General features: G+C 39.3%; 1 protein-coding gene and 3 long non-coding RNA genes across 8 annotated transcripts; 2 read left to right on the top strand and 2 right to left on the bottom strand.

Moving 5' to 3' along the window:
- The first annotated feature begins 23,590 nt into the window (after positions 1–23,590).
- LOC148225582 (uncharacterized) lies at positions 23,591–75,251 on the top strand. The gene is made up of 5 exons (XR_015808540.1): positions 23,591–23,917; positions 48,502–48,789; positions 54,992–55,087; positions 73,309–73,395; positions 74,412–75,251. It is a non-coding gene; the product is annotated as an uncharacterized LOC148225582 (long non-coding RNA).
- Positions 39,362–42,914, bottom strand: LOC148225583 (uncharacterized). The gene is made up of 2 exons (XR_015808542.1): positions 42,798–42,914; positions 39,362–41,819 (listed from the first exon to the last, which is right to left on the bottom strand). It is a non-coding gene; the product is annotated as an uncharacterized LOC148225583 (long non-coding RNA).
- LOC148225581 (uncharacterized) lies at positions 54,894–82,456 on the bottom strand. Its single transcript, XR_015808539.1, has 3 exons — positions 82,002–82,456; positions 73,287–73,384; positions 54,894–55,188 (listed from the first exon to the last, which is right to left on the bottom strand). It is a non-coding gene; the product is annotated as an uncharacterized LOC148225581 (long non-coding RNA).
- A 1,131-nt stretch (positions 82,457–83,587) lies between these two features.
- ASAP1 (ArfGAP with SH3 domain, ankyrin repeat and PH domain 1) lies at positions 83,588–199,411 on the top strand. 5 transcript variants are annotated; one of them, XM_088179326.1, is made up of 30 exons: positions 83,588–83,605; positions 84,094–84,223; positions 128,468–128,540; positions 137,350–137,495; positions 141,058–141,132; positions 141,473–141,522; positions 141,864–141,993; positions 142,723–142,808; positions 143,506–143,581; positions 144,402–144,488; positions 150,249–150,257; positions 150,819–150,919; positions 151,312–151,381; positions 152,507–152,594; positions 153,674–153,722; positions 159,350–159,513; positions 161,037–161,170; positions 162,239–162,330; positions 162,897–163,083; positions 165,439–165,524; positions 166,972–167,087; positions 169,290–169,357; positions 171,724–171,831; positions 173,170–173,398; positions 182,803–182,964; positions 185,927–185,993; positions 188,015–188,073; positions 190,335–190,837; positions 194,657–194,779; positions 196,739–199,411. In XM_088179326.1, the coding sequence occupies exons 2-30, from the start codon at positions 84,098–84,100 to the stop codon at positions 196,811–196,813; spliced, it is 3,339 nt and encodes a 1,112-aa protein (XP_088035452.1). In that variant the 5' UTR covers positions 83,588–83,605; positions 84,094–84,097; the 3' UTR covers positions 196,814–199,411. The 5 variants fall into 5 exon arrangements, with proteins under 5 accessions (XP_088035452.1, XP_088035447.1, XP_088035458.1 ...); XM_088179321.1 differs by lacking the exon at positions 83,588–83,605 and having other exon boundaries at positions 83,825–84,223; XM_088179332.1 differs by lacking the exons at positions 83,588–83,605; positions 150,249–150,257 and having other exon boundaries at positions 83,825–84,223.
- Positions 199,412–203,771: the final 4,360 nt, after the last annotated feature.

The following is a 203,771-nucleotide window of genomic DNA, read 5'->3' as shown; positions in this document are numbered from 1 at the left end:
TCATGCCCTATTTGGTGCTGACAGATCGAAATGACAGCATTTGATCCTGCAAAAAATACCACTGTGAGCCATAGAAGTGTGGAGCAGAATGGAAGGGACCAGATGGGCAGGTTCAAGAAGTTTCAGATGAGAATCTTCTTGCTCAGATGGCTGTGACTTGTGAACAGATAACGGGATCCCTGTGCACAGGTAATGCTAGAAATTGTGAATTACATTAAAATATATTAAATATGTAAGGCCTGCTTAAGGAAAGCACAAGCTATTCCACTTAGATGCCAGAGCAGTCATCCAGGGAAAGCTTAAAGCAGTAGTTTCCTTATGTGTAAATTACAGTGGCTCACTTGTGCACCCTAAAAGCCACATTTAACCCAACTGGTGAACCATGCCCAGCCCTGATTTACAGCACGTTCTGTTTTACAAAACCCACTTAGTCAACATATGGGAACAAGGATGGGGGAGGAGACATGAACATCTGCTTTCCTTGTCCTGGGCTTGCACTATTGCTGTGTACAGCTTTTTGCTCTGGAAGACTTTCAAGTCTGAAAGAGTCACCAACCACTTGGATGCAACAGTGTGCTCTGATGTTGCTGCTGTCTGTCTTCCTGCTGTGACTAACTCAGGATTTTTCTGGTTTTGACAGAGTGCTGACGTGCCTGGCAGTTTGCTTGCAGTCTGCTGGCAGGGCCAGGGTCTCCACACCCCTCACCCACCAGCCACCTTTTGCTCATGGCCATCGATGTTACCAGTGAAACAGCTGCTTCTTATTAAAGATTTCCAATAAGGGGGCTCGATAAATGACTCAGTTTGTCTCAGTCTATACCACTGCTGTCACTTTGTATGTGCATTCCGGGGATGAGAGCATTATTTTTAAGAAAGACCAGCATTTCCATTTGGGAGGCAGCAGAGAGGGAGAGGAGACAGCCAGATGTGGCATTTGGCTTTGGAATGCGCCAGGGCTTGGGTCCAGCAGACAGAGCAGAGGTATGGCTCTGGTATGGTTGTGCTGTGCAGACTGCCTGGCTTCTGACAAAAATAAGATGTCTCCTCAAGAAATTGGCACAACTCTTATGAAATACGGTCCCTCAAGCTTATACTTCTCTGGGATAAAAGGTCTTGAAATCCTTTTTCTAGTCCTCATGGTTACTTCTATGAGCTTCTATCCCCATAATTTGTTTGAAGTGTGGCAGGAACTTGACCCTTCCTTTGACAAAAATCTTGCCCCAGCACATGCGAGTGGCAAAATTTCTCCTCGTCTGAAACGCCTGACTGCTCCTGGTCAGAATAATGTGTGATCAGCAACTGCACAGGAGCAATCCCTGTGCCTGTATTTCAGGCAGAGAGCTTTCCTAAGCCTCTCTGCGCACACCACATCTCTCCCACAAATTTTCTTGCTCCCTGCTGAATCCCAGCAGCACATAAATCCTTGGAGCAGGGACTGAGGAGGCTGTTCTGCTTTGCTTTATTACCACAATGATCAGTTATGAAATCAGTGTTTCCCAAGACACAAGGGAAAGTACTCTGTGTAAAATGACCATAAAGATGGCCAGGAGAGTTGGGTTTGAAGATGCCAAGAACATGGCTGACTTGAGGGAAATAAAATGGAGGTGGTTCTATTGCTCCCAGAGGGCCAGATCCTGCCACTCACAAGTCTGGTTCCTTGAAATCACTGCAGCATTAGAGTCAGTGGCTGATCTGGCTGACTGGTAGATGGTGAAGCAAGTTGGGGCCCAGAAGTAACCTTGAGCAGGGAAGGAAATGCAGCCCAGGGCCAGAGGGTCCCTTAGGATCCATTTGCAGGCTGCACAACCAAGATGCTCAAAGAGACACCTAGCAAGAAGCAGCAGCCTGTGGACTGGAACAGATTAGTTAGATGCCACTGGTCCCGTGCAAACAAATCCCTTTCTAGTTCCATGTCCTTCAGACAGCAGACCTGCTCCCAAAGGAGTGACCTGGGCCTCTGAGCACCACAGGAAAGCAGGAGAACCATGAACTGGAAAACGGGTCTGAAAGCAGCTGCGTGTAGCTCCCAAAGCAGCCTCTGCTCCCATTCCAGTAAGCACAAGCCTGTCTGCAGCTTAAAACTATCAAAAGTCACCACTAATGAGTATCTCTAAAATCAGTGCTATTTTTTTGTCTCCATTACATTTCTCCCTCTCTTTATTTTCAAACTTTCTGGGTCACAAAATGATAAAGGATGTAATTTTGGTTGTCATGCATGTTTTCTCTTAGTGCTACAGTTGAAAAGTTGTCCCAGACACTGCCTTGTCCATGGCTTTGTCATTTTTTTGGCAAGTTATCCTCCCCATTGTAAGGTGTACCCCTGTACTTTTCAAACCACTGAGTCTAAGGAGCACTTTGTCACTACTTTTCCAGTAAGTAGCAACTGTCATTCCAGCTGTAGAGAAATTAATATCTCCGAGGCTTCCTCATCCTCCTCCCAACTCCAAAAGGAAATATTTTTCCAAGTGCAAAGTACAGATTAGGACACTACCCCAGGAGGTGTCATTTTTGTGTTCTTCACATTTTTGTCACACCAGCAGAGAAGAAAATAAGTTTGGTGCATGAGCCCTTGCCAGGTCTCACAGCTTTGTCCTCCTGCCTTCCTGCATTAAACTCTGCTCTCCCTCCTGCTGCATCCTCCTTCTCTCTGCCCAGTGTGGGTTCATACCCTTCTTTCATTTTATTTATATGCCACCAGTTTCTCATGCCCCAGTTTGTTTTTTGGGGCCCATTGGACTTCAAGGAGAGAGCAAGATGCATCGTGGAGATGGTGACAGTCCAAGATCTCAGCCTCCCTCTTCAACCTGCCCTTCCCTACCCTGCCCCTACATTATCACTCTCTCCATCCATTCTTTGTCTGGTTTTATCTATTAGTTTCCCCTTTAACACCCAGGTTTGATTGCATTTTCTTGAGCAAATTGTCAGAGCCAGCGGGCTTTGGCATTGCTGGTATCAACCAATTCTGTCTAACAACTACCACTGGATTTTCAGAAGACACAGCTTTTCTTGGACTGACTCTCTCTCTGCTTGTGCCTCTGTGTGCATCCTCTGAGCCCCACAGGCCACACTCAACCAAGCCTGGGAGATGGCAGGACATCCCAAAATAACTGCAGCATTAGCCATGTCAAACAGGAGAGACTCAGGTGAGGAGAAGGCTACAAAGCAAGCTCAGTCCTTGTTGAACACAAGAGAGATTTTGTTAACACTCAAACCAGTATCAAGAAATAAATATCAGTAAGCCTTAAGGTAGGAGAGGGATTTAGGTGCATCATTTCATATCATGAAGTAATTACTTGCTTTCAAAAAGTCATTTGAAGTCAGTCACCAGAGCCCAGCCACTTAGAACAACTGCACCTATGATTGCAAGACCCAGCTTTTTTATTCCCATCCCAATCTGGCACTACTCCCTCACATGCCCCCCATCAGCTCTTTAGGACTGGGGTCTGTCCCACAGGGCTCAATCCTGCAGCCACTTCACAGCTGGTAGTTCTCAGTGATCTCCACCTGCACCTGAGGGACAAGGGTGATTTTCACCTCTGAAGCTATCCAGGCTTATCCAAAAGACTGTTTTGTCCAGTGGGATGGCATCTGGTTTTCCTGTCTTCTGTGCAGAGGAAATCTGCTCTTCAAAAACATTTCTAGGGAGGGTGACAAAGAGATCTCTGTTCTGTTGGTATTTTGAGTTTATTAATGTTGCTGAAGGTCCCAGAGCCATAGCAGATGACAGCTTCCTGAGTCTCATAACTTTACCATTTGCACCACATTTTCTGGAGTCACTGGGACAAGTGGAAGGAAGTGGGGAGCAGGGTTACAGATGGTCACTCCAGAGACCAGCACTTCCTTTTTTCTCACCTCCAGTGACTTCAGCACCCCAGGCCTGGCCCTCTCGAGTGTTGCATAGTTTTACTTGGACATTGCTAAAGTGGCAAAAGAGAGCATCTAGATCTGAACATCCACATTGCACACACACAGAATTATTGCAGACTGGTTTTGACAAGTCAGTTGTTATCCAGCCTGCTTGCCTTCACACCCTGGATGCTAAGTCTGAACATCACTATGAACATTAGCCCTTCTCAATATATTCTCAAATAATTAGTGAAAAAACATGAAAGGAAAAAAAATTAAAAAACCAAGGAAAGCACTGATCCAATCTGCTCTGCACTGTGTGACAGAAAAAACTCAGAGATTTATCAAATACAGGACAAAGCATGAAGATGTGTCCTGAAGAACATCTGCCAGTTTCAAAAATGTGCATGTCTCATCAGGGTGGTTTTCTCTCACCTCCTGACACTCTCAATAAGATCTCTTGTTTCCATGGATACTTCTACTTTGGTTTTCTGTGATATCCTTCCTTCTGTGCTTCTTGTTGTCTGCACAGCTGGTAAGGAGACATCACAGAAGCCTTCTGGAGGCAGAGTGTGGATCTGCAAGGTGGCTCACACACCACCCAGGGGAACACATTTGTCTGAACCATTGTCTGTACCTTTACACCAGTGGGGTCCCACCACCAGCCTTAGTAACTCAATGGCCATCCCTTGTGATGCTCCTTGGAAGCAAAGAGCCCCAAAGACTGATCCAGACTGAGAATGACATGATCTCTCTCAGCCTGCCTAAGTCCCAGCACATCCTAGATGTTACTCTGGTATCATCTGCTGAAATACCACAGGATTTTAGCCTCTTCAGGGAAACATGCTGGGCAAGTGGGTTTGTATTCACCTTTTCCTGGAGAATTTTCTTGTGAAAATGGAAAGGAAATAATTGTTTGAATAAGAAAGGATAAAAAAAGAAACTAAAAAAAAACCACCTCACTGCATATTCTTGAAGGACAAATGAGCTGGAGTTTTTGTGACAGCACTAGTCAAAGGACAGCCCATAGAAATGCAGAAACCCACGCAACCAAGAGAGATGTGGAATGAAATCAAACAAGAGGAAAAGGCAAAATGTTGTGATAAATGCACCAACTGTATTTAAGAAAAATTAGAGGCAATATTTTGCTTGTTTTTTAAGTGACTTAATGACAGAAATATAGCAGAGGCAGACTTGCAATTGAAAACCTTTCATCTTGCCATAGAAATTATTATCACAGACTTAGATCCTTCTAACACAGCTTCTACCAAACACAATCCTGAACTAGTCAGTTTGAAAATTCATTTTCCAAGTGAGGTAGAGACTTTATGGTAAGAGCTACCAAGCTGAAAGTGATTGTCTTTTACTTGGGCCATAGATTTGATTCAGCTTTCGGAGAAAAACAAAATCTCTGTGAATTACAAGGAGAAACTACCAGTGACAGTGAAATTACTGAAAGCACACCGTGGCCATACCATAAATCCAGCTTTAGGACAGCCAATGTCAAATAAAGACCACTTCAACCTCTTAATACAAAACATTTATGTGATAAAAACTCGATCTACCATCTCAGGTTTTTTTTCAAAACCTGTGGGCAAGTTGACTTCACCCTGGCAGGCTTCAGGCTGGAAAAAATTCTCACTGGCTTCTACTGCTTAATTTGATGGCAGATCTCTGTCATTCCAAAGTGAAGCTGAATCCCAGCATACAAACACAGAGCCAGCCTGAACTTCATGGTAAGTACTCAGCTAATTCCTTGGAAAAATGGTTCTCAGTATTGTTTTCCTACCCCTGATCTCAGTGGAAGTGAGCGCTGCTGGGTGATGTGTTGGGACTGCAGTATCCGTGCCCTCCTGCCTCTCTCTGTGGTTTAAAGAAAGTGAAATTGCTTTTTATTCCAGTGAATGCCTTAGAAAGATAAAATGAACCAATGCCAAAATAACAGGAAATAGCTGTTACCACAACATCAGCTCACTTTGCCTTTGGTCTATCTTGCAGCAACGTGCCAGGTTGCTACAGTCCCTCAGCAACTTGGATTCCCCACCTAGAAAATTCAAGTATGAAACCAGGGTGGCATCACCTGGCAATGTGCCACCTCCCTGCCACTGCATAGAGTGAAATCCCCCTTCCTGGCATCCAGCTCACTGTGCTGGCATCCAACACTCCCCCTTCCTGGCATCCAACACGGTGTGTTGGGTGATGGGAGCAATGCAGCCAGCAGATCTCTCTGCCCAAACAAGACTTTCAACTGGTTTTGTCTGCAATTTTCCTCCTTCTTGCTTCCCTGTGGTAGCATAGCCTATTTTGTGAAACAAGATAATCTGAGACTCCACTGGCAATTACCCACCTCTTTGCTGAAGCCCATTGCTTTATTTTTGATCAATTTTTCTGTCCACAGGATCCAGCAAAACCCACACCAATGGATGAGGAAACAGGAGTCCCTCACTGCCTTTAATAATATTTTTCTGTTCCAGCCCTCTATATTCAGGGTCTTACTGTTGGAACTGCTTGATTTTTGTCTTGCTTTGCTTTTTGGGGAGCAGGACTATTTCTGAGATAAAGAAAAGTCCATGTGTGGGGCCTCCTTGCATTTCAGCCCCATCTGCAAACAGCATTTCCCAGGTAAATAGAGAGTCATCCATTTAAAAATCAGAAAGAGTATTTCATAGATTTAGGAACTGTCTTTGAAGGGCTCCCCAATACCCAAAGAGACCATCCTAGGGAGATGCACACACATGCATTTTTGTTAGCAAATGACAGTGAAATGAGTTATTGAGCTCAATGAGTTTTTCACATGATTTAACAGGCGTTGTGAAAAATGCCTGCATGTGCACAGCTTCTATGTATCCACACACAAATAAAGAAACCAGCTACCTTCCACATTTCCTTTGGCTATTCCTTTTTGCCCATCCTACAGCACTTTCTTTTCTTTAATCTTCAGGAATTGCTGGTAGGAAAAGTATTTTTCTGTTCTCAGGTTGAGCTCTGTGTGTGCTGGCAAATCACAAAATATTTGACAATGGAAAAAGACTGTGGTTATCTCAATGTTGTCAACGAAGAAACTACTATAGGAGGAGGAATATGTCTTATTTGCAGTATATACCATTGCACGGTTATCCCATTAGTAATAAAAGTTACAACTGATAAAATAAAACTTTCATTTCACTCAAGAATTTTCAGGAACTCATAAAAATATACTGAACCAAGATGAAGAGTAAAAATAGGGAAAATGCTTTATGGATCAAAGTTCTGAAAAATATTTGGGTTTGATAGAAAGCCTCATTTTTAAATACTTGGAAAATTTCCATATAATCTTTACCTCATTTTCCCTTATTTTTCTTTTACCTATTAGTGCTTACTCAAAAATAATCCATTAATTCATATGTTCGTGTATCCATAAAATCCAACAGTAAGCATTTCAGAAGTAGTTGTTATATGTAATGTTGTTTATTTAGATTTATGCTACTAATAGTACAAACAACAAAGCAAAAAATTAATTCACAGATTCGAGATCAGCAGAATATATTGCTGCCATCATTAGCTAAACAGTTCTCCCTTTTGTGTTTCTCAACACTATGAATTTCCCTCAAACAATTCAACACACCTGGACACAATTAGGAAGAAAAATACAAAACACCTCCAAAGTACTGCAATTAGGTTTGTTCTGGCAAGTCCTGCATCTGTATTCTGGTGGCAATTGGCTTCTGGTGCAAAACATTGTGCCAAAAGTAATGTTTTCTTTTGCATAAAACATATGGAGGGCTTTTGCTGAATTCCACTGTGCAGCATGCCTCTGGTAATGGTGTTGTCCAGCCTGGGAGAGGGACAGCCCAGCATCAGCAGCAAATTCCTGCTGGGAGCACTGAGATGTTATCAGGGCTACTGAAAGGAGACTGTGGCTTGCAAGTTGGAGTGGAGGCTTTTACTGCAGTCAGAGGCTAAGGAGCAGCAAAAGGCTCTCTGCAGGAGAAATCTCTGATCTACATGTGGTGGCCATGAGCACCCTCAAACCCACAGGGTGTAGGCAAGGAGGGGATTTATTGGAAATGTGAAACAAGGAAAATACACAATTTGCAAAATTAGCCAGCCTGAGCCTGTACCTCCAAGGAGAAAACTTGTATATCATGCTGAGTCTATCTATATCTCTATCCACCAATTGTTGTTTTGTGTGACAAATCTTTGGCCTCAAACACAAAACAGATTCTTTATGTGGGGCACTTGCAAAGAATTTGATGATATTATTTGAAAAATATTTGCATTGTTTCATTTTCTTGTTAAACTAATACTAAAACTTTTCTGAAAATAGTTTGCAGGCATCATCCATGTGGTCATATTACCAAGTTCAGCAAGATTTATTTTGTCAGTGAAACTCTTTAGAAATTGAAAATTGTAAACTGAAAGCAAAAAAGCCAAGTTCAGAGCACTCTTTCTTTCATAAACTTTCCAAAAATTGAGGTTAATAAATGATTGTGTCACTGCACCAATTGATCCTAGTAGGGAAAGCATTATCCAGCCCCCTCTGTGTCCACTCACCCATCTTCCAGCTGGTGAGGCTGGGCTCTGGCCAGAGGTGAGGCATCACATAACAGTGGAACTAAATATTACGAGAGAAGCTTTGTTGTCCTTTCTCCTGTGCCCACAAAAGCTCTGCTTTCTGGTGAATATAAAAGGAATGCACTGTTGGGAGAGAGCTTGATGCAGATCAGCAGGGTCCTGGAGGAGCAACCTGAAAGTAGCAGGAAGGGATTTGCAGAGAGATTTGTGCCTTGGACCTGATGGATCGAGGAGCAAGGCTGCACCTGCTGAGGTCTAACTGGAAATATCTGCAGCTCAGTGTGGCAGAAAGCCCTGAAGAATAAATTGGGACTCTATCTGGAGAAGAAAATGGGTCATTAAAGCTGCAAGATAAAAACATCTCTTTCATGTTTCAGTTGGACCAACCATGCCTGATGACAGGTTGTGAGCCAAGGAGGAGGCTGCAAGGCAGATTAAGAAGTTTGGGGGCCTGCAGGGAGTTTAGGCCCAACACATGTGGGTGTAGGAGTGTGGCAGAAGCACCAGCAGAAAAGCCCTGCCAGCTTGGCTGGAGAGTGAGACAAGTTTGCTTTTCCAAAGCTTTCCAAAGCATTTCCTACTGCCCTTGAGGTGAACAGAGGCAGGAGCTGATGAGGGCTGAAGAGATGCTAAACCACAACGTGACCTTCCTGTGTGCCTGAAAGGCCCAGAAACTGGCTTAAGATAAGGAATAAACACAGTGAGTGGAACTTTATCAGTTTCTACAATTAATTTCAGTGACTCTCTCGCACTCCTGTGTATGGCTTTTTTGCACATGGAGTTTTTCAGTCTGTTCAAAGAGCACTGCAGACCTAGGGAGTTGTATTATTTTTGAGCAAACCTGTTCCATTCAGGCCATTGGGCACAAGAGACATCTGGAGCAATTTCCAGGAGCTAGATACTTGTGCAATGTGTCCCCCCCGGGAACAGCAGAGCTACCTTAGAAGTACCTTAGAAAATATTAACTTTGAAAGACTCTCAGCAAAAACTACTGTATTTTAAAAACAGAGACATATCGTGGAAATGTTCAGTAACCTGAGCTCCAGCATGGTCAGTGGCAGCTGCACTGTAAGGACAGGAGAAGAAATCTGTTTCATCCCTGAGTCCTGTGGGTCCTGCAACTCCTGCTCACAAGCCACAGAGAGCATTCAGTATCCCCAAACTATTCTTGGGCAAATTTGTGTATTAAAATGACATTTAGGTTGTCATTGAGCACCAGAAGGGTGTCAAGGGCACCAGAATATCAATGAATCTGTCCTCAGAAAGAGATTCTTGAGATGTGAATGTTTGGCTTTTGGTTTTGTTTGAGTTTCTTGTTTGTTTTTTTAATACCCAAGTTTTTCCTTTAACTCTTATATTGGAAAAATAAGCCAGTAGTGTTCACTTTAAAAAAAAATCAAAATTTGCAGAGATAGAGAGAGCCTTTAGAGTTGTACTTGGCCTCAGTTCTATTCCAGACCCAGTAATCTTATCATTGATTCAGGCATTCTTAATGGGCCCTTTAAAAAATAAATAAATGAAAATTGGTAGTTCAATCAATGTAGTATCTTTAATTCAATATTCATCCCAATTGATTTTCACTTCCAAGTTTCATTTTAGTATGAAGTAGGGCATTGTGTTAAGGAAGTTGTGGGGGAGCTTGTAGGTTTTGGCAGCTGGAATGAGGGGAAACTGTGGTTTTTAGATTAGAGGAAGGTGTGGGAACCAGTTCTTTGCGAGCTGTTGGAGCAGCAGGGTTTGTGCAGGCAGTTTGTGTGTGTGTTTGTTGTCAGCCCCCGGAGCTGCCACAGGGCAGAGGAGCAGGATGCAGAGGCACCAATGGCTCCCCTCCATCCCTGTCCTTGCCACCAGATCCTTCCACTGCAGTGACTGTACTGGGCCACCCCAACACCCCTGAGCTGCTCCCCAGGTGTGCCCTGCCCCCTGACAGAGGCACCATCAAATCCCCATGCCCGCTTGAGCTGCCTGGGGAAAAGAAATTCCCTTTCCCAGCTGGGGCATCTCCATTTACAAGGCTGCCAAGCTCCTGAGGACTGCAGCTCTCTTGCAAACATATTTCCAGATATTTTCTGTGGCTGCACTATATATTCTGTGGTTCAGTCTCATGAGATATGCCGGGCTTTCCATGGCAACCACAGAGGTAGCTTTCTTCTTAAAGAAACAGCAAGTAACAGAAAACGAGAACTTTAGCAGTATAAAATCAACCCGTTTAAGAACATCAAGGAAGCTCCTCAAAACAAAACCTGCTCCCAGGAATGGAGCAGGACTATGGAAACTGTCACAGTTCTGGATGCACTGTGGAACAAGGCAAAAAGAGCAGGAGGAGCAAAGCAAAAACCCATCCAGTTTGTGCCTCACCTCTCTGTGCCCCTCCTTGCCTCACCTAGCTGAGCTTGTCCCAGTTCCCTCACCAAAACTTGGGTCAGGTTTTCAAATACACTCACACTAATTTCCACTAAAAAAAACCAAGAAAAACAACAAAACAAAACAAAACACATAACAAACAACAGCAACAACCAAAAAAAAAAAAAAAACAAAATCCCAAAAGCAAGCAAACAAACAAAAACCCTAAAAAAACCCCCAAAACAAAAACAACAACAAAACACAAAAAAACCCAAAACAAAACAAAAACAAACAAGAAAAAAAACCAAAACAAGCCAAAAAACCCAAACCAAACCAAAAAAACCAAAAACAACAACAGCAACAACAAAAAACTCAAGGTAGTTTGCCTGTGTTTCACTGTCTGCCCAAACACCCATCCACACTGGCATCTTGACCATGATCCCAGCTGTTCTCTTCTTTCTCCCTCCATAGTCAATAATCATTAAATAATCATTTCTCAGCATCTCCTTCAGTATCTCAATCTTTTTATGCAGCTCTCTGACCTCATCTCAGCCACATCAAGAGCTGTCAGTTAAGTGGTCGGTCCATAATGGTCCATCCAGCACTTTATGCTTTACTGCCCCATATTTTTTACTGGGAAATCCTTTGGGAAGGAATCTTTCTGCTTCAGGACTAGTGATAAAAGGAGGAAGCAACCATTTCTGAATTATTGATACATGATAGTTGATATACTGATAGTTGATATATGTGATAAAAATCATTACATAATAATGAAGAATGTTGATAAATTAGAGGTAAATTTGGAAAATAATGGCAAGACCAAGGGATCTAAAGGGACTAACTTAGGATCACTAGAATGTCTGAATATCCTCCCCACATAAGGGTGTTAAAATGACTTCATTAATTCAACAAAGCTGTAATGGGTACACATAGAAGGAAAATACATGTTCAGGGTGGAGCCTGAAAGAAACAGATAAACTGCAGAGAATATTAAGAATCAAAACCCAAAGAGAAACCTTACACCTTGACATGGTTCTCCATACCTGACCACATGGCACAAAAAGCTGCCACAGCTGCCCTCCCTTGGCACAAGCACAGTCACCCATGTCCCATGAATTCTGAGCATGACCTAAAACAACCTGGATTTTACCCCTGAGAATTAAACCTCAGACTCTCTTCAGGATGAGAAGCCAACATTTACATAGGGGGCCAAACAATTACCCTCCCTGCATGTTTTCCCCTTAAAGCATGGGTGTGGTAATTTTGAGAAATTCATATTAAAAGAATGGAAATCATCTGTTTAATACTAGTCAGAGAAGGCCACAGGATGCTGTGACATGGTGCACCAAGTGCTGCAACACAGTTTGGAAAACCTGATTTGCTTGGAGTCACATGGAAACAGACAGGACTGGCAGCAGAGCTCTGACATCCAAGGTTCCAAATCTGAGACATAACCACAAAACTCTCCTTCCTCCTCCCACGGCCGTGCTTGTGCAGCTTCACTGGGGGAGGGGAAAAGCCGTCGGTGCTCACTAACTGGAAAATTAACACAGTAGCAAAAGCAGTCCTGTTTCCAAACTTTTAAATTACAGAACCTAAGGGAAGGAAGGGGTAAATCTGTAAATCCAGGTAATCTACCCTGTTCTGCTAACTGTAACCTTTATAAGTGAACAACTCTCCAGCTAGAATATGTATTTATTGTCACAAAATCACTGGAGTAAGAGCCACAGCGAATTGTTGCAGCTTCTTTGAAGTCCGCCAAGCTTCTGCAAGCTGGGCAGGCTGAGGACAAACTTTGGAAAACTCTCTCTTCATTTGAATATTAAGAGGACTAATAAAACAAAGAGGACATGGCAAATTCTGGAGGATTTTTTTTTTTAGTTGCCAAGGGACAATTTGGATGTCAGCATGGTTTTTAATAGCTCTCTTCACCCCAGTCCTTTAGCTGTGCTTACAGAACTGGCTGCAAAGAGCATCTCCTGCTGCTTTGCAGATTAATTACCCATGTTTGGGTGAAGTGCTGTGTCAGTGCTAAGTGTTATTGCTTCCAGCACCACCACTCTGCAGTGAATGCAAGTGGCCACTCTGGGAGGGCCACTGTTGCTTCTGCAAGACCTCTGCATTCCTCAAAGCCATGTCCCAACCCCTGCTTCAGCAAGTGGGATTTCTCCATACAGCTAGAGATACTGGCCTGCTCCAGCAAGCGTGAGCATAAGCAGCAAACTGCGTGGTGAAACAGCATTTCATGCACACTGACAGACCGGATACAAACCCCCAAAGGATGAATCCTGCCCGATTCAGTGCTAACATCCATCAAATCCTGCCTCACAACTCTTGCTACCCAGCTTAGCTGTCTGCAGTGCTTTTGTTCCTCCACCTTCAATTTCCTGTGCAATTGGACCCTATATAATGATCCCCATGGAATTTAATTATCCCCACAGTGCCTAGAGACTGTAAAATGTTATGGTAATGGCTGTCTTATGATCGTAGAAGAATGCATGGATTCTGCCATGGTGGTGGCTCCCTGCAGAGTGCCTGGCCATAGAAAGCAGGACTTTAGAGTCAGGAGCTTCTCACTCCACCCAGCAATGGCTAATGAGACCCACAACACAGAGCAATTGGTGTCCTTTCCCACAGTCCTTGGGACAATGCTGTCCTGTCTCCAGAAGTCTGCATGTGTGCTTTTACAGGGAAAAATCATAAAAAGCCCTCTCCTTGCTTTTACTCAAAAGCCAGCCACCACCACGTCCTACATTCAAGAGAAGTGATCTGTGGCTAGCTGGCATGTTCCCCTTACTACAGCTGCCTCAAACTCCTTTTAGCACTGATATCCTCTCAAGATCCTGGGATGCTGCAGCTCCACTCCTCCCTTGTCAGGGCATTATTTGAAAGAACAGCCTTGGCAGTATTGCTTCCTATGTATGTTATGAACCAGCTCGGGCACATTCATCACCATTTCCAGGGCAAGGAGAAGGAAACTACAGAGCAAATCAGAATCAGGTTTTGTTTTCTCACTACTTTTTTAGCAGAAGTCTGGGAGAAAAGAGGAAGCAGTTGTGAGAACTGAGGTTACCCTTTATGTTACCATAGGAATTTCCTGAAAGATGATGTGTGCATCGTCCGAGGAATTTATTCACTCAACACTTATGCTGAGATCATCCCACAGGGAAGGGAGATGGGAGAGAACACTCGTAGAAAATATATCCACATACAGGACACTTGTATTAATGCAAGGTTATAGCTCATCGATGAAATACACATGGAAAAAAATTCACACCACTTTTATACAGCTCGCTGAATTATTATATTCATAAAAGGAGCATTACAGACAAGATGGAGCCAGACTGCTCAGAGGTGTACTACAGGACAATGGGCAGCTTGATCTAACTTTGAAGCTGACTCTGTTTTGAGAGTCTCTGGCAACTCCAGTTACTCTGTGGTTCTATGATTAAAAATAAAATGTGTGCTAGGTAGAATGTTTATTAGGAGGTAACAAGACTTTTAAAGATGCCTGATTTTTTCAGTACTAAGCTTTTATTTGAAGTCATCAAATCTGCCTGAAATTGTCTTCATTTAGCTGAAAATTTCCCTGGTTTCCTTCAGAAGTCAAAGTACATAAGCCATCTCTGCATAAGAGCATAAGCTCATTGGAAATGCCCTGCTGTGTTAGATCCATCATCCATCTATTCCACCAGTGACAGTCAGAGATGCTTTTTCGAGAGAACACACAAACCCAGATACTATTTGTGGTTTATTTCCCACACACTCCCCCAGCACTGACACTCAGAACAGAGATGCTCAAGTTCCCTCTGGGTGCTGCTCATGGCCTGTTTCACAGTCTCCTCTAGCAGCAGTGTCAGAAGTTTAGGACACCGCACAAAAGCAATTCTTTCTTCTTTTTTTTTGTGCTTTTAAGAGATCATCTGCTGGTTTCAGTGAGCACCTGGCAGTTCTGGTGTTGTGTTTTTGGTCAGTAACTGCTCTGCAGTCACAACCCTGCACCTCCTCAAGGCTCAGTCCGCATCATATCCTCCCTTCAGCTTTGTCTTCAGTCAGATGAGACTCAGCTTTTCTACTTCCTTCTCATACAGCAGCTTCTCCAATCCCTAAATTATGCTGGTAACTTTCCTTGCCATTTCCCCTAACCCTCATGCCCTTGAGATGCAGAAACTCAGATCGTGCACCAGACTCAAGGCATGGAAGAACGAAAAATGTAACAGGAAAATGACTCTTTGTCATGATTGCAACATCTTTCCTGATGAGCTCCAGCATTTTATTGACATGCTTTGTTTCCACTTAACATGATCACTGAAGAATTTCAGAGAGCTGTCAGTTACAACTCCAGGATCTCTTGCCTGACTTCTAACATCATCTTTTTTGATTTGTTACAAAAAGTCCATACGGAGATGTGAAAGCAAGAAGGTTCTGTGAGTAGGTGGTGTAAAACCAGGAGAACTAAAAATACTTAACTCATTTATAAATAATGAGCTAGTAATCTGGATAATTAAAAATAACTACCTTATGTCTGCAATTTAAAAAGCTTAGCTGCACATCCTTAACTCTGTCCAGTATCCATAACAAAGATGGTCTGGTGTTTAATAATAACCATTGCACATTATCTCTCAAGAAATACATTTGTTCAAGCACTGGAGCTTGGTTTGTGGTTTTTTTGTAGGACTGAATTTCATTCCATATACATTTTCCTTAGAAAAAATTTCAGGTTTTGATTTCTTACACTCTTCAGAAGTAATTATACATTTATGCACTTGCTGTAAAGGTGCCTGAAGTATCAACATTACTGTGGGTTCTTATAGCAACATGTATGTGGTTATCTGGACCAGAGAGATACTCCTGCCATACTTTTCCCCCATGTATGTTCAGTACATAAACATGATGGATCTATTTCTCCTACACAGTTTCCATAGATTAAATGTTTGTCAAGAAGTAAACCTGAAGAAAATACAACATACTCCTGAGATGCACAGATGCATTCCAGGGCTGAAACAAAGAAGGATGTCGTTCTGGATTCAAAATTTTACTTTCTGAAAAATTCATGGGATTCAGAATGGTTTGTGTTGAAAGGGACCTTAGAGATCACTTAGCTCCAAACCCCTGCCATAGGCAGGGACACCTTCCACTCAACCAGGTTGCTCAGAGACCTATCCAACCTGGCCTTGAACACTTCCAGGGATGGGGCATCCACAATTTCTCTGGGCAACCTGTTCCAGTACCTCAATACCCTTATTTTAAGGAATTTCTTCCTAACATCTGATCTAAAGCTATTCTTCTTCAGTTTGAAGCTGCTACTAATTATCTTATTACTACATGCTCTTATAAAAAAGTTTATCTTCATCTTTCCTGTAGCCCGTGTTCCCTTCCATTTCCTTCCCTTAGAATGTCACAATTATGCCACTCTGAAGCCTTCTCTTTTCCAATCCAAAGAATCCAAATTTTCCCAGCCTTTCCTCACAGGAGAGATGCCCTATCCCTCTAATCACCTTGGTGGCCTCCTCTGGGCTCTCTCCAAGAGATCAAAGTCCTTCCTGGGCTGAGAACCCCAGAGCTGGATGCAGGATTTCAGGTGGGTCCTATCAGAGCAGAGGAGCTGAATCCCCTCTCTCCCCTGGTGCCCATCCCTCCCTGGATGCAGCCCAGGGCATGTTTGGCTTCCTAGGCTGTGAGTGCACTTTGCCAGGTCATGTCCAGCACACCCAGGTCCTTCTTGAGAGGGCTGCTCTTGATACATTCATCTCCCAGACTGTGTTGGTACTGGGGTTACAGCACCATGCACTTGGTCCTGTTAAATCTCATGAGATTCCCATGGGCCCACCAATTGATGAACAATAATCACAGCCTCCAAAACCAGTATCAGAAATATACTGTGACTTTAAGAGTAGTACATTTGTAAGAAAAATGTAGGCAAACAACCAGATGATTAACTATTATGACAATGAATATAGTGAAAGGAAAAAAAAAAAAAAAAGTAGGAACAACTTTACTAAGCAACAGTATCTGCAGCTAAACTAAAAAGGTTTATGTCATCATTCAGATCCAGCAGCCTGCTGCCAGTTCAGGAGATGTTTTTTCTCAGTGTTTGGCAGCTGCTGAGTTCTGGGCTGTGGATTGCACATTCTGAATTTTTTTAGTGACTTTTATTTTGTCATGGCTTACAATTATGAAACATTTGCTCTGAAGAGCTCTTAAGAGCTTTTCACACTGCTGCCTCTTTTATTGCCATAAAATGGGAACATACACAACCTAAGGCTAAATGCTGCTCTGTACTGGACAATGAATAAGTTACTGCAGAGAAAGCCATGTATGCAACTCATTTCAAAATCTTCCTCCAGGCTCTGAACACAGAATCTTTTTATACTGACTTCTCAGCTTGTAAATACAACTGAAGGTAGGTGTAAAGAAGGGTCATCCATCTTGGAATTCAAGCATATCTCAAGGGAGTTCTGGTGCAGCAAACCTGGTGTTTGGGCTGCCATACCATGATGAAGACACAGGAAACAGTATGAAAATAGAAAACTCCATGAACTTCAGCATCAATGACAACAGACTTTTATAAGGTCTTTTATAAACCGATTTTGTTCTGCCTTTGAGCAAGTCCAGGTCACTCCCTCACTGACAGTGTATACTGGTATGGCAACAGCAGTTCTCTGGTGGTGTTATCTCAGATAACACAGTGGCATTTAAACCCTGGATGAAGAATCATTTGGTTCTGAGAGAGTCTAAACTCCCAGTCTGGGACCCCCCATCCATTGCCTGAGCCACACATTGAACAAATCCCTCCAAAATTCCATTGTTTAATGACATTCTCTTCACTAAATGAGACCGTTCTCTTTTTTCATCCACTGCATGGCTTTCACAGACATGCAGAATGCAAAGGATGATCCTAGAAATAGACCTGTGGAGAAGGCGTGGAGAGCCAGAGGAGTTAGGATCCTGCTGGATGAGAGAGGCCACTTGTAATTAATTAGCTCCTGCCTGAAATAGGATGTCCCCTCCTCTGCCTTTGAAATTGCTATGGCCAGGCTTGCCTGTGCTGCCTTCAAGGTTACTGGCTTTAAAAAAAAGATTATAATAACCTGATTAGCATACTGACATCATAAACCCTGCTAAATGTGAATTAAGTGCATCCATTCTCAAACTGTGAGATTATTTAATCAAAACCACCCAGGAGAGGAAATATTTAGGGGGCTTATGATGTCAGATCAAGATCTGGAGTGTCAGCAGTGGGTGCTGCTGCTGCCAAAGCAATCAGTGACTAAAAGAAGATGATGTTTATCCACAGCCAGCACTGAAACAGGTTGATAAAAAGGGAAGTTTGTTTATAGAACAGTAGTAGCTACACTTCTAAACATACTCCTTCTTCCAGGAGCCATCTGCTCTGTGATGAGCAGAACTGCTTTAAAGCCTCTCAACGCGTGGGTGACAGTGCTTGGGGAGAAGAAGCATCCTGCTTGACCCTACTGTCCTTCCTTTCCTCTTCATTTAGCAAAATCCTAACATCAAACAGGAATGAGAACAACTGCAGCTACCTTCTCAGATGCTGTGGTACTTTAAGATCAAGGGACAAACAGTGAAAATACTAGGGTATGACATTTCATGGTGGAGACTTGATTTTACCTCACTGGTGTTTCCAGGCTCTTCTCTTGGTTTGAGGAAAAGCTCTGCTCAGTTCAGCTTCTCACACCTTTCTGGGAGTCTGTGCCTCCCTTGTTTGCACTAGACTCTGTACATTTCTTAGTTTGTGGTGTCCTTATCTGTGCAAGGAGAACAGGACTGCAATCCCCTCCAGAACCACAACTGCACCTTCCACATTCAGCTTGTCTCTATATTTTGTCCCATTAGCTGTCAGTATGGTATGAGCACAGTCATCATAAGGGAGACAGACCATCAGCCTTGTTTGTCTTTATTGGCAGAAACATCTCTTGATCCATGGGCTGGCTACTGCTGTAGTAAACAGTAAAGAAAACAGTTTGGGCTCAATTTCCTTCCAGTTCATTCTGTTCTTACAAAGAAAACTCTTCATGTCTTCTGTTTAACACCAGTCTGTGCCTTGCCATTCATGGGCATGCAAAAACAAGTGGTGGTATTGCACAAGACCATATCATATTCAGCTGTGGACACTGTTTTAGTTCATTTGGGAAAACATACACCACAATTGGCAAGACTGATATTCCTTTGATTAAAAACAATGAGCTACATTTTGGTCTGACTCCTGTTTTGCTGAAGTTGGGCAGATGTTAAATATAATGCATGTGAGTATTAAATAGTGTTTCTTCTGTGTCCATGTGAGCACATGCATGTGGGGAACTGGCAAGTCTTCCTGCCTTAAAAGACAAACAGAAAGCATTTGAGCTTGGGACAACACAAGAAGAACTTGGAAAACTGGATGACTTTGTGAGTGAGAGGGAAGTTCTCTCTGCTGTGCTGTGAAGTGTGGCCAGCCAGCCTTGGGGAGACTTGTCATATACACAGAGGGATAAACAATCCATCACTCTTTGCCTCAGCCATAATTTTAATCTGAAAATTAACTTTCACCAAGCAACTGCTGATGCTGTTCTGTATAACCAAACTGCAGAAACAGCCTTCAGAAGCCATGTCTGACACCATGTGCTGCAGCAGATAAGCAAAATGCTGGTGGAAGATGCCCTACATCTGCCTTAGAAACCTTCCAGCCCCTGGAAGCAGTAAAGTCCAAAATAAACCATGCTGAACATGAGGGAAAATTCACCAAGGTTGAGCAATACTCTGTGTCCATTGCAATCACATTCAACATCTGTAAGTGTCCTCAGCAGGCTACTGCAATGCATCTTGCTGTAAGAGAAGCAGGGCTTGGGTTTCCTCTGCCCCAGGGCTCCTTTGCTGCTCAGGTCCTCTTAGACTGGCATCTCTCTTGGCAAAGTGAAATTACATTGGTATAATAAAAACACTTCCTACTTTACCCTCAAAAGACCAGGTTTTTCCAGCAAGAACATTTATAACAGGGCTCAGGAGAGCAGCATTGTTACAGCCAAACCTCTGCTCCCAGCCCCAGTGTGACTGAGCAGTATCGTGGGTGTCCTTCAGCTGGGGTAAAGCCAGAGAGAAAACATTGGGGCTACATCACATCACCCTCAGGCCAACACAACTGGGGCTTTCTGAAGTCCTACTGAAATACTAATATGAGTCCCTATCCTCCCTGCAGGTAGAGGTGCAGACTGCCTCTTCTGCTCCTCCCTTTGCAGGCTACTACTAAATTTCTTTGCTTGAAATAAAGTCCAGGACAACAGGGAGGCAAAGTATTCTATAAAGATAGCCCTTGTTGTCTTCATTGCTCTGCACTTCCCAGGCCTGGGACATCATCAGAAAATACCGAATTGTGGACCTGGACTTCAGTAGTAAAGCATGACATTTTTAAAGAAACCAAATTCCTAGACCAAGCATTAAAAATAAAACCAAAATCAATTTAAAAATGTATTAACCTATTCCACTGGACTGTGTCCTGTATTCAGAAAGCATATTTTCTCCTCCTCTGATCTCACTGCAATCAATCCTTAAATTACACTGGACACCTTAATCACAGCATCTAACATAAATACCAATTCTGTTAATTCTTTCTGTTAATTTCTTTCTGCAACTTCACAGAAACCTCACAGGAGTTATTATTATCATATTCTACAGCATCCAATTACTTCTCATTGCATTCACACATCCAGAAACCTGTCTCCTCCAGATCTCTGCAATGTTGCCATGAGCCTGCAGTAAAAAAAAACAAAAACTGCACCCAACAGAAGAGAAAAGCAAAATATTTAGGTCAGCTCAGAATAAATCAAATTCAAATAAGAATCTGTTTTGCAGCCACATTAAAAAAATAATAATTCAGTGGAGGAAAAAAAGAAAAACTCTTACTGTGATGTGCTGCTAGGTAAGTTGGTAATGCAGGTGTTTTGATGGAAAAACTAGGTCAAGTTTCTCTGAGACAAGGGCAAGTTCTTTTTTAGCATGTAGGAGTCTGTGGTACTTCCAGGCACTCTGGTGAGGAGAGGACACTGAGGCAGAGCTGTTTTCATATGGGTGCAATGGCAGACAGTGCTGTCGGCTGGGAAAAGGTCTCCAGACCTTAAATTTGCATCTCTCCCCTCCTGGTCCCTGGGAAATCAGCTGCTGAGAACTGAGGCGAGGTGCCCTCCCAAAAGAACTAATTTGCATCTACTAAAGAGCAATAGAAAAAAGAGAGAGGCTTTCACTAATTCCTTGTTTGGGTTTCATATTTCACATGTTTAATCAGAAAAGTACATTCAGCATGGAAAGAACCACAGGGCCCACAGTGAGATGAAAAACAGCTTCTTCAACATGAACCCAGATATGTCACACAGGACACAGACCAGGCAGGGCTATTTCCCTACCAAGGGCATCTGCCTCTCCCTTGATGGGAGACCATCATGAGAGCATTTGGGAACTGGGCCCATCCTGCATGGACACAGAGCAGCACTGAGAATCCATCCCTGTCATCTTCAGCCCACCCAGAAACCACCCCCTGTCACCTTGAATGGGAAGCTGGGTCATGCTGAGAGCAGGAAAGGTGCCAGGGGTGTTTCCATTAGGCTGCACACCATGGCATGGCCAGAAAGAAAACACAATGGTTTCACACAAACACCCTCTTCTGCTTTTCTCCACTGTGACATCAGACTGCAGCATCCCAGCCATCAGACCAGACCATGCACGAGCAGCATGTTTATCATGGTATGGGTGTTAAATGGGTCCACAACACCAGTTCTTAAGAGGATGTGAGCTAGAGGACCCCAACTGCTGCATTGTGACAATTAAAAGATGGAGAAGCAAACTGGCTGCTAGTTGTGCCAAAAATTCCTCGTTTTGCCACTGGTACTGCCCAGTTAGTCTGCCTTTTCCAGTCCATTTCAGGTGGCACTTGAGGGATTTGCTCTTGCTTCAGCAGCCTCTCCATTCACAACTCACTGACACAGCTCTGCTTGTGATGAAACATTTCCAGACAAAAGGGCCTTCTTGACTCAACCCTCCTGACAGGAAAAGAAGAAGTAAGATCCTTCCCCATATGTGTGACACATGACTCACCTTCACAGATCTCTTTCCCAGAATAAGGAGAAAAAAAAATAAATAAAAAAGGGAAAAAGAAAAAAAAGGAAGTACAGCCAAAAGGAAACAGCAGAAAAACATCAGAAAAACAAGCAAGCACTGAAGTAATAAAAAAACCTGCTACAGACAGCTTCTACAAATTTACAATATCATCACATGAGATTATCATGAAGAGGCCTAGGAAATACAGACAGCAGTGTGATGTAGTGTGAGTTAGTGTTTGCAAGAGGACAGCAAACCCAGGACAGCATCCAGGAAGCTGCTGTTAGTGTGATATCTGTCAGCCCACATTAACACTGCAAACGTCTTAGCGACCTGCAAAAAGCATTTGAGAGAGAAGGTAAATGAGTTTCCGAGCTTTGTGTCCCTGCTGTTTATATCCTGCTAGTCACTAAGTCAAACTCAGCTGAGCAGCTCTGCCAAGCCTCAGCTGCCTCCCTGCAGCCCTCACGTGAGCAGCAGTCACAAGGAGCCACATCTTCCCAGCACTACTGCCAGCAGTACATTAAAATTTTGCCCTTGGTTTAGCCAGGCATTTATCTGGAAAGGAAGGGTGAGAGTCATCTGAACACATGAAAGTAAATAAAATACAGAGAAATGCATCTCAGGCCATCACTGAGCCTCCTCTAGCAATGAAATGAGAGGAACTAGGAGGCCATAATCCACCTTGAAGCAAGCAGCAGATCTAGGGGAACTTGGAGGGCTGATATCTCCCCAGTGGCAATGCAGGGAGGCTGCCTGATAAGCCCAGATGCAGATGCCAAACAGGAGGGGACTATTTCCATTCCCACATGCTGGCACATGCTGCAATATAGCTAGTCTGTGAGACCACTGACACCCACATCCAGGTTTGGGGTTCCCCTGAATGAAGCCAACCACCAGATTTCCATTTAAATCAAAGACACCAAAGAACTGGGGGAATTGTAACATGCTTCCCAGCTGGTCAGATTTGGTCTGTTTTCATAATTTCCTAATTCTGAATTAGCTTTTCCACTGTTTAATTTCTTGAAGCAATGGGGATTTCTCTCCTTTATGGAGGCTGGCGTGGGTGGGCCACCTGTTCAAAATCTTGTATGAAAACAACCTGGATGACAGAAACAATAGCAAAAGAAAAAACTGGTCAGAAAAAACAGCAAAACAAAACTGCCTTGGCAGCCCCAATCTTTTCACATGTGTATTAGCAAAGATCAATTCCCTGGTCAGTTCTGGCATACTTATTATGTGGAAAGGGTCCTTTTTATCCCATACTAGAATTAAGCCCAAGTAAATGCCAGCTTATATAAGGTCCTCCCTCCTCACTCCCTCTCTGAGGAGCCCATACTGAGTGAACTTGCCCCACCTGCTCTTCCACTGTGACCCTCTGGGAATCCCAGCAAGAGGGGAGCGAGAAGACCTCTGCTAGATTTGCAAAGCAGAATGTGTTGCATTTATGTCCATGAGAAGAACTGCTTACTAGAGACCAGTCCTGCTCTCTGGAAGAGGCAACAGCTTTTCTTCTAATGCCACTCCCATGTGGTTTGCACTGAAATCCCAAAGCCTCCTCCTCCGGCAGCTGAGCAGACAAACCACAGCCCAGCCTCTCTTTCTGTGTTTCAGTTTTCCTCTAAGCAAGAAGGGATAATAAAATTACCCAGCACTCAGGAATGCTGTAGCTTTAATTCATTAATATCCATAAGTAGCTTAGAGCTCCTCAGCCATAGGGGGCTCCGGGAATGTCAGCGGAAATGCTTTGCATCTTTTTGCTGTACTTCAACTTTCCAAATTTCCCTATTGCATCCACCGATTCCAATAATCTGAGCTCTGAATTTTCTGACTTGGCAAATTCGAATCAGCTTTTCTCAATGATTCTGTGAGTAAAAATGTGCTCTTGTCAGAGAGGAAACGGGGAGCAGCACTAGGCTATCTGTATGCTGCGTGAGTCAGCCACAGTTTGTGCACCTGCTGTGACTTACAGTCTGAATGCATTGACTGCACTCTGAGATGCTGGTGTTGCAAACAGATGGATTTTGTAAATCCTGTTAATGTTTCTATGTGTAAGAGCTTCCCAGCAGAAAAGGATCATGTCCACGTGAGTATCAGATCCACTTACCCTTATCGATTTTAGAATAGTAGATTCATTTTACTCAGGTTAGAGATATAAATAGATTTATCATAGAGTGGGAACCTGGTTGTGTTTGTGAGAATGGCGACTTTCAGGAAATTAAATTTTAAATGAGCTGCTCTAAGCTGTAAGAAGAGGAGAAATGTGTGCCGTTACACACACCAGCTCAGTTCCACCATACTCCAGCAAAATACCCAGCCTGGAGAAAACACTGGGGCTGTGCATGCAAATGGCTTGTTCTGCTCTCTCTAAATCACAGGGTTTTATTCCAAAAAAGTTACTGGAGTGTTTTGTTCTCATAAGGTTTAAGAAGCTTAGGCAGGGAAAATTGCATAACCCGTTTTCTAAGTTTCAGACTTTGCAATGTACTGAGCTCCTTTTGCTTCGTTCACGTGCAGTTGTCTTTTGCATGGGATGGGACTAGAGAAATAAACAAGGAAACTAAGCAGGGTAAGAAGGGAAAAAGAGTTCTGGGAGTTGCAGGAGAAAGGGAAGTGGGAGGAAGCAGAAGCACAGCCTGTGTACACACAAAATTGCCAAAATCTTTCTATTCTCCTGGGCAAGGAGGCTGCAGTGGGGCAGGGCACACACCTGCTGTGCATGCCATCACCTTCCAAGGGCACTGGCTGCTCTAGATTGTCCAAATATAGCAAAACAAGAGGGGGAAAAAATGGTGAAAGTTAGCATGCTTCAGCAACCACAGCAGAATGCTCTTTGCCACCCCTGGAAGCAGCCTCTCATGGCTTCCTCAGTGGTGGGTTTAAGCATGGCTGTGGTTTGGGAGGAGGAGGAAGAGGAGGTGGGAACTGCTAAAAAACTTGTCATTTTGGTATGTTTGTGAAGAAACTTTGATACCAGGAGGGACTGAGGTGCTGGGGCAGTCCAGCCACAGCCCCACCACCTGAGCTCAGAGATTAGCAGAAGGTGCACTTAGGAGCTGGTGTCCAAGAGGCTGAACCCAGCTCTCAGACCTGCCTATGCTTAAGGAGACATGACACTGTACTTTCCTGCATTGCTGGCATCATCAGTAATGGAAGGCTAAAAACCCACTGCAGATTGTAAAACCCTCGCTGATGTTACCGGAATTTATTATGTGGGCAATTAACATAGGCAATCTCATTACCACTGGTGGGATTTATCTGAGTAAATCTCACATGTGTTATTCTTCTACAAAGGAAAAAAAAAAGCTATCAACTTTTTGGCTCGGCCTAAGTTTCCAAAGATAAATGTCTCCCCTCATTCATTACTAGCTACGCAGCTTGTGGCCATGTGGCGTGAGTATAAACAAGCTGAACAAATGTCTAGTATGGGAAGGAATGAAATGTTAATGCAAAAAATTGATTCAGTGATCTCTTTGCAGGCAGTGAGATGGATATTTCATTGCCAGGTCTGACTATGTAATATAGTAACTGTGTGATTAGCACTTAATGACTGGAGTTTGTTTCTTTCCCTTCCCAATCATTAAAGCCATGTTGATTTGCTCAGAACATATTGATAATTTCTGAATATATAGTCAAGCAAATAATAAACCACAACAGCCTGCTCAGGCTGTGTTTATTTCTCTGCACTGACACACAGCAGACCTTGGCAGATAGAGAGGTGTCCACCAGTGCAGGGCAGAAGACAAGGAAAAAGGGGATGAGGCAGTTCCTGAGCTCTGAGTACTCAGAAATACCTAGTCACAAGACCACATCCATCTAGAGAAAGATGACTGGGGCTCTGCTGCTGTTAAATCCTGGGGTCAGCATCCTGCACAGCTGCTGAGCACACAGAACAGCCCCCCTTGCTCACAGCCCTGAGCACAAACATTGAACTTCATGAGCCTGTCACAGCAAATCCTCACCTGCACAAGATCCAAAGCATTTCTCCTTCCATTCTTGGCCACAAAAGTCTTGGCTTCCAAGGTGGTTTCCTGCTTCCCTCCCCCGTTACTTTCTGTAGCATTTCAGAGATTCCAAGGCAAGGCTGGCCTTCATGCAGAGCACCCAGTGTGTCTCTGCACCACATGTCCATATGCATTTTAGCACAGCTACTGCTATTATTTTGCTTTTGATGTCGTCTGTAGCATTTCCCAGTCCTGAGAGATCTGACCCTTCACCACCACTCAGGCTTCTACAAGTGGTGCTCAAAGTGAGGCTCTTGAGTACCATGGCTGGGATTTTCGAAGGTATTTAAGAGAGGTAGGTGCCTACCTCCTGAAGTTTTACAGGAAGAAAGGATGGCTAAATCCTTTAGTTATGACTATTGTAAGAAAAGAGACTCTCTGCCTACTCTGCAGCAAAGGACGCTCTCATGCATGCTGTGAACTGACCTGTGTGAACACATTTATGTCCCTGCTCATCACTTGGCCCAGGGCAAGATGTATGTAGGCTTTGTGCCAAAATCTCTGCAGAGATTCTTGTTTGTTTTCTGTGGGAGAAAAATCCCAAAACAGAGCAAGCTACAGTTACGGATAAATATTCATCTGGCGTTCAAGAGAAATGCAAAGATGAATCTCAAGTCGGTTTCCATCTGCTAGTGATGATCCTAAGCTCTGTTACAGGAAGCAAAACCCAACCAGCTATTTCTTCCCTATTGCCTCCAATGCCAGAGCAGAAAGTCTGTTTCCTACCCAGGTCTGTGTTACCAGGCAAACTGTCTGCCTGAGTGATGGACTTTATCATGAGCAGGAACTGTGCCAGGGCTTTGACTCTGCAGGCAGATGATGACTACAGCATGCAGGAGGGTGGCATGGTCGAAGGGATCATCAACACATAGCTCCAGGTGTCTCCTTGTTCAGGTATGCTCCTGCTAATATGAATGCATGGACAAGGCAGACCCCATCATATCATTTAGGAACAGTGTTGTCATGTAGGCAGGATGTAAAAAATTATGCTTAGGTAAAAGGAAAAACCTGAAGGAAAACCCTGTATTGGTGAACAAAACAAGCCAGGACACTTTGAATCTTCTTAAGGGCAAGTGAAGTGATACATCTCTAACCATTGAACTCTGCACCCTCAAACCAGAACAGCTTCATCTTCGCTACCTGCTGGCCCCTGCTGTCCTTCCAGCTGTGCCACAGAATCTGTGGCAACAGTGGTTGGGATGGTCAAAACCTTTGAGACATTAATAATTATGGAGAGGGTCTCCAGCCAGTGCCCTGGCTCTGTTCAGCTCACTAGCCTATGTGTACCCAAAGGACCTCAGGCCAGAGTCAAACCCTTTGGACTAGGAAGTCCAAAACTGGCTTTTCTCAGTGCTGTGGGCTGTGCTGAGGCTGTGAGTCTAAACTGGGAATTCTCAAAGGAACTTGAATTCCCCTGTAATTAGTAAGGGAGCCTGGAGACCATGTACTGTCCTACTTCCAGCCCACTCCCACTGGACAGGCAGTGGGCCCAGATGGCTGATTTTGATATAAAACATGTTTTCCCTCTTTTTGTCACTCCCTCCCTGCTACTCATGTGTTCATTTCACCCGGCTGTGGCTCCCTCCTTGCAGCCTGGCTGTGGCTGTGACTGCTGATGACTCACACAGAGCCGTAAATGCGGGGCTCAATACTTGAGTATAAGCCAACACACCCCACAGAGCAGTACCAATCAGTAACACAGAGCTGGGTACATGGCAAAGGAAATGGGGAGAAATCTCCCTAAATCCAACTTCAAAAAACTGGAAAATAACACTGAACATAAAGTCACTGAAATAACTTTTTTTCTGGGTTTGTATTTCCGATTGATACTGGTGTAGGTGGACATGTAAAAAATTGTAGGTGTCCTGCTGAATTAAATTTCGAGGGTTCTGATGATGTTGTGTTACATTATAAATAGTGTCTGCCTAAAGCAGTTGAATTCATTCTTACAATGCTTTTTTTTCCCCCTAAAATCCTGGTGCCAAGTCCAATAAATTGGTAGAAGAACTCCCACTCGCTTCAATAAATTTTGGATCAGATCCTGCAGGATTAGCCCATATGCGCTTTGCAGAGCAAGGACTCGTAGACAGCAGTGACAGATTGATGAGAGCATTTCTGTGACCAAGTGTTTGCGGACAGAGGTTAAGTTTCCATGGCCAAGCACTAACAGACTTATGCTATCATTTTAATGGCTTCTGCATCCATTATGTTGAAAGTGAAATGAGTACATCTGGGTGCCTGGACATGAGAATGATTAATAAAGAGGGGAAAAAAGGCAGAATACTGAGCAGGTAAAGTTAAGAGTATACGACTGTTGTTCAAAGAGTTTTGAACAAACTTGTGGGGCTTGTGGATCTGATTAGTGGAGTGCTCTTGCACACACATCCTATACTGACAAGTGTGCCCAGGGCTTGATTCCCAGCTGAGGGCTGCTGTCAAAGCTGTACAGAAGTGCAGTTCCTGCTCACTTTGGTAGGAGCTCCCTGTACACGATGGAGAGTGCAGTGGGAGCAGTAGAGCTCAGGTCGAAATTCTTAATGTGAGGAAATTGGGAGTTAAGTCTAACAACTGGCTGCATGCACAGAGAGAGGGTTTAAATAAACATGCTCCAGTGAAGGGACAGGCAATATGTTTGGAAATCTAGACAGGCTCTTTCTGCTGCCTGTGTTTTGTTTCTGAATCCAATGCTATGATAATGAATAAGCTGTTTGCTCTTTCAACTGCATACCACATGATAGCTAGTTTCCATCCAAAAGCTTTGGCCCCTGCTTGTAAATTGATCCTGTTAACTCCTTTGTTCAAGAGGTTAAGTATGTGATGTATCAATTGGACTTTTTGTGGAAAAGCCCCAGAGCAATACACTTACTGAGCCATTTATGTATTGCAGAATAATTTGTGGTAAAGGTATGTGGAAGAGCAAAGATGGATCATACAAAAAAAAAATACAGGCTCCAGTTCAAGAAAGTATCAGTTCAGAACAGAAGATAATTTAAGCATATGCCTAACTCCCACTGAAATATGGCTTCTTATCACATGTTTCAGGTCAAGAGCATTGTTAATGCTCACCCCAATAGGGAGGGATGTAGACATATGCTGAAAACCTCTGAACTGGGGCAAGGGTGACAAAAAAACCTCTGGAGTCTGGACTGGCCAGACCAGGAATCAAATTTGCACCCAGTCTCTATCAAACATGCTGGAGAGACCCAAAAAGGGGGAAAAAAAAAAAGAAAAAAAAAAAGTTGGAAGGAAAGACCAAAATCATCTGGAGACACTCCAGAAGGACAGAAATATTCCAACCACAAAATATGGCAGTGACACATCCCCGGAATGCAGCAGCACAGCCAGGAAATGAAGACACATTGGCCTTCACCACTCCTACATGGACACCTTGCTTACAGAAACATGGATGTTGAGGATACCAGCCCTGGACTCACAAGATCTATTTGTTCTTCTGACTCATGCTTTGGGTATGACCTTGGGCCACATCCCCTCCCAAAACCGTGGCTCTTGTATCAGTCCCAGACTCTCATGTGAGAGTAGAGAACCAGGAAATGCTCTCAGTCATGGGGGCCACAGAAATCCCTTTTGTAGATGGAAAAGTACCTACATTCTGGTTGCTGTAACCATAAAAATATTCCAGGGAGCAAAAAGGGCTTCTGTAAAAGTAGTTGTGCTACCACTGAGAATTCAGAGTGAACCCTGAGGTTAAAAGGAATCTTCCTCACAGGAAACAGGATTGTCTTCACATTGTCTCCTTCAGTGAAATTAACTTTGCCTAGGAAGGATGACATCTCCTCTAACATCTTAATCCCTGCCACCTACCCCGCTGGCAGTGGGATCATATGCATCTTTGGCAACAGGCAACTGGCATTTTCAAGGCACATTAAATTCTTCCCTTCTGCTGCAGTGCATCGGGACATGAAACGTATTGGCAGCCTTGCCCAATGTTATCATTTTATTAGAAACTCTTGAAGGAGCATATTTGTCTTATCCCCTCCGTTTTTTGTTATTTCTTTCTGGTAGCAAGAACCAACAGCCAGTGAGGTACTTTCCAAAGAAAATAGTGGCACAGTCTCTGCCTTGCAGGGCAATCACTCCCTTTAAAATCCACTGCAGTGTTGTGAAATAAGAGACTCAGAAACCCAACCCCACCATTATGACAATATAAAAGTACTTTCAATATTTCTATTTTCTGGGTGTCTATGTGTGAGTGTGTTTAACCTTCATCTGTTTATTTCTATTGTAAATGGGAGGATTGGGAAAAGAAGTGTTCTTGATTTCCCTGCTTTAATCCAGTTCCTGCTCCAAGGTGGAGCATAACATCAGCTGTGCTGTTAAACATCTAAAGTACTTTTTGGGGACCATGGAATAAGCAATTCTTATGGATGCCCCAGCAAAATGTGGAACAGCACTGGCTCAAAGAGTTTGTAGGGATTTCAGGAGTACAATCAGCATCTTATCTGATCTAAACTGGTAGAGCTCTGCTGTGTTCCTCAGGGCTCTGCCAACTCATACCAGGTGGGGATCTGGCCCTCAGCCTCTATTAATTGTCACATGTACTCAGAGATGAAAAATACATTTATCACAAACCAGGGAGGAACTTGCACGAGCTGCCAAAAGGGAAGGTGTTCACTCAGCTCAGCTCAGAAGGGCATTACCTCAGTGGCACTGGGCACACTTCTGCCAAGAGCAGGGAGGCTCTCACTGATGTTAACCAGCAGTGACAGAGAGACCAGACAGTGCTTTGGAGTTTCTCCCTGCCCTATTTTTCTGATGTCTGTTATTTAACAAGGAATCAAGTCTCCCCTGTTGGTACAAAATGCAACAGCCAAGGCCAGGCAATGTCTTGCAGGAGCTCTAGCTCAAAGGGTTGTGTGGCTCTGTTCAGGCAGGATTTTGAGGACAAATTTGGGCTTCTGGTGATTTGAGATATGGAGGGGTAAGCTCCCAGTGGAGTAGGACTACATGCAATGATGGTGGTGGATGAACTCAGAGCAGCTGACTTTCCCTGGGCATTTCTCTGCCTGGTTTGGGAGTTTTCATAGGGATTAGGGAAGGATTTGTCAGGCTGTGGTGCCAAACCAGTGTTTATCCACAGAAGCCTTTTGATCTTTTAATTGTGTCAGAGACCTCTAGCTGGCATCTCTCTCTCCAAACCTGGCTAGTCAGTGGAAATGAAGATTTATACCCAGCCTTTGTTTTAGGGATGGGGGTGGGCAAAGGGAGGGCTGAGCTTTCTTTTGTCTGACTTTAAAAAGATACCCCCTCCTCTTCATCTGCTTGCAGCTCATCCTCCTGGCTGGCAGACATAGAAACACTCCTGCCAGAGCTATGGAGGGACGGGGGAGGCAACAATGGCCCCCTTAATGTGAGAGCATCAATAATAACACAAGATGCACACGAGCCTTTCTGTTGACTGCTGTGGGAGTTGCCTGCATATTTTAGGAGACAATTAGGTTGGTGCTGTGTACACTGCCTATTCACTCTTCATCTCCAACTCTGGGGAGCAGAAGGAATGATTTATTAGGAAGACAGACTTAATGTCCTCTGGCTTTGGTCAGCTGTGATGTGAAAATAGCCTCATTGAAGGCAATTAGTATCAAACCCTAATTAAAAACATAATCTTTCATTGGTTTGTTCACAGACAGCTACTGCAGTGGAGCACAGTCTTGCAGGAAGAAGACAGGGAAAGTGTAAGAGGAGATGGGGAGTGGTAGGAAAAGGCAGGAGCTCCCACTCAGGAGGAAGGCAAGTGTGGGCACCCACAGGAGCACTCAGCACCTCATTGAAGACTGCCTGGCAATGGGAAAGGCTCCATCCTGCTCTGCTGGGGCTGTGCAGTGACCTGAAAAGCTCAAGAGGGATGGTTTTTGTCGGCTGATGCATATCCAGACAGTTCAGGAGAGACTAGCGCTGCTCTCCGTGACAAATCCTCAATGATCCTCCAAAAGCAGAAACAAAAACTAAGCAAGTGATGCAGCCTGAGCTTGCAAACAGGCGTGGGTGGTATTGTTTGGTCTTTTGTCCCTGTCCAAATAGGGCTGGCTAAATCCCAGCACTCCCACGAGGTTTGTACCAGCAGAAAGCCCCTGTTTTCATAGGTGCTGGGATGAGCTGCTCACTCCTTTGCTGTGGCTTTGCCTGCCAGACCTCATGTCCTTGCTTTTGCCCTGAAGCACAGCATGGAGCCCCACATTAGCTCTCACTGCAAATATGCTTGTTCTGCCCTTGTGCCTGGTCCTCTGTCAAGTTCATTTAGTGGCACTGACATTGCAGAGAGGATGTTTTGTGCCTTTACACTGAAATGTGTGCTCTTTTGGGTGCCCCACTTCAAGCCAGAGGCTGCAGAACAGGAGATCATGTGTGGGTGATGAGGAAGCTTCTGTGAAGCTGGATTAAGTCTTCAGTCTCCATTAGCCCTGTGGTGGGAGTGCTCCCCATGCCCACCTGCAAGCAATACCCTGCCAGGTCTCCTCACTACATTCGGTGCTTCAGGGGACACAGCAGCTGCACCTCTGATAACAAATTAAACACGCCCAGGCCTCTTCTCTGTCACTGAGGCCAACCAGCTTAGAATACCCTGCAGCTGTAATTCTGAGCTTTTTTGCTCTCCAGAACAGTGTAACCTCTTCCAAGCTTCCTGCTGGGAGAGGTGGCTGACCCATGCTGCTTCCTGAACTGTGCTGGAGACTTTTCTAACAGTGCAGACACGTTCCAGTGCTTTTGAAACAGAAAATCTCCTAGCAGTATTTAATTTAACAGTCAAAATAGAGACTAGATGTTTTCAGTATCTTCAGGTTAATAGAAGACTTCTGTAACTCAAAGAGCTATTCCAAAATGCCAATGGTCTGGGAGAATTTTTTAGGGCTGCTGTTCTGAGAAAAGCAATCTCTGCTTGAGCTGAAGCCATTACTAATCTGAGCATGAGTCTATTCAGCAAGTTCACATCTGCTGCAGCCAGAGGCTGTGGGGTCTCGGTGCACGCCTGCCCATCTGCTGAGCATCCACCTGCATCCCACACCACTGCTGCACTCCCAGCTCCCTGCCCCAGCCTGGCTTCCTACACACCAGGAAGGAGACAGAGCCAGGCACTGCAGGTGTTTCCAGGGATGTGCTGATGGCTGTGCTGACGGCTGTGCTGTCCCCTTCCACACCACCCACTTCTCCACTGCCTTCCTGCCACATCTGGGACCTGTGAACAGCCTGAACAGCAGACCAGAGCAAAGCTGACCCACAAACAATACACATTGCTTCTTATACTAGAAAACAGACTATTCTAAACATTAAAATTTATATCTGGAGTCTTCTTCTTGGGCTTATTTACCACTTTATTAAAGTTATATATATTTAAATTAAGCACCCATATGCCTCATCACAGTTTAGTAAATCAGATGACACATGGAAGCCAAGTAAACCAACCATATTTCAGCATTGTACAGTGTGTGCAACATGTGCAGCAATATATATGGGAGTAAGAGAAACTTGCTAACAACTAAAGCATATGATCCCACTCAGTTCTGATAAGATTTCCATATAAAGAAGGGGTTTCCTGTCCTAGTTTCATCTGGAATGGAATTCATTTTCTTCTTAGTAGCTAGTGCAGTGCTGTGTTTCGCATTCAGTACAAGAATAACTTTGATAACACACTGATGTTTTGGTTGGTGCTGAGCAGTGCTTACCCTGAGCCAAGGACTTCTCAGTGTCCTGGGCTCTGCCGGTGGGGAGGCGCACCACAAGCCAGGAGGGAACATGGCCAGCAGAGGTGACTGAACTGGCCAAAGGGATATTCCATATCCTAGGATGTCATGGTCAGAGTATAAACTGGAGAGAGCTGGCTGGAAGGGGCTGATCACTGCTTAGGGATGGGCTGGGCATTGGTCTGTGGGTGGTCAGCAATTTTATTGTGCATCATTTGTCTTTCTTGGGTATTATTCCTCCTTCTCTTTTTGTTATCTCTCTTCTCATTACTATTTTGATTTTTTTTTTTTTACTTGACTTTGATTACTAAACTATTCTTATCTCAACCCATGGATTTTATCTTTTTCTGATTCTCCTCCCCATCCCACAAGGGGTAGGGGAGTGAGTGAGCAGCTTAGTTGCTGTCTAGGGTTAAACCATGATACTTCCTTATCTGAGTATCCAATAAAGATTGGGTTTCTGTTCCTAAGAGGAACTGATTTATGCTATCATCTGTCCAATTTATTCTGAGGCGTCCTCAGGTTCCCCTGCATAGCTACGAATCACTTCCCCAGAATTATGTGCAGATATTTAAAATGTGTGCCTGGAGGATTTTAAAAACAGAGCTAATTGCCAGTTTTGGGCTCCTTTTGCACAGTCTATCAAGAAGATTTTGAAGATTAACTGTTTTATTAGATAGCCAGGATTAGGTCTTCAGCTGTATAAACTAGGACAGTCTCACTTCAAATTCCCATATATGATCCTTATCTCACTTGTGCATATGTCCTCAGCCTCAGGCTACACTCACTTCTTCTGCATCCTGTGAGAAACCCAGTGGGTGGAATAACCTGTTATGCATCCTAGTGTGGGGGAGATGCTGTTGTAGCACCTGCCCTAGAGCCCACTGAAGGCAGAAAAAAGCTGCACTTAGATTTCAGGATCAGGCCTAAGCCTGGCACAGCAAAGCATGGCATAAATGAGTAATTTACTTCCACTATGGTCCTCATTTTTGGTGACTTCAATGAGGATCAGTACTGAGATTTTCCAGAGACTGATTTGAGGCTATGGTGAACAGGTTGTTGAATCAGAGCCTGGCTGGGGTTGTTTCATTTGCAGAAAATGGAGCAGGGGTTGCACTGAGGGATGTTGCTGCAGACCTTCCAGGACAGATGCTCTCACTGCTGCTCTTTCTGACCATATGCCAGATCCAAAGCTTCAGATGCTGCAGTTTACCTTCCATATTCCCTGTGGAAAAGTCCTTCACAACTTAATAGGAAATTCCAGCCTCGTTAATGCTTATGTTGGGGCTTTTTAATAATTTTAATCTAACAGGAAATTGCATATAAAATACTGTAGAATAGACAGGAAATCTGCTGAATTTCAGGGGGTAGCTCTGATTTTTTGTACAGTTCCCTGTCCTTGAAGATCTTCATGATTTCACCAATGTTAAATTCTGCAGGACTTTTCCACAGAGGAAATCTGTCATTTATTTTCTTTACAGTTTCAACTGAGCAAATACAGACAAAATAAAGTTTACTGTGGCACAAGGGAGCCTTGAATCTGAAGTCACTTTTCAACAAATAACTGGAGCTGTGAGTGATATCTCATGCCCAACAGCTGAGTATGTTATTTGAAAAATCCTGTTACATGAGCAAATGAGAAGAGAAAAATATCTTGCTCAAAGCTTTTCACTTTTCTAAAGTTTTTTTTTCATTTCTTCCTTAATCTGCCTTGATTTTAAAAGATTGACTCACAAAAGTATGCTTTTCCTAGTCAAGAGAACTGTATCCTCAGAATTATCACATCTAGTCCAAAGTGAGTATTGGTCCATGTGTTTCCTCAAGCCCCAGACAGCTTGAGACTCAGGGTTGTGATTCAGGAGCATCTTCCTAGGGAAAATTTTGCATCTGGGTTTCCTTGAAGCTTCAGAGACCCAAAAGGCTGCAGAGAGACTAGCAGAGATTTGATTTTTAAATGAAGGAAGACCCACTGGTGCACACACATCTTTAGATACCCACATGCATATGCAAGAACAGGATGACTGAGTATTTATATATGCCTTTGTCTAATTGGGAGAGTAATTATCCAGATACAGATTTATAAATAGAATGGAGAAAGAAGGCTGAAAAAAGGTAGAAGAGTAGATTATCAATTTCATCCCAATCTATGTTTCTCCATCTCAAACCCCTACAGAGTCTTCTTCCCTGTACAGGGCTCCATCCACTCCTGCCATTCAGGCAAATTATCAGACACACACAGCTGTTGCTTCACAATAATGAATCATTACATTTGGAAAAGAAATTTAAGATCATCAGCTCTCACCATTAACCTAGAACCACTGCCATGTTCATGATTAAATCATGTCCTTAAGTGCCATATCCACACCTTTTGAACACTTCCAGGGATGGTGACTTCACCACTTCCATCAGCAACCTGTTCCAATGCTTTACAACCCTTTCAGTGAAAAGTTTTTTTACTAATATATAATTAAATCTCTCCTGGCATTACTGGAGGCCATTAGCTTTCATCCTTACATTGCTGTGTTATACAAGGCCAAACACCTATGTGCTATCTGGATACATCCACTATTGAAATTTGAGCCACATTATCAAAGCTGATTGATAATGACAAATAATATAAAAATCAAGAGGAGATTTTATGCTTTGAGTTATCATGGCAGTGCAGGAAACCCTCCAACAATTTTGAAGTGGCTGCTGCAAAATGCATGTTTTGATTCAGTCCCCTGGAAATCTCACAATATTTCTTTTCCAATTATTGCTGTGATTGGATAAAATATATTTTAATATCTTTCTGCTAATAGTTCTATCTAGAGAGAGAGAGAGGTATTTCCACTGCACTGCAAGACCATTACATTTATTTGTACAATTCACTTAACTCTGGTCCATGATATCGCCAGAAGCTCTTGATGGAATTATGGTTCCATAATTATACCTTTATACATTACAGTCCTTAATAGCCTTAGGGCTGGATTCTCACTTGCTATAAATCATCAGGGCTTCATTGATTTTATTGAAGAATATGGAGGAATGTCAACACTTACACCAGCTGAAACCTGAGGTAAGATATTCAGTCTTTGAAGTCATCAGGAGTTCTGCCATCAGCTTAAAGGCAGCCAGAAATTAACCCTTGCTCCTCATTTTTCATTGCCACTTTGATACCATGAACTGCATCAAGACAATAAATTGTTGAAGCTAATGCTGTCACAAAACCAAGATGCTGCTGCTGATTAAAATCTATCATTATCACTCATGCTCTAAAAGGTTGCACACTAAAAGGTTTGATTCCCTACCACTGCACCTTAGATTCCCTTTGTACAGAACAAATGCAGCAACCCACCCTCAACTCCTGCATACATTTTTATGGAGGTTCTTATATATGCACACATGAATTTAAAATTTCAGAGTATGTCATTGTGCACTCTCAGCTAATTTACTGTTCATATATGAGCCTCAGTGAAAGGAAAGGATAAATAACAAGAAGACATCCAGCATTTCAAATGGTCAGCAAATGGATGGATGAGTTCACTCAGACTCCTCTGCTAACCTCCTCAGCCTTTTGCCAAGAAGCCAGACAGTGGAAGAAGAGGTTAAAATACTGAGTGTGGGGAAAAGCACTGCACTGGGGGAAACAAATATATAACGTTCATATGTAAGTAGTGAAAATCACTCACTGCCATAGATCAGATCTGACCTAATATTGATCACTTGGGGTGGATGCAACTATCAGTCACTTAAGAATAAGTACAATATGCTGTCAAGCCTTTCCCATTAAAATAACGTATATTGCATCAATGTATTTTAATGATAATATTTTTGTGGGCTTAAATTTGGCTATTTGTATCTTTACTTATGGAAACAGAGCTACTGAAAGTTTCAGTCCAAAACAGACATTGGTTTTTTTGGCAACTGAAATGTGGATGTCTGTGCCTTGCCCAAAGTCAACTTTGGCAGGCACATCAGAGATCAGCAGTTCCTAAGTCTGAGCAGTGAACTTTTGATTATAGCTTATTGCCCTCCAAATCTAATTCCTTTAAAAATCAAAACAGGTCCTCCAGAGAAGGATTATTAGGGGTCTGCTAAGGATAGAACAGCACAGGCCCAAATTTACCAACAGATGAGACGGCTTGGCGTAGGCGAAAGAAGGCATAAAATGTTTATCCCTTTAAGCCACAGTGACTGATGAAGGGTAAGCTGGAGGGAATGCTCTCCAGAGACCTCTCCTGCACTACACTGCTCCAGTTTTGCTTTCCTCTCTGCTTATGGTCATAACTGTCTTATTTGTCCTTCCACGAAGATAAACATAACTTTCCCCCATTTTAATCCATTATGACAAATTTACTGGAGTCACTCAGAGACAAACTATCTGTAGCTTCTTGATAGCTCCAGAACAGAAAGAAAAGGGTGGGCTGGTGAAAATGTTGAGCTTCTCATAATTAGACAATCCATGGCCAAGGGACAGGTGGGTGACAAGGAAGCTCCTGCTCCAGTGCAGACTGTGCTCTCCACAGGAGCCTGTGGCAGCTGGAGCCCCTTTCAGCTCTGATACATCAAAGGTGGCATTTGGGAAGAAGAACCATGACAAAGAAAAAGCAAAGAGAAAGTCAGGAAAATGGAAGAGTAGCCAAATCATTTCCACGGAGTAGATAACTGAAAAGTTGAAACCACTTGGCCAGACACTTACAAGTGGACAATTTAGGTTTGAGGACAATGCACTGATGCCACAAGCTGCCCTGAAAGGGCAGAGTGGCTTTGTCACAAAGGGCAGCTGGAATCCTTTCAGATTCAGTGCAGCAGGAAATGTAATGGCAGGGAGGAGCCCACTCCAGCACAAACTCCTGAACTCACATGCTTTCATGCTAACTAAACCCTAAAAATAACATGCTGTATCAAATGCAAATTGATAAAGGCAGTCCAGGGGTTTTTTCTCCTCTGCTGTTACTTGAAGAATGCTGTAAGCAGTTTCATCTCAGTCATTTAGTATGGAGAGACGCCTCTGCTACTTGCACTGATGGAGAAAAGTGAAGCTTTCACATAGAGAACACAGTAACTCCAAACTACCTGCAAGGCAGTGATGAATACAGCCCCAGGGACCACATTTTTCTGGGTACAGCACATTAACAGAGCATTAACCAGGAGAACGTTAATTACACATTGTCGCTGCTGCTCACCCAAAAGGAATTCAGGCTGGCAAAACATGATCATAAAAAAAGAAGGCATTTGGAACAAATCAATGTGTGTGTGACATAAAAATGCCATTTGCATCCTGCCTAGGAAGGCTCTGCAAGCCTTGCATCTGCCTCTCAAGGTCTCCAAAGCACCATCAAACACACCCTCAGATGATGGTCCAGTGACTCTGCGCTCCACTTAATGAGCACTGACAGGAAAATTAGAACAAAACCCAAAATACCCTCTGGCAACATTTCCAGATATAAAACCTCCTTTTCTAGGGAGTTTTGAGCTCTTTTTTTTCCTCTTAATACTTCTGTTTTAAGACAGACTTCAACATTCCAGTGACCAAGGGCCAAGACATCTGGGTCTCTGAGGTTAGAATGTGCTGTGAGGACACAACTTCCTGATTCTCTGCCCAGTTTCATCCCCAGAGTCTCCCAGTCTGCTCAAATCTGCACTGTCCCCAGGGCCCACAGACCAGATGGGGACAAACCAGCACACCACATCCCAAGCACTCAGCTTGCACCCATCAACCCCTTGGAGGAGCCCAGGAGATCCATTCTGCCATGTCTATGACTGCTGGAGATGACAGAACATAGTAAGTAGAAAGAATGTAGAAAATCCCAAAGTGTCAAATAAATTCCCCTGAGACACAGATAATTTGGTTTCTACTCAGACTAGTTTAATGGAGTACTGATCATCCATCTTCAGGGCACTCTGAATGAAAGCATACCTGTCACCACCATCACTACCAAATCACTGTTCAGAAGAGCCAAGTAACTTGTATTTCAAAATCTATACAAAAGTTACATTCAACAGCTGGTTCTGTTACTGAAACACTCTGCTGTTAATGTATGCTCACACACGGGGCACAGTCTGGTGTGAGCATGCAACTTTGGGTTAAAGCCACTATTGCTTTATAAATTGTGCACAATCATCCGTAATCTTTGCAAAATACAGTTTGCTCTCTGTTGCCTGTTCTGCACAGCCTTTTCATTACAGAAACATCTGTTAGAAGTGCTTTAGCTGAGAGCTCGTCAGACTTTCCATTATAAACCCCCATATTCAAGGGGTTACTGCAACTGAGCCATAAAAAGTTGCTCCAGGCTCAAACTTGGCATAAAAGGTCTCCAGTGGGAGAATTATTTTTTTTTCTAAGCCCAAAATGTTAAAATACATGCAGTTAAACAAAAGCAATTCACTTTCCCTCAGAGACTTCCTCTCCTGATTCTGTGTGTTAGACTAACTTATATGTACTAACATTGTGCATGAGCCTTTAAAAGCAAGCTATTGATTAATTAATTAATTAAGCTATTTATTAAAATAAAGTCACTAACTTCACAGCTTTACTGATTCATTTAAAATATAAGTGGCTAGATGATTTCAAATAGAAAAGCAGCTACCACGTAGAAAATAAAATATCCATCCATATAGAAAAGCAAGGAGGGGTGAGGGTAGTACTTTTAAGTCATATTGCCATATTTTCATCCTTAGCTTTAACTAACTTTTCTCTTGCAGACAATGGATTTACCCCTGGGCTGAATGTAGGATACAATGACAAAAACGACCTGAGGGCAAGTAAAGAAGCTCTTCTTTTTTCAGAGACAGCCTGCTCTAGCAGGATGGTGGAGATTAGCAGAAAGATGTTAAGTAGGAGGAAATATGCTTGTTTAGAGAAGATAAGCAGGAGCGGGTGGGTGTATGCTTGTGTGTGTTTCACTGTACTGTACCGACCAAGCAGTTAAGGTGATCCACTGATCCACAAGCAGTGGTAGAGACAAAAATCCTTCATGCAGCTTGGGGACAAAGAAGAAGAGGCAGAAACCATAGGAGAGTTCAGTTTAGGAAAGTCTGGTTTGCAGGTAAAGGAAGATGAAGCAAAGCTAAAACCCAGGAGACCTTTGAATTGAAGAAGGGCTCATTTTTCAAGCTTGAGGCTATGAGCAGTGCTGATGTTCAGCAAGGCAGCCCTTGGGTATAGAACGAGCAAAACTCTTGTTACACCATTAATTGTACTGCATCCAGCAGCTGCAGCAACAGACCTCACTGCTGATCCTGCAGGAATTTAAGCCCATGAGTAATCCCATTTAAATTAATGGGATTATGCCTCAGAAGTGTAGAGTTAAGCATATGTGTATTGGTTTGCTGGAGCAGGCCTGGGGTGACAAGTGGGCTCACAGAGTGCCCTGCCTGCTCTTTGTGCTGCTCCTGCTCTTCCATCCATCCATCCAGCTATCGGGAAGGAAGGCTGCAGAATGAGCTCTAAGGTCTCCAAGGAAAACCCCCAAATTGGGGGAAGTCACACAGTGATTCACCATTGAATGAGTGCCACCATTGAGTGGTACCATTTCCTCTGAGTCAGTTCTGAACAAAAGTCCCAGCACAGCTTTAAGATGGGAAATTGTGGTCCCATGGAGGAGATGGAAAACAAACATCCTGCTGGTGACCGCCACATAAGGTCTCAGTAGCTCATTTGGAGGGTTCGTTTTTTCACCCTGGTGTTTCTGGCCAAGATCCAAGTGCTGTAATTCCAGCTTTCTGGTTCACCCTCCCAGCATGGGGCTCCTGCTGTCTTGTGGCCTTGGTTGCATTTCTGAACACCAATGAGCAGCTGCTGGAGCCCTGATGGGTGAGGGACAACGTCTCTGTACACACAACAGATGACCCAGACACCCCTAGAGAATGAGCATGATGTGAAGAAACAACACTGCAACCTTCACTCGTGCTGAGGAGAGCTTTGGTTTGTATTTAAATCAGACATTGCTCAACACGCTTGACTACAGCAAAGTGGCTCCTCAGCCTTCACTGACATTGGAACAACGTGAGATTTCACCATGTGCAAATGCTCCCTTTAATCCACTCCAACTCTTCAACTCTAGCAGTGAGCTCAGGGAAAAGCTGTGAACATGGTGCAGTGCCGTATGTGAGTAATGCATATATTACATCCTGCCTATGCATGTAAGAGGAATATTTCACCACTGCAATCTTGCTATCAGCATGCAGCAAGTATGAGAGGCTCCTGATTCTTGGATGTTGGCCAATCTCCTCCAGAGCTCTGGAGTTAACGCTGCCATCATCTGATCACTGTGTCACACACTCTCTTGAGCATCAGAAGCTCCTAGAAAGGAAAAGTTCAGACAAGGAATCAGTCACTTAAGTCATAGGTTATCAGAAGTGAAGGCTACCCATGGCTTCCTTCCTTTTTCCTGTTTTCTGCAACCTTCTTCTATGGCAGTTGTCACCATATTTCTTAGGTCAAGAACACTCAGATGACTCCTCCTCATATTATTATTATTATGAATATATTTAAGTCCTCTAAATTAGAAAGAGTGTCCCAAATGTCAGATATTTAACTGGCTTGCTCCCCAGCAGTTCAGTTTTCTGTTTTTGCTTTCTGCGAACATGCTTTATGTTTTTGCTTTATGTTTCATGTGAACATGTAAATACATGTTTTGACTGGTTCAAAAAACTCTTCTTTTAAATATAAACAAATATTAAAAATCTGACAACAAAAGCTGACATTAAGTAGCTGGAAATCTGAGATAGGTATCAGCTAAAAGGAATTTCCTGCTGCTACTATGTGTATTTCTACCTTTAATCACTGTCATATTATTTTCTTATCCCTGCTTGTCCTCTATAGCATGATATGAGCACGTATCAGGCAGGTCCTAAAGAAGCATTTTAGAACAGACCAGCCTTTTAAGATTCCCCTTTGCTGTAAGAAGTGAATAATGTTCACAAAAGTTACATATTATTCTATGTATTGAAATACCTTTCTTGTACAGTTAATGTCAACTCTACCTTTCTTTCCATTTTGGAATTTCAAACATGCTCATCTTAAGTCCAAATAAAAAAAAAAATTCAAAGAAATGCACATTCTTTATGTGAAAGTGATGAAAATCATGTACTTAAAATGAATGAGAATGGATGTGAATCTGTTACTTTAACAAGAAACAAGCTGGTATGTCCATAAGCAATTAGACTACGTTAATAATCAATAATTTATCATGCCAAGAAATGACAGAAGCAACTTCTCAACTATATAAAAATGTCAGGGGTTTAGTTAAGTTTCTTCTTTAGAGAAAAGATAACTCACATGTCCATCTGGATCTAACTCAGCTGTTGTGAAAGAGCAGCATCAGCATCCAGAACAGCAGAAACAGCAGAGAGTCAGAGTTCAGCTCTCAGTGCCATCCTGTTGTTTCTGTAAAAGCAGGGCAAATGACCCTGGGAAAATACAGTGGTGTCATCCTTGGCTGTAAAGCTCTCTCTGAAGTAATCACTGTGGGTGTTGATTTACCTTTCTTTTATTTTGCTTTTAAATAAGATCTGTGATACTGTTAGCATTTTGTATGTCACAGTGGAACTTTACCCTAGAAAGGGACTGGGATGGAGACTCCTCAGCTGTGGTCCACAGCACAATGGTGAGCTCACTGTGCCTGCACTATGCTGACTTGCATCCTGGACTTCATCTGAAAGGAATGGAGCCAAGGGAAGGAGAAGAAATGAGATAAACAGCAAAAGCAGAAACCATGGTCAACTTTTACAGGAAGGTCAATACCCATATTCCTCTAAAGACCTCTTAAAAAGAGGCACAAATGCTTTTTCAGTATGGTTTTCCATGTAATGTAAATTGCCACAGGGATGTTACACAATGACTTGGAGGATAAGTGCTCATGAGGCAATTTCTTTATTGAGATGTGGAGCTCATCACAGAAAAGCTGGAAAACACCTGTAGGTGTGGGAACAAGTTTCTACTCTTACTGGAATAATATACTCTGGTCATTGTGCTGGCTTTTCAAGATCCCATAGCATCCAACATCTATTTCTGTCTGTCCTCTGAAGGATCCCTTCCCTTTTTTTCACAGATGAGATAATTTACCTGGCACTTAGCAGAAGAAAAACCATTAAACCACACATTTAAGATGGCCCATGATGATCAGAAGCCAAGAGACATTGGCAAAGGAAGGAAATGAAATGCGTAAAATGCAAGATTATGCCAATCTTGAGTTTCAGTGTTAGAATTGGCTTTCGATGGACCATGTATGTCATATTCCCTATGAATAGGTACAGCACAGAATGATTCAGAAGTCTGACCTGAAGACCAAAAAAAAGAGGGAAAGTTTCCTATCGACTTCCCGGCCTTTGGATTACAAGATTTTTTCAGGAAGCACCATTGATTATTGAAATAGCCTCAGCCATATGAAACCCCTGAGAAATTTAGTTCACTATGCTGTAGCTATTTCTGCCACTACTTCTATCTTAGCTGTCTGTCTCAGGCTGATCTATTTTAAATAATTATTTCTTTCTGGAACTTTAAAGGCTTGAGTCATCCAAGATAACGAATTTGCAGGGAAAGCTCCTTTTCCACCTCCTCCCCCCATATTACAGCACTGTGGAGGCCTTGTTCGTGAAACTTCACTCCTCCATTAGGAGAACTTGAAATTTGACAGTGGCTTGAAATTTGACAGTTTGAATATGGGTTTTCAGACAGACATATACTTTCACATCTTTGAGAGTCAATATATACCACAGAATCACAGAATAAGCTGAGCTGGAGACCCAGAAGGATGATGGAGTCCAACTCCTGGCCCTGCACACACCATCCCCAAGAGTCATACCATGTGCCCAAGAGCATTGTCCAAACACTTCTTGAATTCTATAAGGTTGGGGCTCTGACCACTGCCCTGGGGATCCTGTTCCAGTGCTCAACCACCCTCTACCTCTGGCTGAAGAAACTCTTTCCAATATCTAAACTAAACCTCCCCTACTCCTCCTCTGACACACTTTCAGACCATTTCCTCGGGCCCTGTCACCGGTCACCACAGAAAAGAGGTCAGAGTCTGCCTCTCTGCTTCCCCCACAAGGAATGAAAGGAATGAGGTCTGCCCTCAGTCTCCTCCAGGCTGAACAGACCAAGTGACCTCAGCCACTCCTCCTACAGTTTCCCCTCGAGGCCCTTCACCATCTTTGTTGTCCTCCTTTGGACACTCTCTGACAGCTTCATGTCTTTCTGACATTGTGTCACCCAAACCAGCACACAGGACTGCAGGTGAGGCCCCAGTGCAGAGCAGAGCAGGACAATCCCTCCCTTGCCTGGCTGGTGATGCTGTCCCTGATGTCCCCCAGCACAGGGCTGGCCCTCCTGGCTGCCAGGGCACTGCTGGCTCATGGTCAACTCACCACAGACCAGGGCCCCCAGGTCCCTTTCCACGGTGCTGCTTTCCAGCCTCTCATTCCCCAGTCTATCCACACATCCAGGATTGCCCCATCCCAGGTGCAGAATCCAGAGCTCTCCCGTGTTGAACCTCCCATGGTTGGTGATTGCCCAGTGCTCTGATTTGTGAGGTCTCTGCAGGGCCTCCCTGCCCTCGAGGGAGTCAACAGCTCCTCCCAGTTTTGTATCATCTGTGAACTTGCTCAGCATCCCTTCCAGTTCTGCATCCAAGTCATTTATGATGATTTTGAAGAGCACAGTGCCTAAGAAAGATCTCGGTTTCCATGACCAAAGTTGCTTGAGACACCCTTGCTACACAGAATATGCCAGCCCTGAGCTGACCAGATCTGATCCAGACTGCAACTGGGTCAGTGCACAGACATCTGAGAACTGCAAAACTCACCCCAGCTGAGAAGAGGGGGAGAGTAAATCAGGGATGAATCAAGAAGTGAAAACTACATGTTCACATATCCAACAGGGATGGGAAGAAAATTGAGTGACCAAAGATGGGGAATAGGCAGCTCTCCACAGCTCTGCCCACGCAGCTTTAAGTGAGGGATCTACATTCTCTTACAGTATGGTTATGGTATATTTTACAGTATGCATTGAATTTTAATTTTTCTGTGCAGATTTCACAGCCTGCCTTCCTCCTGTGGCTTTACTACCCAAGAAGGGAGAGAGGCGGAACAAAAAGCTCCAAACCAAAGGGAGTGTGGGTGTGAGGGGGTTTATGTGTGCTTTGGGTTTGAAGCTTTGGCCTGAAAAGAGATATTTCTGTTAACAGACTACAAAAGATGGATGATTTGCTGTACTGAAAAAGTTAGAAACTCCTGCAACGTCAACACAGTTCATTGAAAGTTAAGAGGAGGCGTATTATTTTTAGGTGCTAAGTAATTCACAACATTTTGTGTTTAAAATAAAATATTCATCTGTATCATTATGAGTCATCTTTGTTCAGATAGTTTACTAAAATATTCTCCTTACGTAATACTATCATCCAACATGCCTGAGATCTCTATTTTATTTTAAAGTTGGTGTACAACAGAAAGTCAATAGATACATTCGTGTTTTTAAGGTTAATGGTGAAACAATATTTCAGGTATAGTCACTATTAACAAGTTGTAAAATGTTGACTTCCCTTGCTATGTTTTCAAATATTCTGTGTCCTTTCTATTATTATTTTTCTTCTGCAGTTTATGTGCTGTACTCCTGCAGCCAGGAACATGTGTTTCCAATTACTTGAGCTTTCCATACCAGCTTTGCGTTCAATAGCAACATTTTTTTTAAGGTACAGCTCCTCCTCCCACAGAAGTTAATATTCCTCTCCTTTTTCCTGCAGCTAACAGCAGTGGCTCTTGATTTCAGGCTTATTTTAGAAATCATTTGATTAGGAGCTCCCCCAGACAAGAATATTGCTTTCTTCTAAACTTCTTGTACATTTTAAGTGAGGAAACCAAGTTTTCATATTGAATGTATATGAAGTCTTGAAGCAAGACAGGGAAAACTGATGTAATCCAGTCTGCTTTGCATGACATTTTCTCTAGTTTCTTATGCAGCAAGGAATCCAATTTGACCACTAGAGCCACAATGGTAGAAATATGAGACATCATCACATCCTTAAAATTCATGCTTAGGCCTTACAAATCCCATTCTGGAGCATCTGTGCAACCTGTGTCTGAATAATGTTTTCTAAGGTCATACATTGTGATTATGACAATGGAGAATTGAGGCAGATAGATGCTTTTGCCTCTGTGCTGGCTTAGGGCTCAAGCTTGTATTTGACTTTTCTGCACATTTCTGGGACCCATCACTGAAGAGGGATATGAAGGTCTTTGAATGTTTCCTGAGGAGGGCAACAAAGCCAGGGAGAGGGCTGGAAGTCATGTCCTGTGAGGAGCAGCTGTGGGCTCTGGGCTTGCCTGGTTTGGAGAAGAGGAGGCTGAGGGGTGACCCTGTGCTCTCTAACAGCTTCCTGAGGAGGGCAAGAGGAGATAGAGGTGCTGAGCTCTTCTTCCTGGGATTCATTGGTAGGACATGGAAATGGTTTAAAGCTGTATCAGGGGAGGTTTAGACTTGATATAAGGAAGCATTTAATGAAATCACAGAGTCATTTTAGGTTGGAAAAGACTTTTAAGATCTTCAAGCCCAATCATTAACCCAACACTTACAAGTTACCATTAAACTATGGTAAACTACTACAAACCCTAAGTGCCACATTTGCATGGTTTTTAAATACCTCTAGGAATACTCTAGTGACTCAACCACTTCCCTTGGAAAATGCTCAACCATCTTTTCTGTGGATATTGTCTTCCAGTGTCCAATTTAAATCTCAGCTGGTACAAGTTGAAGCCATTTCTCCAGGTACTGTCACTTGCTACCTGGGAGGAGGAACGGATCCCTACCCCTCTCTAACCTTCTTTCAATTGTAGCGAGCAATAATGTCTCTTTTGAGCCTCCTTTTCTCCAGGTTAAACACCCCCAGCTCCCTCAACTGCTCCTCATAGGACTTGTGCTCTAGACCCTACTCTAGGCCGCTTTGCCCTTCCTTTAACATGCTCTAGAGGGTGTCAAAATAGTGGAACAATCTTCCAAGAGGGGTGGTCAACACTCCAAGCCTATCAGTGTTTAAGAGGTATGTTGCCCTTAACAGCATACTTGGTCAGCCCTGAAGTAGTCAGGCAGTTGGACTAGATGAACATTTTAGGTCCCTTCCAACTGAAATATGCTATTCTATTGTTCATCTGCATCAATTAGACATTGGCTTTTACTCAGGCTTCAGTCTGAGAAAGGCCATGGGCTCACCATACAGAGAAAATTCAGGCACAGATCTGACAGTGCAAACATAACCAACATCAAACACCTAGCAAGAAAATAGACCCCAACCTGTGGCACAGTTCATCAAGGTAAGAGGTGTAGCCAGAGAGAGCCAGGCTGTGTCTTGTCTAAGCAGAAGGTATGGGACAATGTTTGAGTGGAGTGGAGTAGGGTTACTGCACATCCTTTCATCCTGCTTCAGGAGGGGATTAAGACAAAACACAACTGGACAGTAAGTTTGGCTGTGCCCTTGTATTTGTTACTTTAAGTGAAGTTTGGGTGATTTGAGCAAGGCCAGAATAAAAGCTTGAACTCAGCATTATTCATGAACCTGCTTAATGAAACTTCATTAACAGTTTAATCTGCCTCCTAGGACTGCATAGAGATCAGAAGAGGCAAGCCACTGGGGCAGTGTGGTCGGGGCCCCAGGCAGCAGAAAGGCCAGTCAGAAGGTGTTAAAGTGTTTGGGTAGGTTATAAATCTCTGGCCTTTAGTCACTGAGTAACCAAAGATTGACTAGCAGATTTCTCATCTGACCTCCATGAGAAGAAAAGTCATGATCCCTTGTTTGCATGAAAGAACCACATGAACACTACTTTGTGGTTGCCCTGAACTCTGGGGTAATACGGGTACCTCCTTCTGAAGTACAAAGCTGGTGAGGCAGTGTGTGCTGAAATTACAAGGTAGGAATGCAAGATATTCAGCCCAAGAAGAGTCATTCAGAAAGGGGCTAAACTAATGCATGGTATTATATGATCTTCCTCCATAGATGTGCTTTGTAGACCTCAAACAGATGCTGTGTTTGAAACTGCCAATGATAACATGGCAGAGCATAAATGAGAGATCCTGACTGAGCCAGGATGAGTGTTTCAACTGGTGAACACTTGCAGAGGGATTCACAGCAAGTGAGAGTGGGATGAAGGCAGCCACCACCTCCTACAAGAGATGAAGGAGATTTTCCCAAAGAGAAGCCTATAACCAGAGTGTAAGCCAGAACAGTGATGTGATGAGGAGAAATATGGAAATGAGACATCTGCAGAGCCCATTCCTTCTTTGGGTAAGTGCTGCAGTCTCTGCGACAATAGCAAGTCTCTTCTCTAATCACTATTTCTCCCCACAAAGCTCTCTGGTGCTGGCCCCAGGTGCATTGGTAGCAGAGGACAGGCTCTGCAGCCCTTCTGAGCATGGGGTACAGCACTTTCTGACTCACCACAGAGTCTAACAGAGGTCTAACAGAGGCCACCCCACCACCCATGCTGCCCTGGTTTTCTCCCTGCAAAAATCACATCTTTCTGCAGCAGCTTCCAACCTTCTGCTGGGCTATCTCCTTCTCATCTACATACATCAGGGCCATAACACAGCAGACTTCTGTTTTACCCTTTGGCTTTGTTTCTCAGTCCTGTTTCCTCATCAGCGTTCTAGGATTTGGATGACACACACACATGAATATGCATAAGCATAAAAATCTAAACTCCTAATCAATTAAAGTCATGGGGGAAAAAATGGGTTTATCTTCCTCTTTGTAAGCATGTTTCCATGATGGCCATCACCTATTTCCAAAAGTTGTGAATACAATTAGAAACATTATTTTCCCAGTAGCCTTTAATTTTCTGGACCATTCTAAAGCTCTCCAGGCTAACAACTCATGCTCACAGCCGATCCAAATATTCAGTTGCATCCAAATATTCAGTGCTTAGAGCATGTGATGCTTGCAGCATTTATAACAGTGTTGACTCTCACATGTCTATGACAAGTTTCATGGCACCCATCCATATTTTCAAATGCTCAGCTCCTTGTGATAAAGGATTGACAAAAAATACAACGCTAGTTTTTATGTATACATTTAGTGTTCGTTTGTAAAAATAGCTTAAAATAATTGTTCATATGACTTTCAAAGACCCAGATCATGAGAAGCTTACATCTCTTTTTAAAAAATCCCCTACTTGCTAAACAAATCTGGTGATCAACTGGGCTTTGTCATACTATTTGTTAATGTCTGGAATTCTTGGCTTCTGTTTGGTCATTTAACTTTTCTGTAACAAACCAGTGACACCACATTGAGGAGGCTTCTTTTTCAACTATTTTTAAAAAGGAAACCAAAGAAAATTTTAGTGACAATTGGAGAATAAGCCCGCTGTGACCTTCACATGTCCAAAGTGTCCTTCCAACCCAGCCATTTCAGCACAACTGGCATCCTGGAAACGTATAGAGAACAATGTAGAGAGAGAGAGCCAGATTTCTCCACACAACATTTTTATTGCTACTTGGGTCTGTGGTGCATAATTCAACTTATAGTTGTCTCTCAACATTATCTGGACTGTCCACATATCTTTGGAAAAAGATGAAGCCAGCAGCTACTCTGACACTATGGGGCCATCACTATGTGACGTTTGCTTTCTTTAGTACCCTTTACTGTATATTTTTTATAACATTTTTTGAGCAGAGCCAGTAAAAAAAATTGTTTGTACATGTCTTTGGTCTCCTCTCTTCATCTGCCACATTGGAAAGAAAATGGGGGGAAAAAAGAGGACTATGAAAATACTCCCCATTTTTGCCTTTGTAACAAGGAACAATGAAGGAGAGGGAAAAAAGGAAATGCTTCAGGGTTTGGGGTTTTTTCTTATTTCGAAAAAGAAAACTAAAAACAGTTGAAAATTAAACATGCACAGCCTCCTGTGCATTAGTGCAGGCTGTAGGTACCACTAAGGGTCAAGTGCTTCTTGTCAAGGTAGTTTCTAATGCCTGGACCTTTTCATAACGTCAAGAGGTGCTATTTGCTTAATAAATGTACAAACATGTTGTTAAACCTGTAAGAACACAGTTTCTGCTGTGTTTCACTGAATGAACAGTGGGGAAAGTGGCAATGTTTCTTGTGTAATGCAAGAGCACATGGTTTGCTGCTGGATGGAGGGGGCTCGGTGCTTTTCCTAGTGCAACATTTCCAGCAGGGATGCTGATCTCAAAAATAAACCTCTTTGGCTGCTCATTTAGGAAGGAGCAGGACTAGTAATAAAAGAGGCAGGGATCCCCAAGGAAATGTTAAAATTGAAAGCCAGTGCACAAAGAGATATGTTTTGTAGCGCAGCCAGAAGTCTCTAAACAAGCTAATTACTGAAGTTTTCAAGAAAAATAGTGTTTATAGCTTATGTAAGTTGTGTCAGTGTTTATGCAATCCTTTTGGATAGTGTTTTCTATTTATTTTCTCTAATGTTTGCAAAGTTTAAGTATATGCTTTAGTAAATCCAGAGAGAGTCACAGTGGGATTAGGGAACGTGGTTTAGCATGGCACAGTATTTCTCTGGCATCCAGTTTCTGGTAGCTAGAGAGAGGGAGGTCTGGGATGGCTGAAACACAGGGCTGGACATGCTCTAAAAAGAAAGTACATTAGTTTCATGTGACTATATTAAGCCATTTTTTTCAAGGATGTAAATCCTCCAGGTGACTGATGGACAATGACAAAACTGGGACCTGCAATTTCTTTCTCCAAATGTTTTCATTATTCTGCTGAAATCTTTTCCAAATCCAGTAAGTAGGGTGATAAAGAACTGATCTTTCTTTCAAATCTATAATGAAAAAAAAATCCTAACTACTATAATGATAGAGCTTGTAATTGAAACATGAAAAGTAACAGAGCTTGGGGCCTCATAGGTTGACGATAACTTTCTCAGCATTTTGTTCATGATCTCAGTAATGATTACATGTGCTTTATCTTTCACATGCATATCTAAACCCTTTTAATCTTCAATGAACTGACTTGTCTTAATTCACTAGCCATAGTGTTCTCTGTGGAAGGAGTGACAATTTTGTTATCAGCTCTTGGAATACACAGAGCTACATCCTGGGGATATAGAGCAAGTGATCAGAAAGCTCAGCTGCTGCCAGTACATCAAGGGTGGATGTGGTTCAGGGTTTTTTCCCAATTTAAAAGCAAGCATCTTCACATCTGTACTGAGTAAGGCCACTGGCCTTTTTTTTCCTAAGGTGATGGGGGAATTTTTGCAGCTGCTGTGCCCTTCCATGACTCTTTATCCACTCTTTAGCTGTGGTGACTCTGCTTGCCTGAGTTTGAAAATTTCTTTCTACCTCATTTCTGCTGGAACGTCTCTGTAAAGGTTAGTATTGTCAGCTTCATTATTTTGCCTACCATGCTGTCCCTGTTCTACCTTTTTCCCAAGATGGACAATAACATATTTTTGTAGAGTTTTTCAACACAAATGTCTCATAAAATCAAACTTTTCACAATAAGCACAATCTTTTTTCTACTTATTTTTTAACTAGAAAATCAGAATAGTATAATTTTTTGTGGTTCTTTTAGAAATTGTTGGAGTTGTCTTATAAACTGATAGTTTTCCATTGATTATAAATTATTCCCCCCCCCCCACCCTTTTGAAATTTTTCTAGACAGAACCCCAGTTTTGCAGCAAGCACTTGCTCTTCTGCTTACAGCCTATTGAAGGAAGCTGGAGGACACTACTCTTTTTAATTATTGCTTTATCCCCTCTCACCTTGACCTAACTCTGCCCTGGTAGGGAATGTTTGCCTACCTCTAACTGATTTACAGCAGATGTTAGTGGTAATAAATTATATCCCACTTCCCCCAGCTCCTTTTTTTTCCTAGAGCTGCTTGAACATTTTCAAATGAAAAGTCTCTCAATCTTAATAGGTGTTTTTTCAGTCAAAATGCATATTTTGAAGTCTTATGCTTATTTTCTCTCTTTTTTAAAAGTGCCTTTCCAGTTATACTGAAAAGGCTGCACTTTATACCTTTTCTCTATTTTTTGTTTTCCTGTTGCCACTGGAAAGAGTGGCACTAAGGGGAAAATACAAGAAAAGAGAAGGTGAAAAATACTATGACAACAGAAGAACTTCTAAGGAAAAAAGTGAATAACTGAAATAGCTCAATGGCAAAGCACATGGAACAAGAAAAGAAAAAAAAAAAAGAAAAAATTAAACCCTGACATGTTTTAATTTTTCCCTGTTTTTCCACCAGTTACCTCCTGACATCATCAAGCAACCATTTGGTCCTTGTTTCATGCAGCACGTGCTAGGCAAGGCAGGTGACTTCATGCCTCTAAAGTCACGTATTTATTCTACCAGCTCTTTGCACAGATGCAGCCACCAGTGCTCCAACCATGCTCACAGGGACTGACCCCCATCACCAGCCTCATGCTTCCCAAAAAGTAGTGGGAGAATGACTGGGAACATGAGGACCCAACTTGAAAGATATTTTCAGAGTCAGCATTAGGCTGGAGACCAGGTGAGAGTTCCTGACAAAGGGATGCCCCCAAAGCCCAATTTTCCACCCCAGTTCTGCTGCCAGGCTCCCTGCAGCCAATGCAACATAACTCCATAGTCCAGGCATGATGTCCAAGCCTGGCCACTTCCATGCAATGCTGTAACCAATGCTGGTTTGCCAGAGCTTCTGTCTTTGAAATAATAAGCAGAAACCCACTGCAAGTTACTACTTGGTAGTGGTGCTAAAGGTCCTAGAAGGTGCTAAAGGAAGCCTTTTCCTATAGTGCTCTTATTTTGTTCCTAGCCAGAAAATTAATATAATGATACAGGTTAATATTGCATGTGGGACTCATGTTAGGGCCACTTCAGATGAGATAATTGGCAATGCCTAAAGCAAATGCACCAGTCAGTGGATATTACCTCTGTGTCTAATTACTGCCACCAGCAAGTGAAATTCAAGGAACTAATTTTTATCTTTTTTTAAAATTATTATTATTTCCATGAAGTCTTAGGAGAATCAGAAAATCTAAAGACAAGATGTTTGCTTTCTAACATGCTTTAGGTAGGACTTTCTCAAAAAGTCAATTTTCAGAGAGTGAGAGCATTTTTGGAAGTGGGCCCTTGCCTTAAGAGTCCATAACTTTTGGAAAGCAGAGAAGCCTGTGATTGTCCTCCTCCAGAAAACACAGTGAAGTCCCCATTCTGCAAACATGCAGGGGCTTAATTCTGTGTGTGTTTGTGTGTGTGTGTGTATGTGTACTTGTAATACTATGAATTTAAATTTGACAACTCTCATGTCAACTTCAGTTTATTAATTATATCTATGGAAGCAATATTATTGCTTCTTCTTGCCTTTGTAACTAGCTAAGAGCTTTACATTAATAGTGTAATTGAGGTAGATCTTATAAAAGAAAAAAAATAAGAAGCCTAAAATTAAAATTTTGTGATGACGAGTGGGCCACAAGACATAAAGAACAAATGTAATTCTGAAAAAAAAAAACCAAACAGGCTTCATCTTAATTTTGCTAGAGACTGTAGAGTTTGTTCCTCAGTTCATAGAATCATAGGATAGTTTGGGTTGGAAGGGTCCTTAGAGGTTATCTAGTTCCAGCCTCTCTGCCATGGAACTACATTCCTGGACAAAATAACATAAAGGGAGTCTCCAAACTCCTCTGCTGCTTTAAGCAGCCCATCCCTACAATTTCTAGGGGACAAAGCAGAGGGTCCCCACTGTACCAGCCTGGAGGAAACCATCAAATATCCCCCAATATATGGGAAATATCCCACAGCCAGCCAAACAAATCTTGCGTTATGGCAAAAGACAAGTGGAAAAAGAACCAGGTAAAACTACCTCAGGACTCCCAGGTATGCACAGTCAGAGGCACACAGGAGTTCGGGCAGGCTGCTGCAGGGCTCAGGGTGCATCTCCTTCTCAGGAGGGAAACCCTGCATCTTTTCGCTAAAGCAGCACCATGTAGAAATCAATGGGCTGAATGCAGGGCTGCTGCTCAGACTTCGGAGCGCTCAGGCTGCGGAGCCCCTCGGGCAGCTTGTGTTTCCAGGCGTCTCACATCGCGGATCTGGTTTCAGGCTCGGCCATGGGCAGGCAATGGGTTAACAGGGACGCAGCACGTTAACTGTATCTGTGCAGATTATGGCATGTTTATCCAGTGTTCAGATTTCCTGTCTGAGTGTTTGGATTTCCTGAAATCCCTGCTATCAGCCCAAGTGCTGTCCACCGAGCAGACCTTTTTTCTCTCTCTCTCTCTCTCTTCCCCCCACCCCACCCCCCTTTTTTTTTTAACTTTGCTCACATGGTAGGTTTTCCTTCCTGCTCTCTTTCCAGTTGTAGTGCCTGTGTCTCCTCACCGGTCAGGACATTTATGGATGCTGATCAGCACTCTTACACTCCAGAACTCTGAGGACTGCCGTACATTGGATTTCCTTTTTATTATTATTATTTTATTTCACTTTATTTTATCATTTTGTTGCAAGAAAACCTGAAGAAACATGCTCTTTTTCAGCTGCCCACGGGACAATATGTTTTAGTCTGAGATGGAATAATGGCCTTAGTCTCGAGGACCAAATCTGGAATGGGAATTCAGACTGCACACATCCTGGTGAGTTACAGCGTGTCGGGGCTGAGCGTGGCTGGTCAGGAGCAGCGCCGAGACAGGGACAAAGGCTGAGCCCCATCCATTCACTGTGGCTGCGGAGCAAGCTGCAAAAAACAGATGGGTGAAGCTGAAGTCAGAACTTTTTCCAAGTCCATTTTTCGTTCCTGAATATACACACACTGCTCCACAGCCCAGATAATGTCTAGGTAAACTTCGTAGCAAAATGTGTAAGGCCAGATTCTGTGAGTCCTTTCTCGTGTAAGAAACTTCTACTCACGTAAACAACCTCAGTGACTTTAAAAAGAGCTCATGTAAGAAAGGACTTGCAGAATGGGGCCCACATTGTAAATTGCAATGTTCCACTCTCAGCAAAAGCTAATTTTAAAAGAAAATTGAACATTTTCTGATTGTCTTTGCATGTTTCCTTGACCTTTTACATTTTATTGTGGATCTAGATTTAAGTTTCAAGAAGAATCTGTGTGCCAACTATTTGCCCTATTGTCTCTTAAATAAGTTTGCAGTAGGAGTGACAGTGTATTCCATGCAGTAGTTCCGGGAGGCCAGAAAGGGGCTTTCTGTTGTTGGAGGGAAAATGCTGAGTGCTATGCTGCTCTGAATGAACTGGAAAGCTGCATTCAGACATGGGGCTTAGTTAAGGTTTTAGCTTAGTTTTTGGATGTGAGAGCTTATGATGACATTATCAGCCTTAGGTGGTTTTAGCTAAACCACAGTCACAAATGCAATGAGTTGACCAGTCTCAAAATCAGTGACTCAGAATTTGAAAAGAAAAAATCTTCCTTTCAGGCCTCTGGAACAGATTTCATTATTGGCATCCATGGAAGTGTTGCTGGAGTAAGTTGTGGAAGATAAAGCATCATCACTGTTGCAACTTTTGTTCTGTCCATGGCTGGAGGCTGTGGTTGTGCTGAACATTCCTAAGCTGCTCATTGGAGCCAGTCCAGGGATTTGATTTTCTAATTGTAGGGGAAAAACTTGTTTCAGGAATTGCTTAAATGCAGGGAAACATCTATGGGAAAACCAGCTTTTTATAATAATTTTACTTTTCTTATAGTAATTTACTGTTTTTCTTAAACTATTGAACAAGTCCTGAATTATAGTGTACAGCACTGCATGTCAAAAAAGAGACTTTGATATTTAAATTTGAGGGGCTTAGTAGGACAAAATACTTTCCTTCTTGTACCAGTAAAGGAAAAGAGACATTTTCCAAGTTCTCTGCAAACCCTTCAGATTTGAGGTTTTAAACTAACTGCCTACTGTGCCAGCTATCTGTACAACCCTTTGAACATGATCGTGCTGCTCATCGTCAAGGTTTTCTTTGCTAAAAGTGGAATGTGTTCTGGAAGAGCCCGACCAAACTAATGTCTTGTCTGCCTGGGAACCTCCAGGAATTCAGTTTTAGTTGTTGACACAGGGCAACACTGAAACTGGTGGCATTTTATGCATTGAAAGGTTAGTTCTTGCTGTGTATGTATGATGTACTCTCATTCTAGTAGGTTGACTGTCAAAAAATGAAGGGGGTCCAAAGAACCCCTCAGCTGATTTAGACTGGACCATGGTGCCCTGCCTTGCAGTTACCATGCAAATTGATGGTCTGTGGTCATGGATGAGATCAAACGGGCTGCAGCAGAAATGTGCTCTTCTCGAAGCTGGCAGAAGAGTCAAATGTCATCAGTGATCCATGAAGTGCAGAAAATACAGATGAGGAGTCAGGGGAAGTCTAAAGAAGCATCTAGGTCTGCCCAAATCTCCTAGCTTTGGAAATTTTGTTGGCCTTCCTATGAGCAAGATCCTTGAGACTGGGTCAGCTGTAGGATTTTCATCCCCTTTTTGCAGGGCTGTCAGAACTTTTCTGGTTTCAGCCAGGTTGGGAATACTGTGGGAATAGTTTTTCTGGTGGTATTTTGGTATTTCCTCTTCTGCTCACACCCAGAGCAGGAAGTGCAGAAGCACAACCTTCAGCTCATTGTGTACGGGTTTCTTTTTATAAACCTGAATTCTCTGCCCGTCCCCCTCTCCTTTTTTTTTTCCCTAATAGCCCTCACGTACGATTAAGGCTCTGTTGGATTTAGACTGAGAATTTTTTATATATTTTCATATAACAATACTAAGCATAAGTAGTTCCTTAATAATTCCTTAATAAGTGACTATTACATTAATTTTCAGTTGTCCAAGTGCAATATTCCCAATTCCACAGTCGATAATGTCAATGTGCCAATGTCCCCCAGTAGCTGCCTCTGCTGGTATTTACTCCTGAACCTTCACCAGCATGAGGACTAACTGGCCACCAGGACCTACCTACTCAGTTGCCCATGAAGAAATTCTGCAAAGTCTTCTTTTTTATTAACGAACTTCACCATTAAACTCTCTAAGATTAGACACTTTATGCTTTACTGTTCTTTCCCTCACTCATTTTCTTTTTCTGCATCAGTGAGGAGGTTCAACTCATGCTCCCTCACTCCATGTGTCCAACTCACTCACCATCACGACTGCCAGTCTTCCTGCCTTTCTTGCTGTTGTTGGCAAGTATGGATAAACAATTTTGACAGGTACAGAGTCCTGCAGAGCTAACTTCATAAGAAAAGTGATGTTTCACTGCTCAGATGATAAATGGACCAGAGGAACTAAACCACTTTCACAGAAAACGTCCCTTGCATCCAAAAAAATTTAACCCTTCCTTTTCACACCGTTTTCCTTAAAAAGCAAAGAATTCAATTTTGTTTCACACCTGAGAAAGCAGATCACATTTGAATTGGATCTTCCCCCTCAAGACTGTCCTAGCCACACTGTGAGCCCTTAATTTGCCATTTTAGAAATGAAAATAAACTTAAGATGGCTCTTAAGGTTGGTCCATGGCAAAATAATTATCTCTGTCTCCACCTGGGTCCACTTTTAGGAACACTACATGAACAACTCTGCCAGTCATGATCAGAAACTCTCTCCGTGAGTTTGTAACACAATTTTCTCCTCAACAGTTTCATAGTCTTCAAAAATACAAGGAAACACAAGCAAAGGGAAGTTAATTTACTTCACTAAAATCCTCTGTAACTTAAGAAGATTTAAGCAGCTGCAATACAATTACTAAGGGGATTTGAGTTCTGTGTTTCTTTTGGGGTGTTTCTTTTTCTATTGCTGTTGGCTCCAATTCTCTTTCTTGGGCTTTGGGGATCTGCAGAGCTCCAGAGAGGGCATGAGGAGGGGGATGGAATGACAGCCTGGGTCATTATTTCAGACACTGATTAGCAGCCAGTCTCAGCCCAGACCACACATCACTCCTCCCATGTGGCACCCAGGAGCCAAGCTCCACCATGCTGGACAGGGCGAGATGTAAAGCTCCCTGCTCAGTTCCCCCTGAACCCCAAAGCTGGGCTCAGCCCTGCCAAGTGATGCTTTTAGTGCATCCTCCTCTATCTCAACTGGAGTTAACAAAATCCATCTGTCTCTGTGAGTCAGCAGAAAAGTATTTAGCTTTTATAAGAGTTGAGGGACATGGGATAGGGCAATGTCAAAGCGCGGAAGTCTTCCCCCAGCTTGGCACTTGCACATGACGCAGGGAGAGGGGGTTGCATTTTCAGTTCCTATTCACCAGAGGAGCTGATTTACACCAGTGGAGGATGTGGCCCGTGGTGTGCATGGCTATGGCTGCTGAACAAGGCTCCTTTCATCACCAAACACATGTGCAAACGGCATCACCCAGCACGCACTGTGACACGCTGGCTGCTGGCACTTCAGGATAGTCAGAAGATAACTCTATTTTCTTCTCATCAAAAGCAAAATGAGGAAGTCTCCCCTCTCCTCTTCTGCCCCCACTGCTACCACCCTGGCTTGAGCAAGTTGATCCTTAGGTATTTGTGTGGGGGTTTGTTCTCAGTGGTTAACCACATAACAATTTGAAGCATGTGGCTCACTCAAAAGAAACTGCCTTTAAACATTTGCAGGCTGTAATTGTGTTGGAGAGAGTGAAGTCCCGGCTGGAGGCTGCTGGCCACCCTGGGGGCAGCGGCAGGAAGCCCTAAACATCCCACAGCAAGGTCCCATGAAGGGGGGGAAAGGCTGATTTTATATCTAGGAACTTCTCTTCTTGACAATGCTCTACAGGCAGCACCAGATGTTCCCACCTCATGTTTTGTGCCTTTACTTGGTGTGTCAGAGCAAAACACCCGATGGGAAACAAAACAGAGAGAAAAGGGGTGGCAGTGAGGGTGACAGTGTTTTGGCACACATTAATTTCATAAATAAAGACAGAGAAAAAAATAACAAAGAAATTGGAGAAACTTTGCTGTAAAGCTAGGAGTGCCTGAGACTGCTGCATGATCCCTGGGGGAAGGGATGAGGCAGGTAGTGTGGGAGTGGAGAGCCAGGCTCTGTGGGGCATGGCAAGGAAAAACCCTCTTTGGGGTGGTAAAATGCCTCAATAGAGTTCTTCCACCCTCAAACCTTAATTTGTTGGACAGAGAGGAAAGACTGGAGAAAGGAGATGTGCAAACAAGATGTGCAACACCTGCATGGTGCCTCAGCACTTGTTATCCCAGAGCTGTGGGGCTATGGTAACATCCAGTTTTAAAGAGTCTGGGGCTTAAAGAAGCCAATAAAACTGAAGATTGCAACATTTCCCCATGGGAGAAGATGTCTGTGAAACATTCTGCAAGTAGTTTGTGACTCCCTAAGGCCATGGGCTTTTAATTGCCATCTGATTCAATGCATCCTCAGTCTATGGTTAGGAGAGCCTCTCCTTGGCTACATATACACATGCTCCTAAGTGTTCATTGTGAAAAATAACAAGTGCAACTGATCTTCTTCACCCAACTACAAGCCTCACTGGTAATTCAGCAAGTAAAAATACTGTATCTGTACAATTGCCAGAATGGCACCTGATCTAGGAAAGCAAATGGCTTTTAGAGTGTGGCCTTAAGGTTGAAAAGTTAAACTCATTTGGAGAAAGGGTAAATAGGGCCTTGCCAAGTCTTCTCTCATGGCTACAGTGACACAAGCTGTAACCTGGTGGCACAGGGATGGGATTGGATTCCAATTAGAAATTGAACTGTGCCCCCAGGTCCTGGGAGGACCTGCAACCCCACACATTCCCCCATACCTGTTCTCCAGTCTGAGGAGAAAATAAATCAGCTGTTAGTTAGTGGGATTGCCACCTTCTGTCCCTGAATTATGATGTGACCATGGGCAAGTCACTGCATGACACTCCCCAGACCAGCAGCAGGAGCAGCATGGCTGGCTCCCACTTTCCTTTTGTTCATCTCTGCAGCAGCCAGAAGGGAGCGTGTACGTGGGAAATGCAGAGCACACGGTTGATGTGCTCCTCAGAACTAGTGGGGCAAGGAGAGGGAGATATCTCTGCCAAGCCTGGCACAGCTTCCATGTCCTTTTTATAGCAGCTGGCCAAGTGCATAGAGAGCAATTTTGCCCTGGCCAGACCTGCAAGCCAGAGAGGCAGCAAGACATTTCAGGCACTAGGACAAGCCTTACAGTATGTGGATTCAGCCTAATACCAAGGCCTTAGCACAGTGCTATGGTTCTGCATAGGAACATAAAACCACACGAGCCAACACTTCGGGATCTTGTCTCCAGCAGTGGCTGACACGTGAAAGGTGCAAGAGTTGAACAGGGAGGACACAAAGCAGTATTTCCACAGATAATGGCCCCAGCGTTCCAGGATCTCATCTGGAGGATCTTCTGAGCTTTCAGGGCTCATGCTTAGGATGTACAGATATTTGCAACATGCTTTGTAGACTTTTTCCTACCTAAATTAATACACATTTTAGGCATCCATTTTAAAAAAGCTCTTATAGGTACAAGAGATTTTTAGACAAAAATGGGTAAAGTCATGGAAGGAATTTTGTCCTGAACTTGCAGTTATTAACTCATTACTAACAGTGAGGGTTCAATCCTAGTTTCATACCTGATTTATAGTAGTGTTACAAACTGAATTTTGTGGAAATATTCCAGATTTATTTGTGAGTAAATAAGATCTATGCCAGCACCATGTAACTGCAGTGCTTTATTTATCTAATTTAGCATGGAACTATATTGCTACTTTCCTTTTGCATTAAAATCCAAGCAGTTCAGTATTCACATATGTCCATGATGTAATTATTTACATAACAGCATATTTGTCATGAAATGTGTAAGACTGCATTCTCTGCTGATGTAGGATACTGGCTCCATCCATCTGATAAGAGGCAGGTTGTAATCGCACATCCTTTAACAATTATTTCAGCAGGTGTCCTTTTATTCCTGTTCATAATTAGCAAAGCTTGTCAGGATCAGAAATTCCTACAATTCAGTAGTTATCTATATTCATGAACAGAGAGGATGTCTACCTTGGTAAAATAATTTCTGAAGATATTTTAAAATAATTAGGGTATTTAAAACTAACAGTACCATAATTCTACATTAAGTATAGAGCTTTTGAATTATTATCAACCAGCAGGGTATAATTCTGATGTTACAGGTTCCCTAAATGAATCTGATTACAGATTTAATCCATGGTAAGATAGGTCTTAGCCAGAATCCTAGATCTCACAGGTAATTTAAACTGTCATTTTTATTTTCTGTGTTTTTCAAGCTATGGTAGAGAATGATCTATCATATTTCTGTGTTGACGAGGATGGGATTAAAAATCTAGTATCCAAGATGATCTACAGCTGGTATTTATTCTCACTACACCTAGACAAATGGGATTTGGCTCAGTGGAAACAAATTTCCTTACTATTGAGAATATTAGACATAAAGGGCGTCAGTAGCAGAAGAACAAGGATAAAAAGGTGATTGTAAGTCATGTTGTGCTGGAGCCATACAACAGCCTACCTGACACCTGGTCTGAATTACAGAAATCTCTTGATGGTCGAGATTTATGCTTCTGTTCTCAGAGTTCCCTGGAAGCTGAGAGCACTAATTAGGCTGTTTCCCCCATAGGGTGGCATGTACATGTCTGCACAGGGTATTTCATAAACTCCTAAGCTTCGTCCCCTCCATTGCCCTCGAGCACAGCCTGGCTGTAAGGTTCCTCTTCAGTGAGAAACATCCTTCCCTCAAAGATAATTTCTAACAGTACTTCTGCCCATTTTAAGACACTTCGGTTTCCCAAACAGCCACAAGTGGCTGACACATGTATCTCTTCTCAAGATTGGGATCTGCAATAGGCTTGTGTCCTCTGAGTCACCTCAGCAGTGTCCTAAGCAAAGTCCTCCAATAGCTACAGCTTGTGCAAGAGGGACAGACTTACAAGTAAACTTCTACCATAGATTTACACCATTAGACAGACAAGGCACAATAAGGAACATGACCCCAGTCAGTAAGATCAGATTTAGCCTGGCCCTAAGGAAAACAAGGAATCTTAGACAACACTTTTCCATGATACTGGTGCTGAAAGACACCTTGCCATTTAAGGGAACCTTATCCATGAGGTGATTTACATCTGGGGGAAAAAAGTAACTTATATCATAAGAATTCATATTATTTAAATAGGGTTTAAATAATGTGTCACTGAGAACTCTGCAGTATCTGTAGCCTGTCTACAAGTGAGACCGAGGCAATTGCATTGTGTGTGTATGTGTCTCCCCAAGGCTTTGACCCACCCTCAACCAAGACAGATGGAGGAACAGAGGTCTCAAGAGCTCCTACACATTTTGTAAAAATAGGCAGATTGCTAAAAGAAAAAAAAAATACTTTTTGAAACCTCTAACTACCTTCTCCCAAAGGGAAAAGCCAGAGCTACTGTGAGGCAAAATGTGAATTTCCACAGGAGTGTAATGATGTGCTCACCACAACCCAGGAGAAAAGCTTCTACAGCATTTGCCCCTCCAGGCTGCCCATAAGGGGTTTCAGAGTTCCCAAATCCTCTTGGTGCTCATGCAAACCTGTGTGTGCCAATGTGGCTTTAGGAACAATAACAGTTCAGTGAAAGACACCTGTTGTTATTTGTCCCAGAAGTTAAATTCTCTCTCCTTGCAATATCACAAGCCACTAAACCACCATGTGAATGCAAGAAGTGTTTCCTGGAGATAATAACGTCCTGGTATCAGTATTGCTTTCCATACTAGTGCTGGTTGCTAGTACAGTGGCAGTGTTTTGAGGGGACCGGGTTTGCTAAAGCTGGCCATTGAAGGTAAAATCTTAATTAGTAATTTTCAAAAGATGGTTGCCTAGAATTCAGAACTTTAGCTCATAATAAAGTAGATAGATTGGATTAGATTATTTCAATGTCCTTTTGAAAGTGAGGTCCATTATTTTAGTCTAGTAAGGGTTTTGCTAGACAAGAGTTCAGTGCTTCCCCTCAAGTGTCCCAGCACAGGAAAATGTAACTCCACTCTGAGCTGCAGAACATTTGGTTTTATGATGCAAGGACTGTTCTAAATAGAAATTATCAGGTGGGCAAGGCTGTTGAAGTCAATTTGAGTCTTGTGGAAAGACACTAGGCTCCCTTCAGAATGGGAACATAGATGGGAGAGAAATGGGGATGCCCAGAAAGAACAGGTCTGTGCTTTTGCTCCTTAGCACCTCCAGCCATCAGCAACATATATGAATTTGCCAGGTTTAGCAGGAGACGAGTGGTGGTCATGAACACCAGAAATGAGCAGTACCAGCCAGCTCTGACTCCAGAAGCAAACTGCAGCAGGCTTTGCTCTGGTTCCCACAGATGGAATGCAAGGGAGGAGGAACACCACAGTGACCAGGCAGCATCTGTGTGAACACTGACAACACCCTCTGGTTTTGACAGTAGTTATCACAAGAAAATATGTTTCTGCTTTGTCCTTTCTTGTGCATGACAGAAACAAAAAAGATATTTTTTTCTCAGAAAGGAAGCAGGTTCGTTCTGGAATGTGCTGGGCAGATCAGGTTCTTCTAAGTACTGAAGGATATATATATGGGATTTCAACATTTTTAAGTCCTCCCAGGATATTTGTGCAATATTAATTGTGTCAGTTACAGCACTGTTTTTGAAGCAAACAGTAGACCCAATGTAAGGAAAGCTGGCCTCATTTGTGCTGTTAAGTCCTTCTTAGAAGCAGAAACTATTTGCAAGATCATAACTTCCCTCACAGACACTATGTTTAATTGGGGAAGAGTTCTCTTACAGGAGTAATATTCTTTCTTCTGTTCACATCTGCACAGTATTTTCCTGATCAGGAGATCAAGAGAAAGAGAATCTAAACAACTGCTTCTCTAAGTAATAATGAACAGAGAGCTGTGCAGTAAATCATAATGTTCAATAAAATGAAAAACAAAATTTGGCTGGAGATTAATGACTGGAAAGGGACTTACTGAATTAAATCGGATCAGATGTTCCCTGGAAAAAAATCTGAGATATATTCACAGGGCTCTATGGTGTTGGTTTTATTTTTCACAAAGGAAGATTTAACTTGATTGTTTTGCAACTATTAACAATTTCTAGGCCTTGCAGAGTGATCTTAGGGGCATGTGGGAGAGGACAGGCACTGGCTGGAAATTCTGGTCTCACTCAGGCAAGGGCGGGGAATGAACACAGAACCTTCCTGCTGAACAATGCCACAAACTTCTCGAGTGTCACAGGGGCATTGCATTTATACAAGATAAGGGGGCTGACTCCAGTTCCTACATCCAGGGGCAGATTCATGATTATAGGACTGCTGCAAAGACTGACATCCCTGCGTCCCCTAAAGCTGTGCTCAAAGCCCAACTGAACCTCTCATGTTCCCTGTTAAGTGATTTAGGTGCCTCCTTCTTACCGTGTCTTCTCCTATAAACCCAACTGTAAGTGTCCAGCTCTTCAGATGTTGGCTAAAGTCACATATAGGCTCTGACTCAGGCTTTTGAATTTCCCCAGGGACTAAGGCCCCCTAAGTCTACCCTCTACTTGGTATTTCACTGCCAGATTTGCTTGTGACTCCAACCACAAGCAGCAAAACATTTAGGCTTCAAGAACTGCTCACCAAAGAAACCAACTTAAAACTGTAAATCAGTGATGGGGACCGACATTTCCCATTGGTGCTGGTGTTTTTTCTAATCAGAGATGTTGCTTGTTTTGTCAAGATCCAGACTCGGTTCATTAGTATATCAGATGAAGGAAACCAAAGCTGCATAAATTGTCACTGATCGTGCTAGAGATACTGAAAACTCTTTTCCCCTCAATTAATTTGCTGAACTGAAAGTGAAACAGACGCATGGCAGGACAGATCAAAAGGCCCTCCTCGGCAGGCGCGATGCCGCAGGTAATGCACACTCCTCCCTTCTCACTCTCTGCAGTGCTGGGCTTAGACTTGGCCTTATTAACTCGTGCTTCTTAGACTTCTGTAAAGCATGGACTTAACAACAGTTGCCTAGAGCCAGAAGAAGAAGAGAAAGGCTATTAAAACCTAGAATGTAATACCATTTTAAAATTCATCAAAGAGCTCAGAGCAAATTCTCCAGAGACTGGAGTCTTAGTCATCCCAGGTTTCTCCAGCACATTTAGATAATTGCCCTTCAAATAGCTGTCCTTTTCTGTTCTTTCTTTTCTTTTCTTTTCTTTTCTTTTCTTTTCTTTTCTTTTCTTTTCTTTTCTTTTCTTTTCTTTTCTTTTCTTTTCTTTTCTTTTCTTTTCTTTTCTTTTCTTTTCTTTTCTTTTCTTTTCTTTTCTTTTCTTTTCTTTTCTTCTTCTTTCACTCTCTTTCTTTTTCTCTTTCTCTCTTTCTCTCAGTAAGTAAGCATTCATGGAGCAGGCAGATCAGATCCACACCTGCAGAAGGGCAGAAGAAACCTCCAGATGCCCACCATGCACATCTCTGCTTTCTATAATATGAGCCAACTCCATCTGAGTGCATTCAAAATACTCATCTCGCTGTCACTTCCAAAGATATTAGGAACTCATTAGCCAGTTTAACTAATTAAAGCACTGGTAACATTAATTTTTTATTAAACATTTTATTAAATAATAGGAGCTGTTTAGAGAATAGAATGTGTTATTTATTCTGCATTTTTAACTACCCTCAAGGCCTGGAGGCTCTTTGTCTCAATGCTTTCCCACTTTCTTGAAAACTGTATTATTTGCTTACTTCTGCCTTGGTATAAATTCATGCTGTTACCAAGACAGGCACCCTAAATAGTGTTACATGAGGTTAAACAGAAAACTGATACAAATGAAACAGAAAAAAGAGGTTGTTTTTCAGATTTTGATAAAAAAATAAAACTTACATTACAACATACAATTTTATTGTGGGTTTTTGCGTAACTTCTCTCAAACAAACTCCGAAAGATCAGTAACAACTTCCCCTTAGATTGCGACTGGAAAATACATCAGCATGCATGGCAGTGCACTAACTTTTTTGTGTTGTTTTCCATTGAAAATTGAGGTTTTTTAAAAAATTTGTTTTCTTCCCCCTAATGTCTCTTCCTGACTGTAGAATTAGAGGTACAGTCTTATTCCTGCCCATGGTACAATTCAGATAGAAATAAGAAAGCCCTCCTGCAGTGTCCTTAGGCATGCAGCATCTTTGGAGTAGGTGTTCACCTGTGGAATCAGCACCCTACTCTCTCTTTTAGTCAGTAGGATGAAAGAAGCAGTTTAACGTGTGATTCATCCGATTTTATAGACATCTACTTTATTATGTCTGTTTTAAATTTCTACTTTTGTAGGATGAGGTGAGATGCAACCTACTTTCAGTTGTCTGTGTTGACCATATCGTCAGTCATGATGAAAGGAGTCTGGAGTGAACAGGCGAGGCAAAGACACTTTGTCAGATACAGCCCACTTTTACAGTCTAGAAGTTGAGTCAGAGATCACTAAAGCAGAGGTAAAGAATCCCATTTACACGGACTGAGTTAAGTTGTAAAGGTTCTGTTCTGTCACTAACTTTTGAGTTTATCTCATTTTTCTATGTAGATAGGACACATGTTTTCAAAGACATAAATATCTATGCTCATGGATCTGGGCATGACTCACTGTATGGGTAGATACAGACCTGAAGAGAATACTTAGGAACATCTTTCTATGCCTATATTGACATTTCTATCTGCCTTATATTTTGGGAAATTCTCTACAGACACTTTGATAGTTCCACACTCTGCTGAAGGACAGGATGGCTAGAGGTATTACTGAGCCAAAATAAATTATATTTTCACAGGGCTGTTAAGTAGAAGAGTGGAACTGCTTGGTGCATGTCAAAGAGGAAGGAATGACAAACACAGCACTGTGAAGGACAGAGCTGTATCAAGAAAAGCGGGGTTGTCACAAACTGGAGCTTGACAGTCTTGTCTTCAGTCTGCTGTAGCCATCCTACAAATATATATCAAATATATTAACTTCTGTGAGGTGTTCAGACACCGGGACAATGCATGACCTCATGAGTGCCTGACAGTTGATGAAGGCTGAAAGTAGGAGGTGTGGTGCTTGCTTTGCTTGAGTGCTGCCAACTCAGAGTAGAAAAACTGCTGTGGAAAGGGCATGGAATGTTCAAACGCACCTAACTTTTTGTGCAGAGATGATTTGATCTTTAATACAGATATACCAGGTTTAGTTTTTAATTTTAATAATGACTCCTTCCTAAAAACTCAGACAGGAAATGATTGATCTTGAATTCAGCCCACAATAAGTGGCTATTGAGAAAGAATTGAGGCAATGACAAGAGGGCTTGATGTCATATTCACATTATATTATTGATCTACAATCTATATACCATGCACAGGTATATTTTGCTATAAACTGAGTAAATAATTAAGCAGAGACTAAGCATATAGGGGAAGTGGGAAGCACTCTTGTGTATTATTAGCCCCCCAGTTTTCAGAATTGGATTATAAGTAACTCAAAATCTTGGACTTGTCATCAAATACAAAAATATACCCTTGACAAGATCAGTGAAAGCCCTCCAGAAGCCTGAAGGTGGGCAGAAGACACTGTGACTAGGTGCTGCCTCCACAAAATGAAAATTGTTCCCTGAGCCCAAGAAACAGTTGATGGATATAGTCGGAAGTGATAAAAAGGTCACTCTTAAGTGGATACAAGGAAATTTAATTCATAATACCACCATCCTGAAGCCCTTAGACAAATAACAAAAGACAGACTTCAAAGACTAGAAAGTCATTTAGTTTAAATACTTACACAAATCTTTGTCATATATCTGAGTCTTAAAGAAAATTCACCTCTGAACGAGACTGCAGAAAATGACCAAACAACTACCCCTGAGCCCTCTGGCCTTCTCTGGCAATGTATTATAAAATCCTGTGGTGGGGATACAGTAAAAAACTGTCAGTCTTAGAATTATGTTTTGCAGCACAAATTCTAAATCACTTTTCCATAGCACTTGCACAGCCCATCCATGATAATTTCATAATCATATGACAATTATATCACATGAGACAGAGAACTAATTTCCATTCTAACAGTAATAACCACCTCCTAAAACTAGGTTCTTTTTAAATCAGTTACTATTTCTAAAAGTGCCATGCAAGAAAAGGTCTGATTTTTTAAGTTGATTTTCCATACATATTCAAACACAAGGGTATTTCAAGATGAATAAAAGAAATCTCATACTTACCCAATATATTTTAAAGTTTGGTGTAACGACCTGAGGATTAATAACCCTCTCAGGCTGACATCAATTCAGTGCAAAACACTGGAATTGTTAATTCCAGGTATTATTTATAAAGAATCAGAGAAAAGTAATGCAATTTATTACTTTTTTCATTACTCATTGAATGCCAATCAGGATGGAATTAAGGAAAATATATTTTATTTAAAGAAAGCTATCTTTCTATTTTTTCAGATTTAAATTTTCTTTGGGAAAATAAAAATTTATACCACTTATGTATTACTTACGAACTTTGGTAGCACTTGTGGCACTAAACAAAATTTTGATTAAGAAATCAGTATTCTCCAAAGTTATCACTGTGATGATTGAATAGATTAAAACATGAGGAATTGAAATTTTTGGAAACCCTCAGAAGTGGGGACTCATCATCAAGAGGATGTTACTCAGCCCATCAGGGTCACTCCTGAGCTCCATGCTGGGTTAATTTTCCATTATTGTTTTCTTTCAGGATTCAGTCCATGTCTATAAGTGTGCCAATACTTTGATCATATATTTTTATAGAAGTACTGAAAACACAAACAGCTAATTCATGAGGTCAGGATGGAGATTCTGCTGCTTAGGATAGACTAAAATCAAGTTCAGACAAATATCAAGACAGACAAATATCCTCAGATTTTCCTCCTTGAAGTTTGTTAGACCACATCTTAATAGTGTTGTCCAAATCATGGATTAGGGCAAAGCCAAAGAACATATGTTTGTCACATCCTGTTTGGATGATACCAACACAGACACAAACAGAACAAGCAGATTTTGGCATTAAATGAAAGATAGTTTTGTTAACCTCACAGTTGTTAAAGAACATGTCAGTTACCACTTGAAATGAGTAATTTAGTTCCATATTTTGCCCATGAAAGTGTCTTTAATAACCTTTGTAAAATGTGATTTTGAGGATAATCTTTAAATTTTAATATCTGCTTTTCAAAAGAACATAGATAGAACAATGACTTGACTCACTGCTGTTCCAATAACCAGCTTTTTTTTTCATTTGGGGGAAATAAGATTTTTCTACCTGCTTTATTTTAAAGCTTTTTGGGATATAAAAGCTTTCTGCTCAGTCATTAGCTGTAAATTGCAGAATGAAGAAGTACTCTACAGCATTTCCAGATGAAGTAGTCTGTTTATACAAAAAGCACAAGAGCTGTAATTACTACATGATCACATTTGTACATCAAGGTCAGATTTCTGTGATTCACACTATTGTTTGGACATAAAGGGAGTTGATTTTCAGCATGGTGGTGCACAACTACTATTGTTGGTACATCAGTGACTGTAGAAACAATATTAACTTTTGCTTGTTTGAGTTTTTCTAGTTAGGTTAACTCTAGTTCAGGCATATGAGAAAATTGGCTGGCTAGTATTTGCCCTAAAATAGTCATTAGACATGAAAAATATGGAGTTATATTATTGCTACTCAGGTCATATAGTCTATTATGAAAGAAAAAAAAGTCCTCTAAAAACCAAGATAAAATAGGTAATTAAATGACTTACACATGAAATCACACAGAGTTTATTTAAGCAATATCAAATGAAGGTAATTAAAGAGTGTAAAAAAATTTTCCTGATATTTTCCTCACTTCTGCAAAATCCCTGAGTAATGTTTTTCTTGACTATCACCCAACAGATTGGCAATTTTTATATTATCTCCCTGAGAATTCATTAGCTTTCCACAACATTTACCCTGTTCTAAAACCTTAAAAATATAAGGATTCATCTCATTATACTTATTAGTTAAGCATTAGGATTAGTCAAGCACTTAGATTGTACCAATTAATTCAATATAATTGTATGTATTTATAACTAGGCACAAGAACAAATGCTTTCCTCATCTAAGGATTAATAGAATCTGCTACTGTGTTACTGTATTGTGTCGAGTTATCACCCAGCTGCCATTAATGTCACCCTGTTCTTAGTTAGGCCCCCTCCTTACTTAAGCCCCACTAGACTCTCTCTTTTCAGGTGTAGGTGTTCCTGGGTGAAAGGCAATCATATTTTTCCAGTTTTCATTGTTCTCCATATGTTCTGGGCTTTTAAATTTCATATTCACTCCCTGCTCCCACTCACATACTGTCATATATGAGGATATTTCACAAAGCTGGTAATGTTATCTCCACATTGCCAAGGACAGTCGGGGAGCATTGGTTTTAGTTTTTTGGAGAGAGGAGGGGGATGAGAAGAAGATCAAAATGCCATCTTGACACAGCCCAAATTCTACTACTGTCATTGGGTCAAGGGTTTCAGAAAAGCTGTATTTAGCCTCAAAAGATTCTTTACCAGATAAATGACTCTAATGGACATATGGCTTGAGGAATTTGCCATCTGAATGATGCCCTAATAAATTGTCCAAGGTCATTGAGTCAGTGTCGAACTCACATGAGCACTTTGATCACTGGGCCACCATTCCCCTCTCTAGGAGAGCCACATTTGTTTCCTTCTCAGTATTGTTTCTCATCAATCGATGATAACTTCAACCAACTTGATTTCTTTATAAAAATTTTTCTGGATTTCTTTGATATTTAATTTATTTGCTGATTGCTCTTGTATCAAGAGGCCCCAAAATGAGTAGGAGACCTAGAAAGGGAATATAATCGTTCTCAACCACTGAGATCTACCCAAAAATGCTTATAATGCCACTTATAGCAAATGAGCAATTAAATAATATTCAGTAGCTTATTATGGCAGATATAAAGAGATTCTGTGACTTTTTAGACTTATGAAAAATAAATTATCTTCCATTTAAAATTTAGTCCAATGTCAATCATAGTTACTTGTAAACTTAGGTCAGGATCCAATTTAGAAAGTAATGAGCCATTATATATATTTCTTGCTTCGGTTTGAATAACATAAACCTATGATGATGGTGACTTTTTTTGCCTAAGGAGATGAATAATATAATTAAAAGGAAGAGGTGTGCTGTAAAATTAAAGACCCATGTCATCATGGGTTGAGTCACATCCAGGGTTGCCAGTGGCAATGGGTCTGTTGCAAGATGGTGGTATTCAGTTGTCTGCCAGGAGAGGCCTTCCCCAATCCACAAAAACACAGTGCAGTTCCAGGGCCTCCTTCTAACAACTTTTTCCTGCATGTAACACAACATTCAAGCATAATATTCTTGATTTGAGGCAGATACTCCTCCTCTTGCACACTTCTTCAAATCAAAGGACACACCTCCTTCTTATGAGCAGAGCCTGTAATCATTTCTCCTCCTGTGCTGCCAAGCTGGTGGCATACCTGGTAAAAACTCAGATCCTTTCCAGACGGCATGTAAAAATCTGAAATCTGCTGGTAAAAAAGATGTCTAACCCTCTTCATAATAAAAGAGCTCTTGAACAACATCACTTGAAAATATCCTAAAGGCTCAGAAACCGAAGGGAAAAGAGAAATACTAACATCTCATCCAAACACTTGTATGTCGCAATTTTTAATTGAATCTCATATGTCTTGGAGACAGAGATTATTCTATGTTATTTTTAATGTTAAGGGTTGGAAAACCTCCAGACCCACATGACATATCTGGAAACACAAAATAAACAGGACAAACCCCATAAACAAACTACAGCAGTCTCTGGGGAAATAGGTCAACAGGCGTAACAAGGCTTTCCTCAGACAGAAGGTTAAAAAAAATACTCATAGAGAAGGATTCATGTTTTTCCTCATGGAATCAATAAAGTGATGAAAATGGGCAGACTGGGTCATCAAAGACTGTAATCTGGGAATGGCTGCTCTCCCACTCTCCTGCTGCCTGGGCCCCTCTGTTTGACTCTGATCTCATCCTTATGGGTCCAGCTCACACAGTCCACATCTCTGTCTCATGGGGCTTATCCCAGCCCTCCATGATTTACCATCTCATGGCAATGGCTTCTGTGTAGTATTCTCCTTCCCAGCACCCATATCTGGCCTCAAGCCCCTGCCAATCTTTTTTCCAGCTTGTACCTTTGGACCAAACATGAAGATCGGCTCAGAATGTCCCAAAGTGAAAACTATGTGCCAGCCCTACTCACCTGCTCAGGGCTCTGCAGCATTTCTAGCACCTTCCTTTCTGCACAGCAATGTAATGGCAGAAAAACCTGATGAAAAACTGTGAGACCACTTGTCCATATCCTGCTGTGACTGTCTCCCCACACCCTCCTGCCCTCTCCTACACCCAGGATTACTCCCCGTCAGAACACTTCTTGTTCCCAGTCTCTTTATCCTTCAGATCTTATCTCCATCTTCCAAAAAAAGATCAGACTGGTGCATACACCTGACATTGAAATTTTCAGCTTGGATGGTTAGACTGAAGTTATATCAGAAAACAGGGTCTTCTGAAGTGTCAGACAACTTGGACAGGCAATGTTACCAGCACTGCACTCGGTGCAGACTGACTGAGTAGTTGCCACATTGAGTTAGACAGAATTTTCCCAGCCAGCTGAATGAAGCTCTCCTCTAGCAATTTTTAACAATGTGTTCTTTTTCAGGGAATTTCTAATGATCAGTTTACCACAGTGAAAGTTACAATATTAAATGCAGCAATCAAAAAAAAATGTAAGATAAATTTCCATCACTGAAGAATTAACAAACATTGTTTCAAACTGACTTTTTTGGTAAGCGACTTTGTCAGTCCCATAGCTTTGGTCAGTTTTACTTACTTGATCTTTTCTCATCATCTAGGTAGGTTTCTGGTCGTGACAGATGAGACATGAGATCTTCAGCATCCAGGCTTTCAAGTTTTTCTTCAAGAGATTCACTATGGAATCGGTAAGAAAAACAAAAGACATAAATATAAATAGCTAGTTTAAGGAGTAAAAAGCAGACCAGATATTTTATCAATTCTAATACCTGCCAGTGAGGTTTTTTTTCTGCTTAATGCCATTTCAGACTTTGCTACAGTGGATGTTCCTCAGAAATAGTCTAACCTATTGATCCTTTCAAGGATCAAAAATTCCAATAAATCAGTAAATCGTTACAAAGCATTGACCACCTGAGCAATTATTGGAACAAACACTAACATTTATTACATAGTTTGCTTTGCTTTCATATATTTCAAAGCTGGATGAGGGGGGCAGGGTATACAAAGGACATTGTAATTCCTTTCAACTCATTTAAATCTGGTAACTGATGTTGTTTTAACTTTGAAAACAACAACTCTCTCAGATCAGCCTCAAAAATCTATGGCAAGATTTGTGCGGGGGCTTGAAAAGAGGAGGGACTCTCTTCATTGCATGATGTAAATTGCTGAATAGCACGCAGTTGTCTAAATATGCTTTTGTTTATTCAGTCCCTGGATGGTGAGTTCTCTTGTTTTAAAGTTTCCACTGTCTTTCACTGAACCACTAAAAGTTACATTTGGATTGCCTGACTTGAATCCCCTACAGCAGCAATACTGATGGTTAAGGCTGAAGTTTTCTTTGTACTGGATGCATGGGCTAGAGCTACCCTGGCACAGGTCACTGCTCCGTGTGTGACCACAGAGCAGTGTGGGACTTTCATCCCTTCTTTCTCCCTGGGGAATCAGTTGACCATATTGCAGTCCAGACCAGCCAAGAGGGTGAATCACTGCTGCTGATCTTCTCAAAACTGAATAAATCCTCCTTTGGCGCATTTGCTTTGTCACACGCTACACATATTTTTTCCTTTTTGAGTCCACAAGATCTTAAAAAAGCAAGAGTTCAGAAGTCAAACAGTCATACTTTAAAAGATATAGAGCTATTAAGATGGACATTCCTATTTGGTTTTGAAATGGCACTTATATTTTTATGTCCTACTGCTCCTAGATTTCCTTGAAGGAATAAAATAAAACACAACCACCAACAAGAAAATAAGTAATGCTAACATCCCTGAAGATAATGAAACCAAATTTCCTACAGATCTCTGTGTTGACTGAAGCTCCTGAGGAGGTGCAAACCATCATTCAAACTCTTCCCATGACTGGGACACTTAGGGGATCTTTCTCCCACACTAAATAACTTGACAGTGAACAAGGTGACACTGAGTCTTTCCTATTCATAAGGGCAATAAACATTTTTTCCCTGCTCATTTTCACTTTCCTGCAAAACTTTTAGGAACTGAAGATTTTTGACATCTTTGCTGCTGCCCTTTCAAATTTTCTGTGATCAGCATTCCTTTAAAAAAATCCTTAGAGGCAGAACAGATGAGCAGATGGTCACCCTAAACAGTAGTCAGTGGAGCACCAGTTAACTTAGGAAGCTGAAAGCTCAAATTCAGTGGTTAAAAGTAGAAGCAAATGAGTAATCAGCAAAAGGAGCTGCTGTGATGGACCTGAAATTCTGAACTGCTAAATTTCATTTAGCACCATGTGAACACTGGCCCAACAGAAATTTGGTACACAGAGCAAGACTAGTTTCCAAAAGCTTCCATATTGTTATCTGTCATCCTGGGTTTTACCAGAACCCTATGACTTATCTACATTAATAAAACTGCAAATCCTAATTTTAAATATGAGTAATTTCGCTTGACCATAAAGGAGACATGCCTCAAATTATTTCAGATCTCATGTATTGTTAAATATTCTGATCTCATGTATTGTTAAATATTCTGATTTCCTTAATAAAACGGAGAAATATGCAAACAGAATAAACACAGACAAAATAAAACCCAAAAGGCATCATTCCTGAATTGAAAATTTCTTATGCTACTTTCAAGTCTAGAGTCTGGCCAAGTGATGCATCTTCAAAAACAGTAGCTTATATAAGGGAAACACAGATGTGTTAATATGTTCAATGGTTGCAAGGATCTTTTTTATAACATCCAACATCTGCAGATTTATTTCCAGCCTTTCTCTAATGAGATACTATTTAGGAAATTATGAGAAATAAAGTATGTTCAGACAACACCATAAGCCAGCATTTAAACTTCAACTCAGTAGGCCCATATACATTCTTGTCTGCAAACCGTGTCTTAGCAAAGCTTGTGTAAAGCACAAATTACTTTTGTTTATTATCATGGGGGTCTTAGTCCCTCTTTTTCCACAAAGTAATGCTAATAAAACTATAATATAGAGGGAGAAGTCCCTCACAAACCCAGATCTTTCTGATTTATATTTTCACAGCATTAACAATTAGTAGAAAGAAACCTTTTCATTTACCTGCCAACCCTTTTTGTCTATCCAAAAAAGTGCTGACAAAATTATTTGGACTGAGAGTCCTTCTCATCCCTCAGCTACTTTTTGAAACTGTTACAATTAAATGTATATTAAAATATTATAATACATGATATATACAATGTATATTAAAAAAATACTTAGTTCTGAATACAGCAGTATTCAGCTGAAAAAGCCCAGTGTGCTTTCACCTAGAAAAAGAAATGTAATTGTCTGCATTCCACAGAGAGAGAAATGATGCACACAGAGATCAGTTGCCATGTCAGAGCCACAAGTGGCAGCTCAAGGACATGATCCCAGGTCTGCAGAGCCTTTATTTTGTTCTCCAGCTGCTTCCCAGATTCATTTTGGTTTGAATCTTCATCTTCACTGCAGGCAAAATGCTGCATGTTGCCATCAGCATACATTTAGCACCTTCGGCAGAACCAGAGATGTGCCTGGTAATGACACAGCCATATCGTTTCCAGAGGGAAAGAGAAAATATTGAAATGTTTGCAATGTGGGTTGAAGCTTTATTTCATTCTCTTTTTATTTTGGAGAGGCTGCTATGCCAGCTGCCCTGCAACATGTTCATTTCTGCAGTATCATGCTCTGATTTTAGTCATTGCTATTTCTCATATTAAAAAAAAAAGAAAGAAAGAGAAAAAAAGAAAAAAAAAGCATCCATCTACTATAACTCCTTCTTTGGAAGGACTCTTATTTCTCTGGTTTCAATCAGAGTATCCCTTCATGACATATTGGCTTCATCTTGTCCTTTGCAATCTCACTGGCACAGCCTGCTCTCATGCCAACATGTCTGCAGTGCCCTTCCCAACAATCCTTCAAAGATTTGCTCAGTGTCAGGAATGCAAGGATAACTGTGCCCAGGTTTCCCTGTGGTGTGTTTCCCTGTTCCTCAGCCTCATCAGTGCAGTGATGGTGGGTACTGCTGGAACATGACCTTCCTCAGGGTCGGCACTTCTTGCCTGACCATCTCTGTGAGTAATGAGCAGGCTCATATTTTCACTTGGGCAAAGGTTAATGTCAAACCTGCGAGTGGCTCCACTGACAGTTTTCTTATCCATCAGCACTTGTAAGAGTTTGTTATCTTTGGACTGTCCAAAAAGTAGTCCATATAGAAGAATATACTGCTGTGCTTTTATGTTCTGTAGATGTTGTAAGATGTTGTAAGAGCTGTGTTTGAATCTGTTGTCTCCTGACACACAGAGTCACAGAATCATAAAATATCTTGAGTTGGAAGGGACCCACAATATCACTCAGTTCAACCCCTCTTCTTGCCCAAGAATCCCACCATGTGCCTGTGAGCATTGTCCAAATGCTTCTTGAACTCTGTCAGGTTTGGGCCTGTGACCACTTCCCTGGGGAGCCTTTTCCAGTGCCCAAGCACCCTCTGGGGAAAAGACCTTTTCCTAATATCAAACCTAGACCTCCTCTCACACAAGTTCCAGCCATTCCCTTGGTCAGGTCTCTGGGCACCAGAAAGAAGAGATCAGTGTCTGCCCCTCCTCTTTGCCTTGTGAGGATGTTGGAGATCACAATGAGATCTCTCAGTCTCCTCCTCTCCAGGCTGAACAACCCAAGTCACCTCAGCTGCTTCTTGTATGGCTTCCCCTCCAGACCCTTCATATGCATCATTACACTTCCTGTGAACTGAAGTAAGGTTTCTTAAAAGAGCACCTCTAACAAAAAAATCTGTGAAATAGAAATACCAAATTCAGTACACCTGTAAAAACGAAAGGAGCATTTCTGTCCTGAGCCTGCTGTCCCTTGCTGCAGGTGAGCATTTTGCTGTTTTCTCTTTGGGGAATGCAGAGGTGGCAGGGGAACAGCTCAGAGCTTGTTGTTGTTACTGGGAGCCTGGAATGCCATTACGTGTTTGTCTGCTTGACACTTGATCTTGCATGACAAAACCAAAAAACAAAGGCAAAACTGAATCAGCAGATTAGTCAGCTTAATCTTGTGTAACTCAATGCTGCACTTCATTTTCAGTGCTGTTATTTTCAGCTGTCCTTTGAGATGGTTGAGTTTTCTTATTCAGCCAAGCAACTTGTCCAGGACATTCAAGTAAATAAGATGCAAAATATATAATTCAGCAAAATATTTCAGATGTTTTGATTTAATCTTATTTCATTTTGTCCACATTGCGTTAAAACCACAAGATCTTGATGCTACTAAAATGTCATTTATAATGAGAACACAATGGGGTCTCTTTTTGCTATCATTTTAATACTGAAAGAATGCACAAAGAACCTTCTGTTTAAGCCACTATTGTAAGTGCTAAAAGGTTTTTAAAATAACATGTAGTTTCTGAAACATTTGCTATCTCATTTTAAATACCAGACGAAGACAAATGCTGGGAGATGCCAATATTAAAATTGAAATCAGCTGATTCTTGCATTCAAAACAGTCATAGCAGCAGCACAAAGTTTTTACACAGCTCATGTAGTTTATAGGCCACATTGGCAGATACTGTCCCTTAAAAAACTATAGAATTGCAATCAGCATGTTTGCTGGACCTGGATTTTGGTTTTCTTCACGTTCAGCAGTGTGACATAGGCAAGAAGTTTTCTTTTACTGGAAAGTTACCTGACAATTCTGTTCCAGTAACACAATCATTTCAAAGGTTTGTTTGCAAATGTCAAAGCCAACAGCCTTCTTTCTCAAGCAGAAACACTCTGCAGTTTAAGTTCCCTTCAAGCAAAGTAGCACCAGCCACAATGTGTGATGTAGGCTTCAGTGTTTAAAATAGACTTTGCCTTTTCCTGTGAGTACATCATGCACTTATATGATATTAAACGTGCTGCAGGTTAAAATAGTTGTTACATTTTGTACAAGGCTGTCAGCGCTGGGACAGTCCTCTCAGAGGACACAGCTCCGGGAGGTGAAACGCCTCCTGACTAAACATTTCCCACTGAAGTACAAAGTGATGAGGTTACTTGTCCTTACATAAATGGGGTGGTTTTGCTTTGCAAAACAAAACTATGAGAGTTCCATTAACAAAATAAAGTTTACTGAGTTTTAGCACGTGAGATATTCCAAAACTCAAAGCATAACTCATCCTGCTGAGATTCTTGTTGATTTGAAGCTTCTTTTATCCTCTAAGCCCTTCAGATGAGAAGAGCTGATATTCAGAAATATTTGTGGATATTCTAGTACTTAAGGCCATAAATATAAATAAGCCTTTCTCATTAATTTTGTCAGAAGTCATCTGAAAATAAAACTATACAAATGTAGGAACAGCAATTTACCATACAGATGTTTTTTCATGGAACCTCAAATCATCTTTATTAGGTATCAAATGCCATGGATGTCTGATGTCATAGTGATCTCATAAAGTGAGTTAGGATCAGGAGGAGGATGGGAAGTACTGCTGACTGCTGTGTTTAGCTGAATTGGATGAATCTAACACCAAACCACAAACTAATTCAGGAGAACAGTATAGTAGGGAAACATAGCCTAAGGATATTTTCTTGATGAATTTTAGCACACCACTACTTCTGTTGCTATTTGCTGCCGAGCTGGTGACACTCTCCATGTTTGTGGAGATGCTAAGGAGCATAAAAAGAACAATTATATAGTTTACTAAGAAAAGCATGTGCGTTTAAATTTCATCAGTATTTGATGTTTTAATTAAACACTACTGTCTATCATAAAATCACCACTTGGCAGTAATAGCCAAGATGGGAACTTACAAGTCAAGAAATGAGTGTAGTTGTAAATCTGTACTTGCAAAAAAGCATCATAGTGTTCATACTTGAGAATCAAAACCCCCTAAATTTGACATGTGAGATCCTGCCATGACTACACCTGAACTAATCAAAAGGAGTCACTGCATTCCATCAATATGCACGGTGATTTCCTTTTCCAATAGCAACTCACTTCACTGCCACACTGCGAGGTTGCAAATGGCCCTGGAGGCAGCTTATCTGAACATGCTTGACAACACACTAGTGTACAGCCAGGGACTTGGGTCAAGCTTGTTTCCAAAAACCAAGCAGCAACCACATCTGAGTTTGCACCTGTGAGTTTGCTTCCTATGCAGGGAAGTGTGACCTCAGGGTGGTCCTGGGGCAGCTCTTTGCAGGCAGCATAATCACATCCCACAGGAGATTCACCACCACCAGCTTCAGCCTAGAGGAGGTGTTGATACCCTGAAGAACTGACTTTGCATGACTAAACCTAGGCAGCCACAAACACAGCAGAGCCACAAGCTCATCTATCTGGCTCCTTATCTATAGTGGAAAGATAATCTTGCTGTTCTCTACCTCACTGCTGTGTGGTTTCAATAGTTTATTGCATTGATGTGAAGAGCTATGCAAGAGCCCTGTAGCTCTTCACCTCTGGCACATACTGGTCATGCTGCAGAGTTCACAACGATGACAACATCATCACCTGTTCACTCCTGCTCAGCTCCTGTGAGTGAACTGATGACCTCAGTCTAAATATAAGCTGTCTAAATACTATAAAATGAAAAATACTGTCATTCCTATTCAGTTTATTGCACATCTGTATTGGTAGTTTGTCATTGCTATGTTCCTTAGCCTCTCCCTAAGCATGGTGACTGTCACCAGTACTGCAGAATTATTGTCAGTTTGCTGTAATTAACTCTTCTGTTTGCAATCACAATAAAAGCCAGGGAATCAAGTGGAATTGTAGACTGAATCACTGGGTGGGATGGCAAGACAGCGCAACTTCCTTGACTGCAATGCATCAGCAGTAAGGAGTAAGGGATCTCCAGTGCTGCCTGAAGGATCCTCACTGGCATTAGCTTGTCTAGGCTGGACAAGGAGATGTATTTCACTTCAGAATACCAAGAGGAGTGAGATAAGCATAATTTCACTGGCAAACCTTCCATGAGAAAAAGGCCGTGGTACAGTCTCACCCAAGATCTAGCACAGACTAAGATAGCATTAGAGCAGACGCTGTGAAATATAACTTTCACACTCTCATGATTATTCTTTGACATTTGTGAAGTGAAACAGTGATTTCAGTTAGTGACAATTTATAGAGAGGTGCATCTTACAAATTTAGAATTGAATCTCAGATACTGATTGCAATTCAAAACAGGAAACATGGTTGAATCTGAAAATCACTAAATGCTATTTGAAATACTTATGTAATTTGACTAGTTTAAACATTAGCACATTTTTACAGACAGCTTGTATAATTTTTTTAAATTTATTTTTATTAACATCACAATAATTAACTGATCTTGCTTCCAGTGAGTTTAAGTGAAAATAATCCAAGTCTAAAGAGGTCATGCCTATAGGGCTATTTTCTCTACTAACATTTGAATAGGGGAAGGGGAAATACTGCTTCTAAGCAACAAAGCAGAGCACTGTATTCTCTCTGACAGAGTAAACAATTTCAGAACTGTCAAAAACAGACCAAAAGGCAATTTTGATCTTCCTTTTTCATTTTTAGGCCTTGTGCCATTCTCTTTATTTACCAGTATTCTTTTGTATTCATTCTATTTCTTATACATTTAATATGTCTTTTTAGAAGACAATGTTTTCCTGATGAGGAAACACAAAAGCTCAGCTGCACTTACTCTCTGCTCTGCCTTCACTTGTGTCAACTCTTCACTGCTACAGTTTCCCTAGCCTGTCTACTCCCTTTCTTAGTTGAACATGCTCCTCAATTCTGCAGTTTAAATTTTCACAAAATAGTATTTTAAAAATTACATTTTTAGCAGTATGTTCAGCTTCTGGGGGATTTGTTTGGGATAGCAGATGAGGTTATTTTACAATCCAGAGATTAATGGTCAAGCTCAATAACTTCAGCCTGAAGAAGAACAATTCAACGCTAACAGGAGAGTACCCAATTAATTGAACCAGTTTGTCCATCAGTGTGATGGATTTATCCTCACTTGAAATCTGCCAGGGAGGGAACAGGAATCTTCCTAATGTGAACACTGTGGCTGACCTGCAGACCACCAATCTGGCCCAGGAGCAGCTGTATGACAGCCCATGATTGATGTTCAGCAGGAAATTACAGGGGATGACCACAGAGACCCTGCTTGGCCCTTGGGCCATATCTCTCACACATCTCGTTTCCAAGCAGGCTAGGCCAAAACAGCTCTTTTGGATGTTACCAACAGCTCTTCCCTGGCCCAAACCCCCAGCCAGTTCTTTACTCTCTTTTCCATACTGCTTTTGATGCCACCAGCCATTTTTATCTTCTTGGTCTCTCTTCCTCCTCCACTGCTCTTATGAACATGACCATTAATTGATTTTCTTCCTACCTCTCCTGCTGCTTCTTCAGTGCTTCATTATTTTTGCCCAAATCCATTTTTCAGTGCAACTCCCACACAGTTCTTTTCTTGGCTTCCTCCTCCTCTTGCCTACTCTACCTTTCAGAGTCTCATGACGTTTAACAATCATCTGTACGAGCTCAGAGCCTTTGTGCCAGAAAGCTGGATCACGTGAAGCAGCAGCAGCAGCAATCACATGGCCATATGGAGGGCTTCTACTAAAGAGATGAAATCACAGACACATGTTCAGGCAGGACCATTGCTCAGGAGTATTGGTCATATTTTTGCTGACAGAACTACAGAGAAATAATTTTTTATGGGTATACTCAAATCAGGTATCTCCTTTTTATCCTTACTCAGGCATTGCAGTTTTTAACTGATGCTGTCAACTATTTTTGAGTTGCATAGGCATTTCATTAGAAATACACACAAAACCATGTATAAGCCTAACCACATTGTAACATGGTAGGTACTTATACAGAGAACACAAAATCCTTTGAAATTGATACAGCAGTATAATATTGCTCATTCTCAATCGTTCAAATTTGAGAATATTTCCCATTCCTGAGTAGCCCAGCTTCTGTGGAGAGAATCCCAAATACAAGGAAGAGGAAATCACACAGTATGACTAAATAAATCACACTAATGCAGCAGATGACTACAATTACTTGAGCCTCCTGAGACTTAGCCTTCTTTAGAAAGGAACATATGGGACCCCAAACCTAAGCTGTAAAGAAAAAAAAAAAAAAAAAAAAAAAAAAAATCACAGCTGTCTGTCTGTCAGTTCCCTGGGTTACAGGATGTAATAATGGATAAAGGACAGGTTAACTATTCAGAAATCCTGCATGTGAGGGGACACAGGGCAGCAAACCCGCGGTTCAGGTCCCGGGCCAGCGCTGCTGCTGGGGCACAGCACTGGGCTGTGCCACCCGGCCACGGCAGCACGGACACAGCTCTGCTCTGCAAGGACTCAGGAACAGAACTAGCAACGCAAAATCAGCAGTACCAACTCCAAGGGCTTCTCTGAATCATAGCAGCACTTCTTAAAAATTAACTAGGTCTAAGGAGCGTAAAACCTATGCAGTCAACACTGCCGAGAGGGATGGCTCCCTCAGCAGTGGCTGCAGGAATCCTCGCCTCTACATCACGGGCGGATGGGGCTCCGAGCGGCTGTGACGGACTGAGGGAAGGGGGGGAAAAAACCCAATAGACCCTGACTCGTCCTGGGGGTTCCCTGCATCGGGAGCGGACGCGCAGCCCGAAGCGGGCACAGTCCCTCCCCGCTGCCAGAAGGCACAGGAAGCTCATTCTCCCGCTTAGGGACAGTACAGCAGCCCAGCACCCTCCAACCCTGTCAGCTTCCACCAGAAAGCCCTTTCTCATGATAAGAAAACGAAAGAGTGGCAGCCTCCCCCCCTCAGAAACCGCGGGGCCGGGGGAGGGGAGCGGCGGCCGCGCCTGCGCGGAGCCGTTTCCTCCTTGCCGCGCGTAGCGGCGGCGGGCGGCGCGTGCCCGTGAGCGCGGCCCCGCGGCCCCGCCGCGCCCGGCCCGGCCCCGCCTCCCCCGCCCGGGGGGCGCAGCCCGAGCCCGCACAAGTCAGTGCTCGACGCGGGCGGGAGCAGCGGCCGGGCCGGGGGGCGTGGGGGGGTCGGCGCGGGTGGGGAAAGGGGCTGAGCCCGGCGCGGTCGCCGCTCCCCTCCCGCCGCCCTCCCCGCAGCGCCGCGGCGGGGCCGGGCTGGGCTGCTCGGAGGCGGCCGTGGGAGCGCTCCCCACCGGCGGGGCCGAGCGAGGGGCGCCGTGCGGGGGCCTCTCCCCCTTCACCTCCTGCCCGGAGGAGGAGGGGGCGGCCGGGGAGAGCCTGGATGTAGAGGGCGAAGCCTCAGCCTCCCTCTGCGGCTCTGGTGCTTTGATGCTGCGGGTCTCTGCTGGCTGTTAACATCTTCTTCCCTCTGCTTTTTTTTTTTTTTTTTTTTTTTCGTTTTCTTTTTTTTTTTTCCCCCCTCCACCTCTTCCCCCGAAACTTGGCTTCCCCTCTCTCCGGATCTGTGTGCCCGGCTTCTCCTGGGCTTTACCGGTGGGGCAGGATCATGCCGGACCAGATCACCGTGTCGGAGTTCATCGCCGAGACCACAGAGGATTACAACTCCCCGACCACCTCCAGCTTCACCACCCGCTTGCAGAACTGCAGGAACACGGTCACGCTGCTGGAAGAGGTAAATCGTCCACACCCCATCCCTTGTTTTTTATCCTTATTCTTTCTTTCTTTCTTTCTTTCTTTCTTTTTTTTTTTTTTTTTTTTTTTTCTCCTTTTTATTTCTTCTTTTTTTCTCTATGCCTTTGAGAGAGCATCAGGGACGGGGCAACACCACCCGCCCAAATCCACAGGAGCCAGAGGCGTTGGTATGCATGTAATCTGGTCTTTTAATTGTGGGACTTTGCCCTTGTGTTGAGCTAGTTAGAGAAAGCTTTCCTGCTCTGGCGTCTCAAAGATTAGTGCGTAAAGCAGCGAATGTAAATGTTGCTGTGGTACTTCTCGGTGTTTTCAGTGTTGTCAGTTGTTGCAGTAGAAAAAATGCGTGAATGTTGGGATTTTTAAAGGGAAGTTGAAGGGTGAGTTTTGCTTGGGAGCGTTAGTAGAGGTTTTCCCCTGCCACTCGTTACATCAAGCGCAGAACTCTGCAGAAATCTGCCAAGGGAGACTTGGTTTAAGAAATGTGGTAAGGACGAAGAGATGAATGTGAAGTGAGGGAAATAATATGAAAACAGAATTGGTGGAAGGAGAGGAGCATAATAATGCAGCAGAAGAGATTATACAGTCTCAGCGCTTCAACCTTGAAGCCTCAGTGCTGAGGTTTTTTCATGCTTGTTATGAGCGTCATTTAAATGTTCACCCTGCTCTGCTGTCAAGAAATAGGAGCATGAAAATGGGTAAACTTCCAGAGCTGGTTTCCAAGGAATATCAGTCCAGTGCTTCCTATTTGAGGTTTCAGAGTGATTTCCTATGGACTAGGTCAGTGGTTATGAGGAAATGTCTTCCAAATGACTAAAACAAGACAGTGTGTAGCTCTTCTCTTGCCCTGTGCTTGCTTGAAGGTACAAACATAATGAGGCTGAAAGAAGACAGATTTTTGCTATTGTTGCATAGGTTGCAGTTAGTTGTTGTTTTGGATTATACACTTAGTTCATCAAATATTTGTCGATTCTTCAGGAGCCAGTACGTTTCTAGGAGATGGATTTAATAGTCTTTTAGTTCTGCTGAATGTGTTGGCATGAGCAAAACATTTGGTATGCAAGGAAAGAGTATTAATTATTTAATTATGGTGTTTGCCTGATAGTCTTGGATATGGAAATATAATTCCACAGGATTCAGATCAGCTAGAGTTTTAATAGAAGAACTGTCTCTGTTCAAAATTGTCACAGTGCTATTGACTAGAGCGATTGTAAGTTTACATTTTAAATTACGTATTTTATTTTAATTATGTAACCTAGATTAGCATTTGTAACTTTTCCATAACTGTAACTGGTTTGGTTTTTCTTTTCTCTTGTAACTAAGGCATGGCCGCTGATAGATTTGTCAAAAATCAACCTGTTAGTTTAGTGTTTGACAGAATTACTGCCCCCTGGTCTTAACTATGTGGAATAGGTGCAACCATTGATATGCTTATTAGTACAGTTGACAGCATGCATAGGATTAAGTAAAAATACATATTTTGTCATCACTGGAGACTTACTTCTAGGGTAAGAATACAGTGTAATGCTTTCATGGTTTGGGAGATACATCGGTGCAGGCTGAATGTGATAATGCCCGTCCAAAGAGAAACAAAATACAGAAGATAAATACACAGTGTTCTGCACTATTTGTGTGGACTGTGTGTATTCTAGAAGTTTTTATGTCAGATTTGACAGCAGTAATCAGAGGAATAAAGAATGGTTGGTGCTTCTGATACTTTTGTTGCTCTTCTTTGAATTTCTTTTGTTTGTATAACTGTTATATGTGCCCTATTTAAACTGATTGCAGTTTAAACTGGACTCGTTTTGCATAATTTTTTTGCTGTCTGTAAATACAAAAAAGCTTTATTTGGTGGGAAACAAGATTTAAACAAGCTCTACAGTTACATGTGCAAAAAATCTGTGACTCTCTTAAATTTATAGTTATTAATTTGCATGGGGAAATGCAGACAGTCAGGATGTGGCTAGCAAAAGGCTTCTTTGGAGTCTTTGTATATGCAAGCTACAATTACAGTGAAGACAGAGTTTTGCTGCTGCTGCTTTCTAGCTGGGTTGGTTTCTGTACCTCTACTTACCTAAAGCAGTGAGTTCTGTGAAACAGAGAACAGGATTGAAAATAAATGGTTGAAGGGGGTGTTCTGTTGCTTCTGCTGCTGCTGTTGATGTGTTGAGGATGACCTAAGAGCTCTTCAAGCAGCTCCTGAACTTCAGTGTTGAGTCTGCTGTGTTAAGGCGAAGGGGATGATTCCATCCTTTCAGCTGTTTGATTTTTAGCTGAATGTTGCATCTGGGTTGGAGCTCTCTGAGCTTTTGCAGGCAGTGTCAGGCTCCATGCTGTTATGGCGCTGCTGCCTGAAGTATCTTAGGTCGTTATTTTACAGCTAATTTAATTCAGCACAGTCTGCACCTACCCCAGTGACTGTAAGCTAACTAATTATTTTCTTTATTCTAAGTATGGTTGCAAACTGGAACTATTTTCTGAACAGAAATGGAAGGGAAATTAAACAGATTTAACAAAAGTTAGCTCCGTGTCCCAGCCTCTCAGGCCGGTGTAATTCCTACTGTAGCTCAGATCAGTGGCTAGATCAGAAACACCTTTTCATAAAGAACGCGACAAAAAAAATGGTTTTGTGTGTGGATGCCTCTGCCTAGTTCCCTAAAGTTATTAAAAAATTGTGCACTTGCTGTTCCTGCATCACAACTATTAAGTTTTCTGAAATAGCAGGAGGTGATGGACTCATATGCTGATTTTTTCACTTGCTTGTCGGTCAGTAGAAGGGCAGCCTGTTCAGCAGAGTGATTGCTACATATTATCTCCTATTTGCAACTATTTCCCTATTATAATTAAAGGCATTTTCCGAGGATATTTTGGATCCAGTTAGATGCAATTTTGGAACAAGCTTCAACTGAAAAATCAGAGCAGACGTTTTTTACTGACTCTGATAGTTTTCATTCAGTAAGTTTTCAGTGGAAGGCCCAACAAAACACAAAGGCCTAGCTCACAAAATGAGAACCATGGGAGTGCTCCTCCAAAAGACTTCTCTGTTCTCATCTTAATAAAAAAAAAGACGAAAAAACATCCTTCACCCAAACTTTATTTAAATCTGTCATAATATTAGCAAAGACAGTAGTAAAAACATGCTACTCTATAGCAGTTTATTGGTAGGAAGGTCTCATGCTACATTGTTTGAAACGACTGAAACTTGGGAATACTTGCAAGGTTTTTTTTTTCTTTTAAGAAACCAAGTTTAGATTTTTGTCATCTAGTCGCACCAGATTAAAAAAAAGGAAAAAAGACCCTGCCAGGTCTAGCTAGGCTTAGACATCTTTAACAATAATTACCAAAAACTGCAAGATTATTTTTATTATATTTTTTAGATCATGAGTGTTATATAATTGCCTCAAGTAAACATTCTAAAGTTCATTCTATTGCTAAAATAATAGGGCTCTTACTCAAATTCATAGAGGGAGAAACAACCAGTATATTGTACTATAGATTGAGTTAAGGAGAATTTGCAGTCTATACTCCTCTCTGCTGATTTCTTCAGCATAATCTTACATTCGTGCAAAAAATGCCTGCAGATGGGAGGTGTCTTTTATAATGCAACACCTTTCCTCTTTAGAAAGGCTGAGAGGGTTGGAGTTCTTCAGCTTGTAGAAGAGAAGGCTCTGGGGAAACCTTAGAGCAGCCTCCTAGGGCCTAAAGGTGGTTGTAAGAGATTTGCAGAGGGACGTTTTACAAGGGCATGGAGTGTCAGGACAAAGGGGAATGGCTTTAAACTGAATTAGATATAGAGAAGGAATTTTTTGCTGGGAGAGTGGTGAGACACTGGAACAGGCAGCCCAGAGAAGCTGTGGGTGCCCCATCCCTCTAAGTGTTCAGGGCCAGTGTGGATGGGACCTTGAGCAACGTGGTCTAGTGGAAGGTGTCCCTGCCCATGGCAGGGGGTGGAACTAGGTGCTCACTCACCAAGGTCTCTTCTGACCCAAACTATTATATGAATCTACAATGAACATATGAAGAGGGAATTATTGCATATGTAAATGGGTGTTTAATTACTTTTTTAAACCAGAAAAATCCTAAATGGCAAATATAGGCAGATTACTGATACAATCTCTGAAAATACAGCCTCTGCTTTGTTCTGACTAGACATGCTTTCATATCCACAGAAGCTCCATGATCTGTATTACTCAAATAGATTTTGAAAAGTTGATTTTAATCATTGAGTTAATATTACTTTGTGAGCTCTTTGGAATTTTTAGAGAATGATGACATCTGTTCTGAGAATAAGTAATGCACATGTGGGATCACCACAAGACTGTCTTGATTATCATTCTGCTGTGTCCCAGCTCCAGCTGAAAGAACATCTTTGCACTCAAGGGATAGCTCAGTTATCATGACCAGGCAGTTCTGAGTCTTTCTCCTAAAGTAGCAGATGTTGTACAGGACTGTCTGGAGACAAAGGTTAAACTTAAATATTTAAATTCTCTGTTGTCAGGCTGGTAGATACAAAGCGACAGCTAGAAGCTGATGATAAAATAGAGAATAGCTTCTGTTGTGTCTGATGCTTATTTTGCAGTTTAATGCCTGTTTTACTGTTCTTCTGTAATACTTGAATATCTTTAATGATTAATGTTACTTCTTTCTTTCTTTTGCATTTGAGTGAGAAGCTGAAAACTCAAAATGTGGTCTTTGACAATTAGATTGGCTGCAGATATGTTTATGTTTTGCTTTCAGGTTTTTTTTTAATGTTTTGGTTTTTAATAAAAAAAAAAACAAACAAAAACCAAAACAAAACCACAGCACTATTCCTGCAGTGATTATTGGTCATTGTGTTTCTCACTGTGCTGATCTGCCTGAGCACAGCTGTCTGTCAGTCTAAGCTGGTCCTATAACAGATGTGTGCATATACATCAGTAAGAGAATGACTGTCTGGCTCCTGCTCAGCCTCATACACATTTTGTTGTTCTCAGTGCAAGTCAGGTACAATCTAACATAGCTTGAAAGGAGAAGATTTCTCATGTTGTTCTTCATGTCATGGATACATCTCTAAGATTAGAGATGGGAAAAGGGAAAGTATGGGGTTGTTACTTTTTTTATTTTGCCTTTTAAAAATTTTATTTCAAAATGTGGTGTGTATGAATCATTTTCACAGTTTGCCATATGTAGCTTTCCCTTTGGGCTTCAGTTTATGCATATATTTCTTATTCTACTGTGAGGAAGGACTTATGGCTTGAGGGTGAGGGGACAGCATTTTTCTCTCCTTATAATTTTTGTTGAAACTTGTGTAGCACTGGAACTGCTATAAGAGCAGATATTCTGTGGTGATTTCATACACTTTTCCATCACAAGATCCTTTTCCAGTGGCAAAGTATTCTGTCAAGGGAGGCAGGTGAAACCATGCACGAGAACAGGAGCCTTTCCATTCTAAATCAACTTTTGTTGGTATTATGCACAGACTTTGTTCATTAGCCTGGACTGTGATAATGGGTAGGTTCTATTTTGTGTGTGTGAAGAGAATGAAGCAATAGAAACATTTCTGTCAATTTCTTTTGAAGCATCATTCTATATAATTGCAACAAATAAATTGTAGCATCCTATTCTTCGTATTTCTTATTTTTTTTATTAAAATACATTTTTATTTTTAGGAGGTGAATCCAGGCAACTCCAGCAGTACTAGACTTAAACCCAGCTTTTCCTAACCTTGTAAAATATTACTTATGGCAGTTAGAAGCAGTCTTGCATCATAGAGAGCTTTGTACTTCAGAGCTGGTTTTTTTTATGTAACAGACCATGAGCAATCTTCAGTTTTTGAAGAAATATGCTTCTGATAGCAAATCATCCTAAAAATAACAGATAACAAAAGTTTATTTGTGTAGTTAATAAAACTCAGGATAATTGTTGCTGCTTTTGCATTGAATGACGAATTGCAACAGAAGTGTGAAGGTGGGCACTTGAGAATGCTGAAATGCAGAGGCCAGAGTGAGAGCACATGGGTGGCTCCTGATCACAATACTGAAAAAATGATACAGGTGGAGTTGACAGCAGTGTCTTGTATTTAAAATGCAGCTGAGGATGCTTTTATATTTGCATGCTACAGTATTTATTCATTTAGCATGTAATCAGTTTTACCCTTCATTTGATAGTAGTCAAAGCATTTGGCTGTAATAAGCAGGCAATCTCCTTTTACTTAAATATGACTGATATGAGGAAAAATAAGAAACACTCACTGGTAGCTCACAGTTTCAGTCACAGCAAATGAATTAGCTTTGCCTTTTGAGAATTAGTATTCATTTTAGGCATATTTTTGAAAGTAATTACTGCATTTGGTACCTCGTATGTTTTTTTGAGAAGTACTGCTTCTTGTTTTGAACTCCCAACAGGCTTCTTCATGTTTACTCATCAGTTAGAAAGCTGTGAAAGTGCTCTTTGGTGCACTCTGTTCAGTATGCTGTGCAGATAAACCCTGACAGAGTGCGTACCACGTAGTCATGGGAACTTGGCCCCGATGGAGGGGAGACACTTAAAGTGACATGACTTAAAGTTGAGTTTAATGTTTAGATTTGAGTCCTGTGGAGACACCTTCCGTAGTTAAAAAGCAATTAAAGAGTACTTTGAAGAAAACAGAGGGGGAAACAGCCCACAAAGCCATGTTTGTATTTCAGCAGGGTGTTTTGAAGGACTGCACGTGAACAATTCAGAACAGAAAGAGATTGGTTGATTTAATTTCCAGTATTTTTCTTACTACAAAGAGAGAACTCAATTTTCATAACTGTCTTTGAGATTTGTAATAATATGAATGAAGATGGTTGTTAATAATTTTTATCAGCAGACATGAAGCAAATTTACAGAGGATAATTGTAAGAACGATCATAACATCTCATTTTGAATGGAGTAGTGCCTTGCAATAAAACCATTAGGCAGAATCAAGCCTAGAATGCTAATTATCAGTATTGTTTCAAGTGCAAAGGTAGGCAATATATGCATGTTCTTAAAAAAAGAGCTCTCAACTAAGTGTTTTTATATCTCATGGGAAACTTCTCAGAGTCCAGTTAGTAGCATATTTTGGTACTTCTCTTAGAGACTATTCAGCCACGTTTGTTTGATACTGGCCAAGAGGTCTAAATTTATTGGTGAGTACAAAGGAAAACCCCTGAGATAATAGCATGAGTTTCATTTCCTAAGGGAGTGCAGCTGAAAGTCTGTTCCCTGCTGAGAAGTGCAGCAAACAGTTATTTTATATTTCTAAAGAGAGAGAGTGTTGATCTATGTTATTTATCTATATCTATATATAATGGGTTGTAAATATTGCTATCAGAGGGCTAATGCTGAGGTTTTGTATAAGCATTTTGTCAAGTAAGATTTTATAGTAGAGTGGGCTTGATTGTGGTGATTATGGAAAACCTTTCCTTTAATGATGCAACAAAATGCTGTAAGGATCCCATTTCCTCCTTTTCACACATAGATGTGCATGTGTGGGTGCACGTGGCCACCTTGTCTCTTTCAGTCAGTGGTGAAAAGGAGAGGTCTGAAGTTGTGCTATGGTTAAGCTGGAAAGTGTATGCTTTTTCTTTCTTTTAAATAGCCACCTTTATCTTGACCATTCTTATTTTATCATTCTTGTTAAGTTTCTGAACAGAAAAAATACAAAACTCTCTTCTGATGCAGAAATGGAAACTTACGATGCCAGTAGAGTCTTTTAATTTCTTGGTTTTCTCTTGGTTAAGACCTAAAAATCAGTATGGTGCTGGAGGTAACTTCCTGCTAAACAACAATCTGTAGGACTGTCAGACCTTAGGCACGGTGTGCTCTGGGAGCCTTCTGTGCAAGTTGGTGAGAGATGGACCAGGTAAGGGATCTGCAGGGTGGGTGGAACATGGACTGGGTTGCCAAGCCTGGAGGGTGGGGATCAGTGAAGCAAAGTCCAGCTGGCAGCAGGTTGCAAGTGGCACCAGTGCCTTCCAGGATCAGTTTTGGGATTAGAACTATTTTAATTGTGTGGACAGTGGGCTTGGGTGTGATCTTGTCAAGTTTATTTGGGCGATACCAAGTCGTTCCATGTGCGGGCAGCAGTCACCCTTCAGTGGGACCTGGAGAAGTGGCGTGATACAGGAGGAGCCTTGTGTGACTCATTGAAGAGGAATATAAAATCCTGCCCCAGGGATGGATGGAGTTGCCATGTGCAGCAGTACAGGCTGGCAGATGACAGTTTTCTAAGGAAGAACCTTGGACTCAAGACATGTTGAGTGTGGGTTCACAATGACAAAGGCCAGCCACGTACTGGGCTGTGTTAGTAAAAGTGCAGCCAGAAAATAGTGGTTCTTCTCCTCTGTCAGCAACTGTGAGACCACATCTGATGTAGTGTGTTTGGGGTTCACCAATACATGAAAGAAATTATGGGCTGCCACTAGTCCAGGTGAGGATGCCCAAGATCATTAAGGGTCTAGAGCACATCACTTAATGAGGGAAAATTAGACTTCTTCAACCTTAGACAAGAGACTAAGTCATGTTCTGTGGTCATATTGATTTCTCCAAGTATGTAGTATATGTAAGGGGAGGACACTGATAACGCAGAAATTCTGATTAGTTTTGAGAAGGTTTTGGGAGGATGTATTTGTGGTTCTTTATTATTATTATTTTGGGGTTTTGTTTGTTTTGAACCATGAGTCTGGTGGACAAGTACTCAGAGAGAATGTGAAACCTCTTGTCTTCAGAGACAGTCAAAACTCCACTTGACTGTAGAAGTAGGCTCCTTAAAATTGTTTGGACTGCCTGATTTTAATCTTTTAGAACATAAGGAGGCAGAGTAAAGTGGTTGTTTAGTTTCATGAATGTGTTTTTGTATTTTCAGGTAGAAGTTTACAGTGAGCTTATTCTTGGAAAAACAGCACATTTAAACCTAATAAAACTGATGTAAGCAAAATTGGCAATTTTTTTCCTTCAGTGAAAGACTGCTTTAGTAGAGGAAATGGGATACTACTCACACTTCTGCAAAAGTATAGCTAAAAAAGCTTATCAAATTTGGGGCTTTGTATGATTTTTAGGAATAGTTTGAATAGTTATTGAATATTGGAAAATTATATAATTCCTTTAAAATTATCAATCTGTACTTCTAGAGTCAGCTAATTTATTCTGTAAGGTTATAACTAGATTACAGCTTAACTATGTTTCTGCTGGATTAATTTTTATTATTAACTATTCTTCATAGGAAAGTGATTTGAATTTTGAATTCTAGAGCTCCCACTTTGAATTTATTACACTAATTTTCTTTCCTCTCGGAATATATTTTACTTTTCCAGTAAAATATCTTTTGATTTTTTTTATTCTCAAAGCAAGAATTTTGGACTGAAGAAGGAAATATCCCTGAAGAAGTGTCCTTAATACAAAACTTTATCTTTTTTTAGTAGCATTTCAGAAAAACTTGCTAGGGATGGAGGAGGCAGGAAAGAATAAATATAGCAGGTTTTGTTTGTTGGGAGAGTTGTGCCTTGTTATGATACCAAACTAAGTTTTAAATATCCTATTTTGGTTAGGTATTTTTGATAAGGTATTTTCTAAAATCATAGAATATGGGGATTTTTTTTCCTAATGGCTAATCTAAACCTACTGTATTTCAGTTTGAAGCCATTTCCCCTTGTCTTATCACTACATGCTCTTGTTGAAAGTCTCTTTCCAGCCCTGTTGTATCCTCCTTTAGGTGCTATAAAGTTTCCTTGGAGCCTTCTCTTCTCCAGACTTAGCAACCCTAGTGCCCTCAGTTTGCTTTCATAGCAGAGGTGCTCTGACCCTCTGATCACCTTTGTGACCCTCCTCTGCACTCACTCCAGCAGGTCCATGTCCCTCTTATGTTGGGAACCCCACAGCTGGACACAGCACTCCAGGCAGAATAGAGGGGGAGGATCACCTCCTTCAACCTGCTGGCCACTCTTTTCTTTGTGTAGCCAAGGGTACAATTGGCAACTGCACATTTCTGGCTCATGTCTGACTTTTTTTTTTTTTTTTTTTTTCTTTTAACCACCAAAATCCTCAAGGTGTTCTTGACACTGCTTGTCCCAATCATCCCCCAGCCTTCTGATATAGGGCATTGCCTGGATCCAGGTGCAGGAAGTTGAGCCATTGATTCAAGCTCTTTGGATGTGGTCATGGAACCAATTTCTTGTCCATCAAATAATTCATTCATCAAACCTGTGTCTCTAATGTGTGACAAGGATGTTGTGTGTGACCATGTCCTAGGCCTTACAGAAGTCAAGGCTGGTGATGTAAGAAACACATGACAATCAAAGTACATGAATGTGATTCTCATGCAAAACAAACAAAACCATTTTAATTAATACTTCCATGTGTCAGTGTCCTAGTCTTGAAAGTACCACACAGTGAAATTAGTTGAGCTGTTCTGTGCAGTGTATAGTAAGGAAGTGAAGACAGCTGTTAGAAAAAGGTAGTGGTGATGTTAAAACAAACAGGATGCTTTTGTTCAGTAATGACAGAGTGCCTGCTTACAACCTTCAAAAACTGTTTGCTGTCAGTTTATGAAACTATTGAATTTTAATAAAGTTGAATGATGCCAAGATGAGTATAACAGTGTGCAGATTGTGCCAGGGTGTGCCACGTTGTAAGTAAGCAGGACCATGATGGTTCATCCCTGTGTTCTTAATAATGTGATATACAATGGTGATGGTGTTTGTGAAATCAGCAGGAGTAGATGACTTTTAACTAACAATTTTAAGGAAGTAGCTTAAATCTAAGATAAATGGATGTTGTTGGTTGTGTTTTGACTTTGTGTTTTTCTTCCCTTACTAAGTGTCAAAATTATGGAGAAAATTGTTAAATGAAGAATGATGATGCTATGACAATGCAAATGGATATCCTGACTGTCTGTTGTCCAATCCAATATCTTATCTTAGAAAAGTACTTATATTATCTGTATTAGTCATGAAGTTGAAATGTATTAAAACAATGAGTTTAGAGCAGACAATAAGTTATAACTAACTTGAAAAAGCAAGTTGAATGAAGTTGCGTTAAATGCTTTGACAGAACTATTTGTTTTTACAAAACTGGTCTCACACTACATTTTCCAAACCTTATAAATGATGCTTTGATTTATTTTGCAAATTGTTCTTCATATGAGACTTTGCCAAAATTAAGCTTTTATGATTTGATTTGGGAAAAGCTACTTGGGCAAACCAATAAAATTTTGATTGTTCTGCAAGGCAGATGGATATATATATATTAGTTTTCTAGTATATTGTCATGGTTCCAGCACTTAAAATTGTATTATTTTTAGGAGATATTTTGTGGTGGGTGTTTTTTTGTTGCCTGTTTGGTTGGTTGTGGTTACCTTCTCCCACCTCTAGCCTCTTTCATGGTGGGATGAAAGAAGTCTAAAGAGACTCTTTGATGTAAAGACCTACTTAAAGTGTTTTTTCAGTGTTATGACACCGGAACTGTCTGCTCACAGATTTGGAGAAAATGGTGGTGTTCCTTAGATGATGTGATTCAAACACACAGAGAAGTAAATTTTTTTTTTTTAGGTCACCTGCAAAAGCCCAAGTGCCCAAATATTGTCTGCTCACTAGTACAGTTAAAAGGAAAGAGATGCTAGGTCTGTCTAAACCCTCCTTTTGAAAAATGTTTATAATACTCTAGTGGCAGTTTTGTTGCCAAGCTTTCACAGGAAGTGCTTGGAAGGAGACCTTGTTTAAACTGGCAGAGAAAACATGAGAAGAAATGCCATTTTTTCTTTGCTGACACTTTGCAGGTTTAATGAAGCTCTTTGCTGCTTACTTAAACCCTCAGATTCACTTCCTGCCCTTCCCTGTCTCCCCATTTCATTTGAAGTGCTCCATATGCTTCCTTGCTTGCTTTTTTCCACCATGTCTAGGACAGGTTTTTCAAAAATGTTTTTTTCTGTGGTTGAAACAGCTGTAATGGTGTTGCTTTACTTCAGCAAAGCCTGATCTATTTGCTGAACTCATGTGTAGCTTAGTACAGCTTCCTGTTTTTCTCATCCTATTTAATTAGGCAACAAGTTGCAGCAAAGCAGCTTCCTTTAAAATGAATCAGTGAATATTGTGCATATTGTAAATATGAAAGCGATTCATGTCTCTTTGAATCTTACAAAATCATGGGTATTTTTCCATAGCTTTAATGTTTGTGTGGAAGGCAAACCTGGTTGCATACAAAGCAGTTTTCTCCCTTTCTGTGTATTCCTTTTCAATTTGATTTGATTTAATTTTTGTTCTCTATTGCTGCCTTTTGATGGTAACAATAAAGAGCTCTCCTGCCTTATTTTTTCTGTCATAATCTCTATTGCTTCATGACATATAACTTGTTGCTGCAAGTAATGGTGCTACTTCATTGGGTCCAGATGAGTGTATGCCATTAGATAACTCATCAATTAAATTGACAAGTACTCATTAAAACTGCCTCGTTTGTCTTGCAGTGAGCATGGTATAGTGTGATTGTTCTTATAGCAATACAGGTGTTTCTTGGAGGCAGCCCGTGTGTGTTCACTGTGAGAAAAGCAAAGGGAAATGAGGAGTTAATACAATGTAGCTGGTGCAGAGCATAGTTCATATTATAAACCTGGGAAACAATTACAGACTTGGGGATAAGTATGAAATCATTGATTGGTTCATGACTCAAACTGGGAAGCTACTGGTAGAGTGATGATATTTTGCTTGTAGTTGGAGTATGCTGAAAGCACATGTACAATGTGTACAATGATATCTGGATGGATGCCTCTTCTCTGATAGAATGATTTTGCCTGTTTCAAACATGCACCTGGACATTTGTCTATGTGCCAAAAGTTAAACCAGAAGGCTGTGATTTGGAATTACTCAACAGGACGTTTTGGAGTATCATTCTCTCATCAAGTTGCTATATGACTCTAATTTGAAACAAACCTATAATCTTGTGGTAGAGGAAGAAAACCTGAACTTTGTTCATCATAAAGCAGCATTAAGTAGAGCTGGAGCTTGGCCTGAGGCTTTAAAAGCAAGTAGATGCACCTGTAGAGAATGTTACTAGGTGCAAGAATCACCCTACGTGTTAGTGATTCCTGTATGTCAGTGAGTGAAGTGCAGTGCTTGAAGGACTTCCCAGTCATTATGGACTGGGCTACCAACCTTCTGAATAATTCCATGTGGGGAAGTTTATGGCGCTTCTGCTAGAAGAATTTGCAAATGAAATTAAAGCTTGACCACAGTTGAGAGTTTTAAAATAAAGATTAGATCACTCTCAAAACAGCTGTAGATGAGTTAAATAAAATACTAGGGTTTGATAGTGTGAATTTTTAACTATTGCTTATACATGCTGGAAGTCTTTTTACTGTTGTTTCCTGTCTGTGAAAAGCAACTGCAGGAAACAGAAATTTATATCTCTTGGTCAGCTGAATATTAGAGTAGTGGGTTTGTCCCTGTCCAGTTACTAAATTTGTCTGAGGTAATAAAAAATCATGTAGCATGTTTTCCAGATGACCAATAATTGGTATTTCTTAATTTCTGAGAACTTGCCTAGAAGTTGAGTAGCCTAGCTGAATGAAGAGGATACTGAGATCTCCACGTGAAGGCAATAGATTGTATTAATTGACCATAGAAAACTTTACAGAACGCTGGTGTAGTGGACACTTTTAACCATAATGGAAGATGTTAACTCTGATAGGTCATCTTACTGTTTTTGACAGAGTCCCAGGTAAAATAATTCATATTGCAAAATTCTGAGTATAGTAGAGTCTCATGAAATGGCAAAAGAAAATGTCATATTTCTGTTTTCAGTGCAGGATTTGAGTAGCATGTAATTTTAACAGGAAGGGAAAACATTCAAACCTAGACGTTTATAATGCAAGTAGACTGAAAATGTTTTTAAAAGCAGTTCATTGAGCGCCACTCAGCCTTTTAGGAAGATGGACTGGGATAAATTAAAATGAAAGTCAGTAGAGACAGATGGTCATTTAGGCATATGTTTTGCATGTGGTAACAATTAAGATGTGCATGGAAACTGCAACTGGGCTTCTGTGTTCAGTACTAACCTTACTTTTTACCCTTTGTGTCAGGTTATATTCACACACATCAATACAAAAAATGTACACACACTTTGGTATAAAACTGAGTGGAGCTGCTGCTTTTCTGTGTCTGTGCTGTGGTTTTTGGCCCAGTAAGCAATGCACGTGCAGTATATAGACAACCAGTGCTCTTTATTCAGTAATATGGGAGTTTAATTTGAATCAAGCTGATGCATAAAGAGTTGACCCAGGCATGTCACTTCTCTCCTGAAACTTAAAGACAGTTGGTAAGTTTAGGGTGGCGTAGAATTATAGAATGGTTTGAGTTGGAAGGGACTTTCAAAGGCATCTGTTTCCAGCATCTCACTAATGAGAAGGAAGATCTTCAATTGATTCATGAGCTTTGGTTTGACTGTAGTGTAGTCTCAAACAGACTTCACATAATTAATGGGTTTGTTTGTATTGGGCTTTGATTTTGTGGATTAATCGTTAGAACAATTTTGACCATTCTTAGGAAGCTTTTAACTGAGTTTGAAGAAGCCCTACATCTTACTTTGTGTGCAGTTTTTAAAGCATTTTTTATTTCTTTTTATTAATAATGGAATTAACAAAATGGAATAGAACAATATGTTGGTTGAAATGATAGTTTGTGTAGAAAAATGGCAATGCACACAGCAGAATAATAGATGTGCTCCTCAAGTGCATATAATACATGGATGTATTGCTGTCTTGGATGTTGCTTTCCAAAAAATTGCGTGAGCCTTGTGTTGAAGTATAAAACCAAATGTAGAAAATGAAAGTTTATGATCCAGGATCTGCTAGGGACCACGTATAGTTTAGTATTTAATGAGTTGAAGCATCATGTTATTGCTCCAGAATGTGAGTCAGAAAACTTCCATTTCAGCTGAGGAAAGGGAAAGCGATGTTTAAAAACTTCAGCAGTATTAAAATTAAATTGAGCAGTATTTTAAAAAGAAGTTTTATGAATTTCTACTCAGACTTTGAGTAGAACATTTGGATGGTACTTTCCACCCAACTTTCCATCCTTCTGTTTTACTTTGTATACCTTGCCCTTCTCGAAGGGCCTAGAATTGACTGATATCAAGTCTCTGTGGATGGCTCTTAAATGCTTCAGTGCTTGTAGCAAGACTTCCAGAAGACTTAGATAACCTTTTCTATAAAAGCTCGTTTTATTTTGCAGAAATAAGTTTATAATTCACAACTTGGTAGATTTTGTTTTTGTGGGTAGTTTGTTTTGAAAGACAGTGTATGTCCCTTTAGATTGCACTGGTTCTATCCTTGTTATCCTGATATTAATTCTATCCTGTTATCCGTTTTTGTAGCAGCATTAACTTAGAGCTTCTGAGACTCCCTGAGTTATTCGAATATGATAATGAGAAAAGTGAATGGTTAGGAATTGAAACACATTGTGTTGAGAACAACAGAACAGTTGAGAATTGTTGTTGAATTGTATGCTATGGTTGAAACAGAAAAAAAGTTTGCTTGCTTAAGATATTCTCAAAAATTGTCTAGTTTGTCAAATTTTTCACCAGAAAAACTACCACCACATTGAGTCAAACCTCAAGTTGCCCTAAGCCTGTATCCTGCTCTTTAACAACCACTGATCAATAGCATCTGTCTTGGGGAGAACATTAACAGGAAAATTAACCATGATGCTATTTCAACAATCTGCTGCTCAGAAATTTTCTGAGCTGAACATGATAAACTATTAAAAATACAGATGTCTTGGATATCCTTCTCATTAATTAGAGTTTGTTAGCAACTATGAAAACATAAATTTCATATCTTAACCTATATGGTGTTTAAGATAAAAAAACAGTTTTTAATTAAACTTGCATCCTTATGATTTAATTTGGCATTTTAATAGTATGAGAAAATAATTCATCGTTCTATGTCTATTCCTCTCTTCCTTACAGACTGTAGACATCTCTTGCTTTACATCAGTCACTTTTGAGCTTGAAGAACATTAGCATACACATATTTAATCCCACCCCCTTAGGAAGCGTTTCCATAGTTGAGGTCAACTTATTTGTCTACTTATATCCCTCTTTTAACTTTCTGAGATACAAAGAACATAATGCAGATGTACTATGAACTTCCATCTTGGTATAATGATGCCTTTTGTGCTGCTTTTACTCTGTCCTCAGTGGTTTAATATCCTGGTAGCTCCTGAATCTTCAAGGATAGTTCAAGAAAACTCTTAAAACTGCAGCATGTATTTTGTCTACACAGTCATGGCTGATTCGGAGACTCACATTGTATATGTAAATTTACAAAACCATTTTTATGTGCATTCTTTATGCCTTTACATATATGTTTTTCATCTGCTTGCTCAATGGGCAGTTAGAATTTATGAAGTTATGTGACCTCTCCACATCTAGTTTTTAGTTTTGTTTCTTGAACATCTTATATCATCAGTGAACTTCATCATTTTACCAACCACATCCTTTCAAGACAGTGTAGGATGACGCCATCTGTAGATGGCAGAACTGATTCCTGATGATTTCTGGAATGGCAAAAGAGTCGTTTTGGAGTTTATTCCTATTTCCTTTAAATCTAAACAGTTGCTGCTCTGGAAGAATGGCTTTTCCTCATCTCATATCAGTTGTTTTTTTGTCAAGCACCTTTCATGTTGAGCATTGGTAGATCTTTTTGAAAATTCAGGTGGACTGTGTCAAATAGGCTGCTAACAAACCTATTTGTCTACCAAAAAGTGTATGTAGCATATTAAATTACTTGGATCCTGAGGTATCTCTTTACAAAACTCATGGTTTGGGTTATTTTTGTTCTCCCTCTCCCCATGTTTGTCAGTTTCTTTATTATTTTGAGGTGTGGGAATGAGAGAGGAGATTCACAGCAGAATTAAGACAAGGTTTTTGCTTTGGATGTGTTTGAAAAATATATTGGTTTGTAGGCATTTTGAAAAATTATAACTGCAGATCTCCTGATTTGTGATTTTTATATTCAGTTTGCAGAGTGCTTCTATGATTTCCTTGTTTGCCCATGACTTCATCTTTTTGGAGGATGTCTTCTTTTAGTAATCTCCTTTACAGTCTCTTTTGTCATTGTGGTCTTTCTGGAAAACTCTGATTTTTAAATGACAGACATTAATTTTCTTAGGTACAATTACTTAAAACATTATAAGAGGTCTGAAGTTGTATATCAGAGAATGGGAGAAAATCTCCAACACACCTTGTTGAAAAATGGTAATAGTGAGAATTATATGTGAGTACTAATCTAATACAAGTAAATATGTATACTATTTCACTAGGAGACCATCTCACATTAAATATGATTTTAATGTACTTTCAAAAATTTTGATGTTTTCAAATAAGCTTAGGTTAATAATGCACGTGTTTGTACATTTTCGGGAAAAAAGATCTTTTAGCCAGCTGATCTTTGCTAAAAACATGGGCAAGACTGGGATGCTTGTGGAAGAATTTTACCTTAGAAGTACACTGAACACATCACCATCTAAATTCAAACATATTTTCCATGCGTTGTCCTTGTCCACTGAGGTGATGTTCAAAATTTCCTTCTTTCCGTGTGGGAAGTGAGACAGCACTTCCGTGAGTCAGCAAACGTTAGAATATCCTGGTTTGAAGTTGTCATCTGTGAATTGATGCTTACTTCAAAAACATGAACGAGTGCTCAAAACTGGGCTAATTAATTTAGTAGAATCAGGGGTAAGGTTCACAGTGTTGCAGTTTTATTCTCCTGCTTAGTATAGTGAGTTAAATTGAAACTATTTACTCTTTACAATGTTACCCGTGTATCTTTGCAGAGAAGATTTTGTCTCCTTTTTCTCCTCAGTGCATTGCTGTGGGGCAGAGCCTGTGCTCGGCACTGCTGGAGCTGCATTAACCACACAAGTGCCTGCACAGGAAATGGAAACTTTCTTGCATGTGCTGCAAGAGAAGTTGTGACATGTGGCACTGTTTGGTGCAGGTGGCACTGCTGACAGGAAGTTCTTCCTCTCTGCAGGAAGAATGTCCCTTCTTTACCCCACTCCTGAGTAGGGTTGGTCAGGGAGAAAGTTGGGATTACCAGTCTTCAGGTAGACATGATCAATTCAGGATTTAAAAATGTGTAGCCAGCCACTTTTGTTGGACAAAGCAAAGGATAACTTTGTTTTTTTCACGTTGCCTTTTGGTTTTGTCCAGCCATTCTTTTGATCACCTGTGCAGTGTGGCAGCAGCAAGGGTGTCAGTCCTCCAGGCTTAACTTGTTAACCAAGCAGTTTCTTTGTTCTTTATTTCCATACACGTCCTTATATCAAAGGGTGGGTGAGCCACTGGTGTTACACCAGTCCCCTTGAACCGGGGGTAGTTGTCTGTGCAGCAGGAGTGGTGTTTGCTGCCACCCTCCTCCCCAGCCTGCTTTTCCAGCCAGGCTTGTGTGCCTGGAGCAGGGAGCGAGCAGCCCTGGACTGGGCCATAGCAATGGCTGCTTCTTGGCTCTTGCTGCTGAAGAATTAATTGCCTGCCTCTCCTTGCTTTTGTTCCTGTTGATTGGCCATTTGTGGTTCCTTTTTAGGGGAATCTTTATTTAATTAATATTTTTAAATGTGAAAAAATACCAGCAAGGCATCTGCCTCACAACTGGGATTGCACTGGGAAGGCAAAATGAAAAAGTTCTGTGAAAAGGAAAAGGATGAAAAGGGAGATGAAGTTCTTTAGGCAGGGTGGAGGAATAGTCTTTCGTGTTATCTTCAGCATGTGGCTCTCCTGTCTAGTTTCTTCTTCTCTTTTTTTTTTTTTTTTTTTTTTTTTTTTTACAAGAGGGAAAAATGTATCATTTGATTTAGCTAGGAATTTGTTTGAGGCCTGAAGGTATTCAGAGTGTGGGTTTTTGGGATCTTTGATGTTCATTAGGGAGTAGTTCTGTGCCAGGTAATGTTTACTTTGCCTTTTTTAGTTTCCTTTGCAAACTGCAGTTGTACTGTTTCATGCTTCCTTCTGTTAATGTTTCTTATTTAGCTTTCCTTTCCCAGACAACCTCTCAGACTTTAGAAAATTTGATTATCTGACTTCTATGAGATTAAATTTAACACAAGAGAAAATGAAGAAGATGTGGTTTTGGGGGTTTTTTTCCTTTGTATTTTTTGTTTTGTTTTGGTTTTTGTGGATTTTTTTTTATTTGTTTTTTTTTTTTTTCCCTAAGGACTGTAACTTTTTTTTTTTCTCAGCATGTTAGTACTAAAGTTGCATATAAATGGATATAAATGCATATAAATGCATATAAATGTGTCATTAAAGTCAGTACTTAAAACATTACAGTCTTGATGTCATGCTCTGTGATTACTTTTTATATTTTTCTTATGGTAGTAAATTGTACATTAATTTTATTTTCTGTTTATTTTCTGAGAATTTCGGTGTTTGTTTTTTGGATAATTTTAAATAAATGTTTTTTAAGTCTAATGCAAACACTTCACAGTCTTAAGAGATGACTTCATAAAATTAGCAGAACTTTACATTAGGTGTCATATTTAAACTAAAATACTCATTAGAAGGAGGAAGAGTATTTATGCCCTGCAAATCATTACTTACAGCAAATAAAAACTGGTTTTGCTTTGTTTCCTCGGTCTCAATACATTTAATTCACTCCTCACATTGTAAACCTCTGTCAGAAATCATGTGGGTGAGCTGGTACTACAGCTAGTTGTCACGGGTGTTTACTAATCAGATTAACAGAAACTGAAATAGAGAAAGGAACTTGCACGGAAGGTCAGAGTGTTGTGACAACGGTAATGAAATGTCTGTGTGGTTTGTGTAGGAAGCTACCAGGTTTCAGCTTAAGGCCAGGAGCAGAGTAGATGCCTGTACCAAGGTTACTCTGCATGATTGATAGGAGGATTGCTCTCTGAGAGCTGATGAATAAGCTGGATTCCTATCTCTGTAATCACCTTATGACCCAGGCTGGCCTGAACAGGTCACAGGGCACCACTGCTGCAGCTGAGCTCTGTTGTTGCTTTCAGCCAGGGATACCACTGAGATGTTGCAGGTTGCCTAAGAGAAGTCTGAGGAGACAACCTACAACCTTCTGGGTATTCTCATTAGCCTTTGTGTACTTCTTCTGTTTGGTAGTGAATAGCATTTACTGATTGTTATGCTGTTTCACTAAAAGGGATTGTGAGAAACATACCTGAAAAGCTTTAGCTAATTAATGAGAGTTACAACTTCCATGTTAAAGTTGAATGAATGGTGAATTAAATGATAAATGGAATTGTCAATTCATTAAAAAAATTACTCCCAAGATCAAAAGCAAATTCCAGCCACTGAAACTAAAAAAAAATGTTGCCAAATAGATTGAGTCCTTTGTGGAATAAGAGCTGGGTCTGTCCAACATGAAGGCAGCTACTGGTGTCTTCTCGCAGGAGCCACCTTGCCACCCCTCTTTGTTGCCCTGCCCACAGCTGCCAAAACCTTGCCACATAAACCAAATGCACTAAATAGCCCATCCACCTAACAGAGAAGTTATTTTAATGTTGAATTTGAGAATATCCTTATCCAAGTTATGGTAACAGCAGCTGTCAAGCATAGCTGTAGATTAGGGAATAGTGGTTAAAGTTTGATCAAAACATGCCTGACATCAGCACACAGTGCTGATAGTGCAATGCTTTGCATGAGACTCTCTAATGTGAAATTGCATGAAGGTATTTGCCAGGATCTACTTTTACTGTTAAGTATACTTAAAGGACATTTAAAGAAATTTTTCAGAGTTATTGCATGCGTAGCAAGTTTGATAATTTTGGGGGAACCAGACTTTCACTAGAGTTGGTCTGGAAGTGTCTGCAGTGCTTTTTTTCCTGTGTGTCCCTTGTAGGTTTTGCAGAATGGATGTAATGAGTGGGTGCTGATGTCCAGATTGCTGAGCATGTACTGATGCACCTGATATGAGCGGGTACTTAGATTGGGTGAAAAATCTTCTGGGAATTCAGACAGCTGCAGAAAATGTTCAATTTGTGTGGGCACAATTTCTGAGTTTCTTAAGCTGTCATGCACTTCACTGCTTGGATCATCCAGCTGAAGTGCCAGCTTGTGCTTTTGACAACCCCTCAAATAATCAAAAGGATGTAATAGGCAGCCGGGGTGTTTGGTAACACACCTGTCTTTAGTAACTTGCTACATGGTGGAATTAAAAATTCAGAACTATTTTGTTACCTTAAAAATCACAAGCAACTCCAACCACGGTAAAATAGAGTGCAAATTTAAAGCATTCATCATGACTTTGTGAATTGTGACACACAGTGCAAATGGTTCTGAATGAAGTAGGAGAAAAATAGGAGAATATTTAATCAAGTAGCAACTGACTTCACTTAAAGCTTTTTCTCCCCCTCTCTCTCACTGAGTCAGCTGGAGAACTGCCTGTCCTGGATTCTTTCTTTCATCGTGCCTCCTGCTGCACCTGGTAGAAAGCACAACCATGAAAGCAATGTTTGTGTGTATGACTAATCTTATCCTTGAAGCCATAGGTGGAAGAGAGGGAGAGGTCTAGACTTGAAGTTTTCTTCAACTTTTCCTTTCTTTCTTGCAGCTGCAAATATGGGTCGAGGTGTCTTGCAGATTAGCATGTTGTATTTGACAGGCCTCTTAACAGATGTTTGCCTGAGAGTGTGGTAAAATTTTCTGTCCCTTTTTGTGACTTGCTAAGTATGTTATGCTGTAGAGTATCTGAGTTACCTTTTTTTTTTTTTTTTTTTTTTTTGATGGCACAGACTGTGACTTTATACACCAGCAATAATATTTTATACAGTGTACTGAATGGGGTAAGTATGTATCATTACCAGCATTGAATTGTGTGTAGCCACAGTGAGGTCTACAGTCTTTGTGGTAACTGAGCTCTTTTTTCCTTCTAATAACAGTAGACAGTTACCCATATCTGCTTATCAAGTGTAAACAGGGCGTGGAATGAATATTTGAGAAAAAAAACCAATTACACATAAAAGTAACGAGGTTTTCGGTTTGTTTTTCTGTCAGAATAAGGTGTATTCAGTTGTTCTTAACACTGTAATAACTGTAATAAAATCATCTTTGAAAAAGAATAGCTCGTTTAAGAATACTCATACTTTAAAGGTATTGTTAATGTATAATAAGTTACACCATTCAGTAGAAATAGTTAAACTGTATATTAATAAATATTTTATTGCAAATATTCCCTATTTACTGTGATTTGTGATGAATGAGTTGTAGCAAGGCCTGTTAAAAATTACTCCCTTAATGTTTACTGATGCCGGTGTTAAGTGAAAAATTTCTGTTCTTAGTTCAGTAGTACAATAACTGCACCAGTGGTGACTTAGCTGGTGTTAAGACCACACAGATGTGTTATTCTTCTTGAGAGCACTGGAGAGGGCTCAGAGGATCCTATTTACAGGCAAAGCAAAATCTTGGACAGCTTGTTTTTCATTCCTTTCCATCAGCAGTTTAGATTGATTGGGCTCTAACCTGGCAATTACATTTCATCTTTGGAGGCCCTAAAAGATACCTTTAGGGTATATATATGTTTTAGTGTCTCTCTTGGTACTTTTTGAAAATAATGCTTCTCCTGACAAGTGAGTTGCTTGGAAACTGCTGGATGATTTGGAAAGTGTATCTTCTGGTCATAGTACTCCTTGATAATATATGGTGCAGATCAAGTGAAGGGCTGTAGATTAGGTAATTGCAACAATTGCACAGTGCTGTTAATAGAAACTTGTAAAAACATGGTCTAAGCTACTGTGGGTTTGTTCTAGACTGGGAGCATGCACGGAGGTATCTATTAATGATTCAACTTCATTTTATTTGTTAAGATGCTGTATGTTGGTTATAAATCTTAAGATTTGGAAAACAAAACAGCCCAACTTATTTTTTTATGCTCTATAGGCATTTATACATTGGTAATAACTTACTGATTTTTCAAGACTTGGTTTTTATTTTTATTAATATTGGTGAGTCATTTCTGCAGATGTAATTTTGTTTCCTTGTGTCACAAGAAATAATTTTAAAACTGCTGCTTCTGCTAATGAAGAGCAAAAAGCTTTATACTGACTTAAGGCATAAACAGAATAGAGGTCTCAACTGAGCATGTGGCTGTTCAGGCATAACAAAAATCAAAGCAACTGGTTGAATAGCTTGGAGGATTTTGTTTGTGCCAACCTTGCCAAGACATCTGTGTTCTATAAGACATTAAGGGGAGAAGTGATTTCAAATAGTTGTATGTTTTTGACAGCCTGGCATTTGAATAAAGAGTTTGTGTAAGTTTCCTTGGTCAGAAATGCAGCATGCCATGTACTGTGTCTTCCACTGCAGTTCTTCTGGAATTCAAGAGTGTTTTAGTAAGAGAATGTTTTAACTTGAAGCATTAATTTTATATCAGCTGTTCTCTTACCAAGTACAGAGGTATTTGGATTCATTGTAATAGTTGAACCAGCACTGAGTTTTGCCTTGTGAAAACTAAGGGAAGAATCTTTGCTTTTGGGATTTTAGATTAGCTGGTGTATCACTCAGCTGTGAAACTGAGGTGCACAAGTTATTTAGCATTTAGCTATGAATTTCAGAAATGAATGCCAGAAGAGTATCATATGGTAGCTATGAGTGAATCTTTGGAATATCCTTTTTAATGTAGACAATTACTTCCAGCTAATTGGTTTAGAATGCTTTTTCTTTCAGTTTCACAAAGCTTAAAATATAACTGAGATTTTATTTTCCCCCAAGGTTCTCAAGATATCCAATATACACATTGTAATCTAAGACTCAGCCTAACTCCAGGAGTCTGTGATACCACACTTCATGTTAAATTACACTTGTAGGTTTCAGAAGATACTGCTGTATCGTGGAAAGTGCTTGCTTTCTTATAAGATTGAAGATTCTCAGAATTAATGAGCTCAGTTGAAGGCATTGACACTTTGTTATAGGAATAGTACTTTATTATGGCTAGGATACTGAATTTATAAAGTTACATGCTGCTACAAATAATGCAAATGGTTTAATTCTTAAACTCGGAAAACAATTGAGAAGAAGAACTAAGATGCTACTAATTGCTGTGTAATAATGATGTATGTTTGTTTGTTTGTTTTAATTTTAAAGTTCCCATATGTAAGAGCATGCATATATTTGTTGCATCAGGTAAAGTGTTATTACCCAAGTGCCCATGTAGTTTTACCTTGTTGTTAAGTGAAGGCATCTCAAGGTAGTAACAAACATTACTCAATGTAGCAAACAATCTGAAAAAATCTTTGGAATTTAGATTTCTTACTTATTAAAACAATTCTTACAAAAGTATTAGCAGTATGAAACATGGAAGTTTGAACTATTTGTTCGTGGAACTCATAATTACAGGCCAAACTGAAGTCATAATTTTTCAGAGTTTCACAGACCAAGTTTCTGTAGCATCTGTTGCTGCAGGGGCAGGCCTGACAAGCAGCTGAAGGTGTTTTCTGTGCAGGAGCCAGCAGGGCAGTCCTGCCTCTCTGCAGCCCTGGGCTGCACCTTCTGCTGTGCCACACACAGGAGTGCACGTGGAAGGCACAGCAGCAGAGTGGGTTTGCCTTGTCTGCTGGGAAACCATTTCTGGAATAAAACTTGAAAAATCATGGAAATTCTGCTTTTTTTCCCCCTTCCATTTAATTAGTAGTGCCTATAATATGACCTTGGGAACAATTCCTTTTTTTGTTTTTTAGTGGCATGGTTTTTAGATGTGTATTTTACCATATTAATTAGTGGCCAGTTAATCTATGAATTCTGTCGATTGTTTCATTAGACTGCGAGTATGTGATATATTCTTTGATTGTTTTGCAGATATCTGCTGAAAAAAAAAAGTGTTAAAATGTGTCTCTTGTCTCTTACTTTTGGGTAGGTAGTGGAATTCATGGGGTTTTTTGGAAAGATGTGAACTTTTCTTGAGCTCTCAGCCAGAATGGCTCCGATAAATGTGGTTTGCAAGCTGTTTGCAAGGCACTGATCAACTGACAGGCAGAAAGAGACAATGGGAATAATGGAGAATTGAGGAAAAAAACACCACGAAATTCTCCAAGTGAAGTGGGAGAAGGAAGAGACTAGGTGGAAGAAAGACTGGAATTGGGATGGGTGAGCTTAGACAAACACCTTAAGGATTTGAAAAAAAGAGGAGCCCAGAGAACTTTAATTTAACAGCAGGCAGAGAAAAGGACAGTGTTACGTGAGTTGGCTGTAGATTTTCAAGTCAGTAAGTTAAAACAGAAGTCACCAAAAGGGGTTTTACTTTTAACAGCACACAACAAGGCAGCCTTTGGGAAACCAGAGCGCTCTCAGAGGTGCATATAATGCAGCTTCTTGGAGCTTGTTCATCTTGCCAAGGCCTGAACTTGGTGAGGGTGAGATTTTCTGGTTTTGCAGAGGGTTTTATGTAGTTTTGGGGGGTTTTTTTAAGTTCATGTATTTTATCCAGTCCTTGACAAATTCACTAATCTCTGGGATACAAATGAAGAATGTGTGTTATCTTAAACAGTTTTGTTGAGAAATGAGTGACTTGATTTCCTCTAAAATAGCTGTATTGGCTTGTATGTACACCTTCAGCTTTGCTTTTACTTTTTGGGGAGGAGTAACCTTTCAGCTTTTCACTTTTAACCTGTTGTCTCTTGCTGTCTTCCACATTTGTCCATACTTGGCTCTGGCCTTCTGTGTTATTTTGCTTGTAGACTTAAAGGGAACTTCTTTGACTTCAAGTTGCCTCTTCTCCTTGCTAGGGACTCCCTATGAATGTGCTCAAATGTTACATACTTCTCTTTCATGTTGTCAGTAGAAACTTGAAAAGAGTGCTGTCTGTCTTGTTGTACTTCTTCTCTGTGTAGGAAAACATTTTCATTTTCTTTCATGTGTTGCCTCTGTCAGATCAGAGGCTTTGTTTGACACTTGCAGAGTTCTTACCCCAAAGGAGTTTGGCTTCTGCTTCAGCACTTTGGTAGTATAAGTAAGAGTATTCCTGTCTTTGCTATGATTTAACTATTTTTTTTCCATTTTACGTCTGTATTATCTATGGGGAAGTTATAATTAATTAGTCAATACCTTTTTGCTGTAGAAATTAATTTCTTATCTTCATTTTTTAAAGGGGATAGGGAATGGCATGTACCTCCTAGCAAGTTTCTGATGATTTACAAACTTTCAAATAGATCTTTATTTTAAAATAACCTCTTTTTTTTGTATGGTATAAAACTGTTAATATTGGAAAAGGCCACTAAGGTCATTAAGTCCAACTGTCAATCCAGCACCACCACCATGTTCACCACTAAGTGCTACCTTCACATGTTTTTTGAACACTTTCAGGGATTGTGACCCCACCAGTTTCCTGGACAGCCTGTTCCAAATGACATCACCTTAACTCCAGAGTATCTGAGATACAAGGTGTACCATGGTGCAGTCCTCTCTAACTTTACTCTGAAAGCCAGGGGATAAATTAGGCTGTGTGGTAAAAGGCTCATCTCTAAAACCACAAAGGGATTTGATGGAATGGTGACAGATGGGGAAATAGTCTGAGAAATGAAGCATCCTGACCTGGTTGTTCCCAGGTCTGCCACAGCAAGGTCATCATTTCCATGAGACTTATTATGGGATGGAGGGAAAGACCATCCATAAATTCTTCAGGATGTGTTATGGAATATTTAGAGGAAGGGCAAAAGGCAGAGTCTGTGATTCTGTAAAGAAGGATTTGAGGTGATTTGGAGTGGAAGCACAGGAGGGCAGAATGGGGGAGTCAAGAGGCTTGTCATATATTGCTGGGTGAGGAGGCTCTCTTCCAAATCTGTTTGTATACATGGAGTATTGAGTGCCAGTGTCAGCCCACAGTCCTGACTGAAGTAGACCATTGGGTGTTAGGGTTCCCTGCACTTTGGTGTCCAGTCAGCTGGAGAGTGTTCCCTGTGTGGAGGTGTCAGTGTGCATCAACAGCAGGGCTGGTGTTGGCCTGGAGAATTGCTCAGAGGCTTGGAACCAGGTATTGAAGCAGCCATAAATCCAGGAGAGACAGAGAGCAGGTGTGCCAGTTGGCTGATAGAGGGACTCACAGATCCAAGCCAGCTTCTGCAAATGTGATAAGGTCTCAGGCCTGGTTTGTGTGTGGTGTCTGTGCACACGGTAGTGATGTACTTCTGTCCATGTCAGCTGTAGTGGAGCCCAGCACGTGGAGCCCTTTGTGCTCTGTGTGTCTGCTGGAAGTACACACTCAACCTTTGTCCTGGCCAGAACTAGGAATGTGGAACCTCAGCTTTACTGAGCTACCAGAATCGCTGACACATCAGCCATTTGGAGGAGTTTGTGTGTATGGTTGTCTTTTTCCTCTGCTGTCTTATAGGTGTGGCTAAAATGGTACAAGGTAGACTCTGGATATATCTAACATGCCCATTAGGCTCTTTACAGATTTCAATTCAGAATAAGTTTTTTTGGTAAATTATATGTCTAAGGATAGCAAATCTTCATTGAGATATAACAAATATCTTTACTTCAGATTTTTCTTTTTTTTGTGGAGCCCTCTGAATCCTGTTATCAAGAGGGTCTCTTGCCTCTTCCTGCAGTAACTCAGTCATATCTTCCCTTTTCTGTACAACCTGTAACCAACAGTTCGCACTTTCAAGGAACAATGAATGAATAGAATGTATAGAAATAAACATTTACAGAAGTGGAAGATGAGCAAGCACAGTCATCTTACTGTTGCCTTCTGAAAATCAGACTCATCTGACAGTAAGAAGTCTTTGATGGGGTCTCAATTTTCAACACTGCTGTGTTCTAGTTTGGAGCACAAATGTTGTTTCTAATTAAATTTCCTTAAAATCCCTCCTACTGTTCTGTGTTTTGTATCATGGAACAGCTTTATAGGAGACAGAACTGGATTACTTTTGTATGAAAATAAACTGGAGGATGGAGTCTCATGTGTTACTGAGCATTCAGGACACAGAGCAGTTTAGATTTTACCTGGAGTAAACCTGCTTTTGAAATGCGTCTTGTGTGGCTAAGTTTTGTTTCACAGATCCTATCCTACTATTCGGCTCTATTTGTGGCTATAGATGTGTTTTCTATTTCATGGAGCACCACAAATATGTGGGATGGTTGTTTGTTTGCTTTTTCTCCTTTAAATAACAGCAAAGATTCACCTAGGGGGAGTTCTCTTCTGATGTTCTCTAAGGAGCTTTGATTTTGTACACCATCCTGATGAAACCGCTGCAAGTCATACATACTTTTTGCAAAGATTCAGGATTGCATATCAGTTAATTCTTCTTTATTATGGTGTGTATTTAAGTGCTTTTCCACTGTGCTGATTCTTTTTCTTCTGTTTGTGTTATTTTCTCAGTGCTTATGACTTTGTCAGTTGAATGTCTGTAAAATAATCCTCTGTTTATGGTCCTCAAGCTCTGCCCTTTCATCTTTTTATAACTATTGTGAAATGTAGCATACAATCGCATCCACTATGGGAGCTGGTTAGCCGCAGTTGCCATCACCTACTGTATTATGTGACTTTAACTATTTATATTTTATCTTATATAAACTCTATGTTACATAGGCATTAAATCAGTCTATTTCCAAATTCTGAAACTCTCCAGTTTTGTGATTAACAAATGTTGCCTTTTATGATTACTCAGTATATAACTAGAATTTGAACATGTTCCAAATGCAAATGCTTAGAAAAGTAGTTCTTTACTGAATCTTCTATTTATATCCCTCATGTGAATGAGCTGGAGGTTTTCTTACTTTCTTCCTCGTATTCAGGCAGAATACAAATCAGCAATAGGATTTTTTTGCATCATTGCACACAGCTTCCTTTTCTACTGCTCCTTTCTATTTGTGTTCTGCCTTCAGCCCTGCTCAGATCCAGCCCTTAGCATTCTGTGCACTACTGGCTTGCAGGCAGGCAAACAATGCAACGTTCACGAAAGCTTTGAAAGACTGCAGTTGCCAGGTGTAGGATTTACTCAGTTCTAGCTGTGTGCTGGTAACTTGTAATAAGCCAAGACAAAAATAGAATCCTACAATATTCTCTTGTGAATTCACAAGGAAAGATTTATGGTCATGAGGATGTAAGTACCTTTGCTTGCTCAGGCCATAGCTGTCTCTAGCCAAGGTGAGAAATGAATGCTTGGAAAGAGTGTAGAAGCAGTTTGCAGTGATATTTCTTTTGGTATGCAGTTCCACCAGTTTTTGAACAGGGATATTTTCAGCTGGAGTTGCATAAAAGCTGTTGTGATTAAACCCAGACTTTCTGATTTAAAGGTAGCATCACTACCATGTCTTTTACCAATTGTGTTTTTCCTACCTCCAATTTAATCCAAACCTGTGATAATACAAACTGGTTATTGTGTTTTGGCTGGTAGATGTTCACCAAAATTTTTTTTGTTTGTCGAAATATTCTAGGTCAATGCAGCATTACTCGTCCTCATTACTGTAAAGGGCTGAATTTACCGTGGTGGGTTTCTCCAGTGTCTGATGTACCAAGGTTCTTTCCAAGAAAGTATATGTATATAAAAAAATCTATATTAAAAATGTTAATCTTAAAAGGCTAGGAGCTAACTTAATACAATCAGATCATTTTTCTTTAAAGGATTATGGATTTTATTAAAACAAAATGGCTTTCTGGGAAAACTTTCTACTCTTAGGGTTTCAATTTAATGATTAGTTCAGTAACTTTCCATTCACTGCATAAAAACTGGATGTCCTTGAGTCATATAAAGAACTTAATTAACTTTCACTCTTGGTGTGTATAAGGCAAAAGTAACAGTATCAGACAGCTGTCCTTGTAAAGACTGGCAAATCACACTTTTCTTTTTCTATGGCTATAAAACAATCAGGTTCTGTTCTCTTTTTAGTTTGAAACATAATGTAAAATTTGCAATGGAAATTTGAACAAATTGTATATTTTGCTTTGAGTTTATTCATTTGAGTTTGAATGGAGCACATCCATTTGTTTTGTAGAACTGGAGTAGTGTCTAAGGGGTATGCACATTTAAAAACCAAAATGTATGAAATGTTTCTCTGGTGTGGTGATCATAATTGTTCAGTTAATTCCTTGTTGCTTAGTTACTGTTAAATCTTTCAGAAAATCTTCTCCCTTCTATGTGTAAATAGCTTTTGAGACATTTGCAATGATACCTAATTCTCAGATCTGAATAGGAAAAACTGCCCTAATTTTCTGCAGGATTTTTGTGGACTTTTTTTCCCATCTTATTGCTGAGGTTTGTCTGTGTTTGGTATTGTGCATATATGGTTATCTACTGGTGAATTCCTTCTTGTTACAGCTTACATAACAGAAATGCCATTAGTGAGGAGAAGAATAGCTGTGATGGAGTAGTCGAGAAGTTGATAAAAAACTAGGAGCTTTTCTGACATTGCCAGCAGTAGAGGATAAGGGAAGGGTGTAGGATAAGGGCAGAGTTGTAGGGATACCTTCTTCAGTATGACTTCCCCATCTCCAGTAACATGCAGCTTAGGTATTAAATTTGTTTGTCAAGGCCATATTGAATTTCCCTCCATGACTTTACCCATTTTGACTTCTAGTTTTTGAAGTAGGTAGAATTTTCGAATTCACAAGGAGTTCCACAGCTTACCTTTTGTGGTGCAAAGCACTATACTTTTCCTTTTTTTTCTTTTTTTTTTTTTTTTTTTTTTTTTTTTAAATTTGCTACCTGCTGGTTTGTTTAAAGTCTTCTGCCCTTTATGTTGAAACGGACTGTTCAGCCATTGGATAGCCACCCCACTTGGCCATGTGGGATTTTTATAGGCCTGTGAGGCCAGGCAGGGTGCTTGGCCCTCTGTCCTGCCATGTGCTCCTCTCCAGAGATGGACCTTGTGCCTACTGTGACTGCTCTGCAGACATCTGAAGGGTTGTACTTACTGTCTTGGGTAAGAAGGAGGAATAGGTGAGACGTTTGAAGGTGCTGCTCTGTGAAAGAAAATTCAAGGTGAAGTATTTCTAGAAAAGCTACTGTCAGTTTCCCACAACTTCTGTGCAGCCCTTATTGGTTTTTATTTCTGTTTAGTGCTCTATTGAGGCCAGCATCTGGCCTCCAGAATTAAATTCTCCTGTATTAAATACCACCTTTCTCTGAGCAAGAAGTGTGCTGAGATGAAGTGTCGTCTGCTTGGAGTGATGTCTGGTGTAGTGGATAAATGGTCTTATAAAAGCAGCAGGAGGTATTTAAACCAGGTTACTAGACAGTTAATAATAAAGAACACTGGAAGTTACATAAAGTACTTTTCAGATTTTGCTCCATTGATAATGTCAAATATGGTAACTCTGTAGCTGCAAATGTAAAACTTCAGACCATTCTTCTGCCATGGTTTATGTCCTTGTGAAGATCATAAGAAATGGCCTAAGGAACAGCAGTGAGTTACTGTAGTTTAAATCGTTGACTGAGTTTCTGAAGGATAGAACCATTTTAAAATCAAGAGAAACAATATGAGATTTAAACAGCAAATCTGGAGTCACCCCTGCTTGGTGAAGGAGAAGATGGAATTCAGCCTCTGTGTGTGGATATTTCTGCTTTCTGACAGAGTTGTTTTCTAAGCATTCTAGTTTAACAGTCTCAAAGTGTATCTTCACAGATCAAAAGTAGATGGATTTCAAGGGATGCAGCTCAGATGGAATGGATTTTAATGTAGTTCAAGTATGAAATATAATCTGTCTTCTCAGGTCACATGGCAATTTTCATGGACTGCCAGAGTGGGTAAGGCTGGAAGAGACAACAGTAGGTGATCTGCTCCAATGTCCCTGCTCAAGCAGCATCATCCCATAGCACATGGCACAGGATTTGTCCTGAAGTTTCTTGGATATCTCCAGTAAAGGAAACTCCACACGCTCTCTGGACAATCTGTACTGGTGCTTGGTCACTGTAAAGAAGTTCTTCCTCATTTTTTAGAACTTCCTGGGCATCAGTTTCTGCCTGTTGCCTCTTATCCTTTTGCTGGGCACTACTGAGCAGAGCCTGGTCCATGCTCTGACACCTCCCTTTAGGTACTGATGGACATTGATGAGGTTCCCTCTCAGTTTTCTCTTTCTGAGGCTGAGCAGGCCCAGCTCCCTCAGCCTTTCCTCATAAGAGAGATTCTCCAGTCCCTTAATAATCTTTTTTCCTCCCCTGGACTCACTCCAGGAGCTCCATGTCTCTCTTGTCCTGAGGAGCCCAGAGCTGCACACATCACTGCAGGTGAGGCTTTGCCAGGGCTGAGCAGAGGGGCAGGATCCCCTCTGTGACCTGCTGGCAATGCTCCTCCTGATGCACCCCAGGTTACCGTTGTCCTTCTTGGCCGCAAGAGCTCACTGATCTGTGTGTGAAATTTTGTGCATCTATTGAAAGGGTTAGAGCCACCATGTGTGCAGTTGTGTGTCCTCATTTGCAATCGCCAGAACCCACCAAAAAACGTAACTGTAGACTGATCTAATTCCTTGACTTTGTCATCACTAGTGTGCTGGTACAAAGAAGGTGGTGGGAATGAGTGGCTGGAAGAGGAGAAACAGGAAAATTATATTTTTCAGGTCCTGGGAAGCAACTGACCACTCTAGCTTTCCACTAAAAACTGCCAGGATTCCTGTTGTCCTGTTGCTTTAAATCATAAAATACCAGCTGAAATGTGGAATGCTATTGATTTCAGCCTTCATTTGCTTAACAATTTCATCTTTACTGTCCAAATTTTTGTTACATTGCTCACCATTTTTTCTATACATTCATTCTGTGTTCCAAAGTGAATCTTCTACCCATACACATACATTTGATATATATTGTAGGACATTTATTGCATCTTTTGTTACCTGAAACAGTCGTTACTTCCTAAGGAAAAGGAGGACACTCCTTTTTCATCCAGATGCCTCCACTGAATTAAATTGCGTTTGGAGGTATTAAATTTTTATCAAAAATACTATAAGGAAGCTGCAGAAATGTAAAAATGAAGAAAATGTCTGTCTCACTTATCATCATTAAATGGTGCTGTATTTATTGGTCATAATATTGTGTCATGTCCCATAGCATCAAAGTTTGAAGGTGTTTGTCAAGCAAATACACTGTAGCATAAATTCAGAAGCTTCTGTTGTGTTCACAGCTACTTCTTTGCAACTTAGTGAGAGCTACTGTGCTGCTACTTAATTTTTAATTAATTTAATTGTTAATTGTTCTAGTATCTTAGTCTGTCTAGTTTTTATGTAAAATTATTCCTTGATTGTGGAAACCTCTTGATTGTCTTTAAGACTGATGTTGACAGAGGTTAATTTTATTTAAGCACTAGCTTCATCCATTAGATTTAGTTAATACAATATTTAGAGTGGGCTGAAATGAATAAATCGTTTTTGCAAATCAAGGTAACTTCAAGATAAATGCTATACATTAATGGGTTTTAGTATTAGTCTTAATTTTGTGCTTTGGGGGACATGTATAGTTAAAAGAATAAAACATTAGACTAAAACATTAATAACTTGGTTTCTGATTAAATATACTTATATAATTACTGCTCTTTTGGATGGATTTTAGATGATGACATTACTTTGTCCTATGTTTAAGTGTAACCTGTATGTTCTAGTTGCATATTATACAAGCATGAAAAACTACATGGCAAGAATCAACTTTGTCCATGCACTCATGTTATCCCGTGATAGCAATCCTGGTTTTCATTTGCGTTCCCATATTCCCTTCTCCATTCTGAAACATAAAATATATGCCTTATTTTAGAGAAGGATATTGCCAAACTGTGTTCTTTTTAGGTGACATACATCCTCATCATAGAATGATTTCGTTTGGAAGGGACCTTAAAGGTCATCCAGTTCCAGCTCCCTGCCCTGGGCAGGGACATCTTCCATTAAACCAGGTTTCTCAAAGCCCCATCCAACCTGGCCTTGAAGACTTCCAGGGATGGAGCACCCATAACCTCTCTGGGCAGCCTGATGCAGTGCCTCACCATACTCACAGTAAAGAATTTCTGCCTAACATCCAAACTAAATCTTCCCTCCTTCAGTTTAAAGCCATTCCTCCTTGTCCTTATCACTCCATTCCCTTATAAAAAGTCCCACTCCTGGTCTCTTGCAGCTCCTTTAGGTACTGGAAGGTGCTATAAGGTCACCCCAGAGCTTTCTCTTCTCCAGGCTGGGCAGCCCCACCTCTCTCATCCCTCATCACGTAGACTGCTGTTTAGATAAAACAAACATAAATAAACACAGCAGAGTTCATTGCACAGTTATTTTATATTCATTGTGAGTGTCTAGTACAAGTGTTAGCAGAAGTGTTTTAAGCCTGAGAAAGAGAAGGATGATTGTGCATGGTCTTCTCTACCTCCACTGGACTTGAACCTTCTCCTGCAAGTCCTGCACGTATGGTAAAGTCATGTTCTTTGACTAGCTTTTGCTTTTGAATCGGTGGAGTGTGAATGCTTTTTGTCTGAGTATTTTAAAGAAAATTGTCACTAGTGTAATTTAGCTATGTTTAGGATCTTGGCTACAAATTATATCTGAAGTGTGATATTGTTAAAAACAATATATAGAATATTCTCCAAGGGCATCTGTTCTCTAATACAGTAATAAAAGAAAAATAGCATGGGGCTCTTTTTGCAAAACACGATACTGGGTTAAAAAATGCTGTGAAGTAAGTAGCAGTTTGCTTGCAAAGTACTCATAATATTTCCTAAAATGCTGGAAATTGCTGCCAAATTCTTCTAAGTTTCACTGTGATTTTAAAACAATACCTTTAAAAGAAGCCTTTAAACTGTCCTTGGTATGGAAGGGAAAGTTGGAGATTCTGTGTTGTCCCAATGACTTTGTCAGGTCATATACACAATTTGGGGAAGTCAAAGTTACTCTTACACTGTAGGATTTCAAATACCTTCTTCTTGCACCCTTGATTGATTGCTGTCACTTATACACTTGTACATGAGTCAGAAATTCTTTTCTATGCATAACCAGTTTGCAATGGTCATAATGTGTGCCAGCATCCTCAAAATAAACCCTACAGAGTATAATCAAACACAGGTTTTTGCTTTAGTTTTGATATCCCTTCTCATTTCACTTTTTTTACTTGTGTATTGAGAAAGCAGATTTTACTCGGCTTTAAGTTGTATATAGAATTATTCTGGTAATTAAACATATATATATAATTAAATCATATGTACTACACACATATCTATGGCTTGCTTTTCTTCAGCTTATATAGCTTTTATAAAGTCTGTAGGTTTTCTGTACCACAATGAACTTGAGATTTGCATCTTCATTTTCTACTGTACATTTATGCTATTTTTGAATATTTGCATGATTGAAGGGCAATATAGAAGAAAATAGGATCTTTTAGATGAGTCTTTTATTAAAATACTGGACTTGACTAACCTGATTGTGTTTCCTTTTCTATAATTTTCCCACTAAATTATATATGTCCAGAGAATATATTTATATTAAAGAACATGACATGGAAATTAAAAAATTAATGCTTCACGTCTAAATTGTTGTCTTGTGATTTTTACTTTATTTTTCTTTTTTAAAAGGGGGTCTCCAAGCCCCTCATGCATTTTGTAAAGTTCTAGTCACAGGCCAAGCAGAATTAGAATTAGATTAGAAACACATCTCCCACTGTATACAGTAAAAATTCTCATTTCCATTTTTAAATTTACCTTAAAAATAGCAAAAAAAATTTGAATGTGTGCTTATTTTATAGATTGGTTCTAGATGTGGATTTATTCTTCTTTCTGTTAGTATCCCATAGTATCATTCTGTGTTACTCTGTAATGAGGATTGCTTGTAAGATGATAGACTCTCTTAGCTGGTTACATGAATGTAGCTCTGAATTTCATAAGTGGTGGTGGTTGAAGGTGTAACATGATGTAAGATGAAATCTTACTGAGTCTGCCATCATTGCAGTCTCTATAAGCAGAAACTGAGCTGTAACAGTGTCCCATAATGTTGCAGTAGTCTTCAAGGTCTGTGTTATACTGGAAATCCTTTAATGAAACCCTTGGAAACTGCAGCCAAGAAAAAATAGACACAATTTTCTTAATTTTTTTTTTTTTTTTAAAGAAACAGTCTGTTAATATACTCACTTTTTTTCTCTGAATGGAATAATTCTAAAATGAAATATTGCAGTCATCCATCAATGCATGAATTTAATTATTTTGTCAGGAGTTAGGAGAGAAGGAGCATGAGTTGTTACTGTTCTCAAGTAAGGAATCATGCTCGTTGCCTCACCTCAGCTAGGGCAATTACTTTTTCTTAAAAGGATACCTAATAGTAGTAGTAATGGCTTGTAGAAGACCCCAACAATGCCACTTGGGATTGGAATTTATGGAGTTATGAGATGTGAGTGTGCTGTGTGCCTGCAGCACTAATGGAGAGGCTGCATTTATTCCTCGGCATCACTTTTAACTTTTGTAGCATTCACAGAAACTGTATACAATATTTGAAGAGCTTTGCTGCCAGGAAGAATAACTAGTCCTGATCAAGTGCCTCTTCCCTCCCTGAGTAGAAAATGTCTGTGAGTTACAGGGATAACAGCTTAAATGCAGAGCCTGCTGCAAAATATTTCTTGACTTCAGAGAACAAAAAAGGAAAAGAGTTAACAGGGGACAAAAATATTTTGTAGTATTTAACTCTGGTGCTGCACCTGAAGAGCTGTCCTGTTAGTGAAATTTTCAGCCTGATATGGTGGGGGGAGTAACTTTCCAGAGGCTTCTGTGCTTTTTTCCAATTCAGATTGCTAAGAATCACACTTTTAATAGCCGTATGTCTGTTAGCACATCTGTTGAAAGTTGTGCTGCAGTGAAATTTAAACTGGGAAGGTTTTTTCACTGGTTTTGCTGATCTAGGTCTCCGTACTGTTCTGCTTTACTACTGCTGGTTGAAGGAGTGGATTTGTACATAGTGATTGATAGCTGTTCCAGGAGATGTAGCTAGTTCAAGGTGTGTTGTTGCCAGTATAAAGATAAGAATATTGTCACTAAGTAGTTGTGGATGTCCCATTGTGTCCAGAGAAGCTGTGGATGCCTTATCCCTTGAAGATTTCAATGCCAGGTTGGATGGGGCTTTGAGCAACCTGCTCAAGTGAAACATGTCCCTTCCCATGTCAGGAACGTTGGGACTAGATGATGTTTTCCAACCCAAACCATTCTCTGATTCTCTGATATTTATCACCACGATTAGTTTCTACCCAGTGAAGCTGGTTTAGAGCCTGTGGGGGAAACTGTCACGGGATGGTTTCAAGTGTTGTCACTAACTGTGGGCTTTTCAACATCTCCCACACAACAGAAATGAGAGAAGAAATCTGATCAGTGTCATCAACACTCCTGGAAACAAATCTCTTAGCTTATTTTTGAGATATCTCTAAATATACCTTGTGCACAAAATAAGTTAAACTCAGAAGTATTGTATAACTCAACTGAGAACTTAAAGGAAGAAACTGCCCAAAATATTGTTAAGCTTTCCCAGGTGTGTCAGAGCGTGCACAAAATCCAACATCCACACATTGCTCATTAGAAAATTGTGATGCTAACTTCATTTTATGCAGAAGTGATCATACATAGATAGTGACTAGTGTCTACATTCTTGCTCTTACAGAAAAGGCTGCTGGGTAGGAGCCTGGTTGCAAAGAAGGATCCATTTGTCAAACAAATTACAATTAGCAATACTGCACTTTTACAAGCAATATCTACTGTGCTTCTGTTTGAGTAATACTTGGAGAATAATTAAGTGGCTAACATTTTTGCAGTTTTTTAAGAGCCCACACAAATGAGCTGGCTCATCTATTGTGACCTTCACAGCACTGGAGGTTGGTCACATAGCTGGAGTTTGGAGAGATTGTTGAATTTCATCAGACCCATGTAGCTAAGAACATGTGAGGAAAGTTCAACTGATGGGATCTATGTTAAATTTTGATACTACCTGAAAAAATACTTTCAGGAAAAATGTATTTACTCAGTTTGATCACTGAATGTTTTTCTATATTAGGTTTTGCTTAAAACACTTGAACTTGAAATTTCCAGAGAAAAGACAAGGTTTTTAAAATGATGTTATTTTAGTTGGTCTTCTTTTGGGAGCAGCTGGTAAATGGTGATGTATGAAATGATGATGGCATCAGTTATTGTGGTGATAAGTGCTTCTTGATGTGTTGCTTTGGTTTGCTTCCTTTCATTGGTACTCTTTGGTTTTCTGAAGTAATTCAGGACATGTTCAAGCTGGACCTTTCTATAGCCACCTTTTACACAAAGAGGTCTCTAGAAACTTCTTAACACTAACACCTCTATTTTTGTCGTATAGACGTGCTGAGACCAACAGTTGGAAACACTTTTCATTCTGGTGACTGGCAGGAGCAGTATAAATTGAGTGGAGAAGGAAGGACAGGAAGGGTGGTTTGAGTCACTTGTCTGTGTTCAGAATCAAATGGGTTTGGAAGTCTTCTCATTTCTGAATGAGTGAGATACAGGAGAGCAATGCTAATCTTCACTTTTGAGTTTAATTTCGCTGTGGCAATTATAGGGGTTTGTGTTGTTGCAATTTCAGTGGCATGCCATAACTTACTAGTTGTCTAGTCTGTGTTTATTGTACATCCAATTAAGTCTGGATTCTATTGTGAGGGAAGCTGATACTGCTGCTGAACAGCCATAACTTTGTAAGGTGCTATTGCTCTACTTCATTCCATGGGTCCTGTAACTGGGACTTGAGCAGAGGGCAAGCATGCTTTATAGCATAGCCAGCAGTAACTTCTGTGCCAGGGTTAGAGAACTGTGTAAATTGGTAAGTGAAAGATTTACTGCATTTAGTCCCTTGAAGCTGATGAATCATCCGTGTGTGTTCCATGAAATAATTATTCTTGCATCTGACAATACAGGCACATGACTCCCAGGCATTCATTGCACGCATTTGTGTGTATAACCTCAAATATTTTTATATTTCACATAGATTACTTTTTTAATTAAGAAAATAATTTCTTAAAGTACATGGAGGGAAGTTGATGAGTACATAGGTTGCGCACGCTCTAAATGCCTTCAAGGGTTTGTCTTGTGCAAAATATTATAATGGTTTAAAGCATTTCTTCTCTGGTATATTGTTTTTGTGGGCGGGTTCTAGTAGTGGTAGGATATGGAATCTTTTAGGGCAAATCTCCTAAAAATGATGTCAATTTCTAAACTTCCTCTGATACAAGCATGAGTGTTTTGTTCTAGTTGGAAAATGCATCTCCTTTGGATAATAATCTACTATGGGATTAATAATATTCAGTAATATATACTAACATATTAATGAGATCATCGGTGTCTTCAGCCACTTTTTTCTTTTGTTATTGTAAGGCTGAAACAGAAATTAGTGGGGTTTTTTTACCTCTCTTCAAATTATAAAGGTTTGCAAGGTACACAAAATGTATTTGATGTTTTAGTACTTTAGCGAGCTCAATGGGCAGTAGCATCATTTGTGCAAATGTGTGCCTCTGGATGAGTGCTGATTGCTAGAAAAGCTAAAGTTGTGTGAAAGCACTTTTGTGATTGGTTTCTGGATGGTAATTTTGTGTTAATCTGGAAAGAAAGTTTTATGTATTTTTTAAACCACGATTTTCATATGTATTAGCAATAAGCACCTCAAATTTTCATAAGTATGGTTATAGTATGTAGACTTTTGTGTACAAACACATCAGGACAAATACAGAATTGCAGAATGGTTTGGGTTGGAAGGGACCTTAAAGTTCATCTAGTTCCAACATCCCTGCCATGAGCAGGGGCACTTGCTAATGCTCTCTAATGTAAGTATTTATGCACACACATGCCCATAAATATATACATATCTATACAGAATAAAAAGACACAAGGTTTTAAATAAACAATTAGTGTTTTATCTAAATATGATCCTGCCAGTTTTTACTACCTCAGAGACAGATGGCAAACCAGAATCTACCATTTTCCACACTACATTGTAGTATAATTTCTGGCTTAAAATTTAGAGGCTATTTAAACAGAGCATGGTCCCAAAATAGACATACTTTCACTGAGAAGAGATCAGGCTCTTGAGGGTTGAGGCGAGGCAAAAGCAGTGTCTGTCAGTGTGAACAGCAGTGGAAAATGTGCAGCAGAGAGGACTGGTGTGGGTTAGGGAATGTCAGCATACTCTGCTTCTGACCTGGCCCTGATCTGTGTGCTGTGGTAGGCTGGTAAAAGTGCACGTGCAGATACCTGGTGATCTACATCAATGAAATGATCCACTGGGAGGACTCACCTTGTCTCCAGCCCAAAATTAATTTGGTTTTATATCCTCAGGTGGACAAGTTTTCCATTCACTGGTATGAATAGGTACCAGTGTACCTATTACATCTTAGGAGGGAGGAGGCACCTTCTCTGAATGTGAGATGGTAACTGTAAGTTCAAATATCTATCAGTGTGTACTGCACTGATGGAAGGTGAGCTAAATCCTTAGTGCTCAGAAGGAGCTTTCACAGGACTGTTGTCAGCACAGCAGCTCCTGAGCTGGATCACTGTGTAGCCACCATGAGTGCTCTGGGGTGAGGGAGCAAGGATTCTGCTTTCTTCAGCAGTGCAGGTTTGAACCAGGTTGGTGGTTTGAAAAGGCAGGCTAGGTTAAAGCAGCCATATTTTAGCAGGAAGGTGAAATTTTTTCTGGGGTAGCTATGTGGGGAATTCCACACTGATTAGTTAGAAGAGCTGATGTTGCATGATCAGGAGATTTTCTTCTTGAGCATAAGCTTCAATATAAGTGAATGCAGCAACCTGAAACCTCAGCAAAGCCAGAGAATCTCGTGAGACTGAGGAGCAAGGAGCTTTCCTTGCTTTATTTTTTTTAAGCAGATTAAATATGGTGGTTGTTTTGTGTTCTTTCTCCTTTTTTCCCCTTTAGTTCTTCTTTTTTGAAAACTGATTTTGCATTATTTGGAGCTTCCAGAATGACCATTTTCAAGAAGAAAGCTTTGTTCAGCTAATAAGGTAGTGAATCTGTGGTGTAGCAGTGAATCTTTAAATGCTTTGTCTTTCCAAAATGTGTGAGAGAGTAAGAAAATGTTCTTCTGTGGAACTTAAAAAGGCCTCTGGCAAGATGGTATCATGGAAATGAAGAAAGAAGCATTGAAGGAGAGCAAGAAGGAGTGGGTGGTGATAAGGAAGAGTTTAGTAGGTAGGAAGGAGTGCCACTGAATACATAGAGGTTGCCACAGAAACCCCTTGGCTCTCTAAGACATTGCAATTTTCAATAATATAAATGTATGCCACTTTTAATGGAAGATCAGATTTGGTGTCTGCTACGACAGGCAGTTAAAGTATTTAGTATTCTAAATACTTGAAATGAAAATTAATGAATGCTGCAAAAGCTTGTTTTCACCTAACTAGGGAAAGCAAGGCTGTTCCTGTCTAACATGCTGAGAAGGTAATATTACTCTGGAATAATAATTGACTTGAGCATTGAGTGCAACTTAATTCCTTTGCAGCAGAGTGCAGCTAAAAATTATCAGCAAAAGATCTCTAAGAGGAATGTTATATATTTGGAAACAATCTATCTCCCATTATATAAATAAACGGAAAAACAAACAACTAAAAAAAACCTCAACACCCAAAAGCACCTAAGCAACCCTAGATAACAAGTTTTGTGTACCTTGTATATAAGTATGTTTTATTTATAGTTTTGGACTATGAAGAAGTAGTTCACATAAAAACTGTATTTGCAAATATAAAAATACAAAATTGGTCTGTGATGTCGTTCTGACTTAGATCACTGGCTCCTTCAGGCTGTGGATGTCATCTTTGTATATTGCTTTGCTCAGTGATTCCTCTTTTAAAATAATGAATGTTCCCTTTCCTCCTGCTCTCACATTAGTGATTGCATCTAATTCAATAGCAAATCCAATTTAGAAAATTTTTCTAGTCTGCTTGTCATAGTCGTTTAGATTGATAACTTCAGTAAAAAGTTTCCTGGAGTTTTTGTATTTGTTTCTTTCTCCTGAATGTCCAATTTGCTTCAATACTAGACCTTAGCTCAAAGTTTTATCTTTCAATCTCATCAATATTAACCGTTGTCTTTCTTTCAAAATATTGGATTCAAATTCTTATCCTGTTTTCAGACTCTCAGTAGACAAGTGAGTCATTATTTTTTTCTGGTCATTGAAGATGGAGAGAACTTCAGTAGAAATGTATGATAGCAACTGCCTGACATAGCAGGAAGTAGCAAAAGCTTTTGACAGCATTTGCAGAGGAATCAAAGAGAAGCACTTGCTGTGCAGTGTCTTGGAAAGGAACACAGAGTTCCCAATATTTTATTACATTTAAAAATGGTAACTTTTTCTGGCAAGATATAAGTCAAGTCAAACCCACTATTTTAGTGGGGAGCAAAAGAAATAATGATGTTTGCAGTTCTTAATGTTTTAATCCATTGTTCTGCTGTAAATGGAAAAAAAAAAAGAGAGATAAATAGCTTCAGAAGGCATTTTTACAGCTTTTGTGGTTCCAAATGTTCTAGTTTTAGCTGCCACAGGAGTGGTTGTATGATTTGAGAAAATGGTTGTTTCCAGTCAAGGAAGAGAAACATTCCATTTTATTTTGTTACAGATGACCATGTATTGTTCAGCTACAACATTTTGCAAGGTTAAAATTGGGCTACTCAAAACAGAACCATTATGTATGAATTGGTTTCTCTCTGGATTTCTACTGTAAGTGTTCACACACAGGAGCACTCAGTGTTTGGAACTTACCAATGAACAATACCCCTCACATGTAACTGTCTCCAGTGCTTTACACTGTAGTTGACCTGAAGCTCCTGATGTGCTTTTCTGGAGCTTCTTAATGCCCAGTGGAATATTCTTCGATTATAGATTCATAGAATGCCTTAGGTTGGAAGGAAAACTAAATATCATCTAGTTCCTACAGCCCTGCCATGGGCAAGGACACCTTCCAGTAGACCAGGCTGCTCAAAGCCTTGTCCAGCCTGGCCTTGAACACTTCCAGGGGTGGAGCATCCACAGCTGCTCTGGGTAACCTGTGCCAGTGCCTCACCACTCTTACAGTAAAGAATCTCTTCCTAATACCTAATTTCAACCTACTCTCAGTTTCAAGCCAGTCCCCCTTCTCCTATCACTCTATGTGTAAAAACTCTCTCTCCAGCTGTCTTGCAGACCCCATTTTTCAGGTATTGGAAAGTGCTGTGAGGTTTTCTAAGGCTTTCAGTGTCAAAACCATCTTGGATTTGACAGCGAAGGCTCTGCTTACAGGGTGTTTTCACTCAGTGTTGCTGGTGATGTCCCTTTGTGAGGAAGTAGGAGTAGCTGACATTGTGCCTTGTTCTGCCAGTCTTCAGACCCCCAGGAGCTCCAGAGTTTAAACTTTTTGGATAACAGGGCTGTGCAAGGGTCTCTGCAGCCTGAATGATGCAGTCATTACCAGCTCCCATGCTCAGTTGCACTGCTGTCCTGACAGTGGTTCTTAGTACAAGTTCTCCAGTCTCCAGTGATTTGAAAGTGAATATAAAATGGCAAACACTGCCAGCTTCATTAAAACTTGGAATTATTGATCTAACATTACCTAGGTGATGGGAAATTGCTTGTGATCTAATTGGGGAAAAAATATAGCAAACTATTTAAACATTTCTGTGTATGATTAGGAATCTAATCCTCAATTCATCATTACTTAATAACATTTTATACTGGATTTTGGAACTATCGCAGAAAATGTGAAAGTCTTAAATATGTAATCTTCAAAATGCATATTTTATAATTATTGTTGTTATTTTTCTGTCAGTCACATTATGTTGCACAAAATCAGATGTTAATCCTTTATTTTGATTTGCTACTTTTCATCTGCTGTACTTTTAGAGTTATGTTGTGGAATTTGGTGCAAGTGGTTAGTGTGATAATCTGTCTATAAACACTATTACTGTGAGAGAACCACAGATGTTAACAAGCAATTTAGTTGTACGAGAAACTGTAGGGATAGTGTAGAAGAATCTGCTATTTCGTGTTTGTTTGGTTTTCTTTCCAAAATATAATGCAGTTTGAATAAGTGCTTTGTCCTTTTCAAAACTAAAATAGTGTTTTTCTTTTAGCACTGTCAGTACTGTTCTAGTCTGTCAGAGCATTTTCAGTTCAATTCTTTAACTCATCTTGAAGGGGTTGAATGACCCCAGACCTTCCCAAAGGCTGAATCAGTGTACCTGCAGCTTTTTCCAGCCTGTGAATCTACTTATTTTGTGGCTTTCTTTTTAGTTGTTAAAGTATATTCTGGCAATCAATGAAGTAAATATTTAAAGTTTGTTTACTTCTTGCTATTGTAGGCATTGGATCAAGACAGAACTGCACTACAGAAGGTGAAAAAATCAGTGAAAGCAATATATAGTTCGGGGCAAGGTAAGACATTGTTTTCATTTTTACACAAGAACCAAAGCATCTAATTTCGAGTTTGAGATGTCTTGCAATTCATCCTGTTTAAATGTGTATCATAAGAAATGCTTATCTGTTTAGGAGTGTTTGGACTTAAAATTTTCTTACTTTACTTCTGATTATACATCAGATTAATGTGCTCTTCAGTTCTTTTACCCTCATATTCCTTCTCAATGGCCTCTAGAAGAATCCCATGGGTAAATTTTTCTGTTGTCGTAGTATTTCAAGCATTTACCTTCAACTAGAACAATGACAAAAAGGTGTTCTCAACTGAATTTTTAGAAAGCACTTACAACTGAAATAAGATTTAGAACTTGTTTAAAAGTTTGAAAAGTAAATAAATAAAAATATCTGGTTTTGTTTTGTCAATATGTGCTCTCCCTTCATTAGGTGTTTCTCTTCTTACCTAAAATCAAAAATATGTATTTCCCTTCTTACCTAAAATAGTATAGTTATATAATTGTTTTGCTTGCTGGAAGACACTGTAGTAGTTACTTTGATCTGAGGCTGTTTGGTTAGAGTATGAATTGATAATCAGTTTGAGTGCAGTAACAAATACATCAGTATACAAATTTGGTTTTAGAAATGCTATAACTCTAATGCTTCTGCCTCTGTTTCTCTTAAGTTCTAAAAACTGTGCTAAAGGCAGATAGGGCAACAGAGCTGTGCACTTTCTAGTAATCCTCTGGCTGTAAATACAGGATTTTAGAAAATCTCAGTTCCAATTTCCTAACAATAATAATCAGCTTAGCAGATATTTTCAATATACAGAGCTACTTTTGAGTGCTGTTAGTTTCTGTGTTTATGGAAGTGTCTGGAATATTTAATATCTTATAGATTCTTAACTATTCTCATTTGCCAGTCATTGATGTTGGTTTGCTAACACCATGCTTGAATTAGCTGTAATTTCAGTTGTTGATAAATGCTTTCCCAATAGACTGTGAAGCCTGATAGAAAGTGAAAATAGTATTTGGTGCATGTATATTTAGTTTTATGCTTTTAGAAGTATTCAGAGGCTCCAATAAGCATTTCTATTTGAGAGTATTTACTTAAACAGAGCTTCCAAAACTGAGTTCCAAAACTGATGGAAAGTGTAGAACAGCTTAAAGGTGTTCTACCTGTTTTGAAACATATAAATAGCTATCATTTGAGTCTTGTGATAAAAACAATATTGTTGTTAAGGCCTGTAAATAAGGCAGTACTATATGATGAATTAGTTGCATTGAATAAAATCAATAGAAGGTGGGTTAATTGTTTTGATTGGGTGCTCCTCAGTTAAAAAGGTGTAGAGATGAGTAGCTGATTTTTTATTTTTTTTTTTTAAACAGGCCTCGTTTCAAAGGTAGTAGTAGGAATTCTTTTGGCTCAAGAAAGCTTTATGCATAATCCTCTGGCTCCCTCTTCAGAATGCTGCTGTCATAGGCTCTGTTACAATGAAAAGCTATGTGCAGGAGTCAGTTTATGCAGTAACTGATAAACTGACATTAATAAAATCAGTACCAAAAATATGTTATACATTTGAAACCTCATGAAAATAAATGTGAAGTGAATCAAAACTCAAGCTCATTTGCCTCCTTGTAAAAGGAAAATTGTTGAACCAGCTATTTTCTTACACTTCAGTGATGAAAATGGATTTTGTTGATATTTAAGTAAAACATGCCAGAAAAACCTGCAAAAGGAATTGGGGTGTATCAATTCAAAAAGTATTATGTGGCTATTTTTATATTTCAAAATAAACCCTCTAACTACATTTTGAGAACTCAAAAGTGGAATTTTGTTTGTTGGCTAGATGTTAAGACAATATTTAAATTACTAGAGTAGGAGAAGGTTTTTTTTTAGTACTCCTGTGCTTTGTAATCTCCTTGAGATCTACAGCTGAACTGGTGAGTAAGTTATTCAGGGCTGATAGAAAGTCTTTTTTCAGTTCAGTAATCCCATTCCTACTCAACCAAAGGCCATAGCTAGGTTTTTATGGGTTGTTGGGGGGTTTTTTGTTTCTTTGTGGTTGTTATTTGTTGTTGTTGGTTTTCTGGTTGTGTTTGGTTTTGTTTCGTTTTGTTGTTGTTGTTTTTTGTTTGGTTGGTTTTTGGGTTTTTTTTCTTTTTTTTCTTTTGATTTTTGTTTTGGGGAGTTTTTTGTTTCTTTTTTTGATTTTTTGGGGTTTTTTTTGTATGTTACTTTTTGGGGTTTTGTTTGAGTTGAGTGTTTTTTGGTGTTTGGCTTTTGGTGTTTGCTCTTTGGGGGTTTGGGGTGTTTTTTTTGTTTGTTTGTGGTTTTTTTGGGTTTTTTTTGGTTGGTTTGGGTTTTTTTTTTCTGAGTAACATTTGAATAGTGACAGTGACACAATGCAGTATCTCATACTGAATTCTTCAGGAAGGCTGAGCCTTGTGGTGTGTTGGTTTGTTCGTCTCCAGCACTGAATTATGAACCACAAGGTTCTCTGGTCTGTTACAAAGAGCTTCAATATCACCCAAATACTTTCTGCTCTTCTTCTACTTCCCTCACCTGTTTGTCATGTTTACACTTAGAGCTACTGCTGTGGAAATGGAAAACATACCAACACAAAAGCATAGAAAACCCTTAGAAATGTCCCTTCCCTATTTTAATTTCTGAAAGTGTTGTATGGGAAAGGATTGTTTATCAAATTCAGTGAGACATACAAACAAACACCTCTTTCTCACCACTTGCTCCCTGTCTGGTTTGCTCTTTACTTCTGCCATGACCAATTTTGTCTGTAACTAGGAGCCCATCTTACAGCAAGTATGCTTGAACTTAATGGAGAATCTGTTCTGACTTCCTTTCCTGTAAGATTTGGATTGAATTGTAACAGCAGTAGATCACACAATTACTTTTGCTGTAGATTTTTCAATAGCTCTTTTTCATTACTTCCCTGGGATGACTCCCAAATATAATCAAAGGGTTTACACAATGGAGAAATAAAAACATAAAATCCATAGAAGACCAAAGGTACTGAGATGGATCAGCACTCCACATGGTCTCCCCCAGTGTTCAACAGCAAATGCTTGAGGAACTAGAAAAATGGTTCCAAGATGGAGTGTATGTTAAGTATTTTGTTTAGCACTTTCTCAGCTCACACTGACATGAAGGCTGGGAATTACGTTGAGTCAGAAATGATATTGTGATGTTTGATAATTCTTAATGAACTTCTACAACTTACTTTGTCCAAAGAATTTGAATTAATGTAGATCTTTATCATTCACAGTCCTGCATCAATCTAGTTAAATTCTCCTGTGCAAAGTTTCCCAGTGCATTTTCATGTTCCTCATATCTTAAGTCACCTGAGGAGACTGTCCCTGCCCAAGTCTTGCTTTCATTGGCCTCAATCCCACCAAAATGGCTCATCTGATATGAAATTGAGGGAGCTTTGCATGTTCTGAGCACTTCATGAAAGTTCTAGGCACTTCAAGAGGCTTTGAAGTGCCAAAGCTTACTAGAGTAGAGCCAGAGGAGTTTTTGGTGGATGAATTCAAACTTTATTCTGTGGATCATTGTCTCTTGAAATAGGTTTGAGTTGTTTCCATTATTACTCACAGTATTTCTGAACTCAGTAGTTCTAGGGGGTTTTGAGAGTTTTTTTGGTTGTTTTTTATCATCACATTTAATCATGCTCACTTTCTCTTTCTTTCTCCAAAATGGCAGCATAGACTTCCTTTTCTAAAACAGGAAAGAGGGGAAGTGACTTTTGGGCAACAGGGACAGGAACTACTCACAATATTAAGGGTTTAAGCACACAATGGCAATATTTTGATATTGCTCTGTTGCATGCTCTGTTTCTTCATAATTTCTGAAGTGCAGCTTTGTTTTGCTTCTACTGAATGTCAAGGTGATGGAACTCCAGAACCTTTCCATGTAATGTCTAGTAATTCAATAATTTCCCTAAAGTTAGGAGTGTTTTCCCTCTTATGCTGTGCTGCCTGTAATGCACATGTCCATGCATTGGCCATTAAACATGAGATTCCTCTAACTTGGGAACTACCCTGGTGGGAGCCTCTTGCTGTAGGCTGTACAAGTAGTGGGTGAATGTAGAGACTTCCAGTTCACTAGTGACCTCCCTCTGGTGAGAAAATTAACGCTTTATTCTTTCCTGTCCTCCACATATATATATTTTTTTTTGGCCTGCCTTTCCTCCTTGTGAGGCTCATCCCTCTTAGTTTGCTTCGTTCCTTTCAGTGTTTTCGTGAGAGAGAGAACTACTTGGGAAATCAATAATTTAATGTGGACTTCCTTTCCCTATATGCTTGATGTTTTTTGATTTAAAATTTTCTTTTTATAAAACCTGTGTTTATTGTTCAGCATTTTGTATTCATCCACGTCTACCAATTCTGTTCTGCACTGTAGTTCCTACAAATAGCCTGGGGAATATATAAGCAGTATTGTTGCTGGTGCATACTTGAATTCTCAGCTCACTTTGGAGCTTGCTAAAAATAGCTATTATATTTCCTTTTCATTCTTCCTGTAGTTTTGAGACTGGTATAAATAAGAGGCTAATAGGCTTAACTATTTTATTCTTTTGTATGTGGATCTAAGTGTTTTGCCATTGCTCATGTTATCAGATTTTAAGTCCTCTACTATTAGATTTGGTATAAATCCTCTGAGCACAGGAGAAAAAAATTCTTCCATGAGAACTTCAAGCATGTCAATGATGAACAGAGATGCAAAAAGAAGTAATTTCCTTTTCTGGGCTGCTTTATCTCTCAGTGCTCTTGGACTGTGATGATCTAGAGAACCTTGCAGACTCAGTGAGATGCTTCTTCCTCTTAAATATGGAAAGAGGCTTTTATTACTTTTCCCTTGAACATTCTTATTCCAGAAGGCATTATTGTTATCAAGTTCAGACAATTGTGTGGTGGTCAAATAATTTTTTTCTATTATTTTTTCATTATATTTCAGCCTTGTGAAGAATGAAATGAGAAAGTTTTTTTTTTTTTTTATAAATTTCAAACAATTTCTGCCATTCATTTTAACCTTGCCAGCTTTCTTGCTTTTCTAAAGTCTTTCTGAGTCATCTTTCATTCATAAATGCATCTTGGCTCTGACCTTGGTTATTTTTCCTGTGTCTATCCATGGAACAAAGCTGTTTTAGAAGTGAAACTTAAAAATAGTTTAAATTGATTGAAATTCTGAAATATGATTTTTGTTAACCACATATGCAGAATTAATTCTCATTAATTTAGACATTCTTCAGATTGCTTTGGGCATAATCAGTGACAAAAGAGTTTTTCTTCTGCTAGCTATTTATTTTTTTTGTGCTTGTGTTCTTCAGTGTTTGCAGGGTAATGTCTGAACAAAACTGTTGTAGAGGAAGGAAATTTTAAGGCTTTAATTTCAGTGATGTGTTTTGTAGGTTCAGCATATCAAGGTTATCCTTTAACATCTATTCACAGTATTTGTATGTCTGTACCCTTACTTAATATGCACAAGTAGACAGGAATCTCACTAGGCTCAGCATATGCTGAAATTCTGATGATTTTTGAGTGGGAAATAAACATAGTATTTAATGAATTCTGTGGGTTCCAGTGAAAGAGTAAATTCTGGGAGTCTCATTAAGTATTTTGTGTTCATCCTGGGAAAAGTTTCCCACGAGGTCACTTTAGGCATGGAAAACAGCAGGTGACTGCCTGGGAATGCAGTGCAAGGTGGGATTCAGCCCTGGGAGCCCTTCAGGCTGTGCCTGTACAGAGCACAGAGTGTTCTCCCTGCTGCTTCTGGCAAGTGCTGCTGTGCAGCAAAGTCTGCTGCAGAGCTGCTGTGCTGCCATTCCTTCCTTAGGTGCTTGAATCTGCATCTCCAGAGGCAGTTATTAATACATATATATATATATATATATATATATGTAACAGAAGTATATACAGAAATAACAGTTATCTGTTATTTCCTTTTAACACTTCACACTTCCTCAGTATACATGTTAGAGCTCAGATGTAAGGGACATTACTGTGCACTGGCAGCTGGGAGAGTTTTCTCAAACCACAGGTAAATTCTGTGCTGAACGCTGCCCAGAGTTGAAGGTGTAGAGGAGATGCAGAGCTTTCAGCTCAGAAAACACCACTGCTGTCTCCAGGCCAGTGTGCTGCCTTAGAGCACATCTGCCACGCTCTAGTGGCGGTCTCAGCACGGGCTCAGGTGCTGGTGACCTTGGCAGATCCCTCTGGGAAGGGAATGATGGCTGAGGTCCCTTTGAAGGGAGCTGTGTTTGTCAGTGGGTGCAGAGCCCTTCCCCAGTTTTCCAGGATTCTGGCACGCCTCAGTGAGCTGCTGAAGGAGCAGGATGTCTGCCTGGGGAAGATTTTCTATTTTCATCGCAGTGCTGAGCGTTGCTTACAATATTGAAAAGACACGATTCACTTCTGGAAGACAAATCTTATTCCCTGTATGTACGGCTGTCAGTGATCCTGTCTCACTCTCAGGGTTATTAAAGTCCTGGGTGAGGACTTGTATCCAAGAAAGTAAATATTGTTGTGCCTATTACAGCTTCTTGTATGCAAAAAAAGTTCTATTAGGACATTAGGAAGTAATTTCTGAGTTTACATGAGTCACGTACAGTGACATTAAAGGATGCTCTTTGCTCTAAGCGTGTCAGGTTTCACATTCAGTGTTTTAGTATATGCTACATTGCAGATTCAATTTCGCAGCTGTGTGCATTTAAAGTCGAGTAGAGAATTGCCTTATCACTTCAATAGGAAATATTTAATCTCCTTTTGCAAGATTGACATTGATACTTGTGTAGAAATTGAAAATTTCTTATTCTTACAGAGTACTTGCATTTTGTGTGCCTGTATGTGGCAATTACTGAAGTAAATAAAAGAGTGTTCCTTTTACTTTGCCATCAAAACTTCATTTCTAGATTTAGGTGATTTGTAATCTGGAATTCTTGAGAATTTCCTCTGTATTGTTCTAGGACAATATCTGCTTCCTCTTTCTGATGGGGAATTTCTTTTGCCTTTCCACAGATAAAGGAAACAAGCTTCTCAGCTCTTTTTCACTTTCTTTATGAAATCATTTTTTTTAAATGCTCTATAAAACAACAAAGTGCTTAAAATCAAAATGCTGGGAAATACTGTGGTGTGAAAAGTGCTTCACAAGCAAGGACAGGGACTCCATGATCTAGCAGGGCTCTTTCCAACTTTCTTTATCCTTCCTTTTCCTTCAGCACAGCTGAGTATGTTTGATCTTTGCTCACTCAGGACTGCATAAGCTGAAGCTCTTTCATGGGTAAAATCCTCTGTGTCTATTTGTGCAAAAGCTTCTACTTCAAAACAAAATGCATATTTTATTTTTATGCAGTGGTTTCCTTGAGTTCATTGCTAAGCTATTTGATTAAAACTGTATGCTTTTGGAACCATTTTCTTAAAAACATGCAGCTTGAATTGCAACTCTGTATTAACATATGATTAAATATTTGGCTTCTTGAAAACCTCTGTATTAATGTCTGATTCTTAGACTATGACTGGTGTGATGTGTGAGCTTTGGGGCTTGGTATTGGTAAATAAGAATTGTAGTTTTTTTAACAGGTTTTGTAATTTATTTTGTTGGAGCTTTGGTGCACTGTTATTTGAGTATCTGCAATACCTTGGAAGAATTAACTGTTTATCTCTTCATCAGCTGTTTGTTAATGTCCAAATAGATTTGTGCATTGTGAGACATTATTCATGAGACTTGTTTGAAACTTATGTCTTTTTAACTTTTCTTCAGTCTTTCGAGCCATAACTTGTAATTCAGATGCTCTCAGGAAATATCAAAACTTGAATAAAAAAAACAACTTTGGTGATTTTGGGGGAAAAAAACCCATGGTACCTACTGGCAACTGTTCTCTCTTTCCCTTCCTCTCTTTCATTGCACAGAACTTGTGCTGTAGCTCTGTGGCTTTGTGTTTGTGGTTTGCACATATAGTAAGGCTAGGAGATCCATTAAAGTGAAATATTGATTTAATTAATACCAGTAATGTACTCTGAGACATAAAGGTGATAAAGTCTCTCCCAAAGGGCTGTAGAGGTAAATTCTCTATTTAAAGGTACTAAAATTGAAGTAACAAAAATTATGCAAACACATGCCAGAAAGGAAAATAAACAGAAGCAAAAAAGACATTTCAGATACAACAGTTTCTAATTCATTCTTGAGTCAAGGATTTTTCTCACTTTCACTGGCTTCAACTGCATCATCTTGGTTCTGAGCTCTCTGTTTGTGCAGTTTGCTATTAAATACATTGGAATGAGTCTTTGGCTGCATCCCAGTAAACATTCTGTTATCTGGGATAACTCAGTGTGCAAAGCAGGCAAAAAGGGAACCTTTGTATGATGTTTCTTCTTTTGAACTTACAGTCAGATTCAGATTTGGTCTCCTTACGTTTATATCTGATACTTTTGACTTTTTTGTTCTGTAAAAATATCCAGCATTTCAAAAGAAAACTTCATGTATGCATGAAAGTTCCTGTAGTGGGCAGCTATAAATTCTGATGTTGTTTACAAAACAAGCTTATATTGTTTCACTGTTGTATTATTGATCTTATTACACTGTCAACAGCTACAGAGTTTTTTTCATTGCTGTATTACAAATTCAATTTGCTGATTTAAAAAGCATATATATGCTTGTTGCTAAATAGTTATTTTTAAGCTTAAAATTATTTTAATTTTCAGTAAACGTTTTGACTTGTGGCTTTTTTCAAAGTACTGTTTGTTAGTTTGTTGTTAAGTTGCAATAAGCTTAAAATTATAATTGACTGGTTACAAAAAACCTGACTTTTGATTTTTCTTTGCAGATCATGTTCAAAATGAAGAAAACTATGCACAAGTACTAGATAAATTCGGAAGTAATTTTTTGAGTCGGGATAATCCGGACCTTGGCACAGCTTTTGTAAAATTTTCCACGCTTACTAAAGAATTATCAACACTGTTGAAGAACCTGGTGAGGAGTTTCAAACTTTCTTAGCTTTTAACTTGTTTCAAAATAAAGTCTAATACAAGAACTGTGTGATCATGATGACTAAGGATAATTTTTAAGATGCTTTCAGTTTTTTTTCGAAAACAAAACCAACAATTTCTGCAGAGAGGATCTCTAAAGGGTGTTATTACACACTCTGTATTTGATTGTTAATTGGCAGTTAAGAAAGTAAATACAAATGTTGAGACATCCCTTCAGTCAGATGATTGATGGTGATAAATACCTCATGGACTTTAATTTTAAATCATCCCTTAACCTGAAATCTTTCTAGTTAAAAATACAATATCATTAGTTATGGCTGTTTTGTTTTACCACAAGAGAAGAAACATCCATTTCTTTTTGGAAGAAAAATAACAATTTGAGCATGTTTAAATTGTGTTAACAGTCTACACTCCCTGTGATATATAAAGCATCCATTGCATAAGTATGAGGTTTTTGAAGGTGATTTAAAGCTTGTCTTAGACCTTTTATGTCTAAAAGCTACATAATAAAACTACATTCATGGCAAATATCTTTGAACACTGAAAGTAATGAAGCCACATTTCTCCTGCAATTGTTTTTCATGGGCTTTGTAGCTGTTATATTGAGAAAGTCATGGCTTCCGTGTGACTTTTTTTTTTGTTGTTGGGCTTATTTCCAGGCTTTTTGATGTGTATAGTACAAGTGATATTACAGACTTGTCTTCCTATAGTCCCCAACACAACCATAACTGCTGTAGATCACACCAAAGGTCCCTGTAGCAAGGTTCTCTGCCTTTGACAGTTGCCCAAGACTGAGTCTTCTGCTTTCCTCTAGAGATTTGTCACTTTGGGTTATTTTTGACCTTCTTTAATTTAAATTTAGCACACAATTAAAAATAATTATTTTAAAATGTGAATTAAACTGCAGTTTAAGGACAATTTGGGACTAGAACTCAAGTTTTTTGCAAGCTTTCTGGACTTGTAAGCAAGGCATCCACAGACATTTTTAATTTATTTCAACTAGCAAACAAGATGTCAGGGTTTATTTATTTATTTAAAATAGTGCTGATCAAGAGGAAAAGGCACTTTTAATTTAAGAAGCCGCACTTATTCAGAACAACATTATAGTATTTCAGCTAGATTATGAATCATTATCTACCCAAATTCTTGTTGACAGGATTTGAAATAATGTTCACTAATTTACTTCATTCAGCACTCTCAAATAGACAACAAACTTATTTTACAGTTGCCTCAGCATTTTAAAACTATTTATTTTTCTCCTTTTATTCTCCCCAAGGTAGAAAATTCTGCTTTATTGTTCTTAAGCATCATTTTGTTTAATAAGATTACAATGAAAGAAAAAAAAAAAGATGTTTATATCAAAATAGAAGTTGAGGTCCATTGAAAGAGCAGTTGGGAGGAGGACTCTGTAATGTCACTAATAAAGCCCCAAAGTAGGTCCTGAGCCTTATGTTGATAAAATTAATGGGAAAAATGGCAGGAGTTATTAATATGAATGACAAGATAATAAATTTTGGGGTTTGGATGGGGGTTTTTTGTGTTTTTGTGGGGATTTTTTTTTTGTTTATTTTATTTTTTTCTTTTTGTTTTTTTGTTTGTTTGGGGGTTTTTTTGTTTTTTGGGTTTTTTTTTTTTTTGTTTTTTGGGTTTTTTTTTTGTTTTGTTTTTTTTTTTTACCTAGAAGAGATGATTGTGGATGCCTTATTTAATAAAGGTACAATAAAATAATGAATGGTCTTCAAAGACATAAAGATGAACGAGGACTAGAGCTACACAGTAGACAACCAGAAAAATGCTTCACAAATTTGACTCCTTTTTGTTCCATTTTTTAATTTCAATTATGATTCATTAAAATTTTCATATGAGTTTTGATATTATGGATATATCATGAGAAGGAGGGTACAAAATAACTTACTTTCTTCTTCATCAATTATGGAGTGCCTATTTTTAGAGTGATGCTTACTATGAAGTAAAACCAGCAACTTAATTACATACACAACTTTTGCAAACCATTATTTTGAAATGATTGCTCAGCAAACAAGGGCAAGAATAAAAGTATGTCCATTAATCATTTTAACAAGGCTAAATAATTTGCTGTGCAGTTTCTACTATTAACTGTTGATGTTATTATTAAATATAATGTCTCAAACTTCAAATCTATGAATATAATAGATCAGTTGTTGAATCATTGTTATTAATATTATCTTATAAGAAGGACACATAAATGACCCTTCAGGAAGATTTTACAAAGGTAAAACGTTGGGATTGGCCATTGCCAACCCTGCTCTGTTTTCAGCAGACTCTGAGTGTCCCATCAGAATCAGTTTCTGTGGTTTTTTTACTTCTATCTCCTTGGCCATTTCACATTTCATTCTTGATGCAATAATTCATTATAATAGTGCATTTAAAAGGTGTATAAAGACCTATGCATATGGAAATGAGTGTGTCATTATCTTTACATTGATCTAGATGAAGTTTTGGCAGAATATTTATAGCATTTTCAGATTATTTATTTTGAAAATTTGCATGATTCTTGCCTTTTTCTAAGTGTTTAAAGCCTGTTTTTTCTTTACCTCTCTTTACTGTAGATGTCCTCACCTAATCTTTGCAAGCAAATTGTCTTTTGTTCACAACCCTCACTAAATTCTCATGTGTTTCCATATATTAAGGGGTTTTCTCCCTTTATTTTGTTCTATACATGAGATTGTTTTGCTTTATCAGATTGTTTCCAGTTCATTTGGGCTACTGTTTTATCAAGTTTTCAGTGATGTAATAAATTATTCTAAATCCTTACTGTATTGGAGTAATATACTGCTATTTATCCTTCGGGTTTTTTTGTTTTTTTTTTCCTATAGCTGACATACTCGCTAACTACTGTTCAGTCATTTCAACATAAAAATTAATGGCTTGAGTTGGTTATCCTTAGTGGATACACCTGAAAAAATTAAAAAAGGCCACAGTGTATGTGAGGAGTTTGAGTGGAACACTAGATCTGGGGAACCTGTTTAACTGTTTTGATATTCTTGTCAATCATCAAATAGGCATGAACTCAGTGGGGTGAAATTTAAACTCGTGAGAGTTTAAGGAGATGCCAGATATACACAATGGACAAGGAAAGGAACAAAAGGGGGCAATATTCAAAGAGCTGGTGCCCCTGTTCATTCCTTCTATTCATGGCTGAATTAACACGTGCTTTGTGGGTTCCCTGCCTGTGGCACAGCAGGTCCTTCTTACTCAGGAGGCTATAAACAAATTTATATCCAAATGTTTGCTTCAAGAGGATGAGTATTGCCTTGAAGTGCTTTCAGAACTTTGCTTATGTGCTATTTGTAAAATTCTGGGTTTATGTCACCTCGTGCAAGTAAACATTAATTATATTTCTATGTCTCATGCAAGTGTTTATTAATTCTTCCCAGACTTGAATTTACTATGAATTTAGAAATGTGAGGTGATTGCAACTTGATTAGTGAAGTTCAGAAGCTTATTGGCAGTAGTTTGATAAGATCATAATAAATCCTTTTGAATGATAATATTTTTGTTTTTAGCTCCAGGGTTTAAGCCACAATGTTATTTTCACTTTGGATTCTCTCTTGAAAGGAGACTTAAAAGGTGTTAAAGGGGTAAGTGTTGCAAACTAAATTTTTGTTTCATGTTCATCAATCCAGAGACTGTTTTCCTTTCAGTCATGAGAGTGTTTCTTATGTTGGCATTTATTCAAATTCTGTATTTAGTAGAAAGAATAAATTTGCCATGACTCTAGTAAAATCTTGAAAATTTCATTGTAAATTGCTGTGTTAGTGTGCACAGGAAAGCAATACTTTACAAGATTCAAACTCAATTTTTTTTCCAACTGCTATCTGAAAAGTTTTGAAGAAGACAATATTTCTGTTGCTATTTATTACTTGATAACTACAAAGAAAAAGTTTATCAATGTTCTAAGACAATTTTCTATTTCCTAAGGACCTCAAAAAGCCTTTTGACAAAGCCTGGAAAGATTATGAAACCAAATTGTAAGTACTTGTCTCCCACTTGGCTTTTTTTTTTTTTATGGTGTTGGGATTTTAAAAATAAATTAGTAGTAGTATTAGCATTATTAGTACTGTTATTGTTATTATTAAGATATAGTTATTTATTATTTTCCCTAAGTAACACACAATCTAGAGAACAGGGTTGAAGGACGTTTCATGTCTCAATAGCCTCAGGAGACTTCAAATATACAGGATGTGGTAGAGGAGCTAATCTTCAGAATGTCTTCTTTGATACTTCTTAATTATTACTTTTTCCCTAAATAATGCTTGATCACATTTCAGTAGAAGGAATTCTCTACAACGTTTTCTAATTAAAATTTTAGTACAAAGATTGAAAAGGAGAAAAGAGAACATGCGAAGCAGCACGGGATGATAAGAACTGAGATAACAGGAGCTGAGATAGCAGAGGAAATGGAGAAGGAGAGGCGGCTGTTTCAGCTCCAGATGTGTGAAGTAAGAAACAAATTTCAGTTTTTAATTGCAACACCGTAACTTATTGTTAACAGACTTTGTGGGTCTTACTTGAAGGTGGTGAAATCTTTGTCGTTTGAGGGTGGAGGGAGGAAATTATTTTGATGTCACACAGTATAACAATATAAAAATAATTATTTTAGCAATTCTTGTAGAAAACTTGGCTTCTTTTTGTTTTGCTCCTTTTCTTTGTTTTTAGATTATCGTGGGAAGGTTCTTGGGCTAAAAATACACTGTGGAAATATTTCTTATTTTAACAGGTTTATGGTTTAGCAGTATTTTGATATCTTTCTTCCAATATGCTCTCTGAAGCCTTCTAAAATTTCTATTAAAGTGATAAATGTTAGTTCCATAAAGCTGATTTGATTTTGATGGGGATTATTTTAAATTGCAGTACAGTGTTTGTATTTTCCAAATATTTCAGTAATGACTATAGTAGCATTTAAAAAGGGAAATTTTTAGACAATTGTAAAGGATGAAACTTTTTTCTTTAATTTTCTTTATGTTTTGAGGTGTTTAAATTGTATGGAGTGGCCAGATAAACTGTTACCCGTTTTAAAGTTTGTTTAGCAGTGGTGGGCTGGTGTTTTATGGGTCAGCACCCAAGTTAAACACAGAGTTTAATTAATTGAGCAAATGATGTTTTATGGTTTGAAAACCGTTGAAAATTGTGATACATGATTATCAACGTGTTTTCCATTGTCCATACAGTATCTCATTAAGGTTAATGAAATCAAGACAAAAAAGGGCGTGGACCTTCTGCAGAACCTTATTAAATATTACCATGCACAATGCAAGTAAGTGCTGCAATGTTTTAAGCTTTAGTTACAATTTTCTTGTTTGCACAAGATTTTGTTTCCCTTTGTTGAAAGAATCAGGGCTTTGCCAGGTGTCTGAATCTTCCTCTTCTGAGGCTGTAGGCTTCCAGAAGAGTGTGAGAGTGAGTTTGTGGGGCAGGGCAGTGATGGAGACAGAGGCCAAAGGAAAACCTTGCCTCTTGCATACAAAAATTAATTTTATTTGCTGAGGCATAGATCTAGAAAGCATTTCTATAAATATCTTGTTTATTCTAATTAATAGTTTTTTTAGTCTTTATGTAAATTTTAAAACCACTGTGAAAGCCAGCATTTTCTTTGGATTTCCTCGAGGTGAAACGGGTGAGATGCAACTTTGTCATCATTAGAAACACAAACACACAGCAACTTAAGTTAAATACAGAAAAAAATATTTTAAAATTACTGCAGGAGAAACATGTTGGCTATAGTCTCTCTTAATCTGATACTTGTTAAAGTCACAATGGTGTGTCTCCACTGTTGAAAGATACTGTACTTTAAACTGTTGGGATTTTTACTTCTTTAATTATTTTGTTTAATTTTGAACATGGAACAAGCAGGATGTGTTTTATTGGTTTTGCTGTTTTTCTCCACAAGACAACCTACTTCGTGTTATGAACTCTATATATTCCTGATAAATCAAAGGTATTTTTCATTTCAGTTTCTTCCAAGATGGCTTGAAAACAGCTGATAAACTTAAACAATATATTGAAAAGTTGGCTGCTGACTTATATAATGTAAGTTTACTTACAAGTAGCTTTATATCTGAAGATGAATTTTTTTTAAATATAAGTACATTACAAATATAACTACAAGGATCGGTATTTCATTTGCATCTTATAAATTAAAAGTGTATTACTTGAAACTGAGCATAGCTAGATGAAGAAAAGACATATTGACTGCTAAACTTCATATGCAGTTTTTAGAGCTATTAGTAAAAGTAGCTTTCATGCTACTACTAATTCATGAAGATAAAACTACTTTTAAGTATGATTATTGGAATCAGCTTATGTTATTAACATTAATTTCAGTACCATTTTCATTTTCAAACCAAACTACTTAATGATAACACCGAGGTTTTAAAATTAATTAATCTGTGATGTTCATTGAAGAAAAGTAATATCATGGAATCAAAGATCACTTGTCACCCAAGTGTTTTTGTATTCTATAATCAGAATTACAGTAATCCCATTTGCTATTGTCATTTGTTGCTAAATTAAACTGTACTTTCATTCCTTAAGTAATCTGTCAAATTTATTGCAGTTATTTTAATATTTCAGAGGATAATTTAGTTGCATTAGATATAGCAAGTCATTACAGCAACAAACAGTGCATGTCAAGTTGTACATTCATTTTAAATTGCTTTTCAAGCAGTAAATGTGTAGAAGGTGAAGATATAAAAATGGACTAGTCCATGAAAATAAACTCAACTATTACAAAAAGCACAAAATAATTGAGCTAGTTGTTCAGAACAGCTGAAATGGTATATTGAAATGCATAAAACATTAAAATTAAAGGTGCATGCATCAAACATAAAATGGCAATCTCTTTCTACAGATAAAGCAGACACAAGATGAAGAAAAGAAACAACTTACAGCTCTTCGAGATTTGATAAAATCTTCTCTGCAGCTTGATCAGAAGGAGGTAAATAATTTAGACATGTTATTCTTGGAGATAATGTAAATTTGTGAATTTTATATTCATAAATTGTTTTAATGTTTAATTTATGTAGTTATTGGCTCAAAGGAATTGGACTTTGAGCATTATGGCAAAACTAATATTTACAATGTTCAATTACATATCAAGAAACAATGTTTCTGCATCCATTTTCTGTTTCCATTTCTGTACGAAAAGAAATTATTCTCTTTTTTTATGTACTTTCTTTATGTACTGTAAGAAGAGTTGTAGTGCATCAGATAAATGCTTCATCTCCTCCAGCATCCTGTCCTTGACAGTAAGGAATGATTGTTCAAGGGAAAAAATGAAGAGGAGGCTTGCACACTTCCATCTTTTGTTCTGCTATCCTCCAGCCAGTTTGTGCTCAGGATTTTCCTGACCCAGGTGATCCCAAGGCAGAATGAGAACCAGAGATTTGCCTATAGCTGTGGTTTGCATATTAGAGTTCAACTGCTAACTCACATGGATTTGGTGCTGTTGTTCTCCTTTCCGAACTCCTTCTGCTAATAGTATACAGTAAGGAAGAAAGTTTGTTTGCTATTCAAACAGCAGAGGCTGAGACAGGGTGGTTAAAAAGTAAAATTCATCATCAAATGTTCTGGTATCTGGTATCCACTGCAAAAGTGGAGGGAAGAACATGTGATGTCCATTGCAGATGTTCTGGAATATTTCTTGAACTAGGAGGTAACATAATAAAATACATCACACATCAGCTTTTACCTGAGATAATACTGCGATGTTTCAAAATCATACTTCCTGAGAGAAATACTGAATATCCCATGGTGACAGTGGCTGTTGGGAGGGTCATTGTAGCTTTCCTTCAGGAAATTTGCTTATCCTCTCTTCAGTTTTCTTGTAGGTATATAAGATATTCATATTTACCAGGTGTTTGTTATTAAATAGGAATTATAACTAAACATTAGAAGATGCCATTCTGCTGAATATATATGATCATCCACGTTTATGATTAACAGTATTGCTAATATCATATATACATAAAAACATAATTTACAACCAGGTCACCGAGTTAGCCAAGTTTGTGATGCCAGTTAATAGTGGGTATTGAGAGTAAAATGCAGGGCAGTAAACAATGATATTTCCCCAGAATACCCTCTCACTAGTAGCTTGACTGGCTTGGAAATCTTAGAAATTGTGCAGCTGATTTTTGAAGAAATGGTTCATCAGCTTCTGTTACAGCTATGCTTTTCCCACCATGGCTGCATGTTGTGTGGAAAAATCTTGCCCTTTTTATTTATTTTGAGCTTTTAGATCTGCATACCCTATTCAGGATCTGAGTGTGTGTGAATTGATGATATCCTCCCTGGATACTTTTTGATCTTTTTTTTTCTATTTTTCTTTATAAAACCTTACATTGACTTGCTTTTTGGCCAGAGGAGGTTTGTAAGTTTAATCATTTGTAAAGCTATATCATCTTGTTTCTGAATCTTCATGGTAAGCTCACAGTATCTTATTCTTCCTCTCTGCATCACTTGGCATTTTTTTATGCTGATCTTCACCTGTCATTTGTTGTCAAGCTACTCACTATTGTTGAGCTTCTGAGAAATTCTTCAGTCAGCCTTTCTTGAGTATCCTGAATAATTTAATAGCATCTAACAAAATTTGACAGTTTACTGTTCACAGTTTTCTATATTGCTTGTGTTAGACACAACATGTGCTGGTGCAGCTTTCTCTGAAACTCATTTGGCTGTTTCATGCTTCTAACCTATTCTATCACTTGAGGACTTTTCCTCTTGTCCTGTGGCAATGTAATTCTTTCCCTTTCATAAGGAAGAATAAGTGCAGGTATGCTGCATCAGTCATCATTTACTTAGTGATGTTTCCAGGGAACTCCAGGTACACAACCTCTCTGTTCAAAAGCTGCCTTGAGTTTCAAGTGTATGTAACAATAAATATACTCTTCAAAGTAGTTTTCATTCATGTCCCTTCTGTGGTGTGAAGCTAAAAAATCTTTACTTTCCTGGAATTCTTCTGAAACTTTTGAAAAATAGGACTTTAGTAACTGGGGCAAGTATTTTCATGGGCTGTCACATAATTTTAGAGAATAGGCCATTGTGATTATGGCCACTGTGTGTAGATGTGTGGCTTGAAGTCAATAAATTAACTAATGTGGAATCACAGTTCATAAGGAATGATGGATAAGTAATTCCTTACAGTGGCGGGTTTTTACTTTTGAACACTTGCTCACATGTGCTTCCATAACATAGGTGTACATCATATAGACAAACCTTGGCCAGGAGGCTGTTTCTCTTCCTGCATCTCTAATCTCATCATTCTGAAGGGCAGCACAGCCTTACAACACACTCTACATGTTTTTTAGAATTTCTTTCATGGCACAAATGCTGACAGGAGTACCACAGAGCACCTTTGAATAGATTCCAATTTACTGTAAGAGCTCTTTCTAGTGCTCAGTTTTCCCTCATACTTTACAGTCTTTCCTCATTCTCAGTTTGGTATTTTTTTCCCTTCCATCTCCAACGTGCAGATGGATATACCAGATCTCTTCCATAACATTTATAGAGCTTTCCAAACAGGCATTATAGTTGTCACCTCCCTGCTATCTAAATCACTCTGAACATAATTCCTGCTCATTCTTCATCATGAGTTGATTCCCAACATGCAGAGCAACAAGACTTGCTCTCCTCTCATGTACGTTTTATTCCACAAGCTGGGAAGCAAAGAAAAATCTCTCTTCCTCTCCTGGATGCTGCATATGTTGTTGAGTTCATGCTTCTTGACAGTCAGCCAGTTCTTGGAAATAAAGTAGGACAAATGGGTGGATGTTCCTCAGAAATGTGTTGTGCACTCATGGCTGCATATGCTACAGTCCATACAAATCAAGTGTCAAGATTGCTCATAGATTATTATGAGGCAGAGTAACGAGTGAAATATAATGTTTGGATTTTTGGTTGTGTTTTAGTGGGAAGAAACCTTGTGGGTGAGCTGTGGGTGTGAGGGTCCATAGTGATGCAGAGTCCCCAGGCCTGTGCAAAGGAGAGCTGCCTTATTGTGACAACCAGGCCTTTTCTAAGCAGTTAAGCCCATTATCAGTTACAGAGTTTTAAATCATAACAAACACAATTCAACCAAGCACCATACACCACGGTGTGAATACATGATAGTTACATGACTTGTTTTTCTACCTCTAATTCAGCTGAGTCTCTTTGCCATAGTCCTTTTCTGCTTAACCAAAGTAGCAGGCCTGAGCCATGCTGTTATAAGGCCTTCCTTTTGTAAAATATAGAAGTAAAGTCAAATATAAATGTGAAGTCAAATTTTGAAACTTAAATACATGTTGAAATAAAGTAGCTTCACACGTATCACCAAAATATACTGTGCAACTGTTCTCACTGTAATTACAGCGTGGACAAATTGTAGGACTCTAGAAAAACTCTATGTATCTATGTATAATATATGTATATAAAGTTATAAATATAAAAATGTTTGTTTTGAAGAGACTTTAAGTTGTGTCTTAGAAGAAAAAGGAGCAGTATTGTGATTCTTACATATCCAGGCAAATCACAGGAGCGAGATAGACAAAGGCTGTAATGAAAGAATCTGCTTTTTTTGATAAAATAACTGTTTGATCACATTGATATTCAAGTTTCTTTTTCAAAATCAACATGAGGACATTCAGTCATGAGATTCTGCTACATGACATGAGTCAGAGTGTAATGATGCTGGCAGAAATTGAAGAGCTTGATAAAATCATGTGTTACTTTATTCAGTGTTTAATCCTGAAGCAGTATTCATTACTCCTTGGTTAAGAGGCAGCAAAGCCTGACATGGTCTGAGTTTTCACCAGTCGGCCTCCATCACTATGTACATCCAAATCTTCAAGTACATAAAGCTGGACTTTATTATTGTGACAGATGGCCTGGTGGATTATGATTAAATATGTATTTTCCCACTTATTTTAGTGCATTATAATCTCATAGCTGGAAAATTGATAGATTAATGGAATTATTGAAGAACATGAAATGAATGGGATTTTTTCCAGCAGATTTGTCAATATCAGAAGTACTCCTACCAAACATTGCTTTGGCAGGAGAGCAGTTTGAAATAATGAAATTGAGGCCCTGATAGTTAAAAGTTTATTTGACTGAGACAAGGAAATTGGAATTAGTGATTGCTGTCTAAATTGTAAATTCTACCACCTTTAACCTCTTTAGAGCTGCTATGAGATAAGTGACATGTCCCAGCATTTTCAAGGTCTTATAATGCAACTCCTGTTTCACTATTGTACTTGTTCAAGGTGTTTATTTAGCATTAAGGGCATCTATAATGACCTTTACACATCTTTGTGACATACCTGTCCTTTCATTAGTGAAAACAAAATATTATTGTAATCCCTGCAGTTACTTGGAGAAGCACATCTTGACACATCTCTGTTACATGCAGTGTCTCTTGTGGTCACTGTGGTGCTGTCCTCATGTCAAGCTGGGGCAGATTCTGTTACCTTGTGCAAGAAATATCTCATTTTGGAAAACTATTATGGTTTATGGCTTTTGGAGAAAGTATTTTAATGAATACTTTTTTTTAATGAATGTGTACTTTTAATGGTGTAAAGCATCTGATCTTATATGTTGCAAATTGCTCATATCCTAAAAAGTTTAAATTTTAAAAGAAAACAGGCCTTTAATACAGGCTTTTGTTCCCTATTTCTGTCTATTAATTATTGCTGTAAATGTAACTTAAGAGCATTAAGTTGAATGTAGCTAATTTTGGAATCATGTTTTGTGTCTGTTGTGTCAATGATTTCTTTTCATTTTGACTTATTTCCCCAAATCTCCATCTCATATGCTACTTGCAACAGGAACTATATCTTATTATGTTCTTTTCTATGCTAATGCCAGCAGGACCCTAATTCCAGTAGGGATTTGAAATTTGCTTTTAACAAATGAGCTGCAGATTGTGGTGGTGTGAGCACCACTGGCAGCACCCAGCTTGCAGGAGCCTTTGTGCTGCTTCCAGCCACAGGCACCAGTTTTAACAAAGCACTTCTCTAAACTCTGTGGCAAACTTCTTACAAAATGAAAAATAATTGTAAGCACCCCGGATAAACCATGAGGGAGTAATCTTCAATATATATTGGTTGTGGTAGTAAGAAACTCTGCTTAAAGGGGAAAGGTTATTGACAAAGAAGTAATTGAGCTTCCCATTCTTGTGTTTTTTGGGTTTTTTTTTTTGGTGAGATGTTGTCAAATGTTTTGCAGGTTATTGTTTCACAGTTATATTTAACAACAAATTGATGTGCCCTTAATTATAGCTTTTTGCATACACTTGCAAAAATTAAAAGTTCGCTTTGGGCTTGATCTCTCTCAATAGAAATTCAGAATTAGCTCCTGTGGTGAAAGATACAGTATACTATCATTATAGGCAATTTAAAGGTTACAAAGATTGGAAGATGTATTAAAATTTGATCGTGCAGTCATCTTAGTTGTTTTATGAAGCCAATGTCCTATATGCCAGGTTGCCTGGAATTTTGCTACAATATTTTATTACTGGATGAGACAAAATACCAACATGCCTAAAAAAATAGTTCTTGCCTTCTCTCTATTAGTGTCTTTAGAAAGTGAAAACATTGTTTTAACAATAGGGGCTATAAAATTTATGTTCAAGGAACATGGTTATAAAATGAATAATAATTCTTGTTTTAAATTATTTGCTTTCTCTTTCCTCTATTGCTTTTGCCTTTCGTGATCGAAGTCTAGGAGAGTAAGTCAATATTTTAATGAATTTGGGGGATTTCTTTTCTGATATGCTTGTAACAAGTTAATCCATTTCACTTAATTGTTTCACTAGATCAGGTCAAAAGTTATTTCAGTTGACTTCATTCACTAAAACTCATGAATTATACATTTTTTATTTGAAAAAAAAGAGATGATTAGCATTTGTCTTTCTTTTTATATATGTTCCTATATATATGCATGCTATATTCTGTTATTTTCTTTTTGAAATTTTATCTTAGCCTTCTACTTTTCGCTTACAAGATTGTGCAATATTAAATATCTATATTCTAAAAGTCTGTGTTTTGAGATGCATATTTGCATCAAAGGCCTAAAGTATTAATTAAATCTTGAACATGCATCTAGTTCAAGATCACGTGGTGTAAAAGCAAGCTCTCCTATGAATGTAAAATATGCAGTAGGAGTTCTCCTTTTCTAATCTTTATGAATTTCTGATGTTGTAGATAAGAAAAAATGAAATAGACTTAAAGGTGAGGAAAGTTTACTGTGCACATCAGGAGAATGTTAATGTTGTGTTTCCCTTTTTCAGGATTCACAGAGCAGGCAAGGAGGATACAGTATGCATCAGCTTCAGGGGAATAAGGAGTATGGCAGTGAGAAGAAAGGTTATCTTTTAAAGAAGAGTGATGGGTAGGTTCTGGTAGCACATAATAGTGAAATCTACTACCTATGTTCAGGCTCTAATTTTAATGGTTTTCTACGGTGGCAGCTTCAGGCATATTCCCAATGCATGTGCCACAAGTACTTGTGAGTTCCAAAGTTCAATCCTGAATACAGTACTGAATTTAATATAGCAAATATAAAAGCATGACAAGCATGAAAAAGTAGTCATAGTTAAAAGAAAGCTTTTGTCTTTATAACTCTCTAAGATTAAGATTTGTCACAAATCCCCAAGTTTCTTTTGGTGAAGCATTTAGTGCATCTCTTTGTTTTTTAAAGCTAATCGTCTCAAAATAATAATGATATTAACGTGTTTTGAAGTCACATCTATTTACTAAACTTACTATGATATTCTTATGTAGGTTAAGGAAAGTATGGCAAAGAAGGAAATGCACTGTTAAAAATGGAATTCTTACCATCTCACATGCAACGGTAAGTTATTTTTATACCTTTATATGAAAATAATAAATAGCATTATCCTTTCTTGGTGAATCTGCTGCTGCTAATGTGCTGTTGCAAAAAGGATTTTACTTCAGCTTCTGACTGTTGAAGTTTTGTGAAACTAGCTTATTAAATGAATTTTTCAGTAGTTTAATAAAAAAATAACAAATGTATTGAACAGATTTCTCAATACTTCAGATGGATTTGCTTGTAAGGATTGTCATGGTATACATGTGAACCATGCAGGTTGGGAACTTGAGAAGTACTTGGTCTTAGGCTAGAGTCTGACAGCTGAGTGAACGTGTTCAGTATTTTGAGTGCTTTCAATTAAAAGTTTGAAATGCTGGGAAGTTTTGATCACAGTGAGTTCTTGGAATCAGCCATATATCTGAAGGATTTTCCTAGGAATGCTCAGTCAGAGGTAGCACCAAGGTGATTGTGCTGGAGGCAGTGCTAAAATTCTTGTGGGAGTGCAACATGAACTTGGAAACAAGCCCAGGAGTTGCTCTTGTTATAGGAGATGGTCCCATTTCCTCACCTCTTTTCTCCCTTTACCCCAAATTCCACTGACAGCCCTGAATTTCTAAAGCTTACTTCCTATATAAACTCCACATTCTTCAAAGATACGTTTAATTATCATGTCTTAAGTGACTTATAGCACAGAATATTGGTATTGGTATTTATCCTGAGTTCTGAAACTCCAGATCTTCAGCTTTCACTTTCCTTTTAAAGTTTTCAGACTGTATCTTTGATCTATTTAAAATGGGAAGAAACTTGGAATATGGGCATGCTGTAATGAAAAACTGCATAATAGTTTTGCCATTGTTGATGAAATGCAATTAAAAATACTAATATTAACATATTGTAAATTTAAGGTTTTTTCTTTTCATCCCTTTCAGATAAAGTGATGCCGTGAAGTTTTTAATTTTGTTTAGATTTACCAATGTTCCATTTTGAGAGACCAAATCAGACCAAGTGATGCTGGTCTCCAGCTTTTTGAGGGTGGATATGTGTGCATGTCCAAGCTCTGAGTAATATCACACATGCCCACTCCCCAGAAAGGGAAAATAATCCTAAATCAATACATTTTTAAAATAAAATAATTTTTCTTTTTAGTCCAACAGGCAACCAGCTAAACTGAATTTACTGACCTGCCAGGTGAAGCCAAATGCAGAAGACAAGAAGTCCTTTGATCTAATATCACGTATGTAGCAATTTTAGTACCATCTTGTATTATGTGGGATTTCTGAAAAGGTCATTGCAAGATTCTTTGAGTAGAACACAAGGCTAGAGCTCAAAGTTCAGGTCTGTATGCAGACACACACAGTGTCCCATAAGTGTTCAGAGCCTCTACTTCTGATGGTGAGCAAATGGATATAGAACCTTTCTTTGTGTAGATATGACATAAATGTTTGTTTGTGACAAGCCATGAAATGCAGCGTATGTGCTGCTCCCTAAGTTCAGAGAGATGTTTAACAGCTTACTGGAACATGCATTAGCTGTATCCACCAAGAAAGGGGAAAGACCTTTGGCTTTATCCTCCTTTACAGTCATTGTTTTCCTTTTTGAGTGCTATTTGAAGGGATGAGGAAGACAAGGAGACCCAATTTCTTTCTCCCTTATCCTACATTAAAAACGTATTTCTCTTTGTCTGAAAATTGGTAGTGCCTTGTCTTCTCAGCATTAAAGCTCCTGTGGTTCCCCTTCTTCCCATTGTGGTCTTCTACAGCAGGTATTTGTATCCAATCCAGTTTTAAAAACTCTTTTGATGAATCAACATAGTGTTTTCAGGCTTTACAAATCAACAAACTGTTCTAACGTTCTATACTGAAAAAGGCAATCTAGGAGACCTTTGCTTGTGGGAGATAATAGCCACTTCTTCATCTCTTCATCTGTTGGTTAGTAAAAGAATTTTCTTGGCTCAACTGGAGGGAAAAACTATTTAAAAAGAGCAAATTAATTTTACCCTCTTCTCCTAATTTTGACTTCTGAAAGGGTAAAATTTCATCCATGTGTTTATTTTTCTTTAGTATTAAAAAACTTAAAATTTTTAAAATACGTACAATTGGTGTGAATCAAAATTTTCAGTTTCATCTTCCTTTTTTTGTTCTTTTTTTGGAATTGTTATCCATTGTTATTCAGCTATGAATAAAGTATTAATGATGCCTTTTAGGAGAAATTTTTCTTGAAGGTTTTAGCTGCCAAATAGGTTTTAGCACCAAATATGTAAACACATTAACTTTTATCATGTACCAAATGAAAAGATGTATTTCTTTATTTCAGATAACAGAACATACCACTTTCAAGCAGAAGATGAACAGGAATACGTAGCGTAAGAATATTTACATTTTTTCAACTTTATTTTGCCAATAGAGATGTAAAAATCACACATAACAGTGGAAATCATTTTCTCAGCTATTGCATAAGTAGTGCCTACTGTCTCTTTTTTTTCTGCTGTTATGAATCTGTAAATGTAAACTATTTAGTGTCACACTACAAAGCTCTTTTAAAACCTAGTAATGTTAAAACCAAAACTAAACCAAACCCAACTAACCAAAACACCATTTAGACTGTGTATCCTGTCAGTGTGATTTTTGCTAAGTGCTTGGGATGATATTGTGTTGATCAGATTATTAAAATTCAAATTAAATATTTTTAAATTCTTCTCAATTTTTTTCTGTCAACACTGTTCTGCAGTTACTTCTTTTCCTCTTGATCCTGTATTTTTCTTGAAACTAAACATAATTAAGAGATAAGAGATCTCCATATGACACTTAGAAAATATCTCCAGGCAGTGCATTTTTTCTTCTGTAGGCCTAGAAATAAACAGCAAAGCACATCTCTGAGATTTGTGTACTTTAGAATCCAGGAACTTGCTTCATTAATGCATGTTTCCAATTAGATTATTTCCTTTTAAACAATTTCCTTCCTGCTGCATCAGAATTATTTCCTGAGAATCATGTACCACTAGTTTTTCCTCCTGTGTCACCAGATGTGTGTTATGCATGTTGTCTAATGCTCAACACCCAAAAGTTCAAGGAATAAAGTTACTACTGAAGAGGACAGCAAAGGCTACCTCATTCTTTCCTTAAATATCCACATTCTAGTGGAAGGCTGTGTTGCTCCTTGTGTATTTTAAAGGTACAGTGAATATTTGTAGGGGATTTTTCACTTTTTTAGTAGTGTTAGGTGGCAGTGGCATTGACAGCTCAGCCTTGGGAATTATGGGTGAAATAAAAGGGCTGGAGAATTCTTTGTTGTACAGCTATTTTCCTCTGACTTCCACAGCTTTATGTTGGCTCTTACAGCACGGAGCTGACTTGCTAGTCATGATTACTGCATTCATCCTGGAACTCAATTATTCCAGTAATTTTCTTAGTCAAGAAGAAAATACTGTTACTTCTTATGAGTCATAAGTTTTTGGTACTCTGCCATAAATTAATTTTTACTGCATTAGTTGGTTTAACATGTAACGTGGTTTGTTTGGAGTTTTTTTGTCTTAACACATGAGCAAGGTAGAGGAAGAATAAATTAGCAGTATCCTTCTTCTGAGAGGCAGATGAATAAATCAGTTTAGCAGGCTGCCTGTTGGACTGTTTTAAATTCCAGGCTGGTTTTATTTCCTATTAGAAGCAGTGAAATTTTGTCTATCACTCTAAAGTCAAATAGTTGAGAAAATAACTTGCTTTGGAATATAGCATCCTAGACTATCTCAAGTTGGAAGGGACCCTTAAGGATAATTGAGTCAACTCCCTCCTCCTCCCACAACTGCCTACAACTCAATCATGACTAAGGATATTGTCCAGATGCTCTTTTTTGATATCCTGGCCATTTCCCTGGGGAGCCTGTCCAGTGGCCAGCCACCCTCTCAGTGAAGAACCTTTTCTTGGTGTTCCATCTGAACTTCCCCTGATGCAGCTTCATTCCATTTCCTCATGTCCTGTCTCTGGTCACCAGAGAGAGGAGTTCAGCACCTCCCCTTCTGCTGCTCCCCTTGAGGAACCAGAATTAGTGTAATTGTGCTGGTGAGAAACTGCAGTACAACCAAATGTTCTGTTTTTCTTGTGCAGCCACTGAGTGGGCCCTAAAAATCTTTATTATCTAAGGTGTCATGGGAACAGCACCCCTTGGACCTCCAACTTTAGTGATTTAAGAGTGTTCTTCAGGAATTACTTGATGTAACTCCTCAGTTAGAGTTCTCATCCTCTTGTTTCATTTCCTTCTGACTGGTATAGGTGTGCCTCTGTCTTGATCCTTTCCTCTTGTGTTTTGTCCACACAGTTTTAGTGCTGCCTCTGTTCTGTCCTTTTTACTTTGTGAACCAATTGAAAATGTGTAAATAGATTTTCAAGTCACCTTCCTTATAGACTCACATCTAAATAGAGAAAAAAGCAAGATGTATTTCTTTTTATTCTAGTTTAACTGGTCTTGCATACATTCTCCTAGCAATCATTTTACACTGCTTCCATAAGTAGCTCCTCAAACTAAATAATAATAATTTTTACAAGGAGATTTTTAAAAAACATACATACAAAGCTCTGAAGCCTACTTTGTTGCAGGTTTATTACTGCTTCCCCTCAAACATTTCCTTCAGGCCAGTGCCTTTCTTGATTTTTATCCAGGCAGCTGTTTGTTGGCCTTTCATTACTGATTGACAATCCTTAAGTTCTCAGTAGTTTCTCTAATAGATAAAGTACAGTTGTTAGGGGGAAGTGGGGTGTGTTTCTGTATGTGCACATAAATACATATTTATGTGTAGATTATAGGAAAAGTAACCTGATTTTTTTGAACAAATATAATAATGGTTGATTTCTGTTGTTTTGTTTTTTTAATAATTGTGGATAGAGCCAAAAATACTCTAGTGATGAGATTTGGGCCCTTTTCTACCATTTTTGAAGGTCAGGAGCATATCCATACCTAAAGGAAATGCCTGGATCATTAAAAAACCCCCTAGATTTAGGAAGTTTTCTGTGAAGAAACAGACATCTAACTTCAGTCTAGTTTCTAACAGCAGTCTTCAGACATTTTTCACTTTGGAAAGACTAAGTTTGAAGGCATTGATATTATCTGATGCTTCTTCCATACCAAAAAAGTTATATATCAATATTTGAAAAATATTGTTATTTTTGTCTGATTATGCATTTACCTGGAAACAACAGTGTTGCAATAGTGATTGTCAGGAGACAGTTAAATTTTTACTACAAAATTAAAAAAAAACCAACAAACTATTAGACTGTTGTTATTCTTGGGGGAGGGTTTTTTTACTGACTTGAAAATACTGAAGCAAAATAAGAGCAATGTGAGTGAAGTGTGGTCCATGCAAGATTAATGAACTCCTCTTATTTCCTGAGGGCACCTAGGATGCCAGATTTTTGCTTAGCCTTGTTTCTTCAAAACTGTGAATCTCCAGCAAACAAATGCCTTAAAGGATGATAAGAAAATGCTGATATTCAGAAAAACAAGTTTAACAGATGGTTGGACCACCTATTTATTGTGTTAGGTAGAATAATATTGTAGATTAGTTTAGGTTGGAAAAGACCTTTAATATCGTGTAGTCCAACCATTAATCAAACAGTGCCAAGCCCAAAACTAAACCATGTCCCCAAGTACCCCACCCACACATGTTTTAAAGCCCTCCAAGGATGGTGGCCCAAACACTTCCTGGGGAGCCTTTTCCCCTGCTTAAAAACCCATTTTGTGAAGAAGTTGTTTCCTAATATCTAACCTAAAGGTTTGCTGGGACAACTTGAGGTCACTTCCTCTTGCCCTAAAACAAGACAACAAAGCAATTCTGTAAGACTTGATTAATTTTTAAATTATTTGGAAGAACACTACAAAGTATTATCAGAAGGTTTTTGACTATTCATTTGGCACTGGCAGTATTGTGAAATAAAGCAAATACTTTGTCTTTTTTGCTCTTCTATTACCAAAAAAAAATACAGATAAAAAAAGAAGAGCAGTTAGAATGAGTTTTATAAACTATAACATTTAATTAACATTCCATATTTACTGACTGGAATTGTTTAGAATTGTTTATTTTTGAGTGTGCAGCCTGCCAGGAAGGCCTGGTGACCAACTGGGCACTTCTTGATAAGCAGCACCAATCATTCAGAGCATGTCTGTGCTTTTGCTTGTCAGGGAGGAGCTGCCACTGTGCTGCCTCTTGCTGTCACTCACAGTGCCCCAGTGACAGTCCTGGGCAGAGGGTTCCTCTACCTGAGCAAACACAGCCAGAATAATGACGGCTCTGACAGTTTAGATACTTGGAATAAGGAAGTCTGTATCAAACTAACAGCTGGCTCACTTGTGTTGTGTTTGTTTTAATTGCATCTAATTATTTTTTAATTGTTACTGCTAAGTTGATTTTTATTGAAATTCTGCCTTTTTAACAAACTAATCAAATTGTAACTCTAAAAGAAATTGTCAACAAATGTCAGAATAAATGCTGTTTGTCTGAGTTTAATTATTATTTTACTCTGTTTATTTAACCAAACACTGCTATAATATTAGAAACAAGACACCACTGCCTCTTATTTTTTAATAACATTGAATTTCATCGTTAAAATTGCAGAAGAATGCCCTCTAGTGTGGGTTCTTCCCATGTAAAGAGAAAGATTAATGTACCTTTATTGTTTTTGACATGTAAACTTTGAAGGAAATTTGCGCTCAAGACCTTCAGTTTCTCTTTTATTTTTTTAAGGTAGAATTTTCAAAATTTTCAAAGCATTTTAAGCACTAGTTCCTAGATTATTTTCTGCACATAAAAATTTAAAAAACATATGTGGACGAAATACATAATATGGAATGCCCATATATGAGTTCAGGTTCTGAATCTGTGTTCTAAGATTACACATAAGTTTTCCTCTGAAATCCTTTAAAGCTAATATTTTCATTGTTGTTTCAGTGAGAAATTATGAATTTCAATCTGAAGTTCTCTTAGTTTGTTTAGATGACAATAACCATTTCTGCATATTTCAGAAGACTGATGATTGCAAAAAAATTGAATATTGTAAACATGAAATGTGTTGAGGACACTGCCAATTTAAAATATTTCTGCATTAAAAAAATAAAATAGTTGCAGTAGATTTAAAGTCATCTAAAACCATTTTACCTGTGAGGATTTCTTTTTAACTTGCTCTGTTTTCTAAATTGGCAACACTGAATCAGCAATGTACTTAGTCCTTAGTGGAACTGCTTTTCCCTCTTTACCTCCATATGGAGCACAGCAGCTGCTGAGAAGGGGTTTTGTTTGGTTTTAATTAAGGCATTATGTGTAAACAACAACTTGCAGAGTGATTGGGAGGGGAGGAAATAGTGCCCGAGATATCATTAGAGAGTCTCCATTTGTTGCACTCAGCTGTTGCTCCTAAAATTTTATGTTGGCTATTTGTATCTTTACTCTCCTGTCATCCTTAGCCCCTTGGTTGCCATGGCAGTTGTCATTAATTTGGGCTTTACAGTCTGACAGTACAGACTGATTAGTACACGGAAACCTGCATTTGAAAGACAAGTAGACATCAACACATTCACCAGGGTGCTTGCTGTTTCCTCTGTGAAGAGAAAGATGCACACTGGAGAAAGCAGGGGTTATCATCTTCTCCAGGAAGGAGACTTTAGGAAGATTTTGGACACCTTTAAAGCAGTTAAATTTACAGGAGCTTAGTTGCCCCTTTTCTCTTCCACAACTTCTGCTTATTTGAGGAACCTAAGAACTTGGCTTTAAAATTGTTCACCAAAAGAATGTTAGAATTAAGACTGTTTATCTCTTCTCATTCTTACTTATCTTTTCTCAAATCTTTCCTTTTTGTCTCTGACTTCTCCCTCTCCTCAATCTCTCCCACAATACAGTCCTTCCCTGTAGTCCTGCTAATATTTTGTTCCTGGCAAGATTTCTACAGTTTATAGATTAACATGTATTTGCAAATGCAGATCTTCATTAAGGTCTTTATCTTGTGCTAGATGGATATCAGTATTGACTAACAGCAAAGAAGAAGCATTAAATATGGCATTCCGTGGAGAACAGAGCACAGGTGAAAACAGTTTAGAGGATCTGACAAAAGCCATTATTGATGACATACAGAGATTACCCGGAAATGAAGTCTGTTGTGATTGTGGCTCACCAGGTATCTCCATTTGTTCATGTCATCAGCTGCTTGTTGGGAGCAAAGTAATTTCTTTAAAGAAGTGTTTGTAAAGTGCAAACTAATTTTCTAAGTGATGTTTCTGAGTCTTCAACCTGTTTTTAAAAGAACAAATATGACTTTCCTACTTTAGTTCCGTTTAATTCACTAAAATATTTTTGTGTGTTGTCTGTGCTTACTTCCAGCAGTTCAAGCCCCTCTGGAGTTTGAACTGTTCTTGTTGCACTGTGTCTAGATGCTTGTTGCACTTGAATGGAAGTTGCTTGGCATCACTGATCCTGTGCATGCTACTAAGTAGAAGTGAGTAATATTTAGACAATGATTGTGGAAAAATTGACCTGGCCAGGATCTTGCTCTGAGGCTTTATCTTGGCACGAGACTACTGGAATTGCAGCATCAGAAGTTTTCAGAGGTGGAATAAGTAGTTTTGTGCAAAGAATGAGACCCAGAGTTGAAATCCTATCAGATAATATCGTCAGAAGTACAGAGTTACAGGTCAGTTATGTGTCACTTAGAGCTTGAGAAAGGGCAGCTGGTCACAGTACAACTGAACTGGTGTGGGAGCTGGCAGCTGTTGCAGCTTTCTCTCAAAGGGACACTTCAAGAAGGTGATGCTCATTTGGAACTGAGTAGTGTATATCTTGCAGATGCTTGCTGATGCAGAACTGATCCTATTTGAAATAGCTAGATAAAATTACAGACTGGGATATAATTATGTCAAATCCTGGAATTGGTTCACTCAATTATTTCATTATGTAAAGATATAGAAACTTCAGATTACAGTTCTCATTCATCTTTTAATTTGTAGTAAAGTTTTAAGCTTCACCTCTGTACTCCAGCTTGCTGCTTTAAAACTCTTGGCTTAATGCTTCAGCAGTTACTATTTAAGGTCAAAGAGATTAATTTGTGCATAAAGTATGTTTGGAGCTTTTTCTTTCCCTAAAAACTGGTCATGCTTCTTATGTAGCATTTGTAGTATAAGATCTATTCTAATATTACATGCAGATCTCCTCCATGAGAGCATTTTTAAAGGTTTTTATTTTCCTGGACTAGCCAGCATTCCTCAAATTTTCTACAACATGCTGCTGTTTTACATACTGGAAAGCACTGTGATTAATCTTTTATGAAGGAATATTTAAAGTTTAAGAAGTAAATATTAAAACTTTAGAGGTTGTCAAATTTAGGAGATCTGTTACTTTTAAAAACAGGAAGTAATTTGTACAGAAAACAAGTACTAAATGTATTGAACTACATTCATTCAGTATGAATGAATAAGTCTAAATTCAGTGCCTTTGGGACTGTTCCTAAATCTGAAAAACTGCATTCCATTGGTAGCAATTTATGGCTAAATTTGCACTAGAGTTTGGAGAAAAGTATGGAATATTCTTCATTTATTTTCACTCTGTGAAACATTAAATAAGGAATCATTTCAGAATACATCTCTCACCACCATTGTAAACCTTTTCTTGGACTTTGATTAAATATTTGGTTTTTCAATTGTACAGATCCAACATGGCTATCAACTAATTTGGGCATTTTAACCTGCATTGAGTGTTCTGGAATACACAGAGAAATGGGTGTCCATATTTCTCGAATCCAGTCTTTGGAATTAGACAAATTAGGAACGTCTGAACTCTTGGTAAGTGTCTTTAATTTATACTGGATTTTTTTAGTCAAATGTTGACATATATATAGGAGGCACTAAAATGTACAGTTTACTGCTTATCTTTTTCAAGGAATGTAGTTTTATAGAATTACTCCTTCATATTTCTGTAGATATTTTACAAGTGCACAGTTATATATTATTTTATATTATTGGTGCTCTTGTCACTTCTCATTTCATGTCCTGAGGTGTTGCAGAATGAGTATTGACATCCATTGTAATTAGTGCCATCAGGATTTTGCCTCTCAATAGCTGATCCTGACCCAAAATCAGTCTAAAAGCTCATGTGATTTAAAACATGAAGCTAATTTGCCTTGGCAAGGGAGAATGACTGTTGCTAATTCTGAAATAAAAGTACTGGAGGAATCTTAATTTGATGGATGAAGTCGTGTAATATTGAAGTTATGAAAGGAATCTGCTGCGAGACTACCAAAAAAAAAAAGAAACAAAACCAAAGGAAAAATAAAAACAAGTCCAAAAGAAACAGCTGCAGTAGTTTTATCTCCCTATCTGTGTTTGGCCTGAAAGAAGACACTTGTTACAGAAATTTTGTATAGGAAAATTGAGAGAAGATGTAAGGCAGATCTGGATCGGGGTATAGGTTTAACATTACCACTTTCTCTCTTCAGGAAATATTGAGATTTTTTTGCAAAGTTACTATTAATCTAAATCAAATTTTATGAAGCATGATCTTCAGTAGGCCTGAGCTTCTTTCCCAAAGCAGCTTCCTGATCAGTGTACCAACACCATTTCAGTGTTCCTGCTGCTGGTTCCTCATTCTGGTTTTGTGTTGGAGGCAGATTGTCTTGAAATGCAAATAATTCTGTGACTGTGAAGTCTACTGTACAAGTTCTGGCATAAAAAAGCATTCTCTTTCTTTCTAATTGCTCTGTATCTGCATGTAATAATTGGGCTTTAATTTTTCAGTCCTGTGTCTTTCATCTTTTATTAATAGTGTGGAAAATGCACATTCATAGTCCTGTTGTTAGGTTGCTGTTAAACCCCAATAGTCCTCACCTTCAATTATTGTTTTTCTTTTCACAGCTGGCCAAGAATGTAGGAAATACTAGTTTTAATGATATTATGGAAGGGAATTTACCTAGTCCTTCACCTAAACCCAGTCCATCAAGTGATATGTGAGTACTGAATCTTTAAACTCTCTAAGTTTACTGTGGAATATATCTGTGATGTAAAGTGTCTTAAATAGTAACCAAGCCAGGGGAAGGCATGGATGGCAGAAGACTGGAGGTTTTTATTCCCACTGTGGAGCTTCTTAGAAGTTCAGTCTCCAGTCATATAGTCACATTTTAGCTACCTCAGCTTCCCTGTGTGGAAAATTCTTAGTCTGGGTTTCAAAGTGCATTATTCGACTCTTGGATGGTTTTGAGTTTTGTAGTAAACCCTCAGATGATAAACACAGTGGACTAAATGGCACTAGCTCTGCTTTTCCTTTGGTCTTAGTCCCCACAGTCAGAGTAATTTTTGTATATAACAAGAAAACAGGATAAAATTGACAAAGTTCCGTATCTGGGGCTTGTTTGCAAGAAAGACATGCAGTGTAACAATAAATAACACACTTTTTATCAGATAGTTTTCTTCTTCCCTTCTCATCTTCCAAGCTAGACAAGGTGATTTTAAATTATAATCATTGACCCATTTTTCTAAAAATTTCTAAAGCAAGCTCAATTTTCACACCCCACAGGACTGCACGTAAAGAATATATCACTGCTAAATATGTAGATCATAAGTTCTCTAGGAAGACTTGTGCATCTGCAGCAGCTAAACTGAGTGAATTACTTGAGGCTGTCAAATCCAGGGATTTACTTGCACTAATTCAAGTCTATGCAGAGGGGGTAGAGCTAATGGAGCCACTGCTGGAGCCTGGACAGGTAAGCTTATCAGGTAAACAATTACTATTTTAAATCATGTGTATTTGTATAATGCCCAAGATCTGGGGCTGCTACTTTAGATGATAAAAGAAATAACAGATGGAAATGATGGGGTTTTTCTTCCCTTCCTTAATATTACATCCTTGTGGGAAGGGAAAAGAATACTTTCTCTTTTGTCATCAGTTGGTCTAAAGGAATGTGAAATGCAGTAGTGGTGTCATACACTTGTTTGGTGCCACTATAGTGTGTTGAAAAACACCTGTTCTGCAGTGTGTCTCTTCTAGAAAAGTCCCAAAGAACAGACTTGGTAGCCCAGGGTCACCTGGTAACACATACAGTACCATACCTGCTTTTAAAATAGTGGCTGAGGGAACACATTGACTGTCTGCAAGTCTCTGTTTACTGTAGACGAGGAAAGAATAAATCTGATGATTTCACAGCTTCTGAGGAGACATTTACAGAAGTACAATTTCTTTCAACCTGATAGATTCTTGTTTGTGTGTGTGTGTATCAAGTTCTGAGTACTTGACCTTCCTTCTGAAATCACCAACAGTTTTTGGAAAAATCAGTCCAGGTTGACCTCAATTATCTATGGACAAATGTTAATCATGAGCAAAGAAACAGATCATTGATGCCATGTAACTGCTCAGCAATGTTTTCTCCCAATCTGGAGATGTCAGAGAAGGTTTTCAACAAGTTGTGAGAAAATAGCTAAGTTGGCAAAGGACACAGTGCCTGTCTGTGTTCAGTGAAAGGGTTAAGTTCAGTATAGTCTCAGCACTTGAGCTATCCCAGAGTGCTTATCATGGAAACACATTACAAATTCTCTGACTGCAAGGTCAGCTTTCTGTGTTTGTCATCCAGAGCAGTTACCACAGAATTAGCTCCTCAGTCTTCCCATCTGTTACAGGCAGTGATATCTAGAGAGGTATGAACACGGATTGAAAGGTAGTTTGCAATTAGGACATTTATAGCAGCATTCTCCTCTGTAAATTCTCTGATGTTTAATAAAATAATATTTTTTAATTAGGACTTTAAGTATATATACCGTAATATTATTTTAATTGTCCTTTATGATCAATAGGAGTTAATGAAGTCTAAATTTAGATTAACTTTTCATGTAACTTTTAAATGGAAACAGCATTTCTGTTTCTATTCCAATGCATTAATGCATATGATATGTATAGAAAATAAAGTATGATTCAGTTCAGGTTCAACAAGGAGAAATATGGAGTTACGTATAACAAGTTCAACAAGGAGAAATGCCCCATGCACCACATTTATGCTGGCAACCACTCAGCTCTGCCTAAAGAGACCTGGGAGTCCTGATGGACTCCAAGGTGAACATGGGCCAGCAGGGTGCCCTTGTGGCAGAGGTGACAGTGGCATTGCAGGCAGCAAGGATCACTGATCCTTCTCTCCACTCAGCAATGGTGAGGCCACAGCTGCAGTGCTGTGCCCAGATCTGGGCTCCACACAACAGGAGTGACTTGGACATGCTGGAGGAAATGCAGTGAAGGGCCACAAACATGTCTGAGGGTCTGGAGCACCTGGAAGGGCTCAGAGATCTGGGACTGTTCAGCTGGGAGGAGGCTCAGGGTCATCTCATCATTGTATGGAAATGCTTGTGAGGGGGTGGAAAGACAGCGGTGCCCAGTGATGGGACCAGAGGCAATGGCACAGACTGGAGCAGAGGAGGTGCCCTCTGAACATCAGGAAATCTTTTTATATTGTGAGAATGACCAAACAAACACTGGCACTGGTTGCCCAGGAATATGGAGTCTCTGTCATTGGAGATATTTCAAAGCCATCTGGACATGATCCTGGGCAACTGTTCCTTGGTGGCCCTGCTTGGGCAGGAAGGCTGGTCTGCATAACCTTCACAGGTCCTTTCCAACTTTAACTGTCCTGAAAATCTCCAAGCGTTTTAATGTATGTGGGACTGTGATTTTTGTGATGCTGTTTTTGTAGGAAATAATGTTGTGACTTTGCTTGGTGCTCACCAGGCTGTTGTAAAGCAACAAGTACTGCAAACTTACTCAGTATTCCTTGACAGGATCCCTTTCAGTTACTGGTAGCTAAAATGGTTAAAGTCTCCTCAGAGTTGTTCCATCCAGCTGAGAAAAGTGAAAATTTGGTTTAGGAAAGCTGAGATCTTGGGAGATGTAATGCCATTGCCTTTGAAGTACATGGTGTCTTTAGAGATAAAAAAGACAATAATCATTTTGATCATAATTTCCTAATATTTTTGTTTTGAAAAGTTTGTAAAGCATGAATGAGATGTATCACATAGGTCTGATATACAAGCTTTGCAGAAATAAGACAGAAATCTAACTTCTATTTCCATGTGTTTAGGAGCCAGGTGAAACAGCACTTCATTTAGCAGTCCGGACTGCTGACCAAACCTCTCTCCATCTGGTTGACTTCCTTGTACAAAACTGGTATGGATTGCCAACTTTTCATTTAATTGTGAATGTTCAGAGTAATCTTGGCAGTGCCTTGGACAGTGTTTGCTCATCATTTATAATCTTTCTCCTTAGATATATTTCAAAAGAGAGTATTTTAGACCTTTGTGCTCCGGATCAGTAGAGAGGGAGAAAGATGTGTAGATTAAAAGAATTGAAAGAAGCTATATAAAAATAGGATGAAAGGAAAAATTCTGTATTGCATGAGGGAACATTGATTTAGGGCACATGACTATATGAAGCCATGCAAACAAATAGTTCAGTTACGGGGGGATGGCAGGCAAATGTACCAAATACAGGACACATGCAAAGTAGAAAAAACGAGGATCTTTCTCAGAAAATTATGAGCAGGTGTTAGATCGACTTTGGAAAAGGTGTTCCAATAGTTAATAAACTGTAATAAAACTACTAAGAGCGTAAATTAGTCCGTAATTTTCAGCAGCTAGTTTACTGGCTGAGTTGTTCTTTGTTGTCAAGGGATGTGTTCATAGAAGTAAAAAGACAATGAAAAGTATGAGTGCTGATTAGAGGAGAGTGTTACTAAAGTAACAAATGAAAAATAGCATTCCAATATTTTTAAGCTGTTTGAGATCATAATTTGAAAATTGTTTTAGAAGCCCAAATTACTATTTTGAGCATTATTAAAGGATTTTTTTTTTTTTTGGATGATTGTTTAGAATTATTTTGTTTAACTATGAAGCTTCATAGTTTCTTCAAACATCTATAACCTTGTGTGTGTTTCTGTCTGTTGTGTGTTTTTTTCTGACAGTCTCAAATTTAGGAGCATCTTTACAACCCTGTAGGTTCTTACTGTCCAATATGGGTAGCACTGGGAAAAGCTGTCATCTCCTGAGCTTTGCTTTTCTGGTTTATGAAAATATTTTATTGTTCCTGAAATGTCAGTAACAGCTTTTGAGAAACCTGCGTTTAGAAGTAGAAAACTGAAGGAAGTATAGTTTTTAAAAAGCCCTGTGAGCCCCTTTGCACATCTGTTTTTTTTTCCCTAACTCAATATGTTGTCCTTACATTCTTTCTTATTACACTTTTGTTCATTCCCACAGCTGCCCTCTTCACAGTTCCTTGACATCATGGGATTTATTAACCTATTTTAACTGTATCAGAATTATTTTTCAGATATTTATATTGGGCAAATTTAGCATGTTGGAAAAAAGAATTACTGTGAAGTGGCAAGTGGAAAACAACTGGCATGACCTTAGGTTTAGGTTTGAGTCTCTGAGTTTCACTTCTTTAGTTTTTTGTATGAACATCTGTAGCTTTTCAGTGCTTCTCAGTCACAGCTCAGGTATTTCCAGTGTCCTTGGAACAATTTTTAATAGTCTTTGAAAGTAATGTTTAGTTTAATTTTTTTTTGTCCTTCTTCATATTTGTCCAGTAAAGTGTTTTTTGTTTTCTTGTTTTTTAGTGGAAACCTGGACAAACAAACAGCATTGGGTAATACAGTTCTACACTACTGCAGTATATATAATAAGCCAGAGTGTTTGAAATTGCTTTTGAGGGGGAAGCCAACTATTGATGTAGGTAAGTTCATTATTTAAAACTGGGAAATACAGATTTCCTAAAATTTCTTCCCATCATTTTAGCCACTTTTGTTTCTTTCTCTGTGGTAAGTAAACTTCTAAAATAAAACTGTGGTAGAAAGATGAAGACCTTGACAACAACAAGCCTAAAGGAAACATTCAGTTAAGAAATGGAAGAAGATAATAGTGACAAAAATTCCTAGTATGAAATAGTAATGGCAAACCCTAAGCAAAGTTCAGAGAGTTCTGTTTCTGACCCATTTTAAACTGCTGGGAATTTGGGTTTATTGTTTATTCCAGAACTTGTATGTTATAATGCTTCAAATGTTTAATTCCACTCTTAGATACGTGGCCTTTATGTACACAGCACTTAATTCTTCTGTTGTTGTCAATAGCAGCTGGTGCTGTGGTTTCATCCAGCGTTTCCAAGCAATCACTGCCACTGATTAGGGAAGAGAGACCATCTAAAGAACAGGAGATTATCCTAACTGTGAGCAAACAGAGATTGTATTTTCAATTAAACTTTTGGGATTCCATTATGACAAATGAACTGATATAGGTGCAGCAAGTCTTACACACATGAGGTGCAAAGAGAGGCTGAAAGGCAGCTGAGAAAGCTGATCCCATTTTTCATGAATTAGGAAGGTATCCATGAATCCAGCTTGTTTGGCCCAGGAGTTAAATGTGATCAGTGTGTCTATAAAACATTTACATTCAGTCAGTTAATGATATAGAAGTTTTTTTAACAGCTGAGTCAAACTGGATTCTATTTTCCCTTTTTCTTCATCATCATTACTTTCCTCCACTGCCTGGTAAAGAACTGTTGTACAAACTGAAGTTCATCAATTAGTGGCAGAAATCACTGGTTTCCTTTGTCTTTTATGCACCTTTAGAGTATGTTCCAATATTATCCTAAGTCAGAGAATTTAAAGTGACCTTTTTTAGCAGTTATAATGGGAAAGCTGTCTGAACAAGTTAAGCAAGTTTCTTGGTCCGTCCATAGAACTTTCTCCTAGGTAGATGCTAGAGGAGTGTTCACACCTTTTTGGTGCCTTGTTTTTTGAAGTTTTTTTGTGGAGAGAGGGTGTTGTGCTCTTTTTGTTTGTTTTTTTGGGGTTTTTTGGGGTTTTTTTTGTGTGATCTCACATAGACCTTAAAACATCACCTTAAAAGTTGAAAGTTTAAGATTTATACAGTCCTTAAGCTATCTGGGTGTTAACTTCAAATAAGAAGTGCTGTGTTTTCATTCCTTTTCATATTGAACCATCTCTGATAGATCTTTCAGTAAGTAAATCCTTCTTCTAGGGATCTGAATTCTTTCAGTCACAGGCCTTTCTAGAGGACTGCTTTGTATTTCCTAGGATTCCTAACTGGCATTCTCTGTGTAATATTTCACACAGACATTATAGTGCTGAGTTTGGTCATTTTCAGTCCTGATCACAGAATGTGATCGTCTACAGGATGTGCTGTAGAGTATTCTCTGTTCCAGCTCCATGGCATTTACTGATGTACTGTGAGAGTACATTTTACCTTGGGTTTATCCATGTCAGATATAGGAGTTGTTTTTGTTTACTGAGACTTGCTACTGAGCATCTAGGAATTATATGTTGTGCCTAAGGACCTCCCAGCAGCCTCAGATATCATCTTCTTTCTGATCAGGTGTTATTTTAAATTGTAAACCATTTTATAGCTTTGATAAAGAAAAAGCTAGAAAGTTTTAAATTTATTCATATTCAAGTATCTTCAAATTAAGGCTTCAAGCCTCTACATATTAATCAAAGTAAAATCTACTTGGATCAACATTTACCCTTTTTTATTTTTTTTTAAGTCTTAGAATTAGTTTTCTTTTTTGAGCAATTTTACCCTGCCTGCTTGCCTCTCCTGCTTATTCAGGTAAGAGTTTTATTGGCAAAGGCATTGAGTGAAAATTAAGATTACGAAACTTCTTTATATTTTCTGCTAGGATGGTTAGGAGGGATTTGGGAACTGTCCCAGCAGATGCTGCTGTTAAGAAAGAACCTGATGATCTGTGAAATGCTTGAGCACTTAGAGTGGAATCTTAAAGATCTGTGGCTGCTATAGAGTAAAAACAGACATTTTTGATCACTTTTAGAAGTTACTGTGCTACAAGTAGTAAAATTTAATAAACTGTTTCTTAAGACATCTCAAAGAATTGCTCTTTTTTGTATTGTTAATTTTGTAGTAAACCAAGCTGGAGAGACAGCTCTGGACACAGCAAAGAGAGTGAAAGCTGTCCAGTGCGAGGAACTGGTAAGAACCAAGCTTGGGGGCAAAGGCAAGGGGGAATGTTTGCTTCTCTAAAAATGTGATACACTTAATACAGCATTACCATTGTATCTCACACGTGGTATTGCTGCCAGCTGGCTGTGTGTTGATCTGAAGGCCCTACCACAGGTGACTATTTTCTTACCTAAATCACAATTCTCTTTGTAACAGTTTAAGAAATAGGTCTTTCTTCTCGTGGCAATAGAATAGTTATTTTAACCAGTGTATTTGAATACCTTAAGTACTGGAGGGTCAGATGTGTCAGTAAATTCATCATTCAAGGAGATTTGGGCTTCATCACCTCAAAAGTTTTTTTCTAGAGGCTTTTAGGAATGTTAAACGACCCCTGCAATATTAAAACTGTCAAGACCTTTTAGGTCTGGATCTTTGCTTGTCTTTTCCTGCTATGGTTTTTTTCAGATTGTTTAGCAGGACAGATAGTTCAGAGATGGTGAAAGTATTTTTATAAGGAGAATTGAAACAACTTAAAATTACTCTCCTGAAAGGAGGAAGAAGCTAAAATGTAATGTCTGGAAGTTGGTGTATCAAAAGATGTAGAACACCAGCTTCTGTGGGACTTTGTCCCTCCACTGAACATGATCAAAGCAAAAGCTTCCTGAAATTTTCAGAATGTGTCAGGGACGTTAACAAACTCCACTCGCAAAGATTGTTGGTGTTCAAGAAATAAAGATGTTAAGGATTTTTCCAGGTACTCCTCTGAAGCATTTAGCCAGGAATAAGGATTTTACATAAGCTTGTTTGTTCTTGGCCCTCTAAGGTCCCACCAGCATGCATTTAGTAGGCAAGTGAATCTAATTACCAAGGTATTAAAAAGTGTAAGTACTGTGGCAGTTTCACATTCAAGACAAAACCAGGAGAATTTACAAAACACTTGCCACTTAATTCTATTTCTTCTTTTTCCTCATTTTGATGATCTGAGGATATCTACTTTTGCTGTGCAGCTGGTAATTTTAATACCTTTCCTGTGACAATTGAAAGTTCTCGTCATGAATTAATTATTGAATAATCAAAAGACCTTGTCCTTCACAAATGAAAGAAATTTTCCATGTTTCTGGGGATGCAAGTCAGCATTTTGCTGTGGTTGATAAGGTGAGACTGACTTCTCAGTGACTGCTGTGCCTACAGTGTAAGTAGTGCTGTTTCCAGTGATTTGAGTATTCTGTGAGTTGGATCTAGCAGATCACCTGTGCAGCACACAACTCAGATGGATTGCTTTTTTTTTTAATACTATCCCTTTAAAAAGGTCCCATCTGCCATTAATGTGGACCAGCTGGCTGTGTTACAGAACAGTCAAGTGGATGTATGTTATCAGTATGTTGTTTTTTGTTTGTTTTGTTTTTTTTTTTTTAATTTTTGAAGAGGACAATGATTTCTGCATTTTTTTTCCAAAAGCAGCAATGAGTTAAGAGTGAAAGAGAAACATGAATGAGCACATTGTTTGCCATGGGCAATAAAAAAGTACAAGATAAATAACTGTGTGTTTGCATTATGATAGATGTACTAAACTCATTTCTGTTGCATAACTGGAGTCTTAACTGTGCAATTAAATTCAGTTTCAGCTCAAATGGGTTCGTGAATACTTACATAACAGATTGGAAATACTTTCTTTATCCAAATTTTATTTCAGGAAGGTGTTTAAAGGCACTCCTGAATCAACTACTATCAAGTAGACTACATTTCAAAGGGTGTGATGGAATAAATAATGATGGAAGATCTAGGCATTGAAAAGGAGACTTTATCTTCTCAGAATAACCATGAACTGCTCTATTAGGTTTTTTTTGCTGATCATTGAGGTAGTTGTTTTTAAACAAACGTGAAATACATTATTTGGGCTGGCAAAGTCAAGGAATTTTGTGCTTAAGAGATATTGGCCTCATCCAGTGAGAGAGAGAGGCAAAACATCTAAATAAAGAATAAATACCTTTTCATTTGATTCGAGTAAAAGGATTGTGATTTTGATGGGGCAGCAGTTGTATGTACCAACATTTATAAATAGGTTTTGCCTTTCCTTTTTGAAAAGGAGGGCTCCAGATCAATTCTCCTTTTTTGCACATAGCTTCTCTTCATGCCCTCTTTTCAAGTGCTTGTCAAACATGGTGACTACTGCCCGTTTTGAGAAAATCTTTCCTTTTTTTTGCCTTTTAGCAGTTTTTCTATACCTGAAACTAATAAAGGATGTTTGTGTGATTGCCTGAAATGACTTTGTTCTTTTTTGAATCTGGAATAATTTTAAACTTCTAAATATTCCAGTTTATTTCTTGCCATTTCAAAACTCACTTAGTTAACACTAAAAGAACAAGTATTTTAACAAGACTTTTTCTTTCTTTCAGCTTTCTCAAGCCAAGGCAGGAAAGCTAAACCCACACGTGCATGTAGAGTATGAATGGAATCTTCGGCAGGAAGAAATTGATGAAAGTGACGATGACTTGGACGATAAGGTGAGTGTGAATTACTGATAACAGCTTTGCACAAAAACTGCTTTGCATCTCTGCTCCTTGGAAGTAAATGGTAATTAGAGACCCACTTCAGCCTTTCTCTCCTTACATATATTTTTGGGGGAAAATAACTAATTTTGAGGCATGTTTTTAAGACTGCCTAAGTGTTTTTTGAATATACTTTGTCAACCTAGTTATTATGGGCTGTTTCAGAAGTTTGACTTCAATATAATATAAATCAGCAAATCTGGACTACTCTGTTGCTTTATCCTCTTCAGAATTCCAGGCTGTTAAATTTTAGCTGGAGGAAATCCAAAGCTTGCATACTTAATTTTTTTCCATAAATTAATTAAAAACCTAGTTACTGAATAAATAACTCTATTTTTCACAAACCGTGCTGTGCTATTTATTCGGTTTTGGGTGTTTTTTTTAAGAATTAATGGAAAGGCAAAACTTGAGGGCATAGAATAATTGCCATCCTAGAGTATGTGAAAAATTAGCCTCAGTGTCCTACTTTAGCAAGTCAGTTAATTACTGTGTGCTCTATTTCCGCAATAAATGCGAATATACCTCTCCTATTTTATATGAGTGCTGCAGAAGGAAATGTGGACAACTTCTCATTTTCTGTGACACTTGGGACTGAGAAATTCAGAAACCAAAGTAATTTGCATGTCCTCAAGGACAGTAGAGAACAAAATAATCATCTGTGTGAGGAGCCTCTGGAGGATGAGGGATGCTGTGCTGGAGATAATAACCTGAACCAGAGCTGCAGGGAAACAAATTGTGCTCCATATGCACCCATTAACGTACAGCAGGCAAAAACTGATGTGTAAAATTTCTTCAAAGAGCAATTAGATGCATTTAAAAAGAGCTGTATCATGGATTATATTGCTAGTTCAGGGACCAAATAAATCTGATCTGTCAGAAGTGTTTGTTCATTTTTACTAGGCATCAGTGGGGTTATATATTTGATACTTGAGGATAATTGTCTAGACTGAGTAATGTGCTATATTCCCTGAAAATTACTCTTACATTCTAAAACTTACTGGGTTTTTATTGGGTTTTTTTTAGTATATTAGTGTGTGTTTCCTGCTTAAACATTTAATCTAATTTTGTGTTCATGATGATTTGCTGATGGTACAATCTTAATTTTCATTTAGAAGAGAGGACCTTTCAGGTTAAATTGCTGAGAAAGGGAGGAATGGGGGTTTATTTGTCCAATGAAGAAAAAAAACTAGGCTCATGTTCATTAAATTATGTTCTGGTGTGCTTTTTCCCAAACATACTAACTATAATTAGTGTTTAGACAGCTGTATCATGTCTTTGTTTTTCTATTCACAGCCTAGTCCTATAAAAAAGGAAAGATCTCCAAGGCCCCAAAGCTTTTGTCACTCCTCAAGCATTTCTCCCCAAGACAAACTGACTCACCCTTCATTTAGCACTCCCAGAGACAAGCAAAGACTCTCCTACGGAGCTTTTACCAACCAGATCTTTGCTTCTGCAAGCACAGACTCACCCACCTCTCCAACGTCTGATGCTCCTCCTCTTCCTCCTAGAAATGCTGGCAAAGGTAAGTCTGTCTCCAAACTACACTTGCAAGCAGTGATTTTCCCACTGTTGCCCTTCCTTTAAACAAGGATGTTGCAGTGTTTCAAGATATTATTGATGCAGTAGTGTGGTACAATGCATGTTCTAAACTTAGAAGACCTGGTGGGCCCTTTGTAATAGACTCATTCATAACACTGAACATGAATGAGTGAGGAATAAGCTAATACTCTGCTAAATGAAAGTCAGTTAATTTTATGAGACTTACAGCTGCAGTGGATTGTCATGGTTTGACCTAAATATCTCTTCAAGTTTAAAAGATATATTTATGGAACAAAACTTTTTACTGTATTATAACTTGTGCAGTCTACGTTTTAGGACAAAGAAACCTTTTTACAATGGAAATTCCTTTTTACGTGCTTAATTTAGAAATTGATAAATTGAGTTTTTACAGTAGATTTGTTAGAGAACTCTTCAGTTGTGGTGAGGGTTACAGTTACTTTAACAGTTATGCTGATGCTCCCTTTTGTTAGCACTACTATAACTTCATTTCTCAACTGGTAATTGACTTTGTTTAGGAAAATGCAGAGATGGTCTCATCAATATATGAAAGAGTAAAAGGGACAGGGCAGCGTTGGCATCATGTGTTTGCTTTTACATGGTTCACATGCTGTGCTTAAGCACTACTATTCCATCAGTCTTTGTCATGTACTCACAACTTTCAAATGGCTCTTTCTTTTAAATAGGTTTGTTTCCCATTTCGAGGCCAAGCAATTTTGCCAGGGTTTGCATTTTTCACATGAGACTTTGCAATCCATGTTTCCCTGGGGACTCAGTTGTGTTCCTTGTAATTTTACTGTGTCAACCTGCTTGTAGTTATTACAAGATTCTACTCTTTCCTTTCGCTCTCCCATCTGTTTTACATGCTCTGTCCCATAGTCTGCTCTGGATTGTTCATTGCAAACACGATGTTCTGGCTTAGATGTTCCTTCATGACCTAGGATAACTTCATTTTTGACATAAAGTTGCAAGACTTGGAAATTAATCATGTATCCTATTTCCTGAAGGTTAGTGAGGTTGTGTCTGGTATCTGTATGCACTGCTTAGTATGTTGTCAGCTTTCAATAGATTTTAGTGAACTTTATTTCTTTGTCATTATATAGTGGAGCTCTCATACAGACATACATAGAAAATAGTCTGTTTCTCCAGGAAGGGGAATATTTATGTTCATATTTCACTTCAAGTATGTATTTTGATTTCTGAAATGTTAGGCATTTTCATAGCTGTTCCTGGAATTTCCTTGTTTTTTCTAGACCAAGGAATCAACACAACACCAAAGGTACTCGGAAGGAATTGGGACATTGAGTTTTTATGTGTTTTCATGTCAGAGATTATGCAAAGAAATCCTTATTTATATCAAAATGAAATAATATTATAATATCACAAAGTTGCCTTCTAATGTAACATTAACTTCTTCATCAGAGTGGAAAATGTCAGATTCACAGGGTAAGTCAGAGAGGTTGAATGGAACTGCTGTTACAGTAAAGTCACTATGCTTCTCTGCTTCAAACATGCTGAAATTCTACAGTCTGTGAGTGATGCTGGAGTGGAATTTTGGTTGATATCCACTCAACAATCCTGAAAAATTAGAAACATCCATTGTCTACATGCTTATGTTACAGGAATAATTCAAAACTTAAAAGCTGATAGCTGGGGTAAAAAGGTGACAAATGCATAGGACAATTCATCGATATGGAAAGGTTGCTGTAGATGCATCATTTCAGATGCACTTATCGTTCATTTAAAACTGTGCTGCTTCTTGTTATCTCCCCTCTTCCAGCTCTCAGATTATTAAAAAGAAGATTAAGCAGAGACTTTCCACTTCCATAAGACAATGTTAACACATCTGAATTTTGAAACAGTCCGATTTTTTTTGTGTTGGGAAACATAAACCTGTAGACTTTTTCTCCTCTTTTGAATAAGTAATAGTAGCTTATAGCCTTTGCACTGAAGTTTACACAAGCTTACTTGTCAGATGTGTGTTTTTGTTTAAAAGTTCATTTGAATATCTTGTGTTTAAGATTATATGAAAAAATAGTGTTACTTTTTTCTCTTAGCTCCCTAAACAGCAAGAGTAACAAAAGCACTGAATCTGTATTTAAATTTAAGCTTCCCTTCTGTCCAAAAACATAATCTGATCTTTGTCCCTGTGCTGCTATGAGGCCCTGGCAGACAGCATGAGCCTCTGCTAGGACATGGAGTCTGCAGGAAATGGATAGCAGGTGGATCTGCCTTTTAGAAGGAGGCAGACAAAATTTTAAGTTTCATAGATTTTTATCCTTTGGGACATGCAGATGAAACTGCCTTTCCAAAACATGTTTTATTTTTAAGAAAACCCCCTCCCTGTAGCCCTCTGTTTCATTGCCCAGTGAAGTTCCTGGGTAGCAAAGCTCTGTGGTGTTCCTGAGGGGCCACAGTGCTCTGGAAGCCATCCACTGAACTTGTGCTGGGGAGAGAAGGGAAGTTTGAAGCAATTTACATAAGGCACATCACTCTTGCTCATGATTTTCAGTGGACATGCTGGCTAAAAATAATTTTATAGGTACAATAGTTGGAGGAGGTGATACAGGGATGTTTTAAATTTCTCCATACATCATTATAACTCATGTCCAGATTTTCTATTTGATAACTTCTCAAAATATTCCTAAAATGCTGGAACCTTCATGTATTTTATTCCACACTGTCTCATTTGTGGATACATCTTACTTGCTGCTATCTCTGCTATAGATTTAGTTAATCCTAACAATGAAAAATAGAGAATGAGTGCAGTGGCTGCCTGAGCCAACCGCTCTGTGCCTTTTTCAATAGTTTATCTAAGCATATTCAGGTTCAACTTACTTGTGTTCTTAGTCAAATCTTTAGCCTGTAATATTCTCAAAATCATCTTTTTATTGCTCTTTTCAGCTTATACCTGCATTATGGCTCCAGACATCCAGCAGGTCTTCTGCCTATTGCTTTACCAAAAGCTTTAAAAAAATTTTAAAAAACCCAATATTTAAGTAGTTGCATGACTTGGCCACAGTAGCTAAATAAAATTTTGCACAACCATTGCAAATCCAATGTGAGGGTAATGTTGTTTTGGAAGAGTGTTAGGCAGTCTAATCCAGGTTTCCTTCACTTTAGTTGAAATCTAATTGATTTTAGTGGTTCTGCCTGTTTATCCCAGCTAAACATGGAGATAACTTCATGATGCAGAATTTAAGTTTGGATCTTCAACACGTACAAGGCTGCATAGTTTACACTCTGTCTTAGCTCTAACATGGGGTACCTAAACACAAAGGCACTTTCTTTGTGGCTCCAGTCCACTGCTACTGCAGACACAGTCACATCATCTGCTCCTTCACTAGATTAGATTCCATTTCTAACCAAATTGGTTTGCTTGGATTTCCTAGTAACTCCTAGAAGTTGTTGGACTGCATTGCACACAGGATTAGGAATCTTGTAAGTTACTTTGTGCATGTACCAACGTTGCCCTTTGGCATTGGTGGTTTATCTGTGGCTGGTGGCTGTGTGAAGACACTGCCTGGATGGAAATCGGACAGGTCTCCATGTCTGGGTGTTACACTAAACAAACCAAACGTATTTTACCTTATCTGATTGAAGAATATTTTCATTCTCCTGGGGTCCAAGTTATCCATTCATCACACTAACTCTTCTCTTTACCTTTGCTGTTTAAATCAGCTTTCTGAAATACAACAGGCTGGAAGTGTCGGGACAGCATTAAAATTGGCTCTTTCTATTGGAAATGCCACATCAAAGACTCCTTTGGTCCTACGGTTTTTTATTTTTTTTTCCTGATTGTATCATACTGTGGCATAGCAGGCATTACACAGTCTCTACTGATTTACAACTGAAGTTCTTAATTTATAGCACAAATGTATTTATTCTCATTTCCATTACCTTAGCCTTTGAGGTCATCTTGTTTCATCTGAATGCTTGCAGGATTCTGTACTTCCCTAGCTTATATTTGGAGACCTTATTTTTAAATATTCTTATAAATGTGTTGCACATTTTGTTTAAATAATGCTACTTATCCCACTAAGACTTTTTATTTTTTAATACCATATAGGAAGGGAAGACTAGCTGATGACTGTTGGTTTCATGGGCTCTTCTGTTTCTGAATCAACCCAAACCACAAAATTCTTAGTATAACTTTTATCTTTTCCTTTTAAAACTGAACCTCTTTTTAAGCATTAATTATCTAATGTATTTCAAATGCTAATGTTGAATCAAGGTGTATCCTTAACTTTCTTATTCAGAGTGATCATGATAATTTTGTCCTTAACTGTGCTCTTGTTTTCAGTACTGAAAATATATGATCTGATGTAAAACAAACTGAAAAGGCTTTTAGTAATATCTATGCAATAAGTCACTCATGAGAAATTTAAAAATAAGGATGGCAACACTTGTTAATAAAAATACTATTTTTAATATAAGTTACTTTCCTTTGCAGTATCCATTCTACCCTGAGCTGGAATTCTGTTTTTCCCCCCTATGTCTCATTAAGTGGTAAAAAAAAAAAAATTACACATGTGAAGTTTTTACACTCTAAACCCACCATTTCTTGATCGGGTGTCAACAGCTTTGCATGGTTTCACAAATACACAAATGAATTTTTACTACACCAACTGCACATACCCTAAAGGGCGATGCACTACTAATTGCACACCTTATCCAGTTATTTACCTTAGTACAATCATTTTGAGATTTTGTGATCTATTTACACACGAAAGCCTGATCTTGGTAATATGAAAAAGTGATAAAACATGACAACAGTTAGTACTGTAAGTGTTTGCTTCCCAGTAACTGAGGAAAAGAAAGCCCTACAGAAGCAAAAGGAAAAACTTTTAGATCAAGTTTTTTTGGGTTTTCTTTTTGGTGTTTGTTTTTTTTCTTGTGTTAGGAAAATGTCCTTCACGAAATGTGAACTTCTCAACTATGTGAGAAATCATTATTAAGACATCTAATGGAGAGAAAATTACTGTCTCAATTGCTGCCTGGTTAAAATCACAAAATACCTTTGATCTAGTAACTGCTCTGATTATTGCTTAAAGATTTCTAGGCTAGCCTTGTATCATTAAGGATATCACACAGGAATTGTTTTAAGCTGTTGATTTACACACATCTATGTGTATACATGTGTGTACATGCACAGACACGTGCAGTTGGTGAGGTGAGCAGCCCTGCTCCTGGCACAGGAGGGATTCCTTAGCCAGGGGAACCTCAGGGCAGTGAGAAAGTGGCAGGAGCCACAGCTGAGGGGACATGGGCAAGGCCAGGGGCAACAGGGCTGAGCCCAGGCTGCCTAAAGAAACTTGGAGAGCACCACAAGCAGTGTAAGTGTGCAGGGTGTGGTGTGGAAGGTTGGATGGGAATTTGCATGGAATGGCCTGCAAGAAGGGGCTGTGACACTGCCAGCCTGAGCAGGGAGCAATGGTATCTGCCACTGGGTTATCAGCACACACTGAAAGAGCTTTAAACTAGATTTGAAAGGTGAAAGAGACAAAACCACGTATGCTGGAGGTAACCGTGGGGGCAGCACACCAGTGTTTGAGGCAGTGTGTGTGCCAGTGAGGTCCTTTGGTCTGGTGTCTGAGTGCAGCAGGCGAGTGGAGAGCCCTGTGACAGCAAAGACATAAGGCATGGAAATGCCCCCAAATCAGGGCTTCTCCCCCAGAAAAGGGTGTGAGGATCAAGATCCCAACTGAAGTGCATCTCCCCCACCGCACACAGCACGGGCAACAAACAGGAGAGGCTGGAAGCCACTGTGCAGCAGGAAAACTGCAGCTGCCATCATGCTGGGATGACTCACACAACTGGAGTCTGTGATGGATGCCTGTCAACCCTTCAGAAGGGACAGGCAAGGAGGGAGAGGCAGTGGGGCAGCCCTGTATGTTAGGGACAGTTTTGAGTGTCTGAGCTGAATGATGGTGGCAGTAGGGTCGAATGTTCAGTGGTAGGAATCAGAGAAAGGCCAACAGGCAAATATCCTGGTGGGAATCTGTTAGAGACCACCCACCCAGGATGGAGAGAAGATGAGATACCCTGTAAGCAACTGGGAGAAGTCTCATGATTGCTGGCACTTGTTCTCATGAGGCAGGGATGTCTAGGATGTGTCTGCAGTGAGTGGAAGAGAACTTTCCTACTCGGCAAGGGAAGACACCTGCTGGACCTGCTGTTTGTGAAGAAAGAAGGACTTGAGGGTGATGCAGGCCGTCTGGGGCACAGGGATCATGAATTCTTGGACAAGTAAGGAGGGGGATCAGCAGAGCTGCCACCTTGGACCTCCAGGGAGCAGACTTTGGCCTGTTTAGGAGTCTGGCTGAGAAGAGTCCTCTGGGATACTGTCTAAAACGAGTCCAGGACATTCCTCAAGAAGGAAATCCCGAAGACGCAGGAGCAGAGATGTGGTTTAGGGGAGGACTTGGCAGTGTCCAACCCCATGATCTCAAAGGTCTTTCCCAACCTAAGTGATTCTATGATCTACAGTGTATTTTATAATAATTGTACAGACAGTTCATACATCATCAGGTCTTGTATTATTTCACCAGTTGTTTCCATAAAATGATTTTGATTCAAGAACTTTCCCCATGTTTTCTTTATTCAAAGCATGATGTCATTTTATACCTCTTTCTGAAATGATGTTTTGAAGTTTTCCTTTATTGTGTGTTTATTTGAACGTAAGTTATTTTGTATTTCAACCATGTAATCATTAGTGTATAACTTTTGTATTCATATTTATTCCTTCTGTGAGTTTAATACAGAAACAAGTGCTATGAGTCTGAAAGTATGGTTTGCAATACCTTAAACACCTTTTCCCCATCACTTTTATATGCCATGTGAACTTCTTACCTCAGTAATGTCTGGATATGTATAACTAACGTGAAATCAAAAACATGCCTATATAACCTAATTTTAAGGGTTTTTAAAATTCTACTACAGTTTATTTTTGTAGAGAAGATTTCTTCCTCTTATTGGCAATTAAAAGTACTAGTTTCACTTCATGCCTGAAGCTGAATTTCTGCAATAAGAGCACAATGTATTTCAATGTTTTTCATTCGCTGGTTTTTGCTCTAAGCCGTTTTTGGGTGTTTTTTGGGCGGTTTGTGCCCTGCGGGTGCGGTGCAGTGCGCGCGGTCGCCGCCAGGGGGCGGTGCGAGACTCCCGCTCCGGGCATCGCGACAGTGGAAAAGGCAGCGCCAATGTCGCGACATGGGAGCGGCGCTGCTCCGACAGCCCGGCGGTGTCTGCGACATGGCTCACCAGTAACGTGGCTGTCAGCCGCGGATATTGACTGTTCCTTCCCCCTTGCCTTTCCTCGATACGTTCGCATCACATCACGAATCAAAACAACTTTGGATTCGTATTTCTGAAAGAAAGAGTTGGTAACTCCCAGGAGTTTAAGGGATTGTCAGTCAAAATTTAGAATGAGAAAAGTTGGCTTTGCTCTCAGAAATATCTCAATGCGCAGTTTAAGTTATCTTACTTACTTAAGCTCAAGGAAGAAATTAAAATGAGAAAGGGCGAGATGCAAAATGGGAACAATCATTAAATGCACTGGCATTTCACTTGTTGTCAATTAATGGTTTTGTGAACTTGGAATTAAATTTAGAGGAACAATTGCAAAATACATAATTTGATTTACAAAAGTAACCAATTAATTAAGCCAGGCCCAAAATCTCTGCTGGGCTTGTGGTTGAGAGATTCTTCTGCACAGCAGAAGGCATTCCAGGCTTGAATCTGGAAGAGAATAGATTGAATTATTGATTCATTAAGGGCAGTTCTATTAAATTTTTCTTTTCTGTTTATAAGAAAGAGGGAGGTCACCTGCTGAAAACACCTGACAAACAGATTCATGCTTATAGAATCAATGAAGTTACTTTTGTCAGTGTTAAATGTTTCATCTAAGGAATTTTAACCAATATTATTTTTCACTGATTTCAATATTTCTGTAATATATAATAATTTGTGAAGGAGTTCAGGTATTAATCATTTCCAGGCTGCCTACAGAGAATATTCATAAATATTTTTGAAGGCAGCTCTAGTTTGGTGTGCTGCATGGTAAGATATATGTCAGGGAACTAAATTAAGGTTTTGTCTCAAATGCTGGTCAAAAAAGGTAGCATTTAAAAAATAGACAATGGTTCTACATGCGCTAAAAAACAGACTGACAATAGACTTGAAATTTCAAGTATAGACTTTGCTTTAAAGTTTTATGTCGATTTTCTGCATTTATCCAGACTGATTGTAGGGCTGTCTGATGTTGCAAAATTTACAGCAAGTGGAGACTGCAGTGAAGTTTTAGTTGTTGGTTAGAGCAAAAAAAGACAAAACCAACAAGTCCACAAACTAACAAAAACCACCCCGACAACAACCCCCCCGGAGCTGTTCCAGCCCACTGCAGAAGTGTTACAAGTCATGTCTTAGGGCCTGGTGGCAGCTGACTCGAGCAGTGTCCCCTCGCTGCCACCTGCACCCTGCTCTGCTCCCTTGAGCCTCTTGTTAGAGACATTTGTGAAGGTCAGTGGTGAAGCTGATAACCAAAACTCTTGTCTTCCCACTGGGTTATTTTGTCTTTCAAGCTGTATCTGTTCCCATATTGTGTAAAACATGTATTTTGTTGAATAATACTTGTGCCAACATTAAATCAGAGGGAAATAAAAGTATTCAAGGGTAGAGGTGACTGCAAAGGCTCTTATAAGCAATGCTACTATGAAATATCTAATCTCAGTCCCAGAGAGGGCTTCTCTGATGTTTATTTTATTCATGACATGTACAACAATTTGCATTGCTTTTGGAATGCATAGTGCATGTATTTGATCTACAGAAAAAAGAATTACAGAAAATCTTCTCAAGCTAAAAATCCTATATTGAAAGTGAAAAGAAAATTTGTAGGCATATTTCTATTTCTTTCCTCCTGCCTTCCAGTTTATTAACAAAATTTTTATGGGATGGTCTGGAGGGTTATAAAACCTCCCCACAAATAAGAGCATCTAGAAAGTGCTTTCATCCTGGTATAAATTAACAGCAATTTTAATCCCATGTGCTAAATTTTACTTAATTTTAATATTTCATGCTACTTTTTTTTTTAAACAATGCCTAAAATTAGAAATCTCGGCATGATTAATCCTGTATTTTTTAAACATAAGTACACATGTCGTTCTGTTGTCAAGTTGCTTATATTCCCATAGCTGAGATGGTTAAAAATGTGGTGGACGTGTCGTTTAATCTAAACAGTGTTTTGGCATGGCTTGTCTTTTTATTTTAGTCTTTTGCTGCAGTTCGCTGTGGGTCTGACTGTGAATTTTTCAGTGCTGCTTTGACGTTTATGCACATGTATTTGTAAGAAGGTTGTTTGTTATTTTGCAGGCCCACCTTCAACCCTCCCTCTAAGCACTCAAACCTCTAGTGGCAGCTCCACTCTTTCCAAGAAGAGACCACCTCCCCCACCCCCAGGACACAAAAGAACCCTCTCTGACCCACCAAGCCCACTACCTCATGGACCCCAGAATAAGGGCCCAATTCCTTGGGGTGAGTTTTGAAATGCAAAACAAAAGGGCAGGGGAAAACCTTTATGATGGCTGATATATGATCTTTGGTTTCTTTTTACCTGGTGCTTGCTTTCCAATGATTGCAGCTAGATGTAACGTCAGCTCAGATAAATCAGCAGCTCTGTCTTCTGTCACTCTGCCTCCCAGGCTGCTGCAGCCGAGTCTCACTTGAGAAAGCTGAAAATCCTCCACGCTCCCCTGGGGCCCAATCCAATCTCCTCCTGCCTCCCTGTCTCTGCCCAGCTGCCCAGGCTCTGTCCTCACCCCAGCCCCTCAGCCACTGCTCTCCTGTCCTCTGCTCTGCCCTTCCCACTGCTGCTGCTGTGCCCAGCTCAGGAGCCAGCTGCAGGGATGCAGGGATGCAGCTTTGGGGCACCCAGAGCCCTCTGTGTCTGTGCAGGACTCGCCACTGCACAGGAGCTGCTTGCCTTGGGCTCTGGGCCACTCCTCTCCTGTGAGCTGTTCACACCTCTCTGGTGGGAATGTGTTGTCTTAATATGTATGTAATATGTTAATATTTGGCTTTTGTGATGTTGTCTGTACATACACAAAGACTGATAGGTTTGCATCCTGCTACCAGCAGAAGTTACACAGAAACAGAACTTTTTTTTTGTTGGTTTTTCGTTTTTTTGTTTTGTTTTTGTTTTTTTTTTACCAGGATACCTTTCTGACAGATGCGTTTTGGAAACTATTTTCCAGACTACTCAGATTCTTCCTCTTTTGAATAAACATTGCTCTGTGCAGTCAAATTCTCTTGGTAGCTATAAATCTCAGGCTCACATAATTTTCTGTGATTTTAGTCTTGGTGGCAGGATTTCCATGAATCTGTACATTTTTAAACTGGAATCCAGTGCTTACACAGGTGTATCATCCATACACTACTTGTATCCCATACACTGCTTGTATCTTAAGAGAATTATCTCTCTATTCTAGTACAGACACACAATTGCTAGTCTAAAATAAAAAATTGCTAGCCTAAAAGTACCTTTTTGTTCAGCAAATTGAGTTAAATGTAATAAATCATCGAGTACTCATGTGTGATTTAATCTAGGATTCAATATGAAGAAAAGTATAGAATCCAATGTAAAGCAAAGACTTTTTCTTAAGGAATAAAAATAATGGAATTTTTTCAGTTCTCTACTTCCCAGACGTCTGGGATATGGAAAAAAATATGTTTCCTTTGTTCTGAAGTCTAAGAGCCCTGTATATTTTCAGAGGTAGTAAAGACATTTTGAAGAACTTAGACTTTAAATATGTAAAAAATCCCAAATATATAAGTCCAAAACAGCACCTAAAGTACCATAGACTAGAATACTGTATAATTACATAATTACAATTAAATTATAATTACTATTAGGATGAAAAGTGTGATAGGATTAGAGGCTAAGCAGATGCCAACTTTTCCTTAAACACGTTGGGCAACACATAAAGGAAAAGGAAAATATGGGAGAGGTACAGGTGTGCAGTTGAAGGTGAAGAAGCCTGTAGTAGTAAAGCACCTTGTCAGAGCAGGGCCAGACAAGAATATTGCTTTTCCTGTCTCTTCACTGCTTTTCAGGGCAAGCTGAACTTCAGTGGATGGAGGGAGGGGCCTCTTCTCCCCATTTTTTCTCAGCTAAATCTGTAAAGATGCTTGCTTCAAAGTCCATTTGGATTTTTAAGCAAGTATTAAATTTTGTGTTTATAAAAGAGGGAGTTTCTTGTATCTGCCTTTGTGTTTTTTTTGCTTCAGGATATTGTCAGATGTTCACTGCTTTTCCTTTCAGAAGCTTTCTTCTGTGTTGTTATATTTCTTGCTATGTTGAATTTCGGCATTTGTCTTCTAATCTGTGCATTAATTGAAGTTTCAAGCAGAGCAATCCTTAGCTTATGCCTAAGCAAATTGAGTTACTATTCAAAGATGTTCTAAAAATGTCATTTAGATTATTTTGTATTTCCATAGCAACCATGAGATATTTTCTTTCCTTTATCCATAGGATCTACATGTTTGCTTTTTACCTTAGTTCCTTTTTTGCACCACTTTTAAACACAAACATATTTTTAGCAAGGCACAGCATGAGCCTTTTTTGCTGTTTCATTTAGACATCAATGCGCCAAGAATGGTATTTAGAAAAATGTGTCATTCTTTTGAATGAGAAGTATTTTGTGTTCTTGGATCATTAAATGTCACTTTGCATCTATTTCAACAACAAAATTTACTAATGGTTATTGGAGCTGCTTCTGAGATTAAGATATGCTGTAAAAGGAGAGGCAAAAGGGAGAAAAGGCACTAAACCAAATGAGTTGGTGTCATTATACCTTGAAAATGGTGATTGCTAATGAAGAGAAGCTTTCTGCTGAAGGAGTCCAGAGCACTTGGGTTTGGATTTTGCTGCCTTTTGACAGAATTCTGGATACCTGGGATCCTTTCTTTACCAATGGCTAAAGTGCAGATTATGGGAACATACAAACTTAGTCACTAAATGAGTAAAGGCTGTTCTTTACATATGATAGAATACCAATCTTTAGAAATTTAATGTTTTGTGAATAAAATCACATTCATGGTGGTTTTATAAAGACGTGCCTCACAGTGCAAAATGTAAACATCTGTGATAAATTTATCTGATACTGGCCTGCTGTATCTTCTTCTATACAGAGGAAATTGAAACACTATTTCAAAACAAATGCCCTACAGCAATGTCATTCAATCTTCCCTTGCCAGGAGATGAGAGCTACCAATGAGTTGTTTTAAAATGTGTTGTATAAAAGGTCATCTTGGATTATTTTGATCCGTCCTGCTTTTTCAGCTGCAAAATTATTAATAAAGAACATAAATTATCTTTTAGATATGTTGTATAGAAGATGCATAGAGGAATACATGTTTTGCTTTAAATTGCACCCTCTGCTGATTATATTTCAGTTATCCTAATGATTTTTTTTAATTGTCCTTTTTTTCACCTCAGGTAATGATTTGGGCCCACCTTCAACAAAGGCTGCAAATAAGTTTGAGGGGATGTCTCAGCAGTCAAGGTAAAATCTGCATATATGAAGGCAAAGATGAAAATTTAAATAAATATAACTAATTTGTAAATTAGAAAAGAAAAGGCTTTCATAGGAAATAAAATCCTAGTTGTGTTTTTTACTAGTTTTCTGCATGCCATACTAGCACACAAATACTTTGGCTCCACTGAGCCTCCTACGCTGTCCATGCACAATCCATCCTTTGAGCGGGATGGACAGAGCGCCTTGTACCCGAATCTGTCTGCTGCTCCTGCAGAAGTGCTCTCCCAGCTGGGGAATGCTGCCTCACACCACAGGCCAGCAGGACAAAAGTTTTATTTTCATGTCTCCTGGCATTTCATTTGATCTGCTTCAGTGTGAGGTGTCCTGCCTGTAGCAGCAGTGTCACTCTGGGTACAGGCTGGCATTGAAGATGGCTCTGTAAGAGAGAGAGTTCATCTCAGTCTTCCAGTTTAGCTGTTTTCCACTCTGTCAGGCTTCTGTGCTGCCACAGTCTGCAGTAACACAAACTGCTTTTAGCTTGTAGTTGTTCATCAGCTCTGTCCATTACCAGTGTCTTTTTCAATAGCTGGAGCAGTAAGGACAGCCATACATTGCTGTCACTTAGAGTTTGCTACTCCTCTATCTGTGCTGTGATTCCAAAGTCCTGAGGTTCAGAGCATGGTAATTCCAATAAGCACCTGCCTCAGGCACACAGCCTTGCATGACCACAAGTGTGTGGGATGGGCTGTGACTTGGGATAGATGTGTAACCTCAGACAGGGCACAACAGAAGATGTGTAGGAAGAGTTTCTGGACACCCCCAGATTGTGATCTGCCTTGTCAAAGCAGAGGACCTGTTAGTGGTAGCACAGCTGGCCTCCCACGTTGGCTGAATCCATCCAGCTGGCACTGAGCATTCAGGGAAAAGTGGTAGTATTCCACAAAATAGAGAGCTGGGCCCATCCTGGATTCTTGTCAGACAAGGGTGAAAGTGTGATCCTTGTACTCCATGGCATTAGAGAGAGGACAGGGTAGGAGCTGGGCTTTGATGATCTTTGTGGGCCCCTTCCAATTCAGGATATTCTATGATTCTGTGATTTATTGAATCAAGATTGAGCTTGGCTGTTCTTTCAGTTTCATGTCATGATGTATTATTGCTATTTAAAAAGCAGCTAGAAATTAAAAGTGTTTCATCATGCTCATTTTGAGACATTGGTTGCAGAGACAAGCAATACCAGAATCAAGGCAGCTGATGCAGAAGAGTCTCTGCTCTGTTGAATGTACACTGGCACCTTTCTCACTCATTTTTAATTTTTTTCTTGTTTTTTTTGAGTAATTATTTTCAGCTGATACTGATTTTTATGTATTGTTAGATTTTTATGCCTTAAATCAATTTGCTTTCTTCTCTTCTTCCACATTCCTTTTCTATAAAAGTAATTTAGGTGTGGTTTTAGAGGAAAAACTTAGATGGGAATAGCTAACATATGTGTAATACAGGTTGACAAAGCATGTTGTTTTCCCACAATCATCAATATTTTCTTGGAGTAGCAGAGACCTTGTCTGTTCCTGCAGCAGAGTGTGTGTGATACAGTATCATACATGTGCAGGCATCATATAAGGCATAGGCTCAGTCCTGGAAAACTTCACTGACATAAAGCACAGATTATATTTTATGTTTCAGTACAATTATTTTGAAGAACATTTTTTTCATAAGGTTCAGGATCTGCCCACAGAGTTGGCCTTTCAGCTTCACCCATTTTCAGAGTATATTTTGCATGTACCATAGTTCACATAATATATCTGCCCCGTAGCGTTGAAGGTGTGTAGGGTTTATATGTCTTCTTCTCTAAAAAAAAGCCCAGTTAATTCTTAACAATGCTTTGCATTTTGGGATTTATCCATGAACAAAGTGATTATACAAAAGGGGCAAAATAAATGTGGATTTTTGGGGGGAATTTTTTTATTTATGGTTGTGTAACGGGGGAAAATGAGAAATAAGTATATTTTATAACAGTTGTATGAACTAATAATTCACATCTGTTGATTTAGCACTGGGACTGCAAAGACTGCACTTGGCCCTAGAGTTCTTCCCAAACTACCTCAGAAAGGTAAGAGATCTCTTTGTGGCTATTCTCATAATGGCATCTTTTAAATGTGGATGAAAGTTGATATTTGTTTTAAATATATGGATCTTTTCAGCAGAAATTTTACTTCTAAAATGCCACAAACCATGAAAGCTTCACAAAAACTGAAGGGATTTTGGAATATGGAGAAGGTTTTTATTAAACTGGAAAAAATAGACCTAGGGAAGAAAAAAAATCATTAATTAATTGAAGCTGGAAGAGACCTCAGGAAGTCTTGTGGTCCAGTCCAGCACTCGGAGCAGGACCAGCTTTGAGAGCAGGTTACTCAAGGCCATGTCCAGTCACATTTTGAATATCTCTGTGGATAACTTCTCTGGACTTCTGTTTCTATCCTAGACCATTCTCGTTGGTTTTCTTTTTGTTTTTTTTCCAGTATCTCCAAGTCCAATCTCGTGATAGCTTGGAGCAGACTGTATCTGTGCCATGTTCTGGCAATCAGGGTTGTGATCACTGAAACTACCTTAGAAAGAATCAGGTTCTGTTACATGCTCATTTATGTATCAGTGGCAAACTTGCTGGAACCATCATCCCAGGGAACAACTTTCTTTTAGAAATGTTCTTTTCTAGTCTCTTTAAACTCACACAGCAGGTTTTGTTTAGTTTTTTGGGTTGTTGCAGCAGTTGACTATAAAGCAGAAAGTAAACTTACTTCAGACTATTGTGTCTGAATACAGAATCCATAAAAATATATCTGTATGAGTGGATGATCACAATAGAGCCAGAAGATCAGAAAATGCTACTTGTCCAAAATTCTGAGGACAGATGTCTGAAATTCAGAATGCAAATAATTTTTAACAGAAAAAGCGAATGTTAATTTTTAACTTCATTGAATTACAATTATTCTGACATGATCTTTTGAAAGAGACACCAATGATGCACTAGGATGGCACTTGTGAAGGAAGTAAACACATCCTTGATTTAAAATGATTTAGGTGAAAATTTAAGAAGGGCCAAATCAAAGCACTTTGATAAGGGCTGCTATCAGGGTTTTTCATATCATTTACTTACATCTCAAACCCATGTGGAAGATCAGTGTGTGTATTCGCTGTGGTAAGCCTAGGACACAGCCATATACAGGGATCAACACAGACTTTTTTTTTTTAATGAGACTATGAGACATCTGATAGTAATTCTACAATTTCTTTCATGAAAACTATGCAAATGGGTTGTTTATTGATTTTTTGGGTGGGGTGTGGTTGCTGGGTTTTTTAGTTGGTTTGGTTTTTGGTAGGTTTCTTTTCTGGGGGGGGCTTGTTTCTTTGTTTTATAAGTAACCATAAATATATCATGGAAATTTTACTGCAGGGGGTGATATCCAAAGGGAGTGTTATTGCCTTCAAATTCGGGCCACTTTTTTGGCCTGTAGAATATGATACTAAAGCAGTACTGAATGCAATAGGAAATTGTTCCTTCTACTCAAAATGTGTTAATTTCATCACAGGTTGTAAATTTTTTCTCTCATCTCCCTTCATCTGTTTTTACATAAGGACTATTTGATTTAGATTGTTGTGGGTAGGGGATTTTTTGTGTGTACTAATGGTTTTGCTTTTGAGGTAGATTTCAGCTCAGTTTTCTTAGGGAGCTTAGCAGTAAAATCAATAGATGACACTGAGACAAAGAACTGCTTGAAAATCTAGTTTCATTTCCTTCCATCAAATCTGCAAAATACACATTTTAAATTTTTTCATCTTTACTAAATTGTAATGATGATTTCTTCATTTTAGTGTGAATGTATGTTCCTTACACTGTATAGATATGTTTTTAATCTCTCTCTCCTGAGAGCTCCTGTGAGTCAGGTGTTTTTTTGTATGGAATTCAACTTCATATGTGAATAATTGTCATTAAAAAGAAATTTTATTACAGTCACGTCAATTGGTCTATAGGTGGTTTTCCAAAGTCTTTTATTATATGTTTTGGTTTAAGTCCAAAAAGTGATCACTTTGTTTCATTTTAAGTAAATAATCTCTTGAATTGGTATCTAATAGCTGCTGGTATAAGCACTGCTGGCCTCCAGAAGGAGCAATTAAATGAGACTTCAGTGAATGAGGGTTATGTAAAGTTGTATTATCCTGCTTTTGTCATAGACTAGGAGGGCTTCTAAGAGGGCAGTCATGGGGCTCAGCGACCATGTGATAATTGACACAATTGCAGTTTTGATATATGCCTAACTTCTTTAATATTCAAATATTAAGATTGTGAAAAACACTTTTGCTTCTTTGTTTTAGTGGCACTAAGAAAAATAGAAACCAGTCATCATCTTTCAATAGATAAATCCCATCAACACATGGAAATGTTTCAGAAGCCCTCACTATCCATCGATATACCACAGAAACCACAGCCTGGAGACTTGCCCCCAAAGCCTCTGCCTCTGGAATTAACTCAGAAACCTCAAGTGGGAGATTTACCCCCAAAGCCTGGAGAACTACCCCCAAAGCCTCAGCTAGGAGACTTGCCACCAAAACCACAGCTTGGAGACTTACCTCCAAAGCCACAAATGAAGGACCTTCCTCCAAAACCTCAGCTAGGAGAGCTGTTGGCTAAAACTCAAGGTGGAGAAGCAGCAGCGAAGCCTCAGCCCTCAGAGGCAAATCAAAAATCTCATTCCATTGATCTTTCTCCAAACGTGCAGTCCAGAGACACCGTCCAAAGGCAAGCATCTGAAGAGTCTAATGATATAACACACACCCTGCCAGAAACCCCTGTGCCACTTCCCAGGAAAATAAACATGGTAGGTATTACTCCAGCTCCTTAGAAGTATCCATGGAAGGCTTTGAAGTTGTTGTAGGACTTTCTGTGCACCCTTGAGCTATGCACTCAAGGCAACATAAAGCTATGGGCTGGGGAATGAGGGGCTCTTTTTGTGCCCCAAAGCAGCTTCAGGAAATGTTGGGGGTTTTCAAGTTCTCCTGCATGCTCAAATACTTGGAACATAAAACAATAACCTTGGGAACATGACAGTGTATATAGATTTATTGGGATTTATGTATTTATTATATCCATGCCAATCACAACTCTTAATGAATTGATGGTTTTCTCTTTTGGCTTTGGTCATGGGTCTGTGTGCCTTAGATTGCTAGAATATTTATATATTTGACTGTGTAAGCTTTAAGAAGGGATAGTAGCACCTGTTGTCAGTAGATGCAAAATTTAAAGTCGAGTCAGCTGTGGCAAAAACAGCAAATGTCCCTGTTGTATTTAATGTTGATGTACTTAATGGTCTAGGGGTAGATTCAGATGTATTGATGAAGTGGCAAAATTGACATTGCTGCATGGTGTGTAGTAGTAGATCTGGAACCTTAACTTGATTCAACCCCCAATTTATCTTGCTGTTCATCTTTCTAACCAGTACAATTTCCAACAGAGGATTCTTAATGCATATGTAGATTGAGATAACTATGAAAATCCAGAGCTCACTTAAGATTTTCATCACGAAGAATACATCAAAAGGGAGATGGCTTTGTTTGTCAGATTGGCTATGCAAAGCACTTAAATAAAAAGGAAATGTTTCATTCTAGTGAAATAGTGAAAGCAGAGGTTGAGTTTCTGCCTTGTGCTTGTCTGAGGAAGAGCCCTGTGGAGCCATCATTCTGCTTGACTTCTGGCACGGACTTGCCTGTAAGCTCCTGTCTGCACTGAGGACAGCAGAGTTGTTGCTTGGGCTTCCTTTAAATTCTGGAATTTAAATATTACAGGGATCTGATCAAAAAGTGTTTGTTTACTTAGGTACTTTAAATATAAGCAGGCAATTGATCATCTACTTGTCACTTTATTAAAGAAGAAAAGAAAGCAAATAATGGATTACCTGTTTAGTTTGATTACTTTCGGCCTTTTTTAAACTGTCACCCTTCTATATACAGAAAAATTCTGAGAAAAGGTTCTTTGTTCTCTAAACTCAGCCATTTTCATATGTGCAGTAAATTAAATAGTTCAGCTGTTGTGCAGTGACCCAAGCTATTCTATATCGTCCCAGTATATATACACATATATACATAGTATATATATGTATATATATAGTATATGTGTGTGTGTATATATATATATGCACATAGTATGTATATATATATATATGTATCACCAGGTTTTTGCACATCTTTGCATGCACACTTATATCTCTTTGTGTTCTGTGCAGCTCTTTTTTGCTTGAGTGATAATGTGCAAGGATCCCTCTGAGGTGTATCTTGCCTCCATTTTCATCCTCTGGCTGTATCCTCTCCACAAAGCTGGTGAAATACTTCATCCCAGTGAGAGCCACACAGCAGCCACAGTATTCGTGGGCACCTCTCTCTTGGGCTTGACTATTTAGCCACTAAACAGAGGAGCATTTTTTTTTTTTTAATTGATAGTTTTAGAAAATTAATTGTTCAGAAATATAATTTAAAAATTCCAATGATGATAATTTATAAGGATTTGAAAGGATGTTTTTAGAGAAACAAAACTTGCACTGAGTGCTCCTGAAATCACGTTGAGCACTTCAGTGTTCTTTATGTGTGTGGTGGTTTCTATAAAGGAGACAAAATACTAATTTTTAAAGAAATAAAAGCACTGAATGTAATTAAGAGCATGGTTGGGTTGTTAATGATCACAGCATCTCATTACTGTTCAGTTTTAAGCATAAAATCACTTGTTAATAAGCACTTGTTGGGTACAGGAAGTCAGTGGTGGGTATTTGTTTTTCAGTTGAGAATTATGTTTCCTGGAATTGCTTCCATTTCTTTGCACACCAATGCCACAAGCTGTTCTGGAACATTAACAAAATATGTTCTGGAACCTATGTGCTCTCTACATATCCATCCTTTTTATACCTTCCCATGATTAAATACACCTTGAGCTTGAATGCTGCTTTTTGCTGCTCTCCGTGAAAGGAATAAAATGTTAAAATCTGATGGAACCAGAGTAATTCCCATCATTTCTCATGTGTTCTTACAAGCTGAGTTCCATACGGTTTTCTAACTTTAGAGGAATGTAAATTTCTTTATCCTTTTTATTGAACAAGACAATTTTTACCTTGCAGAGGTACTTACTTACCTTCATCACTGGAGGATTGACTGGGGGGGAGTGCCCTTGGTTTGTAAACGTTCTCTCGAGTTGAAAGCTGGGACTGTCCCCAAGCACCTCTTCCTATTGAATTCCAGCCCCTAGTGCTGGATGAGATTTTGTTTCAATTATATGAATCTATTTTGAAGAAAAGAGGAAGCATTCTTTGAAATGACTTCACACTGCAGCAAACCTTTGCTGTAGAAAAAAAACCCCTTGATCTGATATGATCCTCAGGTATTTCTCTTCATTTGTCTTGAGATGGGTTTTTTTAGTTTTATGTTGTTAGCTGCTTTCTTCCTTAAATCCCCCTGTAATTGTTATTTTTCTGTACCTTGAGCTTAGTGTGGCTGCTTTTTTGAGCATGTCTGTTCTGCTGTTGAATTGCTGGGATTTTTTTTTTTGCCAAAACATGGAGGAATTTCAAGTGGGTAGGTAATAGCAAAGAGAAGACTCCCTAGGAAATTTCCTATGTGAAGTTAGTTTTGGCTCAAATTCCTTTAAACCTGCTGACTTTTCCTTCCATAGCCCTTCTGCTTCTCATCTCCTTCTGCTCTTCTTGGGTTTTTGCATTCTTGTTATCTGATTACTTCTGTTAAAAGAAGTAACTGTAGGTTTTGAAGAGGTGTGGGTATGAAAATACAGGAATATAAAATAGCAGGAGTGTTTTTGCTGTGAATATTGCTTACTTACTCTATTTGGAAATAATTTATCTTCCCTGCCATAAGAAACATATGTTTGGGGGAGGAGTCCGTGGCTGAGGCTTTTTTCATATGAATTAGCAGTATGCAGCAAAGTATGACCTAGAAAATACTTGGACTCAGAATGGTAGAGCTGTGAGAATATCTAGTGTGAATTGTCATCAGAAAATAGTACTGCCATCTGACATTAAGGTAATTTTAGTAAGAAATTGCTATCATTTGGATGGAAAAATTGCTTAAAAAATAATTTCCAGTCCTGTAAGCAGATTTGAAATCAAAGAATACTGTATTTTTGCACTAGATCCAAAACCAAAACTGTAAGGAATACTGGGATTTCAATGCAGCATTTTCCTCAGTCTTTGCCTCTCTTGGAACATTCAGAGGAGACTGGATTTAATTTTCTGTTCATGCTGGGTTTTATGATGGAGTATGTATTAAATGAGAAAGAGGGTGTTTGCAGACTAGAGCAATGTAAAGACATTATTTCAACTTTCTTCACCAGAGGAAGCAAAAGATACTTTAAGCCCTCTTAAGGGCTACATGTTAAGCACTACACATTACGTGGTGCTGGGAGTTCTGAATCTTAGGGGAAAAAAAACCCTACACCTGTGTAGGTAACTTTTTATTTTATTTTTTTTATATCTTTGTTGAAGCACAGTTTTTGGATTTCTATATTCCCAATTGCAGGAAAAGTAATTTATAGTCTTCACTTTCTTGTAAAACAAAACATAACTAAAAGGCAAAATTCATATAATATATATTTTTTTCTCCATTTCTCATGTCCTTCATCTCACACTTCATTCTATTTTTAGGGGAAAAACAAAGTTAGGCGAGTGAAGACCATTTATGACTGTCAGGCAGATAATGATGATGAACTCACATTTGTTGAAGGAGAAGTAATTATTGTAACTGGTGAAGAGGACCAAGAGTGGTGGGTATGTATCTTTCCCTTTTATTGTTCCACATAACTTCTTTATGACTTTTATAGGAAAGTCTCTTTTTCCAAATTTGGAGGGTTTCTTTTTATTTTTGTTTGTAGGTGGTTTTGTTTTGTTTTGTTTTTGTTTTGTTTTGTTTTTTTCTTTGATTTTTGTCTGGTTTCTTTTGCCTGAGCTACCAGGCAGCCCTTAAACTCCTATTAGAGAAAACCTGTTTTATCTGGGAGGGAGAGTCTGATAGAACCAGCCCCACTAGGTTTAGCTTTATTGCTGGTTCATACAGCACATATTTACACGTGTCCCTCTTGGTAGTCCATGCAGCCTTTCATTAAGTGAAGAAGTGGTGATTCTTACTCCATTTAACAAACTTACACCCTCCATGAAAATGAGATGTGTAATTCTCTTCAGTTCACCCAAGATGTTAAGCTATACCTACAGGGGTTGCTGGAAGTCTAAAGAATAGTTTGTAATTGATGCTATAAGCTGGTGGTTTTCTTCTTAAATTAGGGGCAGATAACATTTTCTTTCCCTCCTTTCCTCTCATGTCCCTGTTTCATGCCATACTCCCCCTGTTATGGACCGCATCTTGTTCAAGTGCTAACACCAGGTTTTTCTCAATCCCACATGAAGGCTCCAGCCTTTCTTGACAATCCAACTCATGTCTCTAAAGCCCTGCTACATCATGTTTCCCTGCCAAAGAATTATTACTGAGGATAATGAGACATTTCATTTGACTAAAACAAATTCTAGTTGCAATCCTGCCTGTGATATCCTAATCTAAGTGCAGCACAACCTTTGCTGTTTTGTTTCCAGCTACGGTTTCCTCTCACTCATCATTTAAGTGTGGAAGATTTTCAACTGAAAAGCTGATATCAAAAGAGCAGTGCCCAGTGAAAAGTGTCTGTGTTGCCCATATCACCTAGTCCCTGATAACTGCTGCATTCCTTGCTGGATCTATTTTGTGGAGTGGCATTTTTAGCCCGTTGGGGACGTGCCCAGCAAGTTCTATGAGGTGCCCCAGTCTGAGTGTTTCTGAGAAGGGAAACAAGGGCTTTTGACTCATATGCTTCAAAACTTTGGCTCTCCAAGAGGAAATGGCAGTCCTGTATGTTTCCCCTTCCCATTTTGGAAGCTTGTGGAAGAGGAAGGAAGGTACACCATTATTTTGAAAGTAGTGAGCAGCACTGTAGCAGGGTGAGAAGAGGGTTATGTGGTCAGTCAGGGCTGCTGCTTCAGTGCTATTCAACAGTTGTTTATAATTATGCCTTTTAAACATGGAAAGATCATATAAATATTCCCTTATTTTTTAATCCCTTTGAATAAGTTTATTAGCTATTTCTTTATAAATAATCATTATGCAAAAGATGTAGGAAGTTGTAGCTGAAGGACGCTTCATCAAACAACATTGTGATTTGTTCTAAACACTCGTATGCCCCTAAATCAGTAGGTATCATACTAATTCAATGAGAAAACAGCTGGGTTTTTATCACCCTAAGTGAAACATACAGATTATCTTAAGTAACTTCACAAATATAGCAGACAGTTCCCTTCAGTGAGATGTTCAGGATTTATTCATTTAACTAAGATAAGTGGTTTGCAGAGATGTTACTGAAAATCTGCCTATCAGACAAAAGAAACTCAGGCTTCTGTTTTGGTGAGATTCTTGATGTATTCAATGATGTATGTAAGTTTCCTAAAAAAATTAGTTTCGTTCTCTGTAGATTTAATTGGCTTAATTTGTCTTATTTATAATATGCTTGTGCAATTTCATTTTGTTTCTTTAGACAAATTCAAATGATAACTAAGGTCTGCTTCAGACTGTCCAAGAGGTTGCAGAGGCTCTGTGAGCAGTTCTGCTGTTTTTGAATGAATGCAGTCTGTGAAGTCTGTGTGCACACATGCACAACTATATATATATGTATATGTATACATGTACCTTCTTCTCCTGTGTTGCAGATTGGCCACATCGAAGGACAGCCAGAGAGGAAAGGCGTCTTTCCAGTGTCCTTTGTGCACATTCTGTCAGACTAGTCAAAACAAACAAATCCTAAACTTGAGCATTGCACATTCTTCATGCAAGACGGGCTTTTTAGCAAAAGCGAACGCTGCTGCCTCCCTGTAATCCTGTGCACAATTGTATATATAGCTGCTGTTACAAATTAAGAATTCATTTAAGTTTCACCTCATGAGGTTGAATTATATGTATTGTAAATATACTGTGTTATTCTGCCTTTGCCAGTATTATGGTAGCCTTGGAACCTGGCACGCCTTACCGGGTTTGTTGAAGCCATCCTGGGCATTTAGCACTTCCATCTCTGTCCGTGCTGTCCCACACGTGTGGACTGCCAGCTTTCCAACATAGGTGGTCTCTGTCACCCATGTAACTGTACAGAAATGACTGTTCCTAATAACTTGGTATTCTCAATATACAATTAGCAGAAAGTTAGAATGAGTGAATGGTTTTGGACAATTTAAAGATCAGTCTGCAGTTCATAAGTGTATGCAGTTTACAGCTATGAAACCCACTTCGATATTTATTTAATATAGTGCTCAGTTAAGTGTAATTATGAAGACAAATATTCACTGACTTTACAGATAACAGTAATGTTTTACAGTGTGCATACAGCATTTCATGTTTATATTATGTGGACCTATGCCAAACTGTGATTGCAGTTCCCCTGTGATATTACCTCACTATAAAAAGTTACAAATTTATTTCATTCGAAAACTTACTTTAATGAAAATTAGTCATATTGTTCTTTAGTAGATATGTGTGAAATTTGCTGGTTTCTTTCACTGCATTCTTAGTAACCAAGGACTTCTAGCAAATGTTAACTGTTGACATTGTGCATGCATTTAGACGCTTACTTGAAACCTGCCTTTGTACAAAAGTAGTACTGTAGTCATATAGCTACATTTGAGGAAAAGAACATTTTAACTTAATTGCTATTCAGGTTAATGTGAGCTTGCAACAGTATTTGTTTATAGCTAAATTGGCTCTTTGAAAAATGATTTTGTGGATTTTTCTTTCCTCTGTCTTCAACCTTGCTAAAAGTTAGTTACCTAAAATAAAATTTTTAAGTGGTGGTATAAGGATAAATTTAAATTATTTTTAATGCTCTAAAAAGTGGAAGCTAAGATGACCTCTCATGCATTTGATGAGGCTGGTAATGATAGATCTCAGATCACAAGGATAAGGCTGGTTTTCATGGAGTTCACCAAACTGCAGCAGTAATGGTTGTAACCCAAAGCACGAAGTAACAGACATACTTTCACAAAACTCATTTCTAAGAAAATCTTTGGAAGGCTGCATTTGACCTGAGGTTTCTTGAAAGTTGGTATAAAGTTGCATTGCCAGAAAACACTTCAGTGTATTACTGGAAACTTTAATTTCCTGTGTCACTTTCAACATAATTTTTAATCTTTTGAAACATCATGCAGTTGTGTTTTTCCCATGGTTTGTCTGTAGCAGGTTCCATGACTTTCATATGTAGTTTTGTATTACTTGCTTTAAATGTTATTTTGGCTTCAGTACATAGTGCTGCTATTTTAAAGCAGATTGTCTTGGCTGCATGGAAAGGTTTTCATTTCATAAAAGCATATCTCAGACTTTCTGAGGGCTTTCATTTCTAATACAGTTTTACAAGACTGTAGTCAGTGAATATTTAATTCTGTTTGTGGTTAATTTAGAAACAAATATCTGTCTAAATCCCACATGAAAAAAAATGCAAAACATTTATCAACTATTAATGGTTTTATCATTTATTTTTAAAAAATGAATTCCAAAAAAAAAAAAATATGCAATGAGTGAGCAAGCCTGCTGGCATCTAATCTTCAGTATTACCAGCTCCAGTATTTCAGACTTTATTCTGTTTTTATGGACAGGAAGTCAGGTTTAGCATTTATTTAGCATTCCATTTTATCCATTACTACAATGTTTTAAGTTGCATTAAAGAACAAAACCTATTCACTTTTGTGGTCAATTGTATTTTTAAGTGATCTTGAAATAAACTGATAAATGCAAATCATATAAAGAAAACCTAGGCATGTAAAATTATGTAGAGTCAAATGTCTATTCTTTTCTACGCTCTTTAAAATAGTATACATATGCATTTTATAAAATTAAATTAGTTCCATAAGGAACAATAGTTCTGTTTATTCTGGCTTATTGTGGGTCATAAGAAATCTGAAAATGTATGATATTGATTGAGTTTAAGTACAGTATTATATTTGAACTCAATGAGCCACTGTCTGCAATTTTGTATATGACATAGTATTTGGAAAGTCTAAATCTTTATGGGAAATTAGCTGATAAAGGGTTGGGGGGAGGGGCAGGGGAAGGTGCCCCCAGCGGGGGAAGTTTGCTCTGCAGATGATGTCTTATTTACTGTTGAACAACAGTTGCTATTTATTTTTTTATTACATAGTACATCAACGTGTACAGAAATCAGATCTGGTCATGCCACTAGTTAAAATCTTGACTTCTCATTGAATGTTAAGGTAAAACATCAGTACACATGTCTATTCACATGTATTTAATGTGACAGTTTTTGAGTACTGTATGTGTTAATTTCTACTTTTTTAATATTTAAAATTGCTTTTAAATAAATGTATTCAGTTGATCCCAGATATCTGAACGAGGCCCTTTTTGTCAACTGGAATATCTTCTAGAGAGAAAGTCTGGATTCCAAACAGGTAGAACTAAGACACTTGAAATGTTTTCTCTTTAATATAAAGCACTCCTTATATAATGCAATTAAATGTGTATCTCTTTAACAGCTGTTAAATATGGATGCAATTGCCTTTATCTGGAAAACTTTACTTACTAAAGTTAGCATCAAACCACTTGTTTTGTCCATGAGTTTCGATTGCTTTCTCTCTGGCCTCGGCAGGCTCTGTGGGCTCCCAGCCCCCTCTGTGTTGTTTCCACAGCAGCCCGTGGGGTTGAAGGAACCGTTCACAAACTCTGTCCATGGGCAGGATCTCCCAACCCGACAGCAGCTCTCACACCAACTAGAGCAGTACTAATCTTTCCTGGATGACTGCATTGCTTAGAATTTCAGTCCGGACCCAGCTTGCAGATGTTATTTTTTTCCCCATCCCTGACTCAGTTCTTGGATGTTTCTCATTTATGACCCATTCCTGTCAAAGCTACTCCAAAATGAACAAGTCACTTGAAATTCCTAGAAAGCAACGAGAACATCCTTTAGCCAGAGGAAAAGCTGAAGTGTAGAGCTATCAGATCTGGTTTGTATCAAGAACAGTAGCTGCCACAGCATGATGTGGCTCAGGAGACTGCTGTGCTGAGAGCCTCTTCAGACTGGATTGTGGCACTGGTGTGATTCCCCACTGTCACAGAACATCCTGCTTGCTTTGTTTGGGGCTTTCAAACCTACATAGGCTCAACATGGGGTAGTTGGAGGGGGAAATATGGATGTGGGGCAGGAGAATCAGTCTGATTAAATACTGTGCTTTCTCAATTTCTGCTGTGTCACAATATTTCAGATAACAGCATTCAGAGGGACATCAATTCCAACAGCCTTAGTTCTCTATCCTACTTGTATTGTGTGTTCTTCAGTGACATGTATTGATTTCTTTTCCTAAGTCAAAATTGAGGTGAATATCTCATATACGGTTTGAAGCAGCAGAGAACAAGACAAATGCATGCCCAGTCATCTCCCTTGTTGTTCAAAGTTTCAGTCTCCTTACCCTTCTCCTGGCAAACGTAAAGCTCATAGGTAAACACAAAATTGGCAGTCTATACCAGTGAAAGTGGTGCAAATATTAAATACCAAAGAATGAAACTCAAAATAGCTCCCTACTGCCCAACAGAAAATAAACAGTTCAACTTTATAAATCTGATTTGTTTTCAGATGCTTCCCCTTCCCAGAACTCTCTAGTTCTGTGTAAAAATTCACCTGAGTATCAAAAGAAAACAACTTTATTTTCCAGTATGCTCCACAATTACATAGATTCATGCCCCTCACACCTTGGACTGGGAATCTTCTGTGTCATGAAACCAGAACTAGACAGAGGAGCAAATATCCATCAGTAAATGAAGTTCAGCTTCAGGCCTTACATTCTTTACAGAGAGCTTTTCACCTTAAGAATTTAAGGCTCTTGGGGATGCTTTTGTTAGACCCTTTAGCCCTTCTGAAACAGCTGGAGGCTTTTCAGGTGGATGCAAAACACACGCACACACACGACTGTAAGATGTTTTCCTCTGCATCACTGCAAGACAACATTTTTGTTATCTAATACAAACTAACTATTCTAAATTGTCTTAATGATACTTTTAGGGCTGTACAGAAAAAGATTTACAGCTCTGTCATCTGCTGAGGGAGTGCTCAGGTTTCTTCTTGAGATAAGCAAAGTGCTGTTTGTCAACTCGTGCTTAAGCTGAAACCCCCCCACTCCGAGCTGTAGCGGGCACAAAACCTGCATGTCTTGGCTGGTTCTGGTCAGCTGCTGCTCGGGAACAGTAAAAACGATAGTGTGTCATGGTACAGGCTCTGCCTTGTTCCTCTGTAAATTACAGAACAGATCCTCCCGGCTGCAGCAAGGCGGATGTCTGCTCCAGTCCTTTTGTAATGGTGGGGGCAGGGAGGAAAGTTTGTGACAGCTGTCACATCTGCTAAGCTGTCAGAGCAGAGGAGAAGCTGATCGGTCATTTTCTGCACCACTTAAAAGAATGTTTTGAACAAGGTTAAATCTTACCTGGAACTTTAAATCCAGTGTTGACTCTATTAGTGCTGTTCCTACCAGTTTGATCTTGGTTCTTGTAGTGTCTGATCAGAAAAACCCCTTCCCCTTGTGCTTTTTGCTCTTCTCTGAAAGCCTATGTGGGTCCATTTCCATGTGGGGTTCCCCCCCAAGGCTTGAAGATAATTTTGTGCCTCAGTTACCACCAGAAATTATGAATCTAATTTCTCTCTCATAGTCCCATTGAATGTATGAATCAACCCTGAGCAGTCAAACACAGCTGCTCTAGAATTGCTGTATTAGAGGTTGTTTCTTGTATTTAACTTTGTACACTTCAGAACAGTAGCATCAGGCTTTGGTTTTTGATAACTAGTTAATTTCCCCAGTCTTATCTTCAGGGAATGCTCCAGGAATAACTTATTACTTCTACCTGCAGATTTACAAGCTTAAGTTATTCTTAAACCTATTTTAGTAAGATAATTTTTTCATCTCTCCCTGCTCTCACATCCCTTCTGCAGTAGGTGTCAACAGTCCCTCTGCGCTGGGGTTCCTAGTCTCTAAATAAAATTCAAAAACTTAAGTATCAGAAAGGACTGAAATGGCTCCTGAACTTCAGACTGAAGGAAAGACAAGGCACCTTGAGCTGAATGTGCGCAAAAGAGTCAGCAGCTGTTTGGTGATTAAGCAGGGGTTTATTGTGGTTTTCTGTTGGAGCCTGCAGATTTCCTTAATGATCTGACACCAGGGCCACTTGCTGCTTTAGATACCTCAAAGACAAAGCAGACTTTTTTTTTTTTTCCAAATAAGTAAAGGTTCTACTGCCTGTAATCACTTGTCTATTTGGCATCTATTCCCATCCATGGCTCCAGATCTACATATCCAAATTAATTCCCTTTATTCACTGTAGGGTTTGGATTCAGAGCTGTAGCCCTACTTTAACAACTGTAGGTAGGAAAGCAAGAGCCCCAGGCAGCTGACCAGTGAGCTGCAGCCAGCCACATACTCTCATTTCAGGTAAGACTTTTTTATTGTGTGGAAACCCACCCAGGAGCTGGGAAAAAAAAGCATTGTGGAGCAATTTCAGGACTTCTGAAAGTTCTGACTTCTTTGGATAGAAGCATGAGGATGAAGGGTAGATTTGTGATCCAGAATACTCCTTAGCCTCTGTCCTCCCTGCAGGAACTGGGCCAAGCCCTGCCTAAAGAAACAGAACAAATGCTAAACCTGCCTTGATAGGGTACACAGAGCTGCTTAAAAGTGAAGTTTGGCAGTCTGGACATCTGGAGAGCAGGAACCATCTCCATCTGAAGTGAACTGACACCAAGTGATGCTGGGAGATAGGGAGTTCCAAGATTTTCGTAGAGTATAGAAATAAATCCAAGCTCTACATGTGCTACATGGTAGAGAGATGTGAGAAGAACAGAGGATGGAGGCCATCACAAACCACAACTTGGACACCTTTGAAAGAGTATAAATGACTCCGTTGTTGATGTGAAGATCAATCATAAGGAGTCAGCAGCTCTCCTGTGAGCACTGCCACTAGGCTGGCCATTACCTGACCCTGAGAGGTCAAGGCAATGCAGACTCCAGTGAAGTGAAGGTTTCTTGTCCAGGAGAACCGCAAGATCTTGGCAAGCAGCACTTGGGGTGGGAGGGCAGCAGGGCAGTGAGACCACCTGGTCAGCACTGTGCAAGTAGCTGCTGTAATTGCTGAGTCCTGAGAAGGAGCAGCAGGACTTGTTCCTCCACATTTGGCTGTAAGCAAGGAGGTGCTTCTGCCCTGCCAGAGCAATCTCTGGCTGCAGCCTCACACAGGACCCAGGTCCACCCTTAGATGTGGTTCTGGCACCCCCCCCCCTTCCTCCTTAGAGCAGATCTGGAACAGTTACCTTCCTTAGGGACAGATCATCCTTGGCACTTATGTTCCCAGGTCTTTCTGGACGACATGCTGCTGGGTCCAGCAGAAAAGCTCCTTCAGTTTCCCCTTCCCTTCAGGGATGTAGAGAAATTTGAGATGAGAAAAAAAAAAAAACAAAAAAACAAAAAACAAAACTCAAAAAACCACCCAAGAAATTTGGAGGTGGAAAACCCTCTCTACTTTAAATCCCTTGAGAGCAGGATTTGTTCCTCTCATTTGCCCATGGCAGTGTTCCATCTAAATGTTTTTGATGCAAAATGCAACCCCTGGTAATGGTTATTTAGATGGAAGCTGCCAGGAGACATCACTTCCTTCTGTCTGTAGAGCAGGTGCCTGCTCTGCCCTTGATCCACAGCTTTAGCTGCTTAC

This window comes from Sturnus vulgaris, chromosome 1, assembly GCF_052056855.1.
Source record: "Sturnus vulgaris isolate bStuVul1 chromosome 1, bStuVul1.hap1, whole genome shotgun sequence".
NCBI lineage: Eukaryota > Metazoa > Chordata > Aves > Passeriformes > Sturnidae > Sturnus > Sturnus vulgaris.
The sequence above is the reverse complement of the archived record's forward strand: the minus strand, read 5'-3'. Positions and strand labels throughout refer to the sequence as shown.

Coding starts and splice junctions, on each gene's coding strand:
- ASAP1 (XM_088179326.1), top strand. CDS start 84,098: ATGCCGGACCAGATCACCGTGTCGGAGTTCATCGCCGAGACCACAGAG. Junction 84,224..128,467: donor CGGTCACGCTGCTGGAAGAG/GTAAATCGTCCA, acceptor TTGCTATTGTAG/GCATTGGATCAAGACAGAAC. Junction 161,171..162,238: donor TAGGAACGTCTGAACTCTTG/GTAAGTGTCTTT, acceptor TTCTTTTCACAG/CTGGCCAAGAATGTAGGAAA.